At 43.6% G+C, this 256,497-nt stretch overlaps 1 protein-coding gene across 2 annotated transcripts; it reads right to left on the minus strand.

Moving 5' to 3' along the window:
• Window positions 1-96,036: 96,036 nt before the first annotated feature.
• KCNK10 (potassium two pore domain channel subfamily K member 10) lies at window positions 96,037-227,575 on the minus strand. 2 transcript variants are annotated; one of them, XM_031454153.2, is made up of 7 exons: window positions 226,917-227,575; window positions 166,568-166,902; window positions 144,620-144,737; window positions 134,550-134,710; window positions 107,436-107,622; window positions 103,646-103,788; window positions 96,037-101,815 (listed from the first exon to the last, which is right to left on the minus strand). In XM_031454153.2, the coding sequence occupies exons 1-7, from the start codon at window positions 226,957-226,959 to the stop codon at window positions 101,195-101,197; spliced, it is 1,608 nt and encodes a 535-aa protein (XP_031310013.1). In that variant the 5' UTR covers window positions 226,960-227,575; the 3' UTR covers window positions 96,037-101,194. The 2 variants fall into 2 exon arrangements, with proteins under 2 accessions (XP_031310013.1, XP_010987465.1); XM_010989163.3 differs by lacking the exon at window positions 226,917-227,575 and adding an exon at window positions 223,348-223,834.
• Between the last annotated feature and the right edge of the window lie 28,922 nt (window positions 227,576-256,497).

Genomic DNA, 256,497 nt, shown 5'->3' on the forward strand with positions numbered 1-256,497 from the left:
GCATATTTGCATTCATTCCTAATCACTTTGTTAAACCCTTCAAAATGTACCCAGCATCTTACCAGACTCAACAGTAAATAATAACTAATTTCACAAATGGAGAAGCAATCAGACAGTCTGTGTCCCCTGATGAAAGAACACAATAGCACTATAATCATGCCCCAAAAAAGTGAATAAACAAACCAACCAACCTGAATCTGATGCAACTATCAATTTACAGGAAATACAGAGGAACACGGTAAACTACACCATGATGTTATGTAAACTACAGTCATGTTATGGGGATCTCTACAGGTCAAGCAGCCTATGCTCTTCACCAAACACTTTACAAGGGATAAAATGGGATTTGGGAGAAACACTAGATTAAAAGATACTTAAAAGACAAATCTAAAAAAAGAAAAAAAATGAAATTATAGTAGTTATGGCTGCACATGGGTGAAAATTGCTTTCTTAAAAAAGGAATGTAACTACTTTTAGGGGAGAGGGATCTAGTACGTGGAAGGCTTCTGAGGTAGCTGACAAAGTTCTATTTCTTGACCTGGTGGTGGCTACAAGAATGTTTGCCTTTTAATAATTCATTAGAGTACAATTTTGCATCATAGAGTTTTCTGTATCTATGTTTCATTTTACAATGAAAAAGATGTAAAACAAAAATCTTTATTTGGTCCTTAGGGGATAATAGTACTACCATTCAAAATATGACTAAGTGCCACTAAAATTAATTACTTTGGGGGATCCAAGCCAAAAATCTAACCTTTGTATTCCTGTCTAGCACCTGCTTGATTCCAAGGGAGAGAAACTAGTTCAAAGCCAACACAGCCAAATATCTAAGCCTCTTTAACCTTCTGACTCCCCACCTACTCACATCAGTAAGAGGAAGAGGCCTGCCCCCTCCTCTGAATAAAGTACATTCATTCATCCCTGCCCCCAGGATGATTGGCAGTGGGAAAATCCCTTTTCTTTCATGAAAACTCTCACTTCCACTCACAGTGGGTAATCTGACCTCAGGGCAGCAAAGGAATCATAATGGTTGTTAGTGTGTTTCCCAAAGTCTGGGTTATTCAATATAAATAACAACACAAAGGGGATGCCACCATTTGAATCTAGTTATATAGTTAGAGAAAAATCATTTTTTAGCTCTTCAAAAGTATACTGTGTTTAAGGCCAATCTTAATTTTTGTCAGAAGCAAGTCATTATCATTTTATTCTGAAATACACTTTGAGCTGTATGGTAAACTCTTTTCTCCTTTAAAATAAGTTAATTGATGTGATTTTTATTCTTAAATCTTATCTTAGTTTTTTTTTTTCCCCCAAAACAAAGGAACTCTCATCTCAACTTCTAGAAATGGAAAAACCAACAACCTTCAAAAGATAATTTTCTTGTCTATCTCTATTGCTGCAAACCAGATCAAATAGAATTAAGTTTTATCTCTATTAGACACTTGTTTTAACTAATTCAGGTCATTTTTTAAGAAAATCCCTTCATTTAGCCCTTGGTCCCTTCTATAAATCTTAATAACCATGTAATAATGACACTTCAAAGACATTAAGATAGTCTCTAGGAAGAATCAGTCCAATTTATTTGTCCTCACTCTTTATTATTGAGTGTAATAGAGACCACAAGCTGCCCACTCAAATCCATTCTTTCCTCTTTCCTGGACCCATGGTTAGAGTAGATTTCCCAGTTTCCTTTGCAGTTGTTTTATGTGACTAAGTTCTCATCAATGGAATGTGAACAGAAATAATATGGACCCCTCCAGGGCTAGCTCATTAAAACCCCGACTCACACTCCTCCATGTGCTTTCCTCTTCCTGGCTAACTGGGAAGGAGACCATAAGAAAAACTTGGTGGCCATGTGCGGAAAACAGCAAACTCACCGTCATACCTAGACCCCTGAGAAATCATGCCAGTGCTGCCACTGACCTAAACTCCTTCCGTGAGAGAGGAACGCATTTTTATTTAAGCCACTGAATTTTAGGGGATTATTTGTTTACCATCTTCCTTAATCAATATGGAAATCATTACATGAACCTGAGTGCCACAGCCAACACTTAAAATGTATGGTACAGGCCAATATTACTGGTGAACATAGGTACAGGCCAATATTATTCATGAAAGGTGCAAAAATCCTCAACAAAATACTAGCAAACAGACTCCAACAACACATAAAAAAGATCATACACCATGATCAAGTTGGATTCATCCCAGGGACACAAAGATGGTTCAACATATGCAAATCAATCAGTGTTAATACACCACATCAACAAAAGAAAGGACAAAAATCACATGATCATTTCAATAGATGCAGAAAAACCATTTGATAAAATTCAACACCCATTTATGATAAAACTCTAACCAAAGTGAGTATAGAGGGAACATATTTCAACATAATAAAAGCTATTTATGACAAACTCACAACCAGCATAATACTCAACAATGAAAAGTTGAAAGCCTTTCCATTAAAAATTTATAAGACAAGGATGCCCACTCTCACCATTTCTATTCAACATAGTATTGGGAGTCCTACCCATAGAAATCAGGCAAGAAAAATAAATAAAAAGGATGCAAATTGGAAAAGAAGAGGTATGACTGTCACTACATGTGGATGACATGACACTATATATAGAAAACCCTAAAAGCTCCACACAAAAGCTACTAGAGCTGATAAAAGAATTCAGCAAGGTAACAAGATATAATATTAACATATAGAAATCAGTTTTATTTCTTTATATTAACAATGAAATATCAGAAATAGAAAGTAAAGAAACAATCCCTTTTAAAATTGCATCAAAAAAAAATTTAGGAATAAATCTGACCAAGGAGGAAAAGACTTATTAGTGGAAAATTATGAAACATTGATTAAGGAACTTAAAGATGACTTAAAGAAATTGAAAGATATCCCATGCTCTTGGATTGGAAGAATTAATATTGTTAAAATGGCCCTACTATCCAAAGCAATCTACAGATTTAATGTGATCTCTATCAAATTATCCAGGACTTTTTTCACAGAACTAGAACAAATAACCCTAAAATTTATATGGAATCACAAAAGACCCAGAATTGCCAAAGCAATACTGAAGGAAAAGAATGAAACTGGAAGAATAACCCTCTCAGACTTCAGACAATACTACAGAGCTACAGTAATCAAAACAGTGTGGTATTGGCACAAAAACAGACATATGGATCAATGGAACTGAACAGAGAGCCCAGAAATGAACCCACAGACTTCTGGTCAATTAATCTTCAACAAAGGAGACACGAATATACAATGGAGAAAAGACAGTCTCTTCAGCAAGTGATATTGGACAGCAGTATGTAAATCAATGAAGTTAGAACATTCCCTCACACCATACACAAAAATATACTCAGAATGGCTTAAAGACTTAAATATAAGACAACACATGATAAACCTCCTAGAAGAAAACATAGGCAAACATTTTTTGACATAAATCTTATCAATGTTTTCCTTGGGCAGTCTACCCAGGCAATAGAAATAAAAGCAAAAATAAACAAATGGGACCTAATTAAACTTACAAGCTTTTGCACAGCAAAGGAAACCATAAACAAAACAACAGCCTATGGAATGGGAGAAAATATTTGCAAATGATGGGACTGTCAAAGGCTTAATTTCCCAAATATATAAACAGCTCATTAATAAGAAAAAAAAACCCCAATCTATAAATGGTCAGAAGCCCTAAACAAGCAATTGTCCAGTGAAGACATACAAATGGCCAATATGCATGTGAAAAAATACAAAATATCACTATAATTATCAGAGAAATGCAAATCAAAACTTCAATGAGGTATCACCTCACATCAATCAGAATGGCCATCATTAAAAAGTCCACAAACAATAAATGCTGGACAGGGTGTGGAGAAAAGGGAACCCTCCTACACTGCTGGAATGTAGTTTGGTGCAGCCATTATGGAAAACAGTATGGAGATTCCTCAAAAAACCATGTGATCCAGCAATCCCACTTCTGGGCATATATCTAATTTGAAAAGACACCTGTACCCCAATGTTCATAGCAGCATTATATACAATAACCAAGACAGGGAAACAACCTAAATGTCCATGGACAGATGACTAGATAAAGAAGTTGTGGTATATTTATACAAAGGAATACTACTCAGTCATAAAAAAGAATAAAATAATGCCATTTGCAGCAACATGGATGGATCTGGAGAGCCATCATTCTAAGTGAAGTAAGCCAGAAAGAGAAAAAAATACCGTATATCACTCATATGTAGAATCTTAAAAAAAAAATAAAAATAAAAATAAAAAAGAAGACATTAATGAATGTATCTACAAAACAGAAACAGACTCACAGACATAGTAAACAAACCTATGGTTACTGGAAGGAAAGAGGGTAGGAAGGGATAAATTGGGTGTTCAAGAATTGTTAATATTAACTACTATATATAGAATAGATTTTTAAAAATTTCTTCTGTATAGCGCAGGGAACTATCTTCAGAATCTTGTAGTAACCTATAAAGAAAAAGAATATGAAAACAAATGCATGCACATATATGCATGACTGAACTATTATACTGTACACCAGAAATTGACACAATATTATAAACTGACTATACTTCAATAAAAAAATAAAATAAAAAATACAAAAAAAAATGTATGGTATTATTAGCTTGGTGTTCAGAATGAAGGAAGGAAGAAAATGGGTATCTCAGACTGGAAAGCTAGAGCCCTGTTATCCATGGGGAAAGAAAACTTAATAAAATTATCATATGATAACTCAGAAGGCCGACCAAGAGTGTTAAGTCTGTAGCTCCAGGGAAAGCAGTTGGAAAACGTAAGACTGTTAGTGTATGTTGGTTGCTATTTATTGCTTTTAGCAAATATTATAAGAAAAGGATGAACTTGGGCAAAAGATAACTGACTAGTTTGCCTGCTGTAGTGGAATTAAATTAAAAGAATCTCAAAATTCAGGGTTTCTAAAGGCTGGTAAAACTGATGATTTCTGTACCTCAAATACTATAAGATAAGATTTGTAGGTCACATATACACACACACACACAAACCAAAAAGGGGGACCTAGCCCAGTGACAAAGATAGTATCAAAAGTGTTGCCTTGCACCTAAGACTATCATTTCAGACATCAGCGTAGATTCCACAAGGGCGAGGTAGGTGGGTTGAGCGAGGAAAACAGAATTTAGAACAGACCTAAGGGAGAATTTGGAGCTTATCTGCTAGTACATGAAACTGACTGGAAGCAAGTAGGTCAGAAGCCTATCATGGTTTTGAGCAAACTGTATTGCCCAGAAACCACAAGCTTGTGTCTGAAAAATTACTCTTGTACAGCAGCAGAAAGTGGGCTCTGAATAGTGTGCAAACTCTTTATGACATGAGGATGTGACCATGAGGATGATGGACAAGAATATTCTCCAGGAGGGCAGAACCTAGGGCCACTGAGAACAATGGACAAGAAAGCACTTTGCAAAGGACGAACCCAGAGTCTATCAAGACATTTCCTTCTAAGGGTTGGGGTTCTTTACAATATGCCCCTCAAACAGGGTTCTATCATTGCTGTGGACCAAGGACTGTTTTCAGAGTTTTTATTATCCTGTGGACAGGTTATCCTGTCCACTTTTATACGTTAGGTAACTTGTCTTTTAGTTCAAAGGATGCTGGACCTTGATGAACCATATCTGGACCTGAAGGAGTGGTCTGAACATCACCTGGAGATCCCAGACTTTGAGACAGATACAATAATTGGATAAAGTTTGGCTTTTCTCCCCCAAACAGTACATGAGTATGTTTTATGTAAGAGATGATGGTGGCCAAAGAGACTAATTGTGACAGATATTGCCAGATGCCTACCAAAATGCATTCTCTCTTTCTTTCTGTGCACACAGATAGACTTCATTTCTCAGCACCCCCGGCGGAGAAGTGACTAAGTTCTCTTCAGTGGAATATGATTAAAGCAATACATGTCACTTTCAAGCATGGCCCATAAAAACCTCTCACACTTGCCCCTCTGTGCCCTTTCTCCCTACTGGCTGACTGATGTGACAAGGTTTTGGATGACCCCCAGATGTCACATGCTGAAGTTGGCGGAGCCACGGTCAACCTGGATTCTTAAATAACTGGGTGGAAAGCTGCCATCAGCTCAGATCCTATCAAAATGGTTTTCTGTTTTTTAAGCCACTGAAACTTGGGTTACATTTTAACTGCAGCCTAGCATACTCTAACACATGCTAAGACCCAGTAATATCTATTTTTGCACAGTTTGTCAACTTTCCAAAAAAGGCTAGGGTTGATTCATTGAATCCAAGACCTCGACACTGTCCCTCATCACCATCCCATCCCTTCAGGAAGGGATTAGATTATATGGTCTCTTTTTTTTTCTTTCCTGCATTTTTTTAATTGAAGTATAATCAGTTACAACGTGTCCATTTCTGGTGTACAGCATAATGTCCTAGTCATGCATACACATACATATATTTGTTTTCATATTCTTTTTCATTAAAGGCTATTACAAGATATTGAATATAGTTCCCTGTGCTATACAGAAGAAACTTGTTTTTTTAATCTATTTTTATATATAGTGGCTAATGTCTGCAAATCTCAAACTCCTAGATCTATCCCTTCCCACCTCCCTTGTATGGTTTCTTTTTATTTCTTATGATTCCCTTAAGAGGCCACTCTTAATCCCTATCTCTTCTCTCCCTCCTCCACCACTGCTCACTTCGCTCATTCTCTCTCTCTCTCTCTCTCTCTCTCTCTCTCTCTCATCCCTCGCTCTGCTTACATCTACCTCTCTACCTACTGCCACACTCACAAACGTTAAATTCATGACCACTGATACAAATTGGTCTATAGTGGTGGCCAGCAATCTCATTACATACATTTCCATAGTTCATTCATCCATCCAATCTCTTACAGAACTATGTCATATTTTCTTCTCTCCACAAATCTCCAGTTCCTCTACCCTCCTCCTCACTCTCAGCTGAGGAGTTTACATTCTATTTCAATAAGAAAACAGAAGCAATCAGGGGAGAATTTCCATTAGCTCCCACCAAGCCTCTACTGCCTACCTTCATCTGTTCTCGTGTAATTTGTCTTCCCTCCTGGGTGAATTGTCTGTGCTCCCTTCTAAAGCCAAAGCCTCCATATGTGCACTGGGCACTCTTTCCTCTTACATCCTCAAGGATGCTACTCCAAACAACTCTCAGTTCTCTCCTGCACATCAAATTTTCCCTCTGTGCTGCGTCTTTCCCATCAACACATAAAACATGCTGCAATATATCTCATTTTAAAAAAACAAAGCTCCATATCCTCTACTGTCTTATTTCTTTGCTAGCTTTTATATATCCCTGGGTAGGAAAGTGTCTATATTCACTCTCTTCCTCTCTCTAATTTCATTCGCTCTTGAACCCACTCCAAACGGGCTTTCTTCCTCACCATGTCATTGAAAGAGTCGTATCATGATCTCTGATGACCGTCATGTTGCCAAACCCAATGGTCAATTACTAATCTTCATGTTGCTCAACCTATTAGCAGCATTTAATATGGTCTATCATTCCTTTTTGAAATACTTGATTCTCTTGGCGTCCAGGGACTCCTTTTTCTTGGTTCTTTGCCCTCCTTACTGGTCGCTTCTCCGTCTCTGCAACATCTCACGTAGGAATGCCTTGGGGCATCTTAGGTTCGCTCTTCCCTATGTACACTCATTCTCTAGGAGGCTTTGTCACATTTCATAGCTTTGGCCACTCTCTGACTCTCAAGCACACTGCTGCTAAAGGGCTTTGTACTTTTTTCCTCTTCATTTGTTACCTCGTGGTTCACTCTTCCGCAATTTCCTCAAGACTGTGCTCAGTTGTCCCCTAATCAAAGCTAGACAGATTTCTATTTCTCAGCTAGATATTTTGCTTGAACCCCAGGCTTGTCTATCCAACTGCCTTCCTGTCAAAACTAACTTTCCCCAAAAGTAGACTAATGATTATCTTTAAACATGTTCAATGAAAGTAGCTCCAATTTTGAGTTGCTTAAGCCAAAACTTTCATCCTCCTTGACTGTCCTCTTTCCCTAACATTCTACAGCCAGTGCATCAGCACATCCTCTTGCCTCTACCTCAAGTTATATCCAGAATCCAGCCACTTCTTACCACCTCCACCACCATGATCTCTCACTGGATTACTACAATAGTATCCTGACCAAAAGTGCTTATTTCCTCCCAATATCTATATTCCCTCCTTCTATACTAATAGAATTTTAACTGGGTACCTGGTCTTCCAGAATTTAGAATTCCTAACATTTTTTGAAGCTTGGCATAGCCAAGGGGATGTCAGCAGAAATGCCAGTAGAACTTTTAGGAACCTTCTTTAAGAGATAGTTGTAAGATAACTTTTGTAGCTTCCTCTTTATCTTTTTCTCATCCTGCTTTCTGCTACTCAGATAACTGTTTAACCCGCAGATAGGCATCCCTGCATTTACTGTTTTCCATCTGCATTCATGCCATAAGTCTTTAGAGCAATGAGTTGGAAGGTTTCTGAATCCCTGAAGTCTGGATAAACAAAGCTGCCATCTACCTCTAGACTCAGACCTCTGAGCTTATGAATGAGAGAGAAACCAACTTCCACTTAAAGCCTCTCTTATTTGGAGAATGCTGTCTCTGCTCAACTTCATCCAAGCCAATATGTCTTCTGAGTTTTTCCCTGCTTCTGCTGTCACTCCTTTATAAACTCTTCTTCCCAACAGCATCAGCCAGAATAATACCTTCATAATCCCAGTTGGCTCATGCCACTCTTGTGGTCAAAGCCTTCCAGTGGCTTCCCATGCTACTCCCATCATGGTCTCATCAAAGCCCTTGCTAAACTGTCTGCACTTCCATGCTTTACCCCCATTGCCCCTTCTCTGCCCTCATCTCTGTCCACTCCTTTCCTCACTTGTCTCATTCCAGGCACAGTGGCCACTCTCTGACTCTCAGGCATACTCCTGCTGAAGGATTATTACTTTTTTTCCTCTTCCTTTGTTATTTTGTGGTTCACTCTTTTGCAATTTCCTCAAGACTGTGCCCAAATGTCATCTTATCAAACAGAACTTTTCTGACTACCTTATCTAAACCACCACCACCACCACCACCATCAGGACATTTCCCGTAAAAGTTGGGGTTTTTAGCTTCTTCAGAAAATGCTGTTGTTCTGACAATACTGGGCCCAGTTCTCACAGGGCAACAATGGACTGGAGCCAGGGATAGCATCAAGGTGGGTCTTAAGAGAGCTTTAGTTATTCTTCCCGTATAATTTCCATCAGTACTTTGCCTTACGCTCTTGACATGAACAATGGATGTTGTGTTTATTTTATGAAAACTGCTATGCAAACTTAGCTTCAAGCACCACCACTCTTGACTCCATCTCATCCTCAGCCCCAGGTAGATGGTCATCCTTCTAAATACAAAGCCTACAGTTGCTACTTGCCAGATATTGGGTGGCACAGGAATCTATAGTTCACACCCTCACACCCCCTAAAAATCTCCCTGTTGTCATGTAACCCCCTGTTTCACTAATACATAATTTTGTTTGGTTGCTCAAAGCATAATGGCTTAGAGTATTTAGTTCTCACAAATGTATAAGGTAAAACTCAAAGATTAAGAGGCTTTTTGAGGCTCAAAGAATTGATTCTTCAATAGTGGAATTCAAGAGACAGCCATTCCATATGACTTTCTATATCTGATGCTCTTGAGACAGAAAGGAAGGAGGCAGGGCACAACCATTAAAAGAATGACACAGCAATTGAAGATGGGACATAAACTGGTTAAAACCCAAGTAGGCACAAGATGGCGGAAGACTTGGCTTCCAGTAGACCTTGAGCTTCATCATACGCTCGTTGAACACATTAGCATGTTAAACAGCACTCCCACAGGTGCCATGACAGTTCTGAGGCTGGCCATAAAAGGCCAAAAAGTGAGTGGTGACCCAATTCCTGGGAAACTCTGCCCCTTCCCCAAAGTAGTTGGAATAATCCTCCCACTTGTTAGCATGTGAAACTACCCAGACCAAAAAAACTAACCACCCCCATACCTTGTGGCCGATCTCAATTTCCTAGACAACCGCATGCTCTGGGGCCACCTCTTGACTCTCGCCTCTCTCTGTGTCTTGCCTTCGAGACGACCTGCACTCTGTCTATGGAGTGCATATCTCCCTAAATAAATACACTTTCACTCTACCACGGCTCGCTCTTGAATTCGTTCCTGCGAGAAGCCAAGGATCCTCACTGGATGGAGTGCATCCCAGGGACTCACCTGGGACCTGGGACTCACCTGGGACCTGGGACATGGCCATCCTTTTGTGCCCCATTTCCCTGCAACACTTTTAAGGCTCAACTCTGTCTACCAGATTATTTTATGAAGCCATATGGCTCATTCCTGGGGAGTTGTTTGATTTGGTTCAGAGCCCAAGTCTGTTTTCTTTTTAAATGTCAAAACAGGCCAACCAGGCTTTGAACATGTGCAGAGATCATTGCAAACAGATTCATCTTCCTTAGTAAGGGCTCTAACCTTTTGTGAAAGAACAATTTCAAACAACTAAAAGGTGAATTGTATTACAGAGCTCGTAAATGCTGTGTTTAGAAGTTACTGAAGACAATTGCTAGTTCAAGTGAAGTTCAAATTCCTCAAAGTGAATAACTTACAAAAAGTTTAGGTAGAGTTTGGTAGTGCCCTGTTACATATTTATATCATTTGTATTAAAGAAAAGTGTTGGTGTTTCCATGTTAATTTTATCGTGTCTTTATAAATGTTTTTAAAATGAAATTCTTGGAAAATGGTAATCAAAACTCCTTTGAATGCATCTCACAAACTTTAATTTCAGCAGTTTGTTCAGGATTAAGAACTATCATAAAGTAATTTCTTTCATTCATCCATCAAAAATCATACAACAAATATTTATCTAGCACTGCTAGTCACTGTTCTAGGCAACAAGTTCAGAGCAGTGAACAAAAGAGCCAAGTCCCCAGTCTCATGGAGATTATAGTCTTATGGGGTAGAGGGTGGGAGGAGAGACAGTAAACAAGTAAATGTATAAGAGATGGGGCTACAAAGAAAAGTACCAGCTAACCAGGCAGAGATGGAATTTTATTCACATTTATGCCACCAGCATTTGAAGCCTTGAAGGAGCTTAAGAGGACGATGGATCAATGACTTAATGTGATAAACTCTACAGGCAGAACCTCTGATCAGACAGAGCATTTGCTCTGCAGCCATAGAATGATGGGTGGGGCATGCACAATTTAGCTCCATCTCCCACTAACTGGGGTCTCATTGTGTGTTGGCTGCAGGTGGTTCCCAAAAGGAAAAGTCTTAGGAGACAAGTCAACCCCTCTCCCACATCTCATATACCAAGGGCTGCAGAGAAAATTCACCACCTCTAAAAGCTTAAGATCTTGTAAAGTTGAGAACTTTCCCAATTTATCTAAAGCCAATTAGTCCTCTCCTTAGAACAAAGTCGACCTTGCTGGGAATGGAGTTTGCAAGATAAAATGTTTTCTGATAAGTTTTCTTTGCTCCCTTTAGTGTCCTTGGGGGGCGGTAATCATTTACCCAGGGTCCCCTTTTATTTTCCCCAGGGTTTTGTCATCCGTCTAGTCACGTACAGTAGTCACTGTTTCATCACGCAGACTCGGCACTTCTTGATTTCGGATCCCGTGCTGTGTTGGCTGTGTGGCTGGGTCTTGGCTCCCTCAACAGTTTCAGGAAGATGGTATCTTTACGTGCAGAATTTGCTTACCCTGAGCAGAAACTGACATAAACAGACATGCCCAGATGCTGAACTCAATATTTTTGTGAAAATTGTGAAAAACAGTAGCACCCTTTGGCCTTGTCAGGAGCCACTGACATGATCTTTCCAAACCACAACCCCTGAGATATCAGAGGGTACGGTTGCCCCACCTCCGGCCAACCAGGGCCAGGGTGGGAACCAGAGGCTGAGAGAAGAAACGGGTGGCCCAATTTGTGACAAATGAGCCTCAGAGGCAAGACTAGACTGTGAAGTCAGCAAAGTTGCTCAGGGCTGCATCACGACTGCCGTGGGCACCAGGCCCTTTTGCCTTTGGGGTCTCCTTCCTCCATTAAAATATTAAAAATTGTATTTTGTGACTGTTGGTATTAAAGAGGAATATCATGCAGGCTGGATTCATTAGTATAGATTCATTATGATTATAGTCAATTTTTGTTATTTATATTAAAAGTGAAATTAAAAGTTTTGTGGGCCCCTGAAAGTACTGGGGGCCCTAGACACTGTGTTTCCTGTGCCTAGTGGAGAATCCAGCCTCTGGTTGGTGCTTTAAGCAACTCTGCTCTTCTTTTCACACAAACATCCTAGGCACCTAGGACTTTCCTGGTTCCACTGCCTGTCCTGCCCGCTGACCCCATCAGAACATCTTGGCCAGTTACACATTGAGGAAGGATGTGATAAACCAACGGACTTCCTGTGTCCACTTCCTCCTCACCCCCATGGGACCTGGCTCCAGCTGCCACTTCTCCACCAAAACTGCCCCTACTGAAGTCACCAGGGGCCTCTGCATTGGCAACACTCATGGATGACAGTCAATTCTAAGACTATGGACCTTTCTCAGACATTTGACACCATGCTTCATTTAATTTGATTTTCCTGAGTGCCCACAATGTTTCAGGCTGTGTGTCAGATTTTGGAGGCATACTTATTAAACAGACATGATTCCAACCCTTATAGGGCTTCATGTGTAGGAGGGAACTCAGATAACTAGAGAGTGAGTAAAATATGTTTGGGAGATGCTACAGAAGCACAAAAGCCCCTGACTTGAGCTTGAGAAATCAGGAAATGCTTTTTGAAGCAGAGAACACTTTACCTCAGACCTGGAAGATGAATAAGAGTTCATCTGGTCATGGGAAAGAAGAGCGCTCTAAGCAGAAAGAGCAGATGCACTCTGGTAATAGAAATTGGTCCCATCTGGCTGAAGCCTACAGTGTGTGTGTGGGAGGGGAGCTTGCACTGGGGAGTGTCATGAGCCTGTTGGCATCTTAGGGAGATGACTCTCGTGTCAGTGTGGAGAGTGAATTAGAATGGGGTGATGCTGGGATCAAAGAGAGCCAGAAGAAGGCTGTGGCTGGGATCTGGACAGAAGATGGTAGTGTTCTGAAGAAGAAGCAGAGGGAAAGAAGAAAAGAAATTGGATTGAAAAGATTGTTTATGGGACTTGGTGATAGATTGGATTTGGAGCTAGGGGAAGACGGATGGCATCTCTTTGGGTTCTTAGTGGCAGAAAACAGAATCTTCTTTTCTAATTAAGCAGGAAGGAGTTTGTTATAAGATACTGGGAGGTAACACAATCTTTGGGAGGACCAGAAAACCCAGCTGGGAAGGCTCACAGATGGGAAGAAGGTAGTTCAGAGTAATGCCCAGCCAAACCACGGGACTGTTGGAGCAAAATCATGGCTGCTTGCTGCTTGGCTCCCATGAGACTACCAACTGGACACCAGAAGCTTTAGCCTAGAAGCACTGGATGCCTGCACACCTGTGTTTGCTGCGAGAGGCTACACCCCCTCTTCCAATGGCGGGCCATATTGCTCACTTCTGCCTCCTATTCTTATGAAGATGTGAATGCTGTCAGCTACAGTTGGTATCTCTGCACCAGCTCCCCTCATCTGAACAACATAAAAAAGGTGTTAGAACTCTTTAGACATGAGCTCAAAGGTTAAATAATTCATACCAGGTCAGCGGTGGGGCAGAGGTTTGAAGCTGCATCTTACTCCACAGCCATGTTCTTTCTTCTCCTCCAGTCTGTCTTTCAAGACTCACTCTTGCCCTGACCTCCTCTGGAAAGGCTGATCCCCATCTCTCTGCCCACAGGCTGAGTTAGATGCCCTTCTGCTGGGCTCCCCTAATACCCAGGGCAGCTCTGGGGAAACCCAAGCTAAAGTATGGGGTAATACTAGTACTCACCTCACAGATCTGTCAGGAGGGGCAAATGAGAGAATGTACTGAGCACCACCTTTGTCTTATAGGAATGCTCGGTAAATGCCAGCTACCAACACCTGCATCATTGTCAATGTCATCATCACCATCATCAGTCTTCTGCAAGAGAACTGAGATTGGCCTTGTTCAGAGACCTAAGAGAGGTGACACTAACATGCTAGGCTTACTCCCTCCTTCTCTTCCCTCACACGCTTACTCACTGCAACGCTTAAAATGTCTATGAGCAAAAAGGAGTAAATTACCGAGAGTATTGGTAACTATCATTTATTGAGTACTCACTCTGCAGCCAGGTACTAGTTACTTTGTACACATTATTGTAGCACAATGTCATCCCAGTGAATTTACCAGATTAAAATAATCAGGGGCGTAATTATCCTAATAATAAGAGACAACATATGTTGAACTTTTGCTGTAAACTGAGGAGTATTCTGGGAGCTTTACATTTATGTAGTGATGTAGTATCTTCCCACTTCACAGGTGAAGAACTAGGTTCAGAGAGAGGAGGAACTTGCTCATGACCACACAGACTGGACAAGGTGGAATCTGGGTCCGAATCCAGATCTGAACCCAAGTGCCCATCAACAGATGAACGGACAAAAATACGACAGAATATTACTCAGCTATAAAAAAAAGAATGAAATTCTGCCATTTGCAGCAACATGGCTGGACCTAGAGAATATTTTGCTTAGTAAAATAAGACAAAGAAAAACAAATACTGTCTGATATCATTTATATGTGGAATCTAAAAAAATAAAATGAATGTATAGAGCAAAACAGAAACAAGCTCTCAGATATAGAAAACAAAACTAGTGGTTACCAGTGGGGAGAGGGTAGGGAGGGGAAAGACAGGGATAAGGGACTAAGAGATGCAAACTATTATGTATAAAGTAGCAACAAGGATGTATTGTATATTATAGGGAATTCTAGCTATTAGCTTGTAATAACTTTTAATGGAGTCTAATCTGTAAAAATACTAATATAAATAATATATTAGTTTCAGGTGAGCTATACACTTGAAACTAATATAATTCTGTAAATCAACTGTACGTCAATAAAGGAGAAATGGAACCCAGACCTGGCTGACTCCAGAGAGCTTGCTCATTTCATTAGACCACAGCCTTCTCTTCGTCACTGAAATTGCTCCAGATGGGACTGTGTATCTGGGAGATGAACACTTTTCAAGGTAATAAAACATTGTCCTTCATGAGAACTGAAAAGAAGACTACCACTCAGCCCAAAAAAGCAAAGTTTGCAGCAAATCGAACCCTGAGACAGTAGTTTTAAGGAACAAGACATGAGTCACAATTCAAAATAGCAAGAATAAAGCATGGGATTCTGCTTATGCCAAAACAGATGCAGGGACTTGGTTTCAATGTGGGAGGAGAAGTTCTGCTGAAGTTAGGATGCCTAGAGAAAATGGACATCCTAAGCATGTTAAAATGACTATTTTCTGAGTGCCTAAAAGACAGAGATGTATGGGGTCTATTGAATAAATTCATATTATATTCTACCCTTAGAGAAGCTATTCTTAATAATTTATGCCAATGTTGGACTCATACTCAGAAAATTAAAATTTGACCTTTTCTTATTTTCTATGTTATCATATTACAAAATATTCCACTGAATCTTCCAGGTTAAAATTATACATTATCCCCAAACATTCTTACTATCTAAAATTACAATACGAAAACAGAGTTGTTTTACCAGATCTTTGAGCTACAAGAAAATGAATTTGATAGATTGTCCCTCCCCCATTATTATTTGCAATCATTATACTAGCTAACATTTTCCAAGGGCAGCTTGTTCGCCAGAAACTGAGCTTTGAATTTTACATTATTGCAAGTAACTTTTGTAACAACCCTAAGAGGAAGGTACTATTATCTTCATTTTACAGAAAAGGGAACTATGGATTTAGAGATGTTAAAATCTTGCACAATATCTCTCAGCTGCTATGTGAGAAAGTGAGATTTAAATCCATAATTAATTAATGTGTTATAGTTTGAAAGGATTATTCACTCAGGCAGTGCCCTTTCCGTGTGAACCCAAACCTTCAAGTTCCAAAGCGGCTGAAATCAGGCTGGACAAAAGTGACTTAATGTATTAGTGATTTAGTGTATAATTTCTGGACATCTTAATAAAGTCTTCTAAGAATCAACTTCTCTAGTGGGCACAGGGAGACCTCATTCTTAATTATTGGGGGTTTACAGACAAGTTGCCTCCCTGTCAGACTATGAAAGCCATCACATTGAGTCAAACCAACAGATTCAAAAATGTATGCTTTTCCAAACACAAAGTCAAAATTCACTCTTACAGTATGCACTTACAAATAACCTGCACCACCCAGTGACCCTGGGCCGACCTGGTGACCCACGGTGACTCTGCATTTGGTAGGAACCATGAAATGGATTTCGTCAAACACCATGATCACATTAGTCCATCTGACATGCAAATACCAAAAGCTGTTTCCAGCTTGATTGCTGAAAACTGAAATGAAAACTTGAAGAAGTGGAGGCACAAAGTGTGGTGTCTTCATAATAATGCCCCTCAATTCAGCCTGATCCTCTGGTAGTGACTCTGCACTTCATATCTGGCAATTTACCTTTCCTGGGCCTGCCTGCCAGGCTTAGTCAGCACAGCAGTAGCCCTGCGTCCTTCCACTCAAGGACCTCTGATGATTTTTTTGAGTCATCAGGTCGGTGGCCCCCAGCTAAAGCTTGCCCACCCCATGGAAGCTACTTATGACAGAGGAAAGGTCCCATAAAAACAATCACCTATAAATATCAGAGGTGTCTGTTTACTATAGAACCAACAACAAAAGTTGTCTCAAGAGTTGCACGGGCCTTGAGGGATATTTGTTCTCAAGAAAGCAGCGTGTTGCCACCCACAGAGAGTGACAAGATGGTGTAATCGCCACCCTGAGAGCGAACTCCTCTGCCTTCAAGCCAGTGACTGGCAACAAAGTTCTTCATCCTTAATAGTCATCATAATGTTCTCATGTTGTGATCAGATTTACTTCCCATTGAGCGACTAGACAAACTAAGAAACATTCAAGTTACTCATGGTGGTTTACGTTACAAGGCAGAGGTTGGAATCCAGCAAAGTCTTTCTTACACAGAATCTGTTCCACTCATCGATAGGCCATGCATGCCGGATCTGATGCTAATACTCTAAATTATTCAAGCATGATCCAAAAATAACACCATGTGCTCCCACAGATCCTGCTCTGACTGTTCTTAGAGAGAGGTGGGGCTGCTCTTGTCCGGGGCTGCCCTGTGGTCCAGGATCTTAAGTGAACAGATTGTCTTCTAACAACACTCCAGAATCTCTCCACCTCACAGCACTGTGAAAGGCACCATATGATATCTCTTATATGTGGAATCTAAAAAAATGATACTTATTTACAAAACAGAAACATACTCAGACTTAGAAAACAAATTTATGGTTACCATGGGGGAAGTGAGGGTGGAGGGATAAAGTGTGAGTACAGGCTTTGCAGATACTAACTACCATACATAAAACAGAGAAACAACAAAGTCCTACTGTACAGCATAGGGAACTATATTCAATACTTTCTAGTAGCCTGTAATGAAAAAGAATATGAAAAGGAATATATATATATATGGCTGAATCACTATGCTGTACACCAGAAATTAACACATTGTAAACCGACTATATTTCAATAAAATAAATAAAAGTAAAAAACACCATGGACCTGTATTTAAGAAGAAATGGCCCAAAGGGCATTCTAACCACCTCCTTCTCTAAAGCAAACAGGTTTAGCCCAGACTCTTCTACCACAGTCTAGATTTACATTCTTTACCTTGAGGAGAAAACTGCCTTGAACAATATAAGATTTTTGGAGTCTCCATTGATCTATCCTTGGCCCTCAGGATTGCTAATAAAGATCTTGCACCATAATCCCCATGGTGAGAGTCAAAATCTTCGGATGAAATCCTCAAGCATTTAAGAAGGTGGTCATGGAAATCCAGGGAGTGTTTTATCCCCCACCCCCACCAACCATCCCTCTTTCCTTTTTAAATGACTAATTAGTAATTCGATCTCATTCATGGATTTCCCACCTCTCAAAAAACAAAAGAGGGAAAACAAGCATTCCTTCATCTATATAAAGTATGTTTTAAGAGCTATGGGTCTAATTTAGGAAGGACTTAAACTAACAGATGATCCCAAGAGATAGCATTTGTCAGAAACAGGGCTGCTGATCAGCTGGCCACTATTCAAGTTACATTCCTTGGCTTGTTGCTTTCTCTAAATACTATTCTGGTGTCTTGCTTAGTCATCAAAAACACCTGGGCAACATCAGCTTCATTCTGACAGAAACACCTCCTTTGAGTTATGATTCAGAGTGAGGTCCTTGGTCACAAGCAGAATTTTTTTCCTGCAACTTTTATGAAAGTAAAACTCTGTTGATCACATTTTTAGTGTCCTTCATTTAAGAATCCATTTTGTAAGTTCCTCTCAGGATTGAGGGACACCAAAATTTGTAACACTTTTCAATTAGTTCATAATAAAACTCCAGCATGTTTCTCTTAGTTTTTAGAAAGAGGAAAAGAAAGTGGAAGCATCAACCATTTCTTCCTCCTACAACAATTATTTTCCCACTCTCCTGGATGAGTTTCGGTTTTTCCTTTTATTTTTATTTAACTGACTTGTGTGTATTTTATACATAAGGCATAAGTTTCTATATCATATGCGTATGATTTTTACTATGTCTCTATAAATCCTATATCTAGGAAGATCATTTATCTATACATGATAAAAAATATATCTAGGTCTAGATCTAGATAGATAGGTAGATAGGTAGATAGATAGATAGGTAGATAGATAGATAGATAGATAGATAGATAGGTAGATAGATCGATCGATCGATCGATCTGGGTACCCTAGATAGCCCACCCTAGAAATCCCAGGGATGGTGGAAGCAGACTACATCAGGTCTCTGACAGAGTCCAGATTTTCAGCTAGCATCAGGTGAGCTTGTGCAGGAGGTGAGGATGTTCTGCATCCTAGCCTCCCTGACACCCCTCTGACTATCTACTACTATATAACAAATCAGCCCCAAGCAGTAGTTTAAAAATAATAACAATAATTTATTTCGCTTATGCATCTGGGGTTGACTGGGATCAGCTAGCCAACTAGGGGTGATTTTTCTCCAGGGGACGTTCATAAATGTCTGGAGACATTTTTAGTCATCACAACTGGGAAGGTGCTACTGGCATCTGCTGGGTACAGGCCAGGGATTCTGCCAAATGTGCTATAATACACAGGACAGCCCCCACAAAAAGGAACTATCCAGCTCAAGGTTGAGAAACACCAAGTAGGCAGTTCTCATTTGACGTCTCTCATACAGTTGCAATTAGATGGTGATGAGGCTGGAGTCATCTTGAGGGCTTCTTCATTTGCATATCTGGTGCCTGGGCTGGGGGTCTCAAACAGCTGAGGACAGAAGAGCTGGGGCTCCTCCAGTTGCTCGCTCTCTCTGTCTCTGTAGTTATATGTCATATAGTTTCTCCACAGGGCAGCCTTAGAATAACTGGGCTTCTTACCTGGTTGCTGAAGGCTCCCAGAGTGAGTGCCATCAGAGATTGGTAGAAGTTGGATGGCCTTTCTAACCCAACCTTGGAAGTCCCTCACTGTCACTTCTGCAGTAACAAAGTAACAAAGATCCCTTCCTCCTTGCTGTCAAAAGAGAAGCCGAAAACTTGAACTCCCACTTCCATCTGGCAGTGATGGAGCAGCACTGCCGGGTCTACAGAAGCTGAAACACAAGATTCAAATAGGACTCCGATTTCTATAACATAAAACCCTAGCTTTCCAGATTTCAGTTTTTTAAAAAATCACTCACACCAAGAACTAGGAAGATCTCAAACTGAACGAGAAAAGACAATCAGCAGATGCCAACACCGTGACGATACAGATGTTAGAATTATCTGACAAGGATTATAAATCAGTTATCACAAAAATGCTCTAATAAGCAATTATGAAAACATTTCAGACAAGTGAAAAAAAAAGAAAATCTCAGCAAAGAAAGAAAATACAAAGAAGAACCAGATGCAGATTGGAGATTTTGGAACTAAATAATACAAAATCCAAAGTTAAAAAGTCAATGAATGGGCTCAACAGAAGAATGGAGGGGACAGAAGAAAGAGTCATGAACTTGAAGATACCTAATTTGAAAAAAAGAGAGAAAATATATTGAAAAAAATGAACAAAACCTCAAAGATATATAGGATTATAACAAGTCCCAAAGGGAGAGGAAAAGAAAATGGAGGCTGAAAAAAATATTCAAAGAAATAATGGCTAAAACTTTTTCAAATTTGGCAAAAAAAAAAAAAAAAAAAAAAGCTATAAAATTACAGATTTAAGAAGTTGAGTAAATCTCACATAGGATTAACTCAAAGAAATCTGCACCAAGATACATCAGAATCAAACTTCTGAAAGCTAAAGACAAAGAGGAAATCTTGAAAGCAGTCAAAGCGAAATAATGTGTTATTAATATGGGGAGAAAAATAAAACACAATTGAAACAATAGTGAATTTCTCATCAGAAACATGGAGGCCAGAAAAAAAAGGCACAACATATTTCAAGTGCTGAAAGAAAAGAATTGCCAATCCAGAATTCTAGATCTGGAGAAAATATTCTTCAAGAATGAAGGGGAAAATCAAGATATTCCCAGATGAAGGAAAATTGAGATAATTCATCCCCAGCAGACCTATCCTAAAAGAATGGCTAAGTGAAGGTCTCTAAACACATAGCAAACTACAAAAGGTGTCACAGGACATCAGGGAGTAAGAAAGATGACAATAAAAGGGAAAACATGATGAAAAGAATACAATTTCTTTCTCCTCTTGAGTTTTCCAAATTATGTTTGATATTTGAAGCAAGAATTTTAACATTGTCTAATGTAATTCTCAATGTATGTAGAAAAAAATTTAAGACACTTCTATTATTAATGGAGGGGAGGAGGTAAAGGGATGTAAAAGGAAGTAAGGTTTTTAAATTTCACTCGAACTGGCAAAATGCTGACACCAGTTGACTTCAGTAAGTTTTGTACATAAAACCTAGAGTAACCACAAAGAAAGCTGCACAAAGATATGCATTCAAAAACACTATCAACAAAAACAGAATTCCAAAAATGTTCAAGTAACCCACATGAATACAGAAAAAAAAAAGTTGAATTTATTGCTCACTACAGTAAGGGAGAGAGATGCTGGTTAGACAACAGTGTCTCCGAGCAGAACAGAATATTGATGTTTTATTGGGGTTTTGTGCAGCACAAAGTTCAAGGGTTTGGGAGACGTTCAGAAACATGAGGGGTTGACATCATCTATAGAAGCACAGTTACTTAGATGAGACTCTTGCTGATTGGTCAGCAGTCCTGGTGTATTTACCAGTGTGAGTCCATCACTGATCAACTGACCTTTAGAAGTGAGAGACTAACATTGACTGATTTGTTCGCCAAGCACTGACCACAGGTTCACTGAGGGGAGTTGCCTGGATCTGTGGGAACAGGTTTAAAACCGATCCTAGTAGTTACTTGTTACTGGGGCTACAGAAAAATCCATCTTTTCTTAAGTTTACAGGCATTTTTTTATTTTCACTGGTATTGCTATTTGGAATTATGTTTTGTAAACCTTATTTCTAAATTTGCAAGTATTTTTCCCCTAATAAAATTATATCTGCTGTTAGAGAAGTAGGGTAGGAAATGTTTATGGAATGGGATTAAAGCATATTCTTTCTTTTTGCCTACTCATGACCAGTTGTCCCCTTCTTCTGATGGCAACATTCACCCCTCCATCCGTCCCTCATATCTGTGGAGAGTTTTTTCTTTCCTGCATTAAACATGTGGTTCTGATAAGAGCTGTGAATCTCCTAGGCAATTTTTGGACATGTGATCCAGGCCTGGCCAATCATAGTACCATACTTCTTGGATTACAGTGATTTGTCCAGAAATCAGTTCAAGTTGAGCTAATCAAAATTCTTCCTCTGGTGCAGCACCTGTGGCCCTTCATTACATAGATGGTGACCATGAGCTCCTTGAAGGCAGCAACTATGTCTGAGGCATGGACTTATTTCTAGCAGTTGTCGTAATGCTGGCAGCAGTTAGGTGCTCAATAAACATTTCTCGAATGTGTGGATAAATACATGAATGGGTGATAGGTCAATAAGTGACTGAGTATTCAGCTACTATTTATTAAGTAAACGGCTGTTGTAGAAACTCATAAAAAGTGTCCCAGCTCTGCCCAAGAATCCCCATTCTGTAGCAGCTGCTAGAATGGTGGGTCCATTGTGCAGCACAAGGAAGGATGTCTGGAATGCCAAGCCTGGGGGACACCAGCCAACAGTACTGAGTTGAGCTGTGTCGTTTCTGCAGACATGATGACTGGCACCCATATTCATGTCCATCAGCCGTTCTAAGCATGGGTACAGTTGCTCCCCTAAGAACTTTCAAATCAGTATAGGAGTGACATGAACGAGCAGCTGGATAGACCTCAGGGGTGAGGGAATCTCTGGGACTGACTACTGCCCGTACAACCCAGGCTGTGCTCCAGTCAAGCTGGGACACAAAAGGGACCTGAGATGACGTGTATCTTCCTGGGACCTTATCCCTACTTCAGGCTTGGAGTAAGTGCTGAAAAGCACTGGGCTAACAGGAGTCATGTAACTCGGGCCTTGGTCCTGACTGTTACTACCTCACCCTGTGATCTTGAGCAAGTCACTTAACTTCTCCAGTCCTCAGTGTCCTCAGTCTGAGAAACGATGTGGCCCTTTTCAGAGCTCAAGCCCACAACTGAATGGCCTCTGAGTGTCAAGACTGAAATTTAGTTGCAGTCTCCAAGACGAAGTGCTATGGCCGGGAGACCATCCTATGCCTGAGCATCGTGGCGTTCCTTTCTTCTAGCCTCTTATCTCACCCCTCAGCCTCTTTTAAGGGACTTGTGGAACGGGTTGAGTGAAAGCCTCGGACAATTCGGAGCCTATTCACTTTGGAAAACCTCAACTTCAAGGTCATTGACTGGTGGGAGGGGCTACTTTAGCACTGATTGGGCACCTCACTGACTGCCTGGCTGCAACATGTAATGTCTCTGCATTTGGGATGTTTCCTTCAGATCCTTCTGCATGAATTTTCTGAAGTCGATATACAGAATATGTATCTTTTTTGAATTTTCATAATTTTTCTGAATGTGATACACACAGGAATATTACTGGCAGTGTAATTAGGGAGGATGGGGACAGACTTGGATGATGTATTTCAACGAATAATGATGACAGATAATAATAGTGTTCATGTTTTATGATCTTGGCTGGAGATATAATTATAATGAGGAATTAATGATGCTGACAGAAATGTATTTGAGAGTCAGTGAAGAAAAATGCAGTCCACAGACACTAGCTCCACTCTAGATATTATTAAAGTAGTTTTTCTAAAGAGAAAGGGTGGGGTTACAAGCCTGGTCATCTTTACTTCTTTCAGATACATATGAAATATAAACCAAATTTGTTTTTTTTTTTCATTCCTGAATAAATGAGGGCTTGTTGGAAAGAGGAGTGACGTCACAAATTCTTAGAGTAAAATTAAAAAAAAAGAATTCTCAGAATAAATGAAATCAATTCTTTAATTTTGCAAATAAGAAGACTGAGGTCCGTAATGGATGTGATGTAAGTTGTTCAAAGTCGGGCAGCTGATCAGTAGCTGTCAGGACTAAAACACATGACTCTCCATGTATGATGACTCTATCTCTATACTTATATCTATGTCTGCCTAGAGCTAGACCTTAATATCTACCCCAACACCCAATACCTAGCAAATATCGCTACCCACCGCACCAATATGTCTCAGATTTCAGTGGTTCATGATTCTCATTCTGTGCCATATGCACCCAACAACTTACTATTATTTGTTTTCTTTAAATCAACTCATATTTTTATTCAAATTTGTTTCAAAGTAAGATCCATATCACTAGCGTAAATGGAAAACCAGTATCACTTGCCACAAATGGTGGCAAGAGTCATTCTTTTGCGTCTGCACGCCAGCAGGTGTTTCCTTACCAAACTTTCCAAACTTTGTGAAACTCTCCCAGGCTGCCTGGCCTACGGAATAAAAGAAAATTAAAATTCTTAAAAGATCAGGAATCACGGGCCTGAGATGAAAGTACTCATCCAGATAACTGAGCAGCCTTTAACACAGCTACAACTTCTCCCCAAGACTTATTTTCCCTGCTGTGCATAATGAAGGATTTCAAGGGTCATCACCTCTATAAGCCAATAGCTAATTGTCTGATCTGAAAAGGGAAGGTAGGGCCGTGAAAGGAAAGCGTTTGTTCCTCATGTGAGGTTGTAGCTGTTGAACACATGGAACCTGAAGTCAGGAAGACGTTTTGGTTAGCTCAGTTCCCGTTCTGCCTCTTGCCAGCTGTGCGATGCTAGACTGGCTTTAATGTCACAGAGCCTCAGAGGTCTCTCGTTTTTAAAAAAAAAATGAAGATAATCAGTGCCTTTTAGAGCTATTGTGAGGGTTAACGAGGAAAAAGGCTTATAGGAATTAGCCTGGTGTGAAGAACACAACAGACTCTCAATACATTGGATCAAAAGGCGAGTTGGTTTTCTTCTCTGTTCTCCCATTTCCGGAGTCTGATGTCTTCGAGGTTTTTGTAATGTAATTCGAAAGTGAGAAGCAGAGAGCGTTTCTTTCAGCATTAGGAGGTACAGTCAATTTTCATCCCATTTTTCAGACAAGAAAACTGAGCTGTAGGATTAGTATAAGTAACATGTCTGCTATGCAGGCAGTAAGTGGTGAAACCAAAACACTCTCTGTCTTGGGAGCTCAAGCTCCTAACAATTATGCTGCAGTCTGCACTACCTACCGTGGCCGGTTAAGGTGGTTGTAAATGCATTGACACTCACTCCTTCTGACAGGAGGTGGAGTCTATGGTCCCTCCCCTTAAATCTGGATTGGCTGTGGGTTATCTGATAGAACATGGAGTTTCTGAGGCTCTACCGGTTTCCCGGCTAGGGTCTTAAGAGACTGGTGGCTCCCATTTCCTATTTCTGTACTTAATCATCCCTAGAGCTGAGTCTGCCTGTGACAAATCAAACTACCCTGATGGAGAGACCACGTGCAGAGCTCAAGCCTGCATAAGGAAGGAGAATGGCCCAGATGAGTCCAGCCTTCCACTCGTCCTCACCGAGGCCGCAGACGTGTGAGTGAAGCTTTCTTGAACACTCCAGAGAAAGCAGACCACCAGCTGAATACCAGTGTGATCTCAGTCAACGCCAGATGGAGCAGAATGACACCAAACACAGCCCAACCCAAATTCCTGACCCATGGACTGCGAGTTGTTTTAAGCCACTACGGTGGGGAAGCTTTGTTACCACACAGACTGGAGCACATATATGGGCTCACATGATCCTCGTGCAACCCTCTGAAGAAGGCTGCATTCTTCCATTTTCCAGACAAGGAATTCACAGCCTATTAAAGTAACTTTCCCAAGATTCCACGCTACTCAGTGGCAAAACCATTTTACAGCTCAGTTTCTGGACTCAGCCCACTTGATGCTGCCTCTAGGTGCTGAAAAGGGGAAATCTCATCTTGTCGTGGCAGCCCTGGCTCCCCACTGGGGTCCCAGGCAACATGGTATGCTGAGGGTGCCAGCTGGTTCCAGCATCCTCTCTGCCTCTTTTCTCATCTTCACATCCATGCCAGCCCCATCACCCTGGACAAGCCCATCTGTCTTTTCCTATACTAGCTGTGTGATCTTAGGCAAGTTACTGAAAATTCTGGAACGAAGAAGTGCTTAAAAGGTGTCAGCTGTTACTATGATCCTGACTGCAACCCCAAATTCTTTCCACAGTTAAACGTCATGAGTCCTTATTCAGAGCCCTTAGACCACGAGGCTTCTGGGCTTACCATAAGCACTCACAATTCTCCAAGCAAATATAAACATTAGATCTGACCAGAGGCTGTCCATTTAATCAACACATATAAATTATGATTCATCTTTGTTGATGTATGTGTATTTACTGTGTTGCTTCAGAAGGATGCATGGGACCCCATGGTGTGTGTCCACCACATTTTATCTATTTAGGTGTCAGAATCTATGCTAAACTCTTTACTTGGATTTATCTCATTTAGTCCTCACCAGAACACCATGAAAAGTATTTTTCATGAATTCACATATGATTTTATAATTCCACCATTTTACAAACTGTTCCAGGTACCAAAGCCATCTGTCTTAAGAACAAGATGACTCAAAGCTTCTCCTTGGTTGAAACTATTTTATAACAAAGAATCAGGCATAGAGAATAAACAGCCAGAAACAGAGGAGGGAGGGAAAAAAAGCTGATTTTTCTTCCCTTGGTTCCCCCCAAGAATATTGGAGATTATTTCCTGAAGAGTCAAAAGAAAACTCTTTTTAAACTTTTTTTTATTCATTTCCTGAATAAATTTGTCAAGCATCTCTTATGTGCCAGTGTGTTATTCTGGATCCTGCAAGAAGCAGACACCAAGACAAGATTAAATGTGCAAGAAATTTATAAGGGGAAACCTCTATGAGAGAAAATCAGGAAGATGCCAAGAAAGATTGAGAGGGCCCTCAGACTGTGACGGAGGTCTGACTCAGAGGGACAGAAGGAAGGACACAAGTTTGGGTGGACGATTGCTATGCAATTTAAGAAAAGTTGGGCAAGGTCAGGGCAGTCCTCAAGCCAAAGTTGCCCATCAGAGGCGTCCTACATCTCTCCGGCGTGGGCCTGTTGAGTATCTCCGCCATGCATAGCCAGTGCCTGGGAGCATCCCACAGCAAACATGGCTGTGGTGCACACACAATGATGGATTTCAGAGCCAAGCAACTGAAGGCTTCCGTTCCTACAATTGGAAACCTGAAGGGTGCATTCTCATGGCTGTACAAACAGGAAATTTTCTACCCACCAAAAAAGGGAAAAGAGGTTGTAGTGTAGACAGGAGGGGAGGACTGTAGCCCAGCCTGCTCCTGACACACTCCCCATGCCCCAGTAGCCATTCTGGTGAGCCAGCAAAAGCCTGGATTTGCTCACCAATACTCCCAAATATGGAGAGATCCAAACAGAATGAGAGAATACCTTGTTAAGTTTATTCAACTAGGTTGTTGATATATTCTTGGCTGGTTTGTACAGCCTCACTCTCATTTACCAAACTGGAGAAGAGAAATTCTGTGAATTGCTTTCAATTCACATCTTAATCCTTTTTTTTTTTTTTTTTCCACAATCACATCAACTACTGTGTGGGGAATGGATCAAGAAAGGCAAATTAGAAGCAAAGGGACCACTTAGTGCCCAGATGAAAGTAGTCATGATGGAAGTGGAGAGAAGAGAATTGATTGAAAATACAGTTTGGTGATATAACCAATAGATGAAATGTCCCTGCCTTCAGCTATTGCACAGTTGGACAGATTTCAGAAGCAGAGACTGTCAAAAGGCCATCACAATCGTAAAATACTACATGCTATCACCGTTTAGCTTCTACCACAATCCTCCCATGGAGAGGCCAGCTCAAAGGATGATTTTACCTCCATCCAGTCATGTACTATCCTGTTGTGATTTCCACAGGAAGGCCTATCACTGTCATTTTTGATGGTTAATATTGTTTTTTTAATTTTCTTTTCCAAATGAACTCATCTACTAAAAGCAAATGAGAACTCAAAAATCGCTTCATAAAACCATCTGGATAATAATGTCAGAGCTCAGCAATTTTCAATTAAGTGGAGACAATATCCCAAAATCGGAAATTTGCCTGAAGGTTGGAAAGAAGTTATAAAAAGCACATATGAAATGTCATTGTGAGCCTTTCATGTCTAACAGCCAAGACACCCCACTGAAGTTTTCAATGAGAATCCAGGATTACTTTTAAAAAATTGTCTTTGATTTCCTTTCTGGGCACAATACCTGCTTTTATTAACGTAAATGAAAGCTCATTCTAATAGATTGAGATCTACCTACAAACCTTTCTTCAGACCTCATTCTTGGAAAAAGGAAGTCCAGGGTGAGTGTGCAGGAGTGTCTGCTCCTTCCCGTGCACACCGACCTTGACGTCAGGCCCTTCCCCTGGGGGATTGCTCAACTGCCTTTGGGGAAGGGAACGCAAGTTGCATCCAGGGAAAAGAGAATGAGCTCCACGTGGGAGAGCAGGACCGCTAGAGCAGCAGAACTGGAGGAGACCCAGAAAGGAAAATCACATCTCATGAGGATGCTTGGGGCAGTCAGCTGTGTGCGGTGTAAGTTCTCTCTCCATCTCACCTGTGAATTCCTCGGTCATGTCTACACTGCACATGCGAGCAGTTTAATGAATAGTCTGAACTCAGCAAGGAGACAAACAGGAACAGGTTTGTTTTTCTCCTTCCGCTGCTTCCAGCATCTTCTCCACCTTTTAATGGCATCCCAGGCGGATCCCGGGACCTTCTTTGGTGTCATGAACAATCTCTCTCCAGTTATAAAGATTCATTTTCAGGCACTATAAAGTCCTGTCCAATCTAAAACAAAGCGTGAACCTCCTACCTAATTCTGAGAGCCGTCCCGTTCTTTTCCACCCACTACCAGCCTCCCCTGCCCACTCCTTCCCAGTCAGGCTGACCTTGGCTTAGGGACTTGCGGTGGAAACTGAACATGACCTCTGCCTCCCTCTTCTTCCATCTCTTCTGCACATTCAGAGTCAGTGCCTGGAGAAGATAGATTAGAGGAAGGAGCAAAAGTCTCCCCCTACTTCTGGTCACTGGTATGTTCTCCCTCGGCTGACACTAGGCAGCCACTTCCATGTTGCCCCCTTTCAAAAGCTGGCTTTATGTGGGGCACACGTGTGGGTTCTTCAGAGTCATGCTGGGGACCACTGTAACACTCTGTCCCTGAGAGGGTAATGTGCTCTCTAGTGCTCTCTTTGGACCACTTCTAAGCTCCTGCCTCCCGTGGGACCCCCACAATTGAGTCCCCGTCATCATGCATGCTGCCCTCTTGGGAAGATTCTTTCTAGATGTCTGTCACAGACTGAATGTTTGTCTTCCTCTAAAATTCACACATTGAAGCCCTAATCCCCATGTGATAGCATTTAAAGATGGAGCCTTTAGGGGTGATTAGGTCATGAGGGTGGAGCCCTCATGATAGGGTTAGTGCCCTTGTAAGAAGAGACAGGAGAGAGCTTGCTTCCCCTCTCTGGTCTGTGCCATATGAAGACAAGGCAAGAAGGTGGCCCTTTGTAAGCCTAAAAGAGAGACCTCACTGGAACCTGACCATGGTGGCACCCTGATCTCAGACTCTAGCCTTCAGAACTGTGGGAAATAAATCTGTGCTGTGTGAGCCACCCCATGTATGGTGTTCTGTTGCAGTCAGCCCAAGCTGACGATGGCTTAAATCTGACCACCTTTTGTGGTGAAGGAAACGCAAGTCAAACACTGCTCTTCTCTTCCTTTTTCTCCTTTCAGCCATTGCAGGCTGTCCCTCCGACCCCTGCACTTCCAGAATTGTCCAGATTGTAATTAAGCTCCATTCTCCGTATTCAGGAAGACCCCTAAACTCCAGCATCAAGGAGTCAAGCCCTCCAAGAGCTCTCTCCCTTGCTCCCTAGTAGCAGGCAGGGATGGCTGCCATGCTTCTGGGCTCAGGCAGCCTCCCACCAGGGAGTGAGATGCCAGCCTTCCTTTCTTGAAGCATCCACCCTTCGACTCTGTGACAGTTTTATTGGAACCTTGTTACTTGAATCTGGAGATGAAAATGCCACAGCATTCCCCAAACGGCCTGAACTCCCTACATCAATGAACCACTGGGCGAGCTCCCTTCAAAAGTGGCATCTTTATTTTATACAGGATGGTTGGAGTGTGGAGCGGGGAGCAGGTGGTGATGGTGACGGATCAATAGATTATCTTTGAAGGCTGTAAAGGTCATGTCTGCCAGCTCCCGGTCACTCTCTTAAAACCACAGGGGAATGGTGTGCTCTCCTCAGCTTTGGGGCTTTATGAGAAAACAGAGAAAATCTCATGTGTAAGCAGGTTTTGCACACCTATTGGACTGGTGTGCATGGGCCGTTCACTATAAATACAAAGAGATTTGGAGGCTGTGTGTGCTGGTTGAGAACTCAAGCTACTAGCTAGGGTCAAGGGCATGCACAGTGAATACACACTAAAAGGCAAATTTATAACCAGATTCTAATCATCCCTGTGTTGAGTGAGCAGAAACACACCAGAGACATGTGACGAGGACACTTCAATCAGCCAGCAGATATTAGCAAGAACCATCAGTGTGCCGGGCACTCACACGGGTACTGGAGGTATAGAAGTGATCAGGACCCAGGGGTACCAGGTCTCATTTGCAAAACATCATTCAGGCACCTAAAGGGTAAATGAAAGCAAATAAAAGCCCTAATCACACTCCTTCCTAAATGGATTTATAATTGCATTCATTGGGAGCAGATTGCAGTATCAATAACCACAGTATAATGAACTGACTTGCTATTCAGTGTTCACAGGGGAGTTTGCAATTTTTCCACTAGAGCATGAATCATACTTATTTGAAGACCAATCTCCCCGCCGCCCAGTATTCACAGGAAGAAGTGCACTCGTCAAAGAGACTCAGTTACTCCCTCCAGTTTCCCAGCACCAGTCTCAAGAAAGCTCCAAGCTTCATACATCGTTGCCTCTGAACTGTCGCTAATTTCTCAGTGTTTTAAGAACTCATGTAAATGGTTATCCGTAAAGATGCATCAAATTAGAGGGGAAAAATGAATAATATCCTGGAGTTAGGACTCCATCAGTTCAATCAGTGAGCATTTCCTTTTGCTGCTTAACTCTTCAATCCCCGTGACTACTCAATTCCCATGCATAATAATGAGGCTCTGTTTGCTGCACAAGAAAGTGTTTCGTTTTCTTTTTTTTTCTGAATGTAGCTCCCATGTATTAAAATCCTACTGGGTGCTGGGAACTTTGTACAGATTATCTCTAAAAATGAGCATAGAAAATAGGTAGATTATCCCCATTTAATAGATGAATAAATGAGGCTCAGAGACATTCAATAATTTGCCTACATTCATGCAATTAGCAAGTGTGGCAAAGAATTTCAAGCTCAGTTTTTCTATCCCAGAGCTTACACTGTCTCTCCAAACAAGATTAAAGAAAAATATTCTGCGAAATATAGCCAAGAAGTGGGAAGAAAATCTCACACACTTCTACTTAATAGGTCAGCAGCAGCTACACCCACCTTGGATGTGCTGTGTGCCAAGTACTTGGAAGTTCTATAAAAATCCCCAACATGGATAATTATGAATTTCCTTTATCTTAGTGCTGTTAACACCAAAATGAGAATATCCACAGCTCTCTGACCTGCTACATGGTTGAGTTTCCAAAATTAGTGAATCTCAGAGTGAGGTTTATGCATCCCCTGGTCCCACAACTCCTCCCTAGACTGTCCACATCTCCTCCCACAGATCCTCCAGCCCCTGTTCATCCTTAGTCAAAGATAAGAGCTCACTGACCTCCCCCCCCTCCCCCCGGCAGCCCCTTCCATCTTTGCTCAGCTCTGAGACAAAACGCTTCCTTATTCTGAGCACGAGTCTCATGCCCTGGGGTTTTCATCCATGGGTCTTCCTTCTGGGACTCAGAATAATTTTAACTCATTTTTACATGACATCCCATTGCATATGTAAAGACATCTCTTATATTCCCAACTGAAACCTCTAAGCCTCTCCTAGCTTTTTAAAACACAAATACGACATGCTTTTAAATCTCTTCATTATTCTAGTCACTCACCTCCAGTCTCCGTTGTTACCCTTTGCTCTGAGCCTGGCCAATTACAGAAGCTTCTTGACTGGTCTCCCTGCTTCATCCCTAAACTTCTGTAGTCTAAACAAACTCCACTCAGAAGCTGGGGATGTTTCTTTAAAATGTAAAAATGATCATGTCTTTCTCCCACCCAAAACCTTCCAATCAATTCATGTTTAGAACAAAATCCATACTCCTTACATCACTGACTTAGAAGTTCCGTCTTCGGTTCTCAGAGTGTGAAGAGCTGACCTGAAATTATAAAACTTCAGCATTGCTGGGTGATTTTGCAACTGCTCTGTATTTTATTCACATTTAGATACATACTTGTGTAGAATGCGTACAGAGCAGATTCAAAGATAAGTTTGATTTAGATGATCTGACATGCAAGCAGGTCCAAAAGTGAAAAACCTTAACCTCTGGTTCTGACCTTGGAACTGTTTTATGAACTTTTCAACCCCTTGCAGATCCGAGCTCCTCTGCCGTGAACTCCAGCTTTCCATTGTTATGAGCCTCTAAAATGTAGCTAACTTACTTTTAATGTTCTCATTAAAGAAGTTCACTCCCCAGTCATTCTAAATAAACTCGAAATAATATAACTGCAAATATGAGTGCAGTGTGTCTTATGTTATGGCATCTAAACCAGAAATAATTAATGTAGTATCCTTGGACCCCTAAAACTATATATGAAATTCCGTGTGTGTGTGTGTGTGTGTGTGAGAGAGAGAGAGAGAGAGAGAGAGAAGGATGAGAGGAAACGTAATACACACACTGCACCTTGGCAACCTGCACGACCTCATTCTAGTGCTTTGCTCTTAGATTGTGGTAGTGTGTTTTCTTGTCTGCCTTCCCACACAGACTGTAGACTCTGCGAAGGCAGAACTCACAGCTGCCCTCTTGTCCTGGGGTCTACCCTGTGGTCTAGTGTGGTGTCGAGCACCTGCTTGGTGCTCAGTAAACAGTTTTAACACATCATAAAATGATGAGAGAGTACTGCAACCCCCCTTTATGGAAACCTCCGCATGAACCACTGGAGCCAAAAGGGAAACTCAGATGTGGTCACCACTCATCCATTCCTTCATCCTTGACAACTGTTCCCTGAGCTTTCACTGAGCACAGGGAATTCAGACAGGCCTGCCTGTCTCATGCGGTTTTCAGTCCCGCACTGAAGACATACATCAAATCAACAATCATAGAAATATGCATTTACAAACTATGATAATGCTGTGAAGGAAAAGCATAGGAGAATCTAGATTAATGACAGGGCCTTAGAAAGGCATCATGGGAGAGTGATGTTTCAGCTGAGAACTAAAGGATGAAAAGTAAATAGCTAATAAGGGATCTCTGCCAGGCCCAGCACTGAAGGTCTCTGCACCTCAAAGTATAAGTGTCCTGGGAGACTTCCCAAGAGGTGGGACCTGCTGCAGTGGCTTGTCTCCAAATATGACATCATCAGTTTCTCCCCTCTTTGTACCCAGACAGCATTCCCTTCCCTTGAATTTGAGTTGGCCTTAAGCTGCTCTGACCAGCAGAACATGGTAGAACTGATGCTATGCTAGGGCACCATCCTTTTTCTTGGAGCTCTGAGCTGCTGGGTCCAGTCTGCTCAGCTGGGGAGAGAGGCCAGGTGGAAGAGCACTGAGGCCCCAGACCTGGGGGAGGAGGCCGCAATGGACGTCCAGCCCATACGAGCCTTCTGATGACTCTGCCCCAGCAGCTTCCCAGCTGCAACTTCATGAGACATCCCAAGTGAGGGTTATCAGTCTGAGCCTTGTCAACTCACAGAACCATGACAGATAATTTTAAATTGTTGTTTTAAGCCAGTAAGTTTTGGAGTGGTTAGTTACACAGCAGTAGACAACCAGAATGTCTTCCAATGACCATGTTAAGCTCATTTGGGGGCTTAACAAACAGAACTAAGTTTATTTAAGCTGACAGAGCTGCCTGAGAAAGACCTGAATACAGGTGTTCTTACTTGGAAGGCAAGAAACAAGAATGTGGTCCTTCCAATGGCTCCAGCACTCACCTGCTCACATGTCAAGCATTTCCTTTCTCCGAGCTGGAAGGGAGTGGCCTTTGACAAGGCTCTATGCTGACATTTGACTTGAATCTCTTTGAGAGACTCTATCAGTTTCTTCCAGCTAACTACACTGCTGTGGTTTCCAAACCTTTCCTAAACCAGCTCCAAGGCAAAAATAGTGTTTCCCTTTCTTGCAACAGGTAATTTCCCTGTCAGTTTCATCTCTTGCTTCTCAGGATCCAGTATCTACTGGAGGAGACCTACTTTCTGCTACTGTCATGTCCTTCAGGTGAATCTGGGAGGGGGAGCAAGGGAAAGGGGGAATCATGACTTGAAATTAGTTAGAGTGTTTTGTTTGCACAGCTTGCTTTATTAATATTCCTATTTAGCATAATTAGCTACCTTCTCTGGCTTACACACAGTCTGCAGTGTTTATGCCTCCATTTGATAGCTGAACCATCAGCAAAGCAGTCCAGTTCCCTGAAGGCTGAATGCAGGTGGTTCCGAATGCTGCAGGATGCCAGTTTTTCAGAAAAGCAGGAGACATAAGCTTTAATTGTGGCTAAAAATACATTCGCTAGAAGAATCAAACTTCAGTCTGTCTGGTGTGTATAAAAGCATCTATAGATCTAGCGGTCTTTAAGAAAGTCCTGCAGAACAAAGGAGAGGTGGACAAATGGGAACACATGAACTTTATTAAGGGGGTGGGGAGGAGATAGCTAATGCAGGACAATATGACTTCTCTTTATTCAAATAATTGGCAGTCCATTTTGTTTAAACGATGACTATTGCCTCAAAATGTGATTTCAGACTCAACAAAGCAGTGTAATTTAAGTTCCCTCATGCGCTATTGTCAAGCTTCAGGCAGCCCGCAATAAGTAATTCAACATCCCTTATAGAATCACAGGCTATTAAAGCTGGAAAAGCGCTTAGAGACAGAATTATGCATTGTATGATATATTATTGTTATATGATATATTAGATGTTATTACTTGTGTTATATTATTATAGGTCTATTTCAGTGGCCTGAGTTTATATTTTTCCATCAACCACTAATTCACTACTCAAGAAAAAGTTATCTGTGAAGAAAAAAAAAAAATAACCCATTCTGATTTGTCAGAAATGAGTCAAGATTCAAGAATATACACATTATGGGAGTGGGTAAAAGTAACACTCTCAAAGTTGATCAGCTGAACACTACCCTAGCATCAAGCAGGACCTGGAAATCCAGGTCAAATAACACTCTGAGCAAATGGTCATTCTGAGCAAATATTAACAAAGTGCTTACTACTTGCTGGACACTATTCTCATGTTATCTGTATTTAATTCATTTAATCCTTAAAAAATCCTTATGAGGTAGACACTAATACTATTCCATTTGATACATAAGGAAACTGAGGCATAGAAGTTAAATAAATCACCTGTGGCCACGTTGTTATTAACTACCAGAGTCAAGTTTTGAACACAGGAAATCTTGTGCAAAAGTCTGGGTGTTTCATCACATTATACTCCTTTTCAATTCAAAGTTGAATGTTTCCCTATTTATCAATTATCAGGCTCATTTTACCCTAAAACAAGTTATTACCTCATTTTTAGTATGCATTTAGTGTGCATATATACAGAATGTCTACAATCAAATATTAAAATATACAAACTACCTTGATAAAAAACTGGCCAAAACATGAACAGATACTTCACAGAAGAGGAAACACACAGCTAGTACACATATGAGGAGATGGTGGACTTGACTAGGGGCAGGGAAATGCAAGTTAAAGCCAAAACGGGTTACCAACATCTAAGCCTTCGATGGGCACAAATGTAAAAATCTACCTTTGACAAATGTTGGAGACAAATAGAGCCATAGGATCTCTGACACAGTCTGATGGAAATGTGAATTTGAAAATGTTAGACATTATCTACTGAAGTTGAACATTCATACGTCTTGTGACCCAGAAATTCCACTCCTATGTATATTCTCAAAAGATATTCTATTGACACAACACTGTAAACTTACTATATACTTCAATAAAATATATATATATACAAAAAAATTATATGATGGCTTAAATATTTTTAAAAAGATATTCTTATACATCTACAACTGGAGACATGTATACAAATGTTTACATAGGAATTGTTTACAATAACAAAAAATGTAAAAACAACCCAAATACTCATTAGCATGACAGTGAATGAATATATTATGTAAAAAAATTCATTTAATGGAACAGTATATAGCAGTTAAAATGAATACATTATAAAAATACACACCAACATGTATAAATCCTAGGAATTTAATACTAAGTGACAACAGATGCAAGTCTCAAAAGCTAAATAAACCAAAGAAAAGGAAAAGAAGGGAAAGACAAGTAGATTTGAGAGGGAGGGTGCCAGAACACAGGATATAGGAAAGGTTTCCAAATAAGTAGCGTGGTTGACAAAATTTTTAAATGACCCGCAATGACCCACACCCTTGTCTGGTCCCCTCCCTGTAAGTATGAGTGAGACCTGTCACTTGCTTTTATTCAGTACGGCACGGCAAAGGTAATGGGATGTCACAGCTGTGATCCAGTTATGTTACATGGCAAAGGTGAAAGATTTTGTAGATGTAATTAAAGTCTGTAATAGACGATTTTAAATAATCAAAAGGGGTATCCTGGGTGGACCTGGCCTAATTAGGTGAGCCCTTCAAGGAGGATTTAGAGGTCCGAGACTCAAAGCAGCAGAGATTCTTTCCATTGCTGACTTTAAGAAGTAAGCTTCCATGAAACTGATTCAGCCAACAACCTGAAGGAAAGCTCTAGATGAGATCACAGCCTGTCCGACTCTGTGATTTAAGCCTTGTAAGACCCAGAGCAGAGGACACAGCTAAGTTATGGCCCAGACTCCTGATCTACAGAATTTGTGAATTAATTTTTGATGGTGTTTTAAGCTGCTAAACTTGCAGAAATTTTTTATGCAGCCATAGAAAACTAAAGTAGATAAAGATTATTGTCAAAATCTTAGCTTTTGTTTTAAAATGTAGTTCACCAATATTGTAAGTTACTAAGTAACTAAATAAGAAAAAGCAAGCCATTTTCAAATTAATAATAAGAATATGTCATGAACCAAGAATTATAATTAACCTATTTCTGTAAACCTGCAATAAAAATGAAGGAGGAGGAGGAAAGAAAGGACAGGAAGCCTGGGACCTGCTCTTCCTCGGGCAGGTAGCCCAGATTAGACCTTCCAGTCCAGCGCTTGTGTCCGCTCCTAATTCAAATCCTAAACACCTAGAGTCTCTATGAAGAGTTCAGAAGTAAGTAGTTATTAATTCTATTCAACCTATGAAAGCTTGAATGGATCTGTGCATCTTTCCTCACACCAGACCTTCCTAGTTATGACTTGTCTTCCGCTACTGTTCTTAAAGAGGAGTCTATGGTGCCTGGAGAGACAGCCGGGACTACAGTCCCCATGGCTCTTCAGAAACAGCCACTCTAATCACATCTGATTGAACCATGGTGGTCACTGATCCAAAGACCACCACGATAGTCTGGCCAACAGCCTGTAAAGAAACTGGATGCAACAGCCGGGCTGGATGGAGTAGGCAGTTGGACTAGTAGGAGCAGTGAGAGTTGGAAGATATCTTTGGTGCATGTCCAAAGCTCATTCCATTTTATTTTGGTAAGACATAGGAAAAGGAAGAGCAAAAGTTGAATATTCTGTTTACGTCTTTGGCTCCATTTCCTGGATATAAAGAGAAAGAATAGCAAAGAGAAAATAACAATGTTAGCGTGCCCAAAGTTCCTTCCCGGGCACGTCTCCTGCTTGAAGAAACTGAATGAGAAACTGTATGGCAGAGAGTTCCTGATGGGTGTGGCAGAGTCTGTGGCACTCTTGTGCCCTGAGCAGGAGAGGAGGAATGGGGAAGTGGGTCGAAGGCACTGGACAGGCCATCCAAAGACAGTGATTGGTGCAAAAGCCTTACCTAATTGGGTATTCAGTCCTGGAGGGTAACTGGCTGATTCCACTGATCTTTTGTATGGAGAAGGCAGGATTGTTAGTGGACAATAGTGTAGGCAGAAATGTGTACATGTAGAGAGGACAAAACACAGAACCCATAGGCACTAGAGGACATGTATGAGTTATCATTTGATAGAAAGAAACTGAGTGGAAACAGCTGATGGGTCAGCGCAGCAGGAGGGCAGAAGCATGAGAAGTAGTGACAGAGAGTAACTGAGTCTCCACAATGATGGAACAATAGTCCAGAAGCAATAGACTGAGTCCTGCTGAAGGGACAACCAGACATCAGGGCATCTCAGGTGACCACTGAGATACCCTTTATTTTCCCGACCTCTCCACCTAGCCTAAATACAAATACCCCTTACTTGAGATGACATAATTATGTCTCTGCTCTTGTCCTCATAAGAAACCACCTCCTACAGTGATGGAAAACATGAGCTGTAGAGCTATGCTGCCTGGGTTTGCACCCAAGCTCCATCACTTCCAAGAATGTGACCCACGTTACCTGACATCTCTGTGCCTCCGTTTCCTCATCTAGGTGGGAGAAGGGGTTTTTATTACCGGAATATTATTAATACTTACCTTGTAGGATTGTTATGAAGATTAAATAAATTCACAGTTGTGAAGTTCTTAAAGCAGGACTTGGCACATAGCAAGTGGTGCCTAATCACTTGTTGAATGAGTAGCTTGTCAGAAGGGAAACTCCTCTTCCCTACTCCCCAGCACTCTCCTCTGTGTGGAGGGACAACAGTTAGTGTGACACTCTGGGCTGTCCCCACCTCTTAATCACTCCTTTCCTCACCCAGTGCCCGAGGAGATGGAATGACTTCTCCGATTGGACAGTATATATCAGTTAGAATTCTGCTCAGTCCCAAGTGATGGGAAACTCAACATAATAATGGCTTAAATAAGATAAAGGTCATCTCTCTCTCATAAATAAAGTCTGAGGTAAACGGTCCAGGATTAGTATGATGTGTCCAGGGCCCCAGGCTCCTCCTAGTTTGTTTGCCATCCTCAAAATTCAGTCTCCATTTCAGGTCCAAGGGGACACTCCAAGCTCCTTATTCTTGTCAGAAGGGAAGATGAAAAGCAGGCAGAGAAATGCAGATCCTCACTCATCCTAGAAACTGAGCACAACACTTCCTTTTCCTCCCACCTCTTTGAACAAAGTCACATGGCCACACCTAGTTGTAAGACAGACTGGGGAATGTCGTCTTTACTCTGAGGAGCCGCCATGCCCCACTAAAACAATGGGGGTTGTATGACTGTGGAGGAAGGGAAGAAGAGAGTTAGGGGATAACCAGCATTCTCGACCATAGTGAGTTTGTACAAAGAAACTGAGAATGCTTGATTCATACCCTTGTTGGGGAAAAGGTTCATCTTAACCTAGCAGGGCTGGATGGACGTCTGCCTGATTCTGGGGTTCAGTAGTAGAAAGATGCCTTGGCCACCAGTAGAAGCCATATTCTCTGATATCACCATCACCACCACAAAGGTAATATATATATCTCCACCTGCTGAACAACTTTGTTTTATTTTCAATTGTTTCAGAACCCTGGTGGGGAAGAAGGGTGATAGTTTTATAGACACTTCAGATTTCTGGTAAAAGTCAATGAGGAAAAGATCTGCACAGAATTTGTCAACACACAGAGGAGTTGTATAGAATTCCATTCATTCATTGTGGGTTCATGTCATGGAATCCAAGGTGCATTTCTGGCTACATTTCAGCTGCACTATTCCTAGACCCAAAATGTGTTTGGTGGCTAAATTTGTCTGGATGTAATTTTTTAACAAGCTCCAGTGAAAGCAATGCCATTATACAGCCTCCATTCTGGGAAGATTTTATATCGAGTGGGAGCCAGGGCTTTCGTGTTAATTCTTCAGCAGAGTGGGGTTTTTTCTGGCTCTAGACTGACTATTCTCTACCATGTACTGTTTTAACATTTAGAAAGTGTCCATTTTTAGCAAAATCACAGCTGTGCGAATGTAGCATATTGGTGTGGAGGAGGGTGCATTTCAACTTGCTATATTAGAAAAGTAAGAAAATCACTGACTTTTAGATCTGGAAGGAAATTTAGAGGTCTTTGAGCCAACCCCTCCTATTACAGATGAGAACAATGAAGCCCAGAGAAGGAAAGGAAAGCTGGTCACACAAGCTGATAAATTACGGGGTTGGATGAGAGCCCAATAACTATCAGCCCAATATACTTTCCAGAATACCATACTAAGTAAAACTTTTTCCCACTCTCTTTCACCCTCCACTTTCCCCTCTGTATAATGAGAATAATAATGCCTGTTTCACAGGGCTACCTATAAAGATTAAATTAGAGAACTATGTTAATACTCTAACACAAAAAATTAATGTACCTCCAATGGAGTAAGGGCTCACACTGTTATTTAAAGAAGACACTGTGTCAAAGGTTAAAAGTGCTAAGCAAGGACTGATATCATGTAATCACTTTGTCACTTATCCATTCACTTATTCACTCAATCAAGAGTAAGTAAGCAGTTATTGATCTTCTCTCTGGCAAGCATCATGCTAAATTCTGAGGATATAAAGGTGAATCTGATGATGGTCATAGTGTAGAAGAGATAAATGAGTACATAATATATTAAGGTCAAAAATGGAAAGGTAAGTACAGGTATGAGGTGTAAAGACTGCCCAGTTAATTCTCTTCATTAAGGATGGGAGAAGAGAGATTAATAAAAAATATTTCCTGATGGAAGTGACTCCTGAGCTTGGTTTTCAAAGTCAATTAGAAATTTGTCAGGTAAAAGAACATCCCTAAAAAAAAAAAAAAAAAGACAGAAATAGCATGTGCAAAGGCACTGAGGCATGAAACACCATGTTATTCATGGAAAAATAACAGAGTTCAGTATTAGAGAATAAGGTACAAAGAGGACAGAAATAGGAGGTGAGGTGGACAGGAACCAGAATGTGAAACCTATTCAGCCCATGTTAAGAACTAAGAGTTTCTGTGCAGGCAGTGAGGAGTTTGTTAAATGCTTTTGAGCAGAGAGAGGTATGGCCAGATTGCCTGTGGTATGAGTTGAGGAAAAGGAGCAATTTGATGAGGCAGGAAGCAGGAAAGCCAGTTAGGAGATGAGGTCAAGGCTGCAAGCTGTCCATCAACATCCATCCACTATCCATTCTCCCATCTTACATAGGGATAGAATTTTTACCTGAACACAAGACTGCCCAGAGTGAAGATTACATTTCCCAGCTGTCTCTGCCAGTGAGGTGAGACCATGTGCCTAATCCTGCCCAATGAGATGCAAGTTTAAATTACGTGTGAAATCTCTGGATTCTGCCTTAAAGGAGAGGTAAAACACCCTCTCATTTCCCATATCTCCCTTCTTTCTTCCTGGAATTCGGAGACAGTGGCGAGTCATTTGGACCATGCAGATGAGAGCAGCACCTGAAGATGGGTGTGCACCAAGATAGAAGGGATCTCAGCCCCTGCAGAGGAAGGGGCTCCAGATCAGCCTGGATTGTTACGTGATGGGGAAAAAAGCCTTCTATCCTGTGCTTTAAGCCACTGTTACTTTGGGTCTCTGCCAATGCAATCAAACCTATATTGTTACAAAGCCATGAGATGCTGCTGCCTAGATGAAAGGAGACGGCCTGAGGCAGGGGCAGAGGAAATGGAACAGAGACAACAGATTTGAGGGAAGCTATTGGACTTACTCACAGGAGGAAGGAGACGTGAGAGAGGGGGTGTCAAGTGCATCCCCTGCTGCCTCCGCTTGAAGGCTAGGTAGACGGCGAAGCCATCAAAGAAGAAAGAGAATACAGGAGAAGTTAAATTGCTTCCAAACCTTTTAAAGGACTTGGAAGTTCGCTAAGAAAAGATCTCGGTTTTCGGTTCATTTGTTCGTCCATTCAAAAAGTCTTTACTGTGCTTGCGCTATGTATAAGAAATGATTTTATTTTTAGAGTTATTCATTAGCAACAGAGTCAATTAAAAAAAAAAAAAAAGATGGGTATCTCAACTGTAAGGATAGTAAAGTACAGAACTCTCTAGACCATGCTAGATGTGTTGGACCCTCCACGGCTTGAACTATTACCAGAAGGGCATCTCTCACCTGGCGTGGTGTTACTCCAGGTTTGCACAGGCAGCGAGCCTGGAAGAGAGAAGTGTGTGAGGCTGTCTTTGGGCTGGAAGGTCTCACCAAAGCCCGCTTCTTAGGAATTGAGGTGCTGTGAGAAAGAGGAAGTCCCTAAAGTGAGGATGATTCCACATATCCACTCATTGAGTTGTGCCGTGATCCTTACATTCATCCTTAGGCAATCCATTTTAAATAAAATTGTAACCCCCCCAAAAAGTGTATGTATATTTCATACATTTTAAAACGTAGTCCTGTTTAAATAATCTCTGCACATTTTCACAGCCGACTTTCTTTTCATACTGTTTATCCACCTACACAAGCAGTTTAAATAACCACCCACACGATATTCCGGACTTCCTGAGTAGAATAGCTTTTCTCAGACTGATTGAAAACCCAAAGGATATCTATAAATCAGGAAAGTCACTTCACGTTCGTGTTAACATCCATAAATGTTAGGCTGCCTCAGACATATCCTAAAATAGGCTTCTTAGACATAAAATAGACAGGAAGGAAGATAAATAAATGTATTTATTCTGTTTTAATGGCCTGATGGGACCATGTTCATTCCTCCCATCTCTGTTGCCCTCAGAATGCCCCGCTGATGCTCAGATGAAGGTATTTCTCAACTAAGTCAGACAAAGTAAAGCTTTGGTTTAATTAACTAGCATTTGATGAAGTTCTCCAGGTTATTTCTTGAACACCTAGTATGTGCCAGATCCTGCCGTAGGCCCCTGGGGATGAGGAATTAAATAAAGTTGTTGCTTTGTTACCGATGCAAGCAAAGAGCCCAGGGGCCCAGAGGGAGAGATGAATTCCTTGCAGCGGGAATCCAAACGTTTCCTCAAGACTCCTACATTTGAGCTGGACTTCCGGAAAGGTGGAAGAGCTGGGCCGGCCAAGAAGGCGGATCAGAGATCCCAGAACTAGCTGGATGTTGGATGGACGGTGCGGAGCCCAGTGGGAGTGTCTGTAGGCTGTGCAGGAGGCATGTGTATGGGCTGAGTTGTGTCTCCCCAAATTCCTATGTTGAAGTCCTAACTCCCAGTACTTCAGAATGGGCCGTATTAAAAGACCGGATCTTTCAAGAGGTAATTAAGCTAAAATGAGGTCATGAGAGTGGGCTCTAATCCAGTATTTGACTGGTGTCCTTTTAAGACGAAATTTGGACACAGACACATACAGAGAGAAGACCACAGGAGACACGGGGAGAACATAGCCATCTGCGAGCCAAGGAGAGAGGCTTCAGAAGAAACCAGCCCTGCCGACTCCTTGATCGCAGCTTTCCAGCCTCGAGAACTGTGAGGAGATAAATTTCTGTGGTTTAAGCCACTCTGTCTGAGGTACTTTGTGATGGCAATGCTAGCAAACTAATACAAAGTGTAACTCATCGAAATTTGTAGAAGACCACCACTCCTCGTCCTCACATCACCCTTGCAAGGCACACATTGTTGTGCACATTTAAGGAAACAGACTCATGGAGGATAAGTGATGCCCCTGGTCACACATCTACAAGTGGCAGGAAAAACTAGGCATAGAATTGGAATCACACTGCACATATTTTTATTTGCTTATTTTTACTTAGTGGTACCATCCTGGACATTCCTCATATCACTAAAAATCTGGACATGTCCATTTAGGTTTGCCTATTTCACTCAACTCTGAATAAGTTGCTGAGGGAATCTACGTAAGACAAAAACATCTTGAAAACTGTATTGGGAAAAACAGAAATGAATCATGACCTGTTAAAACTGGTAAGGAATTTAGTGATCACCCAAGAAAGCCAAACACCATAATAGATGAGGACATGGCTGTGGCCCATCATGGAGCCTGAAGAGAAGGTCCTGGCCTACGTGAGTATCTGGGGGGGAGGACTTTTGCATCTCCCTGGATCCCAAGACGTATGAAGAGCTGAACAGGTGACTGATCCGTCCCCACCCCTGGATCTGAGAGAGCAAAAGCGATGACGGTGCTAGTGTTTGCCTCACAGTCTACGAGAAGAAGGGAAGAATGGCTCACAGCAACACTCAGGAAACGTTAGCAATGAACCCTATGATTTGCAAGATAAAAATCAGGAGTTCTATTCTTGCTTTTTGTATAGAGGTTATCCAATTCATTCTTTATAACCATTTTTCTCAGTGATATGGGCAATCATTTCAAGACCATATGGCTACATCCAGTGACACCCACTGAAGAACCGAAATCATTCAAGGAGGAAGGAAATACCCCTTATTTTCTAGGATCTTACTATCTGGTTGACGATAACGTGATAAAATCTTTCTAAAAATTAGAAAGAAAAAAGATGTCAAGTCATTTTTTTAAACAATCTAATAAGAATCTATGTGAAAATGTGTAAATTTGGTAAATTTTTGTACATTTTGAAGCATGGTAACAGGTTAAGGAGCTCTTATTACTGTTCATTGAACAAATACTGAGATTTTTCCCATATGTCAGGCACCGTTTTGTGGTTATTCATAATAAATGCATGTTCGTTAGCATGGTGGAGCTCAAACTGAGTCAGTAGTACCCAGGGAGACCTAGAATAAAGGAGCAACTTGAAAGAGTTGAGGTTCTAACCTTGCCATAAATATTTTGGACACCAATGATGGCTCAGGGGCTTAGTAGACAGGGTGTGAGTTTAAATTCAGGTCCCAGGCTGGAAGCCAAGCTCCACCATCTTTCAGTCATTTGACCTAGTTAAATCACAGAAAAGTAGTTGGTAATAACATTACCGGTTCCTAAAGATTTCCTGAGAGTGTGTGTAACGTACCCAGACTGTGTCAGGACACTGTAAATGGAAACTTTTGTTATTCTTAGGAGATATATTGGTTTCTCAGGACTGCTGTAACGAAACACCGCAAATAGGTGGCTCAAAACAACAGAGATGTATTTCTCACTGTTCTGGAGGCTTGGCAGTCCAAAATCAAGATGCTGGCAGGGTTGGCTCCCTCTGCGGGCTGTGAGAGTGTCCATGCCTCTCGTGGCTTCTGGTGGTGGCCAGCAGTCCGCGGCATCCCTGCAGTCCCTGCCTCCACCTTCACGCGGCCTTCTCCCTGTGGCTCTGTGTCTTCACACGGCCGTCTGCCCTCTGTGTCTCTGTATATTCTCTGTCTACTGGATTAAGGACACACCCTACTCCAATAGGACTTCATCTTAACAAATTACATCTGTAGCAAACCTCTTTCCAAAAAAGGTGGCATTCTGAGGTACTGGGGGTGAAGACTTGAACACATCTTTTGGAGGGAGGAGGACACAACTCAACCCATAATGGGTACCGACCTTCAGCGTCTCATCCCGTTCTGTCACAAACCAGCCAAGTGACCTCGAATGAAGCATTGCCTCTGATCATTTGTATCTTCATTTATAAATAGAGGTAAGCAAAACTACCTTCTGAAATAGCCCTAAGAATCAAGAAAGTGAGAGTGCCTTATGGACTATAGAGCATTTGTCATTTAAATTAATCACAAGCACCCCTCTGTTACTGTAGTCTTTGGATGCCCAGTCTAACCCTAGCAGTCAGTCCCCACAGCTTCTGTGAAACCTTGGATAGGCCACAGGTTTTTGCTTGCTTTCAACAATTCCAAATAGGACATTTTATTAAGCATTCATTCCCTCAACTCTAAGTGAACTAAATTATGCCTGCAAATGATTGGACCACGGCGATCGAGTTGCCTGACAGTTTCCGTGTAAGTCACAGTGCTAACCTAATCAATGTGACAGCTCTTCCCTACAGCACGTTCTTAAAATGTGATTATTTTGACTAAGAAGACATTCCTTGGGAGCCTCCGTCGGATTGTGCAAGGCCTGTTCCTATACAGGCTTCAGGAGTGACAGCCCAGAGCAGCCGGCCCACCTGTCAATCACCTTTCTTGGGCTCCAGATGGAGCAGAATTGAGGTGTACGTGATTCTGTCACCTTTTTCAGGAATAGGGAGTTTGCTAGTCCATGAATAATGAAATCCACTATTAGTCATAAACTGGGGGAGATGGTCTGCGTTTTGACTCTAAGAAAACAATTTAAAAGGAAATAGGCCTTTGATGCATTCATGGACCAGGTGCATTAGAGCATCCAGAGTAGCCTCCGTCCAGGCCCTTCCATCTGCTGCTACTTGTCGCACATCGCTGGCAGGCGTCCTGTTAGCGAATGATTTAAAAGAAGCAAATCAGAGAACGTCAGCTCCTGGTTCACTCTCATTCGGTTCTGGACTGGAAAATAGGGCTTCTCTTTTATTCTATTTCCACATGGTGCTTCCCATCGTAAGTCATTACCACCCCTCCAGGGCCCCCCTACCGCCACCACCACGGCACAGTGAACACTTAGTGCCGTAAAGGTCGAGCATGGGGTTTTCACCAGCCTGAAATGGGAGCAATGCCTATGAGGAGAATAGGGAGGGCTGATTTCAGAGCCACCTGGAATGTCACTCACGAGACACCAGGTCAAGGCCACACTGACAGGGCTGGACACTACTTCTCCCCAACTTTCCCTTCACCAGTGGAGAAACTCCAGCAAAACCACAATCACCGCAGGCCAAGGGGCCTGAAATGCCACCACCAGTAGCCCCCATAGGAACCGTCTTAAGGGGGCATTTCAACTCATGTAAGGTGCTCCACTGACACTTTGAGGCCCAGGTTGGAGCAAAACAATCCTAAATGTTCATGTAAACTGTTCCTAAGAGATGGTGCCGAAGCCCAGTTGGAGGAGTCAAAATACTGGACAGAATCTCAGGGACATGGAAACTTGAACTAAATGAGGGTCATAGTCACACTCACCCCAAAAAGAGCCACAGGGTTGTGGTGGGCAGCATCCTAAGGATCTCTCTCTCTCTCCCTCTCTCTCTCTCCCCCCAACTCCTCTCTCTCTCTCTCACACACACACACACACACACACACATATCTCAGGCAAAACAGCCTTATACTGGAAGGAGAGTCCATCTACAACTGTCACAGCTGGAGAGGAGAAGTCAGTGCCTCACTTCAAAGCTCCAGAGGACAGACTGATTCTCATTAGGGGCTAATGTAGCTGGTGACTTTATATTAAAGCCAGTGCACATGTGCCATTCTGAAAATCCTAGGGCCCTTAAGAATAAGACTCAACCTACTCTGTCTGTGCTCTATAGATGGAACAACAAAGCCTAGATGACAGCACATCTGTTTACAACATGGTTTATTGAATATTTTGAGCCCACTGTTGAGAACCCAGCAAAAAAAAATATCCCTTTCAAAATATTACTACTCACTGACAATGCATCTGGTCACCCCAGAGCTGCAAGGGAGATGTACAAGATTAATATCATCATACCTGCTAACACACTATGTGATCTGCAACCCATGGGTCTGCAACTTTCAAGTCTTATTAAGAGACACACTTCAGGAGGAGAGGTGCCAAGATGGAGAAGTAAAGAGACTCACAGCTCACCCTCTCCCACAAATACACCAAGAATTACATCTACAAACCCACTGAATTCCACAGAACACCTACTGAACTCTGGCAGAGTGTCTCTCGCTTTGAAATACAGGATTCTCATAAAATCCAGTAAGAGAAAAAAGGAAAAATCAGTGCAGAACCAGTCCTGCAGGGAGGGAGCAGCATAGGAAGAAAGGTATCCTCATGCTAGGATGCCCCCTCTCCAGCCAGGAGGTCAGCGGGTACAGAAGAAGAGCTTCCGAGGCTCCAAGGAGAAAGTGGCAGCTGCTTGGCAGACAGAACTAAGGGAAACTGGCCCAGAGGGCCCCTGCGATCCCCAGCCCTAGACACGAGCCAGCAGGAACAAGTGGGGAGTGGCTGCTGGAGACTGGTGAGGAGCCTGGGCTGAGGGCTGGGGCCCACTGCCCAGAGGCAGCCTCAGGGGACTGGAGGGCAGTGTGAGCACAGGCTAGGCGGTGTGTGCAGAACGAAACAGCCTGGGACCCCCATAAAAAAGCACCACTGCTAGTGTGCATGTGGGGGAGGAGCACTGTGGAGCCGCACTGTCGCCATCGTTGGTGTGTCCTCGTGAGAAGAGAGGTGGGGCTCAGGCATAGCCATCTCTGCTGCACAGAGGCAGGGCTGAAAGCAGAACCCATACCCAGGGGCCCTGTGACTCCACACTGAGATTTGTTTACAGCCCCAGGCAGAGAGGGTGGATTTGCTCTCTCTGGTTCCTTTGTGGACCCATGCCTCTGGAAGGAACAGGCAGTGAGCAGAGTTCTAGCACACCACAGGGGAAAGTACAGGTATTTACAACAGGCCGGGTACCACCCTGTACTGTACGCAGAGGCAGGGCTGGGGTGTGCGCTGACTCTGTGGCACACAATGGATTCAGGTGTGTGACTGTACACTTGCTACAACAAGTCCTAGTGCCCGACATCGGTGGATCTACACTGATGGTTGCTGAGGCCTAGAACCTGGGAGACACCAGAGCAGGTGGATGACATTCCCACAGCTGAGGAGACAAAGGCAGTGTCAACAAAGAGTACTTTGTAAGCCTGCATAACAAGTGACAGACAACACCACAGAGGGCACTTACCAGAGGACATCTCCTGCGAAGGTGCGCTCAGTGACTCTTCTTCCCAGCTGAAGCACTCCCACCCTGCCTACCACACACCACAGCTCAGAAACGGATCTAGAAGCCTCTGTTTCAGCAACAGGAGATCAGACCTGGCCCTTGTCAAGGCTGTGACAACCACAGAACAAAAAAGGATGCCCTGCTCAACAAAAACAATCAGAAGTAGGCTCTGATCACCACAACACCAACCACACACCCAGTCAAAGGATACCAGCCAACACACACAGAAGAAAGATGGGGCAGCCATCCATACTAAGAACAGCCCTCACAACAAAACTATTATATGCACACAGTCTACACAGGAACGCTCCCACTTTAAATAAAAGCAAACAGAAAACAGCCCTTCAAAACCACAGTAGATAACTGATACTCCTAAATCCATAGAGCCAGAGAAATATAAGTAAAATGAAGAAGCAGAGGAACCACTCCCAATCAAAAAAACAAGAGAAGTCCCCTGAAAGAACAAACAATGAGATAGACTCAACAGTCTACTAGATCATGACTTCAAAAAGTGGGTGATAAAAGCACTGAAGGAAATAAGAGAGACTTAATAGAGGCAGAGAATAATATGAAAAGGAAATAGAAACTATAAAGAGGAGCCAATTAAAAACAAAAAACTCAGTGGCTGAGATAAAAGCCAAGCTAAAGGTAGTCAAAAGAAGACTAGATAATGCAGAGGAATGAAGAAGTGACTTAGAAGACAGGATAATGGAAGTCACCCAATCAGAACAGTAGACAGAAAAGCAAGTAAAAACCAATGAAAGCAATATAAGAGACCTATTGGATAATATAAAGCATGCCAACCTATGCATCATAGGGGTCCCAGAAGAAAGAAAAGGGGATTGAAAAGTTATATGAAGAAATCATGACTGAAAACTTTCCAAACCTAAAGAAGGAAACATATCCAAGTACAGGAAGCACAGAGGGTCCCAAGCAAGAGGAACCCAAACAGACTTACATCAAGACATATTATAATTAAGATGGCCAAAGTTAAAGATAAAGAAATGATTCTAAAGGCAGCAAGAGAAAAACAAAGAGTTAGTTACAAGGGGACCCCCATAAGGCTTTCAGCTGATTTCTCTACACAAACACTGCTGGCCAGAAGGGAATGGCAAGATTCAAAGTCCTGAATGTGAAAAAAAAAAGCTGCAATCTAGGATGCTCTATCCAGCAAGACTGTTCTTTAGAGTAGGAGAGATAAAGAATTTCACAGACAAGCAAAAACTAAGAGTTCAGCAATACTAAAACTAACCTAAAAGAAATATTGAAAGGTCTACTCTAAATAGAAAAGAACTAGGAAGCTATGGAAATGAGAAAACCATAACTGGAAAGCAATAACTACAATGAGTTGCAAGAGAATAAACAAAGATTAAAAAAAAAAAAAGACAACAAAATCATAAAAGGTGGGAGAGGGGAGCAAGAAAATATAGATTTTTTTTCTCTCTCTTTTTTTCTTTTTTAGTTTCTTTTTTTCCCCCTTCATTCTTTGATGTGTTTGAACCTACATGACTACCAGTCTAAAGCAAACAGACATAGTAAGGGCTTAACGTATTTGAAAAACAGGGTAACCGCAAATCAAAGCATAAAATAGAGTCACAAAAACCAAAAAGAAACCAAGCTAATACAAAAGAAAATTATCAAACCACAAAAAGAAAAACAAAAAGGAAAAGGAAGGAACAAAGAAGAAATACCAAATCAACTGGAAAACTAAATTCAAAATGGAATAGAAGTGAAACCTGAAGATGTGACTGAATTTCTGAAATCTCATGATAAAACTTTAATGATTTACTTCTTGTGGATGAGCACAGAAAGCAGTTTCCTAAGATGGACTCTACTTCTAGTGAAGATGCTGTGAAGATTGTTGGAATGACAACAAAGGATTTAGAATATCACATAAACTTAGCTGAAATAGCAGCCCCAGCATTTGAGAGGACTGACTCTAATTTTGGACTTGAGAGCTTGTGTGGAGGGTCTAGCAGGGGAGCACAGCTACTCGTATACCCTTGCAAGAAGAACAGTCTTCCTCTGTCAGGGATGGTCGTCTTCTTCCACCGAGCACGTAGCTTCGGGAGGGAAGCATGTGGAGGGGTGAGGGAGGAAGGGGACACCCGCCTAGCCAGCCAGATCAGCCGAATCAACCCTGACAATCAATGGGGTGACAGATGTTGCAGCCAGATTGCCCTCACATCTGACTGACTCCAATTTTGAAAGAAGTTCTACTGTGGGTAAAATGCTATAAAACAGCATCACACACTACAGAGAAATCGTTTGTGGAGAGAAGAGTCAGTCAATGCGGCAAATCACATTGTCTTATTTTAAATAATTGCCATAGCCACCCCACACTTCAGCAACATCCCTGATCAGCCAGCAGTCATCAACATGGAGGCAAGACCTTTCACCAGCAAAATGATCAGGACTTGCTGAAAGCTCAGATGGTAGTATTTCTTAGCAATAAAATGTTTAAATTAAGGTATGTACCTTGTTTTTAGACATAATGCTATTGCACTCTTAATAGACTACAACATAGTGTAAACATAACTTTTATATGCACCAGGAAACCAAAAATTCATGTGAATCACTTTATTGCAATAGACGCTTTATTGCAGTGGTCTGGAACCAAACCTGCGGTATCCCCGAAGCATGCATGTATAAGACATTGTGACCAAAACACACAGTAGTCACATTTTTTGCAGTAATGACTACTCTTCCATAGGAAAGAAAATAAAATTAACAAGCAAACAAGCAGCTGCAAGTATGTCACTGTCCTGAGAGCTAGGAGGGTATATATTCATTTTACTGTTGCCATGACAAAAGATCAACGATTTAGTGACTTAAAGCAGCAAAAATTTATTCTGTCACAGTTCTGTAGGTAGGATGGGTTCACCTGGTTTCTCTTCAACTCGGTCTCAAGGCCAAAATCAAAGTGTTGGCCAGCTTCAGCTCTTCTGTGGAAGCTTTGGAAAGAATGTGCTTCTGGGCCCACTCGGGTTGTTGGCAGAATTCAGTTCCTTTTCATTGTAGAACTGAGCTCCCTGTATCCTTGGTAGCTGTCAGCCAGAGGTTGTCTCAGCTTCTAGAGACTTGATCATGGTTCTCTTCATCTTTAAAGCCAACAATATGTATTAAAATGCTTCTTGTGCTTCAAATCCCTCTGGCTTCTCCTTCTGCCACGTTCTCCTGCCTCCAGCTGGAGAAAGTTCACTGCTTTTAAAGACTGATGTAATAGATCCACCTCACCTGAATAATCTAGGATAATCTATTTTGAGGTCCGTTACCTTACTTACATCTACAAAGTCCCTTTTATCATGTGATGTAACAGTCACAGATCCCAGGGATTAAGGCATAGACACTTTGGGGGACAATCTGCCAACCACAGAAGACACTGAAGCTGGGTTGTGGCCAAGTGCAGAGAAGGAGGCATTTTAGACCAAGACTGATGCCACTTTCATGTGGGATTTGTTGTTGTTGTAGTTATTTTGTCTAATCCGATTCACTCAGAAAATGCTATGGAAATAAATTTGTTGATTTCAGTATACTTTTTATAAATTATATTTATAATATTATACATATTATATTATAAATTATTATATACATATTTTATGTGATTATTATTAAAATTATAATTATAAATATACATTACATATAATATATAAATATTTATATTATATATGCTATATATTCTGTATTGTAAATATATAATTATATATATAACTATAAATATATGATAAATATTATAAATACATTATATATACATAGTCAAATCCTTAGAGTTCCATATTTAGCTCATTCAATTTATGAAAACTATCTAGGACACAACCTAGTTGTGCAAAGCTAGTCCTCCTTATCAGATCAATCAATTAAATCTGGCTCATCATCAGGGAAAAAAAACCCTCCGACTTAATTTTTTATCCAAAGAAATGCATTAATTATAAAATCCACTAAAAACAGACTGGAATCACAGTGGTAAGTGTACAACACTGTAAGATAAATTACAAAAAGTTGTCGACATTAAAATGACACAGATCTGATATCACAAAATTATGGATTTTGGTAAGTTACAAAACCAACCATAAATCTACTTGCTGTTTTTCATTAACTCATCATAGTACAAAATTTAAAGCATAGTTAAAATTATACGTTCTTTATGAAGAGAGGCCTAGGATGAAAGGCAGAACGTTAGTTCTGTCAGTTGCGTGTGTGTGTGTGTGTGTGTGCGCACCAAAACAGACGTTTGGCTTTGGGGGATGTCATAGAGAAAATTACTTTAATGCAATGGTAGCTTCCAACTATGCTCTTGGGCAAGCTATCTCAAAGGTCACAGAACTCAAAAGTTCACCAACCAAATTAAAATATTTGAAATAACACACGTTATTTGATCAATTTAAATCATATGCACAAACCATACACAAAGTTCTCCTCTAAACATAGTCCTGCCTTCTAAATACAGACTTATTTCATTGCCTCCTCTTCCCCCTACATCTCTCTCCCAATTTAATGACAACCACATGGAGGCTATGAAGCTTGAATGGGACTGTCACACTCAGGTCACTTTCTCTAACTGCAAAGTTTTACTTTACATCTCTTACCTTTTGTTCTTTACAAGAAGATGGTTTGGGGGGCCCAAATTTCCATACGCTTTTTATTCACTTGATTTTCTCCTTGTAGACCAGCCAATTATTTCCTAAGGCAACTTGCCAAATGAATCCCAGAGTGACCAACACCCATCAACACTCTAATTCTCTGTAACCAGTTCTCCTTGGGCTGCTGGCTCCCACGTCACTTTTATCAAATGTGCAAGCAATACTTTTATCAAATGTGCGTCACTGCATGACTTAGGTCCCCATTTTCTCAATTTCTGATATCAGTTCCTTCACTGCGCACCACTGAGCAACTAAGCAAATGCCACAGAGTTTAAGTTTCTGTCCCATCAGTACCCACTTCCTATGAGTGAGAGAAAGCAACATTAGTTGCTACAGTAGGCAAACCCCAAATCCCAATGGCTCAACTTAAAACTTTTTAATTTCTCACTCATATCACAGTTCAGCTCAGATCAGGTGGCTCTGCAGCTCATAGAAAGTCCTCAAAAGTGATCATGGAAAGCAAAGGGACCAGACGATCATTCTGGATATTTTTATATCCAGACTTGAGGAAGGGTTACATCACTTCTTCCTACATTCCATGGTCCATGATTCATTCATTCGTGGTCTGTGGCCTCAATATAACTGCAAGGGATGCTGGGATATGTAGTCTTCCTTGTTCTGGGAAGAGTAAATTGTATGGTGAACACATAGCACTGACTCCGACACACCGTGTCTTCTGATTATTTGGTGTCGTCTTTGCTTTTGTTTTTAAGGGAACACATCCACCAATAACTTCTTGAGGAGCATTAAAGAGAGGTTAAAATTGGGGGGACCTCACACATCTGAAAATTTCTTTATTCTAGCCTCACATTCATTAATAGCATACTTGGGTATAAAATTCTTGATTGGAAATTTTGGTTTCCTCCAGAATTTTGTAGCCATTGCTCCAATATGTTCCAATTTCCTGTTTCTGGGTCTTTGAGAAGTATCTCATCATTCTGATTCTTTGGCATGGGATGTGCTTTTCATTTGGGGAATTTTGTTATTACTCATTCATTTTCTCTCTCTCTTTTCTCTCTCACCCTGGAAGCTTGTAGAATTTTCTCCTTGGTGCTCCAGTGATTTGAGATAAATTTCACATGGATTGTCTCAGTGTGGATCTATTCTCAATTTTCTAGACACTGTAAGCTTTTCAGTCTGGGAACTCATGTCTTTCCATTCAGGGAATTTTTCTTGAAATTATTTAGTGGATTATAGTCTATCATTTTCTTTGTTATTATCCTTTCTGAATACCTGATATTCAGCTATTAGACTACCTGGGCTAGCTTTATAATTTTTTCTCTCCTATGGTTTATTTATTTTTACCATTTTGTACTACTCTGAAGAGATTTCTTCAGTGTCATTTTCCAACCTTTGATTGAATTTTCTTCTTTACCATCAAGTTTTTATTTTCAAATCTATTTTATATTCTTAGAATATTTTATGGCAGCCTGTTCTTTATCCATAAGTGCTATATCTTTTCTAAAATAATGTGAGTATATTACTTGATTGAACTCTTTTTTCATGCACAATTGGTTTCTTCTAGAATGCTTTTTTCTTATTGCTTTTATTATTAGAAGTCTTTTTTCAGGCCTCTGCTAATTGTTGGTTGTCCACCCCCATGAAGAACTAAAAGACTTAGAAGCTGTGATCAGATGAGGGGCACTGTTCACTGTGAAGATCCAATCATATTTTTCACAGAAGATCTTCCAGTTTTCTTCCAGGATTCCTAAATAGGAATGAGGGGAGAGAGCTGGAGGTAGGTGTTGGGTCTCCCCATGCCATAGATATATTTCAGTAAAAGCTCCAGTTTTTCAGTTTGGCATCCTGCCTTCAATAATGCCTGATTGCTCCTGGCCCATAGTCTTTCTTTTACCCCTTCCAGATAATAAGGGTACTTTCTTTCTTGCATAAGAGAAGGGTGGTTGCCCTAGAAGTATGGAGCAGAAGCAAGAATCTAGGGATCTCATTGCTTCTTAAATAGCTTCCAACTCTTCTTTCTTAAAGGAGATCCTCACTTTTGGATGTCCCTGAGCCTCCCAATTTCAAATCTTTTGAGGATTTTGTAGTTAAACTCAGTTGGTTCTTCCTTTCCCTCACTGTTGATGGGAAATTGAGCCTTCCTGTGTCTGCTAAAACTGTTTCTGCTTATTAATTTTTTTCCAGTTCCAGAAAGAATCGTGTTGCTCTGGGCTCCTCTCTGGTTCATCCCATCAGTACTGCCTCAGATCTGGTCAAGAGGGGGCCTGGCTCTGAGCTGCTCCCATCCTGAAGAGGCAAAGATTCTTTGAAGCAAGGAGTACGCTCACCCAGGGTCTTTATCATCCTTTTTGGGATCACATTCTGGGTATACAGGATCCCCAGATATCCTTTCCAGGTCATCCCCAGAACATGTCTAGGGCTTGTGTGAGTTTCCTTTTGGGTCAATCCAGAAGGCCGCATCACCAACTTGTGCCTCTGGACCTGAGGGATCGCCAAAAACAGCTCTTTGCAAGAGCTGAAATTAGATCCACACGTGTGCTACGGTGCTCATGTTTGTGCACTACTGTCTCTTCCCAAAGTGAATCACGGCTTTGAAAAAAGTGAAATGAATTTTGAAGTTGCACTCTGTGGTTATTTAGTATGAAATATACACATATATTTCAGTTTTGTCATTATGAGGGTATATTTGTCAAAGAAGGAGGATAAACTGCAATATTCTGTTTGCTTGATGTATAACTTTAAAATATTTAGACATATGGCATGGCCCTCCAAGCTCAGGGGCTCCTCAGATACTAGGGGTGGCCTGCTCCCCACCTTTATTGCTTTATGCCTTTTAAAAAATTATTTGACTTTAAGTTTTTAGAGGTGTTTCAGGAGGGAGGAAGGTTAGACGTGCAGTGCACCACCTTGAACCAAAAGTGTTCTCCTACCTCCTTTGGTTGTAGGAGTCAGGAGACTCCTAACAAGAGAAGAGAAACTGCAGCCAGCAGCTAAGACACAGCCCTTAGAGAGACAAGATGAATCCAGGAAAGAGTTCAACCAGCATTAAATACTCAAAGCTGTCAGACCTGCTGGGAAGAAGCTTCCAGAAAGCGTGGCAATTGAAATTCAAAAAGCCAGCAGAGCAGTGAATGTAGGTAGTCTATTGTTTGAGGTAGAGTACTCCAGTGAGCATCTGAGGACACGATGACCAGTGTCTACCCTCCTGAAAGAATAAAAATATCTAAGAAAACTGTCATCTGGCCAAGGAACTTTTTGGAGTCAGGGCAAGATTCTGATCCCAGAAGGGAGACTGAGGGAGCTCATCATGAATCCAGGTTGATGTCTGTCTTCAATGACCCTTGCCCTGGTTTCTTGGCCATTTGAGAGATTTCTGTTCAAAAGACCACACTAAAGCCATGTGTTCTGACTTCCCTTTCATTCTCAGTTGCTTGAAACAAAATTAATGGTCCTGAATCCCTGCCTTTAAAAGTAAAGGAGATTTATTAATTTGAGCCAAACAGGAGACATTTGCTGTAAAAATTTTCAGTATGAACTGAAGTCAAAGCTAGGTATGAGTTGGCCAACCTAGCCTCTAAGAACCAAAGTTGAGTTTTCTTCAAGATGAGAGAAGAACAGAGCTGAGTCCTCAGTAAGAAATTCTAGTTTCAAAAAAATGAAAAGATTTTACAAGTTTTGTCCTACAGTTCCTACAAAACCAGAGACTTCCAACCAAGATACCCACTGACCCTCATCCACTGTCTTTACTGGGCACACATTGCTGTGGTTGCTCCAATTGCTAACTTTTTCTGTTCTTGGGAGCCAGGAGCAAATCTTCGATGCTTTTCTCATACCATCAAAAAAGAGTTCAACTCAATCTAGAAGTAATTTAAAATATTGTGCCAATAATGGGAAATCTGACCAGCTCAAGAAGAAAAAAAAATAAAATGAACAAAAGCCAGATTTATTGGTTGGGTTTGAAATTAAGGAAAAGATCTTATTGACTAGAATTTGGATGTTAGGAGCTGATTTCTTCCAAAACAAAAGGCAACATAAGCATAGCTTCCAAAAAAGTCTCTGCTGCCCTTTGTGTAACAACTCTGGCTTTAAAGTACTTAACAAAATATTTGGCTTTAAACCTCGGGTTTTGCTGGAAGTCCGTGGCAGCATTGGAAGGAAAGCCCGAGATCTCTCACTTCTGAAACACTACTCATCTGCTTCTCCTACCTCCGCCTCTGCCTCTGCAAAGAAGAAGTGCGATTCAAGCAATGTTTTGTCACCTACAGGAAAAAGGACTCTCAAAGAGTAGCTCCAATCAGTCCCTGGGGACCTTAGCAACACCTTACTGTTCTTTGGAAAATATTCTCTTGAGTCTTTACCATGGAGCTGCCAGCACACAATCAAAGAAAACGGTCTTCAAGTTGAGATATGGTCAAAGAAAGCAATATACGGGAACGATTAGCATAAATGCTTGTTGATCTGTGATTCGCAAAGGAAGCTGTTGAGGCTTCCTTATTTCTTGTTTGTGTGTGCTTAATTGTGAGGCTTCTAAAGTGAACTCTGAGAAGAAAGTGCTCTTGGAGCAGATGAGATGACACCCTGCCTGCTTTTGATTCTTAGTCTGAATACAGATAAATGAAAGGATTCCTGGATTCTTTTGGGGGACTTTAAGTGGAAGGTGTCAGAAAAGTTTCCAAAGACATCATTAGCTTTCAGTGGTCCACAGGAGCTCAGTTTGATCCTTTTGACCCTTCAAAATGAGTGCTGCCCGTGGAGAAAACAGGCGCTGCAAGAATTGGGTTTTTCATCCAAATGAGGAGGAAGGAAGCCATGTGGGTCCCAGGGGCTGAAAAGAAGGGCTAAAAACTATCTTGGAAAAAAATATCCAGCCAGAGCCCGAAGAGTCTTCTCCTGGCTCTAGAGAGGATAGGATGATCTGGAATGGGTCTTCCCTGTGATGCCCTTGCCTTGGAAAGCATTATGCTCTGTTCCCCTTGGGTGAATTCTTGCCTGCCCTTAACTACCCAGAGTGCAGATAGACATTTTGTGCCTGAAACTACCTCTATCTTGGTAGGTCTTCAGAATAAAGCCAACGTAGCTAATAAAAGTAAACAAGCTGCATTAGCACATCTGGAATGCAGAGTTTTACCAGGTTTATACAGGGTTTAACTGGGTATGATAGAATCGGGAAACTGTTTTCTTTTCTCCCACCCATCCCTGGGGCAGATTCCATCATTTTCAAGTCAATTTCAGTCATTCAAAAACAGTCCCATCTTCAGGAATTAAAAAATCCAGTCCAGACTCTTTTAAATCAAAACTTGAAACTTGCATTCAATTACAACTTCTTTCTCCACCCCGCTCAGGGTCAGCTTCAGGTTTGGGAAGCAGCATCGTTGGAGGGGCCGTTGTCTGGCTTTCTCTCTTGGAAGCACCTCCTGCCCCACCTCACTCCACCCAGTGCCTGTTTCCTGGTTCTCCAGGGACAAAAGTGATGAGTGGGAAAAGATCAAAGGTATTTTTAATTAATTGGTGCTGTTTTCAGTGCTCTCTGGGTTCTTGAAGTGCCTCTGTCATTTAAGTGCTGGCTTTATTTTGTGGCCAGCAGTCAAGGGTGTGTTGAAGACCATTTAGGGCTCCTCCTTGTGGCACCATCTCCGAACCCAAACAGTTCTTCCCCTGGCTGAACCCAGCTCCATCAGCTCCTGCCCTGGCAGTGCATCTCTGGGGTCCGCTTACCCAAGAAGATCACCTTCTTAGACAGGATCCTTTCAAGACAAACTTGAACCCAGATCCATTTACACGTTTGCCCAATGTCTTGCCCCTCAAAGCAGAAGTACAGCTGGCTCAGCCACTGCTGAGTCTACTACTGTGAGCCGCCCCGGCCAACCTCCCACCTCTAGACTTCTCCAGGGGACACCTGTCAACATTTACAGAGAACTCTGTGCTCGAATAGGCAAGCTCATGTGTTTCTGAACCCTCACTGGCATTCAGCCAGGAAATGTGACATGGTTACCTCTTCCGGCAGACAACACCAAAGTCTATGAGAAGTTCCGGTGGTTTTACTGGGTCCTCTTCATTTGGCTAATGAATGAGAACAAAAAGAAGCAACACCCTCTCTTCTCCCTTCCCTGAGGAGAAGACCCATAGCTGGCTTTACTCCTACAAATACCCTTCAAAATAATATACCCAATAAATGTCAGTCTTCCAATAAGGCAGACCTGGTTGATGGGTGCAGGCATTCAAAGGACTAGATGTATGTTCATATATAACTGAAAAATTGTGCTCTACACTGGAATTTGACACAACATTGTAAAATGATTATAACTTAATAAAAAAAGTTTAAAAAAAAAAAAAAGGACAACTCTGGTTCCGCTTTAAATTCTGAATGAATGTGGAGTTGTTTGTTTAGCCCATTACCCGCAACTTTAAGGCTTTAGCTGAGATTCCAGTACAGAGAGAAAAGTCTCTTTTCATAGCCCATTTCAGTGGATTCTGCCTCTTTGTGCAAGAGGTCTACATCCACCAGGATTAAAAAAAGGAATCACAAGATGATGTGACGGGATGAGGCGTCCACTTCAGTCATCTCCCCATCTCTGCTGGACCTCTGCTTGGCAACACCAAGGAGTCCTTAGCACTGACCCTCTACTCCAAATCACACGTCTAGCCCCAGTGATACACACTTTGATCCCTCTATAGGAGGTTGGCTATCTTTCCCCCAAAGGTACACTAACCAGTTTCAAGGGGCCTTTGGACACCTGGATGAGCCTTCAGCCTTTGCTTCCATAAGGCACTGAAGTGTAATATTGTGAAAACTGGCTACATACACGTGAAAAATTGAAAACCCATAACCAGCAGCATATGTTAGCTCATTAAACATGAAGTGTTTCTCCCAACCCCAAAGACTATCATCAGAAATAGTCAACACTAAGGTACACTCAAAGATAAGCGATAACAGGGAACTTTATGAATACCATGCACTCTCAGTTACCCCCTTATGGTTTATTGAGAGGAAAATGTTCATCTTATCCAGGCTCAGTTTATGCCCAGCTCACCTACACCTTGTGTCGCCATGACATCAAGGAGTATAATGTACCTTAATTCCACTCCCAGAAAGAGAAGTAGACAGTTAATTTTGCTTAGGGAAAAAGCCACATAGTACATCCTAAAGCCAAATGCAGATTGTTTTCAGGAATTCTGCTACATTAAACTCTCCACGGGTAACATAGTGAATCTGATAGGAAAAAAAACAGTATACACAGGCTTGAATTTTTTTACACATCAAAGCTATTGAAAGTTAGAGTGATGTGGATGTACCCTGACCACAGTATAAGACAGGTTCGACCTTTCCACTTTTAGAGCTCCCAGCACTGACAAAACAGGTGCGCATATGAATTACTTCCTGTGGTCCACTCTGAATACTCAGAAGAGTAATGGGGGCCATGGAAAGGGCATGGTGAGCAGGTGGAGGGGGCAGATCTGAGCACCAGCCAGAGCTCCCCCTCCCAGGACACATCCCAGCATGGATCAGCTCCCCAGTATTGGTGCTAGAAAGGAAGAGAGGCAGCAGCTGAGACAGCAGAGGACAGGACACGTGAGCTTCGCCAGCCCTCACCCAGTGCCCCCAGGGCAGCCAGTGCCACCGGCCATCAGCCTAGTGACCTGTCGAGGTGTTCGCACCCCAGCTGTGTCCCTCGTGTTCACCCAGGCGGCCTCCCGGCCTCACCATCCCCGTGAGCTCTGGAACCCTGGCCTCGCCTCCTTTTCCAGCCCACTCTTGTTCCCTGGGTTTCATGAGTCAATGTGTCTTCCACCTGCAGACCTCTTAAGAAAGGCTTTTAAAGGCTCAAATTTACTGACGCCTCCTCTGGGTGGTCCAGTCAATTCCGCCCTCACCATCCTATGCTCCTCCCAGTGAGTGCAGTCACTATTGGGACCGTTCCCATCTGAGAGTGTCACCTCTGACCCATTCACATCCTTTAAAACGCTATTCCTTTCCCAGTTCTATTCGACGATAGGTGGAGCTGATGTTCAAAATATTTAACAACCGGTGTACGATATGGGCATCAACCAATCAGAATGGATTCCCACAGTGAACAATCAGCACGGAAGGGCTGATGGGAACCTCCTGAATAAGGATCCCACTGTGAGGATGGAGAACGTACACCTGCGTTTAAGACCAGTGGCTTCTGTTCCATTGTTAGCCCTCGGGTTTTTAAAGAGTCAGGGCTGTCTGCAATTAGAGCTAGCCTGACCGAGCACATCACTCACGGAGGGGAAGCCTGTCTATGTGGGGGCAAGAGGTGTCTTGCCTACATTGGGGTTTTGGGGGGTTGGGGGGTGTCGAGGTTTCTTTTACATTTAGGTAATATCTCCCCATAAATAAGCATCTCCACACCTAGAAATTTCAAGTGTATTAATAACTTTCCTTCCAAAGGGCGAGTGCTTTCTGCATTGCCATCACACTGTGAACCAGTAGGAAGTCCCATGGGACCCGTCACTCTGAAGTACGGCTTCTCTACAACCGGGGGGTCAGGAAGAAGGCATCCAGCTCCCACAAGCTGCCCTCCTCTACCGCGCCGAGGGGATTGTCCCGCTGACTCACTCCTCTCCAAATGACATAGACCGATTGGCATCCAAGGGAGAAACCACATCAAATAAAGATTCCCAAATAGAAAGTTCTATTTTAGCAGGTAAAGTAAGAAGTCATGATTAAGACACCAGCCATTTCCTGGAAATAAAAGCCCAGCCGGAGGTGTTCGGGAGCCTAAAGTATCATCAACAGCCAGCTGGCAATTAATCTCCAGGGAAAGCTCTTTTTCAAGTGTCTCTGTTACAGGCTAAATATACCCCCAATATAATTTAAGTATAGATGCGCTGTCTATTCCTCACGTTCCCTGGGGCTGCCAGCGTAAGACAAGGATCGTCCCAACAGCCCTCGGCGTTGCGGGGTAGTCACTGAGAAAGGGCCCTAACTCTGTTCGCTCAGCAGCATCTCACATCCGCCCAACTGGTCTGGATTTGGCATATTTAAAAAACACTCATTTCTCTTCCCTCCTGAAAAAAAAGATTTCATGAATCTCTTGAATTATTTTTTTTTTCACTATTGAATTGGCATAGCAAAGTATGTTTAAACCAGGGCACTGAAACTAGTTGCAAAACTGCAGTTATAACCCCCCCCCCACCCCGTCTTTGCCGAAGCATTTTACCACTTTTGAAGGTTCAGGTTGAAAACTATATATATATATATATTTAGTTAAAGTAGTCAAATAACCCAAAGGTCAATGACTGCCAAAGGAGAAGAAATGTATTGCTCGGGCCCTAGGATGAAACGGCCTTATCAGAGACTGAGGGCCTTTCTCATTTCATTTAGCATTTTGTGAACCTCTGCGGTATAATAAGGCCAATCTGGTCTGCGAGGAAAGGTGCTGCATCAGCCAAAGAATAAGAGTGAAGGAACAATCACAGGACAAGAGTGTTGGGCGTGGTTTTGATTATTTTTTTGAAAGCACCTAAGTACATCGTCTGAGGCTGGCCGGGAAGTGGCCACACAGGGCAACAAACAAGAAGGAAGCCGACCACCTCCGGAGTCTCAGAACATGAAGAGACATGCCACTTCATACCACTTTTCCTTGACCCAGTGGGCCAGATTTTAGGCAGACTTTAAGAACCTGACACAGCTCTTAGCAGCTGTTTGTCGTCTGATGCGTAGGAAACATGTCCATGGTTTTACAAGAAAATGTTCTGGCCCTGAATTTTGCATCTCACCCAAAAGGCAATTATTATTCTTAAGACTTTCTGTTCCTCGTAAGTTACTCATGCAGACCAGGTATACAAGACTGTGCTTTGAATAGTCACTTTTCTCTGGCAGAGATTTAACTTTGGCTTTGAAATATGCCACTGATGAAGCTATAAGCAAGAGCACCATTTGGATCAGAGACAGATCTGGCCAAGCTGGGCTCCAAGTGCCTTGTAGGGGCAGGAACTTAGAGGCAGATCAAAGAGCAGTCAAAGTCAGAAACTGGGATTCAAAGGCTTAGCTCGCTTAAAGCTCAGGTCTCAGGCCAGGGCCAGAATGCAAAATGCGCAAGGCAGACATGTACTCCCTGAATGGGGTGAGTTGGAGGAAATCAAGATAAAGGGGCAGACAATTGTGGATCCAAAGACAGCCAATCAGCTTCCATCACCTCCCAGGAGGCGTCCTGAGCAGAGGCGTGCAGTGAAGGTCAGGGACATGTTGGTGTCCAATGGACAGAGGGTTTGCCATGGGCCCAAGTTTAAATGGACAACCCCTGAAAAGTCAACTCTACCGTCAGTCTCCACAATATTCAGCATCCATTTGTCCCTGACAGTTTTCATGCAGTCCAACTCTCAAACAGAAGAGATTTCAGCTTTACAGAACATCAGTGTGTCCATACTCCCACCCCAGCTGTTTCCCTGCCACAGCCCGACCTATCCAAGGCCAGTACCTCACCCCAGTCTAGGTCGAAACAAAGCCTGGTGCAAAGAAGGAAATGGTGAGGTGGCTTCTGTTCTCCCCCGTCCCTTCCGGCTCCACTGTCTATCTGCAAGAGCTTAGCTTTGGGTCTCCTACCTGTAGACTGGAAGGGGAATGGCGTCCACCCATCATGACTCGGTAGCCAGGCTACAGCCTTGTGCCCAGAACCACCCTGGCTGTCATCCTGACCTCTGAGCCCCCGGACTGATCCCTGAGCTCCACACATCCTCAGGGACAGTTCACTACACCTCCCTTCTAGCAATAGGGCAATCAGGGTTCCTGCACTCTGGAGTTCCCAAACCCAGATAATTTCTACGTGCCCCAGGCCATAGAACTGGGTTTTTATGTCTTGTACCTCGTATTCCAATGTCCTTTCTTGATACTCCAACCTGATTCTCCAGATCTGCTGTTCTAATTTTCCAGTTTCCCAACAAATAAAGGCTCTAGTCTTAATCGCAACCACGTCAGAGCTGTACAACCCAGCAGCGGGCACTCTCTGCTGGAAAGTTCATCTCCACTCCATCCTCCTGCACTCCCCCTGAGACAGGAAGGGGGCAGGGCACAGCCATTCAAGGAATGATACAGCAATTAACATCAAAACGGTAGACAATTCAACCCCCAGGAGGCCTTGAGGGTCAGAATGGCGGGAGATTTGACTTCTAGCAAACCTTGAGCTTCATTATACGCCCATTGTAATATATTAACATGGTGAATGACATGGCCACGGGCTCCATGACAGTCCCAAAGCTAATCACAAAAGGTTAAAGAGTGGGAATTGGCCAGCTTCCTGGGAATCCCAGCCCCTTTCCCAGGCTAGCAGCTGTGACCTTGAAAGCAGGGATAAAGTTTTGACCATTTGTATATAAGCTGAGTGCAAACATGGTGCCTAGCACAGAGAAGAAACAAAATGCATGCCAACTGAAAGAATTTTGGATGGATGAATGAGAAAGTGAGCTTTCTTATCAGTATTAGCCAGCCCACCTGCACTTCCCTATATCGCCTGAATTTCCATGACTAGCTAGCTTCAAGGTCTAGCTTCATGACGAGAGCTCTCTGGGCCTCCCAGAAAGCTGAACAGCTCTGCCCGCCTAGCTGCACCTCCGCTGCGGGGACCTGCTGCTGGACTCGGTGCCCCAGAGTCTACCCCACCCTAGTGGTGATGGTGGTGGTAGCATGTCTAGCGCCACCCCAGCCCTCCCGACTGAAGGAGTAGTAATAAACTGGTCACACTGAGGCTAACAGAGTGTTTATTCTTACGCTTGCCCTTAAAACGGTCAACTGACCTGACTGACTGGCTGCTACTTAACAGCTCCAGGCCCATTGTCAAAACTAAAGCTATTGATCTTACTGCTTCTACTTTATTCCAGTCACTGAAAGTAATAATCAAGCTTGGCATCTGAGTCCTTCTCCCGGGAGAAGGTCAAGGACTGTAACCTTACAAAATAGCCTGAATTACCAAGAAGACCACGCCTTGAGTGTTTACGGCATAAAGAGATCTAACCGCTGGCCTCTATAGAGTTGGTCACCTGGAGGCGTCATGTCGTCAAAGTCTTCTGAAGAGAAAATAATTCTGTGGCTTGTTACCGATTCTTTATTGTTTGAGCTACGGCTATATAATCACCCCACCCCATCTCCAAGGTGGGTTCACAGTTTTGAAGGCACCAGCCTGCTGTGAGTCCCCTTTGCCCGGCAAAGTAATAAAGATGCCTCTTTTCTTCTACGCTCCAAGACCCCGTCTCTGGGTTATTTGTCTCATCAGGGACAGGGGCCGATCTTTCAGCAGCACGACCACTCCCTCCTTTGGCCCATGGCTCCCAGAAAGTGAACTGTCTGAACACACTAAAATTCTGTTCTGTAACTTAGCCCCCTTTTAAGTGATGGTTTAAACTGTTACCATTTTTAGAATGGCATTGACATGTGCCTCCTTTAATATTCCAATAGCAACTGACTTATGTTTCAGAAACAACAAAGCTCACAGGCTATGGAAGATGTCAACTGAAATCAATGCGCAGCCTAAAAGTTAAGAGTTATGTTTTATTTGGCGGGAGGACTCCAGCCTCTCAGATGGCTCTGAGGGACTTCTCCGAAGAGGCAAGGGAGGAGCCAGGATATATAGGAGCTTTACAACAAAGACCAGGTAATGGGAACAACAAAAGATTACTTGTTGTCTAAAAAAAACTAGGCATCTAAAGTTAAAGAATTTAGTGCTTTTCTACGTATGGGAGGAAGCAAACACTTGGGCTCACTGACTTCATTCCTTTGACAAGCACCTAGCTATCTAGGGCCAGTGTCCTGTCCTTTCTTGTTCTGAGTCCCCTCAGGGCGCACCACTGTGAGTGGCTGCAGAGGCCCGGCTGCAGGCTTGTCTTCACTGGGGGGTGGGGGCAGCCATTGGTGACTTGAGGGTTTCAGCATTCTTTGTTTATTGATATGGTTTGCAGTATTTTTCGTTCACAAAGAGAAGAGAGAAAGAGCAAGTAGGGGAATTTTATAATTTATCCAAATAATAAGTGCCAAAAACCTTTCAAAATTCTTAATCACTGAACATCAGCCCATAAAGAACTTACATTTAATCATGACTATAGACAGTCATTGGAGTGTCCTGTGTAAAAAAAGTGTCCTAGCGCCTCATGACAGTAAACAGATAAATGATCAGGGGACTTGCTCAGGAGATTTGGAGGGGTAAGGTACCCCACCATGCTAGGCTTTCCGAAACAGTCCTGATTTCAAATATGCAGTCCAGTTGTACAATCAAACAATATTTCAACACTTCCTCATCCAAATGGCATCTCCTGAAGGGGCTACTCGGCATGTAGCCCCTTCACTACATAGATCAGAAAGGAGCTTCTTAATCTTTTCAAAGAATCCTCAGTCTGTAGACAGCACCCACCCTCTGGCAGAGATAAGGAGAGTATTAAAGCAGAAGGTTCTAGAAAGCGCCCACACCAGCAGAAGGTCAGCAAAGAATTATGTCATGGGACAAGGCTTATCCAATGAGGCAGGGAGCTGGGAGAGACCCTGGACATTGGAAACTTGCAGTCACTGACAACTGTCATGGGGCTGCCTTCTAGGGCCACTAAGAGCCTCTTTTTGATCAGTTGGGATCAAGTCACTGTGAACGTGAAGAACTAGACTGTCCAATAAGACGGATCCACAAAGTTTCCAAACGGGGCCCCCCGGGCACCCAGGATTCTAAGAGCACCTTGCTGAAGGGTGAGACCTCCCTCCCCACTGGCTCCTTCCTTAATAGACCACTTATCAAGTCCTTGATCTTGGCATTATCTGTGTTATCACAGTCCATCTTGCCTTGTTATGAATGTAAATCTTTATTTTTGGAAGTGCTCGTCTCACTTTGTCATCTTCCCTAATTTGTGCAGCTGCCTCAGGGCCAGGTGAGAGGCAACCCTGCTTCCATCATTTTTGTCAGGAGCTCACCTTGCTGGTAGGTTTGGACCAGCTGCTACCACTTAGAATTTCTGCAATCTGCATTCACCACACAACTAGCACTTCTCCAACCCTAGCATCCAATAGGTATCACAGCTTTTGAGTAGCTATTAAAGGCAACTATGCATCCACTGTCCTCCAGCCACAGCACAGTGGACCTACAGCACGTACTCTGGGGTGAGGGGGTGGGGAAGTAGCATCTTGCTTCATGGCCTACAGATGACAAACTCAGTCTTCATGAATGAGCAGCTCACATAGCTCACTGCATTCCTCTACCCAGAACAACCATTTTGACATAAGCTCAGTCACATCCAATATCCTTATCTTCACTTTGGCACCTGACCAACCCCTTACTGTAAGGTTTGGTGAGGTATGCAGGAAAAAAAAAGAAAGAAAGAAAATTAAAAAGCAGTGGCTTTCAAGACAGGATCCATGGGTTGTCATCAAAACCCTGACTTTATACGTAATGTTTTTCTTTCTGCAAATGTCTCTCATCACCTCTCATAGGAATCCATGACCCAAGTAATGTTAAACTCCACTGTTGTAAGGTATATTCCAAGTAGGAGTCGCCCTCTGGTGCAAAATGGAAAATACACCATTTTCCTGTGCCAAAACTGGAGAACCACTGGCAGGAGCCTTTTGAGGTAAACAAAGCCATAATCCCATAGCCTTCTAGTTCTGTCAACCTCCCTTTCCAGGCATGTGCCCCTCTCTCCCTGGAAACTGCCATGCTTGACTCACCAAGTCTCTGCTCACTGCCCACACATTCTGGTGACCCAGCTTGGGGTCCCAGAGTTCATCACTAGGGGAGCATCTGTCCCCATGGAGACCATGGCCCACTTTGGTGCCTACGTCCACCAGGAAGAGCACAGATCAGAAAAGTAGTTTCTGGGTGTCCCTCTTCCCCACCTCCAGCACACCTTTCCATCAGGGGACCCAGGAATGCTCTGTTGTCATCTACCAGAAGGGCACCCAAAGGTTGAGGAGGGAGTATCTGCCTTATCCGTGCACATTTAAATGCAACTAAATGTAACAAAGCACACCTATGCATTCCTCTTCAGAGTACAGGTAGAAGGTCGTTGCAAGCAAGAGCACCCCACCAGTGGCTCATCCAAGACCACCCTCTTGCTTGGTCCTGCCAGGAACTACCTGACTATGCATTTCCCACTTCTTTCCGTGGCTCTTGATTTCTACAGGGACACAGTTCATTCAACTTCTTTGGCTCAATGACTTATTCAGCTCTTGGTTGATGCGTTGCCTCAGTTCTGGCCCTTGTCAAGAAAGAATACTCTAACACTTTGGCCATACAGAGCTTCCCCTGTACAGCCCAGCTACACCCCCTCACTTTGCACTTCTCACTTCTTCAGATCTGCCTATGAAGGTGCCTAGAAGAGTTCTCATACTTACTAGTTATTCAGATGCTGAATTATTTCAGAAGAAAGAAGGGCATTTCAACCATGGCTCCAGGTAGTAAATTTGCCCACATTTTGCTATTTGAAATTTCTAAAAGCAAAGAAACTGAATTCTGTGTTGAACCATTATTTTTTCCTTTTCCCTGATAGAAGGTGGGGTCCTGGCCCACATGGGGCATATGGTCAGGTGCTGCCTTGCCATCTTGAGTGAAGCAATAACCAGGGAAGGCCTTCCTCCTCCTTGCATTCTCCAGACCTGTCCAGCCAGCCAGACCTCATCTTGACAGTTACTCCTTTCCCATATGGCCTTGGTGGTTCAGGGCGGCTGGCAGGATGCTTTTTATGAGATGTTTTCTGGCAGTGTTACCTTTGGTGATTACTGCCTGCCTCATCCCACAAAGCAACGAGGGTGCTGTGGCCCCCAGAGCACTGTCCCTGGTCCTGATCTGAATAGTCTCATTTCCTGGAGGCACCTCACAGTCTTTCTTTCCTTCTTTGGAACCATGCGAAACCAGATCCATCTGGATGTGAGTTCCTAGATAAACTGGAGAATATTGTTGGTAATTGGACAGAAAAATGATCTTTTTGGCTGGTGCCTTTTGACCCTCTGTTTTAGGGTTCACCCACACCATGGAGTGATGAGGTTGAGCCAGGTTGCCCTGTTTCCCCAGGGAGGCAGACACCTGAGAAGGGGAGGGCAGCAAGGGTCACTCACGGCTCCTCCCAGCTCTTCTTTTGGACAGCAGCCTGCCACCCGCCTTCCCCTCCTCTTTCTAGCCCCTTTGGCTCAACTCTTCTCATTTTCCTGCCCCTCCCTCCCTTCCTTTTCAGTCAAAATCCAAGGGAAGATCCAGATAAGTTTGAGAAGGAGAAGGGGGAAGTGCTGGGTAAGGGAAGGGAGAGATAAGAGGTTACATATCCTAACTCTTTCCTCCACTGCTGGAAACACTGGCACCCTGGAATTTTCTAGAATGAAGGTGGCAAAGATCTATGTAAACCAAGACAGCGGAGCTGGTTATGTCTTCGCCTTTAGACCATGAGGCTGACACTGCTCACGTTTCACTCAGCAGGAGAGTCACGCACAATCTGCTTGTTGTCTTGTCAGGAAGACAGAAAGGAAGAACGGAGAGAGCATCGAGACCCAGAGGACCTGAGCTGGGATGTGGCTGGGCAACCCTGAGTCCCTGAAGCTCAGGTCCTCAGTGTCAGCTTGTGCCAACGAGGACAGCCACAACCCCATGCCCGCCAGACCTGCCACAACCCTGGTGGGCATCCAAGTGTGTCAAAGCATGAATTCTGAAAGCATCACCTGAATCCAAACTTCTGCAAATTTGAGCTGATGCAGTTGGAGCCTATGCCTTGGTGTTCTAGCATGTTCTGATTGGGGAAGCTGGGGACCCCGCAAAGCCAAGAGTCCTCTCAGAGATGACAGAGCCCTTCACCCAGAGACTATTAGAAATCCAAGCAGGCTTTAATATTCAGTGATCTTCTTTGTTCTTTATAAACTTAAATAGCTGTGTTTGTCCCCGTAAAACTCAGCAAACAATGACTAAACACCTCCTGAGTAAGAACACTGGGGGACCATCTGTGCAGCGCGAGTGACCGACATAGGGGCTTTTGATAAGAACTGCGGCTTTTAAAGGGGCCTGGAAAAGAATAAAGAGGCAGTATGCTGATATCCTTAAAACAAACCATCTCATCGGCAAGCAGGCAGCAGCTGAATCCTTGTATTTGTTTCTCAGGAAAGGAGATTTTTATATAGAGGGTTCAATGAATTGATATTAAACAAAGAGCATATGAAATGTTTGCCACAAAGAATGGAGGGAAATCTCTAACTTAGCCCTGGTTTTGATGTTAAGCCATTTGTACCACAGATGAAATTGGGCTGACAAAAATTCTGTCCCCTCTCTGAGGCTCTGATCATGAATGACACCCCATGAAAGGACGTTGTAGCCACTCTTTGATTTTGGTTCTTCCTGGCCAATACATGGCAGTTTCCAGCAGAAGTTACCATTGGCTTTAAGAACTGGACCTCTTACTATGAACTAAACTGAATTCTCTTTGGGAAGCAAATTAAGCAGCCTGTTCACCCTGGGCAGGGTGGGAGGACCTGGCATCGAGTAGTAAGTTATGAAATAGTGAGAAAAAAGCAAGGCTATTCCAGACAAAGTCTGGCTAGAGACGCCGAGGCAGACAAGGACACACAGAGGAAAAGCAAAGCCAAAACTCTGAAGCAGCCCTTCATTCTAGCCTCTGTTTCCTTAGGAAGAGATTGTCACTGGGGCCCTGTCCCCACAGGGCACACGATCTCCATGAGAAGACACTTTATCCTAACGATAGAGTGTAGCGAGGGACGCAGGAGGCGGAGAAGAGGCAGTCGGGGTTGTAATCTGAGGCCTGAAGGATGAGGGGAGCCTCCAGGAGAGGGGCTTCTGACTATAAAGGGGAGGCGGCTGTGCTTCAAAGTCCATTTTTCTATTTGTCCAGGACTCACCCGAGATCATGTTGGAGTGAAGCTTTGAATCACCAATTTCAAGAAATTTCCCAAATTTTCTATTCAATAAGTAGCACCCCACCGCCAAGCCACTCGCCTCTCCCCAGACAAATATAGGAAGTAAATCCAGTAAAAAAAAAAAAAAAAAAATCCAACACAAGCAATTCACAGCCCCTGCACTATTGGCAGAGTTGGGAGCGGGGTCTGCACATGCCTCCAGTCCTTACGCACCTTCCCTCTAGCAGCCCACTTTCTCAGCACCGGAGGAAGGGAAAGTTTCTATTTAAAAAAATTCAGGAGTGGCAACTTCTTCCTTGTAGGGAAGGGGCACGGTCCATCTCCCTGGAGATGATTTTCCCGTTGAGACGTCAACTTGATGGGCCTCTTGGGATATGAGGAGTGAGGCCACTGAGCTGGGCTAGATGTGTGCAGATTAAGTCAAAGAGAACTAAATTGCTTTGTTTAATAAAGCAGCCAGAATGTTGGAGCTGTCTGCAGATGCCACGGCGGGGTGGCAGGAAATGGGGAAGTAGTGTAGTTTGCAGCAATGGGGGGCACCAAGGGAGGGAGCGGCCTGCAGAAAAGCCGCCCAGACTGGGACAGCCAGTGAATTTTGTTTCCTGTGACAAGCAGTGCTAAAACCTCAATCAGAGAAGTAGCTCTGCTTCATCCCAGGGTCACGTGGGCAAAAAAAAAGAAGAGTTATAAGAGGCCAGGAAGAGTGAAAGGGAAAGTTCGGTAGGATCAGCAGAATGGAGAAAGGAAAGAACCAAAGAAATTCAAGGCTCACAGAAAATCCTTGGGTGTACTTGGGAGAACACTGGATCTCTCAGAATGGGAACTCCAATCCGGAGATTCGGTCACTAAAGGAGAGAGCCCCAACCTGGGAAAGCGGGAAGACAGGGGGCGTGCGTTGCAGAAGAATGGAGGATGACTCACAGCTTTCTCACTGCTGTCTTTCCCCGGGTCGTCCCAGGCATCCTCCTGTCCCCTCGTCAGCCTCCTTGGAGTCATTCCCTTCAAGCTTAGCCAGAAGCCAGCTCTGTTTATTCCATCTTCTTAATGCTGAGCTGCTCTCTCTTGCCATCACTAGCATCTGTCCTTGTGCCTTTTTTGTCCAGACATTCATACTTCTCTGGAGCAGCCCCATCGAGAGTCTGTGCTTGACTCTCAGGGTCACTGAGAGAGTACCCCGTCTTCTTCCCTTTCTTCCCTCATTGCGCCCTCCTGATAACTCGCCGCAGAGCAGAGACCCCACCCCCACCCCGTGCACTGTCACAGCTGTCCCAGTCAGTGCACTTCGGCTACAAGGGCTTTCACTGACATGGACATCACATCACATCACATCTTCCCTCAAGGCTTAACGTGGTGAGAACACAGCAGAAGACTGGTCATAAAATGTCTAATGCCAACTTTCTTCCAGAGTTTGTTAGGGGCGCATTAACCAAACAGTCATCCATCTTTGTCATCCTAAAGCTCTGTCCCCTAAATGTTTGAAAAGTCAGGCTACCTTATGACCCCAGCCTGGCTGATGCCAAGAATCCCCAGTTCAAGACAACTTTTATTACTTTTTAACGGGAAGTATATACAACTTTTATTTCCAAAGTCTTGTTACATAGAGTTGACCAGCCAACTACAGATATGTCCTGAACTAGTCCTCTAAGGCTGCCATTTCTAAATATTCTGATCCATCTAGGCAGAACAGACCCACAGGAGCCAAGGTAGAAAACATGATAGTGTCAGGAAAAACTGGAAAGCCCCATTTAGCCCTACTTAAAATCCGATTCTGGAAAATGCCTGTTCGCTTCCCTCCGCCCACAGCCTGGCCTGCCCTCTTACCCCCCTAGTTGGGACACAGAAGCAGCATAGCAGTGTGCAAGAGCACCCCAACATTCTGGTGTCAGTTAGACTGGGGCTCTGCCACTCACTAGCTGTGTTTACCTCAGGCAAGTCCATCTATTTTCTCTAAGCATCAGTTTCTGCATCTGTGAAATGGAAATAATCATTCTTCCTGAAAAATTCTTAGAAGAATCAAGTGATATTATATGTGTCAAGTACGGAGCTGAGCGTCGAGTGAAGAGTCGATTCTCCTCCGTGAAGATGACTGCCTTTCCCTCCACCTCCCTCCCTCTTCTCAGCTGACCAGACTACTGCACCCCTTTATCCTCTGACACGAGGGTCCTTTCCTAACTTGGGGGAGACAGTGGTGGGGAATCAGCTCTGCCTTTTTTTATTCTCCAAAATGCCACATTCAACTGCATCCTTGGATACAAACGTAAGGAGAGGTCTTTACACCTTCAAATGCCTGACAGTCAACAAACGAGCTTATTATCTTCCAGCAGATGGAAGCTTGCCCTCCATTAGCAACACTTGCTGGACCGCTCGGGTTTCCAATGAGCTTTTAACGTCATCAGAGCTCCCTGGCTTCAAACCACCAAGACACTTTGTCCACGTCAGCTGAGCTGACTCGTTACCTCCTCCCGGAAGGAGAGCAAGTTAGCCAGCACACCAAGCCCTTTCGTTAGTCATCTGACAGTAGACCTTCAGGTGGGCAGAGTAAGAATACAAGTCTAGATCTCTGAGAGGCCCTGGAAAATTGAAGAGGTCATGAAAACTGGGAGAGTGAACTTGTTCATGGAACTAACCAATCATACAATGACAAACCTCGGACTCGGTTTTTCTGAGGCAGACCGCTATCAGTAACCCAGCTGAAGGAAAATCCTCTGTGCAGGGAGCTTGTCAATTCAACAAGTATTTATTGAGCACCTTTTTTTTTTCCTTGGGCCATGATTGTGGAGGCAGTAGGGGGCAAAAAGGTGAATCACACCAGGTTCCTGTCCTACAGCCTGGTTCTAGGCTCTTAGGGAAAACAAGCATGTAAGCCAATAAGGATGGCGACAGAAATAAGGTTGGGAAAGTTTTCCCAGATGAAGAAGCGTCTGAGTTGCACCCACAAAAGGGGAAAAGGAGTTTCCTAGGGGCCAGAAGGTTGTGCACGTCATTTCAGGCAAAAGGAAAGCAAGTGTGAGGTCCCAGCAGGTGAAACAGCAGTGCACGTTTGGAAAGCGTAGAAAGAACATTTGTAGAGCTGACACCAGGTAGACAAGGGGAGCAGCAGGAGACTGGGGTCCCCAGGCAGAAGCAGAGACGATCCCGTAGGTGATGGAGCCCCGTAGAGGAAGGGAGGGGTCCGCACCTCCACTTGCCGCTTTAGCAGCCGTGTGAAGAGTGAGCTGAGGGAAGTCTGGGCACCACTGCTCCATCCGTGAGGCTGGAACTTCACCAAAGGAACGCTGGTAAGCAGATGCCCAGAGGTGCTCCGTGCTGTTAACTCCGACACTGTGACCTTCAGAAAGCAAGGGTGGGGGGAATGGGGGTGGGGTCTCTTTTGTTGACTCTTATTAATCTGGAAGAATTGCTAGAGAGGATGTGAGGCTGGGTATTATGATGTGCCCTCCGTCCAAAGCTTTGCCTGGAGTATTCCAAATAACCTGGTTAAACTAACATCTGAATAATTCAGGTGATGCCCATATTGTCCAGGTCAACATGGTACCCATCTACCTGTACTTCGGTTCAATATGAACCCGAAGAAACCTGCTGTGAAGAATGTTCTTTTAGTGGGAGGAGAGGCATGGCCTGGCCTGGCCTCTGGGGTGTGCAGAGGTCACAAGGTGCAACCTCCAAGGAGTCACTGAACATAACTGGGATCAGGAGGGTGAACCAGAGACATAGGAAGCTCCATTTTATTTCCAAAGTCTATTATCTATGTGCATTTGCAGGGGAAAGTGGAGCTAGAGTGATTTCAAATTCACAGAGCTAGTTCTTATTAGAAAGTGCCATCTGCTAAGGAATGGGTGGTTGTGATGAGGGAAGCTGGAAAGAGAGAAATGCAAGTCCTCTGCTAGAGGGGAAGGCTGTCGGGAGCGGCCTTGGTAGAGGGGGTAAGGAGCATCTCACAGGCAGATGTCAATTTCCTTGCACCCCGCCCTGATTTCACTTGTAAGTGGATTATTGATACCGACAAGGGGAAGAGGATGTCAGGCTGTCAGCACCTGGAAGATGGGAAAGAATTTCCCACTCCCCTAAATGCAAAGGGCCCCTGGGTTTCTTGTGTGGGCCTCTGGTTTCTCCCTTCCTTTACTAGCTATAGTGAGTTTTCTGTCCTTTCAACATTAATTCTATTTTCCCCCTTTTCAGAGTTAAGGAGGCCCTAGCAATCCAGCCATACTTGACAACCCATCCACCTTGTCAGGGCTGTTGCCCCCACTCGACCCCCAGCCAGCCCCACCACCAATACTCAGCTCAACAGAGTTGCCCAGGGGGCTTGGCCCTATGTTCCTGCTCCTACAATGGAGTCTCTATGGCAAGGGTCTCCAGTGAGTCTCCCCTGTACCCACCTTCCCCAAAGAAGACAAAAACTCCTTGTGTAAGTTTGCGTCTGGCAGGACATACAGATATATATAATTATTACTCTGATTCCAGCAGCAGCTTACTGGAAACGGAGACCCTCATATCCTATTGTTCCAGATGCTTCAGGTCACGGCATTGGGCGGCTTCTGTGCACAAGGACTTAGCCCCAGGCACTATTGGGAACAACAGGAAATAAACAGCCTGGCCCCATGGATTAGGGTCTGACAGTTTAGCTCTACAGGTGTTCCCTGGGTTATGAAATTCCCACGGGCTAATTTCCCCTTACACAAATTGTCCCTAAAGGCACTGACTGCAATTTCAGAGATGCGTAAAATTATGCATTTCGCCAAGTAGTCACAAAGTAGTCTTAGAGCACAGAAGGCAAGCCAAGGAGAGAGAGGAAGGAGGGAGGGAGTCTCCAGGAAACACCTTCACTTTCAGCCCCATGTTTCTGAATCACCTGGACTCTCCCTACATCAGCTCACTTTATTTCTGTGTTTTATGTGTTGCGCCCTCTCCACCTCCCCACGTGCATCCTGTTAGTGCACCTTCATTGTGATTGGAAATTACAGTTCAGGGGAAAATCAAGCCATTTTGAGGACACAAGAAAGAAAACACAGAGATCCTAATTCATTCCGTGAGCAGTCACGGCTGACTCCAAAGGTCTACAATCTATTCCCATCTTTATGACATCAAAGTGGCTTGTGAGGCTTCTCTAAAGTGAAAGCAAAAGAAAGAGATCCTAACGCTTTTCTGTTAGCTTAACGGGAGATCTGACTTGTACCTGGGAAAGGGTTATTGCTTTAAGCAGGGATATGTCCATACACATAGACATATAACCAGGCATGTGCACACAGACACAGAGCCAAGTGACTAAAGCGTGTGAGAAATACGAAGGGGAGAGACACCCGTCGGTGTCAGGAAGTTTCGTGAGCTGGGAAGTCTGGAGGGCTGCGAGGCTTCCCAGTGGGGCCGAGTCTTGAGTGAGGATGGACAGGATTTACAAGGGGAAGAAAAAACGAGGAGGCTCCTGGTGGAGGAGGAAGCCTGCCAAGGATTTTGGCAGAGTTGGAGGAGCTTGTGCCCGGATGTGAATGGACCCTTCTGGATGCAAGATTAATGTAAGCAAGGACCAAGAAGTAAACGTAGACAAGTAGGGTGGGGCCAAGGGCTTTGAAGTTTCTCCAATGAGAAGGGAGCAATCACTCCCCCGGGGGAAGATTCATGATAGCAACTGTGCTCCTGGAAGAGTCTGTGGCATATCTTAACATCCACACCATCCCAATCTTTCAGCATCTCCTATCGACCCGTTTCCAAAGCGAATGCAGACAACAAGAGAGGGCTACTCTTTCTTACAAACTGAGGTAAGAAAGAACTCATTCTTTTTCCCTTGGTTAGCTTCTCTCCCTACTCACATCACCTCACATACTTGGCTTCGTGTGTGTGCCTTCACCAGGTGCTTCTAAAGGCCGAGGGAGAGCAGGAGGTTGAGACATCTGAGAATCTTGGAACAGGAAAACATCTGGACCTTCAAATCATTTTCAAAAATGACAAACATTGAGTCAAGTGTGTGTCGTCATAACAACGTCCAAAAACAAGAAGCCAAATTGCCATTCATTCATATACTTTCCCACTGGAAATGGAATTTATTTAGTGAACATCAATGCTCCTGGAATGAAGGGGGATTTTTGTTCTTTTTAATTAGACCCATAGCTATAGTTATGCCCATTTCTTAGCAGGCCTAAACTACATAGGGTGCAACCATTAAAAAAATCATATAGGAAAGAGTATTTATTAATGTGAGAAAATGTACTGCATTGCTAAATGCAAACGGACAGTCTGGTAACATTTTTGTAAAAGCAATATAAATGCTGTATGCATTTTAATATATATATATTTATATGTAAATCCAGGAGGGAGAGAAACTATAAGCCAAAATATTAAATAATTTTGCACAGAGGTGACTGCAGGATTTTGTGTTGTTTTTCTTCCCCCTAATACCACTCAAGTTTAATATTTAGCAAGTGTTTTTTAACTAATAAGGGACTGTGTTATTTTATTGAGGTATAGTCAGTTTACAATGTTGTGTCTATTTCTGGGGTACAGCACAATGCTTCAGCCATACATGAATATACACACGTCCATTTTCATATTCTTTTTCAGCATAAGCTACTACAAGATATTGAATACATTTCCCTGTACTATACCGTATAAACTCGTTTATCTGTTTTATATATACCAGTCAGCATCTGCAAATCTTGGACCCCCAGGGAGCTGTGTTGTTTTGTGTTGCGTAGGAATCTGGGATGAGACAAGGCCCAAGGACCGTAGTTTTGATTAGAGGACATTCTTGAGCTGTTTTCCTTTCTCATTCTAAGCAGTTTGCCAATAGCAAAGATCAAAAGGAGTCCCTGGTTGATTTAAGTACACCTGTTACCCGTCCGCCACTCCTTGCCAATGCAGGCTTTTTTTTTTTTAGGGTGTCTCCCTGAAAGAGTGAGAATCCAGGCATTTCCACAAGTGATGAAACCCACCTAGCTCGGGTGGGAGGGAGAGTGATGGGTGCCCATGAAATGAACATGTTTTTTGTTTTTTGTTTTTTTTTTCAAAAAAGGCAAATGATAAATAATTCAAAACATTTAACCCAAGGTTTTTGTGTGCTCTCACAGGCCCCCAAAACACATGGTCACCTACAAGGGCTATCTAAGTTCATGGCTGCCAAAGTGGCATTGGTTTCGTTTAAACGATGAGTCGTCTGTTTCCTCACCTTCCGAATCATAGGCAGTTGCAATTAATGCATCTCACCACACTACTACGCAACGCAGGAGAAGGGTTTCTTGGTGAAAGGCGGCTCCATTTCCATGCTGGGCATTGCTACCCAGGCCCTCAGTAGGAGACCACAGATAATGTCCAGCCTGCAGCCAGAATGCCACAAAACACACTAATATTATTTCTTTTAATGGCTTCCTTACACTACTGTCCAAAATGAATCTGCCAGTACGTCTCTGCTTCTTCCTTAGTACTTATCCTGAAAACCCGTTGGTAATTACCATTATCGGGCTCCATTTGCATCTGCAAGTCTTAGGACGAAAACCAGAGCTATTATACATGCTTTCCATCTACACAGTTTTCTTTTTCCATAATGCAGTGCCACCTAAGTTCACAAGAGATTGGCAGCAGCTTGACAGACCGGGATGCCAAGCAGAGGGGACAAGTTCCCAGAATGCCAGTACCTCTGACAGGTACCTCCAATAGCCCTTAGTCCATCAACAGCCTCCCAGTGGTCTGCACTTCTCACCCTCTCTGAATTAAAAAACAAAAACAAAAACAAAAGCCAAGCAGCCTCTGGGACGCTCTAACCCTAAATCAGATAAGGTGAGGGATAAAAACAATAAATTGAGCCAATCAGCTTCTCTTAACCAGCCATCTCAGCCAGTGCTTTTCAAACTTTACTGTGTGTGTGTGTCACCTGGAGATCTCGGTAAAACACAGAGCCTCAGGTCCAGGCTGGTGCGTAGGGTCTGGGATTTCTAATGAGCTCTCACATGATGCTCATGATATGACTGGTCCACAGTCCACACTTTGAGCAGCAGGGACCTTGATCATTCCAGACTTGGCATCTTCTGGTTCCCATTGGTTGAGATAATTCATAAAAACCAACCTCGCCCAGTGGTAACCCAAAATAAGCAAAGTTTAATCTGTCAGGTAAAGAGTTCATGTCTGACCAGGAAATACTATGAAGGAAGTCCAGTATCTTTGTGCCCTGAACATTTGGCAAAATGTGGCAGGAAAAGGGAGCAGGAGTGCACAAAAGAGACAGAAGTGACAGAGTGGAGGACGTGCCCAAGGTCCCTGCACAAGTTAAAAGGGCTTTAACAAGTGTCATAGTACATTCTTTATTGAATCAAAAAAAAAATGGCACCAAAACAACTCCAGAAATAGAACCAGTACAAATCTGAAACAGAGCTACTGATTTTGTCCTGGAATCCAAAATGGAAGCGTTTTCAGGACGAGAAGAAAAGGAGATCACACTGCAGTCACCTCTGTGGGTGACTCATGCCTGCTGAAGGCGTTCGGGAGCCACTAACTTCTTTCTGCATTCAACACCAGAAATGCAGTTGGACAAACAAATGAACTGCAAGGCAGATTAGTTGAATAGGTTACAGTGATGAGGCTCCTTCATTCCTAATTTCCAATGTTTTGTGATTACAGGACACACGTGAATTAAGTACGCCTGGGAAGATTACGTGTACTTCCCTCCTTAATGAAGCATTTGCACCTGCTCTTCCTGTGAGTCTATCAGAGACGTCCATTCCCCCATGATTCCCATAAAGTGGAGAAGAGTGTGCAGGTGTACTCCATGCCACCACACATCGAGTGCAGAGGGAGAGGGTACCCAGACCCACCGACCCACAGAGGACTCTGAGGCCCACAATGACTTGTCCAAGTCCAACTTCCAGTTTAAGGAATACTATACCAGACCAGGAAGGGAGACTCATTTATGGAAGAATCACGGAAGCTCCATACAGTCCAGATGTATGGATTCTGCCTGGCCCAGATTCGGAACTCATTTACACGTCCCTTGCTTTGCCTATTTGCAGGCTTTAGGGAAAGAGCAAAAGGCCAACGGGGGCAATTTTCACAAGAACAGAGACTGCCTGTGCAGTGTCTGCTGCAGTGAACAGCAGGTTCCCGAAAGGCGTGCAGAAACTGAGGCTCCAGCTAGAACCACAGCCCCTGGGACAGGATGGGGGACCGAACCAAGGACCAAAGAACCGGTCCCCACGGCAGGTGAGGAGCCGACCTCTGGCCCCAATGTGAAAGGCTTTGCTTTCACGCGAGGGAAATTCTTGTGTCCTAGATTACCAGCGCCAAAAGAAAGACCTCGGACCTGCCCAGCTGGGCAGGAAGCTAAGAATTGAGGTAGAGGGAAGTATAATCAGGTATGTAAGGCCTATAACTTCCTGTAATTGTCAGGATGACCTTTTTAAAAAGCTGCCCAGTGTCCTAAAAGGAAGAAAAGAAAGACAAATAAAGGGATACATACTCAGAATCCCTAAATGCTAGGGAGAATTAAAGGGTGTGAGATGCCCTTGCCTCCACTATCAAAAGGTTTCTTGGGGAAGTGGCCTTATACTAGCCCTTCAGCCTTATTGATCCTGTATTCCCCCTCCTTCCCTCCCAGCCAATCCCCTCTTCATGGCTTCTCTTCCTGTTCTGAAAGAACTCACAGTGGGATTCGGTGAATCCTTTCCGTGCCCCTCCAGACATCCCCAATGTCCGAGCCTCTTCTCTTCCAGCCCCACCTGCCCTATATCCAACCTTGGAACGGTCCAAACATTCTCCCCCTCCCATGCTTCTACCCCCGTGCTGCTGAGCACTGCATGAGCAAGTCACCCCGCAGAGTCTGCATGGCGTCTCAGTGTCCCACTCCCATATCCCACCACAGCTATTCCAAACCTTTACCACTCTTGCCAAATCCCCATCATGTCCCCCAACTTCCTGCCCTTGGCAGATCAGCTTGCCCCTTGCTTCACTGAGGAAGATAAAGCCCTCCAAAGAATCGGGCAAGCTCCCCTCTACCTATGGGTGGAGCCAAACATACATCCATCCTCACTCCATCTCCTTCAGAGAACGTTATCTATTCTTATGTCCAAGGCAATCCCACCACCGGTGCCCTGCATGCAACCCCTTCTCCCCTCTTCCTGGCCCAAGCCCCTCCCCAGTACTTCCTTGCTCCCCTGTCTTCTCAACCTCTCACGTCAGGTTCCCTTCGCACAGCTTTAAGTGGACTGTGCTTGTGGAGGGAGCGAAGGTCTCCGTTGATCCTCCCTCTTCTCTTGCAACTGCTCCATCTTCCCTGCCAAGTTCGTCAAGTGAATCGACTACCATTCCTGCCTTCACTGCCCCCTTTAGCTCACTGCAACCGAGCTCCCCGCTGCCCCACCCCCAAAAATATTCTGCCAATGGTTTTAGGCACCTCCTGAATAACAAAACGAGGCTCAGTGGGCTCCTTTCAGACCTTATCTATGTGACTGCTCTGCTCCTCCTTCTGCCCTTGCCCTGTCTTGGCTCTGGTTCCGGTTCTGTGGTCCCAACTCTTCTGTTTCTCCACCCTGACCCCTGCTTTACTAACTGCTGTGGGTTTCTCTTCTTCCTTTGGCATGCCCCAAGGCTCTAGTCTTTTCACCCCCCATGCTTAAGCCAGGGCTCTTACCGACTCTCATGGCCTTATCTCATGGGTGGACAAGTGGACCCCAGAGTAACCAAGCCTTTTTCTGACTATCTCCTGGTCCAAGGTTTCTAAAAAAAATTTTTTAAAAAGCCCCAGGAACCTCTCATTTCCTGACTAATTCTCCCTTTCCTACAATTTACAAGTACAAAGAGAGATCCACTAAATCAGGGTGCCTTCATATAGGAAGGGTCTCACAAAGCTAGAAAGGCTGGAGATGCGAGAGAGAGGAGGAAGGTCTCCACAAACTCAGGAAAGAAGGGGATTATTGAGGGCACGAGTAGAAGGCTTGGCTTTGGAAATAACAGTTGCTCCTCTGAGGAAGAAAACTTGGTATTTACTGAGTGCCATTTGTAGATGCCAACAAGTACTAAGCCTTGGGGTCAGTTTATACTCATAATAATCTTATGAGATAAGTGTCTCTTAAGTCATTACCCATAAAGCATGAGAGAAACAAGAGAAGGATCCCGGAGAGGAAGAAAACTGAGAAGTCTGACAAGCTTCTGAATATGACTAGAAATAGAAAAAAAGGACGTCACAAAATGCAATGAACTCAAAAGCTGCATAGAATATTTGTCTATGCCTTCCCATCACCCAGTCTTCCTTTCTCCAAAAAAGTCCAATAGTCATTAAGCTCAAATAGTATTTCCCTTCCCACTGATTTTTTTTAATGTATGTGTTAAATCTCACTCGTGGTCTTTTCTTCTTCTATTGAATTTTGAGTGGAAAAGCAGAGGGAACAGAGATTCTCTGTGCCCTCCTCCTGTGACTTTTGACTGTCTTTCCTCCTCTGACTGCACCTTTTCTCTCTAATACCTTACGGTGATGAGGGAATTTTGTACACTCCACTTGGCTTTAGGTCTTGGCACCCTGGGCATTCAACACTCACAGTAGCTACTCCTGGGGAGCTTGGATATATTTTCCTGAGGATTAATCTTGGTCATTGCCTTTCACCCTCATCACTGATTTTTTTAAATAATAATAAAAAAATTAACCATTTCTGTAATTTGACGGGGCTCTCATTGAAGGGCGGCGGGAGAAGATGGAGTAAGAAATCCTTGTATTTGCTGACTGTGATTTCCTATCAGCCAAGACCACGATTCCTCCCTTTTTTGCTTAGCTTTGGAAATAGACTGAGAAGACCAGCAAGGACTACATTGGGTGGTTGGTGGGCGTGTGTGGTGTGCATGTGTGCACACAGGAGGGTGGGCTGAGGGCCTTGTCTCTGAGGGAGTGATCATTGAAAACCACTTCTCTTGCAAGGTTACCTTCCCCCAGAGGAATTAAAACCTAAGAAGCCAGGTACTTTCTTTAAACATTATAGTGAGAAAGGGAAAATGACCTTGACCGAGAGTATCAAAATCCCGGTGTTAATCCAATTACTTAAGTTTGCCTTCTAAACTTAGCTTCAATTAGCTGTTCCATAAACAACTCTGCAGTGCCAGAGCAGTTCAAAACTCAAAGGACACAGTGTTGATGTTCTAATGTTTTGATCCAATAGACACATCCAACTAGACTCAAGATTTTGGTGATACATAGCGCAAGAACAATGATCCTTGTAGGCTTCCAGGGGCTTTTCAGTCACAGGTTGCCTAGAAAATCCATCCACATTTGTGCCAACTACTCAAAGGAGCTTTCCCCTTGAGCTTGTGTTAGAGAACAGGCTACCTGTTCCCCTGGAAAGTCTTCATCTTCTTGGTGGCCCCAAGTTATCATGAAACTCATACTGAAGAATGAAACTGACCCCATAAAAACCATATGTAGAGGGGGAAAAAATGATAAGAGTTGGAGAAATTAGATCTTAACCTTGAGATTCAAGGTGTCATCCGACAGGCACAGAGAGAGGACTGTGCTGTGTCTCTGAAGGGCTGCAATTGTGGAGAGGAGCGTCCCACAGGACAGTTTAACTGAATGGAATCTTGGCGAAGGCAAGGTGCCACGGCCACCCTCGAGTCTTGGGGGAGGGTCTTCAGGGGTCTTCAGACTTTGATCACGCTCACATTCCAAGTGAGCACATGACCCTTCTTCCACAGCCACTATTCATTTCCTTGTTCATCTCCCATTTGATTGTAAGCCACTTAATTTATCTCAGTGCCCCAGCCTGAGTTTGGCACAGAGTAGGGAGCCAATGAATGTGGAAGAATGGACGGGAGGCAGCAGTGTTTGGGGGGGGAGGGTTGCGGAGAGAAGGAAGATGAAAGGGTAAAACAACTGGAAAGCCTTCATACAGTCACAAGTGAAACAAGAACTTAAAATGAGAAGCATGGCCGGTCTCAAGCAGAAAGCTAGAGACCCAGAAAACTGGGTGGAATTTCTGAAAAATTCAGTGGGCCTAGCTCAGTGAAGAAGAGGTCTGAAACATCCCTAGTGGCCAAGACAAGAAGGGAAAGCCTGAGGATGGGAACAGAGACGATGCCCCCTAATACTTGCTCCCCTGAGGGGCAGGGCCAGAGCCTGGCAAGCAGGCAGACAGATGTTCCCCAAAAACAAGGTTGGATGAGTGTGAAGTCCATTTATAAGGCCCTTTCCAGCTCTGACAGGATGAGACTCTGACTTTTAGGATCCCCTATTTCAGGCAGATTCCTCTGATGCCCCTGTGCTTGGGCCTGGCAAAAACAGAGGAGGATAAGCTGCACGTTGGAGGAGAGAAGGAAGCGGAAGCCAAGGCTTGACCTTGGGAAGTGATCCCACTGGCCCACGGTGGGGAGGCCCCCCGGGCTGCTGACCAAACTACTGTTTTCTCCAGGGAAGACCATTCTGCCCATTGATGGCAGCAGACACTGCGTTGGGAGGAGAGCCAAGGTTCAGAAACTACCTCCTGATGACCCGTTTGACGGATGGTCTACACCACAGAGCTCTGCTCCATATTTTCTCCGCCCTGGGGCCCTCCGTGACCTGATCAAGTGGAGGGCTAGCTCCCGACTGCAGGCACATTCCCTCATCGTTCTGTTCCCTTCTGAGCTGACTAGTGAAGGAGCGCGGCCTGGCAGACCTTTCCTAAGGACGAGTGAGTTAGGGAAACTGCTCTGCGCCTTAGCACGCAGCCGTTGGGGGGAGGAATTACTCAGGTGCGTTTTTGCCTGCATTTATGAATGGCGGTCAGTCCGTATAGAAGGAAAGAAGGAAGGAGGGTGGAGAGAGAGAAGGGGGGGGGGGGAAGAAGGGAAGGAAGGAAGGAAGGAAGGGCATAAACACAGATATAGATGAAACAAAAACAAATGCCAAGCAGCCCCTGTCTCAAGTCCACAGCTAAAAAACCCAGACATTTTTGTTGAATTAGTTTCTGAGCATGAAGACACTGAATCAAATTTCTGAATAACTGGTTTCAGGTCTCAGCGATGCTATTTCCTAGCTGGAGGAAGAAGTCCCTTTAACCAGATGGTACTACGTGCGAACCCTCGCTTTACCTAATTTCAGAGGACTGGAAGCCCTCTATAAATCCTCAGTACCACTCCTTGCTGTGGTTCGGGGTTTGTGTTCCTAGACTGAGTTTTAACTGGACCCTTTTCTTAGGCTTGGCTCTTCCTCACGTGGCCTGGAGGATAAAGTGCACATTCCTCGACATGGTATGTGAGGCGGCCAGGGGCCTGGCTTCCCCCCCACACCCCGACTTGGTCTTTCCATTCTAACAGCACACTGTGGCTCATCCGTCTCTGAACCCACCCGGACCTGCACATCTCTGTGCTTTTGCTCATGGTTCTGCTCTGCCTGGAGCACTCACCTGCCCCCAGCCCTAGGCCTTCCGCTGCTCACTCAGGCCTCTTCCTGGAGCCTGCCATGTGCCAGGTCATGGGACCCCTTCTTCTGGGCATGGTTCTTTCACTGCACTGTGCACATTCTGTACATTTATTGGCTTCGTGGGCTTCACCCCTACTGGACAGTGAGGTCCTTTGGACAGAAACAATGTCTCACCTCCATCACTGGATCTCCACCTTGGAACCCCACCCCCGGTACACAGTAGGCATTCTATAAATGTTTGTTGGGTGAAGGGATGGATTAGTGAATGATCATTCTCTCCCAACCCTAGAAACCCAGATGTGCTTTAGAAGCATGAAAACAGTTTGAAACCACGCTGTTTGTTGCTCCCCCACTCCGTCCTCTTGGTAGGTTCCTATCTTATGCCATTTTGCCCTCACACTCGCCCTTGTTTCTCTTTTATTCCCCTTTGTCACTTTAATGGCATGCCAGCTCCCGGATCCTAAGCGGCCGACAAGGCGGGAAGCCTGGCATCAGTGACACAACCAGAAAGTACCAACTCCCAGAGATGGCCTGGGTCAGCCCCGGGCAGCGGGAGGCAGAGACCTTCCTGAAAGCTGCTCCCAGGGACTCAAAGCGCGTGCCCAGAGACAGTGCCTTCTATTTCGAGGGAACCAAGGAAAGCCCCGCAGGCAAGTGTGGGCGCCACCTCAGGAATGCTGTATTCCCGTCGAGACCCCTCCCCACTCCTGCTGGAAGTGGACAAAGGGCAGCTGGAGGGCCGTCTGTCAGGATCACTACTGAGTGGACACAGGCTCTGTGCAGACGGTCAGAATAAGCGACCTCAGCACTCCCAGTCCCTGTATTGGCAGGTCTGCATCTTTGAGCACAATTTGGGGAAACTGCAGCTAATTTTTGATTGGGGCTGAGACTCCCATCTATTGTCTCATCCCTTCCCTTCTTCCTACCCAAGTAGGAGTCCTGGGGGGAGGCTCCAGAGGCCCACAGAGTCCTGGCCCTGGCCCTGCTGCGGGGAAGGCTGGGCCTTCTCCTCCCCTGGGTTCTTGCAAGGTCCAACCTATGAAAAGGAAAGTTGAGATCAGAGTTACAGAGAGAGTTACCAAAACGCCACAGCTCCCTGGTGGCTCTGGGCGGGGCAGGCAGCAGCAGCCTCGATGCCCATCACACTTGCAGTGTGGGCACAAGCAGCTCCTGGGCCTTCGTTTGCTTGGACACAGTTAAGTGCCAGCCCCAGGACCTTCTGGCATCTTCCACGCTCTGCCTGTCCGCTTGAACGTTGGCAGAAGCCCAGATCCCTCAGCTGAAGAGGAAAAGGATGAGTACTGCGTGAGAGGGTCACTCTCAGGGAGCCTCCAGACGATTTGAGAGGAACCTGAGGGGCTGGCGTCCCCAGGGCAGCTGGGGGTGGGGGAGCAGGGCCAGAGGAATGTTGTTTTGTGTCTGTTGCTATTTTTCTAGCCCCCAGGGGAATGGGTGGCTTCCCAGAGTTTTGTTACATTCAGAACCACTGGACTCAGATGACTCCTGAGGGAAAGTTTGGGAGTAAAGAGCAAAGACTCAGAGGAAGGTTCCCTGAACAGCAGGGAGGGAGCAGGAGTCCGCCTGGTGGACTGGGACGGGGGAGGGGAAACCTGCCAACAGCCTGACAGCAGCGGAGGGAGAGGTGGCAATGACAGTGGAGCCAAGACAAGGAGAACCGCCTCTTCTCCTAATTATCCGGTGACCGGCAGGGAAGGTTTTCCTGGCCCACGAGAACCCCGGATGTGGGCCCTCTGATTACTCTGCATGGCCTGGAGGCCCGGGGGTGGGAGGCAGATTCTGCACAGGGCAGAGCAATGGGATGCAATGCTGCTGCTTGTCACAGCCTTTCCGGAGGCTGCAGCCCCATCCCACATCTGCCCCATTGCTGCACTAGCATGACCTCCCACCCCCCAGACCCGACCCTGCTCAGGGGGTGGAACTTTTCCTAAAAAATACTGGAACCGTCCACAGAGCAGAGAGAGACTGAACTCCAAATCATATCCGAAGCCTACAAGCACTATTCCTGTCCCCGGCTCCCTAAGCTTCCCTGCACCAGCCTTTCTGGCCACCTAAGGCCAAAGGGGAGAGGAGTCTTCCAATGAGAAATGACCCCTCAATGCCACGAGGTCTTTTTGAATAGGATCCCATAGCTGGAAAGAGTCCTCATGAAACGAGGAAGTGGATAGATAGATACAACCGTGTCAGCTGCAGCCAAACCTTCCCCAAGAACAGGACGAACTCCTTGCTGAAGGTCACCCATGTGCTGGGGACTGACCACACGGCTCCAGCAGAATATACAAGGAAGGAGAACCAGGCATGGCGGGGGGCTGGCTGGAGGGGGGCCAGTCACATCCATTTTCTCTCTCCAGGGGCCATGGCGGGTCAGTTGGTCTGTCGGGTGAAGAGAAACCACCCAGGGGCCAGGGTAGGGTGGTTGTGGCCTTTGGGAAGTGTTCCAAATGCCCCTGTGACGATTTCTCCACCACACCTTGGCCCTTAGCTGCTTCTAAAAGGGTAGGACTTGGGGAACAAGAGAGGGAGACGGAAAAAGAGGAAGGTGAAGACACCAGCTGGCCTTTTCCCTCACGTCATTACGTGCTTGTGCCCATCCTGGACAGCCTGCCACGTTTTCTGACCTCCCCGGGAGTGTTACAGACAGCCCCCAGCCTGAGCTCTCACTCGTCTTCCTCCCCTGAGATGGGGAGGTCCGGGGGGTGGGCAGGGCTCTGTCCCACCTGTCACTCTTGCTCAAGGAGCCTTACTAACTCAGGGCTTTAGCTGAGCTGCGGGGAAATGAGCAGGAGCGGGGAGGGGCGGGCTGGGGAGGGGGCCTCAGCTACAACTGGCGTCCCTAGCGGCTTGTTGCTCATCTTCCAGCCGAGGGGGAGGACTGGTCCCCTAAGTCCCTGGAGCTGGTTAGCCTTGCCTTAGGAAACCCATCCAAGTGGCTGTGGGAAGAGATGAGGTGCCACCGATGAAAAAGCGGTGCCATCTGCCTGCGGGGCAGGGGGAGAGGCGGGGGGGGGGTTCTCTCTGCTCTGGTGTGGTTTCCACTTAGAAGTTTCACGTCAGGGAAGAGCTGAGGAGAGGAATGTGGGATCTGGAGCTAAGCATGCCTTGATTTTATATGCCCGCTTGTCACCCATCTGGTGTTGGCTGTGACCTTGGGCGAGTCCGCCCTGCGGCGAACAGGAATTACGTTTTGTTGTTGTTGTTGTTGTTACACACAAGGGAGACTGTCAGGCTTGAACTTCGCAACGGGCTTGATGAGCCAGTAAGTCTAAAGGTTCTTCAGTTTCTCTTAGGGCTGGAACATAAACAAAAGGGAAAAGACAAGCTGGAAAGGGGAAATGTGCTCCTGAAGGAAAAGACCGTTCACTGTGGCCAAACACCAGCTTATTGTTTCCACTGGATAGTTCTAGTCTTCTGGTACAGTGGCCCTGGGGTATTCTAGCCGGAAAATTCTATCCTCTTGATTTTTTTTCCTTTTATTCTTTCGAAGGGGCTACTTCTTGCTTTGTTCTAATCGCCCTTGGGACATCTTCTGGGTCTCATATCAGAAAAAGGCCCAGAAGCCGGGGCTTAAAGACACAGGAATGGGGGAGGGCCCGGCTCCAGTGAGCACGGAGCATTGCTTTCATTTGACTACGACTTTACATTGTGCACTTCCCTGCTGCATTTGGCTGCAGATTCTCTGCACTAAACCAGCCCCCCGTCGGGGCACAGAGCACAAGACCTGCTTAGTAAAGTCCCACGATGTTTCCGTAGGTGTGTCTCCCTTTTCTATAACCATCAACAAAACTGTTGGCTTCCCCTTCAAAAGACGGAAGCTGTGTGTGTAGAGGGGCAGAACCTGGCACGTGGCTGGAGTTTGGTATCTATGTTAATGCTGAACCACCCCTCTGCCGGCCTGAGATGAAGTCAAGCATTTTCAGTGTCTGGCCTCGAATCTCCAAAGATCTCCATTGCCCAGGACGTTTGGTCGGCCCCCACCTGTGGGTTTTGTTTGTCGTGGGTTTTGTCCAGCAAAAGTCCCACCACGGAAGAACGAAGTGACTCAGGACTTTATCAGGTCAAGAGAGTGAAAGGGAGCTGGAGACGGATTCTCCGAGCTCCTCCAAAGCTCTTGTATTTATTGAGAATAGTCAAACAAAGCGTCAAAGTGAAATGCATCATAGGAAAGAATAAGGGGCATGGCGTATGTGCAGGGACGCAGGTCAGTAGTTTCATTTCATCTATAACAGAAACATTATCATCTTGATTTATATTTAGAAAGAAGGCTATAATATTGATAGTATAAACGGTTATTTCAAGCCTCAAACAATCATGAGCAAGGTTACAGTGCTCCGAATAATGGATAATGAAAACCAGGCCACCAGAGAGTCTCCATACAATGATCAGAAGTCATCTAAGCACGTGAAGCAGCCCTGCTGTCCCCAGTTAAGGGCTAAGTCACAGTCCTCTGTGAGCAGGAGCGGCCCACACTGTCCGCCGACGCCTGATGAGCAAAGCATGCCCTGCCGGTCGGGGCAGGGGACGAGCTATGGTTTCCCAGAAGTACAAGCAGCCCTGAGTCTATGATCTCGAACTAAGCAAAGCGAGCAAAGCACGTCTCTGCTTTTTACGGCGAGGGACAGATTGTAGCAGGTTCGTGCTAGCAAAGCAGCTTTGAGGCAATTGAGCTAAGTTCTGTAGGTAAGGTGACTGGTGTTGAGAATTCAGTTTTCTATGCTCTTAGACATTTTGCTTTGAAGTAGCAGTATACAGGCAAATAGAGAAAGCATTGGTTTTGATTATGCATTTCTTATGTGCTTACATAACAGTGAGAACGTGATTTGGTGAAAGCAATCATTACATCAAAGTTTGTTAACCCAAGTGTGTGCTCCCACATCCGCCCACCCCGATGGTGACACTCTGGAATGTGGCTCTTTGCCCCGCCCCATGAACAACCCACACCCCGGCTGGAAGCAGAGCCCCTGGTCCCACCGCCCAGACACCTTTCACAGGCACCTCCTCTCCACTTCTGCCTCCCCTGTTTTCACTTATAGGATGCTGCTCTCCCTACAGGGGACCCCTAGTTCTGTCCTGGTCCCCTCTCCTCTTTCCCTGAGAGAGGGGTCAAACTCTACTCCACCCCACCCTCCCACTTGCCAAGGCAGGAAGGGAACAGAAAATAGAACTCAGCTGAGGGTGCCCCTCTCTAACAGTTACAGGACTCTCCCTAACCCCATCCTCAAAAAGAGATTGTCCTGTCCTCCAGGTCCAAGGCACTGCACACATAGAGTGTTTCTAGAACAGAAACCTTTTACAAACCAAGAAAATTGATCTTCTGTTTCATTTTAAGAAACGACATGTTTCAAACCAAGAAGATTCATTTAGGATAGAGAGAAAAAAAAGTTGAGTGCACAAAAAATAGTGAAACCCTTAATTTTCTCTAAGTCAGCATCATTTCAGCCTCAAGATCCATCCTGCCATGAATCTGGGAAATTCTACTCTGATGGATGGTTTGGGCTGGGATCCTGGGGCCCTGTACTACGCCCTTCCTGCTCGGTGGCCAGGGGAAGGGATGGGGGGGACGACTCAGGTGAAACTCAGCAGGCTGTCCCATCCCCTCCGTGTGGGCCCCCACATTTCTCTCTACTCAGCTCCTCCTCTAAGGAAATCACTTTGGACTGGGGGAAGCCTCTTTCCTGTCTCTATGCTCCTGTGCTTCCTGTTAAATGAAATCCTCCTGTGGGCCTGGCTTTGGAAACAAAGAGGCAAAGAATCCTGTTGCCTTCATATTCCTCCCTTGAGGAAAGGACGCCAGGACCTGGGAGCTCCTTGCTGTGAGACAGGAGGGGAGGGGAAACACGGGGAGAAGGGAGAGAGGCTGCTACACTGTACATCCCTCAGTCACATTTGCTTTCAGAAGGAGCTACAATTCCTGCTGCCATCGGTGACTGGTAGAGCTCATCTTCTGCTCATCTTTTAAGTCTGACTGAGAGTTTGCGATTTATTTCAGTCATTTGAAAGCATTCCTCCCTTAACAGAAATTGTCTTACAACAAAATAATCCAAAGTGAGTATTCATTTGTGGCATCCTCGGGACAAAGGGATCAATCTTAACTATTATTATGCAGAATTAAGCTTGGCAGCCGTTCACATTCTCTAGGATGCCACCTCTTACAGGAAGCCTGCTTTGACTGTCATGGTGAGTGCCAATCCTCACGTTCTCTGGATTCTTAACACTTCTGTAGGACAATTCCTCATGCTTTTGAACAGAATCACATACAATCCTATTACGGGTCTTTCTCCAGGAAGATTGCAGAATTTTGCCACCCTAGAGTACATTACACAGGGCTCCCTGACTCAACAAAGTGAGATCTTTAGGGGCAGGGACCAAGGCTTTGCCTCACCCTGTCATTCTCCCAGGGCCTCACACAGAGTAGGACTCCAGAAATGTTTGTTAAATGAATGAATGGATGGGTGGACTGAATGGACGGATGGATTGTACAGTCTTAACCAATTAGTATCACCATTAGCTATGTCTCCTTTTTTTCCCCCTCTCAAAAATAATTCAGTGGAGAAATGTTTCAGAATGGCCCTGCTAACTAAAAATCGGCACTTGCCATCTGCCTCTGCAAGGGTTTGATCATGTTGGCACTTGCCATCTAACTCTGCTTGGATCAAATTGTGAGCTGCTGCAGCCACTGACCTCCAACACACCCTGAAAGGAGTTCAGGATGGAGGTCAGGAATGAGGCGCTCTGTGCTCTGGGAAAACTGGCTAACAGGCCTCCAGAGAGTTAGATTTTTTCAGGAGAAGATTTTATGAGCCCAAATTCTTGCATCTCCTCCTATCTAGAAAAACACTAAATTCATCAACAGTGACAACCACTACTCGTGATTAGCAGCAAGCCTCTGCCTAAGTGTGTGCTTGACTGCACGTAAAACCCCCCTGCACTGACATCATATATAATACTGCGTTTTCCCCCTGCCTCTTTGGAAAAGTTTCTTAGAGCTTTCTGGGATGCTGTCTCCTGGGCTATAGTCCCCATTTTGCCCCAAATAGAACTTAACCCACAACCCTCACGTTGAGTGATTTTATTTCAGTCAACAGCCCATTACTTTTCTTCTCTCTCTGGAATCAGACAACAGAAAGATGGAATGTTCTTTAAGGCATAGATTAATGTTCTACATAAAATGTTGAAACATCGAGCTTCATATTATGCTAGTATTATGTGTAATTTTTGTTTCATACATTTGCAGTTTATGCTGTTAATTCCAGAATGTTGGAGTTCTCCAAGGTTCTTCATTTCAAAACAAATTTCTGTCTTACTGAGGTCTTGTCCTTGTTCTTGGCCTCAGGTGTCTACAGATGATCTAAAAGAGCCTTTGATGTAGGTAGTTTCTAGCTAACAGATTATGATTTTGGAAAACATTTTAATGTTATCTGTTCCAAGTGAAGAAAAAAAGTCTTTATTTATCCTGAATAATTCCAAGTGATGAATCCTTAAATAACTTTTAAAATTCATTTAATAAACATAACTCTTTCAAATGAGTCGTGCCAGACTAAATATCTTTTTTCAGTTTTAAATACTCGCAGTGTATTTTTACGTTTATTTCTTAGAACGAGTCACACATAAAGGCAACAGATGGGTGTTGACTTGTGTGCCAACTCAAGTTCACAAGCACCACGCACTAGCATTGTAGAACTGGAACAGTTCTGTGCTGAGGGCGTTTGCACCCTCGGGAGTGTGTGGTTGATGTAAATTCATAGAAGTGATGAGGTAAACGTTGCCACTGGGGTCAGTATTCTGTCTCCAGACATCTTTTGAGATGTTGTCTGTTTGCCTGGACCGCTGCCCTTTGCCCTGAACCCCTTGCAGGCACTGCATCCCTCCAACCTCCCTCCCCCGCTCACCCCGGATGCGGGCTCTCTTCCCCTGCTCTACTCTCTGCAGAGGCCCTTACTCAACACCACGGTTTTGGATTTGCTGTTTATACAACAAATATCCTTTGATCTCCTACCGTGTTCCAGGCACTGTAAGAGGCCCATGAAAACAAGAAGAGAAAGAGACCTCCCTCTAGGGGCTCTTGCTATTGGGAAGATTATTCAGAAACGGAATGACTGTGGCCTCCAGAGGATCATTGGAAGGCCATCTAATCTCATCCTGAAGGGGCAGGGAAGTTTCTAGAAAACTGATCCCCACGTCACAGTAGCCAAGAAGTAGAGCACCCGTGAGAGCCCACTGGGATCCTCAGGGCTAACTGGAGAGGAACTGGAGGGACTGGAGCCCCACAGAGCGTCAGGGCAGGGCCAGAGAAATCCTGTTTTACGGCTTTTGCTATGATCAGTTCCCATGAGGCCAAGCAGAAATGCCTTTCCAATAAAAATATTACATCTAGGTGTTTTGGGGTTTTCTAAGAAGTGCAACTCCATTTACCAGCATTTTGGAAGATCCTTATTTTCAGCAAGGGTATCTTATCACCCTGCCTCTGTTCTCTGACGTGATGAATGCTACTCAGTTCTAAAGGCTGTACCCTCATGAGAGAATGAGAGTGAAAAGCATGAATGATGTCTTAGAACTATTCTGAAAATCGTTCTGAAATCACGGATCCCATCAAAGAATCTCAGGGATGTACGAGGGTCACTGGGCAATATTTTGAGAACTACTAGCCTTAAGTATAGTCTTAAAATTGATGCTGAGAATGCACCCAGATGAATAGGGGAGGAATTCTATAACTGATAAAGATACCTAAAGGGGTAAAGAGTGGTGGCATATTTGTCGCATCTGACACCTCACAAAACATAATTTCGTATTTCCTAAGGTCAAAGACATTCAAACTGTATCTACTGTAATAAGGTTGGTTTTAAAATAAATATTCCATTACATCCAAATGAGAGCTGTCTATCAAAGGAGTCAGCTTCAGGGTCAAGCTATTTTAACTATCACTGCAATTAAAATTTTGAAGTTTGTTGTAAACCCAAAATACAAATGAAATTCATTATTTTGTAGGCAAACTTGATTTTGACCAAGATGATACTCAGGAACTGGATAAATTACTTATTCCACCAGTCTTGGCTCCAGATGACTTCCAATTCATGAAGAAAAAAAAAGAAAAAACATTCAGTCTGCCTTGAAGGATGCAAATTATGTTATCCATGAGGGTAGTAAAATTATTCCACCAATAATTTGAGTGTCTATATTGTTACAGGTACAGTGCTCAGTGCTGGGACTGGAAATGACCTGAGGAGTTTATTATCTGCATCAGACAGACAAGGACCCCAGCCATTAAGCCCAGCATGCTGGAGTTGAGGGGAGCCCCCCATGTTGAAGGCAGCTAACTCACTCAGAGGGGAAGGGGATGAGTTCCCCAGAGGTGCCTCTTCAGCTCAGCACTGAAAGATCCGAAGGGGCCAGGTGGCTGTGGGATGGGGGAGGCAGCACATAAGTAAGGAGGACTTTCAAAAGGGGCAGTAGGTGCAAAGACCTGGAGGTAGAAGAGGAAAGCATGGACCACTGGGGAGCTTGCAAGGAATCCAAAATGGTGGCGGCAGAGGCTGGTTGTGATGAGGCAGAAACGCCCTATGAGTGTGACAGATCAGCGCTTTGGGGTTTTATCCTGCAGGCCACGGAGAGCCACAGAACAATCTGCATTTTGGAAAGATCTCTTTGACTTCCTACCGTGTGCCGTGCACTGTCCCCTAGGCCCATGAAGACGAAACCCATAAAAACAATAAAGATATGAACCAGATCTGTCCCTGCCCAGCCCGTGACCAGTAGGGTTAGCCTGGGTGAAGTTCTTGGCTTTGGCTACTGTGTAGGCCATTTGGCCTTGCTCAGTCTGGCAGCCAGGGACTCACCTTTCTGAACTTATGGCACGCCTCTCTCACAAGTAGGGTGGGAGACACAGGGCAGATAAGTCAGAAAGGACCACAGCACCTTTACTGGGAAAGTGCTCAAAGCACATGTCCCAGGCAGCTGTGTGATCTGCTGAAAGAAACTCAGGTTTGGAGCTGACTCACTTGGGTTGGAAGTTTCTTATTCTCTCTGAGCCTCAATGCCTTCATCTACAAAATGAAGAAACCCAACTTGTTCCATGTTTGTAAACAGCCTGGCAGATCACCTGCTACTCGGTAAGTGCTCAAAAATGGTCGGCATTTTGTCTCTGCCCTTATGACAAGCTGGTGGATGTGTAGTAAGGGCAAAACCAAATACAGTTTGAAATGTTGGCACCCGAGGAGTTGCCTATTTCATATTAGCGGACTTGTCACAATGTCCAAATTCAGTGTTTCTCCTAGAAACTATGACCTGCTCTCCAACCTCTAGCAGCATGTGATCAGGATCAGATAAAAATAGGGAGGTGAAAGTAAATGTGCAGTAATTATACTGGGTTAAGATGCCTCTTCTTGGGTTGCTGTGGGCTCCTCCGCATGCAAGACAGTGAGTTTCCATCAGCTCTGCCCTGACGAATGCTTGCGAGTGACGCCTGTCCCCAGAAGACCTGTGGTCCTGAGCGTAGCTCCCAACCCAGCCACTGTGAACCATGTTGGGCCCCACAGAAGAAAAGAAAACAGGAGAGACATTGGACTGGATCTTCCAGAAGGTCTTTGTTGCAATTTTCTCCAACATTGAAAAAAAATTACATCATCAGATAAAGACAATAGCAGCACAGCTACTGAAATGTTACAAGCAAAGTTGCTTTTGTACTTTTCCTAAGAACATTACGAAGTTCCCTCCTCCCCCACCCCGCATTATTTTCTGTAAAATGCCTTTTTTTTTTTTTAAAGCACCATGAAATCCTACAGAGAGAAAAATAGGTAAAACACCTCCACACATGGGTTTATCGTCGTCACAGGGCCCCCTGCCTGGGATTCTGGGACGGGGAAGGGGCCGGAGGCTGGCACGTGGGTCGGTTTGCATATCGCTTCTAGGCACCCCTGCACCGTCTCCCTTCAAACTCAGCGCCCTGATGGCAAAGGGGAGGCTTCCCAGTTATCCTCGGCAGCACAGGACTGCTGTAGAGATGGAGCGGGAATGCTCTCAAGGATTTTTTTTTTTTTAATGCACAGGGAACTATTTGAGATTTTTTGCTTAAGACCAAGAACAGAAAGATTCCAAATCTCTTAGGCACCTGTGAACACGATCACTTTCGGTCAAATCAGAGACACCTCATTTCTCTTCATTGCCACGGTGCTGATGTCACATGACCCAGGGACCGCCAGGGGAGGGCAGAGGTTTCCATGGACTGTGGGCGGGCTGGTGAAGCACAATGCAGCTGGTTCCTCGAGCAAGGACAGAGGGCGGGACTTTATTCACAGCCATGGAATCAGCCTGCTGTTCCAAAGTCTCCACACGCAGAAGTCGCAGCCATCCACAACGTCAAATCAAAGTCACCTTTGTTTCAGAAAGTTGCCATTTTTATTTTTTAAGGCCATGACTAACTAGCTCTCACACTCCACCACCGAGAGCTCGCCCTGCTCACACAGCCACTGTCTTTGCACACAACTGCATCATAACCGTGAGAAAGAATAACCCCCACTTGAAACATTAACGGGATGCGGGAAGCAGAGACATGAAATGTAATACTGGCTTTTTTAAATCTTTCAAATCTTTTTTTTTTTTCATTTCGGAGTCTCTGCATGTTGGTTTTCCTATGCTTCTCTTATGGTTCAGAAACCATAGTACATATTGAAGGGTCTACATTCTTACCCAATATAGTGAGTTAAAACCTGCCCTAACCAAATTCTGGCCACATTCTCACTAAGCCCCCAAAACCAAGCATACCGATATATGGGCAGTGTCGACTCAGCCAGGAAGTGATATCATCTCGGAGGGAGGCAGGGGTGCTCTGTTAACGTCTAACTCAACTAAGACGTTCAACACAGAATGGTCCCCAGAGGACTCAGAGCAGCCATTTCTGTGTGTGTGTGTCTGTCTGTCTGTCTGTCTGAGTGAGCAATATCTATATTATATGAATCCATAAAGTAATCAAATGGAATCATTACTACAAATGACTCCAAATAGCAACAACTTAAAATTCTTTAAATAGTCTTGACACCATGCAAAAATTGCCCGCATAGCCTGATTTCCAGGTGACAGTGCACTGTAAAGGAGAACAGCGTGAGTTTACACAGGGCATGGTCCTAATTTGGACACCAGGCTCCCAAATACATCTGGTCTCCATCAGTCACCCAGAACAAAAAATCCCCAAGGGCAGGAGACAAAGCTCTCATCTTCACCTAAAAGAAGTGGGTCCCATTAGTCAGTATTTGAAAATCCAGCTATCAATAGTCTTAGTAAATTTAATTAACTCATGGACCAGGGAATGTTTGGTCAGAAAACTGCAGAACTAAAAGGGACCTTGACGACTGTGTGTTCAACTGCCTTGATGTGCCGATGAGGTAACAGAGAGATACAGGCAAGGGGTCTGAGGTACCCAAGACCACAGGCTGGGACTGCAGAGCACAGACAAATAGTCCCAGTCCCCTTAGCTGTAGGTCAGGGACACCTCTACCTACGCACACATTAAGGCCCTTTCCCAAAAGTGATAACGTCCTAGAGTCGCTACTGGGTTAAGACTGGGCATCGAGCTGAATTCTCTCCCAATTGTCTCTTGGCTCTCACCATATCTGCTGTGGAGGAAAAATTCAATCCCCATCCACCAGGAGGAATGATGGACACCACCCACTGACAAGCCACACCTGTGCCCTTCCCGTGTGCAAAACCAAAACATTTTCTGCAGGTGTATGGGGGGCAGGTGGAGAACGGAGCTTGGAAGGGTGGGGCTGTGCGTGTCCTGACTCTAATGCAGCTCTGCCTTAGCCATGTGAATTCTACGTGTTATTTGGCCCCCTTTTACAAAGGGGGCTTTCAAGCAGCTCCAAAACAACTAGCCTCCCCTCAAATCTTAGCTCGTCCGCAGGAAGTGGGGTCCAGACTCTCAGGCCCCCTCAGCTGCTCCTCTGGAGAGAACATCATAGTTTGTCAAACACTTTGCCCACATATTCAGTGGATCAGTCTCCATGAAGGGAGGGCTCTTCTTTGATCTTATATATCAGGGCCTTAGCCCCATCGGTACTCGGGAACTCCCAGCTGATCCTTTCTCCACATTACCGTGGCTTGGCTTGTTGGGGCCAGTGCCTTGCACACACCAACACCTGTTCTGTTTGGTAGAGCGTGCAGCTTAGTGCTTTGAGCTGTTTGATTCCAGCTGTACGCCGAGTTCCCGCAAGGTAAGCAAGTAAAGTGCAAAAGCGTGCTTTCAAAGGGCATTTTTAACAATACAGAAGGGGCCCCCCATACAGCGTTCCCAACACTGAGACCAAAAGAATGTACCGTAAGCGTCTGCAAGCGCAACCCATTAGGCCCTGTTTACACAAAGCCCTTAGACCCTCTTGATAGTAAAGACCTTCTCCCATATCTGTATGCTGTGTCCATGAAACTAGAAAGACACACACGCATGCACAGACACACACACTCACACTCACAAAGGTGCACAGCATGGACACCATAGAAAGGGGAAAGCAGACTTTGGTCAGACAGACTTCGAATACCAGCTCTAGTCCCTTCTTGCTGTGTGCTCTTCCCTGAGCCTCCGTGTCATCATCTGCATAATGGGTTTGCAAACCCTTCCTGCGGAGTCTCGCTGTGAGGCTTCAGTGAGCCCACGGCCGTAAAGTGCCTCATCTAGTGCCTGGTCCACAGAAGCCACTGGATGTACGATAGGGAAGCCTTTCCGCCAGACTTGGCTCTAGGGTCTAGAACTTCAGCCCACTACTATAAAAGTTCCAAGTAACAGAGGGTGGAAACTCAAATGAATGAGATCCTTGGGGAGTTTAATCACGAAGCTTTTAACTTGTCAGAAGAAGAAAGTCCCACTTACCTACCAATTTCTTAAAACACACTTTGACAGGCTGGAACGATGGCAGTGAGAACCAACGCCCACCCTGCACATGCACTGTTCCCAGGTGCCTGTGTATCACTGTGTGGACACAGGGTGTCGCCAGTGAGCCACGGCTCCAGCCCCATGGAGGCCTTCCCCCAAACCTGCCTTGGACAGGAAGGACCTCAGCAAACTCGATTCTTACTTGGCTCCTTCCCCAAAGTAATGCCAGAACTTTAACTAGAGCCTAAAATTTGGCGGGGGGGAAAAATGGGGGATGGAGAGGGGCTGTGTGTGCTCCAGACAAGGGAGAGCTGTGCATTTTTGAAAACTGGGCAGGAAGAGAGGTCTGCCGTGCTATCAGTAGTCAGGGATGTGGTGGGTATAATTTTCCCTGGAAGTCGGAAAGCACTATGGATTTCTGGAAGTCTTTGCTGGTCCTGCGACCTGATAAGTCCACTCTGTGGTATTAGTTATGTGACATCTCCAAACCAGCAACTTCCTGGTGTTACCAGGTCCAACTGCTTGAAGTGTGTGGCCCAAACAGCTAAGTTGGAACCAGCACAATGGCCAGCCAACTCTGGAAAAGACGGCGGCACACACAGGATGGTTGGTCTAGGACACATTTTTCCCTTTCTGATAAAAATCCACTTAGAATCTCCCTCTTCAAACCTACGACTTGCCACTCCCCCCACCCCCCGACTCTCCTTCACTGGATGTTCTATCGCGTGCTGGTACCTGTTTGCCTAGAAACAATCACAGTGGTTCCAATTTTAGTGGCTAGCAGGGGTGAGATAAAAAAACGAGCAAGGAAAAGAAGTGATGCTTTCAGAATAAAGGAACACCCGAACATGAAAGTGAAATCTTTCAAATACTTCTTTTAAGTTTTTTTTTTTTTTTCAAAAACGGCAATAATGGCACTTAAGCGGCAAGCAATGAAAACAATTCAATCTTCCTGTACAAGGGTTGGTTGAGGGGTTAAGTTTCCTTTTGTTTGCAGACAGTAAGACTGGACCTTGGGTCACTATGTCTACCCTAAGACACCCAAAGGGACAAGAAGCCCTGAGATGGAATGATGCCATGGTCCTCCTTGGTATGTCTCAGACATGCAGGATGCCTATTTTTCATAAAAATTTAGGATCAGCTAGACAGAACAGCAAGCCACCGGCATCATGCAAGGCAATGATAGTTTTGGTATTTTTCCCCCTCTTACCAAAACAAATTGTAACATAAGTTCCACTAGAAAAGTGAACGTGAACATTTCAAAACCGGTTTATTTTCACCATTGCACCCACTGAGGAAAATGCATGATTTTTGCCTTTAACCATGCAGCGGCTGAGGGTGAGTTCTCACCAATGCTTGCAAGTTTGTTTGGACTACCCGCCCCCGTGAGAAAGACAAAATTCGGTAGGCTTCAGTCATTGGTTAAGGTAATATCCACAGTGTGATGTGTTTGTGATTTTTTTTATTTTTTTCTTCTGTAATGAGGAAAGCAATTGCACCTTTTAATACGTGTTCTCTGATCTGCTGCCAACACATTCCAGGTGCTCTCTCGGGTCCCAAGGACATTGATTTGGAGCTTAGAAAGACTAGGTACGCGCTGAACGGTTTGTATCAAAATTGGAGCTCAGAACATGTCCGAAGTGCCCGCTCTAACCCTAGTTACAGGTGCCACTTCACCCCCTGAATCCTGTCCCCTTCTGTGTGTGCACATATCGCTAAGGGTAGGTCCATTTAAACGACACACGTGTTCCTTTCAGACGGCTGGTCTACAGAATAGCTGCCCTTTTGCTACCCGCCGTAGCGGGACGGCACTGCCCGGGGGCACAGCGTCGCCTCGGACGCGCTCGTGACCTCCTACGCGTGCGAAGGCTCCGTGGGTGTCCTGCGGCCCTGGCGGCAAGTCCTCGTCCTTCAATTCCTTTTGGCAGAGCAAGCTTTCTCAGTGGTTTATGGCACAGTGAGACAGAGTCTTCGATGCTATGTAACTTCGGACTAAGGAGAAGTCTTGTTTAAGGCACGTGTCTCAGGGTGAATATAAAAAAAACCCACAACGCTGGGTGCAGTCCAACGTCCTTACCTCTTAGTTTCTGTCTTCAAGTAACGCTTTGTTCTCTGGCTCCCTGTCTTTGGTGTCCGTGGGGACCACCCCGTCCTCCGCTCCGGCCTGCGGCTGGATGCAGTCAGTCAACAGGGCCGTGCTGGAGTGGTCCGAGTTGCACACCTTCTCCCCCTCCTCCTCCTTCCTCTCCTCGTCCAGGGAGTAATTCCGGAAGCTCTTGTAGATCTTCTGCACGTCCTCGGGCAAGGCCTTCTTGGTGTCCTTGTTTTTCCTCTTGGTGAGCCTGGAGGTGGACCCGAACTTGTTGACGATGTTGTCCTCGGACGCCCCCTGCCCGTGTTTGTTCAGCTGCTCCGAGCCCTGCAGGCGCAGGTTGTTGGGCCGGTTGTTGATGCTCTCCTGGGACGAGGCCTTGAAGCGGCCGGTGTCCAGCGCGGCGAGGACGGAGCGCTTCTCGGGCGAGAGCACGTCGAGCGAGTGGGCCCTCTGGTCCAGGCCCAGGCGCCGGCGCTCCATGCTGCGGAGGGTGGCCGCGCGCTGCAGCTTGTCGTGGATCTCCACGCTGAGCCGCCGCCGCGTCTCCCGGAACTCGGCCGTCACGTTGGCCTTCCACTCCGCCGCGTGGGCCTTGATTTCACCCACCTGGCGGGGACACGGGACAACAATCGCGCGCTGAGAAATCCACCTCCGCCTCGGGGCCCTCCTCCCACCCAGCGCCCGCAGCCCTCGGGCGTCCCCCAGGGGAAGGAGGCCGGGTGCTGCTGGTGGCGCAAGCACCCAGCGGGAGGAGCGGGGTGCTACCCCAGTCCTTCCTGCTGCCTGGATAACTCATCTCAAATGGCTCAGGGGGGCGCACATGCTGGGGAACCCAACGGAAGCCTGAGATCTGGAGACGGGAACTGTCTCCAGATGGCATTCTAAGGGAGAGGTCAATATTTGGAGATGGAAGGCGTGGGGGCCGGCTGTTTCTATCTTTTTTAAAAATTATCTGGCCTGTTCCTCCAGCATAACTCTGGGCTCACAGAGTTTTTCATGTTTCATGAGATAACGATGCACGGAGCTGGGTCCTGTGCACAAAGCAGATGCTCTCAGCAGGTCCTATGCCCTTCCTTGTCCCTCCAAGTAGCTCACTCTGGGTAGCGTGACCAACTTCGCCCAGTTAGCCTGGGAAAGTCCTGAGTCCTAGGTACCACGTCAGTCCTGGGCAAACTGGTAGAGGTGGTCGCCCCGTTCCTGGGCCACACTATGGCCTTGTGCTACCCAGCTTTCCTGCTATACAAAGATCCCCCGGGGCACCTGGTAACCGAATTTCCCCAGTCTGGGTGCAGGAAGGGGGCATGCTCTGCCAAAGCCTGCAGAACACACTGCCTTAGAGTGAAGCTTCACAGGAGGATCAGTACCAAGACTCTGGGCTCTGACTCAGCAGGGGTAACAGTACAAGTCTCATGCTTTCCTGTACAGATGAGTGACTCAGATTTCTGAATTAAGGAATGTCAATATTTATGTTGTTGCTTTCTCTTTCATTATAGCTGATTTCCGGCAGGTCAGCTGTCTGGGGAATCAGACTGGAGACTGCACTGATACTGTTTGTGCAAGCCAGAAAAATTAAGCCATTGGGCCCAAGTATGATAAGGGAGATGTCTCCGTTTCACAACACTCTCCCAGGGGCTTCCACACAGAATGACCATATTCTGGGATGGGAACAGTCACCCTTAAAGAGGCTGTCCCTCTTTCTGTTTCTTTGGGTTTTATCTCCTTTCCTTTCTTTAGCACTTTCTTTCCCTTTACCTTGCCCTCCTCCTTTCTTACCTCTTTTCATCTGTTCCCAGAAGAACAACTTGGGCATTTTTTTTTTCATTTAAAAGAAAAAAAAAACTCTACCCTTCCTCCTTATGAGTTCCTTCTCTTGCCTCTGGGTAGGTTTCCATGCACATTTATATGAGGGAGTAGGGTCTGTGTGCCCCTGGCCACAGAGCTGTATTTGTTTCTACGAATCTGACAACCCTCAGGGGACATAAGTGTAAGGGACCCCTTGAGTTCACTTCCCCATGGCTGGCCATGGCTCAGTGACTTCAGTATCATACAGAACTGAGAAAAAGTTGACATACTTGCTGATCAGGGGCAACTGCACACCTCCCTCAACTGTAATCCACCTCTGCTGACTATGTCTGGTGTTTTGTTTTGTTTTTTTCTTTTTTTTCATTTTTAAAGATAAGTTGTTGTTTACTAGTCCTTCCAGGATCTGTGGGCTGGTGAGTCACCAGATTTTCTCACCTGCCAAAAAAGGGATCCAGAAATAACTGCTATTCCATTTACCTTGGGGTTTAAACTGATTCAAGAATTCAAAACAAGGAAACCTACGAGCCCTCCGTGTAGTAGAAAACAGTCCAGCCCATAGAATAGAGACACATAATTCTTGACACGAGCTAATCTGATCTCAGGAACATTCATAGAATCTGGAAGGAAGCCTACCTCTTCTTTTGTCTTTTTGGACAGAACCCGTAGCCAATCTCCGATCATACTGAGGACAGCTGCAAAGTAGGCAAGGCCAACAAGGATCCAAAACCACACTAGGGGCTTATACCACTCCCGGTAATTGATGCCAGCGTTTCCCCCTGAAAACAACCAAACGTTACTTTAACCAGGATCTAGCATGTGGTCTTTCCAGAGCAAACATGTCCCAGTCCGTGCAGCAGAGATGTCGCCCCATCACCAGAACACACAGCTACTAGGCCCTGCTGTATACAAGATGTGACATGGCTGAAAGGGCAAGGAAAAGACGTGTCCCTTCTTCCCTAAAGGAGCCTGACCTGTGGCTTAACTTCCTTTGAATCTTGACCACTAAACCGTTAACACTTGGAACAAAAGGATGTCAGAGGCCAACTTGATCCACCTACTTTAAACTTGAGCTGGACAGTGAATGACTTGAATTAGAGGGACAACAAATCGGGCCAAGTTGTCAATTTTTTCTTAAACTGCCTTAAATTTAATAAACATAAAATATCATTAAGTAATCCCAAATGGTTTGGAACTCTTGGAACCATTTCCTCCTTAAGCACACATGCATTTACCAAGAGATGGCGAGATGTGTGGGAGTAAAATTAGACTTAATGGTATTTCTGTGACTTTGACCCAAGCAATGGTGATTTAACGTTAACTGAGGGATGGTGTTTACATGATGCTACTCCAAGGGGTCAATTAGACTGAGTAATTAGAATCACTGTGCTAGAACGAAAAGGGGCCTTCAAGGCCAGCTTCCAAGCCTTTTATTTTATGAATTGAGATTACAGTAAAAATCCATCAGACCAATTGGCTAGTTGCCTGATTGCATTGACTAGCTGTTCCACTGAATGGATCAGTCATTTATTCCAAGTAATTAGCCTTCTTATTCTAGCCCTCCTATAGGCACTGCCAAAGGGAGCCATGCAAAACAGATTCCAAGCCCAGCCCCCCGTCCTAAAGAAGTGAGGAAGCGCCATGAAAAAGCTAATGTCAGCCTTGTTCTCACTCTGTGAGGTGTCGCCCAGGGAAGCAGGCCAGTGGCCATCTCTAAGACAAGCGACATTGGCCGGGGATGAGTAATTATGGTGCTTCATGGTGAGTGAGCATGGAGTTTTCCCGCTAGGTCATGGTTGTAACCTCATCTGAATCCAGACTGAGCTCTGATGGCATCTGTAATACCTCCCAAAGGCAGCTGGCCAGGCACTGTGGCTTGTGGCTCTTCTCAAAGTGACCGAACTAACTTTGCAGTGCAGCCCACAAGGTCTCCCTTGCTACCACCACTTCTTAGAATTAGAGTTTCAAACTTTGCTAAAGGGCTCTGTGGCACGCACCCCCTCGGTTTGGTTTAGCTGCCTGGTTTTCCCCTTTCGGGCAGCCCTCCCCCTCCGCCTGCTCTAGGATACTGTCGGAGTTCCTGCAAAGTTATGCAGTTTTTGAGGTTAATTTCCTCTCTGCACTAGGCCAGAGAACTCTGCAGCTTTCTCCTTGGAGCTCGCTAAAAGTTAAGTATTTACCTTAATGAGTCAGCATTGCCCAAAAAAGGTTGTCACTAGGGGGCGCTAGCGAGCAAGCCAGTAACCACCCTTCTGCCTGTTCCCTTCTCAGCTGCTGGCCTGGAATTCAGAACTCTGCGCTCTCAGTCAGGGTAGCAAAACGCTACCGGCTCAAAGTGAGTCAGCTACAAAAGAAACCAGCACTGTATCCTGCATGGTGATCGATGTTCTGATCATATTTCTGAGCCAATGCCTAGTCAAACCACAGCAACCATCAGCTCTGGTTAATGGATCTTTTTAAATGATGGGCATCCGTCCCTGTCTCCCATAGAGTATTGCCAAAAGGTTGCAACACACTTACAGCGTTCTAAGGCACGCATTCTTCAGATTGGCCCGTGTAAGCTCTGGAAACTGGCACTTAGCAGGGCCTGGTCCAATGGCGGTCAGCACTGTGGATTGTAAAAGACCCAGGGCTGTGCAGACGTCAGGACAAAGGAAATCACGGCTCTGCAGTCAGCGGTAAGTAAGGGAGTTAAAGCAGTGCCCTGCCTGTGACTGCGGAGGTCGCACCGTGACCAGTTAAGGAAGCATAAGGTCGAGTGCTGGTGTGAGCTACATGTATGGTGGCTCACAGTCCCTGATGGCCAATAAGAATAAATAATAAATTTAAATCTTACATGATTTTTTAACTCCCACATTCCGAAGGTTGTGCTATTTGTGTCCCAGATTAACAGATTAACAGATTGAACTGAGTGACTGGTGAGAGAGCGGGACTCCTGCAAGTGCCCTCCAGCAGACAGTCCTCTAGACAGCCCAGTGTTAGCACGGAGGGCTCCACCGCACAACAGAGTGCAAATTACACTCTGGGGGAACTTAACGATGGTGGTGGAACAGCTCTAAAGTCCAGATGCCGTTACCTGTATATACCTGGGATTGGAACCTCAGCTGAGTGTTCCCACAGGGCAGCTACGGATGATGCAAAGGAATTAACCGGACAGTCTTTCCCCTTACTCCCTTCATTTCTCCATGTGGCTTCTTTCCAGAGCTTCAGGCCTCTAATCAAATGGCACCCAGGGACCACTTGCCCAAGCTGAGATGCAGCGCAGTGGATGAGCACTGTGCACAAGGAGAGACGGGTGGGGGCCCACGCCTTCCTCAGGCTCTTTGTAAACAATTTTTAATCACTTTGACTTTGCAATTGTTGATCCTTAGCCAATGAAAAGGAAGGAAAAATTAAAACTGCTATTTCTGCAAACTAGACTTCAGTCTTCATCTTCCCAGTTGGAATAGCTACAAAACCACCCTGCCAGTTCTCTGGATCACAGAATTAACGTGGCGACGCCCACTCGCCTGTTGGCCAGCCTTCAACCTCCTCTCCAGAATTTGCTGTTTTCCACATTCGAGGAGAGGAGATCCCTGCCCTCCATAAATGTGTAAGTTACGATAGAGCTGCTTCATCAGAGCGTTCACTTCTTGGAGTAGAAAACGATCAACTGTCTGACCACCTAGAATTACTCCATTAGGAAAGGGAAGGATGGCCTCCTCCTTCTAGTCCTGCCTTCCTACCACACCCTGGGAAAGCGCTGCATCTAAGAAGCCGGATCTCATTTCAATTTTCAAGCTTCCTGTTCCTAGATGAATTTGATGGTGGTTTTCTTTTCTTCCTTAAGCACAGCGCATTGGCATTTATTTTTACAATGAAGGCCATTGCTTCTGTGCACATTCACGCAGAACCCACTGTGGTATCACATTCCCTTGGGGCAGTTCTCAGCTCCTAGTAGTCACCTGAGCCTTAAGTCTTGCCCTGGGACATGCTCAGGACAACGTCTGCGGGGACAGTGGCGCTCACCTTAGCATAAGGTAGCTCAGTCTGCAGGTCACTGCAGGCTACACTCTGTGCCAATCCCTCCAGAGTTTCCTATTTGCCACTTGCTGATATAGCTTTTATCAATTGATTCAAGGAGTCTTAATACAACTCAGAAGTCCAAACTCCAATGAGAAATTCATTTCACTCATGCATAATTCATATGATGATAAGCAATCTGCATCCTGGGGAGGGAGAGGCCGGCTTCCGCTCGAGGCATCAGTCTGATGCTGTTTACATCGCCTAGGACCACAGGTTTGGAACAAGCCTGCGCACAGCAGCCGAGACGCTGAGCCGTTTTCAGTTGCCTCTCCCACATCTTCCCTCGTGGTTTCAAAAAGCACTGCCAACAGAATATTTTCCCCACCAGGGCCCCAGCGACTGGGGTGCCCAGGGTGCTTACCTGCCACAAAGTCACCAAAGCCAACCGTGGTGAGAGTGACCACCACAAAGTAAATGGACTCCAGAGCCGTCCACCCTTCGATGTATTTGAAAATGACGGCGGGGATCGTCACAAACACAACACAGCCGGCCAAGATGAACAGGATGGTTGAGATGACCCGGATCTTGGTCTGACTCACTTGCTTTTTCTGAAGAACAGCAAAGGGGAAAGACAGGCAAGTTAGCTCCGTCACCCTGGATTCGGAAGACAGCGGTAGGGAAAGCAGGGCAGTGGCTTTCCACCTTGCTTTTGGTCATGGGCAGCTTTGTGAAAATCTGATGAAAGCTGTGGACCCTCTCCTAGAAAAATGCACATACGGAGTGGTCGAGGTGGTCCTCAGGTCCTAGGAAGCCTGGGGGTGCATGGATCCCAGGTCAAGAAACCCCACTTAGCTCATGTCTTGAATATCCTTTGCGTGGTTCCCTGACCACAGCCCAGATGCCGATTGTAACTTCCTAGCTCGTGCAAACATAACTATTTCCCAAGAAGGGCTTGCTGCCGTTTCTTGTGGGGCGCCACTGACCCTCCACTGGGAGGGCAAAGGTTTGGGGTTCTTTCCACAGTGGTGGTGGTGGATTTGCACCCAGTTTCCCTTGTGTCAAAGGGAATGTGCTGGAAAAATAAGGCTCCCGAGGCAAGCCAGAAGCTTTGGGTGAAAAGAAAGATGCAGCCACCCCATCCTCCTTTTTGACAGACTCCAGCCAAGTATCTCTGTGATTCTTCACCCTCCTGCCCGCTGCTGAGGTTGCGCATTTATAACACACTTTTCTCTTAAAAACACACGTGTTTGAGCCGGTACCATGGTCATCATGTTTGTTAGCCATATTTCCAATAAGGGACGGGACAGGAGTCCAAGTTGAGTGACAAGGTCACTGTCTAAAATGGGTAGTAAGGACTTCATCTCATGTCAGCTTCTGAAGGAGTCAAGTAGTTAAGTAGTAAAGAGATGAAAATGCATTTAGAATGGGAATCACAGTGATACTGGGGCAAGAGAATCATGTCCACAGAGTCCAGAGGTAGCCTGGAGGCACACTGGGTGTCCCCTTGAATGCACCCAAGACAACATTGGCATTGCCTCTAAACTGAGTAATCCTTTAAGGTCTTCTCAACACTCCTAGATTTGCCATTGGAGACTGTCATCAGGGGACCCTAGCACCATAAGCCCACGAAAACCATATACTATCATAAATACATGTTTAACACCTGAGTGCCTGGACCTCTGTACATTGCCCAGAGTTTCTGCAAAAGTGCACATTTAGGGCAATAGACATGAGAAATCCTTCCCACATGATCTATTTTCTAGTCATTGCCTTCTGGTGAATTAGAGGGTAGAGAACCTCCCAAAACAGAGAGAACTCTGCATTCATGCACTCATTTTACAGATGCAAAAACAAGCCAAAAGGGGTGAGGAATTTGCATAAAATGCTGCTAATTAGGAGCAGAGCCAAGATGAGAATTCTGATGTGATTAACTGTCGGTCCAGCGCGCAAGGATGGGAACCAGTTTTCAAGTTAACAATTCACCAGTTGAAAGCTGCCAGAGTTCTCCCCTAATGAAGGAAACCAGACTAACCTCCTCTGGGAAAGGAGACTGCGAATAAAAACTTTTCACTGGGAGATCTTGTCACTGTGCAGGAATTCCTAAGCTTTTACCATAGCAGGGACATCTCAGCCAGGTATCCCAGGAAAAAAAAATGGTCAAGAGAGATGCTTCAAAGATCAGCCACTTGGCTTAACCAGGAAACGCTAGCCAAGGAAAGGACTAGGTCTCTGAGATAGAAAGGTTGATTATGGTTCTGTTTCCTTTCCTCCCATCTTCCTCTTCCTCCCCAAGTTGTGGAGACAAACATCAGTGCCGCCTCTTCCCTGGAAAATGCCAAGGGGCAAGAGAGCTGGGGAATGGGGAGAAAGGCTGCTCCCCTCTGTAGTCATGCCTCAAAACCATCAATCCCACCTAACTGGGGTCCTGAGTCCGTATGTTCAATACGGCAGCTGGGAGTGGGCAGTTAATGACGAAGAATAGCCGTAGTGGAGAACACTTGTTTGCACAAATCTAAATCAGCACTATTTACACTCGAGTTCCTGGATCAATACATTCCCTAAATATTCATGGGAAAAGCTAAAGAAATACAATCCTTTATAAAAAGGAGTCAAGTACCCTGTAACTCCTAAGAGGGGTATGTAGAGTGGAAACAGGAAAAAATTAATTGATCCATGCTTTTATACAGTCCCCTCCCCATCTCCTCAGAAAAGCCACCTAATAAAAGATAATTTATTGATATTTTTGAAACTGAATGTGGAAATACCATTTTTTCCACAAACGAAAGTACTGTGACAAGATATATTACCTGAGAACCGTAAGGAAGGTTTTACCCATTTCATGGATTTCTACATTGGCTAGTATAAGACTTCGAGGGGGCAGTCGAAGTCCCCCTGAGAATCCAGGAACTTAGTTATTACTAGCCTAGTTTTGTTTGTAGACATGAGCAAAAACCCAAAGCGCAAAAGGAGATTTTACCACAGATTATTAACCTAATCTAATTGCTGGCAATGGGCAGATTATCTCCCCCCTCTATAAATCATCCTTCTCAAAGGCATAATGAAATTAAAGTGAATTAAATGTTTGTGAGACATTTGTTAAGTCATAAATTAGGATGCGAATGCAGTTGTAATCCAAATGAGGTTGAGGTTGGCAAAGGAGAGCAGCAAGTAGGTAGGAAGCTGGAGAGATTCCCGGGCTCCAGGAGGTGGGCAGAAGGGAAGATGGCCCCGGACGGCATTTGTTTGGTAGCGGAGAGCGAGGTGTGTAACAAAGGCTAGATTGTGGAGTCTTAATTGCATTATCTGCTAGAGAGTTTATCCGCAAGGTAGACATTTCACCACTGTTCACTGCCCAAATCAACCAGCGTGTCCCTGGGCTGCTCCCTCCAGACATTCTAGGGTGATGCTCAAAAAACGCATGGAGAATTTAATCATGGGGTATTTTAGGGACTTAAGAAATCAAGGGTCTTGCATGTGTGTATGTCTGTGTGTCTGTGTGGGGGGGGGGGTGAAATTGTGTATACCCATACATCACTATAAAAGGAAGAGGTATGGGCATAAAGTTTTGGCAATGTCTGTTATTCCAGAGACCCATTTTTTTCTGCCCTCTGGATGCTTTAAAAATAATGAACATTTTAAACTGTAGCTTTCAAGATGGAACCACGAACTATCATACACATCATCCAGTGATCTTTGGGCTTTTCATCCCCATCAGATCTGCAACCATTCACCACTACTGTAAACTGGTGTTTAAGGACTTGGAGTCTAGGGGCAGGCTGCCTGAGTCACATCCCTTCCCCGCTGCTAAATGGCTGAGTGACCTCAGGCAAGTTTCTCAATTTCTCTGTGCATTGGTTCCTTCCTCTAAAAATGAAGAATAAAAGAACGCACCTCATAAGATTGTTTGGAAGATTAAATAAGTGTGTACAAACTTAGCACAGTGCCTGCTAAGTGCTCAAGGATTGTTACTGATGTAAAAGTTCGAATCTTTCCTTAGATGTGGACAGTCCCAGATTCAATGCTGCCTTTTGCTATTGGGGAATGTTCCCTCACATTTGGCTTAAGATAACCTTTGTTTAGCTTCAGGTGGTCACTGCTGGTTGTCCCTTCCTGGATACATTACCTCATATAATTACCTCCTTTTTAATAAAAAAAAAAATCTTCATTCTCCCTTGGTTCTTTGGTGCTGATTCTGGATTGAGCTCTCAGACAGTCTCAGCTCACAATCTTGGAACCTTTCTTATCTGCCTTTCAATTAATTTCCCCCTAGTTTTTCATCATTCTTCTGAAACTGCCAAGAATTGCAGATAATGTTTGCAGTATCAGGAACCAGCTGCAGAGGGACCCTGAGAGGCACGGACCTTGTGTTTCTTACCACCCCCAGCCCCCCCACCCCCTCCCTTCCCGCCAACTATCACCACCACCTCCCCCACCACTTACAGAGTCAAGCTGTGTTTCCATGGTGGGGTTGCTAGGCAAAATCCCATTGCTTATTTACCAGTAAGCAGAGCAGCTAGCAAAAAGCTTTGTGAGCGCCCAGATCTGACAGAGCTAATGAGTTCTTAGGCTAACAAAATTGCTATCTGGGAAGAGATAGTTTGATACAATATTTGGGCAGAAGTGAGAGAATAGTTGTGTATATCTGTCCAAATCTTGTTTTCACACTTTGTTGATTAGATGATGTGTTCCTTCTCCTTATGCAAATGGCATTATGCAAAACTATTTCCCACGTCCGATTGGCACTATCTGCAGGAATTTTTGAGGAACTCAAAACCCACCTCCTGTAGAGTTCATTTAGTTGTCAAAATTATATGTGCAATTCTTCCAAAGAGCAAAATAAGCTTCCTAAACAGGAGGTGGGGGGCGGGGGGGGCAGCTCTAAGAGCTCTCCTTCCAGAGGGGGACGTATGTGCTGACAATTCTGGAAGTGTTTATTTCTTTCCGACCTCAGAGAGCTAAGCCACACATCCAGTTCTCATTAAGCATAATGCCCAGCCCGTTTTTGGTTACTTCCACAATCTTATTTTTAGAGAGCAAATACATTCCTATTCATTTATGGGCTATTTCTTTTTTGATATTTACCCCTCTCTAGTAACTGTTCTTCTTTTTACTTTTGTGTGATTTCTTAGAATTCTGAGGTTAGCAATCCAGATTGTTGTGTCTGGCTGAGAAACTGTTTATTTGTTGTGGTTTTCAGCCAGGATGTTGGAGATTTTATTCAATAACAAAGATACTGCAATAAAAATCCTAGGATGGGAGCTCGACAGGCAGGGCTCTAGTTTATGGTTCGGTTTTGTTTTGTTGAAATGCGAACTCATCACCATGGTAATACAATTGAACTGAGAGTGATTTCTCAAAATGGAAAGATAATAGGAACTGCCTCACAAAAGAACTGACTTTATTTTCTGATATTATTATGTTTTCTGCAAAGATTTCTTTTGAAAAAGTCCCGTTCTAACTAATGGTCTCAATATCACAACAAAGAGCCATGTAGTACCAACAATTCTGTAAACTGTGAAGAGAGTTTTTAAACACCATTTGCCTTTAATCTCCATGGCAGAGATACTGTAAACACAGATTAGTGAGAATCGTGCAGTGAAATCTCCACGGAGCCTACTGAAAATGTCATACTCAAAAGCTGAATACACAAATGGATAGTCCCTAGACCAAAAAAAAAAAAAAAAAAAAAAAGAGTTATATCTAGCATCTGAGTCTGAGCCATCCAACTGCATCCAACAGATTATTGGCTGGGTCAGTACTTTGCTGGTATCACCATGCAAAGTTTTTGAAAAAGCTCTTGGTATGTACAATTAAATTGTTTTTTATCGCTGAAATGGCAATATAGGTGCACCTGGGATGGAGAAAAATTAAAATCTAGAAAGAATAAAAATTCTCAGCTGTTTCACTCTGGGAACACCCTAATTAAAATCTTTGAAAGTTTTCTGTTCTAAAATTCAGTGGCTTTTAACATTTGAAGATAGTGCTCTATTAGAATGCAAAGCACTCAAAATTCAACCAGTTAATTCATTCAACACATAATTATTAAGAACCTGTTACATATCAGGAGATGTTCTAGTTGCAAAGGACCCAGCAGTTAAAAGGAGAGACGGGAAAAGTTCCTTCTTCACATACATACACAAAAGTCTATAGTTGGCTGGTGCAGGGTGGGAAATCTGAGCCTTTGGCTGAAAACAGTCTTTGTGGCGCTGTCCATGGTGCCCAGCCCTGGTCTGACTATTGAAGGCAAAGTTGTTACTTAATGGCATCCCAGTGATAAAAAAAAAAAATCACTTGGTAGAGAAGAAAGGAATATTCTTGCAGCTATCATATGTGGAATACAAAAGTGTGCCACCTGTGATCTTTGGATCTTTGTTAGCTAAGCATTCAGAAACCATGTTCCAGATCACACCAATAAAGGAAATACCCAACTGTAACCCTGGCTGAAGAAAGGTCCCTCTCTTTAGTTGAGGTATGAAAGGCAGGCCCATGGAAAGGAGAGGAGGATGGGGACACCTCCTGATGAGCGGCATCACAGAATAACTCCTGGCAAACCTTACAGATGCCACACCCAGCTGCCCACCTATCCAAATACCTAAACTTATTTCCCCAGATTTCAGCAGCAAAGTGAACAATGTTTCTACCCTAAAATGCCCTCTCCACCATCAAACACACAAGCATGCAGTAATTATACTACAGTAACAGTGCTACAGACAGCTGAAAGGTAGATTCAGTCTTCTCCTTCCCTTGGCTAACAAGGGTTCAAGGTCCTGATTCATTGGCCAAGCAGTCCACAATAGTCAAGACACAAGATCTCCTGCACAGAAGAAATGTTCCTTCCCACCTCTGATGCTTTTTCCCTTGTGCATGGAGCTCCACACACTGTAACACACATGGCCTCTCTCCAGCCTCTCACTCTGATGGAGGAACCAAGAACTCAGCCTCTTCCTCTCCTCTTCCTTTTGGGAACAAGCTGCCCTCAAGAAATACCCATTGTGATCTCCTGTCTAATTCTCAGGTTGTATTAGGAAACCCATTTTTCCACAGATATAAGCCACATTCTCCAGTGTTGAGGGTACATACTAATATTAGGTTTCAAAGTGTCATCTCTTTTATTTCTCAGTTGGTTCCTACCTTGGGTGGGAAAGATAGGATGCTATTTATTTGGTTCCTTCAAAGACCCCAACCATCTCAACTCTCCTCCCCCAGTCCTCCTGGTACTATGATTTAAAATATATATACATATATTTAGCAATAGCTCAATAATTATCCCATTATGGAAGAGAGAAAGAAGTCAAACCATGTACTGTGGGGCAAGTTCTCCTCAATGGAATTGAGGTGAATTCCCTTCTTTAGATTGTGGCCCCTCACCAGGAAGGAACACATGTAACAAAAACAGAAAAGAAAGAGTGAGATTACACTGGGCCTCCTGCTGAGAGTGCTCTCCTAAAAGAACATGAGTAATTGAGCAGGTCGCTAAGGAAGACCAGTTCGGGCTGGAGCTGTCTAGAAGAGGCAAGAACCTTGCACAGGGGCTAGTGGGAAGGTTTGGTGGGGGTGGAATTGGGGAGCAATGGTCACAATGCAGCCACCTAACACACTACATAAGCAAAATGCTCACTTGCCCGACTTGTGGTTTAGCAAGAAGCTCTTTCCTCTTTCTCCTCCTTCCTGGCATCTCTTAACCATGTCACTGTTGACTGGAACTAGCATCCAAGAGCACCCAAGAAGTATGGGAGAGAAGAAAGCCTTCAGATGCCCCCACCTTGCATACAAGTAGCCCAGAGAGAAGGCATTTGTGAGCTTTTTCTCTACTAAGTGATATTTTTTTATCACTGGGATGCGATTAAGTAACAACTTTGCCTTCAATAGTCAGACCAGGGCCGGGCACCATGGACAGCGCCACAAAGACTGTTTTCAGCCAAAGGCTCAGATTTCCGACCCTGCCCCAGCCAACTAGACTTTTGTGTACGCATGTGAAAAAGGAACTTTTCCTGTCTCTCCTTGTAACTGCTGGGTCCTTTGCAACTAGAACATCTCCTGATATGTAACAGGTTCTTAATAATTATGTGTTGAATGAATTAACCGGTTGAATTTTGAGTGCTTTGCATTCTAATAGAGCACTATCTTCAAATGTTAAAAGCCACTGAATTTTAGAACACAGCCTCACAGAAAGTCACCCAGAAATAAATCTTAAACTGGGAAGCCCTGCATTGAGGGAACTTGACAGAAACATTCAGAACTAAGAAATTTTCTTTAGTAGAATATTTGCCAAGCTGTGAATGAAGTCGAATCCTATAACTTTTCTATTCTTTCATTCAATAAATATTTATCAAGAATTATTCTCCATCAGTTACAGAACTAAATTCATTGGTAAGCAAAACAGAATGGTCCCCAGCCTCACAGAGCTAGAGGGGGCAAGACAAACATGAAACAATCACCCAAGCAAATACATCATCCCAGCCTGAAAGAAGTGCTATGATGGGGAAAGAACCCACCGAGTGAGAGAGTAACAGGGAGACCTGATGACACTGTTTGCTCATCCTGTTCTCCCATATATGTTGCCCATACCTCACAATTCACCCATTATAGTCAAGGGAGCTATTGCAAATGATTCAAGACAGGAGACTGGTGCTAGAGAGAAACAACCCAAGGAGGTGCTAATGAATTCAGGCTTTATGTATATTGGTTGGTTTCTGCTACTGACAAAGTTTTCATTGACAGCCTCATGGCAGAGTCATCCGAGGTGGGCATCTTGACATCCTGATAGATTTGTTCTCTTTGTATCTTACTCAAGTTTTACACAAATGCCTCAAAGATGTTCCAGGTTCCAAATGTGTGTACATTATGGGCAAATATAATAATTCCATAATTCAGCTATGCTTATTCACCTATCATTCTTCCATGATTATTAAAGAGTAGCATTGTTCTTTAATTTGATTAAAATGGATTTCATTAGAATGTGGATTTGATTAGAAGGACCAGACATAAGCCTATTTGGATTACCAAAGAATACACATAATAAACGTCCCCATTGTTACTTAATTGGCACTTTTTTTTTTCCTTTTAAGAGAACTAAGTTATATACAAACCCTTTAATGGAGCTTACTGTAATAACTAAAGTATACCTTCATCTTTCATGAAATGACTCTGCTGTTTAGCTATGCAAATGACAGATGTGGACATCAAGTGCTCCATAAGATAAAGTAGTAAACGCTTAGGTAGGGGTTGTGTCACTGCAGATAATATTTTCTTTAGAAAAGCATTCTCTTTACAGTTTTAGGTGACTTCGATCCCGCAAAGTGTTTAGCAGAAAGGTGCACGCTCTTATTTAAACAGTTCTCCACAGAGGATCAAAAATGGAGACCCCGAAGACAGTCAAATAAAAAGACATCCAGGCCTCCTGATGTTCTCCTTATGTTCAAAAATGCCTAGAAAATGGAACTGGACTGACCCTGGTGACACTCAGCCTGGAGTGTGCTGTTCATGACCATCATGATGTTGTTGAAGGCCAACGGACTACCCTATTATCATGTTGTGATGGAATCGAGCAAATGACATCTCCATACATGGCCCCTTAGAGGACACTGGTCATTCCTTTTGGTCCGCCCATCATCCAGACCCCCTTCTTTGGTTTGGTGAAAGATAGAGGCCTCCTCCCATCCAGAAGTTAAAGAACGCCAGCTACTCACTTTCTCAGTCTCCCCACTGCAAAAGCAGAAGCATGCCACCCACGCTCCCCCAACCAGAGAGACAGACGTAAGTCAGACTTTGAACCAGGCACTAGTGAGTAGATGTGGTGGAGCCGATCATGAAGTGTTCATCTGAAGGTTTTCTGTGTTTTCCTCCCCCGCTTTTCTCTCTCTGGTATTCCAAAGGGCATTCCTAAGTGAGAGGTGAAGATTCTCAGGGGCATCTTACAGACCTCTTCTTCCTCTCCCAGAAACTAGGTAAGACTTGGCTAGGGATGGAGAAAGAGGGCAGAAGCGCTGCTCGGCCTGGGGAGGAAGGAAGTGTGGAAGGGACTGAGCCTTCCTAGGTCTTCCAAGCAGAACCCCCAGTGTGCAGAACCAGGGTCAGAGAGGAAGCAATTCCATACAGAGCTCTCCTCGGGGGTGGGCGCTAACTGCTTCACCACCTGTGCACAGCCCACCTCCCATGAGTCCTGGATCCTCTTAAGTCTCTTCAACAAAGACTGAGCGACTTGGACACTAAGTTGGGTAGAGATGTGATGGAAGAATCTTGGCCCTGATCAAGGTGGAGTTGACTAGCACCAGATGGGAGCTTCCATGGGAGTGGGGTCAGGGGGAGGGGGCAGGCAGCAGTGGACACACTACTGGTGTTACATAAAGAGGTGTGGACTGTGTGAATCCACTCTGGGACTCATGGCCCCAGTGGTGGTATTACATCCTGTTTTCAGGGGCAGTTACCAGGGTGGATCCAGTGGCAGCAGGGCCCAGAATCAATGGGATCAGCAGGGCGGCTGTTGTCTGGCAGGCAGACACAACAGTGGCTTCTTCCAGGACCAGTTCTGTGACGTGCTTTGGGTCACTGCTCTTGGCTGGGTGCCTTCCAAGTCTAGGTCTCCAACCATCTCAGGGATTTGGTAACTATACAATAGCCTTTAAATTTTTTTTTTTTTTCTTTTTTGTTAAATTAGCCATAGTTGATTTCTCTTGATTCAGCTAAACTGCCACTCTTCGGGGTCAGGGTTAGCTGGCTTCAGCCACTTGAAAGCAGGGACATAGCTCCATGGGGTGCCCCGCCCTGGAATTCTGGACCCCAAGATCAGCCAGAAGACGAAGATCAAGATCAGCCAAGATAACTCATTGTGATTTAACCACTTTGGGTAATATCTCTGACATTCTTAAATCTTCAGAAAGGTCTTGTTAAAAATTACACCTAGTTTCAGCTGTGGTGTGGAAGGGGCTACAGCCATTCCTGGGATGAAGAGTTATAAGGACAGTGGTGTCAACCTCCTCCCCCAGGGCAAGAGCAACTACCAACCAAGGCAGAGGGGTCTGCCACTGGCAGGAGGGGACCAGGAGCATTGCCAAGAGAGATCCATGGCTGGAGGAAAGATTGGGAATCCAGAGGAGCTGATGGGGAAGACACAGGCTGTGGTCAGGACAAACGTGGGCACACGTGTGTGTGTGAGACAACCCTTGCAAGTACCAGAAGGAAGGAGAGATGGGGCGGAGCCCACTGGGGTGCAGCGGGGCAGCAGGCATTTAGGCTACATATAGATGTGAAGAGAAAAGACTCCCAAGTGTAATTACTGAAGTGTTAATGGTGGCTCTCTTTGAATAACGAATTTTTTCCTCCTTTGTACTCTTCTGTGTTTCCAAAGTGTCCACAATGACCATGTATTCCTTTTGTAACCTTTTCAATGAAAAGAAAGAAGGAGAGGTGGAGAGAAGAGAGGGATAGGAGGGGAAAAGGGAAGGAGAAAGCGGCGAACAGCTCCCCAAAACTGCAGGGGTGCCCTAGAGAAACAACACAAAGCCCTTGAAAATCGGGCAGTTTCTCTTCCTTTCTTTTGGGAAGGCGGTGACAACCATGCCCTTGGGAGAAAACCAGAAAGAGAAGGAGGAGCTACTCGGCATGGCAAAGTAAGAACGATGGGCCTTGTCTGAGGCTTTAGAATCCCAGGGACAGTTGCCAGAGGTGGCAGTGAAAGCTGGGAGGACATGGCCTGGTTCCAAATCAGTAATTGCATCCTGCCTACTTCCCGGGCCACCGCCTCCTCCTCCTACAGAACGTGGCAACCCCCTTCCTGAGCAAAGCTGCCGGGGAGCCCCGCTGCTGGCAAGCACCTGCCACCTCTCTGCATCGTCTCTAACTTCAGTGATGTTTGCAGCTTACTCTCTAAAGGAACCAGATCATTTACTGGCACCTAAATACTGCACCATTCCAGGCTTCTGTGTCTTTTTAAAGATTGTTCCATCTGCTAGGATGTTCTTCCCCTTTTTATGCTCAAACCCCTCTTCGTTCCTCAAAACGCAATTTGACTTACCTCCTGCAGGGAGCCCTCTGCCTTCTGGTTAGTTACCGTGTCCACTTCCTGGCCATCTTTGTTCCTTGCACAGTCCCCGTCTCCACCCCATCCCTGCACTGCTGTCTTCCTGCATGTGTGTCTCCTTAACCCTGCATCCCAGCTGCCCTGCGCTGGGAGTGTGTTTTTCTACACTTTCCCTCTCTTTCTTAGCACCTAGAGGAAACACGAGAGTAACTGCTTAGGGTAAACTATTCTATGAAGGAAACAAAATAAAACTACTCACCCGGCAAGAGATAAACAGTCAGGAGTTTGTACATAGGTCGCTAGTAAGAGTGTATATGCTACAGGCACAGGCACAGGCAATGGGCATACACACACGTGCACACGGTGCATAGCTGCTGAACTGAATTATTAATAGCATGGGAACCGCATCAAGGTGGGGTCGACCATTTGAATGTGGCCATTTACACGAGACTGTAAATTATATATGCATATTCCTGAAAGTTATACAGGAGCTTTCTGAAGTTTTTTTTATAACCCCGTTTGGTTTATAGCACCCTAAAGGTGACTGGTGAGGGTGTTTGTGGTCGTTACTCCTGGCACACGGTGGGTGGGGGCAATAGCATTTAGACATCCTATAACACAAGAGTTAGAGTGTCACAAATCAGAGAATTACCCCAAATTAGTGTGAGTTTTGAACATCGCATGAGAAAAAATCATGTGTATAATTACCTGGGCTGAGAACTTAAGTCCCTTTTAGGTATAAACACCCACACACACACATTTTTTTTTCACAGTTTCAATATAGGGTGAATTTTATAAGAATATGACTCCAATGTAAACTGCTAGAAGGCTGAATTTTGAATAGTTGGAACCTTGCCAAGACCTGTTCTCCATCTTGGAAAACCTCATGATGGGCAGGAAAGTCCCCTGTGGCAGCTTGGTCACTGATTCCACACACCTGGACCACCTCTGTATTCTACATGTGGAAGTGAGAGTCCCGTCATTTCAGTACGTCTCCTAGAGTTTCATGACCAAGCACCCTGTTATGAAAATACTATTTTACTATAAATTACCTTCCTTTTTATTTCCCCTTCATAGTGTAGCTAGAAAATAGTATTGAATATTTCAAAAGTAGGGTGTAGGTAGGTTGCACTACCTATGAAATTTGTTTCAAGGGGCAGTAATATGTAGTTGCTCTAAAGTGGAGCGTTGGGTGTTACCAAGTTGAGAACCACTGAGAAGCTTAACTGTACGCTGTATCTGAGGTTGACTTGAGAAGTCTGGAAAGTCACACTTACAGATATCTCCCGATGAGATAAAAGTACATGGGCAAAAAGTACTGTCAGGGGACAGCTCCCCCACTGGATGTCCCTTCCACGAAAATAATTGCATCCCCAAGGTTAAAACTGTTTGTTTGTGTTTTTTTTCCATTGACATTTACTTGCATGCGATACTACTTTTGATTTCAAGTCATTTTCTCTATTGAAATGGACGCGGTCATGCCTAGCAATGCTCACCATGCATCCCTTCACCGGGCGCGGGTGCCCACCCTGCGCTGCACACTGCGCTAAGGCGCAGACACACCTGTCCTCGTAGGGCTGATGGGGGCAGCAAGAATCCAGCACAAAACTCAGATTCAAGGAGATGAATGTTAGGTGCTAATGAACTCCTGTAGGAGTCAGAAAACCCTCCCTGAAGAGCTGACCTTTATGCTGAGAGCAGGAGGAAGATGGGACAGCGTTTGAAGTGCCACAAACACCACATGCGAAAATCTGGAGATGAAAGAGGCTGGCACTTGGGTGCAAACACACAGGCCCTGTGAATTGCCCCTGTGGACACAGATTTCTCCCCAAACATGATCATCAAAATCTTTCTCCAAGAAAGAATGTTAACTCTGAAAAGCTTAAAAAAAAATTTTTAAGTAATTTTTTGAAGTATATAGTTGACTTACAACACTAGATTGGTTCCAGGTACACAACATAGCAATTCATCATCTCTCTACACCACAAAATGATCACCACGGTAATTCTGGTTACCATCTGTCACCACACAAAGATGTTACAATATTATCGACCATATTCCCCGTGCTGGACATTTCAACCCTGTGATTCATTTATTTTGTAACTAGAAGTTTGAACCTCTTAATCTCCCTCACTTATTTCACTCATCTTTTAAAAATTTGACAAGTATGAACTTTTCTTAAGAATCTGGTTGGAGTTCATGTTTTGTTGTTTCCCTAATAATAGGAGAGAATTTGGATTCAAGACATTTCTAGAAATATTATTAAAACTAAAGGTATTAGGTGATCATTTTCTTAAAAGGCAAGGCGATCATTTTGGAAAGAGATGGAAATCCACGTGCCCGTTTTCAGGCAGGGGGCAACCTCATCAGCCCTCAAACTACGCCAGCAGAGGCTCCCAGAAGCAGGTGGCACATGTTTATCCGGCCATCTGGACGGGTCTTCTTCCTCCTCTTCCCCGGAGAAAAGGTTGACAAGCCTCCAAAGGGGAGGTAGGGGAGAGAGAGGCATTTACCAGAAATACAGACTCAAAGGGCTAAAAACAATTGAGTTTTTTTTAAAGAGCAGCAGAGGCAAGAAGCAAACAGCGATGTCAGAAAATGGATGAAAACCAAAAAGAAAGTGGTACTAACACTTCCAGGAGCACCATATGGCACTTGGATGCTATGCATTTCATCGTAAATGTTGATGTTTGCTTTCTTGTTAGTTTTGGTGCCAACTCTGTTATCGTCCCTGATAAAATTCATTTTTTAAAAAATCACACAGAAGCTTTCTGTGCTCTATCCTTAAAACCATACATACATGCCCTTGCATTTTTTTTCACTGCGTGCTCTAGGTCCCCGTTTCTAATTGTTCGAATCAGAAGAGAAAGTCCTGGGAACTGACAGGAGATGCCATCCCCTTTGTTTGTGCCTATTCAGCAGTAAGAGGGAGGCAGCAGGTGTGGTGTGGGTGGGGAGACAGCCAAATATTAAGAATAATCATCTAACAGGAGCCTTTTCAACCGTTGCCCAGGCTCAGGTAGAAATGTTGATGTTGTTTACAGTAAAATTCATTTCTGCCAAGGAATGGAAAAAATGAACCCAAGGGACACTGCTCAGTCTAAGTGGAGCCAAGGTGGCAAGACGGCGGTATCTAAACACCAGCACAGCAAAACGCATCTTCCCAGGGCCCCTTATTGATATTGGAGGAGCCAGGTATCTTGGGGAAGAAGAGTCTTAGAACTCTTTAATACTTTATAAAAATATGAACTGGCCCCTGTGTTCAAGGTCTAGTAAGAGCACAGGCAAGCTGAGAGACATCTAGCATGGAGCGCAAATAAATTCTTTTTCATTCTTTGATTTTTCATTCACCAGCATCAGTCTGTGGCAGAATATCACAGACATATCCGCGTATGCAGTGGTCGCCCGCGAGGTGCCGCCGAGGATACAGAGCACAACCTCTCCCCTCGCTCAGACGGAACAGCAGGGGCACACTCAGACCTTCCGGATCCTTCCTTTGCTGAGTCATGGCCAGGGCCTCTTTTCCTCCCAGCGCAATGACTGATGACTGGAGCTCTGTCCCAGGCACAAGCCTTCCTGCCCATCTAATTCCCTGGGTCTGTTACTGCCCTTTCTGCTGATCCTCCACTCCTCCGGCCGCACGCACCTCCACATCCATTCCGGGAAGGGCATCTCTTCTTCGGTCGGGTTTGTTGGGGACGCTGCTTAGCCTCACACCCTGGGTGTGTGGAAAGGAACCTGGCTCATTTCCCTTTCCTCGCCAATCAATTTACAGTCAATACGTGTTTACTGAATGCCTCTAAAGCACTTAGCACTGAGCAGGTGCCGCGAGGGCACAGGAAAAGAAAGGCGGGGTACCCCTTAGCGCCAAGGTCCTTATGTTTTACTTAAAGAGAACAACCCATTAGCTACAGAAGACAGGTGTATCCCTGAAGATGTGTGTGGCGTCAGGTAGACAAGCTAGAATTCACAAGTCCCTGCTCTGCGATCCGGAAGCTAACAAGGTGCTTATATCATGACAGTGAATAACATGTCTTGAGCGCTAAGTGGACACCAGGCACTGCTCTCCTGCATCAACAAAGTGCCAAAAGAGGTAGCTGCTATTTTAGAACCACTTTTCAAATAAGGAAACTGAGACACAGCCTGGGGTCACATGGCTGGTAAGCAGTAGATCAGAGCTTACGCACTGAGGCCATGTGACTTCAGAGGCCATCTGCCCCAGCCCTGGTCTCATTATGGACACTAGTCTTCATACCTGTCTGTTTTCTCCTTAAGAGGGGACTGTCTCTTGTTTATTGCCCCGTAACCCACAGGGCTGAGATCACAGAAGGCGTTACTGGATAATTGCTTATGAAACAGACCTGGGGAGAGGTATGAAGGAGCAGCCACCATGGGGAGCTGGAGACTGAATCATCATGAGGTGAAGAAAAAGATTTCAGAGCAGCACAAAGGCCAGGTGGAACCCGGACGTCACCAGCATGCAGAGGCCCAAGTTGGCCTGGCGGTGAGCCACCCTCCCAGCGGCTCTGTTGCAGGGTCAGAGCTGAGGAAGCAGGATGGGAATTCTTTAAGCCCAAGGACACAGCTGGAGGGGAGGGTGGAAGGGAGGCAGGGGCAAGAAGGAGGCGAGACCCAGGGCACAGCCTCTCTACTTTGCCCCCCATGTAACAGAATGACAGCCTTGGAGCAGCCCAGATTTAAGAGGCAATCAGATAGCAAATTACCAAATGCTGTCATTGTGATCTATAAAAGTTAAAAACAAAAAACAAAAAACAAAATAACAAGTGCTGGTGAGGATGTGGAGAAATTGGAACCCTCGTGCACTGCTGATGGGAATGTAAACTAGTGCAGCCGATGTAGAAAACAATATGGCAGGTCCTCCAAAAACAGAGCATAGAATTACCATACGACCCAGCCATCCCATTCCTGGGTATGTACCCAAAGGACTTAAAAGCAGGGACTCCAACAGATACTTGTGCATCCATATCCGTGCGGCATTATTCACAGCTGCCAAAAATTAAAGCAATGCAAGGGCCCATCGACAGATGAATGGATAATCAAAATGAGCTCTATATATACAGTGGGATACATTCAGCCTTCAAAAGGAGGGAAATTCTGACACATGCCACAACATGCCTGAATCCTTAAAGACTTTATGTTAAGTGAAATAAACCAGTCAGGAAAGGATGAATGCTGGCTAATTCCATTTATACAAGGTACCTAGAGCTGTCAAATCCATGGAGGCAGAAACTAGAATAGAGAGGTTGCCCTGAGTTAGTTGTTGTTCTTGTTTTTTGTTTTTTTTAATCTATTTTTATTGAAGTAGAGTCAGTTTACAATGTTGTGTCAATTTCTGGTGTACAGCACAATGCTTCAGTCATGTAGAACATACATATATTTGTTTTCATATTCTTTCTAACCATATGTTACTACAAGATATTGAATACAGTTCCCTGTGCTGTACAGTATGAACTTGGTGTTTATCTATTTTATAAATAGTAGTTAGTATCTGCAAATCTCAAATTCTCAATTTATCCCTTCCCACCTCCTTCCCCCTTCCCCGTAACCATGTTTGTTTTCTATGTCTGTGAGTGTGTTTCTGTTTTATAAATAAGTTTGTTTGTCTTTTTTCTTAAGATTTCACATATAAGTGATATCATATGGTATTTTTCTTTCTCTTTCTGGCTTACTTCACTTAGAATGATGTGGTTTATTACTTGCTTGAAAAAAGTAGCATGAGGCCAAATGTAAAAGAAAAAAGTGTGTTTTTTTTAATGTTGATAAATGTAATATAAAATAAAGGCAAAGGGTTCTATAAAAGGGTAAAGGATTATTATTCTCTTATATCAGAGCCCTGCAGAGGACACAAACTAGCCTGTGAAATCAGTGATAAAGGGTGAACATGGGAAATCATCCACCTATTAAGTTGGTTTTATGACCCTAATAAAAATGTGAGAACTAATAAAATTCTTGTGTTACATTCATAACTCAAAAGTACCTGGAAGTTTCAAAAACAGGTTACCATACATACAAAGCATCACTGGATGCTCAGTGGTTCCAAAACGCAAAGATATGAAATGGTTTAATTAATAAACTCCCTGGATTCTAGGAAGTGACCATCTCCTCCGTGGGCAGGTGAGGAGCACCCATAGAAATGTTCCGGAGACCTCTCTTGATTGCACGGTGGTTTAGGAGGCACTTCTTCCACAACTTTCCTTGAGTTTAGGGCTGAATTAAATCCCCAGTGAGAGCTAAAATCTTGATGTTGAAGCCCCCAAACTCCAGGTTCTCAAGACCATCGAGGCAATCTGATGAATCCGGAGAAAGGAGAATGCTTTTGGAAGGCGAGACCGACTGCCTCAGCTCACCAAGAAGCTTAGCTTTGGGCCACGTGGCCCTCTTATTGTCAACATCGAGTGAGTTGCACAAAGTGGAGAAATGAACAGAAGGGTGGAGAACACGGTCTGCCTGGCAACGCCCCTGGTGGAGGTAAGCACAAACCAGTCACCCGTCAGGACCATACAAGCTCCTCTTTTACAAGCCCACCTTCACACTTGTCACACAGAAGGCACAATTAAGGCGGCATTTAAGGCCTCGGTTACTCTCCAAGAAGAGGACACCAAGAAAGAGATGTTTGCCAATAAGGAGCCAGATTAAGGAAATAGAGCAGAAGCAAAGAGAAGAATCCGAGGCAATGGTCCAATTCAAAGTATCGATAGATGAGATTGAGCTGGAAGATTAAAACCATTTGAGAGCAGATGAAGACAGGGCCAATATAGCATTTTCTCAACTGGTCAACTTTATCTGTGCCCAGTCTTATCAAACCTTTCCTCAAGACTCTTCTGAACCATTGTAAGCTATCCCTAGCTTACAAGAGAAAGAAGGAAGGAAGGATAGTGGGAAAACGAAGTCCACGCGTGCACCCTGGGGCAGGGAGATCTGGTTTGGAATCTTTGCTGTCACTTATGGGCTAGATGACCTTGGACAGTCCACAGAACCAGTCCAAGCATTCCAATCTCATAAAATTAAGAAGGTTCTTTGAGAGGGTTGTTGTACAACTTACTCTTAGTAAAACCCACAACCCGGTGTCTGGCAAATAACTAATTCTTAAAACAGATAAACAATTTATCTCTAGACTTCTGTAGTATTCACTCTGCCTCAACCAAATCCCATTGGACAGGTGACAAACCCAAGTCTTCCTACAGAGGTGCCCTATATACAGAGGTTTACAAGTGACCGCCCACCCTAAAGTAACAGTCAGAGTCCCAGAAGCTACCTGCGATCAAAGTTTGCCAGACAGAAAAAGAGAGACTCTGTTAAAAGTACTTTTAAAATATTTAAACATTAAACACTATGCAGGCAGTATTTTAAGCAGTTATACTTCAGGCTGAAATGATCACTTTGCTGTTTATAGGAAGTAATGAGGATGCATTTTAAAGGCCATTAGATCCTCCTATAGTGATCTCAGATGGCAACAGGAAACACCAAAGGGACACTGGCCAGTTATCAAAGATAAGCCAAGAAAGAGGGAACATCGTCCACTAAATTAGTCCCTGGTGGATCAGCCAAGGGTTGTGCTGAGATGGTCTGCTTGCTAAAGAATAACAGAACAAACCTGCGTATATCATCAGAATCAGGTCCCCAGGCAATGAGAAATGATCTTATTCCCCAAATATAAAATGTCCAAAGTCCTCTCTAGGGACGCATCTGAGAGAAGAGAATTCTGAGTGGGAATGGCACTGACACTGAAGAACTGGACAAGACACCAGAGCTCATGTGGAAGGAAGATTCAGCCAGGGGACCAGGACATGCCCCATGGGACCTGTGAGGCAGTTGATCCCTTACATCCCAGCAGAGTCAGAGTTCTCAACTGGGACAATTTTGCCCTCGAGGGGACATTTAATAACCTCTGGAGACTTTTTTTGGCTGTCATACCTGGGGGCACTGATGGTAACTGGCAGCTAGTGAATAGAGGCCAGGGATGCTGCTAAACACCCTACAAGGCACAGAGCAGGTCCCAGGACAATTATCCAGCCCAGAACTTCCCTAGTGCTGAGGCTGAGCAAGCCTGCATCTGAGGGAGGGAAAAAAGAAGGGACCATCATGGACAAACTGTGTCTCGGCCATCATTAAGTGATGCCGTGCAGTCTGTTCTGTGGATGTCACTTACATAGTTTGTCCCCAGTGCACATCTGGGACAATATCCTTAAATTAATTAATCCAGGACAGACCTGGTTGAGAAAGTTTTAAAAATATCTGCCTTTTTTGCATTTTAAAACAATTACTTCCCACCCTCTTCTAGCCCCTTAGGGAAAGTTAGAAAGCAGTTGTTCACATTAAAACCAGGTCTTTTCTCCAATCCAAATAAACTCACATTATCCATGTGATATTAGTCCTATGGTTTATTTCTCAGGAATGTTTCATACGATATGTGCTAGTGTGGGCATGTCATAGAGACAGACAGACACACACACACACACACTCACACACACAAGCCCTTGGGCACTCTCAGCCCACCACCTAGCCCTCCCCCACCCCCGGGTATTTAAGCAAGATGCTGGTGTGCGTGAGTGGTCCCCCAGTGAACTTCCCCACTAATAACGGGAATTAGAAATTATAGTTGAACCCACAGAGATGAAAATAACACCCAGTTTCCAAAAGAGGGGCTTTTATCCCCTTGAAATAATAATTTTGTTAACCCTACTGCTGCTGGGAGCTAGCTCACAGACACCCTATGAGAAACAGAAGACTCCTGCCAAGGGTGTTCTTCCCGACCTTTCCTTGACTCAGGCCAGGCGCGTGGCAGAGGCCTCCAGGAGTCCGTGGCTTCCACCACCAGCCCCTTCCTGCATCCATAGTGACTGATAAGCCCACTAACTGAACATCATTACCAGACCGAGATTGTCATCACCCTGTCTTAAGCATTTGGCCGATTCTGAAGTCCCCGAGCTATCACAGCACCGAGAAGCCTAGGGTTACGTGTTATTTGTCAGCTACACCCAGGCTTCTTGCGCTCCAGACGCAAATCAGCATTTCTGCTGTATCCTTGAGGGGGAAAGGCCAAAGAGGAAAAAAGAGTGCCACTTGGTTTTAGAGGTAATTTCAGAAAGCCTGCTAATCAGCCAGATAAAAAGAGGCAGCTGCTTCCTACCAGGGTCCAAAGTCCAGGTCAGGGCAAGAAAATGAGACCCAGTCCCAAATCTGACCAGTTTTCCTACAGTATCCTATCAAGGGACAGGGGGCCTGGCCCAGCAAAGGCGCCAGCCCACAGCAGGGGAAGGAGAGGCTGCCCACTTCCAAAATCTGCCTAGAACCCGAGATCAGCCCTGCTTAATCCCAAGTAATCACCCTTTCTTGCTAACTGCACAGATTTCCCGCTGGAAACCTGGGAAGAATTATTTTTATTTTATGTTACATAAATACTTATAAATCATCCCAAGTCCAGGCTAGGCCCTCCACTCAGCGTTAAGTCCCTTAACAAATCACGGGCTCCATTTTTGCTGGATGCGAGATGAGTTTCACTAGAGTAGCGGTCCCCAGAGTGACCCGTGGGCCAGCGGTGTCTGAATCCCAGGGATGCTTGTCATCCGAGAATGGGGCCAACGGGAGGCCCAGGGAACACACACATGACTTTACAGGTGCCCACCAACTTCCCCTCCCCTCCCTTTCCTGGAGGTCAAACACTGCATTCCAGGCCCTCTTTGCAGGTGGCTGAGGCAGTATGACAAGTTCAGGCCAGCGGGCTGTGACCGGAGGCCAAAGTTCTGAAGAGCCATACCTGGCTCTCCTCCGCTAAAACACCCTGAAGTCTGGCGAGTTGCCCAGGCAGCAGCAGACCTGGCGGGGGTGGGAGTAAGCTGGTGTCGTTTGTAACCACCACGCAAGTTAGCCTCCTCTGACTGAGTCAAGGAGCCCAAAGGCCACCAGATTTACACAAGTGGGAGGGAGGGCAGCGTCACTGAGTGGTCTGTGTGGTGGCAGTTGGCTGACAGCTGTGGCAGATGCTGTCATTTGTGACCCCAACTTCCTCTTTGCTACCAGAATTCTAAGTTGTTTGTTCATCACAGCAATGTGGGCAGCCCCCAGGGGATGAAACATGATTCGTTCGTGCCTGGGGGGTTCTGAAACTTTAGCAGGCATCAGAATCACCTGGAAAGCTTGGTAGACACGAATTGCTGGGCCCCAACTTCTCCAAGAATTTCCATTTCTAGCAAATTCCCAGAGGACGCTGATGCGGCTGGTCCAGGGACTACACGTTGAGAACCACTGGGCTAGGTCGAGCCACCCCACTCTCCTTTGTCACATATTCACTTTCCTAACCTCCCTCGCAGGTCATAAGAGCCAGTTTTGGTCAATGAGACAGAAGAGGAAGTCTGCAGGGTAACTCCTAGGGAAAACTTTTCTCCCATGAAAGGAGACCTTTTTGTCTTGCTTTAAATGAGGTTGAGTGATCAGAGAAAGACAAGTACAGTATGATATCACTTATCTGTGGAATCTAAAAAATACAACCAACTAGTGAAATAACAAAAACGAAACAGACTCACAGATATAGAGAACAAACTAGTGGGTACCAGTGGGGAGAGGGAGGAGGGGAGGGGCAAGATAGGAGTAGAGGATTAAGAGGTACCAACAGCCATGTGTAAAGTAAGCTCCAAGGACATATTGCACAACACAGGGAAGAGAGCCCATGTTTTGTAACAACTCTAAGTGGAGTAGAACCTTTAAAAATTGTGAATCACTATACTGTGCACCTGCAACTTATATAGCATTATACATCAACTATACCTCAATAAAAATAAATAAATAAATAAATAAATAAATACATACATACATACAATTTTTCAAAATGTGGTTGAGTGAAAACAAGCCATTTGGTCCTGAGGCAGTCATCTTTCAAACCACATGATGACAAGCCTGAGCATGAAAAGCTAACGTGTCAAGGAGAGCAGAGCAGAAAAAGAACAAACCTGGGTCTATGTGTATGACACTGTGATCGAGAATAAGAAATATGTATTTGGTACTGGTCCATTCCTGGCACAGGGCTCCCAAAGCCTTTGGAATTTCCTGTGATGAGAGCCATGAAGGTGTCTTTTGTTATGTCAATGAGGTAAATTTGGGCTCACCTAAGGATGGGGGCTGGTTGCCAGGGAAACCAGCCAGGAATAGAGGGTTGGAATTTTCAGTTCCACCCCCACCCCACCCCATCCCACCCTCAAACCCCAGTTTCCAGGTAGGGGAGAGGGGTTAGGAGTTGACTCAATCACCAATGGCCAATGATTGAATCAGCCATGCCCATGTAATGAAGCCCCCATAAAAACCCAACAGGGAGGGGACTCAGAGAGCTTCCAGGTTGGTGAACACTCCACATGTCACCACGCTAGGCCCCATCTTCCATGGGGACAGAAGCTCCACTCTTTTGGACCTCGCCCTACATATTTCTTCATCTCACTTTTGGTTCATATCCTTAAATAGCCTTTGTGATAAACCAGTAATCTTGTGAGAAAACTGGTTTCCTTAGTTCTGTGAACTGCTCTAAGAAACTAACTGAGCCCAAGGAAGGTGTTGTGGGAACCTCTGATTTATCCTCATTCATTAGAAACGCAGGTAGCCACCTGGACTTGTAACTGGCATCTAAGGTGGACGGCAGGCTCGTGGGACTGAGCCCTTAGCTGTGGGATCTGATGCTGTCTCCAGGGTGATGGTGTCAGAATTGAACTGAACTGTAGGACACCCAGCTGGCGTCAGAGAATTACTTGGTGGTGTGGGAAGGAATCTGCACGTTGAAAATGGTGCCAGAATCCTCAACTTGTCATTGGGAAACTGATGCACCAAACTTGAAACAACCTTCCTTGGGGCTTCTTGCTTTGCGAGAAATGTGTCCAATTCTTAACCCACTGTAAATTGGCCCTGGGGGCAATGTCTGTTTTCCTGGCCTCCTGTTCCCTGTGGAAGGACTCCAGCTAGCGTAACAACACTCCAAGCCTCTCACCCCCACTGCTCAGCCACACAGTGACTTACTGGTGGACTCGGCAGAAGGGACTGAGCTCCCTCGGCTCAGCCCCTTTCTTCTCTTGTTTGAAACCATCTGTTGCAGAGAGGTGCACTCTGTTTTGCTCTCTATGATGTAGCAAGGCCGGGGAGTTGACCCTGCCCTCCCTGAGAGGAGGCCTGTGCTACCAATGACCAAGATGGTGTGGGAGGCAGATTTTCTAAAATGACCCAAGAAGATGCTCAACTCTCATCCCCAGGACCTGTGATGTGATGTCTGATCATTCCCGTGACTCTCTTCTGTTCTGTTCACAGTTGACCTGAAAACAGGGAGATTATCCACGTGGGCCTGAGCTAATCACACGAGTCTTTAAAAGCTTGATACTGTCTTCAGCTGATGGCAGAGGGGAAGTCAGAGAGATACAGGAAGGATTCCATGCTGGCTTTGAAGATGAAGATGCCCTGTGCCAAGGAAAGCAGGCAACCTCTCGAAGGTGAGAATGGCCCCCACCTGGCAGCCAGCGAGGAAACAGGACTCTCAGTCCTACAACCACAGGGGACTATTCTTTGCCAAGATCTGAATGGCTGTAGAAATAGGTTCTTCCCCAGATCCAGAGCCCAGCCTGGCCGACACCTTGATTTTAGCCTTGTGTTATCCTGATCATGAAACCCTCGCCAAGCCTGCCCAGACTTCTTACCTACACAACTGAGACATAATACACCAGTGTGGTTTTAAGCGTCTACATTTGAATTAATTTGTTACACCAGATAGAAAGCTAATACAGCAGGGAAATCCTTCTAATTCAGGCTGAAGTCGTCGGTAAGTCCTTCCTGTGTCAGAGCTAAAGCGACATGCTCTGACGAGCTTCTCAGCAATAAAGCTGACCGATTGCTGATCTGACTCTGGTGTCTACTTCTCAATTATTTCCGAACTTCAGAGGGAAAAAAAAAGAGTTTTCATTTATTATACCTCACAAAAACCTCAACAGTCAAGTATTTAAGAATGCCAAAAGCACTCTTAAATAATACACTGATTCCCAGCAATTCTTTAAAATGAGGCTCAAAAAAATGAAAAATAAAAAAAAATAAATAAAACGAGGCTCAGATCTGGAATTCAAAAGAAGAACCCAAATCATGTCACCTCATGTGTGTAATAGAGAAGCTTATTAAAATGTATATTTTATCTTTACCCCGCTAAAAATCCCCTCTTCCCGAGAGTTGAGAGAAAACACACCAGATGAAGGAAAAGGCTTACTCACTGAGCAAGCAGGTGAAAAAAAAAAAAGAACCTTCTCACGGGAGCTAAAAGTTCACACCCCCAGGCTTTGTTGGTTTATACAATTTTCAGTTCTCAAATAATCACCTAAGAGTAACTGGCCTTTTAGATATAGTTCATGTGAATAGCAAAGAGCTTTCAGATTTTCTACCAAAATGACACACAGCAAGCAAACTACTGCAGAATCCATTGTCCATGTATTCAGGAAGTGTGCTCAGAATTGTCCTGGAGCTCAGACATCCCTTCCAACAGCACCCTCCAACATTCTGCACACACAAGCATCCTGAGCTGCCAATTTGATAATATCCTGCCGGCTCCTTCCTGAAGGACTCCCAGTATTGGACGGCACTGCAAGGAAGTGAGGGGACCATCAGCAGAAAAATGAAACGTGAGATGTTGAAGGCTTTGTCTCAGAGTCCTGTGAATCGTCCATTGGAGAGGACAGAACAGTCCTTTCTACCTGCAGTCAGAAATTCATTAGGGGAACGAAGACCCCAAATTTGGTAGCAGATACAAAATGATTGCAACCTCTTCCCTCAGCTAAACTACCATAACTGAAATTTTATTTTTGCTGAAGGGAGATTTCAAAAGCTTTTAGTCTAATCCTTTCTTTCTACAAATAAACTCAGATCTAGAGAAGCTATAGAAAAATAAAAATGCCAGATCAGTCATTTCTCCATTTGAATCCTATTCTTCTGAGTGTTCAATCCACCAGATTCATTTTTCTCTAAGTTGGAAGCCATGAGGCCATGGCTAAAAGGGGACCTCTGAGAAGTTCAAAACAGCTCTTGGAGACAGAGTTGCCATGTCTAGTTTAGGGAGACCTGAGCATCTGAGAAGCAGACACTCTGAGCACTGACGGTTTCCATGGTGACCACGGAGCCCAGGTGCATCGGGGTAAAGGTTGTGGGACATTCCAGGAAAACCAGCATGCCACCAAGCAACTCACGAAATTCGAGTGGGTAGCTAGCCTGCCATCAAGTGCTTCTTTCAGAAGACAGACGTGCAGCAGCACTGAACTCTGCGTCTGGCCCTGTGCCCAGCTCTTTTCTGTACATTATTTCATTTAATCATTACCAAGACCTTTTAAAGTCAATTTGAATTCCATCCCCTTTTGCCAATGAGTAAACTGAGGCAGCTCAGCCAAGAGGACTGAGCTTATAGAAGGTGATTCTCAGCCAGATCTGGTGCTTTATTCCTTCACTTCACTCTAACAGAATTTCTGAAACTGCTCAACAGGCAAGCTCCCTTGCATTCTTCTAAAGAGAGCTTTATGTCATGATTTCTTGTCTCACAGGGGGAAACAAGCACAGCCTTAGAACTTACCACTGATCGCTAGATTCTGAAAAAGATCTCAAATTGTCATTTTTAAATATGAGGCCATCATAAGAAATAATTCCCTGAAGAAGGTTTGAAAGACATGAGAATTAGGTCAACAAAGAGAAAGAGAACAGAAACGACCTTACACCTAAGCAAGACTAGTGTTCTGTTAAATGGGCGTGAGCTAACGGGTAATGGGAACTCCAGACCAGTCACACAGACTCCACGTGCCTGTCACTGATGCCAGGAACACCATCTTGAGTAAATAAATTCCTTGAGTTGAGACTTTTGTCCCTTGTTTAAAGGCAAGCATTCTCAAGAGAAAAGACTCGCCAAGACAATAGCAATCATCAACACCATAGTATGAATGAGTATATTAGTGTACTACTGCTGAGGGAGAACTCAGCAGTGGAAAGAGAGAGAGGGTGAGGCCATGAGGAGACAGACATGAAGCACAAAGCAATGCGTGGAAAACCTAGGCTTCTGGAAGAGGTTTTAGAAGCCGGGATCAGCCTGAAGACACTGCTTGGAAATAAAATGGAGTGAAGCAGTTCCAGGAACAAAATGGGTGGATTTATAATTCTCTACTTTATTGCAAACACACTAAGGAGTCGATCTTCTATCTTTAATAAGAAACTGCGTATGCCTCACCTCTTCAGAAAATCTGTGTTGGCAAATCCATACTTAACCCCCTCGTGGTATGAGTCCACGAAAACCAACCATCCTAAAGGAGGAAATTACTCACGAGAAGGGAGTTTAGGCACACTACTATGACTACCATTGGCCAAGATAAAAAGTACAACCGTAACACTTAAACTATTCCGTTAGAAGTGACAATGACGTAATAATACCCTGGTAATTCCTTCTGGATCCTATCAGGCTAAAGCCAAGTGGATCACAAAGGTTAGAGCTTAAACAGATGCAGTACTCACTCGAAAGACCTTCTCCACTCTTGCAATGCTTTTCCCAAAGATGGTTCCAAGTTGGTCTCCAATTCCAGCCAATAAGAAACCAAAGAGTGGAATTCCAAAGATGGCATATAAAATACAAAAGATTTTGCCTCCTTCAGTGCTTGGAGCAATATTCCCATACCCTGGTGAGAAATGTTAAAAAGAGAGAGGGAGAGTGGTGAGGCAGCAGAGAAATGAGAAGACTGAACCAAAGAATCCACAAACCTCTTAAAGGGTCTCTCCATCCTCCCCACCTCATGAGTTTCAGGGAGAACTTCATTTCAAAGGCCGTATAAAATTCAGAACATTGTTCCACTGCTTCTCATCCTTCTCTCCCTAAAATAGTTTCAAAGGCATCCACATTTCCAGGATCTTAATGTTTTTAGTTAGATGACATTTTAGGAAATTTATGTCACCCAGAATTGCATTTCTAATGGAAAATGATGCCATCCATTTCAGAAACAGCACAAATCTTGGACATGTCTGGTTAAGGGACCCCAAACACCCTGAGAAGGGGTCACTGTTGTCTTTTTTAGATTTGAAAAGAGCTTCTCCTTTACAGCCTCATCCCATGGGCATCCCCTCCACCTGACAGACTGTGGTTGTCTTCAGCATTTGCCTTCTTGGGGTGATGAGTGCCCCGCATTAAGGAGGATGTGTGGTCAAGTACAAACTGAGATCGGATCCATGCATCAAACAGCCCTGCCCTGGAGCACCTGAAAACAGTAAAGAGCGGGGGAGAGAAGCATTTGTGCCTCTTTTCACACTGATAGTGATGATCAGCTCTGCGTGGTTTTCTTTTATTCTTTACTAGGAAACGCCACATCATCTGAGTCCCATCCCTCCTCCCACCCACTTCTTGCACCAAGGGTCACCAGGTGCTAAATAAATGTTTGTTGGTGGAATGGATGTTTAACTACAAAAGAATCCTTTTATAGCCAGACCTATTAATATGTTATTTCAAATAGTGCTTTGAAAACACCCACATCTGCATTCTCAAGAGTTCTGCAATCACGTAAGTAACTTACGTCTAGTGAGGACTTGGCTCACTCTGTGTGATGGGACTAAAGAAAGTAGCACTGGGAGAAAAAGGCTTATAGCATTAGCACAAATTACAGAGATGAGACTCTAAATTACTCGTTACGAACTTTCACACCAGTCAGTGCTGCAGTGCTGCGCTAAGTCCAGCTATCACCTAACTATTCTCCCGTACACGGCAACTCGAGTGGAGCCCATTTCTAAATCCACGCAGCTGGTAAGTTATTGGGCTTGTGGCCGTTGGCGTGTTGGGGATGCAACACAGTAAAGATAATGTTGATGGTTGTCCATCATTCATCTTCCTATGGGCCTGGAGAACTCACTGTTCTCTGCCTTTGGGCAATGAGTCACCTGATTATTTTCCTTTTCAGTTTTCCAGTCAGAATCATTCAAATCTCTTATCACAAATTATCTAAATTATAGCTTCCATTTCTTAAATGACTGTTCAGGCAAGCCTTCCTAATCTTGCATTTCTTTTACTCACCATGATTTTTATTTACTTGTGAAAAGGAAAAAAAAAAAAAAGAAAGGCTCTCAGAATTTTTTCAGGTGTTTTCAGGAACTTGGACAAAATCATTTTTTAAGCATTTCCCTCTAGAATAATCCGATTTACATTAACATAGTCCTATTGGAAAAGGAATAAATGTGCCTATGCTCAGGATTATGGGGACTCTTGGAAATATGCTGATAACTTGTGGAAACATTTACGACTCTTGCTTGACTGTCTCCTAACTGCCTAATTACTGTCAAAGGATATAGGTTTTCTTTTAGTCTGAATATCTCAGAAACACACTGCAGACACAGGCAAGCGAAGTGAGGCTCCGAACCTCCTGAATAGGCATCTTATTAGCCCGAAAGAGGGCCGCACCCTCTCCTCCAGCTTCTAGAGAGGATCTGCCCTGCCGCCTGGGGAAGGACTGTGCTCAGGGAACGTTCCAGCGTCATGCAAGGAGCATGAGAAGGAAGTGAGAGGCTGCGGCTCCAATCCAGCCCTACCTCCTTTGACCCTGTTGTCCTTGGACTCACAAACCCTCTCCAAATCCTAGTGCGGAGGGGTTCAGGGGAGACTTGGGGAAAATCATGAACGGTAAAGCACTGTACCAGTGCAAGTGATATTACCGTTGGCTCCTTATTGCGTCAGTGTTTCACAGGCTAGAACACTATCGTAAAATGAGAGCAGAGTTCTTGGGTAATGGCTATAGCGAAGTGACATTCAAAGATGTCTTTAAATACATTTAAGGTCATCACATCATATCAGACATAAAGGAACTGCCATTCTGGAGTAATGCTACGTTTTGTGCATGGGTGTGTGTGTGTGTGTGTGTGTTGTGTTTCCTGCCTCTGATGAACTACATGGAGAGACTGTTTTCCAGTTTGACCCTCAACTCTCACTCTGAGAAAATTCCAGAAGTTACATTTTGGAGCTTTGCTCTGAGGCACCAGGAAAACCACACTCCTGGATTCTTGCCTCCAGTGGTACCGGGGCTGTTAGACTTCCCCGCCCATCCTTGCAGAAGGCTTGGTACAACTTTGAAGTGAGTTGTAACAGTTGTATGTGGCTCTAGAAGCAGAGATGCGGGGACCTCTGCTCTGCTCCTTCCACTTACTAACCCTCAGGTCCTGGGCCATTTGCCCTTCTGCCTCGCTTTCCTTGTCTGGATGGCGGGGCTGTGAGTAGCAGCCACCTGAGAGCTTAAAGAGCTACGGTGAAGCCTGAGTAACCCGTGGAGATTAAACACATACGAAGCATGACACAGAGTAAGCACTCGGTCAGTGTCAGCAATTACCACCCTGCCCCGGCTTTTCTGTGGGAAGGAATCACTCCAGAGCAATATGTCTCCAGGAAAGCTGAGCCCCGAGAGAAAACAGATGGCTGGTTCCTATTTTCCTTCTAGAAAACAGTGGAGTTTCCTCCACTGTTCTCTCACAACACCAGGACCAGGCTGGGCTGGCTCAGTGGCGCGGGTGGGCCCCCAGCTGGAGTTGGGGTGTGGGTATCCCAGGGGCAGCAGAGGCCCCGGAGGGAGACGGGGTCGGTCAGGCAGAACTAGCCCGGAAGATGAGAACTGCGTTTCTCAAAGCGGAGGTCCCGAGAGCTCCTCCACCAGCGGGCTTCTGGTGACTTTTGGCAGGAGATGACCAGCCCGGCAAGAACATTCTGTTGTGAACGAGAAGGGACTAACGCAGCGCTTAGCTCATGTCACCCCTGGCTAGAAAACAGCCCTGCCCTTTCAGAAGAGAAAGCTGGTGTTTAAAGAGGACTCAGCCCTGAGCAGCGCACGTGGAACACTTCCATTTGCTATCTTCATGCCAAGGTCAAATCCTGGCCAAACCATGTGCTGTTCAGCTCTGGTATCTGGTTTAGAGTCTCTGTCCTCAAACCAGACTGTCAGTGCATTTATGGGTGTGCAGTGGGCCCCATGCTTGGTCAGATGCTCTGCTGGTGCCATTTTGATGTTCTTAATCTTTTTTTTAGCAAGAGACTGCATTTCCATTTTGCACTGGGCCTCATGCCTTATGTGGCTGGTCCTGGTGAATAAAACTAGGCTCTGTGGCTTACTAACCTTGAGATATTAAACAAGTTACTTAACATCTCTGGGCCTCAGTCTTCTCATTGGTAAAATGAGACACATAGGAGTCCCTCCCTCGTGTGGTCAGTGTGAAACTAAGTGAGATAATGTATGTGGAGCAGAGTTCCTGGCACCGAGCAAGCACTCAGTCAGTGTTAGCCGCAATGACCGCTAATTTCCAAACCCATAGGCTAAGCAACCAATCCACTCGCTGGTTAAGTAGAAATAGTTGCCTCAGTACCATGGCAGGTACAATTCTTCATGGAGGCCACCAGGCAAGTGACACGGTCACTGGCTACCACCTGGGACCTGACCGGGGGCCCCGTCTGATGTGGGTAGAGTCAGGTGACTGAATCCAAACCTGCCTCAAAGACAAAATCTAACTGTGCTCCATAGCAGCTGGTAGGAACGCAATCATTTGTGGTCCTTCCACAAGGGATGTTTGTGGGCAAGAATCTGCACACAGAGTATCACTCATCCAGCTTAGAAAAGCCAGTTGTTATCAACAGAGTCAGCAATTGAGGTGGTGGGACTTCCCCCCATCAGAATTCGTTACTGAGGGAAGGAACAGGGTGCAGAGTGACCTCGACAAAGACAGCAGTCTAGCCTTCCTCCTGGCATGGCCCCTGGTTTGGAGAAGAGCCTGAATGTAGTCCCTTCAGCCACACTCTGGTAGATCTTTCTGTCTATCTGAGCACAGGAAAAACCCTTGTTAAAAACAAGAAGTGTTTTGATATCTCCAGACAAAAGGGACCTCTGATACTGACCAGTATCACTGCTCTTCAGAAAAGACTATTATTCCTAAGCTCTCTCAATCCACATTCTAAATAATGAACACATCTTTCGTGTCTCAGTAGTACATAACCTCACGCGGCTCAGGAGAGTCTTTCTAGAAAGCAATCTGGCAAGACTTTAAAAGGTCCAGACCCTTAGACACAGCAGTCCCTGGGGGGCCTTTCCAAGGAAACAACCAGAGGCAAAGATCATGGGTGCGTGCACAAAGGTCTTTATCACGATGTCACACTACCGCAAAAGCAAAACCCTCTTAAGCCTCCAACAACATGTGGTTACAGCGTTGATAGTAGATCCAACAAGACTCCATCAAAGACTGTGTTTTTCAAAGAACCTCAGTAATATGGGGAAATGTTTGCAGAGTCGTGTCGCACATTATAGGAACTCAAGCAAGCAGGCTAACGTTGGCGTATTCCACCAATAATGTAAAAGCTCCTCCGCTGCAGCTGCTCTACTGCGTGAGTCCTAAATAACAGGAAATTTCTCAGGAAGACGGGAAGAATTAGCAGGCTCTAAGCTCTCTTATAAACCTCACTAAGACTTGTGATGAATGAATTTACCACTAAATAATTGAGGGGGGAAAAAACATTATTTCCTCACTCATTATTCTAGTAACTAACATTGTACTAATGTTTTTCTTCAGAAATCTCTAATTGTATGACTTTCTAAAGACCCTCCACCCTGGAGTTAAAATTTAGCCAGCTAAATGGTGTTCAACTCATGACACGTTATTTTTCAATTAAGACAGAGTGTGAGAGAGAAAACTGCACTTTTTTGTTGAATAGAAGAGGACCCCATCTCTAACACTAACACTGAGCCACGATGCTGAAGTGGACTTGGGGTTTGGGTTGGGTTTTGTTTTTGTTTGTTTTTGCTTTGTGTTTGTTTTGTAGTAGTTTCCTGTTCAGCCTCCACCTGCCTTCAGATTTTGGGAAAGGTCCCCATTCTGTGCCTCGATATGACACAGTGTCCTGCCTCCCACTACAGAGGCAACAGCATCCCAGGTTGCCAGGACACCAGCACACGACCCCTGAGGCTCATCGAATAGGAAGCTATGTCTAAGACTTTAAACCAAGAAGCAAGTAGCCCAAAGGAGATGGGAAGCAGCAGCAGCAGCCAGCAGGGTCAGGCACTGGCTAGGGAGGTCAGAGGATGCTTACTGGTTCTCTGTGATCTCTGACCCGTAAGTGTGTATCGGTTAGGATTTTTCAGTCTTAGGCGAGAGAAAACCCAATGCAGACTCGCGTCGGTGAAAAAGGAAATGTATAGACCCCAGAAATAGCAGGAGATACAATATTTCTTTCTTAACTATCCACGGGTAGCTTCATCCCAAGCTCAAAGGATGTAAGCTGAACCCCAATTATCACCCCTCTTTTCATACTCTGCTTCTTTACTGTTAGCTGAATTCCCGGCAAATCAACCTACTGAGGGAAGAAAATGAATGGCAGGGTCCTGGGGGGCCTGGGCTTATGTTTTTCCAGATTTATCTCCAGTAAGAAAGAGAACTCACTTCCTCCAAATCTCAAGCAAAAGCCCAGGAAATGACTTGCTCATTGGCCTAGTCCAGATCTCACGTCTGTCTCTGAACTCAGGACTGTGGCCACGCACACACAAGATACTGGATTTCTTAGTTTAGACAAGGTGATTCTTCCCCTGAGGCCTGGGGGCCAAATACGGGAAAGGATACCATTGGGAAATGGTTATTAGGACAAGAGTGAGTAAGTGAAAGGATGTCATTTGTACAAACTCAAAGATTCCAATGTAAGCATGCTTAAAAGGGCAGAAAATGTTATATATCGAATATATATATATATATACATCCCTCCTTAGGCAGATGGAACCACCATTTCTCAGTTGCATAATGTCATGTGGGTCAATGAACACAGTTGTTCAATACCCCAAGCCCTTGGGATCCTAACAAGTTAACACAATGAATCAGCAAACATCGCAATGTAGCTCTAGTGTTTTTCCATGCATCATACAGACCATTGATATAGCCATTTTATAAAAATAAGAATATTAGAATTTTCTTTTTTCTGTCTTCTTTAATATACACTACTGTCTCATGGATCCAATACTGGGTACTGGAGTACATTTTCCAAAGTGTACTTCTTGAAGTCACCTAGACTCTCTCAATTTTAATTATTTTACTGTAAATCCCCCTAAAGCACATGACACATTTCCCCATCTCAGTAACCAGACCGTTGAACACCATTTAACCTGACACTGGTTGTCTCTGATCTACTGCAGTGATGCTCTCAGGTGATGTTGAGGTGCATAGCACTTTTTGCCCTTTCATCAAACGGTGGCACATCACCCTGCTTCCTTTGTTGGGTGCTGTGGGATTGAGGACTAATATGACCTAATCCTGTCTGGAGTGTAAGCCCCAGACTCACCAGTGTAATGCAGACCTCTAATACTTGTAATAATTGATCTTAACATTTTCGCAGATTTGCAAGTATGAACCTAGTACGTTATATAATTAGATTAAGAGGCTTTCTAAAAAAAGAATGACAACCCCCTTTCATTCCAAATGTTCTTATAACTTTTTATAGGTTAATTTAAACTTTCTCATTACTTTCTTGATTGTATCAATATAGAAAGAACACAGGTCCTAAAGATTAGGTCTATAACCAAAAACAAAAACCTGTGCCTCTAAAACAACCCTTAGCCTCTGAAACATGCACCAATAGGAAGTCAATCATCAAAGATGTGCATCTCCCCCTAAAAAAAGGCATACTCTCTAAAACCCACTTAATGTGTGGTTATGAAAAGTAGGGAGAGGAAAAGGCCTCCCATAGCTGGGCCTCAGAGAACAAAAGATGAGGGATTTCCTCCCAAAGAGAATAAATAAATGTTAACAAAGGAATCCTCCTACTTAGAGTGCATAAAGGCTTCCCACTGTCTGTCCATCTTTACTATGAACTGGTGACTGCTGTGTGTCTCCATTCTTCTGAATGAGAATTTTTATTGTAGTGTGACTTCACTACTGTATGGAGCAGATAATTCTCAAACTCATTTTCAGCAGAGCTGGGAGAGGTATTTAATCTATGGATTCCAACATAAATGTCAGGATTACCAAAAGAAGCTGAGATTAGACAGAAGCAACATGGGAAAAAATAAAAAGAAGAAGCACAGAGAATGATGAAAGGGTCCATCAGTGGCAAATCTCCAAAAGTTGTAGCAAAAATCCAATTAATGAAAGTGAAGGTTTCACCATGAACACCAAAAGAGATACTCCTGTTTGCTCCAAGGGTAGAATATAGGGTGAAGAGATAGCAGAAGAAGACTCCCTGAGCTTGATCTGGTCCAGAAAAACAGAAGCAGAACTATGCAGAGAATAACACAGATGGGCCATATTTTCAGGAAGCACTCTGTTTCTTTGGCAGCAGGAAAGAGGAGACTCTTGGGATGTGCCTGAAAGATTACCTGTTCTTCCTGCTCTCCTCTCCCCAGCCCTACGGAAACATTCAGCAGATAGCTGATCTAGAAATATCCAGTTTGTTTGGCATCATGCATTTTAAAAAGAAACTGACCCAGCATAAGTATAAAGCTTCCATTTTTAAAAAGTGTGAAAGAGCAGCAAAACTTACCAGTGAATGAAAGACACTCAGCAGAAAAACACTGCCCCAACCAGACAAAAATTGTAAACAACTATGAAGTAATCACTGCTAAGAATCATCACAGAGAAACCACAAAGATACAAGAAATCAAGGAGGAAATGGTGAGAGAACAAGTGTAGATGAAATGTGAGCTGAGCTAATGGAATTCAGGAAAAAAAATAGGAAAGAAAAAAGTCCCCTAATGATCACAAAAATGAAAATAAAATTGGAAGAAGCACATGGCTGAGTAGGCACTGTGAAAAAAACACATACAAAACAAAAGGAGAAGAAAAGATAAAATCAACAAATTAAAAACCAAATTTTAAGGGTTAGAAAGGAGTAAAAGAAAAACACTAGACACAGAAGATGGGCAAAAAAGTGATGATAGATGTATAATCGGAATGCCCAAAGAGCACAATCAAAACTATACAGCAGAGAAAATGTTTAAAGATAACAATCAGGAAAGTTTTCCTGAAATAAAAGGGACAAAACCTGGTAGTAGTATCAGATGAAAGATAAAGACATAATCTTTTGAGTAGCTGAGCAAAAAGATCAAAGCACTTACAAATGGGGAAAAAATTGGGCTGGCATCAGGTTTCCCCATAGCAACAGCAACATAAACACTGAGAGAAAGTGGAGTAACACCAACAAGATCCTTAAAAAAGAACATGTTGGTCAAGGATTTCATTTCCATCCAACTGCCCTTCAAGTATAAGGCTACCATTTTGAACAACATGAGAACCCAGGGAATATGGCTCCCATGAGCCACTCTTAAGGCAACTACTTGAAGATGGTTTCAGTCAAGCAAGTGGTGATGACAAAAACCATGATGAAAACCATGACTAGAGATGAACACTGATGATATTTAATATAGAACTATGACTAAAATAGTTTCGAGTATCCAGGTAATAGAATAAAATGTAAAATATATACCCTGATGTTACAGAATGATACAGTAAGTAATCATTGATAGCGGAAGAGGAAAAGAAGTTGAGATGCTGAGTAAGTTCCCTGATTGCATCGTATGAAATAGCTGAGAGCCAAGATTCTTTATTTGAAGTGGGCAAATCATCTAATAGAAACATAAGCATATTTAACAATGTAAAAGCAAACATTAAAAGGATGGTGTCAACAAAAATTGTGTGGTGGAGGGAAAGAAGAGATGTCATCACCCATAACAGGGAACTAATAGATACTGCTTAAAGAATAGAACACTAAGAGTATTAAGTATGATTATAATTATAAAGTTAACCCTATGACAACAATGCAAAACTCCTCAAATATCAGAAAAAAAGACACACACAAATACAAGACAAACATTGGTACAGGGAAAAGTAATCATAGATCATCTTATGATCAATTGTGAAGAGCATTTACCTAGCAAAATAATGCAAACATTCACTTTTGATCTAATTGAACTATCTTGGGAAGATGAGAGGACAGGAAGAGAGCCCTTCTACAGTGCGGCAAGGAAGAAGAAAGAGAATTAATTCCTCATCTTCCACAATGGGAAGTCAAGAAATCATCTCTAAAACAAAACTCAGAAAGTGCAATACAAATGTGATATTGGAAGACATGAAGTTGAGTATCAAAATAATCAAGGAGAAGAGATGAAAGCAGTTGCCCCAGGGGAGGTGAAAAAGTAGGGAGAAGGACACAGACCATTGTTCTTCATAACACACTTTGTAGAACAGTTTGGTCCTTTTATGTATAACTTTAATAAAAAGTAGTTTTTTAAGAAGGAATCTGAGCTTAACTGAGCATCTGAGTTCAACTGATCAATTCAGAGGTTGATCTTTTACTCTAACCTTTCCATGAGGTTCTTTCAAACTAAAGGTTCCCTGGTCTTTCATTTTGAAAAATGAAATCCTTCATTCTGCTTTGCCTTTTATTGAAAGCCACCACACAACTACTGCATTAATGTGACAGTGTTTCATAAGCCTCGTTTGAACCTCCAGCCGCCATGTACTCTATGAGGACAAAGTATTGATTTTAGTGCCATTACTCAGGAGGGCCTGCAGAGGAAAATATTCTAGCAAATGGGGGATACCTATGGTGGTGATGACAGTTCCAGCAAAGAAAAAGGCACTTCCAAGGTCCCAGTGACTGCTGTTGTTGGAAGAGTTTCCTATTGGACTTACTCCTGCATTGTCAGCATCAAGGGCATGCTGCAAAGAAAGTGAGAAAACAGAAGACTCAGTTAAAAAGTTCTTTAAAGAAAAGATTTCCTTACAAATACCACTCTTACAAATTCCACTTAGATGTGGAATCTAAAATATGACACAAATGAACTTATTTACACAACAGAAACAGACTCACAGACGTAGAAAACAAACTCGTGGTTGCCAGAGGGGAAGCGGGGAAGGGATACATTAAGACTTTGGGTTAGCAGATACAAACTACTGCATATAAAACAGATAAACAACAAAGCCCTACTGTATAGCATGGGGAAATATATTCAATATCCTGTAATAAACCATAATGGAAAAGAATATATATATACATATATATGTATATGTATAACTGAATCATTATGCTATACATCAGCTAATACAGCATTGTAAATCATATATACTTCAATTTTAAAATTTTTTTAATTTAAAAAGATAAATTAAAAAGAAAAAGATTTTCTTGCTCAAGAACCAGCAATGATCTATAGAAGACTGGTTATGTGGATGAGCGTACAGTCATAAAGTAAAATACTGTTGTTAAAGAGAAAAGCACAGGCCTAAATGGCACCATTTGTGCTAAAGCCCATGGTGAAAAAAAAAAAAAAAAAACCTGGACTTAATACCTGACTTTACTACAGTTTTGAAATGTAATCTTTTAAAAAAATATTTAGTCTTTTTTAAATTGAAGTATAGTCAATTTACTATGTGTTAAGTTCTGGTGTACAGCACAGTGATTCAGTTTTATATATATATATATATATATATATATATATATATACTCTTTTTCATATTCTTTTTCATTAGAGGCTATTACAAGATACTGAATACAGTTCCCTGTGCTATATAGTAAAAACTTGTTGTTTATCTATTTTATGTGTAACAGTTAGTATCTGCAAATCCCAGACCCCAAATTTATCCCTTCCCCAGGAGTGGGATTGCTGGATCATATGGTAAATCTATTTTTATTTTTATAAGGAATCTTCGTACTGTTTTCCATAATGGCTGCACCAAACTACATTCCCATCAACAGCACAGAAGTGTTCCCTTTTCTCCGCACCCTCTCCAGCATTAAATATTTATTCTTTTCTTTCAGTAAACTATAGTTGATTTACAATACTGTGTTGGTTTCAGTTGTACTGCAAAGTGATTCACTTATTTCTTTCAGATTATATTCCATTATAGGTTATTACAAGATACTGAATGCAATCTCCTGTGCTATACAGTAAATCCTTGTGCTTATCTATTTTATGCATAGTAGTTTGTATGTGTTAATCCCATACTCCTGACTTGTTCCTTCTGCTCTTCCTCCTTCTCCTCTTTGGTAATCATAAGTTTGTTTTCTGTGTCTGTGAGTCTGTTTCTGTTTTGTATATAGATTCATTTGTACAATTTTTAGATTCCACATATAAGTGATATTATGTAGTATTTGTCTTTCTCTGTCTGAGTTACTTTGCTAAATATAGTATCTTCTAGGTGCATCCAGAAATGTAATCTTAATCCAGCAGTCCAGCATTTTCTGGTCAGCACCAATGAGGTAATCTGTCTCATGGGCCCTGCTCCATCCCGCAGAGGAAGAAGAGGCAATCTGTGTGATAAAACCCCTGCTATTCCTTCCCCTACAAAAGTAGGCATCCTGACCTAAAAATAATCCTTTCTTCCCTTTTGCTGAAAACCTTCCATTTTGCACAACCCCTCGGAGCACCCCTCCAGCAGCTGGATGAGATGCTGCCCGAGTCATAAACCATTGAATAAAGCCAATGAGATCTTTAAATCCACTCAGTTGAATTTTGTTTTTTAACACTATGTTTACTTAATAAAATCAGAAGATTAGTTTTAAATGGGAAAAAAACTAGATATATAGTATGTTGTCATTTATGTAAAATTTGCAGGCACAGAATTTATTGCAATCCTGCCACAGGTTACACAAAACGCATCCATCTTGTTGTGCACATACATAGAAAGATGCCTAAGAGGACTGGCACCCACAGTGGTCACTCTTGGAAGGCAGGACGTCCTTTCCTTCTCACTCTTCTCCTTTCTGTTTTGTTAGAATGTTTTACACTGAGCTTGTTTCAGGAGTTAGGAGCTTGGGCTCCTGGTCACTGTCATGGCTCTGCCCATCATTCACCTCACAACCTTGGGCTAGTTATTATAACCTCTCTGAGCCCAGGCTCCCTCATTTGCAAACTGAGGATAATAATACCTTCCCCCACAGAGTTGTTGTGAGGACTGAATGAGATGACCTACGTGATGCATTTAGCCCAACGCCAGGGCTGAGCAAATAGTAGCCAAATTCGTGACTGGCATTTCAGCACATGAACACACACACACACACACACACACGCACGCACACACACACACACACACGCACACTGCTCCTTTTTAAAACAAGTGACAGTGACTCCTCACTGGCTACTGGATTTGAAATTCCATACACCTTAAAATTCCCAATAATCTGGCCACATTGGTGATCCAGCCTCGTCCCACACTACTGAAAAAGCCTCCAGCCCCGGGCAGGACGCTCTACATTCTGTAAGACATCCCCTCACACTTCCGGACCTTGGCTTTGCCCTCCCACCAGTGTGCTCCTCCTTCAGGGTCTAATCTGGGTCCCGCTTCTTCCAGGAGGTTCAATGTGTGCATCGCAGCCCCTACAGAGGCCCCCATCCCAAGGCCTGGACTTCTGCACCACGTATATTTAACTGGCTTCTGATCACACACTCCCCTGCTGAAAATCCTTCCCCGGTCTCAGCGTGCACAGAATGAGGTGGAAAATTCCTCAGCGGCCCTTCCTGAGCTGGCCCCTGCCAACCTCTTTCAGGCCAGGGAAGACGGCAGGAAGAGATTTCCACCAGGTGACCTATGGAGAAGTGACAGGTGGGGGCTTCAGAGGGAGGTGACAGAAATACAAACTACCTCTAAAACAACAAACAGAGACTCCATTCTGTGGACAAAACTGTAATAACCTCATGTGGATATCACCAGACACAATTAAATATTGAAATGAGATTATGTTTATCCGAAATAATGCCCATTAAGCTTTGTTAAGACAGGCAGGCAGTGGTTGCCACAAATGAGATTATAACTTAAAAAATCAATCAGTGTTAGTTACATTTTGCCATTAATCTGAGAGACTTCAAATTCTTTAGACCAAGGATCGGGAACCATTTCCATAAAAGGCTGGATAGTAAATATTTTAGGCTTTGTGGGTCACATATGGTTTCTGTTGTGTATTTTTCCTTTCTTTCCTTTTCACAACCCTTTAAATATGCAAAACCATTCTTAGCACGAGGGCTGTACAAAACCAAGCTATTGGCTGGATTTGGCAAAACCCTGAGACAACTGACTGGACAACAGAAAAAAAAATCTCTTTTAAGTCTTTTGTTTATTCTTTCCTGCCTCTAAGATCATGAAACATTACACTGGCCAGTTTCTAACATAAGCCCTGGCACCCCAGGATTTAAAATCCAGCCACATGGGTTGTGTCTTGCCGCCCTAATTGACAACAATCACTTATCCAGTGGGGGACAATGCTCTCCTGCTTTACAGAGAAGACAGATGGCGGGTCCTTTCTGCTGGTAAAATATCCATTTTCACTATGCTCTGAGTGCCCTCAGACCAAACCACAGGACTTGACTGGTGTTCTTACCCTCATTATCTATTCAGCTCTGATGGGCCCACCTGGAAATGATCCCTCAGGGACAGCTCTAGTCCCAGTCTCTTAGGTGGCCTCAAATCACAACACCAATATCTAATATTTACAACTTCCGTGAAGCTGCCAAAAGATTTTGGTTTCAATCAAGCCCCGCTGTGCTGAGAATTACACATAAACATCCTTAGGAGACCCAGGGTTGCATATAAACATACAGATTTGCAACAAAGACAAGCAGGGATAATTATTTGCTTCATCAAAAAAATCCAAAGTGAGGTTCCTTTTCAATTTTTTTTTATTACGCAATTTTTAAATATTTAATGTTTACATATGTAACTCTCAAGGAAAGTGCCTATCATTTGAAAGGATAGGAAAGTAACGTTTGTTGAGAGTCTGCATTAAGGCAGGTGCTTTAGAAGTGTTATTCCACTTTATCCCACCCACAACTTGTGTGTCATTCAATCTTATCCTTTCTACAGCTTGCAAGAAAGTAATATCATCCCCACTTTACAGAAAAGGAAACAGGCTCAGGAAAGTTTAGTAACTTGCCCAAGGTCACACAGCCAGGAAGTGGAGAAGCCAAAATTCAAGCCCTGATTGGCCTAAAGCCACATTTACGACCTTTCCTCTGCACAGGGTACCCAGAATGCACCCATCCTCCCCCACCTCCATGCTTACCTCCAGACAGAGATGAAGGAGGAAGACTGTCAGTATCCAAGAATCTAACCTCACAGGGAGTTACTTCTAACTAGACTATTTCCTTGAAAATGTAAATGGAAGCAGCAGACTTTATTTGGCTGCTGGATCTGGTGAGAACTTGACAGTTTGGCATTAAAACTTTAATTAAAAAATAAATAAATAATTGGGGAAAGGTTGATTTTACACCCTGAGAGAGAAATACCAGAGAAAAGAGAGAGAAATCCCTGAAAAAAGAAGAGACGGAAGCAAATGAGAAAAGGAAGTCTCAGTTGAACTTACTTGCAACAAAAGCCCAGGACTTTTGAAAAGTAGGTCCGTCCAGTATCTAACCTTAACTTGCTTCATGTCCGTGATGTAAATCTTTCTCTCATTCCCTAAACCTTCAGGGAAGTGGGCTATATCAGCAAATGCCTTGGGGAAGTGGTTTTAAATGTGAGACTTGTTATGGGCACAAAGGGCCAGAACGTGATTTAGAACCAGAAGTAAGAAAGGAGAAAAATAAGGCGTCTGGCGCCTAAGTCTCCAAGCTCTTGGCAAGGCTTTGAAGGATCAACAGTCCTAGGAGTGAGGTCTGAGTCTATCTAGATCTTATAGGTCAGAAAGACTCCAGCAAACAACCAGAATTAAAATGAATTAGCAAACTCGGGTTACATACCCACCGGGGAAGCCCAGTATAAAAGGACTGTTGTCACTTGAATCAATGGCATCATTTTTAACTCAATAAGAATATTTGACTGAGTTCATACTTCTAACTTTATTAATTTGCTAAAGTATTTTCTAATGATCTTAATTGTTTGAACTCGAGTAAGGCCTTTTAAAATTAAATGCATTTGCTTTTTAAGTGGTTTTTTTTTTTTTCCTCTGCATTCAGGTTGCAAAAGTGAAGGTAAGCCAGCCCATTAGAAAGGTCTGCGCACGCAGATAATGAAATGACGAACCTGAGCCGTGTACCGTCTGGCTTAAATGATCAGTTATAGATTCAGCCAGCATCAGCATCATTTTCGGCCACAATTGCAGACTTAATGAGCATCGTGCGTTTGCTTAATGAGAAGTTCAACCACTGCCAAGGTCAGAGAGGCCTTATGAGGCTCAAGAAGAAAAAATTATTCTAGATGTGATGTGAAAGTTTCAATCTTCAGGGACAGCATACTATAGATAAGACGGTATCGCTTTACAATTTAACTCCACCCCTTTTTAAATTTCCTTTTTAGCCTGTAAGTTAGAATTTCCAGTACCCACCCAGTAAACGATTCATAAATGAATATTTCAATCAATAAATGAATGGACAAACTAAAGTAATAAATTTAGGCACAAGATCTTCCCAGAGGTGTGAGAGGAAAGCAATTTATTTCTTCGTAACACAGAAAAACATAAGAAAATAACTCAACATGCAAAAAATATATAATGATCAAAAAAAAAAAAAAAAAAAAAAGAAGGAGGAGGAGGTGGTGGCGGTGGTGGTGTGCTGACTTGAAGGAGCCAAGATCTAAAAGAATCTGTTTCTCGTAGAGTAGAATGGTGGTTGCCAGGGGCTGGGGATAGGGGAATGGGATGATGTCAGTCAAGGGTACAAACTTCCAGTTGTAAGCTGAAGACACTCTCAGGATCTAACGTACAGCATGGTGATTATAGTTAACAACACTGTGTTATATACTTGAAGGTTATGAGAGAATAAATCTTAAATGTTCTCACTGCAAAAAAAGAAATGAGAGTTATATGACATGGTGGAGGTGTTGGCTAATGCCACAGGGGTCATCATTTTGTAATATGTGCGTATCAAATCAATACGTTGTGCACCTTAAACTTCCACAGTGTCTTATGTCAATGATATCTCAATAAAACTGGAAAATAAGTAAATAAAAGAATCTCTTTCCCTCCTGCCTCCTCCATCTTCCCACCCCCCAGGCATTAGGACCACCAGGAAGGCATAGCAGAGAAACCACAGCCGCTCACAAAGTGAGGCAGGTCTGGTGTGGATGTGGAGAAGTGGGGAGGTAAAGCGCACTTGGAGGTCCCCCCACCAGGATCCCCCGGTGCTGTCACCCCACGAAGCAATGCGAGGCTGCACAAATCACTGCTCCTGATGGCAGGAAAGACCATCGTGAGTGTGAGCGCTCCACTGGGATGAGTGATGGCCCACAGGGGACCACTAACTGTCTGTGGCTTTTCTCCTATGATCTGTGTACTCGGTGAGATAATCTGTTTTTCCTGTTTCCTTATGTGGCACCAAAAAGCCCGACAAACAAGGATGGAGCAGCAATCACTCAGGTTTGTCTGAGATTAAAGAAGGCAACCAATTGTTGCCACATGCATGGACACTAATAACCATGGTGATGGTTCGATTTACTGTCCAAACCAGGACACTTGCGGAGTGAAAGGGGGCTTTGTTCATCATTACGCTTGGACTGCAGGACGGCGTAACCCAGGATGCACGGGCATTTCACTGACAGCTTATACCACTGGGACAAAAGGAAAGGACCTCGTCTAAGGGCACAGAAGTAGTTCTAGGTCTACAACGTTCTTAATCTCAAGAGGGCACAGTCGGCAAAGGGGTTTAGGAAAGAGGTTGAGGCAGGGAGAGAGGGGTCGGGGTGGAAAGTGGCTTCCTAAATGTATTCCAAATGGGCATGCTTTCAGCCGTTCATGGACAGAAGGAAAGCCACAACCCTGGGGAGACAGAGGAAGGCAACTGGCAGACTGTGTCCATTACAGCTCAAAAGTGCCCCTAACGACTCCAAACCCCAACAGCAGCGTGGCAGCATCCTTCCACCTCCTCACACACCTGCGGCAGAAGGGCCTCAGGTGAGAAGTGGAAGTGTGATATTAATGTGTCCGCCACAGTTGCTTTTTATTTTTCCTGCTTCAGAAGCATTTCACATATAAATATTTCATGGCCGCAGAAGTGAACACGCTGGGGCTGGGAGACAGGCTATTTCACGTCCAAGAGCAAAGCCACCTCATAAGACATGCTTCAAACAATAGTGGGAGGGTACCCAAGAGGAAACCTGGAGCCACCCCCAGCAAGGCGCTTCTTGTCTCCAAGAAGTCTTCACTTCAGGACAGAAAGAGAGGGTATAAGCACCTCACCTTTCCCTCTTGCAAAGGAGAAAGGTCATGGATAAAGTGTGCATGCCTAGCCTGGGGAGGGTACTCAGCTTCTCTGAGCCTCAGTTTTCTCATCGATGAAATGAGACACCCTTCCTTGCAGGGTTGTTGCCCCAATTTTTTTAATGTCAATATGACCTCAGGCAGTGTGCCTTGTTACTTCATATGTGATGACATTAATAGTAACAGGTACTTACCAGGACATAGATTAACTCAGCTGACCTCATGGTGACCTGGGAGATGGGCATCCCCATGGGACACATGAGACTTAGATCAGTGAGCACCTTGCCCGTGGCCACACATCTAGTGCCCAGCAAAGCTAGCAAGTGGATACTCAGGATTGTCAACAAGAAGATCATTGTCCTAAATGCTGGAAAGGCAGCTCCTCTCCACCCTTCGTGTTCTTCTTTCTCCCCATCTCAGACCCTCTCACCCCAGCTCCCTGCCTCTGGAAAGAAGGCTGGCTCCCACCCAGACACTCCTAGTGTCTATGCGAGGTCAGGGGAGAGGGGGACTGATGTGCACCTGTCTTCACCTCCCACCCCAGCAGATGCCGGTGTGGCAGTCAGGCCTGTGCTGGCCTGAGTGGACCAGCCATCCTAACGGACTTAACCATCTCACAGTCTCCCACAAATAACCGCTCACAAAAACCAGCCCAGGCCATAAAAAGGCAAAGAGAGAAGCACTTTCAGAGCCACGATGGATATGGTGATAGTGTTTATTTTCCTGCTGTCCTAAGTATCCAGTTATGTGCAAATATTAGCCTTTCCTCGGGCCCCCAGGGGATCCAGGAAGCAGGCTCTCATCGGAGCTTTACAGCCTGGTTATAAATGCAAAGTGAAGGCCACCTGCCAACTGGACGCACGAGTAGGGAATTCATTTGTAGAATAAGAGAGAGAAACCCAAGATGAGCAGGACGGCACATCCAGAGTCTACGGTCTGAGCCAGCCAGCCTTCCTTGTTACCACTAGTTAATTCTTTGGGAGAAAATGGTCTAAAATTTAATTCCCTAGGGCCTAGGGATACCCTAATGACTGGCCTATCCAAACATTGCCACATGGGATCAAGCCGTATTGGGAGGAGCCCTTTTACCTTCCAAATTGTGCCTTACAATGTAGACTTAATTTTCTCTCGATCTTTGACTACATGGAAGGATGAAATAAGAGAAATTTTAAAGCATCTAGTCCACTAAGGAAGCAGAGATATATGTGCATGCTTGGATAAGATCAATAAACTTTCAGACTAACTAACTGTCAGCCTTTCATCTCAGTTTGGACTCAGCCTCTACAGGCTGAATAACAAATTTGCCAAGTGATGTTGAAAAATCACCCTGGTCCTGAGGAGAATATTTGATGTAGGCTCCGCTCTCTCTGCACTTGAGATGATTCCTATCAAAGATGAGTCTATCCAATTTCTGGGAATTTTTTTTTTAACTGGGCTGCAGAAGCAGCTGCCGGAATTCTGATTCATTGCAGTGTGAGATAAATCCAAGATGATGATTCCTTCCATTGCCACTGCATTGGAGAGAGCTTGAAATTTACCAAATGATTAATAACATCATGTAAGATGCTTCTGCTACCTTGTTTTCCTTGCAGCTGTTTACTTGGATTCTTTCTTACTCTTGAGTGCTCAATATTAATCCCAAATTAATATTTCATTTCCTGTGCCCCCTTAGAAAGTGTGTCAACACCTACTACCAGCACTTCCCTCTGATGAGCACAGGCTGATGTGGAGGCAGACAAGGAAGTAAAGATGATCCCAGAGCCTTCAAGGAAAGCTCTAGACACTGATAAAAAGATTCTTAGGAGCCAGCATTTGAAGCATGCCTTCCTTTCTCACTTAACTCTCACAAAAGCCCTGTAATAATAAACCCTATTATTATTCCCATTTTATAAGCAAAACAACAGAAAAAAAAAAAAAACTAAAAGTTAGTAAGTGACAGAGATGGGACGGGTTAAAAGTCCAGCCCTTAACTCTGGCCTTCTCCAAGCTCCTACAAACAACTCTCTATCCAGCTTGCAAGCCTTTTTCCACAGCTTATCTGTTAACACCACCTCCTTCCACCTGAAAACGGACAACAGAGAAGTAGGAGTTTATCCTTTTGATCCTCATTTTTCAAAGAACGGGAGGTTAAGCCCTTCCTGACTCAGTAAGGCTAACCTCATCAAGCTTTCCATCTCTTCTGCCCATTTCTACCAAGAACGAAGGCGAAATACATGTTCTCAATAGAGACAGGCAAGTGACTCCTACCTGCAGACCTGAATGACAAATCATATACTTCGGTTTTAAATAGAATATACTGGCGCAACTCAACACCTTATGTGAAGATGTAAAGCTGTGTCCCTCAGGAGCACAACCAACAGATAATCATTACTCGCTGTGGTCCTCTCGCAGGTGGATGGAGGTCCTTCTGGGGATCCCACAGGTTGAGTCAGAGACTCCTGGCTCTGTGAATAGGGGCCTGAGTGTTTCCTTATCTTCTGGCACCAATCATTCCGGACTCCAGCTAACTACCCAAGCCACATCGGTCTCCCCCAGCTGGACCAGAGCATTGTGGTGAAAAAGCACACGTCTGGAGCCAGACTGCCTGTGTCCGAATCCCAGTGCTGCCTGTCAATTAAGCTTGGGCATATTATCTACCTTCTCTGTTCCTCCATTGCTTACCCCTACCTCAAAGGATCACTGTAAAGATTAAATGCCTTAATAAACATAAAGCATTTAGAGCAGTGCGCGGCCACAGTAAACACCGTGTGAATGAACTAGTGAAACAATGAATATTGGAGTGGAAGCTTCTGGAGGACAGGAAGTAGGCATCACACATCCTTTTTTTATGTGATTTTTCTAATCATCGGAGCCTAACGCAGCACCTGCTTCATGACAGCCCTCCAGTAAATATTAGTTATTTAAACGAATACCTTTGATTATGAGTAATGAAAAGAGCTGTACGAGCTGCACACCATCCAAACCGCATTAAATGAGATTCTTGCTTCACTTTAAACAAGGAGCAAACACATGCACACTTGTATATAAATGTGGACACCAAAGCATTCATTTCTGGGTTTTTGCTTTATTCTCATGGAAATTTTTTTGGAATACTGACTTCTCATTTGCAAATTCATTTTCCTAGTGGCCTGCCAATTGCCATTAGCTCTTTAATTTCTGGCTTAAAAGCTTTAGATCTTCTTCACTGAACAGTGACGGAATCAACAACCCCCCAGGGATAAAAACAATAGTAATAATGAAGTGGGAGCCTGTGGAGACAGGCCGGGGGCTGCAGGCCCGATCTTGCACACACTGAGCAATCTTCTGCGTGACCGCCTCACTGCAGAAAGGGCAGTGCCTCTGGCTTCAGGGCAACAGCCCAGAGAGAGTCGCTTCAACTCGCCAGGTCTGTGTCTTTGGGCACAAAGAACCCAATCCTGCCCTCCCCAGAGGTCATCTGCTGCCTCGGCTGTGACCCAAGTCTCCTGCACAGAAGTCTGCTGGAAGAAGCGACAGTCCAGGGCAGGGAAGGAGAAGGCTCATCTGGCTCGGCATTCCTCCCCCAGCGAGGATTTCCACAGGCTGCTGAATGCACGTCTCAGGTGTCCTCCTTTCCTTAACATCATTACGTTCCTAAATACGTAAAGCTTTGGGGCTGCAGACACCAAGGGAATCTGCTCATGCGTGAAGAAGACAGAAGCAGTGCTCTTGAAAACCAGACCAAAAAGAAAGGTCTTCCAATGCACAGAAATAAAATCACTCTCTGCTGTGCTTCTGAGAAGGTTCTAAGTGAAGGTCTCCTGGTCTCCAAAACAGATATACAAGCACCATTCATTCGTTGCTTAATCTGCAAGATCTTCTACGGGTCGGCCCCTGGGCTGGGCAGGAGGGATGTACGGATAAAAGAAACAGATCCAACCTCAAAAAGCTCAGTCCTGGGTGAGACGCAGGTGAGTAGATGGTGATTAGCCAATACAGCCCAATAAGCATAGAGGCAAATGTGAGTCGTGATCCTGGACCAAGTAGGCACCACTCCCCCGGGAGGGTCCACGAAGGCTTCTTCCAGGACCTGAGTTCTGGCACCTCCGAGGATAAGTCAGTTCAGGAATCCAGAGCAGAACACTTAGCAAGGTGCCATGGTTGGCACAGCATAAAGGTTTAGCTGATGAATGAATGCACGACGTCAACCCAGCTCATAACTACCACTGCTGCGATCTGGGTTTTATCGGAGGGACTGAAATGGCAGCGTACTGACCGATCAGCTCATGTCACCCCGCTGCTTGGAACAGCCGCCGCTTCACAGTGCTCTTAGGGTAAAATCCAACATCGGGCCCTGCAGGGCTTCACCCTTGCCTGCCTCCAGCCTAAATGCCTACAGATTTCCCTTTGCTAACAAACCTCCAGCCACTGAGGCTTCCGTCTCTCAAGTCCTCAGGCATCCCGGCTTCCTTCCAACACGGGAGCTTGACCCCTAGCTCCTTCTGCCCTGAGTTCCCATCCTACTCGTCCTGGTCAGTTCTGCTCACGTGCCTCACAGCTCCATCTCCCTCGCCTTTGTAGCTTTCATCTGATTTTATTTACACTTATTTGTGTGATTATATGCATAAGGTTTGCCTCTCCCACTATCTGCCAGTAGAGTGACCATCTAATTTATCTTTCAAACCAGGACACTTTTGAGAGGAAAAGGGGTGCTGGTAACAGCTACCCCAGAACCACAAAAGCTGGCATGTTTGGCCATCCTAACTATAAGCTCCAAGAGGCTGGGGACCAGGTCTGACTTTTATTCATCATTATGTCCCCGGTACTTAGCACTGAGTCTGGCACACAGCAGGTAATCAATAAATTTGTCGAATGAATAATTAAGTGAGTGAGTGAGTGATTTGGGGCTTGGCAGGTGAAGAGACTGGCCAAATGCCACAGCCTGGGACATGTTCATGGATTATGCAAATTAACCAACATCTCTTGCTTGGGGGAAGCAGGTTTGGCAACTCACCACGTCTGGCCCTCCCCTTATCTGCAGAACAGCAGCATTGGTCACCATGACAACATCAAAGATCCCTGCCCAGGACTGTACCCAGGCCTCCCCTGCAGCTGCCTGTATCTCAAATCAACTCCTCCTTGACCAGCGAAATGAGTCACTATGCCAGAGACTCACAGTCCAGCACCAGGCCTAGACGTGGATGCTCGCTGTCCACTGGGAGGGTTATAAGTCTAGGGGAGAAGGAGGCAGGGGCTCTGTGTTAGAAAGCAAGCACTGACACTCACGAAGGAGCTTCCCCATCATGTGGTTTGGGTGGATTTTCCCTTAGGCGGGAGGAATTTATCCTGCTACAATTGCACGCTCTCCAGCCCCACTGTGTCAAGCCAGGATAGAGCCAGAGGACGAGAGTGCAGGCTCTGGAGTCACGGAATCCAAATTCCAGGCCCACTTTTGCCACCAGCTGGCTGCAAGGACATAGCCAGGGCACCTGGCCCCTGTCAACGGGGGTGGTCACAGCAGCAGGGCCTTGGGGTAATGGGGAGAGAAACGAGGCTCAGAAATTTGAGTAAACTGCCTGGACTCGAGCCTGCACATAGTGCTCAAAGTGTTAAATAGTACTCATCAAATACAGTTTGAGGCCCCAGTACTGAGCAAAGGATCTAAGACTCGAATCATTTATCAGTAAAGATAAAAATCCCTAAGAGATTGTCAAGTGAAAACCGGTGGGAAAGATCCTCCTCACCAAAGTAAAATGTCACTGAACCAGTCGAGGAGGGGGGGACACAGCAGGATGAGAAGGGACCCCACCCCAAAGGTTCCCACTTCCAGGAAATTCCAGACCCAGCCCATGCCAGGCAGAGGAAAGCTTCAGGCTTTCTTAAGACAGAGACGCCAACATGAACAGAAGGTGCCCGTTTGGAGGTCACAAGGGCTCTGAGAAGTGAAGTAACTTGCCGAGACGAGGAGTGAAGTGTGCCCGGGGCAAAAGTCAACCTTCCAGACAGCGAGGTAACCTGCTCACCCCGGGTGGGGGCAGATTACACAAGCTGCCCCCCAGGACACTCTCCAGTGAGAAAGGAGTCCTGGTTATTTGTGCTACAACTGGAAAAAACCCATGTCCTTCCTCGCGGGCACCTCATCCAACACTAAACCCACTCCCATGAAACATCCCTGCCCTCAGCGTGTCAGTTACCAGGAGAAAACACAGCCATGTGACCAGTGAGCTGCAGTGAAGATATTTAAAGGCTTTAAACGTCTATGAATCCACAACCTGAACAGTAACCACTACGGATCCTCATCCTCGCAGGCAGAAGCATTCTTCCCTCCCCTGTCAGTCAGGGAAGCCGCGTCGTGATTTTGTTTCTTGAGGATTACAGAGGATGAAGAGTTTATTGCTTTCTCCAAGACTAGTCACAACCCAGGTTTCTAAAACAATTGTACTGGGGACAAGGGAATAAGCCATAGTGGCTCATGGGAGCATCGAGAATAAAGAAACAAGTTCCTACTGCACAGCTCAGGGAGCTATATTCATACCTTGCAATGGCCCCCAATGAAAAAGAATAGGGAAAGGAGTATGTGTGTGTATATATATGTAACTGAATCACTATGCTGTACACCAGATATTAACACAACATTGTAAATCAATCATACTTCAATTTTTAAAAATAACTTTAAAATGAAATAAATTTTTAAAAAGACGTTCTTGGGACGGAGTCTAATCAAGTTTGTGGGAACTGCAACTTCAAAAAGCTATTCAGTTTAGCGTATTCCACTGCCAAAGCAATGCCAGCACTCCAGATGCGCCTATCAAAGTCTGTTCAGGTCCGTTCCCTGCACTAGCTTTGGAGAAGAAAGCTGGAACAGGGGAAGGAAATAGTGCCTCCCAAATGCCCACTCTCAGCTGGGCACTGTGGTAGGCACTTTATGTGGGTTCTCTCAGTCACTCTTCTCAATATTCCAAATGAAGAGGGACTGCTCCATCCCCACAATGGTAAAAGTAGCCTTTGGTTTAATGGGGTTGGGAGCCAAGTCCACCTGACCCCAATGCCCATGTCCCTTCCCCTCCCTGACACCCCCTTCTTTGAACACACAACAGTCCACCTTCGGAGTGCAATAGTACTGTGTCAGACCGCCCATGTTTCCCTAAAAATTTCCTCTTCTCCCTCCAGTCTTTTCCTTGGTGTAAAAGGTTTGAGAAAAGGTTCAGATGTAGTATAGGGGATACTGACCATTGACCTGAGTGAGCAGTCTAGCCCAGCGTACACATGTCTGGACTCTGGAGTCCAGCATCCCAAGGCTCAAATCCCAATTTAACCACCTATGGGCTTTGTGGCCTTGGGCAAGTTACTTAACTTCTTAGAATGTATTTGCTCTTCCATAAAACTGAATGATGATGACAGGTCCAACCTATAGGTTTGTTGCAAGGGTTAAATGAGTTAAAGGACTGAAGCACTTAGAACGTGCCTAGAGGAAAGTAAACAGCCAGTAACTGCTGGCTATTTTTTACTATTACAATAGCTCAGTGGGAAATCTCCCTCTTACTGTCATCTGCAGGCGCTCTGACGGAGTCTCAAGGGTAAGATTCTAGAGATAGATGGGTCTTCCGTGTCCTGTGTGGGCTGAACTTCTGAGACCCAGCTCAGGGTAAGCACTTGCCCCAGGGCACCAAACTAGAAGATGGATGTGCCTCACTGGGGGATAGGCAGCAACGAGCCCCAGAGGACACAGGCCCTCCCACTCAGTCACACTCTGGAGTCAGTGGTCATTCCATTGCTCAGGTGACCTGCCTGAGCTTTCTGGGTCCCTCAGGTCCTCTGACAAGTGTCTCAAACCACACAGAGGAACAGTCAGGAGGAACAGAGACCACGGAACCAGCCCCAGTGTCTCCTTAATCAATCTGAGGCCAAGTGTCCCCACCAACACTTGGTGAAAGATGATTATCCAGGTGGCGGGGTAAGCCCTCTAAATGAAATAGAAAGAGGCTAGGTTGCTTCCCTGAACTCAAGCTGCAATGAATGGCACTGGGAGTAACTTCCGTGAAGGGGGCTTTACACCTGAACACTCGAAGCAAATTAAGAACATTTATCCATCAGAAAATGTAGGCTTTGAAGCCCCAAAGGGTATTTCAGGAGCTTTTCCCTTAGCAGCACCCCAGGACGTATATAATTTACAGGATTTCTGGTTTGGTTTGGTTTTGTTTTTTCTGCCTTCCCTAACAAATAAATAGTAGTAATCACAGCAGCTAAAAGAAATCAAGCTTTTTGTTTAATCCTCAGCCCTCCCTAACAGGTGCACACTATTATCACAGTCTCCGTGTTGCAAAAGGGAAGCTGAGGCCTGGCGTAACACACCCCCTTGCTCACCCAAGTCATGGCCCGTGAGCAGGAAAAAGATTTAACATGGGAAGCTTAACTCGAGTCTGGGTGCTGATCACCAGGCTCCACTACCCACGTGGCCTCTACTGGAACAGACAGGGATGTGGAGCCAAGGGCAGGCACTCCAGAAATCTTTGCTGAATGGGGAATGAGTCATGTTCAAGCCTTCTTTGTCAGACTCTCATCAATGTAGCCCCTTCACCATGTCTCAGCATCGCTCCCCTGTGATGCCCCAATGTCCTTCCAAACTGGTCTTCTTCCTCCAGTTTCTCCTTTCTCCAGCCCTCCTTCCTCCTTCCTAAAAGTTACCTTTCTAACAGAAAATTCTCCTCTTGTCACTGCCTCCTTACATCTCTCCATGACTCCCGATTTCCTACAGCATAAAGCCCAAACCCTTCAGCAAGGCTCCCTGGGCACCTGTCAAATCCAGCCCCCGCCCCCATCCTAATCTCACCTCCCACCAGCTCCCCCACACTCTCATCTCAAGACACACTGACCCCCTGCAGCTCCCTCAACGGGCCCAATCGCTGGTGAGATGCCCTTCCCTTCACTGTGGGTACTGAGAAAGCCTCCCATATTCCACATTTTTGTTCCAATGTGTGGTGTTTAAGAAGAGAATGGGATATGTTGTCAGACTGCCCAGGAGTAAATCCAAGATCCTCCACTCACTAACCAGGTGTCCCTGAGCAGGTAACTTCACCTCCTGCTGCCTCAGTTTCCTCCTCTGTAGGAGGCACAAAAGACTATCCTCATAGAATAGTTGTAAGGATTAAAGGAGATAAATAAACACTTTAAAATCTTCCCTGACCTCTGTCTGCCTCACTGGGGCTCCCATTTTTCACATACTTCAAATAGCTCCATTCCAGGAATCATCAAAAAGACAAGAAATAGCAAACGCTGGCAAGAATGTGGAGAAAAGGGAACCCTTGCAGACTATTGGTGGGATTGTCAACTGGTACAGCCGCTACAGAAAACAGTATGAAGTTTCCTCAAAACATTAAAAATAGAACTACCATATGATCCAGCAACTCCACTTCTGGGAACATAGCCAAAAAAATTGAAATCAGGATCTCAAAGAGATATCTGCACTCCCATGTTCACTGCAGCCTCGTTCACAACAGCCAAGACACAGAAGCAACTTACATGTCCACTGATGGATGAATGGATAAAGAAGTTGTGATTATATATATATAATATGTATATATATGTATGTATTTATATATATATATTTATATTTTATATATATATATTATTTTTATATATTTTTTATATATATATCACAATGGAATATTATTCAGCCATAAAAATGAGGAAACCTTGCCTTTTGCAAAAACATGGGTGGACCTGAGAAAAATATGCTAAGCAAAATAAGACAGACAAAGACAAATGCTGTATGCTCTCACTTACATGTGGAATCTTTTTTTTAATTGAAGTACCATCAGTTATAATGTGTTCACTTTTTGTGTACAGCACAATGTCCCAGTCATGCATATACATATATATACATTCATTTTCATATTTTTTTCTTTAAAGGTTATTACAAAATATTGAATATAGTTCCCTGTGTTATACAGCAGAAACTTTTTAAAAATCTATTTTTATATATAGTTGCTAACATTTCTAAATCTCAAACTCCCAAATTTATCCCTTCCCACCCACTTTCTCTAGTAACCATAAGATTCTTTACTGTATATGTGATTCTGTCTCTGTTTTTTAAGATGAGTTCATAGTGTCCCTTTTTTTTCTTTTTCTTTTTAGATTCCACATATAAGTGATATCATGTGGTAATTTTCTTTCTCTTTCTGGCTTACTTCACTTAGAATGACAATCTCTAGGCCCACCCCTGTTGCTGCAAATGGCATTATTTTATTCTTTTTTATGGCTGAATAGTATTCCACTGTATAAATACACCACAACTTCTTTATCCGGTCATCTGTCGAAGGACATTTAGGTTGCTTCCATGTGTTGGCTATTGTATATAGTGCTGCTTTGAACATTGGGGTGCATGTATCTTTTTGAATTAGAGTTCCCTATATGTGGAATCTTAAGAAAAAACACTCATAGATAAAAAGGTCAGAGATGGGAGGTGGGGGGAGGGGAGTTGGAGGAAGGTGATGGAAAGGTACAAACTTCCAGTTGTGAGATAAGTAAGTAGTAGGGCTGTAAGGTACATTATGACTATAGTTAACACTGCCATATGGTATGTATGAAAGTTGGTAAGAGAGCAAATCTAAGAGTTCTCACCACAAGAAAAAAAAAAAAGGTTTTTCTCTTTATGGTATCTATATGAGACGATGGATGCTAACTCAACTTATTGCAGTAACCATGTCCCAACACATGTTCAAACTGTTATGCTGTACACTTTAAACTTATACAGTCATGTATGTCAATTGTACCTCAATAAAACTGGGAAAAAATAGCTCCACTCCAATGAATTCTAATTATTGGTCTACATGCCTCTTCCTCCAGGGTTTCTCAACCTATTGCGTGTTCGACTGGATAACTCTCTGTGATGAGCGACTACGCTGTGCCTTGGTGGGTATTTACCAGCACCCTTACTCTCTAGATGTCTGTAGCATCTCTCCAGTTCTGACAATCGAAAATGTCTCCAGACATCACCAGATGCCCTCTGGAAACAAACTCCATCCCCATTAAGAAAGCCTACTTGAAATTCTGGGCTCCTTGAATAATACTTTAAACAGCAGTGGCAACCACAGTTATCTTTTTTGTATGTGCTCACCATGGGCCAAGCACAGTTCAAAGCCCTTCTCATGAATTATAGAATTTAATCCTCTCCAGGCCCTAAGGGTGAGGGATTTTAGGCAGGTTTTATTGATAACGAAATGGAATCACAGAGAGGTTAGCAACCTGCTTAAGGTACATTTTATTCTCATCCTTTCTGTCCCTAACACCTAGCATGTTACTTGATGTAACAGAAGCTCAATAGCAAGTTAAAGAATGCATAGGTGAATTAATTAATGAGATCGTCTCCTCCAGAACAGCAGCTGGGTCAGGGGTGGTGACCCCTCTGTCTCCTCCAGAGTCCCATGGTACCCCCTAAAAGTGCTTCAAGTCTTTGGAAAACCCCTCCCCAGCTTTGGCTTTTTAAAGCTATCCAGGCATTTCATGGGGGATTATGCTGTTCCAGGTACTCAGTTTTTGTTATTAATAAGATGAATTACACCTTTCAGATTAGTTTTATGAGAAGTTCACTCAACCCAGCCAAGAGACTTGACATTATTAGATAAACACCATCAATCTAATTTTTTACCTATTAGTCAGGTACAATAATAATAATAATATCAGTGAGATACAATATACTGTTTTTCCAGCTTAGAACACATCACACTGAAAACTCTCCCAAATACTCTGTTTCTTGTGAACACTACACACATTGCTGCTCAGATGTGTAGAGTGAGAGGGTGCTCCATGGTCCAAAAGTGTGGACACTTTCATTCTGTAAAGGAATTAGTGGACCGAAGGGTAAACCATAATGATTCGATTTTTGATTGACACAGGTTCAGCGTTTTAACTTAATCGACAAAACCTCTAGACAAACACAAGCATAAATCCTTACATCATAGTAGAGGGAGCTCTTAAGGCACCCTAAGCCCAGGAGTGGTAGTCAGTAGGTATAGGAGGAAGAAATAGAGAAAGGCTTTATGTTAAAGAGCAAGGAACACCCGTGTTTTTTGATTCTGCTAAGATCCTAGAAAGTGTCAAACAACTGTTAAAGAGAGAGTTGAGCTTATGATAAAGCAAGAACTATTTAAAGAGTTGTAGATTCATTGGGCGAGGCAGGATAGAGTCAGGCAGACATCACTGAATCCAGATCTGTCAGTTTGGTGGTTGGAAAGTTACTCAACCTGTTTTAGCATCGGTTTCCTTACCTATAAAATGAGTATAATAATACCAATTTAGAAGAGATTGTTGTCGGAGAGATTAAATGAGATGATGGGTGGAAGGAGCCTAGCTCATGACAGGTGCACAATAAAGGGTAGATTTTTTAATTGTTATAAAAATGATCTCAAGGGCACACATGCGTACACACACACACACACACACACACCTCATTTCACAGAGAAACCTTTGAAGTCAAAGGATAGGTCTCAATGGCAGCACCAGAATTAGAATCTCTACCCTCCACCATCCTGTCCTTCATTCTGGCCTCTGAACTCTATCACAAGGAGAAGGCCAAAGAAAGGGCAATACAGAAATACCGACTCAATAAACAAACGCACGAATAAGCTCAGATATCTCCTGCATCACCAACATTATAGATTTAGTTTGATATCTCATTCCAAAAGTGTTTCTCTATTGGGCAATAATTAGATGCAAAGCCATGCAGAGGCTACACATGGATGCTAAGATAATAAGAAGCGATCCCTTTCCTCAGGCTCTCACTAAGGAAGGAAAATTCAGGCATGACTGTGGATTCAATTCAGACCACCCTTTAGGTTATCATAGGTATTGCAACTAAATAAAAAGGATCTCACCACAAATCACCACAACATGTATAATTCCTTACTTAAAATTACTCCAGAATTGTTTCCTCCATTCTCTGTGGCATTCTGAGCCTTAATCTAGCACAGACTAGCACAACACATTCATCACCACAAGATTGAAAGGAGAAAAAAAAAAAGGCCATGTAAGAAAGAGTAATAGGAAACACTGGCCTTAGCTTTTACCATTTTAAAGTTTTATTTTTTAATAAAAATTATAGGACATCGGTATGAAATCATATTTACACCCCGGGGGGTGGGGGGAATGTGTATTTCTATTAACCAAAGAGCCAAGTCAGATTATCGAAAATAATTGAAAAGAATACAACTATCATGAAGGGGCCACATCCTTAGTAGCCTCTGAATCCCCCTACCCCTTCAGCGCGGCCGGAAATAGTTAAATAAATAAGCCAGCCCAGACTCGCGAATCCTACAGAATCCTGGATTGTGGCAGCCGTTAGAATTTGATGCTGACATCCCAGAGCCAGAAGAAATTGTGAAAGCCATCTTTTCCACCATCTGCCTTCCAAACTTTAGAATCCCCAGAAAGATGGGACTCTTCCTTGCCTCCATAAATGTCACCACCTTCCACCACTACTCTTTGTGCTTCAGGAGGGTGTGCAGGAGTGGAACTCAAACATCAGCCTTGGAGGCAGCCATCTCCCCTCGCCTCCAAGGTGAAGCCCTCCAACTGGGCTCCCAACCATTTCCCTTTCCTAGGACTCGGTCCTCTCCGCCTTCCACGCACTGCTTAAGCCTCCTGTTTCACTTCCTCCCATCGTACCACCTTAGATGACTCCCTGTCTCCCACATCCCTTCCTAGCCACACTTCACCCCTGCCAAGGCCACTCCCCACCCCGGTTCCTCTGTCTTTCTTCTGTAGGTGGCAGCCCTAAGTTCTTGGCCCTTATGGATGATTTTTCCTTAATATCTAAGGTAGGAAAAGGTCCTAGCACAGTGCCTGACACACAGTAAGTATTCGAAAACAGCACCCTTGATTATTACTATTACTCCTATCCTTATTATTTCATCCCCACAAATTCACCAGAGCCTCTTTCAAGTCACTAGCGGCCTCCCCGTCCCACATCAGTGGCCTTTTCTCTGCTTCATTTTCATTGACCTTAGACAGGTTAATACATCCCTGCCTATTTAAAATTCTTTCTTTCTTTCTTTGGCCACCCGAGGTGCCCTTATACCCCAGGATCTTACACTGACTAAAAAGGTAATCAGCATACATACATGGACCTGAATTTGAAAATCCAAAGCCCTCTGCCTGCTGCTGCCTCTGGACACCACATCCAAAAGCAGGTGATGCAGAACACAGCCTGCTCCCACATCGGTGCCATTGCAGGTGTGGTCCCTCTTCCTCCACATTGTCACAGGTCTCCACTCAAATGTCACCTCCTGGAGAGGACCTCCATGACCATCAGGAGCTTCTCAACCAAAGGGAAAGCTCAGTGAGCCAGAAAGACACAATCGATGCTGCCCTCTCCCCCACAGGTTGTTCTGTGCTTGGCTCACTCCCTGCTCACCTGGATCAATGTCTCCAGCTCCTGTGGGCTCACACAGATATGATCCCGCAGGAATTCTGCCTTCTCCAAGGCAATGGTGTTCTTTTGGCTGCTCTCAAAGGGCTGCTCCAATGCCCGGAAGACGAGACCGCCAGTGACGAGGTAGACCACCACGACTACGAAGATAGCAACCACTGTTTTCCACTTCATGACGGTCTGCAGGCCCCCCTGGGAGGCACCTTCCATTCTGGCTACCACTGTGGCTCGGGAGGAGATGGAGAGGCGTGGGGCCGCGTAGTGCCCGTTAGTGGCGCCCTTGGGCTGGCACACCGGGGGTGCTGCTGCAGGAACGGCCACTGAGAAACAGGGTGGGAGGAAGGGGAAAAGAGAGTTTGTTTACAAATACAAAACCCAAAACTTGTCAGAAACAAAGCACAGATAGCTTTCTCAAGTCAGTTTTTAAAGGTGAGATTAAAAATTGGTTCACCAAGCCCTCAGCGAGGGAATTCAATCAGTTGCTAGATGTCTGTTTGAGTTCTAAAGTAACGAGCACAGGAGTTCTAGTTTAAAAGCAAAAATTAATAATAATAATAATAATAATAATAATAATAATAATAATAATAATAATAATAATTGAGTCCACCTCTCCCACCAAAGTCACTGTCAAATGCAGACTGTATAACGATGCTTTGACATAAGGAGTAATAGGTAACTGTTTCACCTAATTTCATAAAGACAGCGAAAGACAAGAAAAATGAGAAGACAGAGAAATTTGTCTCCATTGAAAGAGCAAGAGAAAACTCCTGGAAAAACAACTAATGAAACCAAATAAACAATTTACCAAATAAAGAATTCAAAGCATTAGCAATAAGAATGCTAACTGAATTAGGGGAAAGAATAGATGAACACAGTGAGAATTTTAACTAGGAACTAGAAAATGCGAAAAATAACCGGTCAGAACCAAAGAATACATTAACTGAAACGAAAAACACACCAGAAGGAATTCATAGCAGGCTAGGTGATACAGAAGAATACATAAGGGACCCGGAAGATAGAATAACAGAAGTCACCCAATCAGAACAGCAAAAAGGAAAATAAATTTTAAAATGAGAAGAGTTTAAGAGATCTCCAGGATAACATTAAGCATACCAACATTTGCATTATAGGGGTCCCAGAAAGAGAAGAGAGAGACAGAGGAGGTTGAAAAATATTTTATGAAATTATGGCTGAAAATTTCCCAAGCCTGAAGAAGGAAACAGATATCCAGGTACAGGAAGAACAGAGGGTCCCAAACAAGATGACCCCAAACAGACCCACATCAAGATATGTCACAATTTAAATGACAAAACTTAAAGAGAGAATTCTAAAGGCAGCAAGAGAAAAACAAAGAGTCATTTACATTCTTCTGCAGGCCAGAGAAGAGTGTCATGCTATATTTAAAGTGCTAAAAAGGGGAAAACCTGCAACCTAAGATACTCTACCCAGCAAGATTATCATTTAGAATAGATGGAGAGATAAAGAACTTCTCAGACAAGAAAAAACTCAAAGAATTCATCAATACTAAACCAGTCTTATAAGAAATCTTGAAGGGTCTTCTCTAAATGGGAAAATAAAAGGCTACAATAAGAAGTAAGTATCTATAGAAAAGGAGAAATCCCCCATAGTAAAGGCAAATATATAGTAACAGCTGAGGTTCAGCCACTTAAATAAGCTAGTACAAAGATTAAAACAAAAAAAAAATTGTAAAATCAAGTAAAACTACAATAATCAGTACAGGGGATAAATATGAAGATGTAAAATATTACATCAAAAACAAAAAATGGGAGAAAGAAGAAAAAAATGTCACTCTTTTAGAATATGTTTGAACTTGAAGGACTACCTATTTAAAACAAATAGATACAGTTATAGGTCAACATATATGAACCCCATGGTAACACAAGACAAAGCATACAATAGATAAACAAACAAGAGAGGAAAAAACACAAGCATACCACCAAAGGAAATCATGAAACCACAAGTAAAGAAATCTAAAGAAGAAAATAACAGGGAAGAACTATAAAAAAATTAAGAAGAAAACATCTAGATAATGAAATGGCACTAAGGACATATCAATCAATAATTACTTTAAATGTCAATGGACTAAATGCTTCAATCAAAAGACATTGGGTGGCTGATTGGATAAAAAAAAAAGACTCATCTATATGCTGCTTACAAGAGACTTGCTTCAGAACTAAAGACACACACAGACTCAAAGAGAGGGCATGGAAAAAGTATCTCATGCGAATGGCAATGACAAGAAAGAGGAGGTAGCAATATATGTATCAGAAATACACTTTAAAACAAAGTCTATAAGAAAAGACAAAGAATGGTGCTGTATAATGATAAAGGAATAATACAAGAAGGAGATATTATACTTATTAACATATATGCACCCAATTCAGGAGCATAAATATATAAAACAAATATTAACAGACATACAGGGAGAAATTGACAACAATACAATAATAGTAGGGGACTTTAACACCCTACTTACATCAATATACAGATCATCCAGGTAAGGATGGCAAAATCAATAAGGCAATAGTGGTTTTAAATAACACCATAAGCCAGTTAGATTTAATAGATACATACAGAACATTCCATCCAAAAACAGCAGAATACATGTTCTTTTCAAAAGCATGGCATTCTCCAAGATAGGTCACATCCTAGGCCACAAAACAAGTCTCAACAAATTTAAGAGGATAGAAATTATATCAAGCATTTTTTCCAACCACAAACGTATGAAACTAAAAATCAATTATAGGAAGAAAAATGGGGAGAGTACATGGAGACTAAACAACATGCTATTAAAAAAAAACAATAGGTCAATAAGGAAAACAGAAAAATACCTTAAAACAAATGAAAATGGTATGTTCATATATGACTAAAGCATTATGCTGTCCACCAGAAATTGACACAAATTGTAATCTGACTGTACTTTAATAAATATATATACATACTTTAAAAAATGAAAATGGAAGCACGACTTTTCAAAAAAATTTATGGGATGCAGCAAAAGCAGTTCTAGGATGGAAGTTTATAGCAATACAGACCTCAAGAAACAAGAAAAATCTCAAATAAACAACCTAATCTTCCAACTAAAGAAATTAGAAAAAGAAGACCAAAGTGCAAAATCAGCAGAAGGAAGGAAATAATAAAGATCAGAGAGGAAATAAATTAAATAGAGACCAAAAAAAATAATAATAATAATAAAGATAAGTGAAACCAAGAGTTGGTGTTCTGAAAAAATAAACAAAATTGATAAGCCTTTAGCTACACTCATTAGGAAGAAAAGAGAGAAGACTCAAACAAACAAAATAAGAAACGAAAGAGGAGAACTAACAACCAATACCACAGAGACATACACACAAAATACTATGAACAGTTACATGCTAAAAAATTGGACAACCTAGAAGCAATGGACAAATTTCTAGGCACATATAGCCTACTATTTAATATAACATTGGAAGTTCTAGTCACAGATACCAGACAAAAAAAAGAAATAAAAGGTACTCAGATTGGAAGGGAAGAGGTAAAACTGTCACTATTTGCAGATAACAAGATACTCTACATAGAGAATCCTAAAGTCTCCAATGAAAGACTACTAAAACTAATAAATGAATTCAGCAAGGTTGCGGGATACAAGATTAATATACAGAAGTCTGTTGAGTTTCTATACACTAATATTGAAATATCAGAAAGAGAAAGTTTAAAAAAAGTCTCATTTAAAATTGCATTTAATCCAGAGAGAACTCTATTCCATAAAGATACATGCACCCCAATGTTGATAGCAGCACTATATCCAATAGGCAACACAAGGAAACAACTTAAATATCCATCAACAGATGACTGGATAAAGAAGTTGTGGTATATATACACAATGGAATACTACTCAGACATAAAAAGAATAAAACAATGCCATTTGCAGCAATATGGATGGACCTAGAGATTGTCATTCTAAGTGAAGTAAGCCAGAAAGAGAAAGAAAAATACCATAGGATATTAGTTTTATGTGGAATATAAAAAAAAAAAAAAAGACATATATGAACTCACTTATAAAACAGAAATAGACTCACAGACATAGAAAACAAACTTATGGTTACCGGGGGAAAAGGGTGTGGAAATGGATAAACTGGGAGTTCAAGATTTGCAGATATTAACTACTATATATAAAATAAACAAGTTTATACTGTATAGCACGGGGAGCTATATTTAATATCTTATCACCCATAATGAAAAAGAATGTGAAAAGGAATATATGTATGTATATGTATGACTAAAACATGTTGTACACGAAAAATTGATGCAACATTGTAAACTGACTATACTTCAATTTTTAAAAGTATATGTTTACAACAACAAATTAATTAATTAAAGTGTATTTTTAAAAATACCTAGGAATAAACTTAACTGAGGAGGTGAAAGATCTATACCCTGAAAACTATAAAACAGTAATGAAGGAAACTGAAGATGATTCAGAGAAATAGAAAGATATCTCATGCTCTTGGACTGGAAGAATTAATATCATTAAAATTTTCATATTACCCAAAGCAATCTACAGATTTAATGCAATCCCTATCAAAATACCCATGGTATTTTTCACAGAAATAGAACAAATAATCCTAAAATGTATACAGAATTACAAAAGACCTCAAGTTGACAAAGCACTCTTGAGGGGAAAAAAAAAAGCTGAACATGTCATGCTCCCTGGCTTCAGACTATACTACAAAACTACAGTCATCAAAACAGCATGGTACTGGCACAAAAACAGACACATAGATCACTGGAATAGATAGAGAGCCTAGAAACAAACCCACGCACTTATGGTCAATTAATCTATGACAAAGGAGGTAAGAATATACAATGGAGAAAAGATAGTCTCTTCAATAAGTGGGCAGCTACATGTAAAAGATTGAGATTAGAACATTTCCTCACATTATATACAAAAATAAACTCAAAATGGATTTAAGACCAAAACGTAAGATTTAAAACCATAAAACTCCTAGAAGAGAACATAGGCAGAACACTCTTTGACTTAAACTGCGGCAATATTTTTTGGCTGTCTCCTAAGGTAAAGGAATAAAAGCAAAACTTATTTAAATGGGACCTAATTAAACTTAAAAGCTTTTGCACAGCAAAGGAAACTATTGACAAAACAAAAAGGCTACCTACTGAATGGGAAAAAATATTTGCAAATGATATGACCAATAGGGGGGTAATGTCCCCTAAAATATATAAACAGCTCATACAATTCAATATCAAAAACAACCAACCCAATTTAAAAATAGACAGAAGACCTAAATAGACATTCTTCCAATGAAGATATGCAGATGGCCATTGGGCACATTAAAAAAATGCTCAATATCGCTAATCATCAGAGAAATGCAAATCAAGACCACAATGAGATATTACCTCACACCTGTCAAAATGGCTATCATCAAAAAGTCTTCAAGTAACAAACACTGGCAAGTATGTGGAGAAAAGGGAACCCTAGTGCACTGTTGGTCCACAGTGCCACTATGGAAAACAGTATGGAAGCTCCTTAAAAAACTAAAAATAGAACTACCATATGATCCAGTAATCCCACTGCTGGCTATATATCTGAAGAAAATTAAAACACTATTTTGAAAAGACACATGCACCACAATGTTCATAGCAGCATTATTTACAATAGACAAGATATGGAAGCAACCTAAGTGTCCGTCAACAGATAGATAAAGATGTGGTATATATACACTGGAATACTATTCAGCCATAAAGAAGAAAGAAATCTACCATTTACAGCGACATGGATAGACTTGGAGGGTATTATGCTAAGTGAAATAAGTCAAAGAAAGACAAATATGATGTCACTTATATGTGGAACCTAAAAAGTACAACAAACTAGTGAATATAACAAAACAGAAACAGACTCACAGATACAGAGAACAAACTAGTGGTTACCAATGGGGAGAGGGAAAGGGGGAGGGGAAAAACAAGAGTAGGGGATTAAGAGGTACAAACTACTATGTATAAAATAAATAAGCTACAAGGATATACTGTACAGCACAGGGAACATAGCTGATATTCTATAATAACTATAAATGGAGTATAAACTTTAAAAATTGTGAATCATTATGTTGTACACCTAAAACCTATATAATACTGTAAATCAACTATACCTTAATTTTTAAAAATTTCATTGGCTTAATATAATAAACAAACAAATAAATAAATAAGCAAGCAACAAGGACATATTGTACAGCCCAGGGAAATATACCCATTATTCTGTAACAACCTTAAGTAGAGTATAACTCATTAAAATATTGAATCAGTATGTTTGACACCTGAAACTAATATGATATTGTAAATCAATTATACTTCAGTTGAAAAATCAGAGTAGAGAAAGTTTGGGTTTCTGACGACAATTAACAGGGCAGAAAAAATACGGTGGCCATAATGAGGGAAGGAATCAAAGAGCGATGCTTTATGCCAATTAAATCGGTTTCCTGAAAAAAAAAAAAAAGAACAACAAAACAGACTCTAAATGTATTTCTCAAAGGAAAATGTGATGACCTAGATGCAATCATTCCTGATCTATTAGTGATAAAATTTTTCTTCTATTTTCCTCAAATAAATCATTGGAAAAGAAATGTCCCCTGGTCTTCAGAACACATCGAATTCTCAAAGGTCCCTGTTCTCTGTAAGGGCAAGGTCATGACCTTGGAGATAAATGTTAAGCTGGGGGCTTTTCTAGAGTGGCAGGAAGTTCAGGGTAGCGTCGCACACAAAATGTATCATGTATTTCAGAACCCTGCCTCGTGCACCATGAACAGCCATTTCCCTTCGATTTTGTTCTCCCTTTATTATATTAATGCTTATTATGGCTTCTGTCTTGGTGCAGCTTGGCTGTTGTGTAAATAAAGTATTAGGAGATGACAAACCTAATTACCTAAGGGAGACAAACAGTCCCGCTCATGAGCGCTAAACTGCTCAGGCTCTGCCTTGGGGAACTCAAGGTAAATAAAAGTGCAGGAATGTCACTCCTTGCTCAAAATACCAAGGACCCTGACAACACCTGGCCAGCGGGTGGCCACCCAGAAGAATCTAGGTTTGTAAAATCTGCCTTTCCTCCTAGAACCTCAAAATCAGCTTTTCTCTTTGGAAACTAAGCTGAATATCAGCTTTTTAGTGTGCATTTTTCTATCAAATAAATCAGTAAATGTTACATTTCCTTCTGCCCCACATGAACACAAAACTCTTGGGAATCTCTGACTGAAAGACTTAAGAATTAGAATCAGCACCCTGGGTATTACGTTCTTGCTAACCTTCCCTAAAGACATCATTTCCAGGTTCCTGCTTGCCCTTGTTGATACAGAGAAGTCGAACCTTGTCCAGGGCTGCTTTCTGTCAACCTTGCTCTCATTTCCCATTCATTCGACCTCCTCACTGTATCTCAGTTCCTTGTGTCTCTCACCATCGCCATGGCTACCAGCCTCATGGAGGCCACCAGCACATCTTGCCTGGACCAGTCCAACAGCCTCGTATGTGATCTCCTTGCTTCCACTTTTCACCCCCCTTCTGACCCACAAGTCTGGGGTTAAACACCACTCCTGGAAGCACCTCTTCCCCTTGTCCCCTGCTGTCTCTGTGGTCAGCAGAATAATAGCCCCCAAAGATGTCCATATCCTCATCCCTGGGACTTATGAATGTGTTACTTTATGTGGCAAAAGGCACTTTGCAGATATGATTAAGTTCTTGAGATGAGAGGTTACCCCGGATTATCCGGGTGAGCCCAGTGTAATCACAAATGCCCTTATAAGAGGGAGGCAGGAGGAAAGAAACAGATGTAAGGACAGAAGTAGGGGTCACAGTGATACAGCCACAAGACAAGGGATGCAGTCAGCCCCTAGAAGCCAAAAAAGACAAGGAACAGAATCTCCCCTAGAGCCCCCAGAAGGATCCACCTCTGCCTACACCTTAATTTCAGCCCACTGAGACAGATTTTGAACTTCTGACCTTCAGAACCATAAAAGAATGCATTGTGTTGTTTTAAGCTGCTACATTTGTGGCAACTTGTTACAGCAGCCACAGGAACCTAATACACTCCCACTAAGTTAGGTGTCCCTTGGCCCACACTCACTCCACTATGCTGCTAACAGGGCCTGTGTGCGCGTCATTCGACTTAGAGCTCCAGGAGGACAGGCACCATGTCCACCCTGTCACCTCTGTACCCCCAGGTCCTGCACAGTGCCTGGCACACGGTGGAAGGCCTATCAACGATAGCTGATTAAAAGAACCTTCTAATGAAAAATGGAAGTCAGGAAGAAATATCCAGACCCACACACACAATGTGGATGGGCAGCATCATATGGAAAACAACTTGACATTCCAGCACCACTGAGCAGCAGGTCCTCCAACATATCTGTGCTCTGTTCGCACCTCCACACCTTCACGAATGTCCCCTCTGCAGTAGCTCCCTCCCCATCCTCATCTGCCTGGGAAACTGTCTTTCTCAGTCTCAGCTCAAAGCTGCCTCCTCCGTGAAGCCTCCCTGGACTCTCCAGGCAGACTCAGCGTGCCTGTCTCCCACAAGCCTACAAACTCCCTAGAGTCAGAAAGCTTGTCTTTTCATCAGTGGATCACCGTTCTTGGCACAGTGCCTGGCATAGAGCAAATGTTTGTTTTCTGTTGTTATTTTTGATGGTGGTGATAATGATGACTCCTTCAGACTATAAACAAAAGCCCCATCAAAATCGCTACCACCCTCAAGAGGAAGCATTTATTTAGCAGCAAATGGGGCTGTGCTGTGCTGGGGATAAGGCACAGTCCCTCCCAGCTTGAGGGGTTGACAGCCTACTCAGGGAACACACTCCACAGCATCAGGTAACAAACATCAGGATGAAGCCTCACTGGGTGACAAAGGATGGTCTTGCTTGAGCGCGGAGACCAGTTTCCTTCACTGACCTGCACTGTGGTTGAGTCCAGGGCTTCTAGCATCTTAGAGGCTGGACAGAATTGGGCTTAAGGAAGGTCTTTCCAGGCCAGTTCCTGGTGCCAGTTTGCTAAGAGACTGTCCTTGGGAGCAGAGTTTGAACAGAACCCACCAATCCCTGAGTTTCTAAAGCACCAGGAGCAAAAACCAGAGTTTCAATGCCAGACTCACCAGGGTCTGGGTGACCTTGAACCCTCCACTTAGTCTCTCTGTTTCCTTATCTACGAAATGTGAATAATTATGGCCACTTTTTTTTAACCCCTACAAGTTTCTTGGGAACAGCAAATGAGACGCCCAGATTTATTTATTGGAGTATATTTGCAGCTATCAGGAGTACTGGCAGGAACCTCAGAACATAACAAAACCTTTTGCGCATTTGAGGAAACAGGGACTTGGTGGCTATCGCAAAGATGACTGCACATTTCGATGGCTGGGAAAGGATTTGGTTTGTGTCTTTTCCTTAACTTGGATAAGTTTACAAAGGGTAGTTTAACTAATTCATTTCTTCTCAGAAACCATAGTTGCTCTCACTCTAATACAAAGTTGCCTTGTGACCTGCGATGTGCCACTGGAGCTCTCTGTGCCCGGAACCACCAAAGAGGGGAAACTGGCCAGATGTTGATGGCAGTGGTGATGGCAGTGGTGGTACGCGTAATAGGAGATCCTACCACTTACTAAGCACTTACTTTGTGCCCGTCACTCTGACAAACACTGCTCACATGGTTACTTTTGGTCCTCACCACCAGATATTATCACTCTGTGTGAGTCCAGGTCTTCCCAGAAGCAGATGCCAAGCGGGGATTAAACACGCATGGATTTTATTAAGGGAAATTCATGTGTGAGAAAAAATGGGACTCAGTCAGGAGGAGGTGAGGACAGCGAGCAGACACATTAAGAGTCTGACCCGGACTGAAGAAGAGAGGGAAGGAAGGATGGGCGTGAGAGTCCCAGACCACCTGCAGCCCAGGGGAGGGTCAGCACGGCCGCCAAGGGGTTCTTGAGCCAGAGTCAGCCGTCTGAGGAGTCCTGTGTCTCCGAGGAGATCTGCTGTAGGCTCCTGCTGTCCCCGGCTCCTGGCTGGCCACAGCCCACCAGGAAATGGGACCACAGCGATTTCAGAGCAGCAGCCAGGGCTCTTGTTCGTTACACTCCCTCCCGTGGGAGGCCTGCATGGTGCAGGCCTGCACGTGGACACCGCACGTGCCCACTTCACAGACAAAGGAACTGAGACCCAGACAGCTTAAATGACTAAGGCCAGGTCAGGTGGTCAGAAAGTGGTGGAGCCAGGAATCAAACTAGAATAACCTGCCCTCAAAGTCAGTTCTCCTCTGATGCACAGGAACAGAAAACTAGGGGAAAAAAAGAAATTCCAGGTGGAAAGAGCCCTTGCCTCTAAAATGTGCCAGTCAACAACATTGTAAACTGACTATACTTCAGTTTTTTTAAAAAATGGTTATAAAATAAATAAATAAATAAATAAATAAATAAATAAATAAATAAATAAATAAATAAATAAAATGTATCAATTAAAGGGGGAGGGTGTAGCTCAGTGTTGGAGCACATGCTTAGCATGCACAAGGTCCCAGGTTCAATCCCCAGTACCCTCATTAAAAAATAAACTAAAGTGTTTCAATAATAGATGAGTCATATAAAGTAATGGCGCCTCACACATCACAGCTACAACAGAAGAGGATTTGGCAGCAAAAGTGTTGCCAAGACTTGACGAGAAAGAAAATGTTGGAAGACAATATCCCTTCAGTTCATTTTCATTTAAAAATGCTTCCTCGCAAACGTTAGCCCATTTCATTTTTTTACCTAAATGTGTGGATATGGGGGCATGTGTGGAAATCTTTATTTTTCTTGTGGGAACAAGTTCCTTGGTCATTTCATATTATTCAGCCTTTCCCAAGCCCCGTACATTTTACATATTCAGGCATTCAATCAACAAACATGTGAGTTTGCTAGGCACCATGCTTGGCACTCGGGATGTGTAAATGAATAAGACACATCCCTGCCTTTAGAGGTAGTGAGAGAGTTAACAAAGATCTGATGCATGCGTGAACCTAGTTTATCTTCACAGAAACTTCTGTGGCAGGCAGTGGTCATTATCTATCCCCCCTGGACAGGTGAGAAGCTGAGGCCATGAGGGTGACATGACTAGCCCGTCACAAGCTAGTAAGAAGTGGTGTCCTTGGATCCATCTTCAGACCTCTAACCCCACGTGCCTCCACTCCTCCTCAGCACCTGAGCAGATGGCACCCAGGGATTCAGGGTCTCTCGGGGACATGAAAGGAAACCACCTCAGAGGTGCCACTGTCACTTAGCAACATGACTCTGCCTATCGACCCAGGCAAAGTACGACCCTGATTGCAACACGCTGGCAAGAGGCAGAGAACACCCGCCTCCCCTCCCCAACACCCACCTCCTCCAGGTCTGGAATTGTTCCAGGGCCACCTGCACAGGCAGCTCAGCGCTTCCAAAGAGCCCCAGGTGAAAGCTGAGCCTGGAACCCCCAAAAGGCTTCCCCAGCAGGAGCAGAGTGTGGGTGGGTGTTGAGAAGAGGGAAGGAGAGACGGGAGCAGACCATTCCAGCCCCATCAGCCCGCGGTTGTCACAGCAGCTGGTTTCAGCCGTCATCTGCCTCTACCAGGAGCCGAGAGAATGCGTGCGCTCCCTCTGATGCCAGATACCCGACAGCCAAACTTGCTCTTCCTCTTTCTGTGAGACAGATTCACCTCCAAAGTGACCAAGCTGGTCCTGGTAAGAATGCAGTGACACTCCGTCTGCACACACTCAATGACCAAGCCATGTCCCCAGAACACTACCACAGACAAGGCTCTCCCTTTAGGTTTAATCATCGCCCTCTCCTGCCAGCCCTCTTTAAAAACTTCAGGCTTTGTTTCCAGATGGAAGAGACCAAGGTATCATGAAATTTCTGGACCTTTAGAGACAGACAGCCAAGATAAGAGGAAACAGGTCTGAAAGGGGAGGAAGAAGGAGGTAAGAATGTGCTGGCACTTTGCCCCAGCTCTGTCCTCGCCTCTCTCCTTGGTCCAGATCCCCGCCTTCTCACTTGAATCGCTGGGACAGCCTCCAGTCCTGCCCCTGTTAAATTTATCCTCCACGTCACAGCCAGGTGGCACTCTCTGGGGTGTGGGTCTGATCACATCCACCTCATACTTAAGCTCCTCTCAGGGCACCACGAGGGAGCTTCAGAAGAACATGCAGCTCCATAGTTTGCAGCAAGTCTCCCTTCCAGGACCTGGCACCTGCCTGTCTCCCCAGCCTCACCAGCTGCCACACCCCCACACACGACCTTTGCCCAAGCCAAATCTGGCAGCACCCAGGCCCCTGCTTGCCAAGCCCAGAGGACTGGGTCTTGTTTCCTGGATTCCATTCTCTTCCCCACTCTTTATCTGGCCAACTGCTCCTCATACTTCAAAACTCACTTCATGCATCACCACCTCCAAGAAGTCCTCTCTGACTGCCCATCCCCAGTAAGATCAGATGCCCTTGCTCTTGAGACTTTCTCTATCTCAATGTGGAGCTGAGCACAGAGCCTACAACAGGAAGGCTCCTAGTTACAATTTGCTCATTCCTGAATTCACTCGTCCATCCATCCATAAATTTGCCTTTTGCCAGCATTTATGATATCAAGTTCCCACACATGCCCAAAAGAAAGTTTGACTGCAGAGTTCATTGAATCTGGTACTACTGGTTGTTGTTTTCCCACAGACAGATATCCTGAGTTAAGGTGTAAATTCTCAGGAATCCAACAGTCCTAGGAGAGCTCTTCGTGGCTTGTTCAACTGCTAGGGAGGACTAGAACGGAAACAGAGAAGTAATTCACCTCATTGTGCTCCAAATGCTCAGTTCTGAGCTTTCTTATTCTCTTCACAAAGGGCTAGAAGCTTCTCTTTTACTCATGGGTGCAAAATATTTGTTGGGTTAAAAAAAAAAAACTATTGAATGGCAGGAATCACCCCTGGTGAGTCACCTCTCTGGTACCAGGCAGGCAGAATTTCCCTCCATTCTGCCTTCCTGCTGTTCCTCTGAGCAGGATCAAACAGCAGAAATTTGGATCTGAGGACCCAAAGGCTGAAGCCCTGCTCCATTGTGTACTCCCAGCCTGAGGAGAGTACAAAGGTGGCTGGATTCATCTGGGGCTCAAAGGACCTTCTCAGGACTAGTAAGCAAATGCTTCCTCCTGATCTTCCCCAAATCTCTTGTTGTGTGTCTAAGCCAAGGCCTGGCACAAAGCCAGTGGCTGTCACCAGCAGACCGGGCTTAGAGCATGAGGCTGTTAGCACTGAGGCCTCAACTCAGGCAGTAGCAGAAGGGATGGAGAGGAGGGGGGCAGAGACAAGAGGTGTTAAGGAAGTAAAATCTATGAGCCCTGGTGATTGACAGGGAGTGAGAAGCGTGGAGAGGGTGGGGCCCAGAGATGACACCCAAGTATCTGGTTGTAAGAGCAGGGTGTCCTCCAGGACAGAAGAGGGAGGAGGCCTCCGCTGGCAGCTCCTGGAGCATATCTACTACTGGACGTGTCCAGTAAACATCAGGCCTAAAGGACTGGAACTCACGGGCAAAATCTAGCTGGAACCCTAGGTTTGAGAGTGATGAGAATGTTAAGTGGTACTGAAGCCAAAGGACTGGATGAAATGGTCCAGAGAAAGATGTAGAATGAGAAGAGAGTAAAAGGTAGTGCTCAAGGGAGCAACATTTAAGAGACTGCAGAGGAGGGAAATGTACAAAGGAGAACTAGAGAGAATGAGGGAGGAAAGGGGGAGCACCAAGGCGTGGCTTCTCGGGCATCAGAGATGGTAAATCTCACTCCACGCTCTTCCCAGCATCATTTCCCAAGGCCTGGCCTGCGAGACGTCTCGGTGTGTGTTTGATGAACTGACTACTGCCACGTAGGATTATTCTGCTGCTCACTAATGGCCTTCTCATAGACCACTGCCTCTCCCTGGCGTCCAGGAAACTCTCTTCAACAGAACGGCTGTTCCAGAATCCCTGGGCGTTACAGGTGGCTCCGGGCAGCAGGCGGGATGCCTTTCCTGCTGCAGTGAGAAGTCTCGCTCCCCCACACCAGCACAGAGCCCAGGGACAGAGTTACTTCTTGTACGTGCTGAGCTGATCAAAACAGCCCTGGTGTCTCCCACAGGACTGCTCATCTTTCAGGATCCAGAGCTGCTACCTTGTGCTTCTCCCAACAGACCCCAGACTCTGCCATGCTGGCGAGGTGCACTCATCCGTCTTGGCTCCAAGGTCCAGAAAGGCACATAGCCACAGCTGGGGTTCTTTTGTTCCAAAATCCTTCATGAATAACATACTTTGTCTCCTGCCCTAAGTTTTCCCTCCACAATTAAATTAGCTAGAGCACTTTTAGAAGGAAAGATATTTTTCCCTCCCTTTGAGGTTAAAAATAATATAAGCAGCTGCAGTTCCCAAAATATCTCCATCACCCCAGGGCCAAGTGTTTTAAATCCTATCATCAGGGCCCATTCCTTCGAGGTTTGCCTTTCCCAGGTGTCATGTCAGAAGCAGTTACCTCTCCTGCAGCTCTACACAGGGGACCCCTCCCAACTAGGCTGGAGCCAGGTAAACCTTCTAAAATTCCAATCTAGCTCCTGCTTACAACCCTGCAGTCACAATCCCATGACTCCATACGTGACCTCCAATGTCCCATGTTACTTCGCCAGCCCTACCTCACCGTCCACACGCTGTCCTCCAACCCCTACAAACTCCCCAGTATCAGCAGTCACAACACATAGATCATTAAGTAGTTGTATCCCCTAACCAATTCTTTTTACAGATCCACAGTAGAAAGCAAACCATTAGGGAGAAGGGTCCTCTGACTTAAGCCCATGACCCATGTCACTACCTAATTCTCTAAACTGAGGAAACCTGTGCACCTCATTCCACCCAAAGTTGGGGACAGAGGTAGCTAGAGATACTTCAATAAATTTCATAATTATCAGAGCATAAAAGACATCGAAGTGATAAGTGCACCCGAGTTTTACAATGATGAAGAAGGAAGGGGCATGTAGAATGTGCCGCTCATTCACTTACTCAGCCAACACATGCCAGCGGTGTGTTGGGTACAGTACCAAGCTCCACACTCAGTGTCCAGGCTGCCAAGCCACCATCCATGGGGAGGCTGAAGGGATCAATTCTTTTGAGAAGCCTCCCTGTAGCTTTCATCTTCTTCCATGTAGCTTTGATCTCTCTTCTACTCTCTGCTTCTTCTGCTCCGATCCAACCTTCCCTTCCTCTCCCATTCCAAATCTTTCCAAAGATACCTCAGGAACCCCTGCTGAAGATCTCCCCTACTTCCTCAGCCTCTTCAGGGAGCTTTCCTCCACGTTCTTCCCCAACACTTAGGCCTCCCCTGAAGACACCGCTCTCTGAGGGTGGCATTCAGGTAAAGGCTGCTCAATCTCCCTCACCTACAACATCAGGGCCAGGCTGTCCCAGAAAACCAATACACCATACTCCTGTCAAAGCCCCTGTTCCTTTGCGACCCAAGCCCTCTGGCTCGCCCACTTCCTATTCCTCTTCATGGGTGTCAGTAGTAGACTTGACTTCTCCCCCTGATTTCCTGAAGCCTTCCCTCATCCAGGTCCTCTTTGTTCCTGAGTGATTTCAGTGTCCCACAGAGAACCCACCCCACACTTACGCTCCGTTTCCTGGATGTCAGCACCATTACCATCTCCATTCCACTTCAACCACTGACTTAGGTCAGGTTCTCCAGAAGCAGATCCCAAGATGAAGATGGGTTTGCAAGCAGTTTATATAAGCAGTGCTTCCAGGAGAGCCCATAAGCGAGTGAGGGAGCCGGGAAGTGCCGGGCAAGACCAAGCAAGGGAGGATTCCAGGTGAAGCCCACTGCTTACCCAGCCCTGCCCCAGCGTCTCTCCTGGAGCCCCTGAGCTCCACAGCATAAATTCCATCCCTGTGCTTATCCAGCCTTGAGGCAAGGGAGCTAGGTTTTTCATTCCTGTGCCCAGTCAGTCACTGGCTAGAGAAAACCCCTGGGGGGAGATAAACACCCATGAGTCTCTTGAAAAGAGGCCCCAGTAAATTAAGGAAAGTCCTCTGAGAAAGGCTGTGGGCACACACTGCAAGGGCGAAGCACACAGACTCTGAAGGACCAGTGCGCAGGGCCCGGACCAGCGCACAGGGCCAGAAAAACGCTCTGGGAGAGCCGGCGAAGCACCAGCAGCTCCCACTGCTACCGCCGCCTCCTGTGGCCACATCCTGAACCTCGTAGTTGTGAGAAACATCCCTGTGTCAGAAATACTCAATCAAGGAAACCCATTGCTGACTCGAGCATCCCATCCTTCGGGCTCTCTCCCTTAATTACTCCCCGATCACATCCTGCCTCTACACTCCCGCCCTCTCGTGCCCTCCCCACATTCCCCTTCTTCCTTCCCCACTCAGCTTAGACTCCAGGTTTTAACACTACTCTCCCCAGCTAACAGACTCCACTCCCTCTCCTTCTGTCCCTTCCTGAAGCTACCTGGAAATACCCACTTCTGCATTATTACTTTTCTCTGCACAGGGTTCACACCTAGGCTGCTGGATGCTGCTAGGGAAATCAAACAGCTTTGGGGACTGCTGCCCTTCTAAATCCAGAAATTCCTTCTTCACCTGGCCTCAATGCCACATGGCAACTGCCTGGTTTCCCTGCTCAGAGACGGCAGTCAGGATACTCGTTATGAAGATATTAACATGCATTTTACTATAAACAAACCTGAAATGGCATATGAAAATCCCTCTGCAAGACAGAGATTTACTTTCCAAAAGGATTTTCTGCGGAAAGCATTTAAAACATAAGTTCTGTGTGCCTCTAAAATGGGCATTGATTTACGGTTGTATATTTTAAGAACAGACGGTTTATGTAGAATGAGATATGCAGTCACTTTGCCCTTCTCCCAGAGTCCCTGAGATGGAGTCTCACTGCCCCAGTACATTCTGCTTTGCAAGCAGCCTCAGCCATCTTCACTCGCCAATGTAGCTGCTCAGTGCTCCTGGCTTGTTTCACAATCACTAAAATCTCCTACGAAAAAAATTTACATGAAAAAAAATTTTTCTTCAGATGGTTCTTCTTTCGCTGTACCTACTAAGTCGCAAAAATGAATGAGATCTGTCAAAGGGAGAAAACGGTTTCTACAGAACACCCTACAAGATGGCTCTGCATTTCAGCATCAGACTCTGGATCATTTCCTCTAAAGCGGCTCCTCTAATGTGGTGTCAGTGCTGCTGACATCAGCAACACTGAGGTGATTTACTGCAAATGCAGCTCTCAGAGCAAGGGCGAGAGGAAGAGAGAAACCCGAAAGGGAGAAGAACTAGTCCTCAAGAGGCTGGGGAGACAGCAACCCAAAAAAACATACCAATCCAGTTCTCTGAAAAAGTGTTTTGAGTGGGGCGGACATAGTTCAGCAGTAGAGCACATGCTTAGCATGCGTGAGGTCCTGGGTTCAATCCCTAGTACTTCCGTTAAAAAAGAGAGAGGGAGTAAAGCAACTATTTTAAAAAGACTTCATTTAAAAAAAGAAGTGTTTTGAAATATTATAACTAACTCTAATTAGTGAAGTCTTCAAGGAACCAGCAGACTTACTGAAAAACCGGGGGAGGAGATCTTAAAAAGTAGGGGAGGGAATCTTCAATGAACCTAGCAACGCCTAGGTTTGGGGGGACAAAACGGGGTCTGATGAAGCCAAGAGTCAGTGCTGCCAGGGAAATCCTAGGGCTAAACCAGCCTCCGGGGATGAGAGAGCTGCTAAACATAGGCTGGACCTTCCAGCAAGACCAACACCTCACTGCACCCCCAAAATATCTGGAGGGTAAATTCCTCCAGACGCCCCTTGAACATGGACCCTTCTGTCTCTGAATCATCCATGGTCCTGAGCCCAGTGCACTGTATACAGTAAGGGCCCAATTCATGTTCATGGAACGGACTCAACAAATGTCCGTCAAAGCCTGCTGTGCTGCAGACTCCGGAGAGCACCAGGTGATGGAGCAGAACTCTGCTGTCTAGGAGCTACCAGAGATGAACGGAAGGATGAATAGGGGGAGGAGGGGTCACCCTCACCTCCACCCCCGCATCGTTCAGAGAAGGCCCAGCACTCAAGGATCTAGAGAAGGCATCCAAAATCTCAGAGAGCAAACATCCTCATACAAATCACACAGAAATCTACCCAACTTATCTGTAAGCTGCCCCACAAGAAGCAGGTCATAAAGCAAGGACGTACAGAGTTTGCCTCGGCATCATTTTCAAAGGTTAAATCCCTCTTCCATACAAGCACCTTCTTATAGACACTCAGACCCAAATCTGCCACCCAGGCAAACTCTCTACATGATGAGTTAGTCACAATTAAGCAGCCCCTATAAACATATTTCCTTTCAAGGAAATGTCCAGTCATAAGAACCATAGGACATTATTCAAAATCCTCTGGCCACAGACATGGAAGCAACCTAAATGTCCATCGACAGATGACTGGATAAAGAAGCTGTGGTATATTTATACAATGGAATACTACTCAGCCACAAAAAAAGAATAGAATAATGCCATTTGCAGCAACATGGATGAACCTGGAGATCATCATACTAAGTGAACTATGCCAGAAGGAGAAAGAAAAATACCATAGGATATCACTTTTAGGAGGAATCTAAAAAATGACTCAAATGAAGTTTGTTACAAAACAGAAACAGACTCACAGACATAGAAAACAAACTTATGGTAACCGGGGAGAAAGGGGGTGGGGAGGGATAAATTGGGAATTCAGGATTTGCATATACTAACTACCATATATAAAATAGATAAACAACAAGGCCCTACTGTGTAGGACAGGGAATTATATTCAATGGCTTGTAATAACCTATAATGAAAAAGAATATGAAAAGGTATATATATGTATAACTGAATCACTATGTTGCACACCAGAAATAAACACAACCCTGCAAACTGACTACACTTCAAAAAAAATTTGTATGATATTAGGAAAAAAATCCTGTGGCCAAACACAAATTAGATATTGAATACTGGCACACAGCAGGCCCTCAATAACTTAGTGTAGAATGAAAGAACTGCATTCAGTTTGCCATGTAAACAAATGTTAACTGTAGATGCAAGGTCCTCATAAATGGTAAGGCTTGAGGGAAACCACAAGAGGGAAAAAACATTTTCATACCTGGTTACATCTAACCTTTGGGTTCTCAGGTTTTAACCAAGGAATAGAATCTTCATAGAAAATCCTAGCTGATGCTTAATTCGTCATACACTTTAGGTTCAATCTGTACTTAATTGCTTTGAAATTGCCTCTGAAGAGGTCATTCAAAATACAGGCTTGTGGTTATATCTCCTCCACCTCACTGAAGGAGAAATCAAGGCATAGAAATTGGTCTGACTGATTAAAAGAGAAAATGGTTCAGCCCGGCTGTCTTGGAATTTGTGGGCATTTCCAAGAGTTCCCTGCCATTTAAAGATTTGTAATGGCCCCTCAGAAGCCAGATGCATTTCAGCTGCTCTAACTGCGAGGGACTGACCTCAGCAAAGCCACATGCTCCACAGCCACAGGGCTAAAAATGACTTGTTGTGAAGTACTCGGTTCCTCATGCACAGCCAAGTTCATTGAGAATTTCCACGTGAAGACCATTCCACAGCATTCTCTAAGTAGTACCACAAGTACAGGAGTAGATTCTTTCCATTCAAATATCATTTCCCAAACAGCACATCATGCAGTTTTCTCTCAAGCCCCCAGCATTTGATGAGTGCCTACTAGGTGCAGTACACAACCTGCACAGCTGTATGTGGCAGCCCCGCCTCCCAAGGTCTGCTTCAGCTGTCAAGCTTGAGATTTCCTTACAATTTGGACAGCGGCTAGGAATGTTCTTGTGCCAGAAATTTCACATTCCTTTCATCGCAAGTGAAATGATTGCTGGATGCATCTACCAGACTCTGCAATCTGCTGAAGGAGAGAGTGATCATCACACTTTAAGGTTATTTCTTCAATCACTTTCCATCAGGAAAACCCAATATGAAAAAGTACACTGGAAACAAAGATCACAATATGACCACTCTTTCTGGGACATATTTACACACTAAATCAGTCAAGATAACCTAACAGTCATAGGATCTTAATCAAACTGAACTTTTAAAAAATGAAATGAACTCTTTCTCCCTTTTCTGACTTTCAGTTTTATGGACTTGTGCTTCCATGGACACTTTAAAGGTTATTTTCTACAGCAGATGGTAATGCAGATTTTGCCGGCAGAAGAGACTTCAGCTAGTGACTGAGTTTTGAGCCTGAAGTTGGAATAATGACAGGGACACCGCTTACAGACCAAATCTTTAAACCAAAAATATCCAAGAGCGGTATGGACTAGATCAGATGTGTTCAAACTTTTAGAACAAAACTTCCTGCAAAGGATTTTGTTCTAAAAGTTTGAATTTTAAGTGGAAATTCAGTTGCCTTGTATGGAATTTAAGCTTTAAGTGGAAATTACAGATACAGTTATAAAATTCCATTTGAAGGAAGGAGACAGTCAGAGAAACCTAACAGACATGAGATGCAAACCAAACTGAACTTTCCTGTAAACGGAAAGGTTTTCTTCTGAAAGTTTGAACTTTAAGCAGAAACTCAATTGAATTGAATAAAATTCAAACTTTAAGTGTAAATAGATACTCATATAGATGCAAAATTCCATTTAAAAAAAGAATCTTATTCTGAAGGTCTGAACACCTCTGATGTATTTCACAGTGATCTTGGATACCGTATAGTGTGTTACATGCTGCAAACATAATGCACTGAATGTTAAATATGCAAATATATCATTACATATTGCTCTATGTAATAAAATATAATACAATATAATATTATATAATTATCTCAAAGCAGGCTGCACAGTTGGATTTTAGGGACCAACAGTCATACAAGCTTTACTTCCCCCTCAATCCCTGCACTGGGTCCCCGGGCCTCCTTGGGACCCGGAAGATTCATGGAATACTGTTGGATATCACGAATCTGGAGGAAAGAAGCTGGGGAAATGGGACCAAAGAGAATGTCCAGAACTTGGGTTCCAGTCCCAGCTTTGCACCTATCAGTCCTGTCACCGTCAGTATGTACTATGGGAGCAGAAGACCTGGGTACAAATGCCAGCTTGCGTCACTTAAACTTTCTCTCCCTTATCTATAAAGGGATATAGTACAGTAGTCTGAGTCATTGGGTTACCAACCACAGCAAATTAAATGATATTATATGCATAGGGTGCTTAGTATATTGAATGGCTATAGTAAGTATTTGATAATTGCTGGTTGTGATAATAATTAATTAACAGATAAGGTCTACAGAAGAGGAAATGTGTTCCTGAACCCTGAATGCACTGAGAACTGAATACATTGGCATTAAACTCAGTTTGTGTCTTGCTTTGACTAGTTTTATTGTGACTATCTTTAGGGATTATCACTTCTTCCTCTCCAGGGGCCAGTTAATTGAAAGCCAGCGGTATTTGTCTTCACCTTTTAGCTAGCTGGCCTCCTGTGGTGCCTCGAGCTGCCCCCACAGCGGTTAGCACAGGGTCTCACACAAAGTCAGCAGTGCATCAGCGTTTCTTAAATGAAGCAGGGTTTACCAGCCCTAACAAGTCAATCTTTGAATTCCCACACAACTTAGGTCAAGAGCAGTCAAATCCTTTAGTAAATAAAAGAGACTCTGACTTCAGGGCATGTCCAAAATTTAGAAGTGTATTGGATCCTTTAAGCCAATCTGTCTCATAATTGGCCTCTTGGTTAAGCCTCAAGGCAGAGTGTATTTTTTCAAAACTGGCCACATTTCCCATCCTGCATGCCCATCTCACTATGTGACTTGGCTATTCCCTCCTTGTGAAGGTGGAATCTCTGCTCCCTCTCCTGGAATCTGGACAGGCTTGTGACTAAGGCAGAAGTGACACTGTGACCTCCAAAGCTGTCATAAACGACCGCACCACTTCCTCCTGCTTCTCATGGGACACTCACTCTTGGAACCCAGTTGCCATGCTGTGAGGAAGCCCAAACTAGGCCAAGTGGAGAGACCACATGGAGTGGTCCTCTGTAGGCATTCCAGCTAACAGCCAAGCTGAAATCCCAGCTGAGAGTCAGCATCAGCTGCCACTCACATGAGGAAGATGCCTCCGGTTGATTCCAGCCCCCGCCACCAACCCCTGGCCGTCAACACTCACAGCCTTCGAGTCTTCCCAGGTGAGGCCCCAGACATCAAGGACAAGCCATCCCCACTAAGTCCTGCCTGATTTCCCAAACCACAGAGTCTATGAACACAATAAAATGCTTGTTTTGTGCCAGTAAGTTAGGGTGGTTTGCTATGCAGAAACAGTAACAGAAACTGGCTGTAATCTGTATTGTAGCAGAAGAATTCCCCATAAAAGTGAACCATGGCAAAAGCCACGAACATAATCCAAGCATCCCATACAATGACTAATAAGCAAGTTGAAACAAGATTCTAAAACAATATTCTTATTATACAAAACACACCTTATTCTTCCTCTGTTGACGTGTACCGTACAGAGCAAATAGTAACATTAAAACTGTAATCAGTAACAATAAAATTCACTGAGTGGGTATTATGCACCAAGCACTACTCCAGATACATCACACATATTAACCCATTTAAATATCAAAATAACTCTATGAAGTAAGTACTAGTATGACCCCATTTTACAAATGAGCAAACAAAGCACAGTAAGAGGCAGGGCCGGGATTTGAATCTAGCAATCTGGTTCCAGAGTGGGTAATTTTATGCAGAGCACTTAGGGGTGCTTCTCAAGCCTGATGCCCTGTGACAAATAATACATGGGAAGCAGCCAGCACCATGTCTGGCACGGAGTCAACACTCAGTGAACACTGCCTCCTTCCTTCCTCAGCAATGACATAATCTAGGTCACCACGCTTTCTAAAGCAAAGATGATACCCCTCTTAAGTCAAATGGAAACCTCTCACATTTTGTCTCACTCCTTGTTTATCTGACTGATGATTTTGACATCTTCATCCCCGGCCCTGACCTTTACCCAGAACTTGTGGATTTGACTGTCTATTGAATCCAGCCAATTCTTCCTTCCAACTGTATCCTGATTTCCACCACTTCTCCCCACCCCGACCCCACCACTCAAACCAGGCTGCACAACAGCACCCTAACCAGCCAGCCTCTTCCACTGCTGACCCTGCTCCCGCCCACTCACCGCGCAGCAGCCAGGGAGAATCCTTTCTAAAATGCAAATTCAACCCCGCCAAGCCTTTGCTTAGAACCCTCTGGAGGATCCGCATTAGACTTCAAAGAGCACCCGCCTCCCTCCCTGCCTCTCTCTCCAGCCTCCTCTCCTGTATCAACATCCTCCAGCCTCGCTGGTCTTCCAGTTCTTTCCAACTTATCTCTCACCTCTGGGACTGACTTCCCAGTTGCCGGGCCCTCAGGCTGAAACATGCTTGCCCCGATCCTTGCAGGGTAGCTCCTTCTCAATGCTCCGGGCCCTGCTCCATGCTACCTCCTCAGGGAAGGCTTCCCATCTCACCTACCCTGCCCCCACCGCCATTGCAGACAGGCCGCTCTCCCCTCTCTGGACCAGTCCCTCTCTAGCCCACTGCCTGACCCTCTCTTCTTCATAGCTGAAGTTGTATCCTGAAGCTGGAATTGTATTCTGTACCTATTTGCTTGGTTATTCTGTGCCTCCCCCATTGCAGTGTGAACTTCCCACCCAGAGTGCTAGACCAGGTCCAGTGGGATCCCAGCACCTAGGTTAGTGCCCGCTACACCACAGGTGTTCAGAAATATCTGTTGGAGAAAATGAACAAATCCCTTTACTGGACTACAAACCCCTCGCAGTCAGGAAATAGTCATTGTTCATCTTTGTATCCCAAGCTCTGAATCCAATGTCTATCCCCTAGTGCAAAGCGAAAGAAGGAAAGACAGGGTGTGCGAAGACACGGAGAGAAAGTGGAAGAGACAGAGCGAGAGAAGAAGGAAAGACAGCCACAATATGCCACTGAGTTTTTCTGATTTGTGATTTCATACACATAATGTCTTACAAATATCCAAAACTTGAGTCCCACGGAGTGTGCATTTAATTATCATTATTGAAAAATAATTACTCGAAATCGAAACTGTCTTAAAAAGCCAGAATATATGGATGCCCTCACTATCTGCCATAATTTAACAAGCATTTTTTTTCCTATTAGCCAATCTGGGAACGTGTCTAGAATGTAACACCCCCTAAGCTCCAGGGTGTAGCCAAAGGGGTAGAGAAAGAGAAGGTGTCTCAGGAGGGAAACAAGAAAGCGGAAATCCAAATCCCACCCCGCGGAGCCTGCCCACCTGCTGGAAGGAATCCAGCGCCGCTCACATGTGGCGCCGCCCCGGTCAGAGCAGGGGAGGCGGCAACACTTTCTGCTTTCACTTCATCCGCTCATCCCAGACTCTGGGTATGGCCCTCGGCCCTCCTAACCTTCTCTTTTGTCTCCCTGCCTGGCCAGCGTCTCACATTCCCCGAGTGAGCTGACACCGGTCAAGCCAGCAGCTGGGCTGGTGTTCTGGCCCCACTCAATCTAGAGGCCAGACTTCCCCTGTGCCCTTCATGTAGAATTTCTATTTCCACTGAAGGAAGCTCTGGCAAAGATCAAGAATAGAATGGCCTTTCGTATTGAAGTATTTCCCTCCAGATCCTTCTTTTCGCCCTTTGAAATCACCAGGCGGTTCCTACTAATCACGAAAGAGGAATTTCACTGGGCTCTTCTTTTTCTATTCAGACACTTCCTCGGGTGGAAGCAGGACCCCATGAGCGCGATGTTAAATGACCTTGGGGAGGGACCAGTTCAGTGATTAACACGGGCTATTAGAGTCTTCTGAAGACAAGGCAAGATTTGCCCAAAGGTCAGGGCCATGAACTTTCAGCTTTCGATCACAGTGGGGATGGGAGAGATACAGCACTGGCCTCCCCTGGGAGCTTGGCCTGCTGGCCACGAACCACAGCCACTTGTGCGATCCGCTCTCGTGCAGCTGGTCAACCTTGATTTACATGCGCTGCTAAGAAGAGAGCCCGAGGTACACCCATCCATCCTTCCAGGGGTGCACGTAGTGCAGTAATTAATTGTACGTGCTTAGAATCAGACAGAACAGGGCTTATGTTATTAGCTCTTGGACAATTTGCTAATCGCTATTCGCTGTTAGTGGCTTTTAGAAAAAGTACTTAAACTCTCTACACCTTCTTATCCTTAAAATGGGAATAGTTCCTTTAATGCTAAGATGAGACTTCAGCAAGATAATTCACTTAAAGTGCCTAGCATAATACCTAGCATACAGTAAATACTCAATAAATGTCAACTAGTATGATCATCACTAATGTCACCATCACCACCATCTATCTATCCTGGTATAAACGTTGTATCTTACTCATATTTTATGCCCAGCGCTAAGCAGGGCATCTGGCAGACTGTAGATACTTAGAAGATAAATGTTTAAATAATCTATGGGGGAGGCAGAAAATAACCCCCTAAAGATGTCCTGGAACCTGTGAATATTTACCTTAACGTGACAAGGAGATTTGGCAGGTGTGATTAAGTTAAGGATAGTGATATGAGGAGATTATCCTGCTTATCTGCATGCGCCCAGTGTGACCACAAGGTCGTTATAAGAGGGGGATGGAGGAGAGGCACAGAGACTATGTGAGAATAAAAGCAAAGGTCAGAGTGATGCAGCCACGAGCCAAGGAATGTGGGCAGCCTCGGGAGGCTGGGAAAGGCGAGCAAAGGATTCTCCCCTAGAGCCTCCAGAAGGAGCACAGGCCTGCTGGCAACTTGATTTCAGCCCCATATATGCCGTCTTGGAAGTCTGACATGCAGAATGATATGGTAATAAATGTATGTAGTTTCAAACCATCCAGCTTGTGGTCATTTGTTACAGCAGGAACGAGTGCCTTCGGTGACGTGTACTGGTGACGTGTACTGGCTGCTTGCTCTGGGCCAGGGGCTGTGTGTGCCTCTTGGAAGCGCTCATCAAGCCTCGCACCAGTCCGGGATGGAGGAGCCACTCTGCTACGAGCAAAGGGCAAAGCCCCCACACAGAATGCCTTCACCGAACCCAAGTGCTGACTCGCCTACAGGGCACGAAGCCCTAAGCTGCCCGCGCACAAGAAAAACACAAAATCAGTGCTGCAGGTCATGCAGTTGCTACTTTCAGGGGCAGCACCAGGATGATTCCCACACAATGGGCACATGTGGTTGTTTTCACCGAAAAGTCATGAGCGGGTCAAACACTGCGGAACCGTGACGAGTAGGAAACCCTGTGTGGTGGACACCAAGCCTGGCTCTCCAGGCACAATGGTTTTCACTGCACACAGGAGCCAGCCTTGAGTGCCCCACCCTCTTCCCTGCGGCTCCCCACGTGCACCACATCTGTCTGCGCTATGTACTGGACGTCCCTGCAAGGCTTTATTTGAATAAAAGGTTTCTCTGCCACAAAGTAATGTTAGGTGAGGCCTTTCCTGTTGACTCAGGGTTTATACCAAGGCCCCAAGCATTTCTCTATGCAGAAATTGTTAAGATGAAGTCAAGCTAGTTTAGAAACCACGTGCCACCTGCAACCCATTTAAAAGAGTTCTTTGAAGAAAAGGCATTTCTTAGAAATAAAAACACAGTGTTGGGGAGCACTGGGGCAAAGGGGCAGCAAAGGAACTGCTCAGAGAGATCCAGGTGGTTGGCAGAGGAGGATCCTGGCATCTTGGCCCCCAGCTGGGTGCCTGATGAGCTGCAAACATCATAAGTCTGCCTGGCACTGTTCCAGTAAGAGTATAAGACATTTGTGAGAATCCGGTGCTGTTATATGAATTGCACAACCCCCGAATACACATGATGGCACCCCTGGGGGTGTGCGATGAGATAGCCCTGAGAAAATCAGACCCGAGTTCCCAAAGTCAGGTCTATAACGGCTGGTTGAGGGGAGAGGGCGGCAGTGGAATGGCTTGTTCCTCCCAAGTTTGGAGCACACAGATGCACATGGCTTCTCAGGGGCCAAGTGGGATGGGGTGGGAGGGTGGCTAGCTTAGGGCCTTCATGAAAGCCTTCCCCAAGAAGTCTATCCACCTGAGGGAAAAAAAATCCAGAATGTACTCAGGGGGTGGGAATGGCGGGGAGGCCATGGTGGGAAGGAGTCTGGACAAGGAGAGAAAGAGAACAAACAGGGCCATTCTTTTCTACAGCCGGTTTGTGGCATCTCAAGTCGGGCCTGACCTGTAAGAAAAAGAGGGCTTTGAATTGAACGAGAGATTGATGTTTGGGTTTATATTAAACTGAACTTTTGAAGACCTGAAAATAATTATTCTTATTTCTATTTTTATTCTATTTTATTTTAAAAGTGCCTGGAAAATCTGTGGCATATTTCTAGGATATCATCCAGGACTGGCCTAACAGGACAGATGAATAAAGCCATTTCTTCTTTGTCCTCCCGACAAGTCCAGCCCACTTAATAAAAAAATTACACAACTTAAAAAACACAGTTAAAACTCCTGTAGCCATTCCTTTCCTTTTACAGATTCATATGTCCATTAATTTCCATTTCCAGCCCTACCGTCTAAATTCCAGATTCCTATCTCCAACTGCCTAGTTGAAATTTCCACTCAAATATCAGACAGGCTTTTCAAATCCCACAGAGCCAAAATAGCACAGTTGATTAAAAATTAATAACAACAAAATAAAAGAAAAGCCCCCAAGTCTTCCTAGTTCAAGAAAATGGTACCACTGATCTCCCAGGTCGCTCTGTCCACAAACCTGGGAGTCATGTTTAAGTTGTCTGTTTCTTACCACATTCAACACATACTCCATCAGCAAATTCTACGGATTTCCTCTCCAAAGTATAACTCAAATCTGTTCTATCTCTCTCCATCTCAAGCTACCGTGATTCCTTGCCTGGACTTCCTCCCCACCTCTTCCCTTCTCTCAGCATCCATGACCACCCATGTCCTGGCAAAAGCATCCTGATTTTTTTCTTTTTTAAGGCAGCCACTCCAGCCCAACTCTCAGCCCTTGTGGTGGGCTTTGCTGAGCTTCACTCTGAGCCACCGAGATTGAAGCACATGACCTAAGCTAAGCCAATCAGCACATTTGGTCCCTGACCGCCCCCCCCACCATGATTGGTTAAAAGATAACTATCTGACCCTACACAGGCCAATCAGGACCAAGAAAATTCAATGGCAAGCCTTTTGATTGAGCCTTAGAGAATTTAGCTTTCTGTTTCCTGAAGGATATGAATCTGGAAAGATAAAGCCCGGGAGCCAGTGGCAGCCATCTTAGAACCACCAGGAATGAACTTGCCCAAGAACAGAGCAATGCAAAGAAGACAAGTCAAGAAATGAAGGAGGAAGAGGGTACAGCTCAGTGGTAAAGTGCATGCTTAGCATGCACGGGATCCTGGGTTCAAGCCTCAGGACCTCCATTAAAAAAATGCTTTTAATAAATAAATATATAAACAAACAAACCAATTACCTTCCCTTCCTCCAAAAAAACAAACAACAAACAAAAAAGAAAGGAAGAAATACTCAGTCATGGATGCATTCAGTCCTGAGCCCTAGACTGAGTTCTGCCCGGGCTATTCAGTTGTAAGCCTCAGTAATCCCCTTTTGGGCTGGATCCCATTTGCGCCACCTTCTCTGTTGTCTGTAGTACAAATTATCTAACTGATACACTGGTTTTCCCAGCGGCTGTGTTAATATCTATGAAACTCAGGTCTCAGTCTTAACAAACATATGACCTCCTACCCGCCAGATGGGCAAAGCCCACCAGAGATTCTGACTGGTCTTCGGAGTACCAATTCCAGCAACAGCATTGCCACTCGCATCAAATGCTTCCCTGAAAAATGACTGGCCTTTTCTTTCTCCACCTGAACTTAATAAAACAACTTCAAGGATACTGTCCCAACTTTCCCCTCTTAGTGTATTAATAAAGCTGCCTTCTCCCCTTGGAAAACATTTAAATACAGTCACCTATGACCCTGTACAGTTATAAATTTCTCCTTCTGCATTCATTAATATTCAAATTCAGAATATACTAATTCTATTTGATGTATTTTTATATGTGTTTGCTCTTATATTGGAAACTCTAAAAGACAAGAGGCAAGCCTCTTGGTGGGACACCTTGCACAAGGCAAAGAGTAGTTAGGCATTTAATAAATGCTTACAGATGACAAAGACGGTGGTGACAACAGTGACATTGGCTGTGTTACCTGCAATATTAGAAAGTTGATTGTTCTGACCACTCAGTGGAGATAGTTCCTCTATATTAATAACTATCTATTTTGTTCTGTCACACTTGTGAGAATATATCAGAAACAGGCTTAGAGAACAACTTAGAATTCTTCCCAGTTCCCAGATTTGAATAGTTACTCTTGGCATCTGAAAGATCAGACTCCTTCTTATAATACGTAAAATTCTTCTTGACTATTCAATAGCTCTCAGCAAAATAACATAATGATTTTAAATAATGAACCAAAACATTTTAAATATCCTTGAGATCAACATGAGATCAAAATCTAAAAAGAACCCAATGATAGCAAGACTGCGCCACAAATATTAGAAACATAATTAAAATTGTTAATCAGCCCCCAGCTATGGACTGTGAGCTCATCCCAAGCAAGCCTCTCTTGGGATCACAGGCTTTATTAAAATACCCATCACTGAGTTCTGGAATCTTAGCTACAATAGCACTTTTGTTCTTTGCGAGTTTGTTTAGAGTAAAGTAACAAATTCTTGAACCTCAGCGCTGAACTCATCAAGCTACCAGGTACTTCTCTGGGCCTGCTGGGCTTCTGTCCCCTCCCAGTCTGGTCCAGTCCGTGCACCTGGGCTACAGGGTGCACACAGGGAAGTTACTCGAGACATTGGTAGAATTCTGCTCAGTGGCCCTAATTTTGAATTCTGACGCTACTAAATGTCACTGTCCATGTGCTGCTCTGACCCTGGTCAGCCTCTGGGACATAAATTCACTGGATCTTCTGAGACTTTGGATGCCACACAGCATGATAAAGTGGAGTAGACTTGAATGCTCCACAGATCAAAGCCTGACTCTCGGTTCTACCACTTACTAACTGTATGATGCTGGGCATGTGACTCGCCCTCCCTAAGCCTCAGGTTCACACAGGAAACAAGCATAACAATGATGCACGATGAACACCTATCTTACAGGACTGTTATTTTTTAAATAGTGTATTTGATTCAAAGTCACAATGCAATATCACCTCACGCTGTTAGGATGTCTATCATCAAGAAGACAAGAGATAACAAATACTGCCAAGGATATGGAGAAAGGGGAACCCTTCTGCACTGTTGGCGGGAATGTAAATTGGTGCAGCCACTATGGAAACCAGCATGGAAGTTCCATGAAAAATTAAAACTAGAACTATCATATGAGCCAGCAATCCCACTTTTGGTATACAATCCAAAGGAAATGGAATCACCCTCCTGAAGAGGTATCTGTATTCCTATGTTCACTGCAGCCTTGTTCACCGTAGCCAAGGTACAGAAACAAGTGCCTGTCAATGGATAAATGGATAAATGAAAATGTGATATACAGATGCACTATTCAGCCTTTAAAAAGAGAAATATCCTGCCATTTGCAACAACATATATGAACCTAGAGGACATTAAGCTAAGTGAAATAAGTCAGACAGGGAAAGGTACTGCATGGTATCACTTATAGAGGGAATTAAAAAAAAAAACAACCTCCCAACAGCATAGAATGGACGTTGCCAGCAGGTGGGGGAAATACTAAGAGGCTATCAAAAGAGCATAAGAATATAAGATAAATAAGGTTTGATCTAATCTACAACATGGTGATAATATTTGATAATACTGTATTATGTAATTGAAATTTGCTAAGAAATATGAAAACGAATATATGTATGTATATGCATGACTGTGACATTGTGCTGTACACCAAGAATTGATGCATTGTAATTGATTGTACTTCATTTTTTTAAAAAAAGAAATTTACTAAGAAAGTAGTACTTTAATGTTCTCACATAAAAAAAAGGTAAGTATGTGAGCTAAAGGATGTCTTCATTAACTCAATGGTGGGAATCCCTTCCCAATGTATATGTGCATCAAACCATCACTTTGTACACTTTAAATATATTACAATTTTATTTGTCAATTATATCTCAGTAAAACTGAAAAACAGTGCCTTTGAAATGGGCAATAACAGGACACTCGGTAAATGGATGTTGCTGTTACACTTGTAACTCCCTTGTTCACTTGACTACCATCAGGTACACACACTGACCCCAGCCTCTCCCGGTGCAAGTTCCCATCTCCCACATTAGAGCTCTAAGTGCCGTTCCTCCTACCGTGTTCTGTCTGGCAGAGTCATGCGGCACTGGATTCAGGCAGCAGACCAGAAGAGGGGAGAAGATGCAGAGAGACGAGGCACTGGAGAATTTCTCTCCATCCTGCTGTTACTGCCTCTGCAGTTTGAACCCCTAGCTCTCCATAAACCTTCTGACTCCTCCCTCTTGGACATCTGGGCATCTGAGTTCTGGCACCCAGGAACCAACGTCAATGCTGAAAACTAAGGCTTAGCATTAGTAGTGAACTCCAAATGGGGCCATAATATTGGTCAAAGCACAGTATCAACAATAGTATTGTGTAAATATCTCCTATCACATCTAATATGCCATCAATTACAAAATGCATCATTATTTCGTGCACTTCTGAAAAATTAATATCACCAGTAAACGAATACATACCTTTCGTAGTTAAGACACATTCTGATTTCAGATATGTTATACAATGAAAATAATGCATCTTAGAATTAATGTAATACGACAGAGCATTTCTCTTGGAGAAACATTAAAAAGTACAAAACATGGGTCTTGTCCTTATTTTCAAGAGTCCTGCACAGAGCGTGGCAGGCAGTAAATAAATATTTGTTAAATGAATAAATATATGCATAAGTGAATGCATTTCCTAAAGCTTCATTATAATGAGGTTCTATCATTTAGAAAGAAAATTTGATGCAATAGGAAAATCGTGCTAAAAATTAAATACATCATTTCACCAAACCTTCCACTTACATTCATTGAAAAAAATAAACAAACTTCACTCTGAACAGTTTGTTGCCCCTTCAGTGAAATGGAGACCTAGATCCAGTAATAGATTCCAAAAGTTTAGTGTCTAGTTAATAGCTAATTTTAAGGTAGACACTATTTTTAAGTGTGCAGTATCTGGGACCATAAAACATACAGCCTATTCAGAAACATCTGGCACCATCCTCAGGGCACACTTTGGGTTCCTATTAGTCAGGAGACAGTGTTGGCATCTTTGATAACTGGGAATACAGATCCACTTAATAGCGCCTTTCCTTTCCTTTGTACCACTAAATTGGCTATAGACTTCCTGGCACTCAACCAGTCCCTGCCTGGTGATGGGGATGAGGGCAAGTAAGTCAGGGTCCCTAAGCAGTTTCCATTAGAAGAATTCAGCCTCCACTTCCTGTCCAGAGAGGCTCACAAGGTTGCTTTGTCCTATTCATTGCCATTAAAATTGGTGCATTTTATCTCGGATGCTGCAGGGATAGGCATTATATGAAACAGATAAAAGAACAGGAACAATAAAAGCAGAGATTCAATGAAAGTAGATGGCTTTTGGAGATTCATAAACTTAGAAGGTTCTCTGGGAAATTTTCTGGTGGCAGGTGCCACCAGCATCAGGGATCTACCCTTCTCTTGCTCTGCAGTGGAATATCAAATTCCAGACCCTGCTCTTGTGAAGCCTTGATCTACTGCTTGCTTATGCATATTCACATTAAATTCCTCTCTGTGTAGAGGCAGAATGGCAACCACTGCCACTGGACATCAGGTCCTTTTCAGGTGGAAAACAAGGAACTGGAAGAGAAGAATCCTGTCATGTAAATTTCCCTAAATATAGGGAGATTGCAGGGGAAATTACTGTATAGATAAATACAAGTCACTCAAGCAACTTATCACAGAAGATGGTGGGCAGGCTTCCCAGATTGCGTTACCCATGTACAAGCCAAGAGCAATAATATCAGTGTTGACCTAAATGCCTCTAGAATCCACTCCGAAATTATACAGCTATTTATTCTTCTGTATATTTAAAGACGAAATGAAAGGAATGAACAGAGCCTGGATTGCTTCTGTTCTTTCACAGCAAAGTGTTATCTGGAGGACGCAGCCGTCCCCTCACCCATTCGTACTAGACGTGCAATCATTCCTTCTTTCCCCTACATACAATCAACGCTCCCCAATATCCCATACTTTGTGGATGATACCACTCACCTTGTAATTTAAGAGAAATGATTGACTCTGCAATACCAATGGTCAGTCGATCCCCGGACCTCTGTACTGACCCTCTACTTAGACCTTTTAATTCCCCACTAATCCCTCTAGTCCAGACCCCTGTCACGGTGACCATTCAGGACCTCATCATTTCTCACCCAGATTACTGTAGTTTCCTCCTAATAGTCTCCGCCTTGCCGTTACTCCTCCCTCCAGTTCAGATTTACTTTTTTCATAAGGTGCAACTTGTCATGTGTCATAGCCACATGTCATAGGCTCCTGATCACCCACAGAGACGAATCATGCTCAGCCCAGCATCTAAGGGGCCCTAACCTGCTCTTCCACCATCATCTCTCTATGTTCCCACAAAACAGCTGGAGACTTGCCCTTCTCCCAAACCAATGTCTCAGTTTTCCTCTCTGGTGCCTTGTTGAGGCCCCTCCTTCTCCCAGACCCCCTCCATCACTGCCTTTTACATCATCTGATCCTCCAAAGTCCATCTGAAATGCCATGCCTTCTAAAAAGTTTCTCCTGTTCTGCAAAGCTGTGCTAAACTCTTCCTCTCATAAGCCCTGACTCTCATTGTATCTTTCTTATGGTCCTCACTCCACTCTGCCTCCCACTTCATCCTTTGGTTGCTGGTCTATCCCTCCCTAAAACACTGTTCTCACTTCCATATTTGCAAAAGCATCATGTAGTCTGGAAAATACTTGCTGGAGTGAAATGGATTTGAGGAGCGCTTACCCAGTCCTGGTTCCCTGGTATTGCCCAGTCGACAGAGCTGATATCAGATATCAGCTTAATTAAAAGCTTTTCCACGCAGAGATTGGGTTCATCAAGCCTACACCTCACCTTCTTATCGGTATGCCATTGTCTCCCCACTTCCCTCCAAATCCATAAGAGCAGAGACTGCAGGTAATTTATATTTTCATCTCCTCCAGCCAGCAGTTTGTACACAGTAAGTATTTAATAAATGTAGGCTAAACTCCATTTATTCAATCCCATCATGTCACCACTGGAGGCTGTAACACCCTGAGTGTTCCCAAAAGCACAGCACACGAACCATTGGTGGTGCACAAGATGACTTTTAGTGACACACAGAAGAAACCCTTTTAATGACTATGGGTTTACTTTAATGTGCACTAGTAAAAATACAACTAGCACAGAATATCTATGATTTCATAGGTAATACTGCTTGGGGTAAGGCTAAAGGTATTTAATTTTTAAATGGAGTTGTCAATTTTAAGAAAAAAATTAAGGGGAGAGGGTATAGCTCAATGGCAGAGTGTCTGCTTAGCATGCACGAGGTCCTGGGTTCACTCCCCAGTACTCCATTTAAATCAATCAATCAATCAATCCTAATTATCTTCCACCCACCAGTTAAAAAAAGAAAGAAAAATATTAACTAAACAGTGGTAGATACTACTGCTTAAGGCAAAGCTAAATTTATTTAAGTTTTAAAAGTAAAATCTACTTATATAAAAATATTAAGTAAATAGTGGTACAGATATTTAAATGTGGGGGAAGAATTAAAAAGTAAAGGTGGCAAAGAAAGGCTAAAGTTAAGAAATCTAGCCCAAACTCGTATTTCCAGTTTGAATCTGGTTTGTTCCCAAATGTTCCACACCCACTGCAAGATTAATCCCTTACAAATATTCCTTCATGTCACATCAGGTCTCAGGAACCCCAAGTAGCTCCCCATGACCAGCCACATCCCACCTCCTCTGTTGACAGTTCTCATTTCTCTAACCCTCTCTTCCAAATCCCCCTCTGATCCCTCTGCAGGGAGACTCCACCCACTCTGCCCCTTGGGCAAATGTTGCAAATATGCACCATTTTGCCTGTGCTTAGAACATTCTCCCTCCTCTTTCCTCTCCACCAATCCACGTGCATCCCTTCTCCCTAAATAATGGAAGTTCAAAATCATCTGCTTCTTCCATTTCTTATTCCAATCCATCTTGTACCGCACATTCTTCTCCCATTACAGTAACGGTTTTCACCTGTGACTCTGCATTCATCCACATGTATGTTTCATCACCCCGATTAGACTGTGAACTCAGCCATGGCCAAGACTATGTCCTTAATGTTGTGTGAAATTTCAGTTAGTCTACAACAGTGCTCAGCAAACCACAAGTACTCAGTACAGGTATCATAATAGAATAAAACAAAAACCAACACATCCAGAAAGTGTGTAACACTTGGTGCTCTACTACCTTGTCAAGCATGAACTTGGTTTAGAATGTTCTTACCTATAGCATCATCCAAGTGGGGTTCTTACTGCTCTCATCCCAAAGTCTGAATTTTAAAAGTTCCCTGCACAATAAATTTATCATTAGAATAAATCTTCAGGGTGTTTTAATAAGTAAATCACTCTGTGGAGCAAAGGGAACCCTCATACACTGTTGGTAGGAATGTATGGAGGTTTCTCAAAAAAACTAAAAATAGAACTACCATATTACCCAGTAATTCCACTTCTGGGTATATATCCAAAAAAATAAAAACACTAATTCAAAAAGATACATGCACCCCAATGTTCATAGCAGCATTATTTGTTTGCCAAGATATAGAAACAACCTAAGTGTCCATCAATGGATGAATAGATAAAGAAGATGTCGTATACATATATACACAATGGAATACTACTCAGCCATAAAAAGAGATATTTTGCCATTTGCAGCAATACAGATGGACTTGGAGGTTATTATGCTACGTGAAATAAATCAGACAGAGAAAAACAAATACTGTATGATATCACTTGTATATGGAGTCTGAAAACTTCAACAAATTAGTGAATATAATTTAAAAAAAGAAGCAGACTCACAGGTAATAGAGAACAAACCAGTGGTTACCAGTGGGGAGAAGGAAGACGGTAGGGGCAAGACAGGAGTAGGGGATTAAGAGGTACAAACTATTATGTATAAAATAAGCTATAAGGACATAGTGTACAACACAGGGAATAGAGTCAATGTTTTATAGTAACTATAAATGGAGTATAACTTTCAAAAATTGTGAATCACTATAGGATACACCTATAACATACATAATATTGTACGTCAACTACACTTCAATAAAAATACAGAAATCACTCAATCTAGGTTTATCGCTAACATTTTTTCAAAACTCAATTATTGCTTCAAAAGAATTGGATGAAATAATAATTAAATAAACAAACCTAATTTCCTCCCTTGTCTAAAAAATAAAATAAAATAAAATAGAGCAGGGCTCAGCAAATGTTAAAAAAAATAATTTTTTTAAAACATTATAAAAAAGAATTGGATGGAGTTCAAAATTCAGAAGGCTTTTGACCTGAAAATTAATTTTACTTATCATGTTTTTAAAATAAATAAGAAATCATCTATCCTGTATTATACCTCTCTTTCTCAATCTGTTAAGGGGTATTTCAGTATTTCAGTCAGGGTCTGAGGAAATACAGTCCAGTGATTATAAACGGGGACTCTTTCACTCAGATCTAGGTTAGACTGTCACCTTGACCATTTGGAGCTCAAGGACCTTGGATAAATTCACTTACTCACACAGCAAATATTAATTAAAAACTACTGTGTGCCAAGCACTGTGACTGACCTCCTTAGCCTCCATGCTCACCTCTGTAAAATGGGAGTGATAGCTTTGCCTGAAATAGAAACATTGTCAGGATTAAATAAAATAATACATGCAAAATGCCTGGCACTCTGCCAGGTAACAGTAGTAACAATAAATGTTAGCTGTTACTGTCATTAGCATTATCATCATCATCACCACCTAATATCTTCAGTCTTTGTAGAGCATTTAACACCGTTCGTTAAGTTTCCCTTCTTAACATTCTTTCTCCCTTGATTTTATGGAGATATCATTTTAGTGTTTTTAGTTTATTAATGTTTAGTTTTCACTTATTAAATTAATAAATGGAAAGGAAAACTTTCAGTGAGCGAGAGGCATAATGCAGAGAATGATAAGTGTGCTGTGACACAGGGCAACCTGCCCAAGTTAGAAAAGCACCTCTGAGGAGAGGAGGTGGCCTGTGGGCTGATTTCAGAAGAGGAGCCAGTCCCATGAAGATCCAGTGGGAGAGAATTCAGGAGGAGAAAATGGGTCCTACAGAAGCCCTCTGATAAGGAGGCACTTGGTTTATTCAAGGAACAGAAGTAAGTCCACAGAGAACTAGGCTTCAGATGAGCTTTGGAGCGGAAGTCAGCAACAACCACCACACGGGGCTTTACAGGCCAGCTTCAGAAGCTCGGACTTAAGGCCAAGTAGAAAGAGACACTATTCAAGAATTTTAAGCTGTGGGCATGAGAAGATCTGATTGACATTTTTAAGAGATCACGTTGGCTGCTCTGTGGGGAATGGATTCTAGAGAGCAGGAGTGGACGTAGAGAAACCAATGAAAAGCCTGCGTCAGCCATCCCACTGCAGGTGCTTCGAAGCAGCGAGGTGGGAGCAGAAAGAGACAGAGACAAACAGATCCTGGATATATTTTAGAGGTCCCCGTTGACCTGACTTGCTGATAAATGGAGTGCAAAATGAGAGGCGGGAAAGAAAGAACTCATTCATCATGCCTAGATTTCTGTTCAAGCAACTGTACAGATGGCCGTGACATTTATCAGGATGAGGACATATCACGGAGGTACAGGCTTGGGGTGGGAAGCCCATAGTCCTGTTCCAGTCTTCGGAGTTGAAGGCATGTGAGTGGGAACATCAGGAAGCAGGTGGATGTGCAAATCTGGCGGTGCTCCCTTGGGGGGCACTAAGGGCTGCTGACATCACCTGGGGAGAACCAGGGACGGAGACGAGAAGGCCCTCAAGTCCGAGTGCTTGGGCGTTCAGTCATTCAGAGGGACAGCACCAGAAAAGGGGACAACGGGAAGCCAAGGAGTGGCCACCACTGTGAAAATGGTGTCCCAAAGCAAGCGACAGAAGCAAAGTGCTTCCAGAAGAGCGGAAAGAGTCGAATGTCCGAATGGCCTTGAGGTGTCAAGGAAGACGTGGCAGATGCGGCTGGGTGCTTCCACATTAGCCCCTCCCCCTCCCCTGCTAACAGACCCAGTTTTACTGAAATGTTGGTTAAATGGCAACATGTTCAAAAAAGGTGGGCCCCAGTCACAGTGTTACTACATCACATCTTATTTATTTTAGCAAATCAGTATATTTTCTGTATTTGATTATAAAATGTTAACTTAGTTTTTGAAATTTCTTTGCAAATACACTTTTTCCATTTGGCACCTATGGTTTGTTGCTTGCTTAGCTGAATATTTAATGTCAGCTTATCCTAAGGCTGTCCATGTACTTTACTGAATTATTCATTTTAAGTAAAGCGCTCACTGTGTATAGGAATTTGTATTTTGGAGGTACCTGATCTATCTACAAAGAAAAATTAGGAATCACTTTATTATAAAATGCTCCTAGAAGTCTTAATTATGTTTATTTAAAAAAAAAACTTGTAATGTTAGACTTGTGTGCATGGAAGTAATTAAGGTACATCATTATTGTAGTTTAAAAGTTGTACCTGATAAGACATATTTTGGTTTTACTTTATGTTTTTATTGAATGATCTATTCCCCACCCCAAGGCAAGCATGAATAAAATTAGGTTAAATGCAGCATGTGGCATCGCAGTCTCTTAGAATTTGTTTCATCTATTTTATTTTATTGAGTACCGTCTGTATCTTTGGTTATCCTGTTTGAAGAAAAAAAAGTTACAGGGTCATTATTGGTCCAAGCCAATAATGATAAAGGATTGGTTTAGGGGTTGATGTAAGGAGGAGGCTGTGGGGTACCTAGGGGGAAAATCTTCCATGTTAAAAAGAGCAATACAAGGAAAAAGCCACTCTGCTTCCCACCCTGTGTTTGGACAACCCCTCTCACCACCATCAAGGAGCCTTTGCCAACGTGATGAGGGAGGCAGGGCAAGAAGGTGGACAAGCCCGGTTTCTGAGCAGTTTTATAGAGAAGCTGAGCCAACCCCCTGTAAAGGGAGGGGTTGGCCTTAGATAGAAGTGGACAAATTTCAACCAGAGAGGGATAAAGGCAGGATGGAGGTAGAGATGCCGGTAGTCTGGCAGACTTGGAGGGAGAAAATGAGGTGACCAATTGCTTCCTTTTTTTTTTTTCCAGTGATGTAGAAAATGCTCAAAATGTGAAATGTCTCTTCAGATCTATCTAAAACTCTCCCTCCACCGTGCCACCCATCCTGACCTGTGCTCTCAAATCCCTCCTCTGCACTCCCATGGAACTGTTTGTCTCTCTTCTGGAGTGTGTACCCTGTCTTACATCATAGTTTTAATTCCCTGAGCCACCAGAATGGAGACTCCTGAAGGGCCGGGAACATCTCTTAACATCTCAGGGTCTATCACAGAGCCTGGCCCACACGTTTAAGAGAAATATACTGAATATAAATGGAGTCTTAATGCACTGGGGTAAAAAAGAAAGTCACCCATATTATTCACAGATTCTGCATTTGCAAATTCTCCTACTTACTCAAATTTATTTGTAAGCCCCAAATCAATACTCAGGGCACTTCTGTAGTCGTTCATGGACATGGGCAGTGTAGCAAAAACTTGAGTCGTGCAACACGCATGATCCCAGCTGAGGCTGAAAACGCAATGCCTTCTTTATGGTCAGTTCTCATACTGTAAGCAGGCGTCCTTTTTGTGGTCTATTTAGTCCCACGTTTTTCACCTTCTTGTGCTTTTTGTTGGTCATTTCATTGTTTAAAATTGCACTCAAGCATAGTGCTAAGTGCTGGCCAGTGTTCCTAAGTGCAAGGCTGGGATTGCCCTCACACAGAAAATATGTGTGTCGGATAAGCTTCCATCAGGCATGAGTTAACAGTGCCGCTGGCCACGAGTTCAGTGTTAATGAGTCAATGATGTATGTTCAATAAGGTGTCTTTAAACAGGAAGACACATAAAATAAGGTTACATATTGACTAGTCGATGAAAGTGTGGGCACCAGAGGCTTGCAGGAACCTAACCCTAGATTTCCCCTAGAAGCAATGGTTCAGTAGTCACTAATTCAGTACTCCCAGCGACTTTATAGAACATAGTTACTGAAAACAACGAGAATCAACTGTATTTCATTTTGCCATCTTCCGAGAAGGGAAATTGTGGAAACAGAATGGTTTGATGAGGCTGAGATGAGCCATCAAGCCTTAGCTCTCTCTTCACGCTTCCTGGATTACTCACCAGCACCAGGATTTGTGCGGAGAGAAAGCTGCTGATTAGCAGTGAACAGCATCCCCTGAGAGCCACTAGCCTTCCTGAGAAGCATCTTGGGGGCCTGTACCCTAGGCTCTCACTCCAAGCCAGCTGGCTGGGGGATGAGGCAGAAAAGCAAGAGAGGGTAAAACGCTACCATATGTCTTAACGTTGGGTTCCCGCAGAAGCTGATCCTCAGACAAAGACCTGAGTGCAGTAGCTGTTTGGGAGGTGAAGAAAGCCCCATAGGGAAGTGGAGAAGAGAGACAGGCATGGAAGGCAGCTAAGAAAACCAACAGAAAGTGCAGTGTCAGCTAGCTGTCCCTGTGGAAGAATGGAATTCTTCCCACTGTAAAACATATTCCTGGTTTCTCCCACCCAGGCCTGAAGGAACTGGGGTATTTGGAAACCAGGTCCCATCAATCACAGGTTGAGGGCTGCTCTTGGGCTGCTCTTATGCCCCTGCACGTTCTGCCTCCCACAGGAGCAGCAAAGGAGGCTCAGTTAAGGAAAAAGGTAAATAAAAACCTGCAACAATTGCCTGTCAAAGTGAGCCAGCTTGCACTGAAGTGGTGAGAGGGAAGGGGTAGGGATGGGCACAGGCATGTCTGCGACCTCACACGAGGCTCGCAGTCTCACGCACACTGAGACCAGGAACGGGGCCACTTCCGTGAGAAATCTACAGAACAAGCACACAACCACTACCCGAGTCCTGGGGTCTTCGTGTGCTTCCCCCAAATTAGCTAATTTGGAGAACAAGTCCCACTAGTTTTAAGTCAAAATAAGGTTTCATGGTGTTTCTTTTTTCTTTTTTTAGAGAACAGTTTGATTCTCAAAGATTCTTTTTTTTTTAATTGAAGTATGGTTACTTTACAATGTTGTGTTAGTTTCTGGTGTACAGGATAGTGATGTAGTGGTACGTGTGTGTGTATATAGATATATACACATTCTTTTTCATTATAGGTTACTACAAGCTATTGAATATAGTTCCCTGTGCTGTACAGTAGGACCTTGTTGTTTATCTATTCTGTATACAGTAATTTGTATCTGCTAATCCCAAGCTCCTAATTTACCTTTCCCTGTCCTTTCCCCTTTGGTAACCATAGGTTTGTTTTCTATGTCTGTGAGTCTGTTTCTGTCTTATAAGTAAGTCCATTTGTCTCAATTTTTTAGATTCCACACATAAGTGATATCATATGGTATTTTTCTTTCTCTTTCTGGCTTACTTCACTTAATTATGATAATCTCTAGATCCATCCATGATACTGCAAATGGCATTTTTCATTCTTTTTTATGGCTGAGTAATATTCATACATATATATATATACACACACCACAGTTTCTTTATCCAGTCACCTGTTGATGGACATTTAGGTTGCTTCCATGTCTTGGCTATTGTAAATAGTGCTGCTAAGAACATTGGGGTGCATGTATCTGATGCTGAATTGTACCTTAGATGGGTAATTTTTATATTATGTAAATTATATTTTAATAAAACTAGTATTTAAAAAAAAACAATCTGGAGTCCTCACTATGCGCAAGTTCTTTGGAAGACCTGAGCATCCAGTTGACTGGCTAAATATTAGGATATTAACTGAAAGAACAAGCAAAGTAACTCTGGCTGCTGTGAAGAGTACATTACATCTTGTGTGTTACACCCTGAGCACTGCACCTGACACAGACCCTCAGTAGAGGGGTGCTACCAGTAACAACATGATTATCATTTATTAGGTGCCTCCTGTGTGCCTGGCACTGTGTGTCGTCCTTATGCACATCATCTCATTTAAGTCTTACAACCCTGGGGGCTGGGTGCTGTGATCACTTCTGGTTCTCAGGTGGGGAAACAGGCACAGACAGGTAAGGGGGCACCGAAGACCAGCAGCCTGGGAGTGGCAGAGCTGGGGGTGCAAATCTGAGCTCCTGCACACCTTCTCATCACACACTTCTCACCTCCTGCAGCAGCATGACCATTGTTACCATAACTGGGCATCACCAGGCTGAGTTCCCACAGTCGCAAGAGTTGGTTTAAAATAGAGCAGAGCAGAAACCTCCATTAGGTGCCAGCAGGATGGCTCCCACGGGTCTCTCCCAGCAACTCAGCTGAGGATCCCGGCAGTTAGAGTGCAGCTTCACTCCAGCCCAACCCTAAACTCTAGGTAAGGCTCCCACAGCCCCCTGGGTGTAGGGTGGACACCTCAGCCAGTCCAACCAGATGCTGCCTCCTTGAGCCCTCATGACTCAGGTTGGCATCCTTGACTGCTGGTCTCAGTCTGCCCCAGCATCCCAGATGTAGCCAAGAGACTACCAGACTCATAACAAATCAACCCGAGCCCCAATTTCCCCCTATTCAGAAGACATGTAAATTTAGACACTTTGGAAATCACGTGTAGCAAAAAGCTCCCATCTGGCAGAGAGAAAAAGAGAGAGTATTTAAGTACCTAACATTTCAGCCTCTTGCAATTCCTCTGAGATTAATGTACATGTCATCTTGCGGGAGACTCAAACTCCCATCAGGTCCCAGTGATACACGCACAAGCCAACGAGTCCTAATTAACAAAGGATCTTAATAAAATTTCAATACAAACTCGGCAGTTCTGAGGCCTTCTTTGAAACCACTGCTTTTTCTAACAGAATGTTGCTGCCTTCAGCGGGATCAACACTCATTCCCCCATTAAATAAACAAACTAAACATTTTTTCAAAGAGCAATGTAACATCAGAAGGGCCTCGTTTTCACCCTTAGTATAAAATTTTTCAAGCCCCTTTGCTTGTCCAATGTGTGCCTGAGAGAAATTTCCGAAATTCAGAGGAGGTTGACCTGAGAGTCTGTAAGAGGCTGAGAGCTCCAGCCAAGTGGTAAATTTCAGGAGGTCGGGGAACCTGTGTTGTTCATCTCCAACTTCCAAGCCTGGGATAGTGCCAAGCACAAGGAAGGCACTCGGTAAACAGTCACTGAATAAACGGATGGACGTCTTCTCCAAGAAGCTGAATGTACACCCACATCCGTATTGTTATAGACGTACAGAGAACTCAGTTTGGAATCTTAGGACCAATATGCTCCAGGCTCCAGCAGAGCTATGGCTCTTCATTAATTCTTCTCCCCGAAGGAAGATGAAGAAGAGCAAAGCCCCTCCCCTACTGGCATTACCACGAGAGGCAGTGTTGCCCAGCGGAGGTCAGATAAGGATGCCGATACATGCTTGGTCCCCTCTTTGCTGTCTGCGCAGGTCACTTGACCTCTCTAGACTTCAGTGTCTTCCTTTGAGAAGCCAAGGAGGGTTTAGATGTCTCAAAAGTCCCTTCCAATTTCTGAAGTGAGTTTAATGTGAACTGGACATTGACACCATCCCATGCCCTCATCTCTCCTCACCGCACCTTCTGCCCTCTGCTTGGACATGTGGCATCTCTATCCCCCCCGACCCATCGCACCACCCTGTCAGTGACCAGTCTGTCCCCTACAAGGCTCAGCCCCAAAGCCTGTCTTCCACACTCCTGACTTTTCCCTTCCTCACTTTACCCCAACCCAGCAATATGTTTCCTTTTATGTTCCACTCCCTTTGGGCCCAGGTCTGTCATAGAAGCTTGACTAACTTGGCTGTACCATTGCATAATTGAGAGTTCCCGGTGTTATCCAGAGGAAATATATTTGCATTTTAGCAAGATGTGCTCTGGAGATGAGGTTTTAATCCATATCTCTATAAAAATGCATTGATCATAGGATATCATAAAACATGATTATGCACCTGTCTCTATGGCTAGACTGTGACTCTTCTGGGTATAAAACCTCAGGTCTTTTTCATCTGTCTCTGTCTAGTACCTAGCCCCATTTCTGCAGTCACTCACACACCAAATGTTTATGGAATAACCCCAAGGATGGATGAAAGGCTGCGGATGAACAGAGTAACTGATGGATTTTAGGCAATCTGATAGTCACAGCAAGGAGTGTTGTGGGTCAGCTGCAGACAGGGACGTATAAGGCTCCTCAAGTCCCACCCCCTATGGCTGTCGGCTCCCCTTCTCTTGAGAACTGAGTCTGAAGGCAGAGATTATTGCCTGACGAGCAGGCATTCATGCTCCTACAGAAGCTGTGTTCTCACCCCGCCAGAGAAAGGGACCAGCACATCACAGCCTCTCATTAATTCAGGCTCTGGGAAGGCCTCCCGAGCTGAGGCCACAAGAACTCGGCAAGCAGGGGGTCCCATTATAGTCAAAGGAGAAATATCCCAATGTCACAGCACCTCCCGACACTCCAGGAACAAAGTGACAGCGGGCACGGAGGAGGCTCTGGCATTATTTATGAGGCCCATTGTGCTACACGGAGAGCTGAATGCTTCCAAAAGGTGTCTGGGGTACAAAACATTGGAGGCACCGTAGTTTTTGGTTTATTGATTCACTGACTCCAGATATGTAAACTGTCACCGAATCAAGGGCCATGTGACAAAGCTAGAGAAAAGACTGAAGAGATTACATTAATGAACAGAGAGTGAAAGATACACCTCCGAGTGCAGCCAGAAGTTTGGAATTGGTTACTGAAAACCAAAGACATCAAGAAGAGGCTTTTTTTCCCACCTACATATTTTTCAAAAATTCCTGGGATTCCTATAAGAAGACACAGAGCTCCCCAGGTGAGTCCCACACCCAGAACCATGCCTGGCACACAGTAAGTATCCTCCATAAACATTTGCTGAACCAGTCCTTCCATTTATAAGTGGTTTAGATAATCTTTAAAATACAAATCTTATAGTGTCATCCCTCCTGCTTCAAACAGTTCTGTACTTTCCCATTATTTTCAGGAAAGAAAAAAATACTACTTCATATGACCTACTATGCTCTGGATCAACTGGCCGCCACCCACCTCCCCACCCTTGTGCCACCATGAGGCCACATGTCACGTTCTAGACAAGACCACAGTCCCAGTTTCCTGGCCAGAGACCAGTGGTCTCTTTATTGTGCCTCCTGGCTTTCTCTGTTCTTTTATAACACATCCCCCCAAAATCTAAGATCTAAGCCAGACGGTAAGTGCACAAAGCTTATTCAAAACAATGAGTGCTGGGAGCCACCACCATTATGCACAAGTACAATTTAATCTAGAGGACGTACACTCCGTGACTAGGGCCAATTTCTCATAGTAAAAATGGAAACATGAGGACATGATGTGTATGTGGCTTAGCCTGGGTCATAATGAGTTCGTTGTAGGTCCAGGAATTGAAGATGGGGCCTGAGGAAGTGAAGAAATCAGTCAGAAGTTAAAATGACCAGTATAGAATCACCCTGAGAGTCAGTCACTGTTTGGGGTGAGGGTGGGGGGTCGAGGCAGGGGTGGAGGTAGTTCCTGGAGGAAGGACTAGAGGGGAAAACAGAACCGGAGGGTGGGTACAATGGCATATCTGCATCTTGGAATTTTTCAGCCCAGTGGTTGCTATGGTTACAGATGCCATGAGAGTTGGCTCTGGAATGTGACGGGCCCTCGGGCAGCCTCATTCAACCCATTCAACCCACTCTCACCCTGTCCTAGGGCCTCTATTTGCCATTTTGTGGGGGAAGCGACATAATCCACAAAGCCCATGGTGGCACTCAAAAGACACTGTGTTCACTCTCCTCTGCCCAGGACACAGAAGCTCCAGAACCGTCCTCACACTATACAATCACCTCAGGAATAGTCCAGGCATGCAGTGTTTGGAAATGTGGGAACCTCCCAGAATTCAAATGCATCTTGCTTCCTGGAAATCATTTTCTCTTCAAGAATGTTCAGGAAAAGTAACAAAGTGGTAATATATATATGTTGACTCCAATTTTGACAGAGAGAAGCTTCTTCCTGTGAGCCGGGCCATCACCTCAGGCACATGTCCCTGCCATCTTGGCTACATTCTGTCTTGTGCGTCCCTCACACCATACAGACACCCATTCCCTGACACTCCCACTGCCCAGCCTACTGGATGACCTGCTCTTCTGGCTTTATCTAAGGAGGCTGGCTTTCAGTCCCGGAACCTGTAAAGGAAGTGGGTTGTCAAAGAAGGGCCATCTGTAAAAAAAAAAGTGGGTCCTGGAGTTGTCAACCTCTGGTTTCACAGTGAGAAGAAATAGGGTATACGGTGCAGTCTTTTTTTTTTTTTTTTTTTTTTTGGTTGAAGGTGGTAGTTAAGTTTATTTATTCTTAGAGGAGGTACTGGGGATTGAACCCAGAACCTTATGCATGCTAAGTTTGCCCTCTACCACTTAAGCTATAGCCACCCCGCCTCGTGCAGTCATTTTTTTTGGTGAATTCTTTATAGATCTACACATAGCTTAGTGCCCACCCAAGACAGGTTCAATAGATGCTTTTTGTATTTGAACAACTGTGTAGACTGGTTGGTTTACTAGGATGTAGTATAAGACCATATATTCATATTGTATATAAATCATCATCATACACACTGTCTTTCTAAAACACCAGTTCAAGCAGTGGATGGTAAGAGGGGTAAGTGGAGTTCAATGGCTCACGTTCTGTGGGTAAGTGGGAAACAAAAATCAACCTGGTTTCTGCACTGCAGGATTATCAGGGGAGGTATACAACGTAGAGGTGAGAGCTCCAGCATTAACGACCCCCGGCGTCAAGTCACAGAGCTCCGAGGTAACTTTGGGCAAGTTGCTCAAGCTCTGTGGTCCTCAGCCTCCTCACTGAATCATTTCACCTGTCTCTTTGAACTATTAAGAGGACTATATGAGATTACGACTCTAAAGCACTTTGCACTGTGCCTACCACTTAGTACACAGTCAAAAAGCGATAGGGGGAAATGCTTATGGTGATTTTAAATATGTCCTCAAATTCTTTGACATCCCCCCTTCCAAAGTAAGCTTAATTACCTCTCCTCCCCAAATGTGGACTAAATTTAGTGACTCCCATCTAATGAAAAGAATGAGGTAACAAGTCCATTTGCAACAACATGGATGGAACTTGAGGACATTGTGCTAAGTGAAATAAGTCAGAGAAAGACAAATACTGGGTGATCTCACATATATATGGGATCTAAAAAAACCAAACTCATAGAAACAGAGAACAGATTGGGGATTACCACAGGCAGGGGCTGGGGAGTGGGCAAAATGAGTAAAGGTGACCAAAAGATACAAACTTCCAGCCATAAGACAAGTAAGTCCCAGGGGTGAAATGTACAGCCTGGTGACTGTAGTTAACAACACTGTATTGTGTATTTGAAAGTTACTAAGAGAGTAGATTTTAAAAGTTCTCATCATTTAAAAAAATTGTAACTATGTGAAGTGATGGATGTTGACTAAACTTATTACAGTAATCATTTGACAATAGATAAAGTTATCAAATCATTATGTTGTACATCCAAAATTAATACAGTGTTTTATGCCAATTATAACTCAATAAAACTGGAAGGAAAAAAAAACAATGTGGTGGTAGTAACAATATATGATTTCTGAGGTTAGGTCATAAAAGGCTTTCAATTCCACCTTGCTCTCTCTTGAAGGGCTTACTCTAGAGGGAGCCAGCCATGTTATGAGAACACTCAAGCAGCCCGCACAGAGGTTCACACTGGCAGGAAATGAGGTCTCTCCCCAACAAACAGCAACAATTTGCAAGTCACAGGAGCAAGCCATCTCAGAAGCAGATCCCCCCAGTCCCAATCAAGCTCTCCAATGACAGCAGCCCCAGTCAACATATGACCACAACCTCTGAGTGACTCTTAGTCAGACCACCAAGATAATCTGTTCCTGAATTCCTAGTCCATAGAAACTGTGAGATAATAAACATTTAGCATTGGTTCAAGTCACCAAATGTTGGGGATATTTGTTACACAGCAATACTGACTCTCCAGGAAGGAAAGCACACATCATTCTGTAATCTGACATGACCATGAAACCATTTTTTTTTCACAGAGCATCTGATGAGACTAGTTTGTATCTCATGAAACACATTTTGGGAAATGCTGGTCTAGAACCTAAGTTTATAAAGCTTGTTCACATTTTCTATCTCATTTGATCATCTCAGCAAATGTGAAGTAGGTGTGACTGCGCTCTTTATTTCACCCAGGAGAAAACTAAGGCTCCGAAAGGTTAAGTGACTTGCCCCAGTTCACACAGCTAATAAAATTGGTAGAACAATAACTCAGACTCAAGTATTATGATTCCAAACTATGTTTTTCCTCTGTTCTTTTCTCTGGTTTGACCAGAACAGCCCAGGTTTTTTAAACCTGGCATAAGAATATGGGGAGCCTAAAAGAGCCCCAGGAAGGAGGGGGCTCGGGAATAGGCCACCCTCCCAAATGATGCGGACAGCAGACCAGTTGCTTCTGAAGAGGCTGGGAGCTGGAGCCTTCCCTGACTTCTGCAGAACAGGGCCCCTGCACCCGTGATAACATGACACAGGTACCACTCAGGGGGCCCTTATGACGTGACAGCACTCTTCTGAGAGCTTTGTATATGTCACTTCATTTAATCTACAAGACAAACCAAGGATGTAGAGGCTGTCATCATCTCTACCTTACAGATGAGGAGACCAGTTCGCAAAGAAACGAAGCAACTTGCCCAAATCAGCCACTAGGCAGTGATGTAGCTCAAACTGGGACCCAGGTGATCTAAGACTATCAGGCATGAAGGGACCTTAGCGATGAACATCCCAGCTCTCTCCTTTTCCATAAGAGTGGCAGAGCTGGCACTGGAACCTACATCCCCCCACCCTAGGCTCCTATGATGTACAGAGGGTGGCAGCCAGCCCAGAGGCTAGGTTAAATGAACATAACATGCATATATGCCTGTCAAGCTCTTTTAAGGAGGTATATGCTGAAGCAGATCTACTATAACTACTTCCCATGTGGCCTCAGATTCCACCATGAGAAATGAATGCCTTTGGCCTTAGAGCAACATTCTCAACTGGTGGCGTGAAGGTTCAATTGCCCAATAGCACGTGGTACTGAGAATCTCTGTTCAGCCTGTCAGGCTCACGTCACGTTAAATTTGGTAAGGTACACTATTTGTCTTTATCCTGCTAACATATTTGATGTGTTATTTTGACAACCCACAGGACTGCTTACATATTAGAATCTCATTTCCTGGTAGTAAAACTGTTGCTAGTTCATATGTCAGAATTACCAATATTGGCATCTTAGCCCATTCTGCAGAGGTCACTGTGATTTTCAGATTCTCCTCCATCACTTGAGCAAATCTTGCAATGAGTATCCGTTTTTAAACTGTAGACAGAACCACCACCCCAACATTGGGCAGTTGAATGAAAACAGGATCCTTTGCATAAGAGACAGCAATTGAAATCAGAGCTCTGTAGAAATCAGGGAGGAACAGTGGTGGAGTGGGGAGAATGAAGGGAGGAAGGAAAAAAGGAAGGGAGGGAGGCATAAGGAAGTTTCCTGTGATCACGTGATTTGTGTGTGGCTGTGGTTGACTCTACAAATCCTATGCTTCGTCAGATTCTACTCTGCTTCAAAGTTCCCTCCATGGAAAAAGAAAGTACAGTTATTGGTGGAACAGAAACTGGAATCCCCTGAAATCCTGCCCACCTACCCCTCCATACAACATCTTATACCCACCACTCCCTGTTTCCCGGCTCTGGGAATCGTGTAAAAAGAGAAAGCATTTCCCCTCATGACCACGCCCTCTCCTGTCGATGGTTCTGGCCCTCAGTACACCCCACCCCAACCCTAAATAGAGGATTGGAACATCAGATTTCATTTTCAATTCATAGTACCCAACCCAGACACTTATGAGGGAAAAAAAAAATCTCAAACTGTGTCTGCAAACCACAAATAAATGTTCTAGGAAGTAAATATGAGGTTCTTGTTTCTCCATCCTCAGTAACAGTAATGAGCCTGACACAGTAAAGTCTCCTCTGAGAGTACCACGAGGACCAGAGCCCGGAAGTGGACAGTCCGTCTGACCTCTGTAAGAAACCTGCCAGGTGGGTGTAACCAACGTGGTGCTGGTGCCACACTGAGGGAGATTCCATAACCAAGTCATGCAGAGTGGAGCCCCTCACCAACTCTAACCTGACAGGATCGTCCAGTAAGTGCCCTTTATAACAGATTCTGAGGACAGCAGAGATGGTCACTTGCCACTTCAGCCAAGTTTCGTCCAAACTGAAACTTCTTAATCAGCTTTCAGCAAAATGGCTTCATTCTACTTCTTCATTAAACTCTCTAACTCCTCGTGGACTAAAAGTAAAATGAATCCACTACCTCGAAAACCTTTTCTCTTGCCAACAGTGGGCCCCTAGCACGATGCCTGTATTAAATACCATATCTCAGTTGTGGGTAAAATTTCCCAATTTGGGGCAAGATGGGAATTGGTTTTTAAATGCATCTGATTTAAGAAGATGCTCTTTCAGAGCCTGCTATGGATTCAATTATGTCCCGTCCCCCTTCCCCCCCCCCCCAAAATTCATACATTGAAACCTTAAATTGGAGATAGGGGCTTTCGGAGGTAATTAAGGTTAATTGAGGTCATAAGGGTGGAGCTCCAATTCAAGAGGGCTGGCGCCCTTTAAGAAGAAGAGACAACAGTGCACTCTCACCACCATGGGAAGGTATGGCAAGAAGGCAGCCATTTGCAACCCAAGAAGAGAACTCTCACCAGACACCAACGCTGCTAGCATCTTGGTTTTGGACTTCCAGTCTTCAAAACTGTGAGAAAATGAACTTCTGTTGTTCAAGCCGCTTGTTCTATAGTATTTTGTTATGACAGCCTGAGCAGACTCACCCAGAGCCAAAGTACAGGTGTTTTAGAACAGCAAAGTCAACCTGCCCAGTGTTCATTCTACTCAATGATCACGGGGATTGGCAAAAGGGTGATGCAGTTCCCCCAGGCACTGCTGGAAAAGAACCCTGAACCAAGTCTTGGCCCAGACAGTCTCTGGAACATCTTTCCTCTTTACTTTCTAGGATAATTGTGGTGACTTTGGCACATTATTAATCCCTTTTGGAAAGCTGATCTCCTGAAAGTTGGATATTAAATCAAAATAGATGATTTTCTTTCCAGAAGAGCTAAGCTATACAAATGTGTGTTTGAAAACACATTAATAAAGATAGCACGCAAGTGACCTTACAAATTGAGCGTGGCTCATATTCATAAGAGACAAGAAATCTCTTTTCAGCCAGAGGAGCAAAAGCGGGATCCCAGGGTCTTCAGCTGAACTCATGGGGTAAAGTGTAAGGACGACCTGCGGAAAACAGCATCGACGAAGGACTCACTGATCAACCGAGAGCCTTTTTCCTCTAAATCTCTCAGAGAAACCTCTGAATACCCTTTTGGATAGGAAGGAATGGGAGAGTCTGGAATGAACGAAAATCCTGGAAAGGAGGAAAACTGCCCTGGATGTAAGCATCAGAAGGCCTGGGTTGGTTCCAGCTCTGCCTGTTAGTGGCCTTGGGCCCCCAGATAAGTCATTTACTTGTTCTGTTCCCATTTGTAAATCTACGACTCCAATACTGACAAAAATACGGTTGTTTAAAGAACAAATGAGGTAATTTGTAAAAAGCGTCCTGTAAACTGAAGGGTGATATACACATACAATACAGGCCTCTCTGGAATTTTGCATTAAAATGTGCTTTGAAAATGCAGCTTTAAAAAAAAAAAAAAATCCAGCTCCAGCTCTAAGGCTTTGCTTCTTTCTTAAGTGGAATACCTAAAAAGAGCTACACACCATTGACCAATGAGAGCCAAATGATTAATTGGACACCAACATGTCTTTGTCAGGCTCCACCTGCCCACCCACTTGCCCCCACCTCCCCGGCTCCTGGTGAAGGGAGAGCAGAAGGAAAACAGTCTATTGGAGGCTCTGGAGAGCTGGGACCTTGCAAGGATATCCCATTATTTAGGGGTATTCTTATCCTATTCTTATGTGTACTTTGCCATTTCTAGCTTCAAAGAGTGCTGGAATTTCCATCATGCCCAAAGCCTTAGAGATCCTGTCTGATCCATCCCTACATCCCTACAAACATTTAGAAAAAAGTTATTGAGCCTCCGCTAGGTGCCAGGCACCACCCAGGGCATTGCAAATAGGACAGTGAACAAGGCAGGGAAACTCCTTGTTAGTCTGTCCTAGCAGCGAGGGAGGCTAGCATCAAATGTGACCCATGAGCAAGTAAGATGGTTTCAGATCATGACAAGTACCAGAAAGACAACTGAGCAGGTGACATAATAGAAAGTGACAGAGCTGGGGAATGAGGCAAGGTCTTCAGATGGGACAAGGAAGCCCTTGCTAACAAGGTGATATTTGAACTGAGATGGAAAGGATGGAAAGGAGCCATCCATGCCAACATACATTTATAAGTAATGGAAAATTTAAGTGCAAAGGCCCTGAGACAGGAACACATCTGATCTATTTGAGGAACAACAGGAAGCCAAGTGGTCCAAAGGTCAGATCAAGGGGGATGTTGAAAAGACAGGGTCAAAGATGCCATGTCAATGGCCTCCTTGAACATGGGAGGAAAGTGAAGCTCAGAGAGGCTAAGTGAGCAGCCCAAAGTCACACAGCTCATTACTGCTACAGCTCATTTTAGAAACTAATTCTTTTGCCCCCAAATTCAGAGTGTTTTATGCCCTATTGATCTGCTTGCCTCAATCTGTGGAGGTACTGTTTGCTGATCTGATTAATTTTTAAAGCCCTTAACATACATAAAAGCAGCTAGCCAATCCCAATTTTCAGCAGGAAATCATCAACAAGTGATCACAGTGATTTAAAATGCACATAAGTTCTGCTCTGAAAGCCAAGACTACTTTTGTGTGGTCCTCCACAAACAGCCACTGTGTTTAAAGGCTTAGCTTTACAAATATGAAAGAAGGCCATCGCTCACCAGAGAATAATCAATTTACCCTTAGGTCTTATTTTTGCACCTAAACCTCTTAACAGCACTTTGCCTAATTCACCCAAGTGCAATCAAAAACAATCTGTTCTCCAACCACCTTCATTTTGTGCTATTAAATGGCAGGTAGTGGGGCTGCAAGCAAAACATTGTAATTACAACTTCCTTCCAAAATCTGTGAGCACAGCTGCCTGAAGGTACAAGTCTGTTAACAAACCCAAATCCTAAGAAACTGTCCCTCCTCTTTTCTGTTATAACGCTAAGGTTCCCCTTCATCTTTCCCTTACCAAACATATTTGATCTATGTAAACTCAAACTTCCAAAGAACAGACCCAGTGTCTGTCCGGTGGCCAGTAACTGGCACCCTCCACCTTTAGCCCACCCAGAGGTTGGAGAGCCGCTGTTTGGCTAGATGGGTTCATGGAGAAAGAAATGAGTGAGAAAGACTGATTCACTGCCTCACTCTTCTCCACCCCTCCCCCTTCTCCTCCTCCTCCTCTCTCTTACTCTCTTCCTCCTAGAAACAACCTTCTCCAGTCCCTGAGCTCTGAGAGCCTCACCAGGCAGCAGCCAGAGGCCCCAGGAGACAGACTGGAAGAGTGTCAAAGGGCCCATATTCTAGTCTAACCCCACCACCTACTAGCTGTGTGACCTTGGATAATTTACTCAACTTCTCTGTTTCCCAATTCCCTCACCTATAAAATTAGGATCATATCTTCCTTCTAAGATTAAATCAAGATTAAATAAATTAATCTTCTGGTTAAATAATAATGAATAATTAAATGAATAATTTAATCAATTCATTAATATATGTGAGGCACTAGACACTGCCTGGCACAGAATTCTATACCGGTGTGAGATCTGGCACCCTGACGTCCCATTCTCCTCCTGCCTCCAGCCCCTGTCTATGAAAGACTGTTGTCACCCCTCCAACTCCAGGAACAACTGTGCCTGAAGTCAGAGCACATTACTGGAAGGCAGCTCAGTGGCGTCCTTATGGCAGTCAAGTGTCAAATGGGGACAATGACAGATAAGTATTGTGAAAATAACTGTATGAAATTATATACATAAAACACCTGGCAGGCAATGATTGCTCATTGAATGCTGGGGGTTTTATTGGGTTTTTTTTTTTTTTTTTCATTTTTAGCACCATTGGTTGTGACTCAAGATACTGCTTGTATGCTTCTTCACTGTTTCAGGCTGTAAAATATGGGATTTATCTGTATTTATCACTGTGACATAAATAGATAGAATGATGATTATATAGAAATGTATTTGAAAAGCCAAGGCAAGCTTCACAAAATCAGATCCACAGCCCTCCCTAGCAGAGCTCCTTGGAGATACTAAGCTGACTCTAGACAACTGCCCACTTGACCATCCTCTTCAATGTCTCAGGGACGTCTCCCACTCGACAAGTCCTGGGATGAACTCCTGAGTTTTCCCTTAACACCAGTCCTGCCCTGGCTGCCTTCCCAGTCATTCCAAATACTCCACCTCCAGCCTTTATTCACACAAAGCCTATAGATTTTGTACTCTCCCTAGCTCCCTTCTCCATCCATTTCTCCATCCCTGCAGCCACCACCCTGGTCCACACCACTATTGTATCTGGTCCCTCACATCTACAAGATGGCCACACAGCACTTGTTTTGAAACTTAGTTGAGATCATGTCACTCCTCAGCTTGAAACACTTCAATGGCTTAAGATAAAGACTACTCTGCAATCCCCCAATCCACAACCCCACCTTACCAGCAGCAACACAAAGCTCTGGGATCTGACCCCGAGGATTCACCAGCCACATCTCAAAACCTCTTGCTCTTTGCTCCAGATATGGAAACTTCCTTTCAGTTTCAAATACACAAGTTCCCTCTGCCTCAGGGCCTTTGCACTTGCTGTTTCCTCTTCTGCCAGTCCCCTCTTCATTACCCAGTTAGTCCCTACATCTCCTCCAGTTCTCAGGACAAAAGACTATCTTCCCTGACTGCCCATCTCCCCTGGTTTTCATCAATCTCTTCTATCAGACACTTTCTTAAAACCTTGATGCTCTTTTTCGGAACATATATAAACTTGTAATTATAAACTTCTCTGGGCAATGATTGATTTAGGTCTGTCTCTCTGACTATAAACTCCAAGAAGGCAGTTTTTGTCTGTACTATTCTGACTGTATTTCCTGTGCCTGAGGCAGCATTTGATTTGTAGTAGATGTTCGATAAATATGTATTGCAGGGATTCCTCCCCCCCCAAAAAAAGCAAACAAACAGAAAAAAAAAAAAAAGGCACGCTTCCATATTTCCAGAGATTTAGAGGCAAAATAGAAGGTCTAGGTTCTATTTAAGGTAGAACAGCTTCAGTGTTGAGAATAGGCAACATCTCTTCACTGTCTTCAGTACCCAATTTCCAAGACATTTACTCAACGAATGACTGGTTTCCTCTTTTCCAGTTTGGAGAAAAGAAGAAATACACTCATAGAGAACACTAAACACACACATCAAATAAAGAAATTCAACCCCAAGTCGCTCAGAAGCTTTGCCTTGCCCAACTCAGCCTTCAGATGAGCTAAGAGAAATGCTTGTCAAAAGCATAACAAAAGCAAAAGCATTCTTGTCAAAACTGGACACGAGGTTTCAACTTGTTCTTCTCCCACACTGATCACTCAAGAGGAGTAACATCTGTATGCTAATTACAGGCAGTGGCCAATGCCAGGCACACAAACCTGTCTAAATCGCTCCCTTTTGCGCTGAGGGAACACTGTCCAACAGTCCTAAGAGCTTGTAAACGACACTGTTAACTCCGGCGGGCACACTCCCGCCTCCCCAGCCCTTACCAGCCCCACCCTTCTCGAAAACCACTCCCCCCTCCCGCTTCTACTCCGATCTGAGCCAAACTAGCTGCCTGGTTTGGTAATAAGATTGCACGAAGATTCAGAAGGCCCCGTGGGCTTCATTATTCCGCATGCCCTAGAGAAGGGCCACCTCCAGGGACTGTTGCTGCAGAGCTGAGTCCCACTTGCTGCCAGGAAACCTTTCCCACTGAGGACACCCTGGGCAGGAGGTGCATCTCCAGGTCCAAGGGGAGGCACCCCACCCATTTGCCAGAGACAAAGATCACCAGAAACAAAGGACACACACACACACATACACACACACTCGAACACACAAAGTCAGAAGCAAATACCGACACTTGGTGCGATTTCAAGCCAAACACCAAGCTTGGTGTATCTTTAAATAGGTTTTAAAACAAAACCAGGAGGGACAATGATTATGTGATAATGACAGGCACTATCCAGGTTTGGAACCCACGCTGCCTCCGCCCTCCTCCCACCGGCACCGCAGTTCCCAGGCGCATTTTCCAGCCTCAGGACACACGCTGCCAGGAGCTTCCACTCATGGAGGCGCGCACACGCGGGAGATGGAGGCAGGGTGAGGACGGTCAAAAGTAGGAAATACCAACCTTTAGGATCCCAGTTCACCTGTTTTCTTGGAGTCTCGATTGGAAATTTCATTGCTCCGTTGCCCAGAAGGGGAGGAAATGAAAAGAATCACAATAATAATAAAGTCCTCAAGCTTTACACGCCTCGGTACAGCAGTCCAACAAAACAATTTCCAAGGATGGGGGAGCCTTGGACTGGCTCGTGGAAGAACCCCAGAGAAAGACAGTGGAAAATATTTGGCTTAGGAGAGCACTGGAGACTGTTTGGGTGTTTGCACCGGTTGAGGGGTGAGGGCAGCAGCCCGCTGGGTAAAAGGAAAAGTAAGACCGGCGAGGGCTGGATGCAGAGGGAGGCTCGGGAAGATGAAAGACCCAGGCAGCTTCCCAAACGCGGTGCTGGCAGGTTGGGGACTGAGGAGCAGGAGGAACGGCGCGAGGGAGAAGCCCACTGCAGTGTCACTCCAGCCCCCGAAGGCGTGTGCTCACACACTCCGGCACACACACACTCGCACACACTCGCCCGGGCGCGCGCTTGGGCGGGCACTTCGGCTTCGCTCGGCCGCGCTGAGCGCACAAGCCCCACCCCGGCCGCGGCTCCTCGCCCCCGGGCGACGCCCCCCGCTCCCCACCCCCCGAAAGCCATTGGACGTAGGGGTGGCGCGGCACCCGGGGAGCGCGCGGCGAGGGCGACCCTCCCCGCCGCGCGCCGCTGAAGCCGCGCCGCGCGGGAGGGCGCGCAGTGGGTGGAGGCGCCTGACGGGAGAGGCGCGCTCGGCCCCCTGCGCCCAGCCTGGTGCAGCGGCCGCCTGCAGACTTGCCCGCGCAGCGGCGGGAGGTGTCGTGGGCGCGGCGGCCCGGAAGCCGCGGTGAGGCGGGGACCGGGAGGCAGGCGCGCCGCTACTTACTGGCTCTGCCGGCCGGCGGGCGGGCGCGGAGGCGGCCGCGGCGCGCTCCGTGGGGTTGCAGCCGGAGACACGCTTGGCTGGCCTGGAAGGTGCTGCAGGAGGCGGAGGAAGGGCCGCGGCGGCCCCTCTGCAGACCTCTGCCCCTGGGATGACCTCCTGGCACCGCTCCCACCCTGGGTGCACCCCCACCTTCTTTTCTCACTTCATGGTTTCACTCCAGTTCCCTCCCGCTCTTGGTCTCCCGCCTGCGCCCCGAACCCACGTCCCCAGCGCGCTCGGAGGAGGCCGGTGCCAGCCATGAGCCTTTTGTTCTGGGACCGCTCCGCGTCGGCCGCGCTCTCCTCGCCCGGGCAAGCTCGCTCCCCAGGCGCCGCCCGGTCCCTTCTCCAGCTACCGACAGCCCGGCTGGGGCCGCAGCCCGGAGGCCCGGGAGGGGGCTGGAGCCAGGCGTCGCGGTCCCTGTGGAAAGGGGAGTTGCCAAGACCTGGCGGCCCCGGGAGCCCGAGGGCCCGGCAGGGGCAGGTGCAAAGGAACCCCAGACATGTTCTCGGAAAGAAGCTAAACCTGGCTCGTTCCCGGTTCCCTGACTCTCTCTGCCCTCCGCCCCCGCCCCGAAGCAGCACAGGGGCTCCCTGCGGTGGGACCTCAGTCTCCCGAAGAACCTGGTGGTGTCGAGATGCTCTTCAATAGGTTACTCGAAGTACCAGTATAAATAATGTTTACAAATTACTTCGGATGCCTAGCAACGGAGACTTGCGCATAGTAGATGCTCAAGAAATACTTGCTAAATGAAGGCATGAACGGCAGGAAGCAGTGTTGGACAGGAAGTAGTTTATGTTACTGTCCACTCACTGTCCATTTTACATATATCTTGAACCCTATCTATGTGCAATCACTGTGCTAGGTGCTGGAGATCTGGCAGAGAACAAGACTGAGATGGACCTTGCCTTCATGAGGCTTACTAACCCCATGAGGTGGGGTTAGATCATCGTTGCCGTTACTTAAGAAAGTGACCGTCAACCTTATTCCCAAGACTGCCTGCTATGGCCCTAATTGCCTACACGAGCAGTTGCTCTCAGAATGCATGCCGCTCTAGGGCACCTTGAGGCTTCTGGGGGACCCTGTGTCAGCAGCATCCCCCACTATCACATCCATGTCTCTGAGATCCAGGGCAAGATCCATGGAGATCCACTGTGATCTACGAAAAGAGTTGGCAAGTGCTTTGTCACTGACCCTACAGGCTGACCGGGAGTTATCTGCAGACTCTGTTTAGGCAAAACTGGTACCAATCTAATGGTGCTATTCTGACCTCTCAAAGCTTTAGGCAGGTGCAAGTTTCCCAGGTGCTTCAGAGCCACCTTCTCTGGAACTCCATTTCCACACATTGTTTCCCCTTACTAAAAGGCTGAGAAGATGTATGAGACATGGAAATAAGACAAAGAATTACTGCTTTTCCAGCCATGCCCCCAGAGACACCAGTGGGTATGTAAATTCTGCTCCAGAACCCAAAGGGAGCTGCTTCTAAGTTCCTGCGAGAGCCTTCAGAGCCTCACTCTGTCCTCTCCTCCTCCACTGCTCAGCGGCGGAAGGGTGCCAGCCCAGCAACTGCAATGCAATGTTATTACCTGCATCAGAGTCGGAGAGACGTCTCCACAACGAAAAATACCCTCTCTCCTGAATCCTCTGAGGATGGGAAGGCAAGACTGATGTTTATCAACTGCCCCTTCACTTTCTCGTATTTCTCTCCATTCATCTTCCTGACATCATGTGGAAGAAGCTCTAGCCTCGTGTTGCAGATGAGAAGATCAAGGCTCAGAGAGGTAAAGGAACACACCCAAGGTCACAACACGGAGATTCACACCCAAGTCTGGTCCCTGGACCCATGAGTCTGACCCTGAAGCTGTCATATGGATCCTTTTGGGTAATGAAGATCTGAGTACTGTATTTCTAAGACTCTAGCCCCACCTCCCTTGCAAAGTGAATTGGACTAAACTGGTTCACTGGTGTCTACATCAGGGAATTAGTTCACTGTCCAAGGCAAATTCCCATGGCACAAAATGCAGCCTTAGGGTACATCATTCAGCCAATCAACAAACATTTATTGAGCATCTCTTGTGTACAAGACAGTTTGCAGGGTTTTTGTCAGAAGTTATTTTGGCCCCTGGAGAACCTCCCCCAGAAAAGCATCAATTTTGGGGGGAGCTGGGCGGTTTGGGATGGACCTATTGGGATGAGGGAGTAGGATCAGGGGTCTGGAGTTCCTGATGCGAGTTAAAGACTTGCACTAATCATTGGCCCTTAGGATCATCTCTCTGCTAAATCACTCCCCCTCCCCCCTCCCCGACCTTTGGGGCTTCTCTCACTTCCAATTTCGTTTTTCCTTCCAAGAATGTGGACAAAGACAAGTTTGTGGAGGGGGAATCCCCCAAAATTAATTAATCAGTTAATTAGTCAATCCCAGCACCCCCTCCCCTAACATGCCTAAAATCAAGCTCTACTCCTAAACTGCGTATTTGGATAGACTGTGGGGCGGCGGGAGGTGGGGGTTCGGAAAGGAAGACGGCAGGGAGGAGAGCCCCCTCCCAAGTAAAACAACTTAGCACATTAACCCTTTGTGCTACTGCAGTCCCCTTCCATCAGCATTAAATTCTGTTCCTTCATTATTACAGACTAGATTCCACTTACCCCAGGAAGGAGGAAAGAAGCGGTCTGTGGAGAGAAGAAACATCCAGTAACGATGCCGCGCCAAGTGGTTCCCTCTCCTGTGTCGCCGCAACTTCCATGGCTATTGCTGCGGGCCGGTTAAGTCTAGAGGAAAGAGACCGTCTCGGGTTTCTGCGGCAGGAAAACAAAGCATCGTGGCGCTCAGTCTCTGCACCCGCCGAGCCCCCCAGCAGCCCCGGGCTGGCGGCCGCGGCGTCCTGGGCGCATGCAGCGGTAAAGGGCGCCGTTCCTTGCCGGGGATGTGTTGCTGCGGGCGGCCCGAGTCTCTGCAGTTCAGACCCTGCGATAGTTGCGGCACCACTTTACTGAATGCCGTGTGGCCCCGCGCGAAAGGGCTGGGGAAGCCCGAAAACCCCAGGCATCTCCCTCGAGGAAGTTTCCCGCGAGTTGGTGGCTCCTTTACCCTCCTGCCAACGCCGCAGCCCGGGATGGGTGTGAGGGCAGAGGGGTGCTGCCTGCCGCGTGGGGAGCCAGCCTCTCCGAGTGGCTGGCAAAGAACAGCTTCTCCAGAGAAGAGTTGAACACGGATTCCGGGGTGAGGCAGGAGAAAGTCCGGGACAGCGAATCGCAGGGAGTGATGGAGCAGCCTGGGGAATCCTGCTTAGAGCTGGTTCGGCGAACAGAAGGGGGAGGACAGAGCTGATTCGAATCTACTTTGAATCATGAATATCAGAATGAGTCCATTAATCTGCCTTGGATTTTCTTCCGTTTGGTTTCATCATTCCTCCCTGAGGTCCTGAAGAAATCACAGTCTTCCGTGATCTTCCTCACTCCCAAGATACCTCCAAGTCCGCTTCTCAAAAGAACTGCAGAGAAACTTCCAGGTCATTTTGTGAGGGTATCTCTACACACATAGACACACACACACACACACACACAGACACACACACACACACACAGACACACACACACACACACACAATGTATACCTACTCAGTGGTAAAACTGAGTTTTATGCATCAGTGTTGACTTAAACTTCTCCAACCAGAAATGTTTTCTTTCCCCAGCGAAGTTTCCACTTCGTTCGCAGCATTTAATCATTCCTACATTTGTCTTCATGTCCCAACCAGCATCTGCAAAACACACCCTTAAATATATGTTGCTCTAATCTTAGGCTCTGCTTTTGGCTTGGAAAAGCTGGAGACACATCAGCAACTACAGGGCAAGTGGGTGTCACATGTCATACTGCTCAGTCACAAACGCTCTGTGGGTAAATCCTACGGATTTATTTAGGTGACTGCAGCCCCTGATTGGGGATAAATGAAGACAACACACTAAGAACTCCAAAGAAGTTATAATTAAGGCACCAGGCTGATGAACATGTTTCATAACCAGGAACTGCATCTACTTCCCTTGTAAGTTTCGCTGCTTTTAAACATTTTTATTGAGCTATAATTGACATGTAACATTATATTAGTCAAGTGTACAACATAATGATTCTATATTGATATATATTGTGAAATGATTAGTACAATAAGCCTAGTTAACATCCATCACCACATATAGTTACAGGTTTTTTTCTTGTGATGAGAACTTTTAAGATCACCTCTCTTAGCAGCTTTTAAATATACAGTACAGTACCATTGACTATAGTCACCACGCTTTATATTACATCCCCAGGACTATTTTAAATTTTAAGAAAACATTATTTGAGGTCCCATAAGGCATTGTGCCAAACATTTTACCAAAGATGTACAGACCTGTAATCTTGCTTGTTATAAAACAAGTTTGAAGGTGATTCCCTCTCTCTGAGTTACCACCAAAACATAATCCCAGATGACTTTTTAAAGAGATGGAGCTGGACATTTTTTGGTTTTTCCTTCAACTTTTTTATTTTGAAAATTTTCAAACATGCAGAAAAGTTATAGTTGTTTGATAAAAACCAGAATATAATCAAAGATTTCTTGGGTTGTTATTTCTACTTAGTGTATTTTATTCTAGAAAAATCCTTCCATCTTTTTTTTATGACATTGATTTTTTTTTTCAGTCCAAATTCATTTGCTTTCTGGTAATGTTTAATGGATGATGTAGCTAAAGATAAGTTGAGTCAAAGGGGAAAACAAATGATTTCCTGACCACAGGAGGTCATTAAAATAACTCAACACTTTCTAGTTGAATTCAGTATCTCTGCCAAAGTTCATGGAATAGAAGGTAATTGTATCCCCACTCACTCAAGTTTCTCCCCTAGACTTAGCCCTAGCCTCAGTTGAAGAAGTTATATTTGCTTTTTATGTCCCAATAGGCTGTGTTTCAGGGATGAATGAGCATTTTCACACATCCACACCAAGTTGACAGGCACATATTGTATTTTACTAGATTTAAAAACAAGACCTCAGCAAGGTTACACACGATAATGAATGATTTTCATGTCATTCTAGGAAGGTTTTAATGTGAATCAAAATTTGAAGGCATGTGGAAGGCATGCATGCTTTCAAATAACTTACTTATTTATGGGCAATTCTTATTCCTAGAGCCTTTAAGTTTGGCAAAGGATTGAAAATTCTTTAGAAGGATGTACTGTCTCCGAACATTGACAGATGCTTCTCCCCAGCAGCCAATGAAAGGCTTGGGATAGTCTGACCAAAAGAATGAGTTTTGCTCAGTAGGAGGTGAGACATAGTTTCAGTGTCCAATGGGAATGTTTGAAATATATTTACTTCATTTTTGCTGCTTCTTTAAGCAAATATTTGTTTGGTTGAAAAAGGTTGGAACAAATGTAGTGTTAGAAATTTCCTCTACTACCACTAAGGCATCTAAATGTTTGCTGACTCATAGAGACAGATTTGAAAGAGGTCATTTCAAGACACTTTTGGTTCACTTTTCCACCTCTGAATATGATTCCAGTTTACATGACCATCCAAGATTTCTAATATAGCTAGTGAAGGCGAGTCCAAATTCTATATTGATAGGCTTCCTCCAAATTTAAGAAAACTTTGGTGAGGTCAAATCGTTTCTACTTCCAGAATAAATCTCTTCCTTCCTCAAGTCTTCTAATACTTCAGATGAAGAGCAAAAAGACCCTTACAATAACCTTTATCTATTAGAGATTAAACTGTGCAACAACCTCTTCTTCATGTCAAGTAATTCTTTTTACCCCTTTACAAGAAGTACAAGCATTTGGCCAATTCATACTTTTCTTTCACTATGAGTTTCAGAAAAGAAAATCAAAATCCCTCTACACCTTACTGAGTTTCTCCATCTATAAAATAAGGACAAATAATGAGAACAAAGTATCGTGCCAACTCTCAACCATCCTCTTCAGTAGGAAGTACGACCAAGCAAGTGAATTGAGCCAAGCTTCCTTCAGTTTCTTCATCTGTAAAATGGGACACTGAATATCTGGCTAGTTTCACCCACAGGGTCACTTAAGGGAAAAATAGACGTGAAAGTGCTTTGTAAGAGATGCAGGGATTTACAGATCTAGGGGATCATTGCTATGATCTACTTGCTCCATAATTTCTTTCTTACTATGTGCTAGGCACATAGCAAGCACTTTTTAAGATTACACTATTTATTTCTCACAACAATCATAGAAGATGGGTACTATTAACATCATGATTTCATTTAAAACAATACCTGACATGTATTAAGCACTTAAACATTTGTTGAGGAGGAAACCGGAGCTTGGAGAGGCTAGTGGCTTGTCCAAGTAAACATGGCTAGCTAGAGATGGAAGTAGAAATCAAACCAAGACCCCACTCATCTCTAAGTCAAAGCACCACTCCTTATGCAGAGCTGATTACATAAAATTATTTGCATCTCTGGAGTAGAGTCAGTTCTACCTGAAATTGCAGCTGAGATGGTCTTTATCTTTTTCCATCTCCTTGGGTCTTTTTCCATCTCTTTCTTTTTCCATCCCTTTCTGTCTTTTTCCATCTCCCTCCGTCTTTTTCCATCTCCTCATCTTCTGGGCCCCTTACATTCTTCCCTCCCCATCAAAGTGTGCTCTTTTTTCTCTCTAAATGAACTAATGAATGTTTTCCCCATCCCCAGAAGTATTTGCATTTTAACCGCAAGTGAACCTTTAAGCCAGAGTAGTGAATATGGCCATCAGACATCATCAAACAAATAAATGAAGTGTTGGGGAAGCAGCGAGCAGGGAGGGAGGAGCGAAAGCCTTTGTTATGTCCCTGAAACCACACCAAATTACACCAAATATGTGGCCACCTTGAAGTGTGTAGTCAGATAAGCAGCCTATCTTACCCAGTTCTCCACGACCACATGATGTTACCAGGCATACTTGACTGTTTCAGTGGTCAAGTAATAATGCTGACTATAGGAAACAGAACTCTTTCCAGTTTATGCAATACTCCTATATTTAAATTCTGATAGTATGTTGTTTAAAATAGCCCTCTAACGTTACTGACACACTTTGAAAATATTGACCCACTCGGACCTGTGAAATAATTAATGATCTGCACCACTCTTTCCGTCAAGAATCAAAGTTAAGCTGACAACTAATTTCTTATTGTATCTCTTATGGGAAATAATTCTTTTTCATTTATTTCCAAATATGGGACATTATTTTTCAAGTAGAGGTTCCAAAGAACTGTATCCTCTGGTTCCAAAAAGTTGTAAGTGACCATAACCTTTTGTTTTTAGAAAACCAGCGTTTTTAGAAAAACGTCATCAACTGTTGCTCCACTATCCATCATATGATAGGAAAATCTTGGCTCATCAGAGCTTACCAAGTTAAATCTGCCACCAGTAACATCCTGGAAGAGTCAAATATTACATTTTCTAGTATATAAACAAGGTCACTGCAAGTCTAGATGGGCACGCTATCCTATATGATGATTAGCCTATATAAACTGGGCGCTTCTATCTGTATGATAATTATCCTATATAAACTAAGTCCTTACCAGGCAGCTAGAGAGAGGCACTCCCTCCAGTGGAAAAAGCACTGTGGCACTGGCTTGATTTGCAGACAGTGCTTTTGTTCAAAGCAGAAGACATTCCTTGGGGGTATAGGGTGGGGACTGGGGAGAACATACTGATAGCAGGAAGCCCAGTAGTATGTCCAGAACTTGGAATTGGACACATTGGATATAGAGTTTTTTCTGGCAAATAGGAATTTACAAACTGACATCAGAGAGCTCGTCTATTAAATTTTATATTCAAAAGGGGATAAGCTGGGGTCAGTGCACTCATCTATTCTTCTGCTCTTTCCCCATAGAAAGCTATAGAAGTTCACAGTGTATATGGTATTCACAGTGAGCCCAGTCCCTCAGACAGAGATGCAGTTGCTTTAGGAATGTTGAGCTTGTTCCAGTGAGAAAGCAAAATCATGGAATGTAATCATTAGTGGAAGGGACGTTAGAGATCACATAGTGAGAGCTTTCCAGCTTTCCAGGTGACACGAAGCAGATTCCATATTCCAACGGCTTCTTCTGGAGATCACGTTTCAGTGGGTCTAAGACCTGGGGATTTATTTCTTTACTAAGAGCCCCCTTGTGACTCTTTCATGCAAAATCTGGGAATCTCTGATGTCCTTTTTACAGATATGATGGTGAAGTCCTAAGAGGTAAGGTGACTGTCCTGAGGCCAAACAGCTGGTCCATGACAGAGTCAGGACAGGAACAGAAATACCCTGAGGGGCCTCAGGTCTTCATAAATGGACTAACATATTTCAAAAAGACTTCAACCATGGTGGGAGTTGGTGGTTGTGGAAAAAAAACAAAGTGACACAATCAGAAATTTTATTTATTCAAAACTCCTCATTTCAGAAGCACTCAAGTCAATCAAGCACTTATGACACCCTTGTCCTTTATTTGCTGAACACATTTCACCCACTGTTTCTTTGATTGGCTCCAAATCCTTTCATATGATTTATGGGACTCCCTTCATTTGGGCAACTTTGGACATATCATCGTTTCTGTCTTTATGCCTATTAGCCAATACTCTCCTCCTTAAAGCTTTTATTAAACCAGGCATATCTCCCTTCCCATTCCATTCACTTTATCATCCTTTTCTTTTATTGCCCAGTTTCTCTGGTTTTCTGTGTCTAACCCTAGGGCATACTTTATTTAAATGCTAAGTATTTTACATGAGACAGCTGTCACAGAGTAGAAAGGCCACCACGATAGAGATCAGAACCACTAACTCCTAGTTCAAGCTCTTTCATTATTAAGCTGTGTGCCCTTGAGCAAGTTACTTAGACTTTCTGAGCTTCTGTTCAATGAAAGGGTTAAATCTGAGCTTCTGAGTCCTTTCTTTCTAATTGTCTGCTTCATCTCTTTAAGAAAGGAAGGACTCAACTTTTCTCAATTTATTTTTTTCTCTGCACTGAGCCTATTTCATAAAGCTACCTAAAGTGCTCAGTCACTCAATAAACACTGCTACTTCCTTCCTTGGTCTAGTTTGACTTTCCTTCTCCATGCATGAGCCATGTATCTGACCATAGCTGACCAGTGTTTTTGGTAAAGACTAGATTTTTTTAATAGTACAAACTATGTGTCTTTCCAGTTTCACCATTCCTTCCCATGAAATGACACATTCTGTTCCTTGGCCCGCCACATTTTCCGTTAAAACGAAACATTATTTCCACATGTCCCTTGAATCTTAACATGTTTTTTTAAAAGTCACCTGGAGTTCAAAATAATACACAAGATTGTAGAACAAAAATATGTGAGCTTTCAGGACCTTGGACAGTTTAAAAGTACTCTTGCTGTAATGCTTGGCATCACCACATCAGCAAATTTGTGGTATACTGGGAAATTTACAGGATCCTATCAGACATGGTACCTTGAAATAATCTGATCATATTTTTTCCAGAGATGCAACATAAAAGAGCCTGTCCAAAAGTAATATAGAGAGTGGGTGCCTGTATCACATCATCTTTCCTTGTGCTTTTCCCTGACCTTCTTTCTAAAATTGATATAACAGGAAAAAGTATTATCGAATATTCTGATGCATAAAGTTACTTGAACTCCAAGCTGAAACCTAAAGATGATCAAAGCCTCAGACAGTGTCCAAATTGTTAGGCCTCATTCTGAAACTTAAATTCTAAATCTGTAATTTCCTCTTTATTTCCTCATACGTATTTTCAGAAAACACAAGCAGCAAGCTTTTAAAACTGATCATGGATCATCTTTTATGACTCACATCTCACAAGAAGAAAATAAAGTCTTCCCTGATTAGGGCTACACGAGAGTGAACAGCTTCAAGGCACTGATAGAACTCTACACCTGGGAGTTGCTGTATGCAGTGGTAATCGTAAGTTTGTATTCTGTGTCTGTGAGTCTGTTTCTGTTTTGTAGATAAATTAATTTATATCTGTTTTTTAAGATTCCACATATAAGTGATATCATATGGTTTTTTTCTTTCTCTTTCTGGCTTACTTCACTTAGAATGACAAGCTCTGGGTCCATCCATGTTGCTGCAAATGGCATTATTTTATTCTTTTTTATAGCTGAGTAATATTCCATTGTGTATATATACCACTTCTTTATCTAGTCATCTGTTGATGGACATTTAGGTTATTTCCATGTCTTGGCTACTGTAAACAGTGCTGCTATGAACATTGGGGTGCATGTATCTTTTCAAATTAGAGTTTTGGATATATGCCCGGGAGTGGGATTGCTGGATCATATGGTAAGTATTTTTACATTTTTTTTAAAGAATCTCCATAATGTTTAGAAAAATCTGATTCTTTAAAAATAATATTAATATAAAGTCTCTCTTCTCTCCCCCATCTCTGCCTCAGCAATCTTCAATCTTTTAGCAGTTATGTTTCTCTAACGGCCAGTCTGCATCTCTCTCTCTCTCCTTTCTCTAAGTTTTCTCTTCTGCCCAGTTTCTTCCCTTGCTGGTTCAGAATTTCAGGAAGAATATACAAAGGAGGCATCAGTGCCCCAGTATCAGTGAGAAAGTCCTGTAATAAAGCACTGGTTCCCCAGTCTTGACACTTGTTTAAAAATATAGATTCTAGGCACCATCCTATGTTTAGTGATGCAAATCTCCAGGGGTTGAGTCCCAAAATGTGTATTTGTAACAAACCCCCCAAGGAATTCTGATAGAACAGGTCTAAGGACAGGTGTCTGGGAAGCATTCTCATGAAGCACAATGATTTTTTATGACCATAGAAAGGGGCACAAATTTCTCTTTTCCCATCTCCCCCCACCAAATGAACCCCAACCAAACATTATCACTATAATAAGATTGTAACTCCACACACAAGCCCTATAAGAAATTTAAAATCCTGGTACCTGAATTTTAAAATGATTATTTAAAACAGTACTTCCATAGAGAAGGCTTTGCTTAAAACCATATTATTAACTTACTTTGTATATCACATGTAAAGTTGAAAACCCTCTTTGAGCCAGATATTTGCATCAGCTAAGGTTCTATAGGTTTCAAATGTAAGAAGAACCAATTCATCTTAAGAAGACAAGGAATTTACCAGATCATATTACTGAAAAGCCTAGGTGTTATTGGCTTCAGTTTTGGCTTGATCCAAAAGGCTCAAAATGTCATTGCAATTCCATTTCTCTGTCTATCGCTCAGCTTCACTTCTTCTGCGCTGGCTCTGTTTTCAGCAGAATCTCCTTTCAAGATTGCAAGGTGGTCACAGAGGTTCCACCTCACATCCTCCTAAAGTCCAGTCCCGTGTGGAAGAGGATTCTTTCCCTCTAAAGTTCCAGCACCAGTCTTGTTACCTGTCATTGGTTCTGATAGGTCACATGGCCATCCCTGAACCAATGACTGTCCCAAGGAATATGGTGCTTATTGGCTAGGTCAGAGTCAGTGGCACCTGACCTCTGCTGAAGTTGATGGTGGAGTCAACACATGTGGACCAACTGTGATCAGAGTGGCTCTCTGAAAAAATACAGGGTACTATTACCAAAAGGAGGATACTGGACAGCCAAAAATGACAAATGTCCTCCTCAATATATGATGATCTCAATCAAGGCTGTTTTGAAGAGTGTACATTGTAAAACTAAATGCCAAAGCAGGACTTTTTAATCTTTTTATGAACTTCACCATTAATATTTCCCCAAATAAGAAACTTATGATCAATTTTAACAAGCTCAAAGCAAGATTATTATCCCCTCATGTTTTGGGGTGGATTTTTTTTGTTCTTCTTATCTTCATATTCAATTTTAAGCAATGAGTCAAACACTATGAAAAAACTGAAAAGGCAAAACAAAACAAAACAAAATAGATCACAAGTGTAAGATGTCATTAGATAATAATGATGGATTCTATGGCAGCTGACTGTATATAGATCTTTCAATTCTGTTATAAGGTTACTTTTTCTACCTAACTGTAGAAGCTTTCCAAACCTGAATATACAGTGATCTAGGATTGACAGTAAACAGAATACCTGAAAACATTAAAAAAAAAATACCAAGCATAAATCTGAATTACATCGTACATAAGAAAATCAAGAAACTATCCAATATATATTAAGAACTCCTACAAATCAATAAGAAAAAGACATCCAACAGAATATTGGATAAAAATCCTGAACAGACATTTCACAAAAGGAGCTATCTAAATGACCAATACACATGTGAAAGAGTGCTCAACTTTTTAGTCATCAAGGAAATGCAAATTCTCATCCACTACTGCTGAGAGTATAAATTGGTGCAAACATCTGGAAAACTGTTTGGAAGTACCTATCAATGTGGACACGTGCTTATCCTATGACATAGCAATTTCACCCTTAAACATATACTCAAAATACATGATCAAGAATGTTCATTAGAAATGAATATATGTATGTATATGCATGACTGGGATAGTGTGCTGTATACCAGAAATTGACATGTTATAACTGACTGTACTTCAATTTAAAAAAAAAACCTATATAAGCAGCTCATACAACTCAATAAGAAAAAAACAAACAACCCCATCCAAAAATGGGCAAAAGACCTAAATAAGCAATTCTCCAAGGAAGAAATACAAATGATCAATAGGCACATGAAAAAATGCTCAATATCACTAATTATCAGAGAAATGTAAATCAAAACTACAATGAGGTATCACCTCACACCAGTCAGAATGGCCATCATTCAAAAGTCCACAAATGACAAATGCTGGAGAGGCTGTGGAGAAAAGGGAACCCTCCTACACTGCTGGTGGGAATGCAGTTTGGTGCAGCCACTGTGGAAAACAGTATGGAGATTCCTCAAAAGACTAGAAACAGACTTACCATATGATCCAGGAATCCCGCTCCTGGGCATATATCCAGAAGGAACCCTACTTCAAAATGACACCTGCACCCCAATGTTCATAGCAGCACTATTTACAGTAGCCAAGGCATGGAAACAGCCTAAATGTCCATCAACAGATGACTAGATGAAGAAGAAGTGGTATATTTATACAATGGAGTACTATTTAGCCACAAAAACCAACAACATAACGCCATTTGCAGCAATACGGATGTTCCTGGAGAATGTCATTCTAAGTGAAGCCAGAAAGAGAAAGAAAAATACCATATGAGATCACTTATATGTGGGATCTAAAAAAAACAAACAAAGCATAAATACAAAACAGAAATAGACTCACAGACATAGAATGTAAACTTGTGGTTGCCAAGGGGGCAGAGGGTGGGAAGAGATAGACTGAGATTTCAAAATTGTAGAATAGATCAACAAGATTATACTGTATAGCATAGGGAACTATATACAAGATCTTATGGTAGCTCACAGTGAAAAAAAAATGTGACAATGAATATATATATGTCATGTATAACTGAAAAATTGTGTTCTACACTGGAATTTGACACATTATAAAATGACTATAGCTCAATAAAAAAAAATGTTAAAATAAATAAATAAATAAAAATTTTAAAGGGAATTAATTTTCAAAAAAAAGACCCAACTTAGATTGATAAAACCTGGGTTTTAGGGTACTTGCTGTCATATACTTGTATCCCATTGAGAAAAATCATTTAATTTCTGTTATCCACAGTTTTCTTCACAATAAAGTTGTAATGAGTCTTAAAAAAAAAAAAAAACTAGTGTTCATTAGAAGCACAATTTTTAGCAATTAAAAACCAAAAACTACCAAAATGCCCAGGAACAATGGAATGGATCAGTAAACTGTCATATTGTTGCACAATTTAACACTCTGAAGCAGAATGAACAAATAACATGGATAAGTCTTACAGTGAAGTTAAATGAAAGAAACCAGCCACAAAAAAGTACATATTGTATCATTCCATTTGTATACAAGTTAAGACCATACTAAACTACTCTCTGCAATTAGAAGACAAGATACCAGGGACCAGAAGACAGTGACGGGAAGATTTAGGGGGTTTTGGTAATATTCTGTCTCTTGATGTGAGTGCTAGTTACACAAGTGTGTTAAGTTTGTGAAAATTCAGCTAGCTGACATTTATGTGCATTTCTCTGAATACATATTATACTTTAATGGTTAAAAATTTTTTAAAGAGGGAAAATCATTTAAGTCTCCAGCCTGTCATTTCTAGCCTATCATTTCCTTCCATTATCAAATCCTTTTATAAGTTGCCTCCCAGTGTTAAAATACTTGCTCTGTTTTAACAAGTGGTGGGTGGTTGATGTGATTTCCCTATGAATAGTTTGTGGAGTGGTTTTGGAAGTAGGTATAAATGTTAGTTTTAAGCATCTGGGGGTGTGCGCAGTATTTTTTCCTTGTAGAGGTCACATTATTAAGTCATAGTACTTTTACTCAGCTTTGTTTTATCTGTGCAGCACAGCACCCAGAAGCATTCATGATTTCCAGCTGCAGATTATACCACAATTGATTCCTATGCAGATCACAGCTATTAGAGACACCAAGGTGAGAATCAGATAAAGTCTTCATTATTGATCCTGAAACCTTTTTTGAAATAATGAATTCTGAGCAGATTTGCTGTCCTTCTTCATACAATTGCTATTTCCCAGTAGCAGTCTGTATCTAGTAGATATAGAGGAACAAATGGTCAGGTTTTAATAAAAATCATTTTGGAGCCCAAACTCCAGCTTCCTCTACAGGAGCCCACAAGTCTTTGCTCCAACCAGAGTTCTCAGTGTTGCAAATTCCTCTGTAAATAAAAGCAGAAGAGTTCTCCGTACATACAGACAGAGGCTGGATTAACATTGAGAATAGACAAATTATCCCTACGAGCAGCATTCTATTATTCAGAATAATGGAGTTCTGGGACTATGCAAAGCCAGGAAAAATCCAAAAGAATATAGAAACTTTTAAATTATGAAACGATGCGTTAATGTGTAGACATTTATCCAGCAAAACAAACAGACAAAACAGCAAGGGGGATGCATCAACAGTTAATCAGTTTCTTGTAAGTTATAACGAATAAGCAACGGAGAGGGGACTCACATCAGTGTTCCTTAAGGACAGATATCAGGAAAATCAAGGTAAAAGTGTTTCTAACCCATAATGTTAAAAATAGTAATTCCAATCTTTTGGAAATTGCCATGCTTTGTTTTCATTGGTGTAATATGGAGAATCCAGTCTTCTAAAAACTTCTAACAGCACTATTGTTTTTAAACAGTGATTTACGTATCTTTTTTTTGAGGAGGAGGAAGTAATTAGGTTTTTTATTTCTTTATTTTTAGAGGAGACACTGGGGACTGAACCCAGGACCTCTTGTATGCTAAGCATGCTCTCTATCACTTGAGCTACACCCCAAATGGTATTGTCTTTTGAGGTTTCTCAGAACCATAGATTAACTTTTAAAATTGTATATAACATTAAAGTTTATCTTTTATGTATCTTTGATATGAGGATCAATGGTTCTCAAACTGTGCTCTAAGGAGCCCTGAGGGCTCCTACTTAATATGTCAACAGTGGCCAAGGATCGATTGGAGAAGGACCAGTAGACAAACACTCAAGACACTCCCAACCCTGGGCCAGCATTAACAAGTGGAACTCCACTTTTCTGGTTTTCACAATGGGCTACCATACGGATTTTATTTAAAGAAAGCATTCAACGATTTTAAAATAAGAAATAATAAAGATTTCCAATTAGACAACTCATCTGGTCCAAGCATCAACAAAACTGAAGAGTTTACACTTCAAGGAAATTGGGGCTCAAGCTGATGAAGTGATTTTCCCCAAATATCAGAGCCAACTAGGGGCAGGACTGGAACTGGAACTTTTGTTTACTGGTTCTGGTTTGGTTGGGCTTTCCAAACTACCAGGTGTCCATCAGAGAGCCTCTGCAGTTTCCAAAAAGAGGGGTTGGAAATCTTGAGGTGAAAATAGTATATGCTCATTTTTCCAGTCTTTATACATTCCTTTATTTTCAGTATTAAAGCTCTTGCTATAGAGACCATCTACATTTTTTTAAAATAATGCATATCATGCTACATGAAATAATATGGATAACAGAACCAAGAATAAACTATTAAGAGTTCACTGTTTGCTCCAAAGTGCTGTTTGCAAATGGAAAAAGAAATTAGCTGCTAAAAATGTTTAATTGGTTACAATCTAGAATCCGTCCAGAGTAAAGCTGCCATGGGAACTGACTAGCTGATTCTAAAGCTTAAAACAGGCCTTTTAAGTATATATCAGGGTTTTTTTTTTTTAATATCAAAGTGTTAGTTCAAAAATGCTACATAATTAGACACCAGCTTTCTCTCTGTCATGTCATTTTCTAAAGAGATGCTACCCAATTAATTTCTTTTTCCCTAGTTTGGTAGCCAAAGGGTTAATTAAAGATAGGGCCCTCTTTTTTTAGCTGTTACTATAGTCAGGCTCTCATTCAATCTAAAAATAGCCATGCCTTTACACCATTTTTAACCCTACAAAGCTGAGACTTATGTCTATCCAAATTAAGGATGGGCTTAAATAGCCCATCCTCAGTCAAAACCATGGCAACCAGTACACAGTACACATCCTGCATCTTGCCCGGTAGTCCTTAAAATTCTTTAATCACAAGACAGGAAATCTGTTTTGTTTGGTTGTTATTTAAGGACAGACTTACACTATACAGATTTACACTTACACTATGGTCAACCATCTGCTTTTATTTAGGGAAAAATGGATTTATGACAGTATGAGCTTTAAAATTAGGAAGAGACAGTCTTATTTATTTGTTCACTGCCTTATCTCAAAAAAAGGATCTATGGTAAGACGCAGAACTTCCAAAACAGGAGATGGAGAAAATGAGAAGAATGATTGGAGTGTGGACTTCCTACAGTCATAACCATGTAAACAACTGGTTGACAGTCAGGCTAAATAATAAAAATAAAACTGGACTCCCCTCGGTAACACTACCAAGTAGCACTGTTAAATTGTGAAACACAAAGGAATATTTATTTTTCTGACTTTTGTTTCAAATTGAAAATAGCTTTATGATTTTTTTCTGATAATAAAATCAATACGAGCTCAAGTAGACAATCCATGCATTTTAGAAAGGTATAAAGAAAACGATAAAAATCAGCCCAAGTCATCCAGAGGTAATTGTTTAAAATTGTGGTGACCCCCTCCAGCATCCCTCTATGCATAAATACATGCATACCTTAATAATTGCATATAAATTAAGTGGTATTCTACATGTTTTGTGACCTACTCTCCTACTCTACTCACTGTGAAGATCTTTCCATTCTAATTAATATAGATTTGTTATATATTCTTCCACACAGATGTACCAAAATTAATTTAACTATCCCCTAGTTAAGAATATTAGAAGTGTGTCCAGCATTTTTCTATTATGAATAACACTACAATCAAGACTTTTTACATACAGATCTTTGTGCAATTGGTCAATTATGTCCACAGGATAAATTTCCAGATGTGAATTTGCTAAGTCAAAATGTATGTATACATATGTATATTTAAATTTGGTCCATGTCATCAGGACTGCACCTTGGAAAAGTTGAGCCAATGTATACATAAACAAGGCATGAGTGTAAAGTTTCTCTACACCCTCACCAATATTAAATATCTCATTCTTTTCTTTTCCTACCTAATAGTCAAGATGTCATTATGTTTTAATGGTAGCAGCTCTTCTCCCATCAATTCATAACTCTAAGAAAAGGAGAACTATAATTAAATTCAATGAGATAATTGAACTAAATGATTTTAAAAGGCTCTTCCAGTTTTAACATTCTGCAGTTCTACAAAATGTCCTCAATTCATTTCTCTACCATGCATCCATTATAAGCAAGATCCCAGGGGGAGAGAAGCTAACCTTGGGCGTCTAATGCGTGTATGAAAACAACTTTTTGAGATCATCGTTTTAATGCTCATTTTATGGAGGAAAAATATGGGGGTTCCATAAGGGGTTAAATAAGAACAGAATCAGAGAAAGTTATCTGACTAGAAAGTTGAGGGGTTTTTTTCTGATATCATCTGTATCTCATTGGGTTTCCTGTTCTTCAGGAATATACAGTCTACTCTGAGGCAGGGGTGGGAGTTGCAGGAGAGACCATACTCACATAAATACAATCTAAGTCACACTTTCTAATTCCTAAGTCAAGCCCTTGTCCTCCTCCACCCACCCTTATCACCACTTTGTGTCATCCCCTTAGCATTCAAAGTGGAGCTTTATGTAGAGTAGATGCTCAATAAATATTGTCCATGCTCTTCCCTATCCACCTGACTACTTGTCTAAGAGGATTCAAATTTTCTCATTGTGGATGGGGTGGTCCTGCTCACTGTACCATATGATAGTGGCCTGGCAGCTAGAAAGCTCTTAGTCTCAGATTGTTTGTAGCATCTAACTGGTAGCCCCAGTTCCCTACCCAGCCTGATCAGGCTTGGAGCTGTGAGCCCAGAGAAACAGACTGAGATCCAGAGACAGAACAGCATTCAGCTCCAGGGCACAAGCGAGGCATGTTGTCCTCTCTCAAAGTCCTGCCTTTACCTTTCTATATAATCTGATTAAATTAGTATATCTTATACTTCTGACATTTCCTCCCTAGTCCTTTGACATTTTTAGAGAGTCTTTAGGCTTTATCAAGATTATTATAATTATCATTATTGCTATCAATCGCTAGCCATGGGTAACTCAAATTTTCTATGGTTCAGTGTTTAAATGGCTCATCTCAACTCCCACTATCCTAGCTTCCCAGTTACTTGTTCTGAGAGCTGATATACAGTATGAGCAATGGCTCAGGACCAAAAAGTTACTGAATTCTGATTGGTTACCTTTTCCTGTGGTCAACAGGTCCAGATGTGGCTGGTGTGCATTCACAAAGGTCTAGGAGCCAGACTCTTCACTACCATTCTTGCAAAGAAATCACATAATGCATGTTTCGTATTTCACATAGTACAAAACAGCTTTTTGGTTTGTTTTGTGTAAATATGTGACAAGCTGCAATTCAATGGTTTTTGCGGATTAAATATCCTCCAAAAACAGCAGGAAAAAGACATGCACATTTCCAATGTAAAGTTCACCTAACCCTCACCTAGTGTATAAAGCTGGGCCATATTTCCAAGCAATGACTAAGTATTCCATGTGCTTTGGTTAAGCTGAGGAAATGCTGATTTTGGTCAATGCCTATATTTTTCTCCAGGCTCTTGGATGTGACAAGCCTTCAGTGGTGGCCTACCTCACTGTGAGATTAGCCTCTTGATAGCAGAGCGAGCTGCTGAGGGTAAGGACACTTGGGCTGCAATGACACCTACTCCCAGGGAAAAAAAATGTGCCCATTGCATTTGCTGCAATAGACTCATCATGCTCTCCTTTCTAATTTGCCATCTTTTCCCCCCAAACAAATGTGTTATTATTCAACAATAAAGGGTCTAGCAAAACACCACAGAGCTCCTACTACAGAGCTATATAAAAGCAGGACATGGTGGTGAATGTTAAGTGCATTCTGGCTTGATTTGGTTTAAAGAGATCACTCCCAAGAAACACTTGGGATCAGCACTTGCAGTATTAGAGATGTGTCCTGACAGCTGGGGTTCGTTGGAACAAGGGTGGCTTTGTCCTCTTTTATGTCCGTTTATGCCCAGGCGATTGTTGTCATCACTGCTCATGGGGAGGGCAAAGCAGAAGATGACCCAGCAGAGCAACAGCTAGGAGGTGAGAGATTCTCTGACTAATGCTGAGGAGGAGTGATGGGCTGTCATGCGTTCTGTTTTTAGTCGTTGCTGTTATGATAATTTCTGGAAGTTCAACCTGTCCCTACAAATGACTTCCTGTTTAGACATCAATATGCATGTGTAGAACCAAACCCATAATCTCTCCTTCCTGTGCACATACTTAGACACTCTGCTGCCCAGCCTCCCTTGAGAACAGAGCTAATGGAATATGAGCAGAAGTGACGTGGGCCACTTATGGACCTGGCCCATAAAAATTTCCAGGGGTAATTCTCCTCTCTCTTCTCTCATCTGCCAGTTGGAGAGCCATGCCCAAGTAGCCATGAAGTCATGTTGAAAGAAAGACGGAGCCTCTGTAAGCCAGATCCTTGAATGATTGTTTGAAGATCAGCTGACTAAGACCAATACCCCTGTCAACTGGCACTTACAAAAAAAGAAAATATCAGGCCCCTGAAACGTGGGTGGGAAGGGGAGGCTTTTGTCACAGAAGTTATCCTGTTTGACTAATGCAGCACGCAAGAGCCCAGGGAGAAGTAGACAGTGCTCACTCTGAATGTGCCTGCTTTGACCTCTTTTCTGGTCACCTTTTCTTTGACTTCCCCCTCTGCTTGCTCTCTAATAACAGACCCTGAGCTGGGGAATGTTGGGGAGAAACATGCTGGGTTGTTACACACTAGCATGTTAATACGACTTTGGAAAGATGCTATGAAGAACATGCGTTCCTGAGGAGAGAAATGTTATCCTAACCAACAAATGTGTGTCAGACACGTTCCCTACAGGAGTCATTCTGCTAGGTGCTGGGAATACGAAGGCATCAAACCTCATCTCTACCTTGGAATTAAAACAGAAACAAAAAAAGATACAGTCTTATCTCTTAACGAGCTTACAAACTATTTGGGAAAATGTGACTTCAAAGATAGTTGGCTAATGAAAGAAGACAGGCTTTAGAGTTGGACAGAACTGATTTGCTATTCCAGATATACAACTTATTAGATTTATGGAAAATGAATCAATCTGTGCCTCAGTATACTCATCTTTAAACTAGGATAATACCTGATAAACATGGTTAAGTTTTTAAAAACTTTTTACTTTGAAATAATTTTGAACTTAAAAGTTGCCAAGAGTTCCCATCTACCCTCCATCCAACTTCCCTTAATGTCAACATTCATATAATTGCCAAAACTAGGAAATTAACACTGGGACAGCACAAATAGCTAAACAACAGACTTTATTAGGATTTCTCCAATTTTTCCATGACGGTAGTTATTGTAGTGTAAAGAATTTAGAGCAGCATATTCCCCACTGCTTTCAACCCTAAGCACGTGAGAATCGAATCACCAGAGGAGATGTGAAAAAAAAAACCAATGCCCAAGCCCAACCCAAATTGAATTAAATCAGAATAACTCTGGGGGAGGTCCAGGCATCATTATTTTTCCAAAGCTCCCCAGGAGATTGTTAATAAGTAGCCAGGTTTGGCCACCAGCTCTTAAAGATCATGGGTTACCTATTGGTGCTCATGTGTGATGTGCAGCCTGGGGATGTGTTTGATTATGTTTGCTGTTGAAAAGGGAAAATACCTGGTCTGTGGTTACACCTGGCAGCCGTATCATTGACCAAGCACCTATTGTCCTCATATATTTATGACAACTGCCCACTTCCTGGAGGCTTTTGTGATCTCTGGTTTAGATTGTAACCACTAACTACTAATGGACACTGAATTATAAGAAATGTGTAAAAACATATTTAACATAAGCATGTAAAAGAAAGCAATTTCGTCTAGGTTCAACATAAGATGCCTCTCTCCAATCAGCTAAGAAGACACCAGGCAGAATGATTTACTTCCTCACTCTGAAACTCCTCAATTTTTATAAAATGGTAGTGTCAACAATCTGGGTTTTGAACGTGATTTAAGACCATGAATAATTTTCTAAGAACAAAATATCAGTGAAATCACTGACACTAAATCTGCCATCTTCCATAAGCCTCTTGATAGCATGGGTCCTAAAATAAATCCAAAGTTTGAGAGATTTGGTCTTTGTCAGAACACTAGGAAAAGGGTACCTTTAAAAAAAATACCCACTTTTTCATAGAATAGGGACTGGAAGCAACATTCATTGCATTTTAACTCTTTTATTTTAAAGATCAAGAAATTGAAGCTCGGAGAGGTGTCTTGTTCAAGTTCACACAACTAGTTAAGACCATGCAGCACAAGGATTCCGATCTCGTAAGTCTTCACTCTGTAATGTTTCCACGCTATCATAAGCCAAATCTTTAGAGTTGTTAAAACAATTATTCTGGTTAATGCCAAGAACAGAGAATATAGTGGGGAAAAGGCAATCTTTTATATAAAATTTTGTTATGGGTTTGGTTTCTTTCAAGTCAGTTCTCAAATTTTTCCTATTAGAATAATGAAAATATCCACATATAACAGTAAAAATATTGTTATAATTTCAGTCTAATCCATATAGGCATTTTGAATTGATTGACGATTCCAAGTGGTCAATAAATTTACTTTCTAGGAGATTCCATTTCCATAGTGTAGTTTGAAGTCTACAAAAATTCTAATTATGTTTGGCTAGGATTATGTATAATAGTGAGCAATAGAAAACCCAGAAGTTTTTCTTTTATGAGAGTCTGCCTCCAGGACTGGAGTCTACTGGATCTATTCCAGGATTGGTATGAAACTCCATGGTGTCAGGGACTCATGCTCCTTCTAGCTTGTTACCATGCTGAGCATTGCCTTAGCTCCCAGGACCATTTCATAGTCTGAGATGGCTGCTCTAGGTCCTGCCATCACATCTACATTCTAGCCAGTAAAAAAGAAAAAGAAAGGCACATTGTCTGCTTTAAGAACACTTCTCTAATGTTGCATACACCTCTCTTATTTTACACATTAACCAGAATTTTGTCATGTGTAAATCCTCCTCACAGAGGAGGATGATAAATGTAGTTTGATTCCATAAGGCCTAACTAAAAATTGGAAGTGCTGTTATTAGAAAAGAGAAAATAGATATTGGATCGTCTTCTCTTATACTATCTGTGTGGTCTCTCTCTGCCTCCCTCCTATAAGGACACTTGTGATTGTATTTAGGGACCACTTTGATAATCCAAAATAATCTCCTCATCTCAAGATCTTTAATTTAACCCTCTCTGCAAAGACCCTTTTTCCTTACAAAATAACATTTATAGAATCCAGGGATTAGGACCTGATATCTTTGAGTGATCAGCATTCAGCATACTATACCCACCGACAGGAAAATATGAGGCTGATTGGAGAAAAAAGAAGTCGCCTTTAGGTGAAGGGCATTTCTCTGATGGAGAAGTTATTTCCTGCCTCTCTTCTTTGTCATCAGGAAAAGGAAAGCTGTCTCCCCACTGCCCCGCACTCCTGGAAACTGAGGGAAGCAAATGCCAAGAGAATCACTGATTGGTGGATTCATGGGTGCCTATGGAAAGGGGTATTCTGATTCCACTCTCTGAATAAATGTCTCTGCTAGCCAGTGGATCTGCTCACCTGCTGCCATGATCCAGGCAGAGGGGAATGAATTAAGGAGACAAGGCAGGATGGAGGATAGTCAGACAGAGAGGGGCATGCACCCCTCCCATAGTTCTAGTTCCCTCAAAATACAAAAGAGGATCCCACACATACCTGCAAATCCATGAGTCTGAGGTCTACAGTCTGGCTGGGATTGCTAAAGCAGGGGCCGAACAGGCAGGTGCCTTGAAGCAGGGGGCAGTGATGTTTGGAGTCAGATATTGCAACATATTACCAACATCTGAGGAAGTTGCTTGGGACTGAGATGCCATCAGAAGGACATGTTGGAGCAGCTACTCCTTTGTGTTGAGCTCCTAGACAAAGAGCTAGAAGGACAGGGTCAACCATGCAGGCAGAGATAAAGACAGACTTCAAGTCAAATAAGAAGTTAGGTCTGTCTTCTTTTTCCCTCTCCCCTCAGCATCAAAGGAGCCAGTGCAAGGACGGAGGGAGAGGGGAGTGTAAAGAAGCTGAAATGCCACCTCCAATACCAACCCCTGGAGCCCCCTAGTCTCGCCCGTGCTGTGGGAGAGAAAGAGAAGAGCCTTAGATCCAACAAAAGGTTACAATTTTTTAAAAAACAGAACTGAGTCTTAAAAAATGAAGGTGCTTTTAATTATGAAAAAAGACAAAAAGCTAAAGAATCAGGTTGAAGTACCTTTAAGAGCCCCTGCAACCCAGTGGAGAAAGGACTTCATTTAAGCACAGGTAGAAAGAATGGGAAAAATAAGTCTTCTGTGTTTTTACCCCCAAATGAACTGAAACTCCCCAGTAATCCAATTGTGTCCTTTAATCCAAATCACATCAGAGAATCAGCCTAGGCAAATCTGAATGAATCCTTGTTTATCTAGTTTTTCTTTTTTCCCTGTGGAAGAGAGGATGTACTATAATAAGCAAATGATTCCCCAACTTCTGTCTTCTAAATGCCACTTACATGACTTTTGCCATATTGTTACACCATTGTACTATTGTTTACTTTACAGTTTTCCTTTGAGTTTACTCACTTTTTAAATTAAACATTTTTAAAGAAAACTACACCTCAATGGTAATTGGAGGAATTAGTAAGTGCCATAAATAAGCAGAACAAAGACAAAAACAGATACCCTCAAATGCTATGGCCTGAGCTTGGGCTTCAATCTTTGTTAGAAAGGGAGATTAGCGAAGGTGACAGGTGCTAAAAGCACACTAGTCTCAGCTGACACCTTTTCCCTGATGGCCTTAGGAATGAAATAACTTTCTCACGGGCCAACTCAAAGTTATTTAATGCTGTGACTGAGCAATAACACATGAAATGCCAAAACCTCAAATGAGAGAAAGATATTCTGGAATATAAAGATACAGTCAGTACACACCTGCCTCCAACATCTTACTAAGCAGCTTTCACAACTACTTGAGAATTTACACTTGAAGGTGATGTATTAAAAGATAAGTCCTGCTAAACAAGCAATTCTCCAAGGAAGAAATACAAATGATCAATAGGCACATGAAAAAATGCTCAATATCACTAGTTATCAGAGAAATGCAAATCAAAACTACAATGAGGTATCACCTCACACCAGTCAGAATGGCCATCATTCAAAAGTCCACAAATGACAAATGCTGGAGAGGCTGTGGAGAAAGGGAAACCCTCCTACACTGCTGGTGGGAATGCAGTTTGGTGCAGCCACTGTGGAAAACAGTATGGAGATTCCTCAAAAGACTAGGAATAGACTTACCATATGACCCAGGAATCCTGCTCCTGGGCATATATCCAGAAGGAACCCTACTTCAGGATGACACCTGCACCCCAATGTTCATAGCAGCACTATTTACAATAGCCAAGACATGGAAACAGCCTAAATGTCCATCAACAGATGACTGGATGAAGAAGAAGTGGTATATTTATACAATGGAATACTATTCAGCCATAAAAACCGACAATATAACGCCATTTGCAGCAACATTGATGTCCCTGGAGAATGTCATTCTAAGTGAAGTAAGCCAGAAAGAGAAAGAAAAATACCATATGAGATCGCTCATATGTGGAATCTAAAAAGAAAAAACCAAACAAAGCATAAATACAAAACAGGAATAGACTCACAGACATAGAATATAATACTTGCGGTTGCCAAGGGGGCAGAGGGTGGGAAGAGATAGACTGGAATTTCAAAAGTGTAGAATAGATCAACAAGATTATACTGTATAGCACAGGGAAATATATAAAAGATCTTATTGTAGCTCGCAGAGAAAAAAATGTGACAATGAATATATCCATATTCATGTATAACTGAAAAATTGTGCTCTACACTGGAATTTGACACAACATTGTAAAATGATTATAAATCAATAAAAAAATGTTAAAAAAAAAAGATAAGTCCTGGTATTTTAGAGCATGAAATGCTACAAATATGTATTAAATGCTCCATTAGGACTCACGCATTGCAAGTGAAAGCAAATAATTTATTGGCTCATATAACTGGGAGACCCAGTTCAAATACTTCAACCAGAGTTGTATTTGGGCGCTCAAATAATGTCTTCACACTTTCCCCACCCACCCACCCCCTCCTCTCCTTCTCTGTTGGACATACATTTTCCAAAGGAAACAACATGGCTGTCAGCAACCCAGAACTCCATCTCCCAGCTTCACAGACCCAGCAGAAAGAATCAATACCAAAAGCTGTAGCAGCTAAGTCCCAGCCCAGACACTGACAGGATACTGACCAGGGCTCTGCACCCACCTTTGAATCAATCCCTGAAGCTAGCTGGCTGGACATATTCCGGCCAGGCCAGGGTCACGTCCCCCCTTCCTGTGATAACGAGGGGCAGGAGAGAAGATCAAGACCGTATTACCCAAAGGATAATGGATGTATCTCCCACAGGAAGAAAAGGGAAAGGATGCTGTGCAGACAAAAATAATAGGTGTTCTTAACAAATGCCTTCTTTGTGCTGTGCATATTTAATCTGAAAAGAACATAATAAGTCAATAATAATAACATTTAAAAATACAAAGAGTGTGCGTTGAATGGCTACTGGCAGTATCCAGCTCCTGCCACTTTCTGGCCCTAACTGCAACAGTCAGCACCTGCACCCTAATGCCTAGAGCTCTCTCTGAACACTGAAACCCCACTTTACCTGGCCATGGGGAATTAACCAGCTACCCCCAGTAGCCCTTAGACAAAGACTGACAGTAGGTGGTCGATAAATACCCCAGCTCCCCCACTTTTGGGGAGGATAACTCTGAGGTGTTCTGTACTGTTTCCCAGAGTTCCCTGGAGGGATTGAGCTCCAGTTGTCCACTTGCTTGATAGCATCTTTTTATGGCTTCCTTCCCTTCTCAGTCATGTACCCACTCCCCTACCCCCACCACTGGTCTTTACTGGATGACCTCCTAAATAAACCACTTGTACTTGAATACCTGCCTCAGGGTCTGCTTCTGGGGAAACCTAGATTACGGCAGCCAGGCACTGTGGGAAGCTATTCCATTACCTCTCACAACAATCACATGAAGCAGACACTATTATTGTTAATATTTTTCAGATGAAAAATGCAGTCCTTGACCAAGGTCACAGAGATAAGGAAGAACAGAGCCACGATTCAAAGGTAAGTAGATTCCGACACACACTGAATGACTTTACAACATTCCTGTAGATGTCCAGCTTTCAGGGATTCTATTCAAAGCAGGTAAAACCCAGAGGATCATTGAAGGGGTTGTGAAAGAACTAGAGAAGTTCAGGCTGTGTCCTGCAGGCTCTGAGGAAGAAATGTGAGCTCAACAGTTTGGGCCTTGCGTATTTTAGGTGCTCATTAATATTAGTTGAAATAACACGTGGCAGTTTTTAGTTTACAAGGAGTCATGAATGTTGTTCTTTTCTGCCATCCTTGAAAAAGAGATGCCTTTTCTAAGCGGTAATTCTCCAGTGAAAAATGTCCCCAAACTCAATGTGGAAGATTACTTGGATTATGGTAAAGTAATCATCTCTAGGGTAGGAAAAACACTGGACTCAACTGGTGTCACTTTCATTTTGGAAGAAGAATATATGTTGGTCTTTTAGAAAAATTTATGACTTTAAAATATACACATTTGTTTTTATCTCAGACAGCTTAAATACAGGTTTGCCTAAGACAAAGGACTTAAGCAAATTCTCATTTACCTTTTCCATTGTATGTGTTCATGATTGCACATTCAAATAATTTTTTCATTATTTCAGGTAGTATATGCATAAGAGAGCAAACATACATAATGAAATGTCACTGAGATAATTGTCTCACTGCCTGTTTCCTGACTTAGTGGAATGAGCACTAAATCAAGAATCAGAAAGCTAAACTGTATGGACTAATTACGTGCTCCAGGCTCCAGTAGTCTTTTCTGCAAGGTGAGGGTTTTGGTTTAGTGATCACCGGCATTCTCCTAGACCCCAAATTCTCTGATGTACAAGGGAAAATATTTGCTTACTGCCAGCCTTGTTAAAAAGTAAATTAAGGAGGCTCAGAGCATAATTTATTCTACCTTTTTTGTCTGTTTATCTTACATAAGCATCTACTCCGCATGTTATAAAGGACACAGAGGAAGTCTTTCTGTGCCCAGCCCACGACCAGAGCTTCTAGACTGTGCCTTCACTGTGGGAGAGGTCACCTGTATTCACTTCTTGACTCGCACTATTCTTCTTTAGTCCAAAGTTGCCTATGGGTATAAACTTCAGTGGACACTTAATGTTACATAATGAGAAGCTGTTTTCATTATACATTTTCATACTGTTGGACAATTTGGATTTTGTTTAAAAACATGAAAAACAATGAACACTGAACAATTGTTTGCAGGCAAGAAAATGGAAAGGCTCCAAGAAGGGAAGAGAAAATATATTTCAGCCAAGTCAAGTCAGAAACTGAGCATGTCTGAGGGGTCAGCAACCCGTCCCCACCTCCATTGTCTAAGCTTATTTGCTCAAATATTATAAATAATTAATGCAGTCTAAAAGTAATATTCCCTAGTGTCCTTCATTTTTGTCCTTCGTTTTGTCTGGAGTGGAGATTGAGTCCCTTAGAAAAACTAGGTAGGGCATTAGCAAAAGACGGTTTTCATTGGTGGCTTATAAACTCAGTTGTTGTTTTTTTCATTGATTTTATGTGGTCATTTGTGATTCATAGATGCACATATAGGCGAAGCGCTTTATTGCAACTTCCCGGAAATCCACAATTGTTAAAACTCCAGATTCTATTTTTTTAAGTGAAAAGAATATTACCAGAATAAACTAATAGCTTGGTTATGTTTTTTGCTTTGCTGTCTTTTGAATGGTGAAGCCATTTGTAAACAGAGGATGCATTAGGTGGAGATTATCAAACCTTTAGGCCGAGCATCATCCCTGATGCATTGTGGCAACTGACTGGCAGGGGAAAAAAAGACAAAACGCTTTTCTTAAACTATAGGGAAAGGTTATCTAGTAACCACAGAATGATTAAGTTCTGTTCACAGAGACTTGTTCTTTTAATTGGGCGAAAAGATTTAAGGAACACAGCTAGGGGGGAAACTGGAGAGAAAGAGGCCTAGGACAGTTACTGCAATTCAGGCAGCCTTTCTAAAGGGTCACTGTATGAGTGATTCTTTTCTTAGTAACAGAAAAACAACTAAGCTACCTCCAGGAGCATAATTTTGTGCTCTTTTAAACTGTGGGAAAAATGAAAATGAAGTGTGGAATGGAGCATATTAAAAAGTATAGTGAACTCTGTGTGGTGTTACAACCCTGAGGATGATATTTGCATTCAGATATCAGAGTTCTTTTTCTTACAAGAATTCAAAATGGTCATTTGGGATCAGTTTATCCTATTATCATGCTCTTTGTCTGTCTGTATTCTTTTTCCATCTGCTAGGCAGGCACTTGTTGCTTTATAGAGAATTATGGTCATTACTGTTCTCTCCAGTCTTAATAATAAAATTAGGAAAAGTCAGGGGAGGGTATAGCTCAGTGGTGGAGTATGTGCTTAGCATGCACGAAGTCCTGGATTCACTCCCTGGTACCTCAACTAAAAATAACAAATAAATAAACCTAAGTACCTCTCCTCCCAAAAATAAATTAATAAAACAAGAATACATTTAAAAAAAATCAAATTATAGGCTGACAATGATGAAGGTTTTTATTCATGAAGGGCCTCTAGCTAATACAATAATTTCTTCCTGTGTTCGAGAAAGAACTCGGTGTATACATCACCAACTATAATTGGAGAAGCTCTACCTTGGATTCACTTTTCAAAATGCTTTTCACTCCTTACACTCCTCGAGTAAGATTTATAAGTTAATATTACCTCAGCGGGGCAGTCTTGTTCACAGAGATGCAGCTTAAAACTTTCCTAAAGCCCCCTCTAGTGACAAACAGCAAATTAATCCATTATTTCATAACATGCTCATACCATCAAGCTCTAAAGTTCCATTTTCTCATTTACTTATCAGATGCACAAATAGCTACAGTATTTTGACTGGAGAAGGACTAAGAAATAGTCAATAGCTCAAATTTCCAAGCATTTTTCAATCATCAAAACCTACGGGATTTGGGAGAGGGTATAGTTCAGTGGTAGAGTACATGCTTAGCATGCACGAGGTCCTGGGTTCAATCCCCAGTACTTTTATTAAAAATAAATAAACAAACAAACAAATATATCAATCAATCTATCTATCTATCTATCTAATTACTCCCCCCAAAAAATTAAAATTAAAAAAAATAAAATACAACATTAAAAACGAAACCCTAAGGAATTTTGTTTGAGACTGGGGACAACACATAGGGCAAATGAATCATTTAATTCAGTTTCTTTCATTCTTCTGTGCCAGGTATACCTTAAAAATATTTCCTAATTGTCCTTCAGAGGCTTTAAAGATGAAAATATGTTCATAATCAGCCATTGAATCGGAAAAGATTATCTTGGCCTTTACCTCCTGGTGCTTTTACTGCATTTACTAGATAATTTTCTTTGATGGTGTGAGCATGTCCAAGCAGACAAATATAAATTCCAGGAATCACCTGAATTATGAAACTAAGGGTAACCTATAAAGATATAGGTTAAATGTATATGTAATAATATAATGTTTTAAAATAATATATGATCAAGTACAATAAATAAACTACATATTGTATTATCAAGCTATATATTATGATATGTATAATATATAGTTTATTTGTATCTCCATTTCCAAAGGGCTTCGAGCTCATCTAATAAAAAATAGGTTCAATTAAACCATTCAATAAGAGTAGAAGAATAAAAGCCACCTGCCTAATAAAGGGAATTAAAGAGATAAATAGAAAAATAGACTATGAATAGTTACTGCAACTCAGCACAAATCTTAGTTTTGATCTGACAAGCTAAGACAAAAAGAGAAGCCCAATAAGAAAAGTAAACATACCAATTCATTAAAGGAGAAATTTTTTTCTTTCTAAAATCCAGATATACAAGTTTCTAGTTATCAATAACAAAAATATACCACTGGAATAATTTCTTAACAATGAAAAATTTATGTTTAAAAATTCAACAAAAGGTCTTCAGGAATGTCTACTCCCCAAGGTCACTGCAGTTGGTGGGTGTTCCTGGTGCTAATTCTACAATCAGCCCATACTAGCTGCATCCACCTGCCTGTGATCATGGTTTATCTCCTGGAAAGAGCAATGAGAAACCATCTCTCTCTTGTTTATACACGTGGAGTGAAGGTCAAAGACAAATTAAATTGCACTATGATAATATTTATTGCTAAAACCAGAGGAAAAAATAACCCTATTGGGCACTTCCTGAAAGAATTGGAACAAAATATTCAGGAGAGAAATAATGAAATGAGGATGGCCTCTGTTGAAGTTGGATACCAAGCAGTGTTGTCCTCTCCCGATCATGGTGCCCCTTTCCTATTTCAAAGTAAAATTCCCCAAATCCACCTTCATAAGAGGAGCTGGTATCACCTTTGTGTGAATCAAGTCACTGCATTGCCTTTCCCAAGGGTGTCTGCCCTTTATGCTTTAGTTCTAATTCAGTTTAACAAATGTTTACTGGAGGTCTATTATATGCAAGGTATTTTCCAGGTGCTAGTAGTGGAATAAAAGGTTTCACGTTCTTAGGGATTTCAAGCATTAGTGAGTAGGTAGGCAAGAGAGTTTTTGTTCTCCGGGTAACATCTGATTCTGCCGCTGTATCCTTCTAAATGACCTTTGTTGGGGGGAGGGGGTCACAGAGTCATCACATACAGTTCCACATTCCTTAAATTTTTAATCTAACTTCCTCCTTTCCCTAGAGTCTTAGAGAATCAGAAGTTCAAGTGTTACAATAGCCAGATTTCTGGCTTATTCCCCTTTCCTTTTCATAGGGGTCCTGGCTTATTCCCTTATACCTGAATTCCCTGATACCCCAGTTCTTCTGAGAACTAAGTCTTAGAAGAGAGAAAACTACTATTTGCTGAATATCTTGTTTTGCCAGGCACTGTACATGTTAAGCCCTGCAACTACAAAGTTAGTAGCATCTTTTACATCTTAGAAAAGAGGGACCTGAGTCTCAAAGTTTTAGAAACTAATTCAAGAAATTTAGGTAACAATTGTCGCAGAAAACTCACGATTAAGTTCCACATATCTGACTCCAAAGCCAGTACTTCTTGCATTACAGCTAGGGGGTGGAGGTTGATTTTGCCTCTCAGGGGACATTTAGCAACATCTGGAGACATTTTTGTCACAACCAGAGGTGGAATGGGTGAGTTGTTACTGGCATCTAGTAGGCAGAGGCCAGGGATGATGCTAAACATCCTACAATGCACACGACAGCCTCCTCACAACAAAGAATTATGAATCCAGCCCAAAATGTTAATGGAGCGTCTGATCTATTCTGATCTCATCTCCAAGAATTCACAGGCAACTGATTATTGGCACTAAGAATTAAGATATAAATATGTACACGTTCTCCATCCCCAGAATGTTCACTAATCCAAATGTTCACAGACTGCTTTGAAATTTAATTATTTGAAACTGGTTAAATATTACGCTGACCTCAACCAACATTTGCGTTTGACTTTTTTCCGGGAGCCGG

Source organism: Camelus dromedarius, chromosome 5 (genome assembly GCF_036321535.1).
Source record: "Camelus dromedarius isolate mCamDro1 chromosome 5, mCamDro1.pat, whole genome shotgun sequence".
In the NCBI taxonomy this organism is placed as follows: domain Eukaryota; kingdom Metazoa; phylum Chordata; class Mammalia; order Artiodactyla; family Camelidae; genus Camelus; species Camelus dromedarius.

Coding starts and splice junctions, on each gene's coding strand:
- KCNK10 (XM_010989163.3), bottom strand. CDS start 223,399: ATGAAATTTCCAATCGAGACTCCAAGAAAACAGGTGAACTGGGATCCT. Junction 134,711..144,619: donor AACTGTCATCACCACCATAG/GTATCCCCCATT, acceptor ATTTCTCACCAG/GGTATGGGAATATTGCTCCA. Junction 103,789..107,435: donor CTTTGGTGACTTTGTGGCAG/GTAAGCACCCTG, acceptor GGTTGTTTTCAG/GGGGAAACGCTGGCATCAAT.